Here is a 285,020-nt window from a genome sequence, read left to right on the forward strand (position 1 = left end):
CCACTTCACACTTTGCGTATTACAGCCCAATCCTATATTCGCCTTGGACGGGAGACCAGAAGTTGGGGACGGACTTTGTGAAAGGCACTGTGAGAGGATGCACTGTGGAAAGCATCATGGGAGGGTGTGTAAAGCACAGGAGTCAGTTAGGAGATGGATAGCAGCTTGAGACCAAAGGAGAACTGTGGCTGCTCTGAAGCTTTGAAGGGACAGAGCACAGCCACTGGATGTTGGCTGTACTCGGATGGAAACATCTGGTGAGCTGAGAGTCCTGTGTCTCACAAAACAATACTTGTAGAAACCCCACTGGAAGCAACATTGTGGTTTAAGACTAGCCTGCCTATACAAATTGCCATGAGCGTGTGTCAAAACAAAAAAGGCAGTATATAAATAAATGATAATAAATTGTTAAATAAATACATTTCATCTTCAAAAAATAAAAAAAGTTTTCCTTCAATAATTTTGGACAATTATATCAAAGTTTTACAAACTAAAGACAGAAGGAGCAGAGGTGAAAATACAACTTCAAATATTACTTTCAAAAGCCAAAAATAAGAATATTGTAAGTTTGGAGATTTGACATTTTCCATAAAGAGTTAAATGGAAAAAGAAACTCATCTCCTTGAGGATCTGGCCCATTTCTGCAAGCGATCTCCAAGCACCAGCCACATTCAGTCCCCTGCTACTTCCTTCCAGCTTGGTTCTTTCTGAAGTATATACCGCCCCTCCCCTCCAACAGAAGATGCTTTGTAGCAGGATACTTCTACAAGAGGGCTGTTGAAAACCGAGGCTTGTTTCGGTGCTTCGTTCAGAAATGGCGAGTCAGAGTAAGAAATGGAAAATTTCCAGAAATGGAAATGTTTTAGGGGGGAGGAGACAGACAGGTGGCTGGAAATTCGGAGAAAAACTGAAATACATGCAGTATTTATTTTCTTATCAGACCAACTTGCTTTACTACTGTACAAACATAAAATTCAATATGTATAACATACTGAGGTTAGCACATAAAATTTTACTGTTTGGAATATTTATGAAATTTAAAAGTACAGCTCAGTCCTAAGCATTTTCCCACCAAAGCATTTCACCTGTGCAGAAACGGGCTGCCCTGCCTGCTACAGCAAGGGGGCAGATGAGGAGGCATGGGAGAGGTGAGGGAACATATATTACCTCCTCATAAACCTCCTGATCACCAATTATTATTATTATTATTAACTATAATAGTATGACTATTATATTATGACTATTATGAAAATAACAGTTATAAAAATGAATATTTTCAGCTTCTGCCAATTATAAAAATAAGGGAAAAAACAGAAAAAAGAAAAAAGAAGCCTTCATCATTGTTCATCATCATCATCATTGGCATCCTTCAGTCTCAGGAGAATATGGTATCGCGCTCTTAAAGGTGGTTCTGGAACAGCATCTAGTGTGGCTGAAGAGGCCAATTCGGGAGTGTCAATCCCTTCCACACTGGGAGTAAATGTAGTCTGTCCCTGGTGTGTCTCCCTGGCTATGGGCCTTCCTTCTTTGCCTCTTTGCCTCAGTCTGTTGGGCAAGTGCCTCTTCAAACTGGGGGAGGCCATGCTGCACAGCCTGCCTCCAAGCAGGCCGCTCAGAGGCCAGGGTTTCCCATCTGTTGAGGTCTTGCTCCAATTTTGTTTGGGATTTTCTTCGCTGTCCTGCTGAAGCATGCCTTTGGAACTGCAACAGAAGGCATCTATCTCCAGACCAGATCAGATGGAAAGCTCTTCAACCTCTCCAGACTGAGAGCAAAGTCCAAAGTCCAGCTGAAATCTCTGCATGATTTCCTCTTTGCTGACGATGCAGCTGTCACGCCCACTCTGACAAAGATCTTCAGCAGCTCATGGATCATTTTAGCAAGGAAGAAAACACAGGTCATGGTTCAGGATGTGGACTCACCTCCCTGCATTACAATCTCTGCGCATGAACTGGAGGTTGTCCATGACTTTGTGTACCTTGGCTCAACCATCTCCGACACTCTTTCTCTCAATACCGAGTTAAACAAACGCATCGGTAAAGCAGCTACTACGTTTTCCAGACTCACAAAGAGAGTCTGGTCCAACAAGAGGCTGTCGGAACATACCAAGATCCAGGTCTACAGAGCTTGCGTCCTGAGTACATTTCTGTACTGCAGCGAGTCATGGACTCTTCGCTCACAACAGGAGAGGAAACTGAACGCTATCCACATGTGCTGCCTCTGACGCATCCTTGGTATAACCTGGCAGGACAAAGTTCCAAACAACACAGTCCTGGAACAAGCTGGAATCCCTAGCATGTATGCAGTGCTGAAACAGAGAAGCCTGCGCTGGCTCAGTCATGTCGTGAGAATGGGCGATGGCCGGATCCCAAAGTATCTCCTCTATGGAGAACTTGTGCAGGGAAAGTGCCCTACAGGTAGACCACAGCTGCATTACAAGGACATCTGTAAGAGGGATCTGAAGGCCTTAGGAATGGACCTCATCATTGTTATAAAAGCAACATTTGGGTTTGTTTTTTTTTCTAAACTATCTGAATTTAAAAGCAGCCTGCTCTCCATACTGGGTAATGTCAGCATTCTCCAGAAATTGAAGAAACTATGGACCTTGCAACACCCATTTCCCAGACCAGGGATGGTGCGACCCAGAATGCCACTTCCTTCTGTTGCAGAAGCGACTTCTAAAAGACAACATTTGGCAGGAAAATTGTATGGGAGAAAGTTAACACCATCTGGCCTTAACTGTAGTTTGCCCCTTAGTGAGAACTGAGCTTCAGGTTAAGCGTTGTGACAACCATGTCCAACTTGGCCATAACTCTGCAAAAACTGAAAATGAGGTCTGGATCACAACCCGTGGAGTCCCCTGTATGTTGCAGAGAATTTAGGTTCCATGACAGACAGATCGAGTGGAAAAGGTCCCCTGGACGCAGAGCACTCAAACTCCACTGGTTTAAAGAACTGTCCCTCTTTTCTGAACTAAAGCATATTATTTATTTATTTATCACATTTTTATACCACCCTTCTTCCATAGAGGTCAGAGTAGTGTACACGGCTGCTCCCCTCCTTTTTTCCTCACAAAAACCCTGTGAGGTAGGTGAGGCTGAGAGAAAGCGACTGGCCCAAGGTCACCCAGGAAGCTTCATGGTTATGGGGGGGCTTGAACCTGGATCTTCCAGGTCTGAGTCCACCTCCCAAACCACTACACCACCCTGGCTCATATTTCACATGTCTCATATTTCAGACACCACATGCATGTTGGCAACCTTCAGTCTTGAAAGATTATGGTATCGCGCTCTGGATGGTGGTTCTGGAACAGCGTCTAGTGTGGCTGAAAAGGCCAATTCGGAAGTGACAATCCTTCCACACCGGGAGCAAGTGCAGTCTGTCCCTGGTCTGTCTCCCTGGCTATGGGCCTTCCTTCTTTGCCTCTTTGTTGGCCAAGTGTCTCTTCAAACTGGGAAAGGCCATGCTGCACAGCTTGCCTCCAAGCGGGCCGCTCAGAGGCCAGGGTTTCCCACCTGTTGAGGTCCACTCCTAAGGCCTTCAGATCCCTCTTGCAGATGTCCTTGTATCACAGCTGTGGTCTACCTGTAGGGTGCTTTCCTTGCATGAGTTCTCCATAGAGGAGATCCTTTGGGATCCGGCCATCATCCATTGTCACGACATGACCGAGCCAATGCAGGCGTCTCTGTTTCAGCAGTGCATACATGCTAGGGATTCCAGCACGTTCCAGGACTGTGTTGTTTGGAACTTTGTCCTGCCAGGTGATGCCGAGAATGCGTCGGAGGCAGCGCATGTGGAAAGCGTTCAGTTTTCTCTCCTGTTGTGAGCGAAGAGCGCATGACTCGCTTCAGTACAGAAGTGTACTCAGGATGCAAACTCTGTAGACCTGGATCTTGGTATGACACCACAGTTAAAACCATAATTTAAGAAGCCAAGCCTTTTTAAAAATCTCAGTGAAAGCAGGCTTTAATGCCAGGCCACACAATCCTTGCACAAACACTTACCTGAATCTTGAATTTCCGTGATTCTTTTCTTTTTTTTATCCAAATTTATGCCAAGATACTGCAAAAACTCTTCATAATTCAGCGTATTTGTCCTGCAAATACAGTACCGATTCCATAGCCTGAGAAATAAAACAAAAATTCTAAATCTCAACAAAGGATACTGAAGTATATGATACACTTACAAGAAACCTATCTAAACAATTACAATAATTATTAAGAGAACTGACAGCCCAGTCCTAACCAACCAACCAACACCCTGGCCAATGTAGCTGCACAAAAACAGCACATGTTGCATCCTGCAACATGGGCAGTTTCAGAGACCTTCTCATTTGTGAACATTTGTTCCCTTACATCAGAGCAAGCCTCCCCTGCCCCAATGGATCTCCTTGGATCTGTGCCAGCCATTTTGCTGGCACAGCAAAATACTTGGAGCAGATCTTGGCACACACTGTTGCAGCCAGGTTCCACCCCTCCCTCCTGCCTCCTGCCCACCCCTCCCCACTGCGATGTTCTCCCGTTCTTCCCCCTCTTTGCCCCCTTCCGTCCACCACTCCCTCACCACTCTGGCTAACCTGGACTCCTGCTGGGAGAATAAAATGGCAGTGAGCCCCCAACATTGCCACAGTTTGTGGTTGTGGTTCTGGAATGGCAGCTGGCAGTGTGCTGCTCATGCCACCTTACAGCCAATTACAACCAGCAGAACCAGTGTGCTGCTATCTTAAAGCCCAGTTAGGATTAGGCAGTGAGTAACTTCAAGGAAAAAAAAATTGTGCACTCACTCAGTTGTCCCTCAGAGATTTCATGTTGTCCTCCATTATACAAATCAAACCACCATATACCCATCATATCTCATTGACCATGTTCCAGTTCACCAGCTGGGCAGTTGGTGAACTGGGCTGTCTCATTTACATATTATACACAACAGGTGACCAGTGCGGGGGGCGGCGGGGGGGAGGTTAGCATCACCCTGCTGCACTTCTATTTCAAATATCCCCCATCCAGTGCTGCTTTGCAGCAAGAAAACAGTCCATTAGATTTTTCTTACACACTTTTGCTTGTAACGTGTGTTTATTAAAACAGTCCTACTCCATCATTTGCTGTAAAATGGCCTCCAGACTGTTTATAACAATAATGCGTAGCTAAATGCACAAAGGCTGAATAAAAATTCAAGAACATAGTGTGATGATAGCACAAGCGGCTAAGTGTTTACTCAGACATAACTTCCCCACCGTCTTCATTGTGGCTTTCTCCCAGGAAAGCGATTTAGGATTGCAGCCTGAGCTTCTCAAGTTAACCTGCAACTCACTGCAAACTAGTGCCGGAGCAAGAGGGGGTGCAAAGCACTAAGTTTTGCAGGCACCTGAACGCACCGTGCAAGTGGCTCCTCCCCCTCCCCTTTGGAGCTTACAGATTTATTACATTCCAGTCAGAAATGCTAAGCGTGAGATTCATTGTCAGGTAAACATTTTGTTGCTTTTCATGGCTCTGCTTCCAGAAAACATGGCTTTTGTTCTATAATTGCATGTACCAAATTATATAAAGGCTTTTTAAAAAAAAAAATTGAGGTCTAATTCTGGAAAATGCAATAAGTAAGTAAGCAAATAAAATAAATAAATAGGGTAAAAATACTAAAAACTGAAAGCCCAGCTTGTGAAGACGGACTAAAAATTGCTTTTGAGGTTGCTAGTGATGAGAGAGATAAAATATTTAGAGCAGAACAAAAACAAACCAATTGCCCACCCTAATTTCCCTGATTTTTCCTACAGGGTTTTATCCACCACAGTGTTTCTGCAACTGCAGCTCCACGGGTCTGCAGGAGAATACAGCCCCCTTACATAGGTCCACTTACTGAAAGAATTACTGATCTACAAATCCCAAGTTGCGTCCTGCACACAAAGAGGGAGGTTGCTGCTTCCGACTAAAAATATATCCTCGTGGAACGTGAGCCTAAGCCTGGCTTTCAAAGTGCAGCAGAACCAAGTGGGAAAACTGTGTTAGAATGGACTTTACCGCCTCCAAGTACAGGAGTAAGATACCAATTTTGAATGCTCCTAAATTGTTTAAAAAAACTCACTGCAGACAAAAAACTAGTACATCAAACAAGGGCCTCCAAATCCCAGCCCATGGGCCGGATCTGGCATTCAGGAAAAGCCATCCAGGTGCGGTACTTTGGTGTGATGCGATGGTGGCACTAATTCCAAAGAATTTCAGGGGAGCCACCACAAAGCATTTAAGGAAACCACAGAATGTCTCAGCAACTTTTCAAGAAGGCTGGTACATATCAGCCGGAAATGCTGATACCCAGAGGGATAAGTAAGGTCAAAAAAAGGCAAAATAAAGGGAGGAAACAGGGATTTTTCCTATACTTCTCCAGCTCTCTATCCCAGTTCAACCACACTGTTCCACACAGGCTACTTTACTCTTCCAAGCATTCCATTTGAATTCATAGTTCCTGAAATCCTCACTGACCAGCCAGGTTTTATGGTGTGCTGTGGACGCTTTTTGTCTCCTTACTGAATTAGTCCAACGTCAGATAAACAGAGAGGATGGGCCTGGTTTTAGGAACCAAAGAAACTCCAATGGGGTCAGATCTAACTAACCTTGGTCAATAGTTGGGGACAAATGGACCCCACAATGCTGAAAACAAATTCATTAAGGTCTTCTACAGCTCTGTGCTTTCAGTCTTACTCGACTATGATGTGGCTTGAATACAAATGCATTGGGGTGGGGGGTTCCGTAAAAGCTTTACAACCGAGGGTATTCCCCAGGCTGTTGGCGGCCCTCACTCTCAAAGTCTGCATGACCCCAAAAACACTGTTTAATTGTTAGTTACTCTTTACTTCTGAAGATGCTTAGATGCTCCATTTCTTGTGAGAAAAAACTACAGTGGGTGAAAGTACAATATTTTGGTTAGACACATTTCTCACTTTATTCAATATCACTACAAACAGTTTTATGGTTCAATAATACCCCTCAGATTTACAAAAACCTTTTAGAAGCCTGAATGTTTTTAAACAGTTTTTTTTTTCCCAGTGAGTACCTTTCTTGAGACCCAACCTGGGTTTTTTCATTGTAATTATTTATTTATAAAATTTCTAATTTATTTTTAATGAGATTATCAAAGTGGTTCGTACCCATTAGGAATGGATCGATGAATGAATGAATGATGGTGATGATGATGATAAAGGAATGGCTAATTATGGCAAGCAAATTAAGACAGAGGTATTTGCAGAGTTCACTTTGAGAAATGCTTACTAATTATGCTCTCTCAAGTCAATTTGCAGGGTGCTTGCAAATATTTGCACACAGCCTGTAATCTCAGACCTCCGCAGCTAGCCAGAGTTAAGGCCCAATCCTATTCAGACTCTGCACTGATGTCACATGGATGTCGGCACAACATCTCCTAAGCCAGGACACCAAAGGCAGGGGAGGTGGAGCCCGTCACAGCCTTCTGGCGCAGACACTCCCTCAATAACAACAGCGTCCACAACATCGCTCAGATGCCATTGTTGGCCATTATCGTGGTCAAGTGGGACATGTTCAGCAGCTGCCCTGGCAACCAAGCAATGCCGCATACACAAACACCCCAGGCCCACACACCAAACCGTAAAACTGCCCATAAAGCCTACTTTGAGGAGACCCACTGGGGATCAAGGAGACATGAGAAGACATGCCCAGTGCAGAGTAAGATGGAGACCCCAATTCTAGGCCACCACTTGGGCCCGGCCTCTGAACGTCCTGCTTGGAGGCAGACTGTGCAGCATGGCCTTTCCCAGTTTGAAGAGACACTTGGCCAACAGACTGAGGCAAAGAGGCAAAGAAGGAAGGCCCACAGCCAGGGAGACACACCAGGGACAGACTGCACTTGCTCCCGGTGTGGAAGGGATGGTCACTCCCGAATCAGCCTTTTCAGCCACACTAGACGCTGTGCCAGAACCGCTTTTCAGAGCGCGATACCAGAGTCTTTCAAGGCTGAAGGTTGCCTACAGACTTGGGCCCACCTGACACCTGCCAATCCAGGATCCTGTGGAGAAGCACCAAGTTGGGCTCCTCCCTCTCCCTGAGGACCTGGGAAGATAGCACTGTCACGCCCAGGCTGGGGCTCAAGATACCCCAGGCGGTCCTCTGGAGCAGGCCCAACAGCCAATTGTGGCAAGTCTTCCCTATTAACCAATGGAAGCCCTTTGCACCTGATGGCCTCACCAGTGGCCTCAAACAAGGCTGACCACTGCCTGCCATAGCCAGAACTATGATGACAGCCAAGAGCCACATCCGGACCTTTATCCCAGGCCCCAGGCAGCAAGACCAGCTTGGCCCGGGTTCTGCTGAGTGCATGGATGGCCCAGGTCTCAACCTCCTCAGCAGCAGGGGCAAGGAGAGGAGGGGTAACAGGAGCAAGGGCGGTGGCGGCAGCTGGAATGGGGCAGGCCCTTCTGGGACAATGGCTGCCAACAGTTGCCACTGCTGCAGCATGAGAACCAGACACTCAGAGGGCAGCAAGACAGCACGCCCCTTAGGGCTGCCAGACACGCAACAGACCCGACAGGCTGTTGCTGCATTACCCAGCAATGCCCTTCTTAAGGGTCTTGAAGGTCTCGGCCCTGGCTCAGCAGTGACCACCGTAGCCAGAGCAAGGGAACGGTCATGGAGGTCGAGCTGCAGCACCAGGCCGCCACCACCCTTGTGGCAGAAGGACTGAACCAGGGCATGGAGCCACAGGAGCCTGGGTACAGTGTGAGGGGTACAGTGGCGCTAAGACAAGGGGCTGGGTGCCGTAGGCTGCAATCACCCCCTGGGGCACAGTGGTGGAGGGTGTGGGCCCAGGGGGGTAGCTTGTTTTTTACTTACTTATCATACTCACAGTCCGTCATCTTGAAGCAGTTGATCTCCAGAATCCGTCTCAGTTCGTGCCGCTGTATCTGCCCATTTTGATTGTAGTCAAACAGCCTGCACGTCTTTATGAAGTGCTTCAGTTTTTTGGAAATCTATTCCGCACGTGCAGAGGATCCATGTCAAAATAAGAACAAATTGTGATACACTTTAGAGGAGGTTCAGGTGTTGGACACGAGTACCAACTTCAGTCTCATTTATTTTTCACATTTTTATAATGCCCTTCCCCCAAGGAGCTCAGGATGGTGTACACGGTTCCCCCTCTCCTTTTGGTCCTCACAACAACCCTGTGAGGTAGGGGAGGCTGAGAAAAAGTGACTGGCCCAGGAAGCTTCATGGCTGAGGGAGAATTTGAACCTGGATCTTAGACCTGGATTCAAATTCCCGCTCAGCCATGTCCAAGTTCAACTCCCAAACCATGACACCCTCCTGGCTCTTTTTTCACTCTTTCACAAACTAATTTTTTTAAAAGCCTTCCGGAGTTACTGCTCAAGAAAAGACCACTTGCTTTGACTGGATGTTGTGAAGATACATTTTTCCCTTGAAATGCTATGTGGCAGTCAAATTTTCTTTCAAGACATAGAAATTAAGCTTTCAAATACTATTTCCTATACTATAAATGGAACTTTTGTTCAGCTATTGAAACCTGGAGATTTCTTGAAAATGAAACATCAGAGATGGGGAAAAGAGGAGGGGCAGCCTTTTAAAAGAGTGTCAGAGTAGACTACACATTTGTAAACTATTAGGATTCTGCATAGGGGAGAGTGAATAGCTTCTCTCTGAACCAGGGAAAGGGGTGTGTTGCAGCTGTAACAACAGGGTTGTAAACATGAGAGCTGTGACATTTGCGTTCCTTATTTCTTCATGTATTTATAGAAAACTGGGGTCTGAAGTGCTAACAAATTGACAGGAAGCACCTATTGAAAGGATACACTTTCAGTTTTACACACTGTTTCCATTCCAATCCCTCTCCATTTTTACTGAGACATTCAACGCATGTACGTACTGAGCTAATACATTTGGGGCTGCCTCCCCAGTTCTTTGGAAGACAGGTTAGGCACTCTAAAGTCACGTCATGTCTAAAAGATGCATGAAGATGACGTGTCAGAAGGGTAAAGTGTGTCTCCACTTCAGAAAGAAAAACACATCTGGGTGATGGGCAACCCCCACATGTCCTTGGGGCAGCCTTGAGGGAAAGACAGGGGGAAGCAGTCATGGATGTACATGCATACGCATATGTCAGTGTTTCTCAAGCAGACTGGGGTCACGGTGCCCAATGCAGCCTCTTCTTCCCAGCTCAGGCAGGTGCCACCATCTTGGATCTCACAAAATCTCATGAGATCCAAGCTGGTGGCACCCAACTCACATGAGATTTTATGAAATCCAGTATGGTCACACCCTGGAGAACAGGTAGGAGGGGCCCCTTGGGACATCTCGTGGCACCCCTGTGAGTGTGCCACAATGCCCTAAGGCAGTGGTTCTCACACATTCAGCACACATTTAGGACCCACCGGGACAGAATGAGAATCTGTTGGGACCCACCGGAAGTGATGTCATGACCAGAAGCGACATCATCAAGCAGGAAAATTTTTAACTATCTTAGGGCCCAATCCTATGGTCCGCACCATGTCTCTGTGGCGTGGACCACAGTCGCAAACGTGCCATAAGGCTGGTGCTGGGCCACCACCCGGCAGGCGCCCACGTTCCACAGCTGCGCGGTGCCTGCCACCACCGGGCTGCGGAACAGCAAACGGGGCGGGGATGGGGGCGTTCTGAGGAAGGGGGAGGCCAGCATGATGCGGGGAGGGGGCAGGGAGGCCGGCGTGATGCGGGGAGGGGGGCGTGCCAGAAGCGTGCCTGGGGGCAGACGGGAGGAGGACCTGAGGAGCTCTGCTCCACAGGATCCTTGGTGTTCGTGGAGGCTGCGTGCCTTACACGAGCGCGTTTACTTTAGCGGCACCCAAAGGGCACCACTAAAGAGAGTAGCCCTATTGCAGGGCTGCCTCCCTTACCCGGGGGAATGGGACGAACATCCCCTACTCCCGAGGTGCCTCCCGTGGTAGCGCGGGAGGTGCTGTATGCAGCAGCAGCCCTTGTGGTACCACCGAGCAGGGGCGCCCCAGGCAGCTCAGGATTGGGCTGCCCCTTAGAACTGGGCTGTTAGGCTGCAATCCTACCCAGGAGTAAGTTTCCTTTACTATCATTGTTAAAAGAAAATACATAGTAGTTTGTTCAAAGTACAGGTCTGTAACATTTCCCCAAATGCAGCCACATATCATGGTAGCATCAAGTCTAATATATTAAAAATAAAACATTTAAATGAATGGGGACCCACCTGAAATTCTCATGACCCACCTAGTGGGTCCCGACCCACAGTTTGAGAAGCACTGCCCTAAGGTGTTGCAATGCACACTTTGGGACCCCCTGAAATACAAGCCTCCATGCTTCAGACCACAGGTGATTCAAGGACCTATATGCCTCTAGCTAGCTCACTGGTTCCATATGCATTGGAGTGCCATTATAATAAACATGAACAATTAAATGGACCTCTATTCAGTGCACCCAAGGCGCATTCCCTGACGATGCAGAGGTACTCCAGGGCACAAACAGAGGGCTGCCCCATCCTTTTCTATGAGTTGAAGACTGCAGTGGTGTTGTTTGCTGTATTGTGAGAGGATTGCTGGACATGGCCAAAACCAGAGGCTCCTTTACCATGTGCACCGACTCTAGCAAGTGAACTCTGTCATGCGGCGCCCCCAGTCCACTGCAAAGTGGAAGGGCCTCACTGCACGCGGAATGCCTTCATTTTATTGGAAAAACCTGATACTTCTGCAACAGCAACCACAGCTGCTGACAAATCAGACGTTAAAACTTCTAAACACAAACAACAAGCACAATTTTAAACTTTCGAATTAAAAAAATACATAATAAACCATCACCAATAATCCAGAAAACAGCAAACCACAGAAGAGAACAAAAAAGAGAAACAAAAATCCCGCATGCCAAAAACATTCTGGAGAGACAGATATTTCCTTATGCGCCAGAGGGGAGGCAGGCAGGAGAGCCTGCCAGGGCAGGGCAATCCACCAAGTTGGCACCACAACAGAGAAGTCTCTGTTCTGTATGGATACCCACTGCACTTCTACTGATGGTGGAGTCTGCAGTAGGTAGCATCTACATCAGGGGTGCTCAATAGGTGGATAGCGATCTGCCGGTAGATCGCGAGGCAAAATGAGTAGATCGCGGAGCCCTGTCTCTCCAAACTGTTAATATGTCAGTTTCGCCTAGTGACTAGACTAAACTGACATATTTAGCTGACACTAAACTGACACTGAAACTGGCACTTTAGCTGCTCTTCAGGCATGCAGCAACAAAACTGACGAAACTGACTAGACTCTAGTCAGTTTCATCAGTTTCGTTGTGTTGCATGCCAGAAGAGCAGGAGTTAAAGTGGGTGGCGGCGGGAGGGGGAGCTGGGCTGCACTGGACTGAGGTGCTTCCTGGGGCTCCGTAGTGGAAGGGGGGAGGGGCGGGAGTTCGAGATGGAGTCGCTCTGATGGCGGTTGCCGCGGGAGGCCCCGAGTGACCCTCCCCTTCCCTTCCAGTCAGGTCCGGCCCAACCCAGCCCAGCCATGCCCGGCCCAGCCCCCCCTGTAGGAGCCCAGAGGTAAGTGCTGCGGCTGCTGCCACTCTCGGTCGGGGCTGACAGGTAAGACAACCCCCCTGCAGGAGGGATCTCCCCCGCCTGCCGCCTGCACGCGCAGCCCCTCTCCATGGAAACGGGGAAGCCCCCCGCCCCTTCCGAGGAGGACCTGCAATGCCTCCCTCTCCCTGCTGCGCAGCCACAAAGAGTTTGGGGGGGCGGGGAGTGGGGAGCTCCTCCCCCCCGTAGTGCAGCAAGGCTGGGCATGTGCCTTCCCCCTTGGTAGATCTCCGGGCCTTGCTGGGTTTCAAAGTAGCTCTCGAGCCAAAAAAGTGTGAGCACCCCTGATCTACATCTTCCAAGTCAATGTGAAGGTTGGAAAAATTCCCCCTTTCCCATTCATCAGCCCTCCCAGGGTTCAATCCTAAACTGGGTGTTGCAAATGTGCCGCAGAGCACATTTACAGCTCTGGGCGGCGGTGAGGGCCTCAGGGGCACTGGGAGGCATTCCAGGGAAGGGGGGTGCAGGCTGGGGGGAGGAACCATGGGAGGAGAGGGGGTGGGAACCAAGCTCCGCCAGATCCTGATCGCTGTGACGGGCCTGACACAGAGCGCCTCAACTCTGCGCCACCAAAATAGCCGGCACACACTTGAGAAACCCCATTGCTGGGCTTGAGGCTTTCCTGGGGGAAGGGAACGAAAGGCCCTTTCCCTGAGGAGACCTCTGGTGGCCTCAGTGGTGCCGCTGGATGCAGTAGTAGCTGTTTTGGCACTGCAGCTTCCAGCAGAGCCACCAACTTTGGGCTGTAAATGAGCAATTCACTCAGCCTCCAGCAGTAACTGAGGACAGCAAGCTGTGGACAATGAGGGTGAAGGGGTCATTGCTCCGAAGGGCGAGACAGTGACCCCTCCCCCCTGTTTTCTTCAGTGTGGGGTGGCCATACATACTTTTTCCGTCTTCCTTGCTCCTCTCCCCCAACTCCCAGGACTGGTTTTCCTGATGTTCTGAAGACCCATCAACCAGCCTCTTGTCAGCAACACAACACACCTCATCCATTGCAGTAGGTCACAATACTCCTGGCGATACAGCGGGGGCCTCTTCCAGGTCGCACCAGACCAGTGACCCACTCTACAGGTCTCAGAATGGTCTGCAGAAGCCTTCAAAAGCCACTACTGGTTTTCAGAGGCAAAGCAAAAGTTGTCTCCAGAAACCAGAAGTGGCTTTTGGAGGTTTGGGTGGGCCATTATGAAGGGCAGGGGCCGCTTGCATGGTGCATTCAAGCCTCTACAAAACTTAGTACTTTGACCCTCCCTCTAATTATGCTACTGCTTGCAACCCATGCAAAAGGTTTTGGACTTTTTTTTTTAATTAAAATAAGGGGGAAAGAGAAAAAATCGTGTTCTTGAGTAATAAACACATCTATGCCTTGTTATCTCTTATGTTCTACTTCTGGGCTGTTTTGCACAAAATCTTTAATTAAGGTTTTTAGTTGAAACTGTTCCCATCAAAGGCTGTACGATTTGGGGGGGGGGGTGTTGTTTTTTACACCCACCCAACAACAAACCCAAACCACGGAGGGGCACAGCTGTGCATATACGAAGTGCTATTCAGCACCAAATGAACTGGAACCCAATAAGCACTGCAACTGTTATGAGCTGAGTTTTGGCTCTGAACCCACAGCAAGCACAGCCTAACTTGTCACTTTATATGGATTCCATCTGTTTACACTCTGCAGAGGACTGGCTTCCTACAGCGAATGTTTCCTATTTACCAGCTGGTAAAGACGGGCCAAACCAGATAGGAAAGAATTAGATTATTTTCAAATCCTCATAAACATAGAATGGAAAAAAAAAATTAACAGAGGAAACTGAGCAGTGGCAAAAAAAAAAAAGGAGCGATGATGGTGTGCTAGCCAACTGGATTTGTGCATGAACATACATACCTTTCCTTATTTCCTCCAAGCCTGCTTCACATCAGCAAGGTAAGGCAAAAAGGCCTGAAGGTGATCGAAAGGTATTTGCTCCTTTAACATACTGATGTTTCTTGCCTTTGTGAAGATCCTGTGGGCATCGTACTGTTTGATGCTGATCATTTTAAAGGGATAATAGTGAACCTAGATCTGACTTAAATCAAGGTTGTAAAACCTGTAACCTAACAATCTGGGAAGGGGCTACTGAACCTGGCTGGTGGGCAACAATGAACACAAGACACTTCCAGGTTTTACCTGCTTAGGACTGCCACCCAAGGACCTGCTCACTTGCTCGTTCTCTCACTGTGCGTACAAGACTGAAGCCAAACAGGGTCTCAAGCTTGGAGGCAGCCTATTATTCCTGAAGAATCAGTTTATCAGTGGCTATATAAATACTTCCATAATCATAAACTCCAGAAGGAACCTGTGACCAGAATGAACCTCTATATCAGGGGTGCCCAAACCCCAGCCCTCGCGGCCCTCGAGGACACTCAATGTGGCCCTCAGGGAGCTCCTAGTCTCCAATGAGCCTCTGGCCCTCCAGAGATTTGTTGGAGCCCGCACTGGCCCGATGCAACTGCTCTCAGCGTGAGGGCGACTGTTTGACCTCTCGCGTGAGCTGTGGGATGACGGCTCCCTCCACTGCTTGCTGTTTCACTTCTGTGATGCAGTAGCAGCAGCAAAGGAAAGGCTGGTCTGGCTTTGTGCAAGACCTTTTATAGGCCTTGAGCTATTGCAAGACCTTCATTCATTCATACAAGTTCATCTTTAATATATTCATTTATGTAAACTTATGTAAATTTATTCAAATTTGAAATGTAAATTAATTATTCCCCCCCGGCCCCCGACATAGTGTCAGAGAGATGATGTGGCCCTCCTGCCAAAAACTTTGGACACCCCTGCTCTATATAGAAACAGGTGTACAGATCCAATTACCAGACACCAGGGATGTACAGCAAGGAAGGCTGTTACTTCCATTCCCTGCTTGCAAGTTTCTAGAATCGTCTTCATGGCCATTGCAGGACTCACCAGACCCCCTTGGACTGATCACAAAAGGCATTTCTTCAAGGCCCAACACTTGAATTCTGCATCTCTCTTTGGGTTTTATAAGCAGGATTCCCACCATGTTCTCACATATATGTAACAATAAGGGCATGGGACAGTTTCAAGGGAAGCCTCGAGAGTTTTAACAATACTAGGGAATTTCCAGGGGAGCTTCATTCATCCCTTGCGACTACAGTGGGCCTTCCTTATCCACAGGCTCAGTACCTGGGAATTTGAATATCCACGGATGCAAGCCTGTGGCAGGAGGGCCTCAGAGGACCTCCTCGACGCAATGGGAACGGACTTCTAGTTGTGTCTGGGAAGTGTTCTGAGGTGTGGGGAGGCTGCACATTATCTCCCTGTGCCTCAGAAAGCCTCCTGGCACAACTGGAAGGCACTTACGGTTTGTTGGTGTGAACTGGGAGTGCCTTCCAGTCGTGTGTGTGGAAGGCCACCTAAAGAGGAGACTAGAAGGAGGTCTAAAGAGGAGACTAGAAGGAGACTAGGAGACTAGAAGGAGACTAGAAGGAGGGCAGGAGGTCTGGTCTAGAGGGTTGAGCCTCCATTTGCCTGAAGATATCCAAAGGTCGCCAGTTCGAGGCCACCGGCACCGTGCGACCTTGAAGCAGCTGACAAGCTGAAGCCGAGCTATTCCATCTGCTCTGAGCGTGGGAGGATGGAGGCCAGGATGGAGGCCAGATCAAGAAAGAAACATCTGAATGTTGTGGTTTCTTTAAAGATAGAAACCTTCTTTCAAATTGTAAAAATCCCTACGGGGATTTAATTTGCCTGCCCATGTAAACCACCTTGAATAAAGTCTAAGGAGAAATCTGAAGACCAAGAAAGGCGGTATAGAAATACCTGTATTATTATTATTATTATTATTATTATTATTATTATTATTATTATTATTATTATTAGGCCATGCATGAGCTCCAGAGCATTGTGGAAACTGACCTGGGAATGCAGTTTCCAGGTAAATTATTGCAGCACTGCGCTGAGTCCGCCATGAATTGAGAAATTCAGCATCCGTGGGGGTTCTGGAACGGATCGCCTGCCAACACTGAGGCCCCACTGTATTATTTTTTAGTTATACTGTGCCATCAACATGCCTGGCACTTCACAGCACAACGTATACAGTACCAAGGCAACAATAGGTTCTTGCCCTGAAGAGCTTTTAAAATAGAATCCTAATAGATGCGGAACTCTTAACGGCAATCTGAAGATCTGAATGTGGTTTTAAAGCATTCATATATTCAGACCACTTCTTTAGCTAAGAAATCCTGCAGAAAAATGAGGCATACAAATCACTACCCAGTTTTGCCCCCAATCTGACACAGTGACTTTTACAGACATACATTTATGTGATGGTTGGTAGGCACCTATACACTGACAAGGCATTCAAAAACAACAAAACAGAATATGTAACCAGTGCAGCATTTTGCAAACAAAAACTCACAGCGGCATTATGCAAACTCTATTTCTTTCATTCGGAACTATTGCTTCTTTTGCTAAAGTTTAATTACCAACAATTAAAAAGATTCTGTACCAAATTATATACATAAACTTTATTCAAACCGCCCTTGATCAAATAAACAAACACAGCCCTTATATGTCGGATTTCTAGAAGCCTAATTGGGACCGTTGGGGATATTTTCAATTCATAAATTTTGCAATAGAAAGATAGCTTGGCTGTTTCATTTGCAAGGGGAAAATGGAAATATTACTTTTCTGCATATATATATAGCCAAAATGAAGAAAAGCAGCAGCAAGAACTATATATAAGTGATGATTGATGACACTGCAGTGAAGAAAGATCTTCTTGGAGACAATCTGTCCTGACAGCTCTGTGATATGTTAATGTTTCACTCTGTCTGGGATGATGGATTCAGACACCCTTCATGAGAGAAACAGGCTGGCACCGGGATCCTATATAGACACATGTGGGTGTGATGATGGCACACACACAGCAGTGTATGTGCCAGTGTATCTACAGCTTGACAACTGTATCTACAGCTTGACAACTTGGGGCCCTTCCATTCTGCAATGGAAGCTGCTGCAGTGGAAATTCCTCTGCAAGAAGCCTGCTTGAAATATTAGGCTTGGAGGGTGGCATTTTGTGATTCGCTTTGGATGACTGAAAGGCACGCAAGCTATTTCATTATGAGAGCAATTACCAGTGTTATGGATAGAGAACTTAGAAGTGCAGAAAGTGGTGTGATGTTTTTATTTTGCTATCATTGTTTTCTCCCACCTCTAGCTATGGGTCTATAAACGTGGCAGCCAGCAGTTACCAGCATGAGCAAAGAATGGGGTAAAAAGTGAGTCTCTCTCACTCTGTTCTGGGTTTTTGTGATAAAAAAGCAAGCCTCTTTCTTCCAGAGTTTTCCCTAAACCCCGCAAAAAGAGCCAGTGGAGTGGGTACAAAGCACTAAGTTTTTCAGGGAGCCTCACCACAGAGTGCAAGTGGTCCCTTCCCCTCCCCTTTGGAGCCATTCTGGGTGGGGGCTGCAAAACAGAGGTACACTTCTGACTCCAAAGGGTAGGGGGAGCAGCCGCTTGCATGCTGCGGTGAGGCTCTTTGCAAAACTTAGTGCTTTGCACCCCCTCTAGCTACACCATTGGAAACAGAAAAGCTGCATTCATCCCATATTCTGCAACAAGCACCGGAAAAGATCAGAAGCCAGAAGAGACTTTCTATGACTACATAGCCAGGATAAAGTTAGGGAGACTGACCTCTTTCTACCCCCAAAATTCTCTGCCAGAGACTTTAGGAAGAGGTTAGTGGTGACCATAAATCAGGACTGGCTACCAAGTCCTCTACAAAAGCTTTTTATTAAATATCTGGCATGAGGAGAGTTACTGAGTCTCTCCTCATCCCACTAAGTCCAAAAGAGAAAGCCCAAAAGAACAGACTGCTGTGAGAAGCAGCTAGTCCATATTAAGTAAAAAAAAACTAGATATGATCAGAATTTTTTATCAGATTAGCAGAGGATATCCTTTTAGACAATAACAGTAAAACCAGATATTCTACTTCAGCAACATGTACACTAAATATTTATGCAACATGTTGTTGATGATGATGTCATCATCATCATCATCATCATCATCAACACAAATTAGGTCTGTAATCATTGCATGCGCTTGCTGTACAGTACCTTCTCCCTTAAAAGGCATTCCAGCTGACTTAACGTCCTTGTCTGGGCATCTCCAACACCATTCCACCTAAAAATAGGTGGAACATAAACAGATAAAATAATCACAAACAATACTGAAGACCAGTAATGCCAATCCTAGCACAGAAATGAGCAAGAGAAGCAAGCTCTTTGATTGAAGACAGAGGAGATGGCAGCAACATCAGGAAGCAGGAGAGCCATGTCAAGTCAAACATCAATCAGGCCAAGCACTGGAGGAGGACCCCATGGCCTCCTTAGAGTCCCCAGGACTGATCCCCAAAGATCTGCACCCATAGGCAACTGCCACACAAGTTGCGACAGGGCCTTAAATCTCATTACAGAAATCTGGAACTGCAAGGTGACTCTGGACTTGCAACAAATAGCCACTTTGGGGATACAGTTCTGATCTGTATCAGGGGCAGGCCATGGAGGTTTGACAACAAAGAAAGAAATCCTGGTTTTAGTCAGCCTCTTAAGGTGAGGTGTGGTCTGAAGACAGAGCCATCCCTTCGCCTGAAAAAGCTCAACAGGATCAGCTCTGGTTTTGCCTTGGATGGGCGACCAGAAGCTGGCGGCTCAGAGACATAGAAATGTGGAGGACTGTGGAAGAGTCAGCTGGCAAGAAATGGATCACATCCTGAGCACCAGGCTGAGGCATGTTTTGCAGCTGCCTGTGGAAGCCTGGAAAGCGCAAGAGCTATGTGGCCAGGACAACCATCGCGCCATGAAGGGAAACATTGGGAGACATGAAGGAGCCTGAGAGGTCCTTCATTATCAGGGTGGACTGACATGTTACAATGACAGCTGATGAAAATAGCAGCCCCAAGATTAGTTTTCACCTTCCCTAGGTAGCTCTCTTTACTCCGTGTCCTGACACTACTTCAGTGTGCATTGTAACACCTACCCCTGCTCCACAATGACTGTTACTGGTAGAGAGGAAATGAACAGTACTAGGGCAGTGGTTCTCAAACTTTTTAGCAAAAGACCCACTTTTTAGAATGATAATCTGTCAGGACCCACCAACTAACATTTATTAAAAATAAAATAGACATTGAAATGAATGGGGACCTGCCTGAAATTGGCTCACAACCCACCTAGTGGCTCTCAACCCACAGTTTGAGAAATGCTGTAGGGTATTCGCATCCTAGATGATTGTGTCCCAGTCTAATGTGTCCCAGTCATTGACATCCCTGGACATTTGCATCCAGTTTTTTGTGTGTCCCAGTTACTTGCTTCCCAGTCACTTATCTTTTTTAATTTAATTAAAAACCTTTTTTAAATATATAAATTACATGCAATATAAATAAACCTCAACCCTTATATCTATCTAATAATTGGAAAACAGGATTCATGTGCACACACAAACAAACATATAAACACACAAACACACATAAATATATGTGTATATTTATATATATATAAATGTGTGTGTGTGTATATATATATATATACACACACACATATATATATAGGGGCTCAACATGAGGGTGCTATTTTCAGTGGCAAGAATATGTTCTCGGTAACTGATTCAGTGGCAGATGTTCTCGGTAAGTGTAGTTCCATTTTAAATTCACTATTACTGACTTTGTGTCAAAACTTCTTTCTTTATTCCACATTAAACGCTTATATGTATAGGATGAAATCAGAAAAAAATGTAGCCATTGTTAATATAGTATATCATAGCCAGAGAGTAAATGAATTCTATTTGATAACCCACTTCACAGCAGACCCCCTGGAAATGTCCAACTGCAATTTAAGATTCTCTGATCACATTGGAAGAAGTTCTTACTTTGTGCTGAGACTTTCAAACGGCTTTGCAAACCTCGAAAAGAACTCGGGGTAGGGAACAGTCACGGTGTTCGTGCCTGGGATCTGTTTCAAGGAAATGGGACATGGAGGTGCATGTTACAGTGTTTCAGGATTCCGCCACTCACCCTTTGCCATTGAAGAAATATTCAATTAAATGGTGAACATCTCCAATGCTCTGTTTTCTTTGCAGGTTTTTACATTTCTGAACACATTTATTTTTCAGATGTGCATCCCATTGTTCTCCAAGGAACCCAGGACAGTGTGTCAGGATCCTTGCCTGGCTTTTATCCTCACAGCAACCCTCAGATGTTGCTTCAGAAGATGCAATCATGGGCTGTGCTCCCAATCCGTCAGCAAGGCCAGTGGGGTCCTCCAGTCAAGGACCTGTTAGGGAGCAGAGCCCTCCTGACCTAAGGGGAGTGGTCCAAGGAGAAGCTACAAGGAGGGCTAGATGATTCAGGGGCAGAACAGGAAGGGGTGGCCACCTCAGGTCGCATCACAGCTTCAAAAGGAGAGGAGACCAGGAGGAAGGCTACTTGAGGGCAGGGAGATCAATAGCTCCTTATGGCCAAGAACTAGCAAGGCCTGGGGAAGTAGGCTCAAGGCTCGTGTGGGGAGTCCACTCCCTCCCCACAGCGCTCTCTGAGGCCTGATAGGAACACTTTGACCGTGACACCATCCAACTGTTTTGGAGAAAGGTCTGGTTCCCCTGGAAGCACAGCTCTCTCGCCTGCCAGCAGGAGAAGCTTTTATATATCATACAAAGTACAATTACAACCCAGTGCTAACCTGTGCTGGCACAGTGGGGCCGCATGGCTTCCATTATATCCAGTGCAGATATGGAGAAAGCTGGAGATCTACTTGGGGTAAGGGGATATTACTCTTCTCACCCTGGGTAAAGGCCCAGTCTGTCCAATGGCGTTACTTCAATCTACACCAGCTAAACCACTGTGGCAAATCCAGGTAGCTCCATGTAAGGTTGCCATCCCTGAGAAGGGGGTTAGGATATGGCGAGGCCACATCAATTCCACCCCCTTCCAGGGCCGTTTCCACCCACCCCCATTCTGTCCTCCGCCTGCCCCGTTACACTCCTTCCCTGCCTCCATTCTGCCCTCCTGCTGTCCTCCGCCGATCCCCATACCACAGCAGAGTTCTCACTTCCACCAGCAGCCTTTCCTTTGGATACAGCAGGGGAGGCCCAGCACAAGCCTTTCCGCCAATGCTGCTTGCACTAGAGTAGTCACAAACATGCTTTATGGCACATTTGCGACACTCTTGGCTGGCACAGCGGCTGCTGTGCTGGCAGAAGAGGACCTTAGAGTTGCGCTCTTTATCTACTAACATGTCTTTAATGGGATGTCACCCGGGGTTTTAACTGGCCTGTAACAGAGAGAAGGTTTCTACACACCCCTACCTTGGCCAGCACTGCATCAAACTGTTCTTGTGTCAGAGGGAAGAGGAAGGTTTCGATCACTCTTCTGAACTCGCCCTTGGTGACCTTCAGGGTCTGGTCGATGTCAATGATCTGAAACGCTTTCTTCAGCTCATCTTCCTTGGCTGCCGTCTTCTGAAGCAAAATCTGCTCAATATCCACTGAGGATAGCGTGGGATCAGGGACAGATGCAACTGGAAATTGGATCAGGGTTAAAACACCTTGTGGAGGCTTAGACAGAACCCGTTTATTTTGAGATCCAAGTGCAAACAATCTCAGCTTTGACAATATCACCCCAGTTTGAATATTTGTGCAGGAAACACTCTTCAGGATTCCAAGGAGGCATGGGGAAGCTGGCATGGGTCTAACCAGAGGTTTTTGGGCAGCTGATTCCTGGCAACAGAAACAGCAGATATGGGAGACACCTGCCTGTATAGCGCCCCCTCCATGCATCCATTACTCTACCTTTGTTTTATGTAGAAGTGCATTCAGCACAAGTGTTTCTTGTTTAACAACCTTCCTTAACGGAAGAGTGGAACATGCAGGCAACTAGCCTGCATGCTGCAGAGAGACTAACATGAAGCAGGAACTCCTGCTCTGAAATATCTGAAGTTTAACTAATTTAGCTCTTACGTTAAGCAAGTTTGGTGATCCCTGATATATAACATGGATATTGTTGCCCAGTTACAGTTTATGGACCAATTATGGGATGTAAATGATTAGGACACAAAACAAATCAGATGCAAACGTACAGGGATGCCAATGACCAGGACAAAATTGTCTGGCATGCAAACAGCTTCGTGTCCAACTTCCACAGTGGACTCAGACTGGGCCAAAACACGCACTTGTACACGAACAAAATTCGCATAAAGAGACTCAGAGCCATTTTGAACATGGTGTAAAGTGGAGGCAGGCACAGGAAGTGTAGTTGATTTGTGCTTCCTGCTCCCTGCACTTTGCTAACACCGAGGAAATCAATCTTCTGCATCTTTCCCAGTGTGGAAGCTGTTGTCCCATCTTCCTGCTGTGGGATGAAGTACAAAATTCTTCTAGAAGCAGGGCTGCTGAGAACAGGCATCAGGTCTGGGGCAGGATGCCTGATTGGCCCCCTCTTCACCTACACACTCATCCCCACCACCCTCTGACATTCTTACTTTGAGTAGTGCTACTGTGTCTCTTTTCTTCTACCTCAGCAAAGTGCTTTTCCTGCTTTTAATGATGCAGGGGCATCCAAGAACTGATTTTCACTATCTCCCTTCATTACCATGTGATGATTTTGAAACAAAGCCCAGGTGAAAGAAATTTCCTTTTCTCTTTTTTCCTTTTCTGTGCTCCAGACTTATATTAGTACTCCAGACTGTTAATTCCACCTTCAGGCAGTGCCAAAATACAGGTAGACTTGATCTAAGGCCATGTGTTCTAACTAGACACACCCTAAACCAGAAGGAGGGATGGAGTTGACTACTGGGGGGCCTGGGAATTCTGTGAACCCAGACGGGTGTGACCCACTGCTGGGGCTAAGTAGTTCTGGTCTAAAGGTGCAAGTTTCACTTTCCCATGTTTGAACTGAAATAATATGTGTCCATGCTCATGGACCTGGGCTGCATTTCCACTACAGATCCAATTCTCTTCCAATGCACTTCTGTTTCCCCAGTGCATTCTGGGGGCACTGTAATTTGTCGAGGAACCTGAGAGCTATTAGATTAGAGCTACCCTTGACAACTCCAGGCTCCAGAATGCATTGGGGGAGCAGAAGTGCACTGAAAGTGGATTTCAGCTGTAGTGGAAACGCAACCCTGGATAAACTGAGATTGCGGTACACAAATTTATTTTATAATAAATTTGTTTTGTACTGTATAGCTTGTTTTGTCATGGCCCAGACCCTATGGAAGCCCACGCATGGGGGATTTTGCCCCCCTCTCTCCAGGCCTGTCTAGAAGAGGCCAAAAAGTGCTGGGAACAAGGAACACAAGTCAATTGCCCTCTCTGTGTCCCTAGCTGGTCATATCTGGAATGGCCCTCAGAAACCTGCCTTATGACCTGAATTGCCCAGTTGGGCTGCCTCTGAAGCCTGTAACTGGAACATTTAAACAAATTCTTACTCGAACTTGACTTGACAGAGCTTTGCACACTGTTGCTGCTACTGCTGCTGCTGCTGCTGCGTGCTGACTGTTTGCTTGATGGCGTGGACTGGAGTCTGGGATTAAACACGATTCCATGGGACTGGGGGTACAGGCTACTGTAATCTGACGCACTAACCACTCTGGACATGATTCCTGCAGAGGCAAAAGGAATAACACCATCTGTGAGGGCAGGGAAGAAAGTCAAAGCAGAACAACTGGTCTCACTGCACAAGCTACTCCAGCAATTGCTTGAAGCCAAAATGTTTTTTAGAGAGGACTGTATGAAATCTGTGTGGCTTGCGCCAGGATCCCATGCAATATAAAACAATGTATTAGAGAACAACTCTTGAACTGGAGAACAGAGAGCCCAATCCAATGTCGCAAACGTGCAGGCAGAGGAAAGAAGAACAGACTCCCTTTTTCTCCCGGTCACATCTTCCCTCTCCAAATGGCTTTTTCACTTGTTTGAATAAAGATACTACATGGTTCAGGATGTGGACTCACCTCCCTGCATTACAATCTCTGAGCATGAACTGGAGGTTGTCCATGACTTTGTGTACCTTGGCTCAACGATCTCCGACACTCATTCTCTCGATACCGAGCTAAACAAGCGCATCGGTAAAGCAGCTACCACGTTTTCCAGACTCACAAAGAGAGTCTGGTCCAACAAGAAGCTGACGGAACATACCAAGATCCAGGTCTACAGAGCTTGCGTCCTGAGTACACTTCTGTACTGCAGCGAGTCATGGACTCTTCGCTCACAACAGGAGAGGAAACTGAGCGCTTTCCACATGCGCTGCCTCCGACGCATCCTCGGCATCACCTGGCAGGACAAAGTTCCAAACAACACAGTCCTGGAACGTGCTGGAATTCCTAGCATGTATTCACTGCTGAAACAGAGACGCCTGCGTTGGCTTGGTCATGTCGTGAGAATGGATGATGGTCGGATCCCAAAGGATCTCCTCTATGGAGAACTCGTGCAAGGAAAGCGCCCTACAGGTAGACCACAGCTGCGATACAAGGACATCTGCAAGAGGGATCTGAAGGCCTTAGGGATGGACCTCAACAAGTGGGAAACCCTGGCCTCTGAGCGGCCCGCTTGGAGGCAGGCTGTGCAGCATGGCCTTTCCCAGTTTGAAGAGACACTTTGCCAACAGTCTGAGGCTAAGAGGCAAAGAAGGAAGGCCCATAGCCAGGGAGACAGACCAGGGACAGACTGCACTTGCTCCCGGTGTGGAAGGGATTGTCACTCCCGGATTGGCCTTTTCAGCCACACTAGACGCTGTGCCAGAACCACCTTTCAGAGCGCAATACCATAGTCTTTCGAGACTGAAGGTTGCCAATACAATAGGGAAACTAGACAAATTCCACCATTTTCCCCTCATAGATAAAAAAGAATGGGGAGAGCGACTTTGATCTGAAGGACGAAAAAGGCAAAGGTCAAGTAGTGTTTCTGCTGTACTAACAAAACACACCTAGAGCCAGTATGGTGTTGCAGAGAAAATTAATGCCGGTCTTGGGCTGGGCAGACTTTGCTTCAAATCCAACCTCACCCATAAAACTCACTGGATGTCTCTGAGCCAGTCGCAGCCAACATTCCCTCTGAGGGGGTCCGTGCCACTGTGGAGCAGCCCAGTGGTGTTTCCAGGTGCGCAGCAGTGATGATGTCATGCATATGATGTCATACATCACCACAGGGCCTCTGGGAACTCTGAGCTGCACAGAGCTTGGCTCCTCGGAGCTTCGAGCTGCACGGCTGCACAGCTTCCAGGGATCACAATCTCTCAACTCAGCCTACCTTGCGGGGCTGTTGTAAGGATAAAAGCGGGAAGAGCTGCTAGGAGTTGCTCTGAAATCCTTGTAGGATTCAGATTGGACTGCGGCTGCAGGCTGAAGCTGGCCTGCTTAAGGGGAGCTTTTCCAGCGAGACCCCACCTGTTGCTCAGGACCAGGTACCAAACTCCTCTCCACGCCCCAGCTTCTGCTGTTGCACTGGCCAGGGGGAGAGGCTGCCCAGCAGGCCCAGCTGCAAAGGATGCTCTTCCCTTCATGCCTGCAACAGGGAACCTCCTTGTGGTCCCGTTACCTGGTCAGTCTGCGCTGCTCTCCCCGTCTGGCTGCACTGGCCAGAGCGGACCCAGGAAGGAGCCGCCCGCTCCGCGATTGGTCCCCGCCTCCCAACCTGCAGGACCTGTTTCCAGGACGCGGTTGCCCCCGCAACGGGCCGCGGATTCCGATTGGCCGGGAGGGCTGCGGCTGCCTAGCAACTGTGCAGGAGGCGACAATCGGGTCCCACAATGGAGGCGCCTCGCGCTGCCTGCATCGGAGGGTCTGCAGCAGCCCCTGGTTGCTCTTGGGCGAGCCTGCCACAGAATCGCCCACGCGCTTTCTCCTCCTCTGGTCTCAGCCAAGCATCTCCCTCCCTGTTTCATAGGGGGACGACGACACACTTTTGATTGGCACTGGAGGGAAGAAAGCTTTTAAAAACTCACTCGTTCCTTGCATTCGCTCTCTCCGGATCGGGGCCCCTGCGCTGCAAGGGAAAGGCCCAAGAACATCCCTTGGGAGGCTCAGATTGACCTGCAACCCCCAGCACGGATTCTTGGAAGTGCCTCTAAAAGAAAGTGGGTCTGTTTCTCGGGGAACCCCGCAGTGCACACAATGGGAAGGCATCCCCCCATAATATTTTGCCTGGTCTCCAAAGTAAGGATGCATTGCTGTTGAATCCCAAAGGGCCTGCAGAGAAAACCAAATACAGCAGTGCCACTGTCGTCATCGTCGTCATCATCATCATCAGTATTTATATACAGCATTTCAACAAAAAAAAGCAAAACAAAAATCAAATATTTTTCAGTAGTTTATGGTTTTTCTTCCCCAGCTGACCAGTAGACCAAGGATGGGGCTTTGAGCCAGCTTCTTGGACCATAAAGCTTCTGAGTTCCAGAAAAAGGGAAGTCAAGAACCTTGGTGCTAAGTCCCCTCCACTGCCCAGGATTCAATCTCATAGGTAAAGCAGGGTCAACACCCACAAGTTATACCCAGTGGTGTCGCTAGGAGAGCCCAGGCTGTACATGCACAAGGGAGTGACACCATTACTGGTTAAAATTTTTTAAAATCTTGGTCCATCATGGGAGCAACATGCAGGGAGTGATGCTAACTCTAGTGACTGGGTTTATAACCAGTCCTGTCCTATAGCCACTGACCTGTCACCTCCTTTTCAATGCTGTCCACCCCTTTCCTGAGACATATACTGCCAAAAGTTATGGCATGTGTCTGAGGAGATCCAGGACACAATCCTAACGAGGTCTACTCAGAAGTAAGTCCTATTTTGTTCAGTGGGGCTTACTCTCAGGAAAGTGTGGTTAGGATTGCAGCCCCATAGGCTGCCCCAGGTTTTACTGGAAAGTAAGCATACATATTTTATACTTAACTCTCATTTGGACTCAGGTTGCCCCTCAGTTGCCCCTGCACCATTGGATGCAGCAAGCTTGTTTTTGGCAAGCGATGGCAGGAGGCAGGACTGGGGCCTGGGTTGTTTTCTGTTCAGAACCCACAGAACCCACCCAACATCATGTAATGGTGACTGTGGAATCAGGGCCAAGATATATTATCAGCAGAGTTGGGTGGAAAGGCCGATCCTAGACCCTACAAGGTCTGATTGTAGGTCCAGGGTGTATGCTGCATGTTTGAATGCTCTTCCATAGAGGAAAAACAAGTATCAGAGCCATGGATATAGGAGGACGCCTGCATATAAACTGGATCTCCACCTGGGTGTGCTTCAAGAACTTTTAAATCAGCCAAACTACCAAACTATTACTGCTACAGGTGAATCCACTGACCTGCCTTCTTAATTGTACAGGCCTGTATTTTGTTTTAAATACAGTATACATAACCATTTCCTCTCCAGCAATGTACTTTACTTGAGGAACTCACTGCCACAAGATATGCTGATATCATAACTAGGAGCCACAGTAGCTAAATGAGACTTCCATATACGGTAGAACCTCTTTAAGTTGGCCACCCAAGGGACTGTAGGAAATTGGTCAACATAGGGAGGTGGTCAACATACAGAAAAAATGGGCATTTAAATATTATCATGTTTAGCTTCCAGGACAACAAATGCAAGGCCAAGTTATTATTTAGATTGGATTTTTAAAAAGTTTTATTGCAAATATCAATGAGAATTGATCCTCTTGTGATGCTTACTATTTATATCATCAAGAGACAGAGAATAACCAGCACACAATCAGTGTTTTAAAAAAAACCCTGAACATTCATAAGCTTAAAAAAAATTGTAAGTTAAAAAAAAATACATGGTTTCATAGCAGACAGGCAGACCAATGCTATCTCTTACCAGCCCATAGCATGTAGCATGTTACACAGCCCCAACAGCTAAAAAACTCCCACTTTTTTACTTAGGCTGCCTGGCCTCCACTGGGTCTCCTCAGATTCACTAAATGCCAGAAGGTGTTTGATACGGTCCCTCACTAAAAGCTGTTGAGAAAACTCCACAGTCAGGGAATTAGAGGACAGGTCCTCTCATGGATTGGGAACTGGTTGAGGACCAGGAAACAGAGTGAGTGTCAGTGGGCAATTGACAAAAAAAAGTGGAGATAGGTGGAAAGCGGAGTGCCTCAAGGATCTGTCCTGAGACTGATGCTTTTCAACATCTTCGTAAATGACCTGGAAACAGGGATAAGCAGGGAGGTGGACAAGTTTGTGGGTAACACTAAACTTTTCTGAGTGATGAAGACCAGAAGGGATTGTGAAGTGCTCCAGAAGGATCTCTCCAAACCGGGAGAATAGGCAGCAAAATAGCAGTTGTATTTCAATATAAGTATAAAGTAAGGCACTGGTGATGGGAACCAAAGTGAAAGGACAGTGGCTTTACTATGCACAAGCAACCTCATGTCCCTCACAACCTGGTACATGTCCAGGTACAATCGGCAGCCGGCGCAGTTCTGTCGGCTATGTGCAGTGTGCCCACCTATAAAAACCCTTTCGCACACGCACTAGCAGGCATAGGGGAGGGATTGTCGCGTGGCTTCTTGCTTTTCCAAGATGGGACAAACCAGACAAAACACAGGCCCACAGTATCGCGTCCAGTGGGCAACTTACGGAGGGTAAATTAATACGCTGTGCAATGGTCGAAGTGGTCAAGATACAACTTACAAAGGTGGTCAATATAGAGAGGTTGGTCATAATGTGTATACAGTGTCTGTCCATACTGTGAAAATTAGGTCAACTTAAGGAGGTGGTCAATATAGAGAGGTGGTCAACTTTGGAGGTTCTACTGCAATATATGAGAGCTGGGTGCAGCATAGCGCAAAGGGTGTGAGTTGTAGGGTGCCTATGTGTCTGTAGAAAAGTGGAAAATATTTTAAAGGGATAACAAAATCTGATTTATCTTCTATACCAGGGGTTTCCAAACTTTTTGGCCAGAGGACCACATCAAATATCTGGCATAGTGTGGAGGGCCGGGAAAAAATTTAAATATAAAATTTAAATAAATAAATTAGAGATGGAACTTGGATACGTGAATAAATGAATGAATGGGCTCATTCATTTAACCTCTCTGGCCCTCAGAACATCCTCCAGACACAATCAGAGCACAGTTCTGGTCATGTTCAGCTGAGTGGGCCAGAGGGTTTCAGGAGACAAGAGGTTGGCCGCGGGCCGGAAAGAGGCTGGCTGTGGGCCACATCTGGCCCCCAGGCCGGGGTTTGGAGACCCCTGCTCTATACATTCACTCTGCATAACTCACTTAAATTACTGCAGTGTTGGAGTTTATTGGTGCACATTTATTTTTTGCTTATGCTATACTCCCACCTGCTGGTGAATTTTGAACATTTCTCCTTCAAAACTAATCCAAACCTTATGCCCATGTTGAACCATTAATGCTGAATTCATAGATGCCTCCAGGTGCAGGACTATCCTGGAAGTTAGAACAATAACACTTGAGCATTGTCCAAGGACAACTTCTTTGTTTTCAGCAGTATCCATCTGCACCTGTGGGCATCCCATAACAAGTCCATGTTGGCATCCTTCAGTCTCGGAAGACTATGGTATTGCACTCTGCTTAGTTGTTCTGGAACAGCATCCTCTCCAGTGTGTGAAGCCTAGGTAAAGTAGAATGGAGGATAGACTGTTTCCCATGCAGCAAATCCCCCCTCTCCACGGTGCTGAAATGGTCCAATAGAAAGGCAGAGGCTGGTTCCAGCGGCGGTTGGTTCCAGCGGCTTCGCAAGAGTTGCCAGAATGTGACTGTGTTCAGCCATGAACTGCCTCAGGGACTCCGGCTCCGGATTTGACCTCAGGGTTGACTCCTGAAGCCTTTTCCGTAACTGGATGTAGCCACAGGGCAGTGGAGGTTTGAGGTCAGAGTTTCCTTCTCTTAGATGAGCTGCCTTCCCAGGCTAACGAGTCCCACCTACCCAGTGGCTGTTTAGTCGCCTCTTACGACAAGTACAGCCAAACCCATAACAAGTACAATGTTACAATCATAGAATTGGAAGGGGCCTAATAGGTCATCTAGCCCAAGCCCCTGCCTGTAACAGGAAACCCTCCTAGAGCATCTCCAACAGGTGCTTGTCGAGTCTCCACTTGAAGATCTCCAGTGAGGGGGAGTCCACCATCTCCCTCAGCAATCTGTTCCACATGCTTTCCCTTCCCCTTTACCTACCACAGTTATTTATGCTGTGTCAGGTATGCGCAAAAAGCGTGCTTCAATTTCAGAATTACCATCTTCAATGAAGGTATGGTGAAAGTCCAGGAATTTTTCTGTCTTTGGACCTTTCTATTCCCCTCCCCCCCCCCCACAGACACTGGACCTTTGGTGATGCTTCAATCACCTCAACCAAGCTGTGGAGACATTCTGCAGCAAATGCCTCTTTGAATTTAGTGCCATCACAGAAGAGCCGCACTTCAGGACAACTAAATGCAGATTTGCTTTCTTCACCATTGGGCTGTTCTCCAGAACAACAGATCCTTGCTAGCCCTGCCACTGAGATTGGCATGCGCTTTTCACATGCTTCTCCAAGGTGGCTTCTTTTCTGACTGGCCTTCCTAACCTTGGATGCTGGCAGCAAAATATGACCAATCCTCCATTCAGCCCAGACTGCTCAGACTTTGTGTAAAGTAGCTCTTGCTTCCCCTTATGGAACCCAACCTGACCACCCTTTATATAGCACCAAAAATTAAACATGGTGCTAATAGGACACCTAATGGTCACTGAAAATGCAATAACGAAGTTGTGGAAACATAGTTCAGAGCACAGTCCTAGCCCTCTGTGGGTAGAACCAGGTTGCATGGCCTGTGCTGTATCCAACACAGGGCTGGAGCAGGCTGGAGGTTGCCTCAACGTATTATTCCCTGTCATGTGAAAGGGATTCTGAAACCTCCTTTTGTCACTCAGTAATGTTACCATGGCCACTTTCTAGAACTCTGGATTTGTCAGGTTTGCGCTTGGTCTCCATCAAACAATACTGACACAGCAGAATTTCTTTAATAAATATTTACTATAAACTTTAGAACAGTGAGGCAAGTATTAACACTTTCTTTATAGGACATTTCCTCCTCAGTGGGACCTTCCAGATGGTCTTCAGGGAATGCTTCTCATGGACCTCAGCCCTTCCCAACCATTTGCTCAGTAACTTTTCCTCAGAGCCACTGTCTCCCTCCCCACATTCTTCTAACTACCCTTTCCCAACCTTCCAACTGCCCCTCCACCACACAAAGTTCTCCTTTCCCAGAATGTCTCCCTGTTCCTCTCATCCTTTCCTTGCTTCCTGGATGTGTGACATCAGTGCTGTTCCCCACTGTCCCTGGCATCATAGGGGACAATGTAGAATGAATCCGATTCCTCCACTCCAAAATATACCCTCTAGACACGTGCTATATACATATAGTCTATATATGTACTTTATGTATTCATATACTACATACATACTATAAATGGCCCCAAAACCTGCATATAAAGGAGACCACTATATCATGAGTAGTGCGTAGTGGGAAACACTTCTGGGAAACACTAGCAAAGAACTGGCACCTAGAACAGCAACCACTTTAAAATCAGTCATAGAAAGGCTTGCACAATGTTTATTCCAGACTTCAGTCTCCTGTGGTGTCATTTTACCAAGTCTGCAGAGCCTTTGCAAATATGGGAATTGACTTCTGACTTCCTGCACTGACTTGGCGTGACATCACAACCTGAGGATGGGACCCCAGCTGTTTCTCCAGCTTTTAATTCCTCCCCCCTCCACTTTCATTTGCCTCAGGACCTGAAATAAAGAAGCAGACAACCACCATACATGGAACAGGTCTTCATTAAATAAGCAAGCAAGCACAGAAGTAGAATGCATTGTGTTTAAATATTCTTAACAGTACTAAAATATATAAAAATAAAGTTTACCGAAAGCAGTTTTCACTCACAAATATAGAAGAAGTGCTGTCAAAGCCACAAAATTTGACACCATTTTCCAAAAGCTGCACTGACAGACAGCTTCCTCCCTCCACCAATGAAAATGTTAATTGTTGCTCATTCTTCCTTACAAATTAATTTTTACAAGGCACAGGACCCAATCCTATCCAACTTTCCAGCGCCAATGCAACCCCAAGGCAAGGGAACATACATTCCTGAACCTTAAGGAGGCCTCCATGCCTGCCCCACCACCACAGGATGCAACACACGCCCTGTTGGCATGACTGCATCAGCACTGGAAAGTTGGATCAGATTGGGTCCACAATCATGTAGGACTGCTGGCCTGCAGTCTGAGAAATCGCATGCTCTCTATAAACACCAAAGCTGTGAAAGAGGTTGCAATTTGTCTGCCCTGCCTCTGGCACCATCATATGTTAGTTGCCAGGTCTGTAATCCAGAGACTTGTGTTTTGCCTTTACAGTGCCAGTGGAAGTGGGAAATGACATGGCTGTGGTTTCTACCACCAGTTGACTCTATTCCTCACCCACCAGGTGCAATGAACAGAAATCCAGATTTCTGACACAGCACTAGAAAGAGGAGGCATGGCCAGTGCATGGACCCCTTCTGCAGCTGCACATTCAGCAATGATGACATCATTTAATCGCCAGATGTCTGGGTTTCCGAGCTCTGTACTGCACAGAGCTAGCCTTGGAGATAAGCAGCCACTTGACGGTGCATTTCAGAGGGAACTGCAGGCATGGGGTGAGAAAACCCTTTCTGCCTCCCCCTTCTTGTGCTCCGAAAAATCTGGATTTCTGCTTATTGGTTGGAGTAACCACTATACTTGGCTTCTCACTTCATTTGTGATTTTGAAGATCTGCGATTTTGGATCCCTGGGTTGTAATCTCACAAGCCAAGTCCCCTACCCCACTCACTAGAACAAGTAGGATTCTTGCACTTCCTCCTAGTAAGTGGGAGAGGAGGGTGGGCAATGGGTCTGAAGGAGGAACAACGCAAGAGAAACTCCTACATCCTCATTCTTATCCACCAGGTTGTTAAAAAGTCAGGATGGTTCTCTGAGTTGTGGCAACTCTACAATAAAAATGGAAAGGCAAAAATAAACCTTGATTCCCATATTAACAGGCAAAGTGCTGCAGGTTATACACATAATTGTATTTTTGGATAGGTATATAAAAAGACCATGCCTTCAATGGCATAGCTAGAGGGGGTGCAAAGCGCTAAGTTTTGCAGGCTCCTGAACATGCCATGCAAGCAGCCCCTCCTCTTCCCCTTCAGAACCATTGTGGGCAGTGGGAGCAAAATGGAGGCAGATTGCCTGGCTCCAAACAGGAGGGGCTGCTTGCAAGCTGCAAGGAGGCTCCCCGCAAAACTGTGCTTTGCACCCCCTCTAGCTATGCCACTGCATGCCATGGTTATCATTCCGATTAACTGTCGCTACAAGCTGATTTTGAATTATATTTTGCATGCTATCGGTTAGTTTATTCTCTCATTTGAGGGAGTATCCATTAAATTGCATTGAAACTTGATCTACAATACAGGTATCATATCCTGGCTATACATGTACATACTCTTACCAGCATGGGTAACATTATTTGGAGGAAATGGACCCACCCTTAAAAATTTTTTACTCCTCCTCCAAGTCACTGCTGACAGAACTCGGTTAGAAGCACTGATAGGAGCTGTAGCTAGAATTGTACCCAAGGGTACCAACTTTTCAGCTGACCTCCACAGCTATGTCTTTAACAGCAACTTGATCTGCAGATACTGGCAGGTAATGTTTATTTCCAACTTGTTAAAAAAAAATCACCTGCTGATTTCTGCTCAGCAAGCTGCCTTTAAAGGCACCCGAAGCCATTTTTTCTGGCCAGGTTGCAAACCTAGTTGAAGCTGATGAAGAAACTGGGGGGCGGGGGTTCCACATACCCATATTGAGTGGGATGGAGTCCTAATCCTTTTTCAGTTCCAGTTTTGGTTCAGCTGTGGCGAAAGCTGTTCTGACTTCATTCTGGTTCAGGTCAATCACGGTTCCTCAGGGCCCAATCTTATGGGGGCCTTATGGTTACAGATCTCGTGATCTTCCCTCATACGGCCTGTAAAGGTGGTGCAGAAGTCATGCCTCTGGCGCGCAAAAGAACTTGCTTGCGAATAAACATGCAAAGGTCTGTGCTGCATAGCTGCAACCCAATGCCTGCCTACCTACCTGAAAGTAATTCCTGGTGAATAAAATGGAGCTGTACTCCCAAGTAAACATGTATAAGCTCAGGCTCTAAGTGGGGACATGATCGAGTTTTTTTTAATGATGTGAAAAGTTCATTTTTCTCCCCTCTTGAATAACTTTAGAATTTGAGGTCATCCAGTCTGAAATTGACTGGCCACAAGTTAAAAGAGGAATACACTGCAAAATTAACTTGTTGGAGTTCACGGACTTACAATGCAATGACACCTGGGGAAGATGGCTTTAGAAAGGATTATTAGACAAGCTGTGGGGCACAGGAAGACCTATTAGCCAGGACTGTAAAATACAAGCTCCAGAAATATCAGGTGTTGGGCACCAACAACAGACCTGGACATTCTGTTTATATGCTTTCCAGACACAACTGCACTTGTAAAAAGGCCGCTAGACTAGATGGGACTTTGGCCCAATCCAGCAAGGCTCTTGGGTTTTTCGACTGCCAGTGCGTTCTGCCTTTCGCATTAAATCTTGATACACAGAACAGTACAGTGTTATAACCAGCAAGTAATAAGTGACTGCAGAAAGCACTTCTAGCTAGGATTTCAGAATCATAGGCATGCATTTGTTGTGTGTTTTTATAAATAAAAATCAAACGCGAGGTCGCACTTTCCCATCTTTTGCTTGTAAACCAAATCAAATTTCTCATTCATGGAGACAGTGAAGATGTCTTTCCAGAGCCCAACTCGTCCTGAAACAGGCAAGAAAGAACAAAAGTTAATCTGATGATCACTGACATGATGCGGCAAAAACCTGCAAACTAAGAGGCAAGAGAAACCTCCACAAACTGCTAATCTAACTCTCAGCCACTGTCCTTCTTGACCATATAAGAAATTATTGAAATGAGTCATGTTACAACATGTAAGATGTGTGTATGCACGGCAGAGAGCTCTAGAGGTCTGCAACCTGAGCAGAAAGCCAGGATGGTGTCCTGGTTTAGGAGCTGGCCCTAGACCTGGAAGATCCAGGTTCAAATCCCCATTCAGCCATGAAGCTTCCTGGACCAGTCACTCTCTCTCAGGCTCACCTACCTCACAGGGATGTTGTGAGGACAAAACAAGGGGTGAAACCACACACACCTTCCTGAGCTCCTTGGAGGAAGGAAGGGCAGTCTAGAATGTGATAAACAAATAAAGCCGTGCAGCTCCTGCTCCTTGTCACTGGAAGCTGAACTTTTTCCCTGTTAGAGGTCCTGGTAGCTTTTGCCCTAAGTACAGGGTTACCCCAAATGCAGGGCTTGACTACATGGAAGAAAGGGGTGTACTCAGAGCTACTGATGAGGGATGCCTGTGACTTGAGGGAGGCTTCAATCTTGTCCATCTCTGTGTCTCAGCAGGCAAACCATCGACTCTATTGGCTCTATGGAGCTCAATAGGAGCCACCAAGATCTGAGCCAACCTCCCCCCTCCCAGGGCTTGCAGGCCAACAAGGGTCTTCTTAGCTCTGTGTTAGCTAAATATCTGGTGCAGTACACCCATAGGGGTTGCCGGGGCCCAACACGGGGCAAGGGAACCCCAGTTCCCTTACCCTGAGACCACCTCTGGCCGCTTCCCTGACTCTGCAGGATACAGTGGTGGCCATTTCGGTGCTACTGTACTGGGGGCAGCGGCCTCATTAGGATTGGGGTGTAAGTGGCAGAGGGAAGGCAAACAGAGTTGAGCCCTGCATTGTCTGTAGACTCAAACCATACCCGCGATTGTTCAGAAATGTAATTTTAAAAGGGTTGTATCTAGAGCATCAGGTTCCGACCCGCAGTCTGGGAAATGTTGCCCTACATCTCAGAACCTGAGCCACTGGAAACCTAGCCACTATAACTATGAATCCTTGAATTGCACTACATCACACACACCCAAGTGGAGAAGAGCTGGATGACCTGCAGGTCTGGTTATGGCAAAAGTCAGGCCTGCAACCCTACCTGCCTCACTGATGCTAGCTCAAAGCAAAACCACCAAAAGGCCAGTGGTGGAAGGAGGATCCAAATTCTCTTTGTTTGGGGTTGAGTAGCCAAATGTGGCCTGCCTGGCACTGTGCTTTTTGCATACATCTGTTTCTGAATCATGTATATGTACAGTTGGTCCAAAAGGCACCCACCTGGGCTCAAGGTTTGATTCATGAAACTGTGTGATTTGAGATGGAACATGAAGCAATGGATGTAAGGAACATAAGTTAGCCAATGACTTGTTTTCACAGCAACTGAGGGTTCTCTTCTGGATAAAGATCAATCAACTAAAAGGAAAAAAAATTAAACCAACATAAAGCAAAATAGTAACATAAATGTAACTGAAGACAAATTAAACTATAAACGAATGCCATGCATTATACTGGCTACAGAATTTTGGAATCACAGAATTGTTTTTTTTAAAAGCAGGAGGAAAAGATAACTTGAAATTAAAATTGTAATTGGAAAAAACAACCAGTGCCAGAGAGAAAAACAAAACCAAAATAGAAGGAATATATGGATAGAAAGCAGGCAGTGAACGAGTGGTGACGTCTGGACCAAATGGGTTCATTGTGATGGCGGACAGTACAGAGTTTATACACAGGTCCAAGCACGAGGGGGCAAATGGATCAGATTGGCAAACAGAATAAAGAAAGAATGGAAAGGATGGAACTAATCAGAAAATAATATATTTTGTACTGTTCTCTCAGGTACCTGAAGCTGGAGAGAAACTGCCACATGCTAAAGGTGGCACAGAGGCACTGTTGTGCATCCTTCACACGCTCTACCAGAAGTGACAACATGTTGAGAGTGTGGATTTTGTCAGGAAAAGCAAATGAGACATAAAATTATGCACAGGGTGGATAGAATGGATAGAGGGATGTTCTTTTCTCTCTCACGCTACAAACAGAACCATCCACTAAAATTGAGTGGTGGGAGTGTTAGAACAGGCAAAAGAAAATATTTCATTACCCAGCATGTGACTAATTTGTGGAACTCCTTGCCACCAGGTCCAGAAGGGGGTGACATGGCAGAAGACTCTGCCGCTGTATCCTATGCTCCCTCCTGAGTCAAGAGACCTGACATGGGTCTCTTCAGTTCTGCGCCTGCTCAAAGGTGACCCATTGGGGCCACTGTAGGTCAACATTTGTTCCCTTACCCTGAGGAAACGTGTGACACCCATAGGATACAGTGGTAGCCATTTCAGCACTGCTGTAGCCCTTGGTACTAGAGAAGAATAGAACTGGAATGCCCAACACCCTCTCAAGATATGGTACCTGGGCCTTAGAAAGTCTTCTGAAGGCATTTCTAGTTTTCACCAAAAACCAGAAGTGCTTTTCAGAGGCCTCTAAGATGTCTTAGATATATGGGGGGGGGGTGTTAAAAGTTTTTGTGCCCTCAGATATCAGGTGCCTTAGCTATACCACTGTCTGGAAGTGCCATTTTTGTGGATTAGGCAAAAGATTCAAGAGGTTTACTGTTCCCCCTCCCTTCTGCTTTTACAAATGCTGGAGAGGCCTTTTCCATGACCTCCCCAGACACATACCCCTGCCAACAGGAAGTGCTTCCGCGTTGCAGCACTGGTCGATGAGCTGGTGACAATGCTCCACCATGGATTCCAACTGTGCTTTGTCATAAGAGACACCCAAGAACCTTGCTAGTTGCTCCACCATCGTTGCAAGGTCCTATGAGACAAGAATATGTATGTGTATATAAAGGCCAGGAAGAAAGAAGGGCATTTTTAAAAGAGCCAGCAACCACAGCAGTGTTGCGGTTTTTTACAGGTTTAAAATGATTGGCAACCTTCAGTCTCGAAAGACTATGGTATAAGCCTACAGCACCCGGTATTCCCAAGTGGTCTCCCATCCAAGTACTAACCAGGCCTGACCCTGCTTAGCTTCCGAGATCAGATGAGATCGGGCATGTGCAGGGTAACAGTTGCTGTCACAGGTTTAAAAGTAGTGGTAGAAAGCTGTCCCTGCTTGCGAAAGGGCCATTTCCAAGTTAGCAGAAGGGCATCATGCAAGAACGCTGACCCCAAATTTAGAGAAGTTGTCTCACTGATGCAAGTTCCTGGGCCTTTAGAGGTTATATGCTACAGCACACATCTTCCTACCATATTTATTGCACTGTAACATCAATTCACTCCACTGACACATGCAAGCATTCACAGAACAGCACTAAGGGCCCAACCCTACCCAACTTTTCAGTGCCAATGCAGCCATGCCAACAGAGTGTGAGCTGCATCCTGTGGGGTGGGGGGGGGCAGTCATAGAAGCGTCCTCAAAGTACAGGAACATTTATTCCTCAGGCTGCTTTGCAGCTGTATTGGCACCGGAGAGTTGGTTATAATTGGGCCCTAAATTTCTCCTTCTGCACCTGGTTCTTTTGATCCGAGTTATTTCATTTTATTTATTGCATTTTTGTTTCTCTAACCTTGAGGAGGCCACCATGACTACCCCTACTACTTCAGATGCAGTGCACACCCTGTTCGCATGGCTGCATCAGTGATAGAAAGTTGGACAGGACTGTGCCCTAAGTGACTTTAGCAGTGGAAAGCCATCAGATAAGTTTAAAAGACTACAGACAAAAAAGCAGCTACATATGGTTATGAGTAAGATCCAAAAAAGACACCTTTATTTGGTGTCTAAACCTTTATGACGTTGTTGGCATCCTTCAGTCTCGGAAGACTATGGTGTCACGCTCTGAATGGTGGTTCTGGAACAGAGTGTCCTCTCCAGTGCGCGAAGCCTGGGTAAAGTAGGTATGGAGGATAGGCTGTTACCCATGCAGCAAATCCCCCCTCTCCACGTCGCTGAAATGGTCCAATGGAAAGGCAGAAGCCAATATGGTTGGTTTTGACATTTTCTGGGAAGAGAGTTCCATTTATGCTCTGAGCAGATCTGTGTTATTTATTTTGTTCATCAAGATTATTATTTCATAATTTCAATCACACACTACTCCAGAAGCTCTAATCACTTACAAAAGTAATAAAATTGCAAGTCACAAAACACCAGACAATAATTGGTCAAATCAAAACAAGGAGGCCCCATGAGAGCATCTCCTGATCATTTCTGCTTCAGATTAAAAGAGAAAGATCCCAAAGGCAAAAGGGGAAAACATGCTCCTGTTTTTACCTTGTGCATATCTTCGTACTTGAGAAAAAGTACATTGGAGTCCATGTGATGTTGCCAAAATTCCTGCACATGCTCAAACCACGAACCATACCCCACTGTGTGGACACAGGAAATACAATGGCAAAAATGATCATTGTTGTTCAGAGTTTCTCTTGACCGATTAATAAGTGCATTTGATTTTTTTGCCTTTTCCTCACCAAGTGTGGTGGATTTATTCCTATATTAACAAAAACTATCACTGTGGAAAATGTGCATAATCTCCTAAAAAGAAGTAAAGCCAGTATAATTTGTTTTTCAGTCAGGAAAATTTAAAGACACACACACACAGACACACACACACTTTTCCCCAACTTCTGTACCCAGGCAGGGCAAAAATCTTGCATACAAAATAAGTGGCACAAGTCCAAAACGTGTGCAAATTATGCATTTGTTGGTTTTCACAATTTACAATTTGTTGGTTTTATTTTGAAATACAGTACTGACTTCCAATGTAAAAGCTGTTGGGCTTTCTGTCCCAAATCTCAGCTACACATGGCATTTTGGGTGCAAAGTAGTCACTCATGAAGAAAAACTCCCCTTTATAAGTCATCTTGTTATTAGCCCAAGCTTTCTGGTCCCATACCCTGACTTATAAAGAGAACACCCTGCATCTTACCTTCCCCCTCCCTTTCTTCGGGGACCAAATCTCTCTGTTTGAACTTCCAAACACACAGGCCTCCACATTCGTGTCTTAAATGTGTGGTGAAGGAGAGGGCATATCTGCCCCTCCACCAAATGAAGGCAGACACCAGTGCCTTTAAAAGCATGGCTATCCAGGTAATTTTATACTGGTTTGCTAAGAATGAATGCAAAAACAGAAGTGTTAAAATGTCACAGCAAAGTAGAAAAGCTTAGAGTTCCTTACACTTATCGTTTATAAATCTCCGACAGAACTCCTGAAACGTTCCTCTGTAGCTCATGGTTCGCAGCGAACGGTGAAACTGGTAATAAGACACTACCAAGTCTTTGGGATTACGAGCCATATAGATGACCTAAAAACAAGAAAAGGGTACATCCTAACCAGTTAATTCTTTTCTTCCCCGTTTCCCCAGAAAAACAGACATCAAATATTGCAAAATTAATTTCTTACCTTGGAATCACCATTGTGTAGATCTGAAGGCAAAAAACGATACGGTAAGTGGCTTTTGATGAGTCGAGGCGATGTAAGCTCCTGAGGGGAAAAAAACAGGGGAAGAAAAAATAATACAGCCCTTTCTCAAAGAGTTTACAATGCCTCACAGAGAGCGCATGATCTCAGTAATCAATACTGTTTCCTTGTCAGCTTGGGAAGGGAGACTTCTTTCTGGAGTGCTGGATCCTATCCCCTCTCTGGCACCACTGCCATTACACACTACTCCCCCACAAAACACACACTACCATTCTTGAAGTCAGTACAACAACCTCTTTCTGGGCCTGTGTGCCTTCCTTTCCACATATTGCCTGGAAACCTAGTTTAGGAGAAGAAAATGAAAGCACACGCCTATGCATGTCTACTCAGAAGTAAGTCCCACTATTTTCAGTGGAATTTACTCTCAGGTAAATGTGTATAGGATTGCAGCCTGAAGGCCCAGTTCTATCCAACTATCCAGTGCCAAAACAGCAGCAATGCAGACCCAAAGTAAGGGAACAAAGGATACAAGTCTCTTGTTGTCTTGTGTGCTCCACAAGGCATTTGGTGGGCCACTGTGAGATACAGGAAGCTGGACTGGATGGGCCTATGGCCTGATCCAGCAGGGCTGTTCTTATGTTCTGTTCCCCAGACATAGGCTACCAAGAGTAGTGGTGTACGTCCAAGGAGACCCACAAGCAACTCTAGCTTCCAGTACTGACCTTCCATTTGCCTCAGATCACTCACTGCTGGATGCAGCGTGCACCTTTTTGATGCGGCTACATCAGCAGGGAGGGGGATTGAAGAGGATAGGTTTGGGCCCAGAACCAAGGAGCTTGAAAAGAGGGTGTCTGATGAATTTCTATGAACAGATGAACAGGATCTCCCGTAACACAGTACCATAGAAGCTAGAAATAAAAGGTTGCGCTACTCACACTTCCTCTGTTTGGCATTTCTTAGCAACTTGCAAAGTCATTTCGCATTTTAGATCAAGGAAAAGTACAGCCTTGTGGTTCAGTGTGTCTGGAAGCAATAGTGAGGGCCCAATCCAATCCAACTTTCCAGTGCTGATGCAGCTGCAATGTAGCCCCAAGGTAAGGGAACATTTGTTCCCTTACCTTGAGGAGGGCTCCGTGACTGCCCTCCCACTGCTGCTGGATGCTGGACTGCTGGATGCCACACATGCCCCACTGGCACAGTTGCATCAGCACTGGAATGTTGGATAGGTTTGGGCCCTGAGATAACTGCATACTAACTAAACCAATATATCATCCAAAATGCTTTTTAGTAAACAGTGAGTTACAAGCTAACCAGCAGTTGAGTATTTCAATATGCTGCAACAGACCCATTCGCAAAACAGAATGAAAAGGAATTTTGAAAATCAGTGCTGAATAAGCCAATTAAAATAAAAATGATTTCATCAAAGGGTCGACATATTTTTAGGGGATGAGGATGTACCTTGATAATATCCAGGCCAGGCTGAGGATATTCTAGGACTGGAAGTTGTTCGTCTATGTTCATTAATCCAATTTCATCCGGATCTGCTCCTTGACTCACAAGATACACCACTTCCTGCAATAAACTGGTGCCTGCAAATTAAACAACATGAGAGGACAATGATCCCGCCTTCCAAGGAGGAGGATGAAGTTCTACACTATCAGACACAGCTCCAGCATCAGCAGAGGCCCAAGGTGAAAAAGGTTCCACAGCCAACCTCTGAAGTTCACCAACCAGGCACCCACAGAGGTGGTATGAGTTGGCTGACCAAGAAAATGGTTCTGACACCAGTAGCGTAGCCAGAGGGGGGCAGCACAGTAAGTAATGCAGGCACCACAAAGCATCGTGTAAGCAGCCCCTCTCAGTTATCGTTGGAGCCATTCTGGGCAGTGATGACAATGCACAGGGCTGTAGAACACGTTCCAGACACGACTGGAAACATCCAGCCAGTCCTTTAAGGGCTTTCCACAGACCCCAGTATCTGCAGAAACTGGTATCTGCAGAGAGTCCTGAACAGATCCTGAGGTCCCACTGTATTCTGCTGTTGAGAACCAAACAAGCAGTCTTGCCTCACTTTAGTCTAATTTCTTTCTTTAAAAAAAACAACAAAAAAAGCCTGAAGGGAACCTTCTCAGACCGAAGGAATGAATAATCCCATTCACTGCCACCAGCTAAAATCTACAGTGCCATTCAAGCAGTTCATGAAGCATTTCGTTGTGACAGCAGCCAAAACCACACACTTGACTAACAGAAGGAGAACAGCAGAACAGCAGCCGTTTGCATCAACCACTCAGGCATTTGCTTGAAGCCAGCATCTGCTGGATGCTGACATCTTTCCACAGACCAATGTCTAGCAAGTGCTGTGTGTAGCACAGCTGGAGCAGGATGCTGGCTTTGGCACTCATCTTGAATAGCTTGGATGTGTCAAGCCACCAGTTCTGCAAGACACAAAGCCACACATCAATCTATGGGCCGTCACCCAGGAGGGAAAAGCATCCATCCACCTTTGGCAGGCGGAACTCCAAAGGCAACCCTAAGCGTCTGCAGAAACATAATGGCCACAAGCCAGAGTCCAATTCTATTCCCCCGCCAGCCCACAGGATGTGGTGATAGCACCAGGCCCAGATGCCTTTAAAAGGGGATCGAACAGATGGATGGAGGAAAAGTCCATCACAGATGACAAGCTATGGTGGGAAAATGCAACCATCTGGTTTTAGAAATAGGCTGTCTCGGAACGCCAGGTGCAAGGGAGTGGCACCATCAGCTCCGATCATCGACTGCCATTTCAGAACATGACCCTTGTCTCTCTAGAACAGCGCTCTCACTTCTGGTTCACTGAGGCCCCAATTCTACCTCTACCACCACCACCACCACCAGTGCCGATGCAGTCACACCAAAAAGGCAAGTTCTGCATCCTATCATGCGGGTGAGATCATACAGCCTGCAGGGGGCAAGTGAAACTATTTTGCCCTTGCCTCCTGGTAGGCTGTCCAATGGGTTTCCTCAGACATACACCACCTCTTTTGGTGGGCATATGTCCAAGGAGAGAAAAGTGGTGGGTTAAAGCAGAAGAAATAAGATCTGACGTGTGCCGCTGCAACTAGATCTACCCCACCCGCCTCCTCCCTGCTCTGGTTCCTCCTCCTTCCCCACCCAATTACACCCCCAGTCTTCCGACTCCCAGTCACAGGACTGGGCTGCCAGATAAGCAACTAGCTCTCTCCAGAACTCAACCAGATCCCGACACTTGTAAAGTTGTAATAAACGACAGTGTCCAACGGCATCGTTAAACAATGACATTCCGGTGTACAAATGTGTCACAATGCAAAATGAAGCAACAACTGCTCAGGTTGTTTGATGAGAAGCATGCTTAGATGGTCTAAAAACTCTGAACCAGTGTTTCTCAACATTTGTCCTCCACTGTACGACTTCGCATTGTTCACCTATTGGAAGTACCAATGGAGGTAACTGGTGATGACATCATCACCAGTTACTTCTGGGTTGGGAGGCCAGACACGACACAACGAACACCAGTAAGAGGCTCAAGGTGGACAGGAGGGCTTTTTCAAGCATGGAAAAGTATGTTTTGGAGTATGTTTGCCTGCCAAGCCAAGCATCCTATTGCCATTCGCTGTGTCGCGTTGCTGGAATCACTGCCAGGCAGCAAGTTCCAGGGGTCCTGTGCGTACCACCAGACACCACCTCAAGTACCACTGGTTGTACCCGTACCACTGGTTGAGAAACACTACTCTAAATCAATTCTAATTAGGCCGAAAAGGAAAAGGCCTGAAGTAAGAGCTAATCAGATTCTGATGCCTCAGAGTTCCAAAGTGCAGTTTTTCCTAGAGAACACCTAGATAAAGATTTCCTTATCACCCTTTGGACTCTGAACTCCCCCAGCCCCAAAACACTCTGCATCTAACAGGAGGCACACCCCACTGTAAGGATTTTCCACTGTTTGATGTTAAGTAAGCCAACCTGTGAGCCTTGCTGGCTTTAGGGATGGCTACCAGTGTTTAAGATAAATAAGTATGGTGGTGATCGTGGCCCTAAGAATTATGGGCTAAAAATTAGAAGCACACTACTAGAACAAAAACCACTGCAGCAGATACAGACCTGGGACTGAATATATAACACGAAAACTTTTAAAAGGTTTGGGGGGGGGGAGCAGCGAGGGCTTTTAGTTCTTCCTGCATGTCATAAATATTTTAGAAGTACAGCTTAAGAAAGCAATAAAAATGTAGCCAGCCCATTTTACTCTGGTCTTGGTGTGCTTCTGTGCAGACCACTACAGTCAATTAAACATTTGCAGAAGCCTTAACAGGAAAAATTATGACCAGATGCTGAACTGAGCGCATGCAATAAATATATAAAATACAGTTGTGAAGTTTTGGGTCCTCTCCCCAGGTTGTTAACATTGCAGTTCTTCACTGTTGTGGGGCAAAGACCTCCATGTCCCTCTGATCATCACAAGGGCCACTATCTTGACTTACTTGCAAGATACATATCAAACTGTATGCCTGGAAGCTCAGGTGCACCCTGGAAAATGAAGAGGAGACCAGGCCTGAGGAAGGGGGGCAAAATCCCTGAGGAACGGGCCTCCAGGGTGCCTGGGTCATGACAAATCACACTATACAGTACAAAACACATTTATTACAAAATAAATGTGGGTGCCTCAATCTCAGTCTATCCAGGGATGCATTTTCACTATAGTTTTAATTCACTTTCAATGCACTTCTATTCCCTTCTAGATTCCACTTCTGTTCTGGAATCTATGGTTTACGGGTAGTTCCAACAGCTCTCAGATTCCTTAACAAACTAGAGTGCCTGCAGAATGCATTGGGGGAAGAGAAGTGCACTGAAAGTGGATAAAAGCTGTATTGGAAACGCAGCCAGGTCTTCTCCATGAGCACCAAAGTGTATTAGTACAGTTTAAACATGGGAAGTGAAACTTCCTTCTTCAGACCAGAACTAATAGACCCCAGCAATGGGTCACTGAGTTCAGTTCACAGAATTCCCAGGCCCCCCATAGTCAGCTCCTTCTAGTTTAGGCTGTGTTTAGAACACATAGCCTTGGATCTAGTCTACATGTGTTTTGGCATTGCTTGAAGGTGAAATTAGCAGTATGGAGTACAAATAAGTCTGGAGTACAGAGGATAAAAGAAAAAAGAGGGGAAAATATCAAAAAAGGCCACACAAGTTTATTTCACCTGGGCTTTGTTTCAAACTCATCATATAGTAATAAGGAAGATGGTGAAAGCCAGTCCTTGGATGCCCCTGCATTATTGGAAGAGGACTTTGCTGAGGTAGAAGAAAAGAAATGCAGCAGTACTACTCAAATTAAGGAAATTATCCCATTCTGATAAATGTTTTCATTTAGTTTTAGGGTCCAATCCTATCTAAGTGCTGATGCCACTGTGCCAACAGGGGATGTGCTGCATCTAGTGAGGGGAGGGGCAGTCATGGAGTCCTCAAGGTAAGGGTATATTTATTCCCTTATCTTGGGGCTGCATTATAGCTGCATCGGTGCTGAAAAATTGGATAGGATTGAGCCCTCAATCTTGCTCACGCTAGGTTAAAAGTGTTAATTTAAAACTTGTTTTAAAATGTAGTAACAATTGGTTTGTAGGAAAACTTAGGAGGAAGGTACAATCAGGCATCTTGCCCCAGCTCCAATGCCAGCTCTTAGCAGCCCAGGAGGATACTCTCCACTGACCTCTCTGGGTAGGAGGACCAGACTTTGAGCCTGGAAATGGCAATTCAGATCTTTCAGTTGAGGAGACTTTGCACTCCAGACACTCAAGTTCTTTACAGACCCTATAAATTCTCACTGGGGAAGGGATAGCGGGAATCCAAGACCATTCAACACTGCCATCATCACAGAGATGAGAAGAGTCAGAGGGACACAAACATTAATCTATATCTCACTTTTCAAGCCAGAACCCCCAACTAACCATTATGGAAGAAAGAGTAGCTGCTGCTAATCTGCATTTTGCCCCAATCATCACCCTGGTAACATCCAGAAAAAGACACACAACAATGTGATCAGCATGTCTGGCTCTAATTCACTGGCAACAGCTTGCCAGGACCTGAAAGGGATTAGGCCACACCCCCTTTCTCTGACCAGATATTTTGGCTCTCAGACCAGCCATGCAAATCCAGTTAGGTCATTGAAAATATGGTGCTTTCTCATATCTTGATGGGGAAGGAATGGGAACATAGATATATCACCAACTAAGATGTCCAGACCAGCAATAACCTGTCAACACAGGGCTTCCCAAACTGGGAGTCATGACCTGATCCTTCCACCCACCCTTGCTCTGGTTTGGCTCCAAATTGGAGTCATTCTGGAAGCCAAATTACTTACCAAGAGGATGAAGAGACTCCTGGGTCACGCCAGGCCAGCAATGCACTCCACTGGCATCTGCAGGCCTCAGAATGGCCCATAGAAGACTTGGAAAGCCACTTCCAGTTTGCTTCTGAAAACTGGAAGTGGCTTTCCAAGGCATCTGTGGGCCATTCTGAGGCCCGCAGATGCCAGTAGAGTGGGTCTCTAGGCCGGCACAACCCAGAAGAAGTATCCCCATTGACATCATTAAGCAGGAAGTGATATCATTAAGCAGATGATAGCCAGAAATCAGCACTGTTTTCTCACTTTGGAACTCATTAGCTGCAAATGATAGAAGAGAAAATATGCAAATCTTGACCATATTTTCAAGATATGAGAGAGCCCAATTATAAAGGGGGCCAGAGAAATTGCTTCTGGGGACCACATCCAGCCCACGGGCCCTATGTCTGATACCTCTGGCCTAGATAATCATGACATCATAGGGAGGTTAGCCCATTGCACACTAGCAAGTAATTTTTAAATGTGTTTTTGTGCCATTTCTTGAAGGTCAGCCCATCATGTCTGGATTTTACAAGAAAAATACTTGTAAACAAGAAAAATACTGGGTGATCTTTGCTAGCAACAGTATTAAGGGTTACCAATACTGGGGAAAGGGGGAAAACAGTCAATAGTACTGCCTTCTAAAATGCACATATGGAAAAATCCATATTTAGAGCTATTCCTCCCAAGCAGATGCACTACAGACAGTGGAAGAAGAACAAAAAGCATCACCAAGATCCACACAGTCCAATATTCTGTTTGCAAAAGCAGCTGACAGACGCCTCCTGGGGCTCACAGACAGGGTGATGGCCTACCCTCTTATATTCATCCCCAGCATGTGGTGTTCTGTCGTCTCATTTCACTGTCATGCCAAATAGCCACTGATAGACTTATCCTTCACAAATCTGTCTAATCCTTTTTTAATAACATTTAACACAGGTCGCAGCTTGTGGTAGTGAATTCTGTATGTTATTCGTACATGGAACTTCTGTCCCCACTTATTCTATGTCAGAACAACCTTTCACCTCTTTCATGATCAGTCGGCACATTCTAGAAAACGGGCAAAAACCTCTTCACCCTTTCCTCGGCCCTGATTCCAATTAAATTAAGACAGGTCTCTGCATTTCTGAGGTGATTTTTATATTTATTTTTTACAATTTTATCCCATTCTTCCTCCACGGAGCTCAGGGTGGTGTACAGGGTTCCTCCCCTCCTTTTGTCCTCACAACAACCCTGTGAGGTAGGGGAGGCTGAGAGAGAGTGACTGGCCCAAGGTCACCCAGGAGGCTCCATGGCTGAGTGGGGATATGAACCCGGATCTTCCAATTCCTAAACCACCACACCATCTATTCATTTCTTCTGAATTTCTTTTACAGTTTAGGAAACTTTTTAACTTGATCCCATTCATGCTTCTGAAGCACCTGAAAGATTAATGGGAAGTAATCCCATCTGAGAGTTTCATAGGATTCCTGTCAGATTTCACCAAGACAATTTTGCTTTCAAAGTTTGCAATCTATGCACACTTACTAAAACTGGAAGCTAAACTGATGCTATCATCAGGGAGCAGGAGATTAGGGGATCACCAAAAATCAGGTACCATGCAGTGGGCGGGGCAACGCCCCAGGTGATGGGCGTGGTTATGTACCATCGCCCCGTCCCAACTGGTTTTTTGGCTGTACCTTTTGTTAGAACACAGATATTTCAATGTGGTTTGTTTCATTGCATTGTGAACGCGACCTTCGAGTAAACATGACCGTGAGGCAGCTGGGAGGGCGGGACCAACTTCCTCCTTGGGTGTTTTTGGGGGCTGCACTCATTGGATCAGGACCATTCTGACGTTCTTGGAGTCCTCTCAGCCTGCCCTTTCCAACAGGCTAAGGCAAGTCCACCTACTTGCAAGTAAACGTGACCACGTGGTTTCGTTTCCGGTTCCACAGATTGCAGCTGGGAGGAAGGCAGGGACTTCCTCCGGCGTTTTTGGGGGGCTGCATTCAATGGATCAGGACCATTCTGGTGTCGTTGGATTCCTCCCAGCCTGCCCTTTCCGGACAAAGGCAAGTCCGCCTACTTGCGAGTAAACGCGTGATACGGCTCACTTTCACTTTCCATAGGGATTCATTCATTTTTTCCTTCTGGTTTTTTGGCCATAACTTTTGAACAAAAGGAGTTATTTCAATTCCGTTTTTTGCATTGCACTCCACTGGCCATTCCGCATCCAATGGTGTCTGGTATGACATGGTAGCTCCCAACCTCATGATGTTAGTGCATCCTCCCCCCAGGGCACGTCACCCCCCCAGGAGCGCCACCTGGTGTGGTCCGCACCCACCTAGCGATGCCAGTGGTACCAAGTGCTTCATGGTCTCTTGTCTTTAGGCCATCATGTGTGAATGCCATTTGGATTTTCTGCCTCTGCCAGTGACCCCAAAGGATTGGAGCCATCCCTGCCCTGTCAATGTCCCTGATGTGCATCAGCAGGACTTGCTTCTGAGTAAATATGCTTAAGATCCTGCTACAAAAAACCAGGAGACTCAGGCTGCAATCCTATTCACACTTTGCTGAGAGTATCACTAAACACAATGAAACATACTTTTGAGTATGTTTTTATGTTCTTATGAGTAGACAAGCATAAGATTGCGCTGTAAGGCTGCAATCCTGCACCCGCTTACCTGAGAGAAAGTCTCAGTTAACTCAGTGGGACTCAGTGGTGTAGTGAGAGGGGGTGCAAAGCACTAAGCTTTGTAGGGAGCCTCACTGCGCCATGCAAGCGGTCCCACCCCTTTGGAGCCATTCTGGGTGGTGGGCACAAAACAGAGGCGTAGGCCTTCTGGGAGTGTTCCAGGGAGGCCTTTTGGGCATTTACGTCCGTTTTGCTCCCACTACCCAGAATGGCCCCAAAGGGGAGGGTCTGTTTGCACAGCGCAGTGAGGCTCCCTGCAAAACTTAGTGATTTGCACCCCCTCTAGCTATGCCACAGATGGGCCTTATTTCTGGACAGACATGCATAGGATTGTGCTGTCAGCATCCATTGTGACCTTTCCATTTCCATCCCATTCCCTCCCTTAAAAGGCAGCCGGACCAATTTGGAGAGGCCAACATGAATCTCAGGTACGACTTGGGAACATCAGTGCTTTGGTGCGCTTGTGCGCCAGGCTGCAGATATCTGCTCTGTTTTAAATATGGTCAAGATGAGAGGTGGAGAGGCTGCAAATTGGCAGCAACCTAGTGAGAGGGGGTGCAGAGCGCTAAGCCTTGCAGGCGCCTGAGTGTGCCATGCAAGCGGCCCCTCCTGTTCGGAGCCATTCTGGCTGGCGGGAGCAAAAGGGAGGCACGGAGGGGCTGCTTGCAAGGCGCACTCAGGCGCCTGCACAACTTAGTGCTTTGCTGAAGGGGGGGCCGCTTGCACGGGGCACACAGGCGCCTGCACAACTGAGTGCTTTGCTCCCCCTCTAGTTACGCCACTGCCAATGATTAGTGCGCATCTCTCTGAGGTTGCTGGGCTACAAGCAGGACTCAGCAGAATGCACCAGCCTTCGCTTGGGCTGTGGCCCCCTGATGGTGTCTGTGGAGGGGAGCATTGAAACCAGCGCAATGAAGGGAAGGGGGTCCTTGGAAGATGTTGGAGGGGCTGGGCTGGCCCCTGGGGAAGGGAGATGGCGCCCCCCTCCAGCGCAAGCGCAAGCGCCAGCCACGGGTGGGGATGATCCCCCTCGGCCCAGATGCGGTACCTGACTTGGGGTAGGTGACGATCCAGACGTCGTTGGCCCGCACGGGGAAGTTGGCGATCTCCTGCATCTTCCCGCGGCAGAAGGGCGGCAGGCGCACCCCGTGGTACTCGAAGTACTTGCTCTCGAACTCCCCCGGGGTGCTGGGGGTCTCGCACTCGCTCTCCGCCATCCTCCAAGCGCGCCTGGCCAGCAGGGGACCCCCTGTGCCGCGACCCCCGCCCAAGGATGCTGCGCCCACCGGAGCCGCGGCTGCCTCCCTCCTCCCCGCCGCCTGCCAGCCAGCCAGCCAATGCGCTCCGCAGGCGCTGACGTAATGCGGGACCCAGCGGGAAGCGGGGCCGGGCGGGGAAGGCAAGGGAAGGATGCTGCAGTCATTAACCCTTCGCGCGCCGGCCTGGACCAGCCTCCTCCAGCCAGGGCCCCCCTCTGCCTCCAGGGGAGAATCAGCCACCACCCTGGGTGGATCTGGGGAGGATTTCTGGTGGGGAAGCAGGCCAGGCACGCAGGACCAGCACTTCATTCCCTGGCGCAGTGGTTCTCAAACTGTGAATCGGAACCCACTAGGTGGGTCACGAGCCAATTTCAGGTGGGTCCCCATTCATTTCAATTCATTTCCAGGTCTCTTGTGATCTGGTGTGCTCCCTGGGGCATTTGATGGGCCACTGTGAGATACAGGAAGCTGGACTAGATGGGCCTACGGCCTGATCCAGCAGGGCTGTTCTTATGTTAATATTTTATTTTTAATATATTTTAAATATATTTTAATATATTAGACTTGATGCTACCATGAGATGCAACTGCATTTGGGGAAATGTTACTGACCTGTACTTTGAACAAGTTACTATGTATTTTATTTTAACAATGATAGTCAATGGGTGAAAAGAGCATGATTTTTGGTAGGATTGCAGCCTAGGACTGTTAAAAATTTACCTGCTTGATGATGTCACTTCCGGTCATGACATCATTTCTGGTGGGTCCTGACATTCTCATTCTAAAAAGTGGGTCCTGGTGCTAAATGTGTCTTCAATCTGTTCAGGCCACAACCCCACTGAATGAATGAGACTGGGGGCTCACCACCAATCCTAACACCCCCCCCAATCCCCACCCCATTTCCCCCTACCCTATCACACTGGTACTGCCTTATCAGAACTGAGTTCTTGGTATAATCCTGAACTGCAGCTTCTCTTGCCCCGCAGATCCTAAGACCGGCCCTGCTCAGGCTGCTACCTCACAGGGTTGTTGTAAAGATCTGATGCAGAGGGAAATGGGGTGGGGGTCCTGGAAGAGGTGGTGGGCCCCCAGTCTCATACCTTGTTTGTTTGTTTGTTTGTTTGTTTGTTTGTTTGTTTATAAATCCAAGCCCTTTCTTGCACAGGCTTGGAAAGGTTGCCCCAACCCCCCAAATGAGGCTACATAACCCCCATTGCGGTCACAAAACACTGGCCTAGGGAACACTAGCAGTGGTGTCCCGGCAGAGAAGCATCTTGTGTCTTGTTTCTGGCTGAAGGGGCATAGCAGCAAGACTTGAACCCCGACAAGTGACTGCTTTCATTTAGAGAAGAACTGCGCTTGCCTTCTTTCTCTCTTCCATCCATTCAGCTTCTCTCTTCCTTCTCCCTTTATTCCAAGACCCTGTAGGGATAAACTTATGAGAAACGAACTGGCAAGGGACCACAACTGCAAGGCAGCAAAATCCTGATGCTGGTTTTTTGAAAGCCCTTTAAATTCCCCCTTCCCTGTATCTTTGGATTCCAGTATCTGCAGGGGGTTTCAGAATAAGCCCAAGATTGGACCTGTATTTATTTTTTGAACTTATTTATTTTCCTTGCCTCTCTGCTCTGCCCTCTGTCCCACTCACTGGATCCTCAGATTCTCTCTCTCAAATTAAAGTTCTAACTCTGAGTTAAAACTTAAGTTTAAATTAGGTTTAAGTGAGATTAAAGTTAGACAAATAAGATATTGCACTACATGCTGAACACTCTTCAGTTTAAATGTATTATTATTATTATTATTATTTTATTTTATTTTATTAATTTATACCCCGCCTTTTTGCCCAACTGGCACACAAGGCAGCTCACAACACTTTAAAAATACAACATTGAAAACAATCATTAAAAACAATTTACAATAATTAAAAAATCTAAAAACAAACAAACCCTGTGGATTTTCATATAAAAAGCAAGAACGCCAGCCATGTATTATACTTACATCCTATCCTAATATCTAATCCTATCCCCCACCAGCCCAAAGCATGCAGTACCACTGCTATTCTGCTAAATACTGAACAAATTGTATTTTAATAAAACAACCCAAGAAACAACCAGTTCCACTTTTGAACTTCTTGTACATATGCTTCTGTCTACCCCAGCAAGGGTCACATCAGCGTGAAAAGGCTTTTTCACCCTGGTTGGGTAAACATGAGCAGTATAAGGTACTAACATGTTATTTGCTGAGCTTTTGCGCGACTGTGTACTGAGAACATTAGCCCTTTTTTTTCAGCGGTTATCATGTAGACCCTAAGAAAATGTTATTTTTCCACCAGTTCCCAGGAATCCAGAAATGAACCATAATTATTTAGCATGACACACAGCTATGCAAGCCTTTATTTCTGCAAGAACTTTCTTGAATTTTTTAGATTTCCTTAGATGAACCCTGATCACAATAGGGGTTTTGTAGACACTAAATAAAGCAGGAAATTATCTGAACCCCTCATCTTGCCAGTATTGACACAGCTCTGTGAGGAGTTCCATTGACTTTACTGCTTGAATGGGTTTATTGACTGTTTCTGAGGCAGGTGGAGGCATGTCTGTGTGCACAAAGCCCATGAACAGAATGAGCACAGCTAAGAAATTCACAGAATGAAACAGCAGAAAACAGAAACTGAAGGCATATAGGGGGTGCCACAAGAAGCAAATATCTAGAAACTGGCCAGGATTCACCCCATCTCACCCCATCTCCCCAGAGAGCCAGTTGCTGCCATGCTGTTTGCCTTGAACATTGTCTGGAACCCTGGAAATCAGAAGAGTGCGCAACAGAGATTGTGTATGTGGGAGAGAGGGCAAATATATGTTTTGATTTTTTTTTTACTGCAGTTATTTGTACAGACAGCCTTTCAGGCTGCTCAAAGATGTCCATATGCAATTAAAAACAGAAAATAATCAGGCCTTCTGAGCGTTGCAGCTCCTGGCGCTGAAAGTCGCAGCAGGCTCGGTTTAAAGGCCTCATCCTAACTAAACCCCATGCTGTGATGCAGCAGCAGTGACATGCCTTCTCTGTATCCTGCGGGGCAGTTTTTCTGCTGGAGGTTTCTCTCCTCAGGGTAAAGGGACATTTGTCCCCTTGTCCCAGGTAAGCTCCAGCAGTCACTATGAGTCAACCTGGACCTGCAGCAGCGATATTGCTGGTGCAAGTCTGCGTTGATCCATGAAGGCGGATCAAGCCCAGGAAGGAGTTAGGATTAGGTTAGGGCAGGCCCCACGGCTGCCAAGCCCAACCCCTCCCGAAGCCAATCTGCCCATCCCCTGCTCCATTGCCTCCCTGATTCACCCATTCCCCACCCCATCATCTCCCTGTTCCGCCCTCCCCCAAACCTTGTTCTGCCCTCACCCACTCCTTCCTGCCTCCCACGTCATTTTACCTGCCTTGGCGGTCCTCTCGGATCTGCGGTCATGCATGGGAAGGCTCTGGCCAGTACTGCTGGAGTGTGCTTTACGGCTGCTTTGCAGCAGCTGGCATCAGTAGAACATGCGTTCCACCTTTGGGGCGACCCAATAGGATTGGACTGTAAATAGGCCCCATGCAAATCTTTGTATTTTTTAATTGTTTTATGTTGTTATTTTTATTGCTTTTAAAAGCAATACATTACATACACTACACTACATTGGCAACCTTCAGTCTTGGAAGACTATGGTATTGCGCTCTGGATGGTGGTTCTGGCACAGCGTCTAGTGTGGCTGAAAAGGCCCATTCGGGAGTGACAATCCCTTCCACACCAGGAGCAAGTGCAGTCTGTCCCTGGTCTGTCTCCCTGGCTATGGGCCTTCCTTCTTTGCCTCTTAGCCTCAGACTAAGTGTCTCTTCAAACTGGGAAAGGCCATGCTGCACAACCTGCCTCCAAGCGGGCCACTCAGAGGCCAGGGTTTCCCACTTGTTGAGGTCCACTCCTAAGGCCTTCAGATCCCTCTTGCAGATGTCCTTGTATCGCAGCTGTGGTCTACCTGTAGGGCGCTTTCCTTGCACGAGTTCTCCATAGAGGAGATCCTTTGGGATCCGTCCATTATCTATTCTCACGACATGACCAAGCCAACGCAGGCGTCTCTGTTTCAGCAGTGCATACATGCTAGGGATTCCAGCACGTTCCAGGACTGTGTTGTTTGGAACTTTGTCCTGCCAGGTGATGCCGAGGATGCGTCGGAGGCAGCGCATGTGGAAAGCGTTCAGTTTCCTCTCCTGTTGTGAGCGGAGAGTCCATGACTCACTGCAGTACAGAAGTGTACTCAGAAGTGTACTCATTTAAAAGCAATAAACAACAATAATAGTAATAAACCAGAATGAACTAATGTAAACTACCTTGGGCTTCTTGAATGCAAAAGAATATACATTTTTTAAGTAAATGAAATGCTCCTGAATCTCTCAGAGACTTTCAGTACCACTGGTTGTAGTATGTTTCTGAAGTGCCTAAGCCTGCGGTTAGGGCCATTGTACTTCTGAGGTCCCATTTCATCCTGAATTGCATTTTCTGGAAGATTGTGCTAGAAGACTATTGGTCTGCTCATAAGAACATAAGAACAGCCCCACTGGATCAGGCCATAGGCCCATCTAGTCCAGCTTCCTGTATCTCACAGCGGCCCACCAAATGCCCCAGGGAGCACACCAGATAACAAGAGACCTCATCCTGGTGCTCCACAGTCTGGTCTGCAACAAGAGTCCATTTTGTCTTTCATGATCTTGAACATCTATATGAAACCAATGAATGAAATTGTCAGGAGTTTTAGAGGGCAGTGCCTTCAATATGCTGATGTCACCCATGTCTGTTTTCCTTTTTTTCATCCTGTGCAGGTGAAGGTGTAGAACTAAACTGATGTCTGAGGTTGGGATGACAATCAAAAAACAGAATACCCATAAAATGAAAGTGCTGTCGGTAAGTGGCTCATATGTCAGTGAAATCAATGGAACTGTTTTCCCAAGAAAAATGTGTTTTGTAATAGGTAAGAGCCATACAGCTTAGTGAGAAATTGAGTCAACTGTAATTCAAACCTCAAAAGGGTCCTGAAACATGGTGGTGGTTCTGTTTAGCATGTGCTCTTCCTGGAGAATCAGATTCATAGCCTGAGAGTGATAGTCGAGCCAACCATATCTTTAAAGTCCCAAGTGGCACAAAGCTTTTTTCACCAGCTACTGCTGATGAGCTGCTGACAGTCTTTCCTGGACAAGGTCAGGACAGCTTGGCCACAGTGAATCATGCTCTGACAGCATCCTGTTTGGATTACTGCAATGCTCAGTTCAGTGGTCCATTCCTAACTAACCACTAACGTAATTGCTTCAATTAAACGGAAGCTGCAAGTTGCTTGTGTAAAGAAATCGGGGCCAAGGGCAGAAGAAGTCATTCCAGACTGCAACCTGTTGCTGAAATCAGTGGGGCTGGTTTCCCAAGAAAAATGTGTTTTGTAATTGGTAAGAGCCATACAGCTTAGTGAGAAATTGGATCTCCTGTAATTTAAACCTCAACTCACTGTGATGAAAGACCTTAATGGACACCCCCTCCAACCCCTTTATTTCCCCACTTGAACTTATGATAGTATAAATCCTTTTTCATGTGCCAGAGAGCTGAGCTCCATTTCCTCCCCTTCCAGTGCTTTTCTGTCTATACTGTCTCAAGCTTGTTTTTCTCATCCATCTCTTTGTTTATGCAAATCCTTTGCATAGCTGGTTCGATATGCTGTCACCTAAGTTATTATTAAAGGACTTGGGTGGTTGTTAATTATTGCACACCTCTGTAATTTGTGCCACGTCGCTCCTGTGTAGGCGAGGTCAAAGGTTTTGTAGTCTTCAACTGAGCCAGAGAGTTTTCACGTAGTTGTCACTATGGGTGCGTGCTGCCACATTGCCAAGGCTGAGGAACTTTGTGAGCAAAGAGTGGTTCTCTGTGTCCAGAACACAGCAGTGTATCATGTGACATGGAAAGAGAAAGATGATCACATTTAGGCCTGAGGGCAATGGGAGAAGTAATAAAACTCTGGAGAGCAACCGACTGTGGGCCCAATCCTAGCCAACTTTCCAGTGCCAATGGGGTGTGTGCTGCATTCTGTGGTGAGAAGGGGAGCAGTCACAGAGGGCTCCTCAAGATAAGGGAATATTTGTTCTCTTACCTCAGGGCTGCATTGGCGCTAGAAGGTTGGATAGGATTGGGCCCTGTATCTGGCAAACCCCAAGGTATTTATTCATCTGTCAAAAGTACATTACACAGTAACCTTGAAATGATTTGTAGGTAGAAATGACCACACCCCGTATTGATGTTTGATAATTTGTATGTATGCATGAGGAATTTGAGGGAAAAACAGAATCCAAAATACAAAACGTGGAGTCTTTCAGTCCAATCCTATCCACGCTTTCCTGGGAGTAAGCCCCATGGACTCAAATGGGACTTTTACTTCTGAGTAGACATGCATCTGATTGGGCTGAAAGTCATTCCACCAGGCCACTATTTGGGGGCACTTATAAACGTTGGGCCAGGAGGTTCTCGGAAGCCAGGCCATCCGCAGACGAGAACACTTTTTCTGGTGACAAATTCTGCCACCAAAAGTTAATAAGCACACGCACAAGCAGAGGCAGTGGGGGTTTTGCCAAGATGCAGGCTTTCCTGCCAGTTTTGCAACTGGGTCCATCTTCTGGGTATCAGAGGCTTCTATAACCGGCCTAAAGCGGACCCCCTGGTGTGGCTGGAGGGGAGTGTTCCTTGGCAATGACTGGGTGGATCAAGCACAGCGATCTGGGTGCCTTTGGCCTTGGGGCAGTTGGGTGGGCAGAGCCTCCCCGCTGGAGTCCTGTGAAGATGCCTGGGGAGGCTCTGCCTCACCCGCGCCCCGCGCGCGTCCCTGGTCCCAGCCCCGCCAGCAGCGGAGGGGAGCCCCACCCCGGGAGGGCAGGCAGCCGGAGTCTCCCGGGCCGACCCTGCGCGCTGGCGGCGCGCCATGCCCAGCGGCGGCCAGGGCAGCTGGGGACGCGCCGGGCTGGCTGGCTCCTCCCCGGGCGGGCGGGCGGGCGGCTCTCCTGCTGCCGCCTCGGCGGCCGGGAGGGCATCGCGGCGCAGAGCCGGAGCGCGCGGCGGCGCAGGATGCTGGCGGCGGGCGGCTGGAGCGTGTCGTTCGCGGGCTGCGGCTTCCTGGGCGTCTACCACATCGGCGCCGCCACCTGCCTGCGCGAGCGCGCCCCGCACCTCCTCCGCGACGCGCGCCACGTCTACGGAGCCTCCGCCGGCGCCCTCGCCGGCGCCGTCCTCCTCGGGGGAGGCTCTCTGGGTGCGTAGCGGGGCCCTTCTCGGGCGGGGGGGCGCTGGCGCCCAGAGGATGCCCTGCGGGGGGGGGGTGCCGCTCCTGGCTGCAGCCTCCCCAGAGAGGGGCTCCCCCAAGACGCTTCTCTGGCTCACTGGTGTGGCTCGTCCGTGCAAAGCCGGGCCAGCGGCTCGGAGGGAGTCCCAAGGCAGCATCCCTGGGCTGGCACCGCAGGCGCGCTGGGCAGAGCATCCCCTGCTGAAGTCCTGCTTCAGGGCCCAGGACTCACTCTCGGCTGCTTCACAGAACACCAGAACCAGCGGACAGCCACTGAAATTGATTGTTGGGAGGGTTAGGACAGACAAGAGAAAATATTTCTTTACTCGGCGTGTGGTCGGTCTGTGGAACTCCTTGCCACAGGATGTGGTGCTGGCGTCTAGCCTGGACGCCTTTAAAAGGGGATTGGACAAGTTTCTGGAGGAAAAAGCCTTTACAGCAGGGGTGCTCAATAGGTGGATCGCGATCTACCGCTAGATCGCGAGGCAAAATGAGTAGATCGCGGAGCCCTGTCTCTCCAAACTGTTAACATGTCAGTTTCGTCCCCAGTATGTGGGGTGGGGAGAGAGGAGAGGCCTCCCGTGTGCTTCCTGAAGCATCTGGTGGGCCACTGTGGGGCACAGGAAGCTGGACTTGGTGGGCCTCCTCTGACCTGGTCCTGCAGGGGCTCCATACATCAAAGGGGGTGTCTGTCAGACACTTCCTTCCCCCCTGGTAGATCTCCGGGCCTTGCTGGGTTTCAAAGTAGCTCTCCAGCCAAAAAAGTGTGAGCACCCCTGCTTTACAGGGTACAAGCCATGATGTGTATGCGCAACCTCCTATGAAATAGGCTATGTCAGATGCCAGGGAGCGTACCAGGATGCAGGTCTCTTGTTATCTGGTGTGCTCCCTGGGGCATTTGGTGGGCCGCTGTGAGACACAGGAAGCTGGACTAGATGGGCCTATGGCCTGATCCAGTGGGGCTGTTCTTATGTGTGAGACCCTTCTGCCTGAAAGGCAAAGACAGGTTGCCACAAAAACGCGGAACCAATTCAGAATGGCCATGAACCCATTTCTGCACAGCCCCCAGGCACACGCCTTGGATCCCTGCTAAATGGCTTAAAACAAAATGCAAATCTAAAAATTAATCAAAGTCTGAAATGCCCACAAAGGGGAGGAGAAAGGAGTAAAGCTCCTTTGGGGACTTCTGGCCATTGCAGCTTCCTTCTGTGGTTGGCAGCAAGCAGTGCTCAAGGATTGCTGTGCCAGTGAAAGCTTGAAGAGCCTCGTCTCCCTCCCTCTCCTCTGATTTTCCACATTTTGAAAAATTGGAGGGTTGATCTGTGTCCTTTCGCTTCTTGGCTTCCGCTCTAGGCCTCTTTGCTTCTGTTCCTTGTGTTTCCCACTGCCCAGTGTGTATTTATAGCTTGAGGCAGCAGTAGGGTCAGTAAATAGGACTGAGCAGACAGATGCCCTTTAGATGCTCTTCCCTGCCCCTGGGATGTAGTATCAGATCTCCGTAAGAGAACTTCAGAGACCTGAGGCCTGACTCATTTATTCACACATTTGTCAAAGTCTGAAATGAATTTGTGAATTCACACATTCATTTGTTCCAAGGCCTTTGAATTCTGCCCTTGGGATCTCCATGTCACTGATTATTGTGGGACTTGCCCCTTTGTCTTTTTTCAAGACCTTGTTGACTTCTCAGGCCTGTGCATAGGAAATACTCTTGGAACTGGCAGCCTAATCCAGTGGGTGTGTTATGCTGGTGAAACATGCATTCTGCTGGCATAATGGCTATTATGCTTTGCAGCTGTTGCACCACTGGCACAAATGCCCTGGCCACTAAGTCTGTGCAAGGACTCAAGGTCAAATGAAGCTCAGGTGTCCATCAGAGTCTCCATTGGCCTTGATTGATTACAGCTGTGGAGCCAGCCCTGCCCTTCCCAGAGCTGTCAAACAGCTGTCAAAACATGGAATCACTGTCAACACCACATCACCCACCTGATGATCTTCTGATCTTCCATTACAGTTTGACAGTGGCACCCGTCAAATCCTAACCCCGTTCCTGGCCTGATCCACCCACATGGCTTAGTGTGAACTGTTCTCCAACTGTCGAGTTGGAAGAGGCCCGACATGGTGGCTGCTGGGGAACAAATGTCCCCTTACCCTGAGGAGGCCTCAACATGCCAAATGTCTCTGGGATACAGATATGGCTGCATTGCCGCACAGGGGATTCATTTGAATTGGGCTGCCCAGAACTCTTGTAGTTCTTTTGGGAGTTTGTCACATACAGAGAAACACCCCCCCCCTCTCTCTCTAACTACAAATCCAAGAATGACAGGTACATGTGTATGTGCTCTCTCACTCTGCTCTTCACTGTTCAAAAATTGGCTTGCTGTTCTGTAAAATTGGAGATTACACCTGGTATGGAAAACAAAACCTGACCTGCTCTGAGAGGTGGGGTGGAAGGCTGTAAAGTCAGCGGTGCTTCTGTGGTAAGAGGAAGGGGTTGCACTAAAGAAATTCATGGCTTTGGGGGATGATAAGTTGGCTGTCCTGGCTAGGAAATGATACTTGGTGTATGTTTTTTTGTGGTGGAGAATGTAGAGCTGTAATAAAATAGGCAACTGGGGAGGGGAATCTAGGGATGACATACTCCCTATAAACAGAGAGTCATTTGCAATAACATAGGTCTGCAAAATTGAGGGTCAGAAAACCTTTTTTCAAAATTTAGGGTGGCTTTACATGAATTGGGGGGGGGGGGTTGATTCCAAAAATGGCATCAGTTTTTCCCTATCATATCTAGTTTCGGAGATTTGGCATAGCCTCATTTGCGACTGGATCAAGCAGCTTCCTCCTGAGGAAGCCAAGGCATAGGATATTATTGTATACTAGTAGTCATTGATAGATTCCTGCAGCTTTTTAGGGGGAAAGCTCAAAGGCATTTCATAGGGAGCATATTTTTAAATGACTATAGTACCTGGGCTGGACTAGATGATGCAGACAACTGGGAGTATAAACAGGCCCCCAATGTTTACCTTGCTAAATGTAATAGTAGTGGATTCATAACCCTCTCCCTATGGTTCTTTCCAATCAAAATTGCTCACCCCCTTCTCATAGATAGAGGTGTTTGAAAACAGTGTAGCCTGAAAAGAAGCATGAAAATTAAAGTTTTTAGGACCACAATTATTCCCACTTTATAGCTGTGAGACCAAGGCTCTAAAGCAGTGTTTCTCAAACTGTGGGTTGGGACCCACTAGGTGGGTAGAGAGCCAATTTCAGGTGGGTCCCCATTCATTTCAATATTTTATTTTTAAAATATTAGACTTGATGCTACCATGGTAGGTGACTGCATTTGGGGAAACGTTACAGACCTGTACTTTTAACAAGCTACTATGTATATTCTTTTAACAATGATAGTCAATGGGGTTTACTCCTGGAAAAGTGTGGGTAGTATTGCAGCCTAGGATTGTTAAAAAATTTTCTCCTTGATGATGTCACTTCCGGTGGGTCCTGACAGATTCTCATTCTAAAAAGTGGGTCCCAGTGCTAAATGTGTGAGAAGCACTGCTCTAAAGAAACAAGATCAACAGAAAATAGACAGTTTTGCCCCCCACTGTCTTTGTAAAATAATGAAAATTAGGTGGTGGCAACAATGGAGAAATAAAGATATATGGACCCAAGCAGATGAGAGACCACCTTCCATGCAAGTTTTAAATTCTTTGCTGCGTTGGTTTGGCCATATACTGCGTATGAACAGTTCCCTAGTCAAGCAAGCTTATGATGCCAAAAGTACTGAAAAAGGCCAAGAGGAAGACCTAAGAAAAGATGGCTGAATAACTTCCATAAGGACTTGAAATACGCAAAATGTGGTTTGCCAACTGCCACATGACTTTGTCAATTTTGCACGGAATGGCTTAATATAATCAAGGATGCCTCTGTTGTTTCAACAGGAAATATTGACATTGTTTTATAACATGGCCATTGACAAGATGCAGAGAGAGAGAGAGAGAGAGAGAGAGAGAGAAAGAGGTTAGCTTATTGTGTTAGGTAAGACTGTAATCCCATCTTACCAGAAACAAACACCTGTGCATAGGTGATAGGGCAACTGGGAAAGACTATTTTGCTTTTTTAACAAAAGTTTGTGATAAATGGTTAAGAAGAACTCTTCCCCCCCCCTTACTGATGTGATAAGATTTGCAGCTTCAGAAGGCGCATTCTAGGGTGCAATCCTAACCAACTTTCCAGCACTGACCTAGCTGTGCCTTTGTGGTGTGCACTGCATCCTGCATGGGGAGGCAGTCAAGGAGGCCTCCCTAAGTTAAGGGCATGCTTGTTACCTTATCTTGGGTCTGCATTGTGACTAGGTCAGTGCTGGAAAGTTGGTTAAGATTGCGCTCTTAGTTGCACAGACTTGGAAGAGCAGCATGTCTCTCAATCTAGTTTGGCTTTTTACGAGTTTTGTTAAGGTGAAGCTATGAGCTTTTGTGTCTTTCCTCCCAAAAGATGTTTTTCTGTCATTCTAAACAGTGTGAGCATGAGCAAGAACTATGTATGGCTTTGATTGATCTGGCATTCAGTTTCATCACTAGAATGTTGAGTCAGGGTTTTCCTGGCTGTGTTAGTATGTCAAATTCCTTCTAGAAAGATAACTCGGACTTCCTCTCTTGGGAGCCTGTCAGAGGACAAAAATGATGACAGGGATGAAAAGCAGCCCTAATAAACGGGTAACTGTTTGCAGCCCTGTGATTGGGCAAGGAAAATAGGCTGAGTCTCAGCTGACATGTGGTCTGATTAGTTGTTATCTCCCCCTGTGGAGAAGGTTACTACAGGACATTACCCGATTCTAGTTCTTGGGCAGCTCTTGGAATGAGTGCAGGAGAGAGAGAGATCGACATGTTGTTCCTTCTTTTAGATGTCAATAATTCCAACAGGTTAATCTGGTACTACTACTACTAATTAAACAAAAGGCAGTCTTAAGGAAATAGCTTGGGCAGGCACGCACTCAGTTCAGAACAGTCACACAAGTCATACAGGTTGTGTATTCCTTATGCAAAGTGCTTGGGACCAGAAGTGTTTTGGATTTTGGATGTATTTATTTATTGGATTTTGGAATGTTTGCATAAACACAATGAGATATCTTGGTTTGGGATCCAAGCCTAAATGCACCTCTTGGCCCCATGTGGGGCATTGTCCTACATATGTCCCAGAACCAGGGGACATCCACTAAAACGGAGTGTTGGGAGTATTAGGATAAAGTTAGGATAAACTGACTATCAGAATAGACAAAAGAAGATATTTATTTACCCAGTGGTTAAATGATCTATGGAACTCCTTGCCACAGGATGTGGTGATGACACCTGGTCTAGATACCTTTAAAGGGGATTGGACAGATTGATGGAGGAAAAGTCCATCACAAGTTACAAGCCATGATGAGTAGATGCAGCCTCCTGGTTTTAGACGTAGGCTGCCTCAAAATGCCAGGTGCAAGGGAGTAGCAACTGCATACAGATACCTTGTGGTCTTGTGTGCTCCCAGAGGCATCTGGTGGGCCACTGTTGGATACAGGAAGCTGGACTAGATGGGCCTTTTGTCCTGATCCAGCAGGGCTCTTCTTATGTTCTTACACCCAGTGATCTTTCAACTAGAGCAGGGGTGTCCAAACATTTTGGCAGGAGGGCCACATCATCTCTCTGACACTGTGTCAGGGGCCGGGGGAAAAAAGAATTAATTTACATTTCAAATTTGAATAAATTTACATAAGTTTACATAAATGAATATATTAAAGATGAACTTATACGAATGAATGAATAAAGGTCTTGCAATAGCTCAAGGCCTATAAAATGCCTTACACAAAGCAAGTCTGGCCTTTCCTTTGCTGCCTCTGCTGCATCACAGACATGAAACAGCAAGCAGTGGAGGGTGCCCTTGTCCCACAGCTCACGTGAGAGGGCAGGCAGTCACCCTCACACTGAGAGCAGTTGCATTGGGCCAGCACGGGCTCCAGCGGGCCAGAGACTCATTGAAGACTGGGAGCTCCCCGTGGGCCGGATTGGGAGTCCCCGAGGGCCACAAGTGGCCCCCGGGCCGGAGCTTGGGCACTCCTGAACTAGAGATACGTGGGAAGGCCTTATACAGGCAAAAAAGCAACCTGCCAATTGGCATGTGTGCCAGGTCACTTGGTCAGTCCACCTCTAGCAGCTTTCATCAGCCAGGCTGGCTGATAGACTAGAGTGAGCATGGATGGCATCACAATCCAATGATCCTGTCCACATCCTCCGGCATAGCAAATGGAAAAGAATCAATAACCGAACAGGTGGATTCCAACTTGTGGTGGACAGAAGCAATTTTAGCTGTAAAGTGCTTTACAAACTGGTCCCAGTGGGCAGCTGAGGGATGTTCTCCTTCACCTTCCAGGCCCCGCCCTCTGGAACAGCTGTGAGAATGCAAATTCTTTGAAGGATTTAGAGCTTGATCCTATGCATGTCTTCTCAGAAGTAAGCCCCATTATAGTTAATGGATCTTACTCCCGGGTAAGTATGGCTAGGATTGCAGCCTTAATTAACTTGGGAAGTTTGCCAATAGAAAATACATATGAGAAATGTGGGTTTTTTTTTTCTCATCCTAAAAAAACCCCCAGTGAACTCTTCATAATGTCACCATAGGATTCAGAACTTTGTTCCCTGATAATTGGCCAAAGATTTTTTGAATTCATTTTTAATTTTTTTTATTATACATAAATTTAGTCATTAAAATTGAATAACTTAACACAATTTGTAGGCATTCTTATTTGTCTGCTAGAAAAAGGAGGATGTCCATGACTTTGTGTACCTTGGCTCAACGATCTGTGACACTCTTTCTCTCGATACCAAACTAAACATACGCATCGGTAAAGCAGCTACCACGTTTTCCAGACTCACAAAGAGAGTCTGGTCCAACAAGAAGCTGACAGAACATACCAAGATCCAGGTCTACAGAGCTTGTGTCCTGAGTACACTTCTGTACTGCACCGAGTCATGGACTCTTCGCTCACAACAGGAGAGGAAACTGAACGCTTTCCACATGCGCTGCCTCAGAGGCATTCTCGGCATCACCTGGCAGGACAAAGTTCCAAACAACACAGTCCTGGAACGTGCTGGAATCCCTAGCATGTATGCACTGCTGAAACAGAGACGCCTGCGTTGGCTCGGTCATGTCGAGAGAATGGATGATGGCTGGATCCCTAAGGATCTCCTCTATGGAGAACTCGTGCAAGGAAAGCGCCCTACAGGTAGACCACAGCTGCGATACAAGGACATCTGCAAGAGGGATCTGAAGGCCTTAGGAGTGGACCTCAACAGCTGGGAAACCCTGGCCTCTGAGCGGCCCGCTTGGAGGCAGGCTGTGCAGCATGGCCTTTCCCAGTTTGAAGAGACACTTTGCCAACAGTCTGAGGCTAAGAGGCAAAGAAGGAAGGCCCATAGCCAGGGAGACAGACCAGGGACAGACTGCACTTGCTCCTGGTGTGGAAGGGATTGTCACTCCCGAATTGGCCTTTTCAGCCACACTAGACGATGTTCCAGAACCACCTTTCAGAGCGCGATACCATAGTCTCTTGAGACTGAAGGTTGCCAACAACTAGAAAAAATAAAATTCCACAGTACTAGGGCAGTACTTTTATTGGGACAGGTCACAAGACAAGATTTCACGTTCTCCAAGACTTATCAGGCTAGGTCAGTGGCATCACTAGAGGGTGCAGGGGGGTGCAGGCTGCACCGGGTGATGCACACGGGGGGGGTGACGCGCACAGGGGGAGACATGCTAAAACTGCGGTGGTTAGGAGTAATACAGTCATGTTATATACCGTTGGATGCAGAATTTTGAGCAGAATGCAGTGCAAAAAACCTGAGGGAAATATCTCCTTTCTATCAAAAGTTATGGCCAAAAAACAGAAGAACAAAAAATGCATGGATCCCTATGGAAAGTGAAAGTGAGCCATATTGCACGTTAACTTGCTAGTAGGTGAACTTGCCTTAGTTTGTCGCAAAGGGCAGGCTGAGAGGAATCCAACGACACCAGAATGGTCCTGATCCAATGAATGCAGCCCCCAAAAACACCTGAGAAGGAAGTCCATCCCTCCAAGCAGATGAATGTATTGAGCCCTATGGAAAGCGAAGCTAAGCCTCACTGTCGCATGTACTTGTGAGGAAGCAAACATGCCTTGGCTGGTGTGAAAGAGCAGTTGAAGGAGAGTGCAAGGCTACCAGAATGGTCCTGATCCTATGCGCGTGCAGCTAAACAAGTGCCCCAGAAGGCAGCCCCCCCCCCACTAAAAAGGATCAAAACAGAGGCTTCAGCTGATAAATTGAACTTTTTTGAGACTTGCAAAGCCAGGTGGATCCTGACAGTGATCTGGTTTAAGCAGAAGTTCTTCAATTGAACTGGACACTGGGTAGGGCTGAAAACCTTACTGGTTTTGGAGGGGGGAGGTGTTATTGCAGGCAGGCTACAGAGGAAGTTCACTTGGTGGAGCAGGGCTGGCTTCTGCTTATTTATTTGTTTTACTTTATTTATATTTATTTATTTTAATTTGTCTGATGTCACTTCCACCATGACATTCCTTCTGGTGGGTCTTGGACAGATTGCCATTCTAAAAAGTGGGTCCCAGTGCTAAAAGTTTGAGAACTGCTGCAATAAGTTGTTAGTAAGTTGACATCCTGGGTTGTGTGTGATACCACTAGTGACCAAAATCACTAAAATTACAATTTGGAAGAATAATACCATCATGTTATATATCAATCAATGCGTAATTTCATGTAGAATGTGTTCTATCTTTGTTCTGTATCTAAAGGTACTGCCAAAAAACCAGTGGTGATGGTACATCACCACACCCACCACCTGGGGTGTTGCCCCGCCCACTGCATGGGGGGGGTGACGCACTGGCATCCCGCACCGGGTGACGCGAACCCTAGTGACACCACTGGGCTAGGTGTTAAGCAGTTTAAGATTTGTGCTTATCCTGTTATTGTCATTGTAAAAACTGCTCAAGAAAGAAGTGCAAATGAGGTGTTAATAAGGAATTAAAGCCTTGAACATCAATGCCAACATCAGAAATGTACACATTTCGCTGGAACTGGTTGGGAACAGAGAATTTGTGTGCATGGCTGTTTTGGGGGCAGAACTGCAGTGATACCAAGCAGCTCACCCATATTTGGGGGCATGAGAGTGAGTTCTAGGAATGCTTACATGATTGTGTAACTTCAGAATTAATAATTTAAAAGAGTTTATAGAGGTTTTTTTTAGACTTCCATGCTTTACATTCTGTCCCTCAGTAATTCATAGATTCTGACTCTTGTTAGTGGATCTTCAGAAATTATCGGTATGCTCATTGAACGAGCAGTGCTAGTGGAGGTTAAACCTGAAGTCATACTATGGAGCTCTCTTGTATTTTAAAAATACTTAGTATTTGTGCTACATTTTATCTTTCTTTCAGTGGAAGCATGTGCAGCTGTTATGGCTGTGGCCAAAGAAGCAAGGAAGAGAAATCTTGGTCCTCTTCACCCTTCCTTTAATGTGATGAAGATAATGAGGGATGGACTCTACAAAAACCTTCCAGAAAACACTCATCAGTTGATGGCAGGGAAACTTTGTATTTCACTTACGAGAGTGTCTGATGGCAAAAATGTGTTGGTATCCAACTTTAATTCCAAGGAAGAAGTTGTGCAGGTATGTTCTCAGCTGTTTCTACAAATGTTTTTATAAAGCTGTGCTGTGTTACCAATGTTTAGACTGTTTAGAATAAAGTTTGACTACTTTGCTTCAGACTGTACCCAGTGGCAGAATGTTCATTTCAAATTTGTCTTTAAAAACCTGTGTCCAATGGGTCCTTCCTATCCGTGGGCTCAGCCTCTGCGAATTTCAGTATCCAGAGATGCTGATGCGTGGCTGGAGGGCCTCAGGAGACCTCCTATACATGACCTGAAGGCGTTGTGGTTGCCTTGTGGTTTGCGCTGGAGACTTCTGGATGTGTAGTAGTAGTAACTTTATTGTCATTGTTCTACAGCACAACAGAATTTATGCACTTTAGAGATACAAGCATAAATATATACTACAATTCCAACAATCACACTCTACACACTCACCCACACATTCTATACAACATGCATCATAATATAAAAACAGTATAACAGACCATAACACCCAGGAGCATGGTAACAACTATATGGCCTTATTCAACGTAATTATGGCTGTGGGATAAAAACTGTTCAGGAGTCGTGTGGTGCTGCTCTAATAGTTCTGTATCGTCTACCCGAAAGCAACTGTTCAAAGAACTTATGAGCCGGATGGAAGGGGTCTCTCAGAATACTATGTGACTTCTGCAGAGGACTTCTCAGGCCCTCCAGCCACAGGTTTAATTATCCATGGAATTTGGTAACCGCAGGCGGTCCTGGAATGGATATCCCACAGATACCAAGGGCTCATTAAGGTCCTTTATTTTTGCTTTAGCAAATATCTAGTGGTTTATTGTTGCCAGTTGTCCTGATGTGAGAATCTGTTTTGTACAGCATCTTTTTTTTGAAGTTTTGTGCTTTTACGGTAAGGGAATCCCATTAGCCACTGAAAATAAGTTCAGAAGTAGGTTGTGTGCTGCATACCCTCACGTCATATGTTATGATCAAATGAAGATGCCCTGCTTCAGGATAATTACCTGGAGATCTGCCAGGGTGAGATCTGCTCAAGGCTTTCTCCATGGTGGTGCTACATGTGAGAGACAGCTGCCTGAAGATGTTGCCCTGTTTTCCAGAAACATTTTGTTGTGCTCAAGAGGTAGTGAGAATATAATGGGGGCTCTGTTTAAAAACAAAAAAAAGACTACTGTTGGACCCCAGTATACTTAGATACGGCATCCGTGGCTTTGACTCATTGCAGATGCCAGTGGATACAGGAGTTGAAAAAACAAAAAAGTGTAAAAATCAAGGTTCCCATCTTTCTGTGGCCAAACTGCACTGTTTCCAAGCCTGATGAGGATTTCTTAGCACTAAAAGACCCACTTCTGGGGTGTGCGGAGGTTTCTTCCTTCTCCCAGGCTTTCTCCAGAATTCATTGTAATGTTTTTGTTTTCAAAAGCATTTACACTTGGACCCCAGTATCTGGATACCGGGGTCTGACTGTACAGTAAAAGCCATGTTATTTGGCTCTTTTAAATTCACTTAGCTGGCAGCTCTGTGGCAAGCAGAGATACCAGTTAAATGAATGGATTACTAGTGCAAATGCAATGCACCAAACAGCCTCTTCCAATTCCTGTTCAGATTGCTGTACCCAGAAGCCTTGTGCTATCACTTTTGTGCACGCAAGCTTTCATTAGCAAGTGGAAAAATAATTTCAGATATAACACACAGTTTCTTGCTCTTAATGTCTTGTTTTCATTGATATTCTTGTGTGACAACTTATGTAGTATTTATATTGTGAATGGAATCTACTTTGAGCTGCCATTTCAAAGGAAAAGAAAACATACAGTACGTGGAAGTAATGTATTGCCTCATCCAAGCAAGAGGGCTGCTTTGTGTGTCCTTTGATTGCAAGTGATTGATTGACAAGCCAAGAGACAATTGCGTAGTGAGCAGACTGGCTGCATTGAGGTGCCCAACCCTTTCCAATAAGGCAGGGGTGCCCAAACCCCAGCCCTGGGGCCACATGTGGCCCTCAAGGCCTCTCAATGCAGCCCTCAAGGAGCCCCCAGTCTCCAGTGAGCCTCTGGCCCTCCAGAGATTTGTTGTAGCCAACACTGGCCCAACACAACTGCTCTCAGCATAAAGGCAACTGTTTGACCTCTTTGCGTGAGCTGTGGGATGAGGGCTTCCTCCACTGCTTACTGTTTCATGTCTGTGATGCAGTAGTGGCAGCAAAGGAAAGGCCAGCTTTGCTTTGTGCAAGGCCTGTTATAGGCTTTGAGCTATTTCAAGACCTTCATTTATTCATATAAGTTCATCTTTAATATATTCATTTATGTAAACTTATATAAATTTATTCAAATTTTAAATGTAAATTAATTCTTTCTTTCCCCCGCCCCTGACGCAGCGTCAGAGAGATGATGTGGCCCTCCTGCAAAAACCTTGGACACCCCTGCAATAAAGGAACCACTATTATTTTTAAGTAGCCCAAGATCGGATTTGTACCTGGGTCACCTTGCCTGGGACACCTCACATTTATGGGGAGGGGTGGGGAGAGAGGATATAAATCTTTTAAATAAATAATGTAAAACAGGAAATGAGTCAGACAGTCAGGAAGTCAAAATTTTCATCAGAGAATATGAACTTGGACATCTGCTAAATTTTCCTTCAGTGTGATTGTGTCAATGACTGATGTATAACTTGGGGCATCCTCATAAGGAGATGGGAATGAGTCTTTCTGTTTTGAGACACCAGGCTGTTGGCAACCTTCAGTCCCGAAAGACTATGGTATTGCGCTCTGAATGGTGGTTCTGGAACAGCGTCTAGTGTGGCTGAAAAGGCCAATTCAGGAGTGACAGTCCCTTCCACACCAGGAGCAAGTGCAGTCTGTCCCTGGTCTGTCTCCCTGGCTATGGGCCTTCCTTCTTTGCCTCTTAGCCTCAGACTGTTGGCCAAGTGTCTCTTCAAACTGGGAAAGGCCATGCTGCACAGCCTGCCTCCAAGCGGGCTGCTCAGAGGCCAGGGTTTCCTTTCAGACACCAAGCAGGGTGGAAATTGCTTGAGACCTTGACACGGCTTTCTTTTGGACATTGGTCAGAAGGTCTCTTTATGATTGCTGGAGCGGTCAGAGCTGTGCTGCCAAGGTTTCCTTGCAGCTTATCAGGGGTTTCTCAATAAGCAGATCTGTCTTAGGAAACTGCTTCTCAGAACGATTGCCTGCCTACTTATTATCAGTCTTGCTGTATGCAGCCCAAGGAAGGGTCAGTGTGTTCTAGGGTGCAATCTCAGTTCACGGTGGAGTAATGGTGAGGTTAGAATCACTACCCTCACCAGTGTCCTGCATGAATGCCTTATGAATCCTAGAAAATGCCCCAGAAATTTCTGCAATGTGCAGGTGTTCCTTGACAGACAAGTTGATTCTGAAGCTGGCATGGCAAAACTGAAAGGTTCCCTGAAAACTTGCTATGAAGGATGAGAGTTGCAACTAACCCAACTTTTTTTTCTGCAGGCTTTGCTTTGTAGCTCATTTGTGCCAATATATTGTGGCCTCATCCCACCTTCATTTAGAGGAGTGGTGAGTATGTGTATTTAATTATACTTCCATAAAATCAGTCAAAGTGGCTTGCAAAATACAGTGGACCTGCAATATCTAAAGGTCCAGCACCTGTAGATTTGACTTCTTGCGGATGCCGGCAGATACTAGGGTCCATGTTTAAATACGCCTGAAACAAAACACACACTCAAGAATCAGGGCTGCTACCATTTTGTGCCAAAATCACTCAGTTTCCAAACCTCTGTCGTTATTTTTAGGGCTTAAAGACCCACTTCTGGGTGGCTCTGAGTATTCCTCCCAGCCATCGCGATTATTATTAATAATAATAATAATAATAATAATAATAATAAACAGGTATTTATATACCGCCTTTCTTGGTCTTTATTCAAGACTTATTCAAGGTGGTTTACATAGGCAGGCTTTATTAAATCCCTTATTAAATAGGGATTTTTACAATTTCAAAGAAGGTTCTTTCTTTCAAGAACGACTACATGCAAGGTGTTTCATTCCGATCTGACTTCACATTCTGGCCTCCATCCTCCCACGCTCAGAGCAGATGGAATAGCTCGGCTTCAGCTTGTCAGCTGCTCCAAGGTCGCACGGTGCCGGTGGCCTCAAACTGGCGACCTTGTGGATGTTATCTTCAGGCAGACGGAGGCTCTACCCTCTAGACCAGACCTCCTGCCCGTGATTATCCATGGTTCTCAAATTCCCGTTGCGAGTATGACTCGCCTGTCTTTGCAAACGGTTTTTTCATATTTCTTCAAAACTGGAAACAAGAAGCAAACAGTACGAACCTCGACTGATACTGCTAGAGGACGCTTCAGGAGGAGAGTCTGCTAACAGGAAGTCCTCTGCTGCCCACTTCTAGGGTTTGCTGCTATCTGTGGTTTCAGGTATCCGCAGTAGCAGCAGGAACCTACTCCTTGCAGATACCAAGGGACACCTGTATATTCCGTACATATGTTGCATTTCTACAGGCTATGCAGAGAGAATTTGTAGTTTAAACACACAGTTGTAAAACGGTATGGACCTGATCTCTGTCAGTTGAGAACTGACCTGCATAGTACAAGGCGAAGCAGTTTTAAAGATGACATGCTAATTGTTATCCTCTTAATTGTTTAAGGCCCTTTCTTAAGCAGCAAATTGATGGCCATATTTAGAAACTGAGGCATCCTATTAAAGCTTGCCCACATCTCTGTTGAAATGAAATGTGTGTGTTTTAACAGACTTCTTTGCTAGTGTTGTTGTCTTTCTATTTTTGTTATAAGGAAGACAAAATGATCCAGGGCGTGCACACTTTGGAGGATCTTAATTTTTGTTTCTGAAAGCTTACTATGCTCTTTTAAACCTCAAAATCAGAACCACAAAGAACAGCAGCCTATAACTTGGTGAAACAGAAGCTTTGAAAATCTCCACTTATCCAGATTTCTAAAGCAGTCCATTCATCTTTTTTTACTTTTCAAAACCTGAAAACTTGTAGGAGGTTGGACTGAATATTTTATATAAAAAAAATTTCTGAATATGCTAGATTTCTTTGATGCTATAGAGCACATCAACCAAGTGTTTCTGCAGCAAACGAGGCTCTCTCTTTTCTCTTTTCCTCCTCTCTTCAAAGCGCTATGTGGATGGTGGACTAAGCAACAATTTACCTCAGCATGACTCGAAAAACACCATTACCATTTCACCGTTCTCAGGGGAGTGTGACATTTGTCCCAAAGCCAACTCTGCAAACTTCCATGAAATGAATTTTACCAACACCAGCATTCAGTTTAGCTTGGGGAACATGTACCGTTTAACTCAAGCACTTTTTCCTCCAGAACCAAAGGTATTGTATGTCCATCCTTACTTGATCCTTGCTGTTCTCTCTCTCTCTCTCTCTCTCTCTCTCTGTGTGTGTGTGTGTGTGTGTACATGCCGAAACACACACCCTAATAGTTTGTATAAACTGCTGTTTAGAAAGCTTGGAGAAGATCTTGTACTAAGCACCTGTAGTAAACTCACTGGGAGTAACACATGCTAGCAGGAAGAAATATAAAGTGTAGGTGGCTAAAAAATTATGCAGACATTGGAGCACTGGTACAATATGCTCTTCTGGTCAACAAATCTCATTTGGACATGGGATCCAGTGTGGAATATCAAAATATGGCCTAGTCAGCGAGCATAGTTACAATAGAACTGTGGTGAGGAGGACTCGGGAGACTTGGAATAGTGGTCTTTGGTGCTGGGATGAATGTGTTAAAAGTTGTAAACTATCATTAATATCCAGAAACTTTCAGTATTTCATTGTTTTTCTTTTTTTTTTTTTGCAAGATACATTTTTCTGCTTCTTTCTCTTTTACATTCCCCAGTTATAAGGGCTTTAAATGTTCTCTTTTTTTATTTATCTAGGACTCTGACAATATGCAATACCAGGTAGTTTAATGGTTCAGCTGTATCAACAGTTATCCTCTGGGAGGACCAAGTTTTGGACTAATCCTGAGGAAACAACCTCTTTGGGGAGAATTGCATAGAAACTGAGTAAATGTCATGTTTTGAGGAACGGTCGAGAGGGGGGCCAGCATGCATTCATTGTTGTCATTTTTCCTTTCTCATATTCCGCACTTAAGAATTGCTAACTATTTAGGGAGACAAAAGAGAAACCGCTTAATAATAGAGCTTGAGCACAATTATAAAAAATATTGGTAGAAGATTATTCTATCAATAGGTTCATATTCAGTGTTTTGTGAAAACTGAAAGATGTATTCATCTAGGGTAGTTGTTGTAAATGTGTGTAAATAAGTTTAAAACTGTGTCAGTTATAATAACCCTTGAATCAGATAATAGAATTTTCTCTCCCAGTTACTCAGTTTAAGTGGCATTATACACCTTTGGCATTTGTTCTCTGAACAGCTCTTTTATAGTTTGAAACTTCCTTCCATTTACTACATTTTGGTAACCTTTTCAGGTGCTGGGAGAGTTCTGTGAACAAGGATACTTGGATGCGTTCAGATTCTTGAGAGAAAATGGTAGGTCACTACTGAAAATTGAAATATGTCACGTGACTGACAGATGGCGTGTTAATCACATATTAAACAGGTCTGTGCATTTGCCACTGTCACTCATGTCTTGGTAATATCCAGATTTACATTACTGTAATGTAAATTGCTCTTTCAAAAGGTGGTTGGAAACTTCTGCAGATTTCTAAATGCAACTGCTATAGTGTTGACCTGGGAGCCAACATGTGGAACAGGTCACTCAAAATCTTGTAGCACCTGCATTTGTTTTTAAATGGTATTCTTGTATACGGGGGGGGGGGGTGCCCCCGTATCTGCGAATGCATTTATTTGTGGGTGTGGGAGGGGCCCCCACACCCGCCCTTTGAGAGCAAGGAGAGCTCCACTCCCCTCACCACTGGAGGGTATTGTGAGTCCTGGAGAAGCTGAATGTGTCCACCTGCTACCTCTGTCGGCCTCAGAATGACGGGTTTAGAGCCAAAAAAAGTGACTTCCGGTTTCTCGTCAAACTGGAAGTTACGTTTTTAATGCCTTATAAGGCATAGGGAGGCCCAGGGAAGCCTTCCAGGAAGACCTCTATGGCTTCCCCAGGCCTTCCTATGCCTTATAAGGCACAAAAAAACATCATTCTGTGTAGCAGCGCAGTGCTGCTATGGGAAACAACCAAGGCTTCTGGGGCCTTGTTGTTTGGTGGGAGCGCAGAGGCACTGAGAAAGTTTAGACTATAAACAGGAACAGCGAGGCGCAGAGCAGTGAATGAGAGCCGGGAGACAGGTCTCCGAAGGTTGATGCAGAGAGGCTTGAAGCTGGAGCAGATCTGAGAGTGAGTTGCATAAACACTACACTTCTGGTTTTATCATAAGCGCAGAAGGTGTGCAGCCTCTGTGGTTCTCAGAATACCCTCCAGAGTTGAGGAGAACCCAGCTCCCCTCACTTCTGGAGGGGACGGGTGCGGTGCCCTGTGGATCCAATCCAGGGTTGAGTGAAATTGTGGATATGGGATCTGCAGGTATGGGGGGCTCTCCTGTATTTAGAAACATTCTGTTGACTCTGAGAGGACTGGCCCTCACATACTTAACTAGAGGGAAGTTTATGATCACAGACAGCTTTGCTGTTTGATACTGAGACCCAGTGCTTTTTTGCTTAGGCTGGAATTCAGGCATCCCAACTCTGGCAGATATTCCCAGCTGAATTCCTGCCACAGAAGAGGCCATGGGCACGTCCATGCTGGCGGTTTTTTAGGATTAGCTTCTCTTAAAAAGTGCTCCAGAAGTACATTTGTGGTGCCAGTCATAGGGTGATGTTTCCCCATGGTTTTCTCTAATTTTGTGTTGGCCAGCTTCAAGTGAGATATAAAATTCCGAGGCTAGGACTTAATGTTTAGATTAGAGGTCTTGACCTAAGGATTTTGGAACTTGACACAACTCTGATCTCTTCTTTCTGCTAAGCTTTGTACCCACGGTGCTTGTTGTCCCATATTTTGGAATAAAAATTTCCATCATATCAGAAGGTATTTCTCCCCTCTCCCCCTCAGGTATTCTGCATGATTCCATTTCTACTGACATGTTCTTAACGAAGGAGGATAACAGAGCATATGCACAGGCCCCAGATCACAGTGACAAGGAAACAGTCGTAGCAAATGGAGACAAGGAAGAGGTGCAAAAGGAAGACCTGCTTATCAACCAGCTGAAGTTAACTACTTGGCCACTGGACGAAACTATTTTTGAGAATCTACCTCCTAGACTTCGAGAAGGTAAAGATCTAAAGGATCTTCTCAATTTTAAAGTACCTAATGACCCAGTCCTACCCTGGGTTGGCATGCGGGATGCAGGCACACTGGCCGCTGCATCCTATGTGCCAATCAAGGATGAGGTCAGTCAAAAAGGGAAGAATGGAAGACACTCTGTGTTGGGTGCAGAAGTGTCCCCGATGGGACTTTTCAGAGCTGTGGCATATTTTGCTGGCATAGCTTTGCAGAGCCTGCTGGGGAACGATCAGGGCTAGGCAGCAGCTTGACACGCAGCAGCCGCTGCCACCAGGTTTTCAATCTGTGTGCTATGAATGGGCCTCAGGTGTGCTGTGGGGCCATAGGAGACCACAGCAGCATGGGGGAAAGCAGCAGCTTGGAGCCTTGCATGGTAGCGCACCTCACACTGCAGCGCCTTTAGAAGAAGCAGCCAGAAGCACCTGCTTCTCTCCACTCCCCCTTTCCCTCAAAGGGCGCCAGAGGCAGAAAAGCCATGCAACCTTTCAAGCCAACTGAGGAGGAGAAACAAAACACAACCCAATTCCCTCAGTGGAGTGGCTATGGGGAAGGAGGGGCCTGATCCTGTTGCTCCAGGGGGCTGCTTCTTCCCCTGCACTGCTGCTGCCTGTCTCCTCTGGCCCTTTGGCCCACCTGAGGCCCATGTGAGGCTTAGGCTGGGCTTAGTGTTGTGTTTGGCACGTTCCTGCCTGCACTGTGGTTCTTGTAGCAGCCTCCTTGAGACCTGAGAGCCAGCACAGCGCCTGCGAGTGAATCACATCCCTCGGGACATCACTGGGCTGATCAGACACGCATAGATTTGTCATCACAAAATGGAAGTTAGGCGATGACAATGAATCATTAAACGTCATTGAATGATTCATTGTCCACGGCTTAGGACTTGAATGACTGCCTTCTCCCATACGTACCCTGCTGTAAACTTCGTTGTACTCCTGATGCCTTGCTTCAAGTTCTCCATTCACTGCAGCAAAATTGGATGGATGAGGAGCAAGGCCTTTTTGGTGGCAGCACCTAACTTGTTTTGATATTAAATGTTTGCGGTAAGCCATTCTGGTGGACCCTACAGGGGTGGACGAGCAGGACAGAATGTTTTTAGAACAACAAGGCTATCCTCGTGTCTTAGCCCTTAATATCGGAGTTCTAGAATTCGGTGATATTGAATGAGTTTTGACCAGGAAAAGGACTTTTATGGGCTCTCTAATTTCATGACTCGAGACATGCAGCATAGAAGAAGCTGTTACTGTGGTGTTCGTTCGGCATTAATGGTTGTATATATAATAGCATTGCAGGAGGCTTGCAAAGAGAAATGTGGACTGTATGCTCAGCTTTCTAAATACCTGCCCATGCGACTAATGTCGTACTTGATGCTGCCGTACACGCTGCCTGTCGAATCCGCATATTGTGCGGCCTTAAGGTGAGTCTTATGAGTGTGGAAGACCCAACTCGGTGTATTCGTTTTCCTTACAACAATGTTTTAAAATGTTTATTCACTTCTATATCGCTTTTCTTTTGAGAATTCAAATCCAGCAAGGCAGGTTGGTACAACGGGCCATCCTTATCTGCAGAGGTTTGGTACCGGTACTAACCCCACCCCCACTTCCTGGATATGGAATTCTGCAGATGCTGGGGACCATTCTTGAAGCTCACGCAACTACTTACCTGGAGCATTCAGAAGCCTCTCATGATTTCTGAGGCCCACAGAGCCATTCTGAGGCCCACAGAGGCCAACAGAGTGGGTTGCTGGTCCAGCGAAACCCAGAAGAGGCCTCTGGACACTCCAGTTTAAGTAATTGTGGGGAGCCTCAGGAGGGATCCATCTTTATCCCCAAGTGGTTAAATCTGCAGATAAGGGGGGCTCCACTTATATTATCTTTGACCTTCTCAAAGGGTGGCCTTCTCTTCCTTCAATGAGACATTGTCCTTGGTGGGTTTCTGTGTTCAGTGAAGCTTCTTTGCACATTGCAAGAAAAGGGACTCTTCTCTTCCCATCTTCTGCTCCTTCTTCCTGGCTTCTCCTTGTGGTTTCCCTTCCCTGTTCCTTCCCCTTCTTTCCTCTTCCTGCTTTGCTTGCTTCATTCCTTCTTGGTCTGCTCCCTCCCATCCCTCCAGCTGTTTCCTTCTCCACCTGCTTGACCTCACTTCGAACCCCCTTTTTTGCCTTTCATTGTTCCCACTGTGATGCTCTCTTCTCCTTTTTTCTCTGTCTCTTGCCTCCTTGGCATCCTTTCCTCTCCCCTTCTCAGCAGCCTCTTTTGAGGGCTTGCACCCACTCCCAGCAGCTCACATCACTTGCTCTTGATAGCTCTTGATAGGTAGGTGATGAGCTGCTGGCCAGCTGCTTTGTGGAGCTGTGAGGTGAGGATGCATTCGCCAAGTGTCCCCACAGAGGCTTGTGGCAAGCTCAGATCATAGCATCTGGTCCTGTGCCACAGGGAGATGCAGCACGTTGCGCACTGGTTGAAAAGCACTGAATTAAGCTGATGTCAATCAGTAGCTTTTGTAAAACGACATGTCTAAATGGCGTCTTCTCAGACCCAAGATCCTCCTGCAAGATTTGTTTCTTTCATTACTGCAGATTAGTAGACTGGTTTCCCGACATCCCCGACGATGTGCGATGGATGCAGAAACAGTTCTATCAGATTATGGGTGCCGTGTGTTCCAAGGCAAGAAAAAGGCTGCTTAGTTTTCCCAGGTACATCTTTTTGCATCTGATAGATATAACATTCCTGATAGTTGAATCAAGATGTGGCGAGGAGGATTGTGCTGTGGATCTCTGTGCTTCTTTCTCTTTCTTCTTGTCCAAACCTTTGTGCAAATTTCCCCTTCCTTTTTGGACTTACCCGCGTTATGTCTACACTAATTAAATACAGGTGTGTCTTCCTACGAATTCACTAATCTGGTTATCCCCCTCCCTGTGCCTGTTACCTCCATTTATGTTGTTTATAGTCTCAGGAAGGAACTGTGTACTTGCTTTAGGCAGATTGCTTATAGCAAGACAGGCAGGCAGGGAGCCTGCAGCTAGAGGGGACGACTCTGCAAATGTTAACAGGAAGTAGGAAGCACATTTATTGAGTTGTCCCCTCTAGTTGCAGGCTGCCTGCTTGCATGTCTTGCTATAAGCTTTCTGCTTTAAAGCAAGTACATAATTCCTTTGCATGATTATAAACGACATAAACGAAGGCAATGGGCGTGGGGGGGCCACTGGGGTGCAGAGATAGGGTTTCCCCATCTGCAGTTTCTCATGTCCGTGATGGGGCCAAGAACGCATCCCCCACAGATACGAGGAGACGCCTGTACCAACTATTGCAAGCTTTAAACCAGCCAGGTGATAGCAGCAGGTCTACACCAGGACTTTATCTGGTGGTAAAGGGCAAAACAGGTTTAATTTCTAGCAGTTAGTGATAGCCCTTCCACCCCTTCTCTCTCCCAACAGGTCGATCTGATCAACAGGTTGATTTGAGGGATTGAATAGTACTCAGTGCCACCACTAAGCTGGGGGGAAAGTCAGACAGAGAATGGCTGCCTTGAAAGACTCTCTCCCTGATCTGCAAAAGGGTTCTCAAAATTTGGGGGAGGGGGTTCCCTCTTGTGCAAAACTCCTTTTTTCTCATTTATTTTTAAATTAGCCATACCTGGATTGCTGTGTCGGCCTCTACTGTTCCCACCAGGTCCTTTCAGTCCTCTGGTTGCCTGACTAAGCAGGAGGAGATAGTGGCATTTTCAAGTCTTTTGCTCAGCCCCCTTTGGTTTTGAGCTTTGTACACGCCCTGCCCTTGTTTTTTTGCATTCCCACATGTGTCCACTTTCACCTCTCATTATTAGGAATGTTTATATACTGCTTTTCAACAAGAAGTAGTTCACAAAGCAATCTACTGTGTTGGCAACCTTCAGTCTCGAAAGACTCTGGTATCGCGCTCTGAAAGGTGGTTCTGGAACAGCGTCTAGTGTGGCTGAAAAGGCCAATTCAGGAGTGACAATCCCTTCCACGCTGGGAGCAAGTGCAGTCTGTCCCTGGTCTGTCTCCCTGCTATGGGCCTTCCTTCTTTGCCTCTTAGCCTCAGACTCTCTTCAAACTGGGAAAGGCCATGCTGCACAGCCTGCCTCCAAGCGGGGCGCTCAGAGGACAGGGTTTCCCACTTGTTGAGGTCCACTCCTAAGGCCTTCAGATCCCTCTTGCAGATGTCCTTGTATCTACTGTAATAAACTTAAAAAACCAACAACCCTATATTGGAAATGCTAATACTGTCTTTTCATAGATTCTGTTGCAATGACTATATGACTAAAATTAAAAGTTGCTGAAGATTGCTAACATTTTTTTCTTTACAGTGCGGAAAATGCATCACTTAGAAAATGCCAGACTGCACCAGTGAACACCAATCTTCGCTCTCCCTGCTGCCTTCCAGCCAGGTCTTGTTCTTCCACACACCTTGAAGAATGGCTTTGGGATCTCCCCTACTGCAATGACTTAGTGAAGGAGGAACCTGAAGGTGGCATAAATGACCATTTGGATCCCATATCTCCTTATTTAGTAAACTGTGAGGAATCTGAGGTGGACGTGGATTTTGACAACTTCTCTGAGAAAAGTTTCCAGACTGCCTCCGAAGACTAGCTTGAGAAGCGCTGCGTTGAACTGTGAAACTGAAATCACGAAGGCCATCAGTTCAGCTAGCAGCCTGTCAACCTGTCTTTGGAAAGCATTTGTTTACAACAGATGACAAATTGCCTTTGGGGAATCTTTTATAGAATATAGGATTGTGCCAATGGTGCTGTCTAGGTTCAAATTAAGGGTTAAAAGGGCCCCTGTGCAATAGACCAGTGTTGCCCTCAAAAAGATTTTAATTGGGGGAAAATAATCAAAATCTTTTATTGATAGCTGGTTTTTTTTAAATATTGGAACAAGTATTCGTAGCAAAACGGTAGTTATAAAAATAGACGTATTTAACTTTTTAAAGTATTTAACTTTTGAAATACAGTCAGCTTTTCCTATTTGTCCATACAAATGGTGTTAGCACTTGAGTGAAATCAAACAATTTGTACCTAACTAAGCATATCAAAATTTTTGGAAGACCTCTAATTAGTGGCGTAGCTGGAGGGGGTGCAAAGCACTAAGTTTTGCAGGTGCCTGAACATGCCATGCCAGCAGTCCTTCCCCTTCCCCTTCGGAGCCATTTTGCGCGGTAGGAACAAAACGGAGGTATGCCTCTGTTTGCTCCCACCACCCAGAATGGCTCCGAATGGGAGGGGCCGCTGGCACAACGTGTTCAGGCACCTGGAAAACTTAGTGCTTTGCACTCCCTCTAGCTGTGCCACTGCCTCTGATGCTTTTGCAGGCCTTGTAGCTACATGTATTATACAGATGGAAAGCATTACCGTCTCATAGCGTCATCCTAACCTGTGGCTCTGCTGGTGCAGTGGCCGCTAAACCAGCTTAGAGTGTCGCAAATGTGCCATAAAGCATGTTTGCAACTACTAAAGAGGAAGCAGCACAGGCGGGAAGGTCTGTGCCAGCCTGTTGGTACTGCTTCCAAATCTTCAGCTGCTGGTGGAGGTGAGTACCCCCCAAGGAGGGCAGATGGGGAGGGGACATAATGGTGTAGCAGAATGGGGGGGTGGGAAAGGCCCAGGAGGGAAGAGGTTGGCGGAGCGGAGGAGTCCTCTGCCTTATCCTAACCCTCTTCCTAGGCCTGCTAGCTTCACATGGAACTGCTCAGATTTGTGCCAGCAACTTAATTCCAGCAAGTAGCCTATTGGGCTGACTAGAGTATTATATGGTGTAAGGGGGAAAATATCCCCTTAACCCAAGGAGACCTCCAGCCTGCACTGGATATGGTGTAGGCCACTCGGCCCAGCTGTGCAGCACCGGATAGGATTGGACTGTCAGTTAAACCCTTGTTGTGAGGCTTCCTCCTTTTTTCCCTGGAATATTATATGTAACTTTTTGGCTGCTTTTTAAAGAAAAATGCATTTTTTAAGTCATGGAATTTTTTGTGAGGAGAAATGTTGCACATCTAATTCAAATTTGCTGTTGGCCATTCTTAACGGCTACATTCAGCCTCCATAAACAAAAGTGTACTAAAAAAATATTTTACAAGAAGTTAGTGGCAGGCCTTTGACTCTTTGAGTAGCTAGTATACTCTTTGACTATAGCTAGTATACATTGGATCAGGAACTCAACAGCAAATGCCACCAAGACAAGTATAATGTAAGTCTCTATGTTGAGTTAAAACAGTAGTTCAAAGCGAATGTGCATTAATGTTTCTGGAACCTAGAGCAGTGGTTCCCAAACTTTTTAGCACCAGGACCCACTTTTTAAAATGGCACTCTGTCGGGACCCACTACCTTTAAGAGACTTTTAAAAAAATTTTACTTTACCAGCTACTCAAGCTTCTGTTTTTATCCTTTTAAAACCATTTTTACTATGGTTGGGGGGAGTCTGCCTTCTGGAGCTTTTGCTGAGCTCCACATTCATCGGATCAGGACCGTTGTGGTGGCCTTGTGTTCCCCTTCACCTGGCCTTCGATAAGAGCTGAGGCACAGTCGCCTACTAGTGAGTAAATGCAGATATGTGGCTCAGTTTCACTTTCCTTAGGGCTCAAGACATTTTCCTTGTCAGTTTGGGGGTGGGGAATTCCTTCTCAGGCGTTGTTGGCGCCTTCGTTTATCTGATTGGGACTATTCTGGCATTGTGTTCCTTTCAACCTGTCCTTCGAAGTGGACCAAGGCACACTTGCCTACTCATGAGCAATTGCACACATGCTGCTTCCTTTCCGTTTCCATAGGGCTCAAGACAGTTTCCTTGTCAGTTTCATGACCCACCAAAAATCAGGTCCCCTTCCCAGTGGTTTGGGAACCACTGACCTAAAGCATTCCCAATTGCTGTGTTTGTTCCATAACTCTATGAATTGAGCAGCACTGGGAACACTGAGGGAAAAAATAGGAAAGAGAAACCCTGTGCAATCCCCCCCCCCCAAAGTAATCCTGATGGTCATTCTGTCCTTCACCTTGCTAAATTCAAACCATTTTCAGCCGAGTCTTTCCTGCCAAAAATGTGCCAATATACTTTCCATTGTATTACACAGACAATGAAAGGTCTTAACCTCTGACATCAGGAGCTGACAAGAATGATAAATCAGGAAAAAGCTGTTTTTCAAATGACTTGAATTTTGCAGCATAATGGGGGGGGGGGTGAAATGAATATTCTCCCCCAGATACAGCGATCCCTCACTTCAAATTGTTGAGAGCTTCTTGGAAATGGCAACTTTAAGCTAATCGACTTATATCAAAACCAATTTTGCCATAGGCTATATGTAAACAAGAGTTCAGTTGGTACAGCAAATTTCTGGTCACAAAAACATCACCAAACTTCTAAATAAAGACCCCAAACACTTTTGGAATATTACACACTAAAATAAATGTGAGCTTTCTGGGCAGGAGGAAACCCAAGCAGACATAGGGAGAATGTACAACTCCACACAGACAGTGGCCCCCGCCAGGAATTGATTTTATTGAATTTCGGCTGCAGTCCTAACCTCACTTTCCTGGGAGTAAGGCCCACTGAAAACAATAGGACGTATTCTGAGTAGACCTGGTTAGGACTGTGCCCTTAATCAAATTCATTATAATGAAATGACTTAAAACAAAACAACTTTAAGTGATGACTTGCTGTACTAAATACCATATTAGGCACTCCTTTGCTTCACAATTGTCAATTAAATATACTCCTTTTGTGGCACAAGATTTAAATCTTTCTGAAATCGTTATAGATCAACCCAGTCCTGCTGGCAGCTAAAACATTCCTTCCCTTCAGCTCAGCATTTAATCTGATGTGATTAAATCTGATGAACTTTAATCTGATGTGATTAAAGAGCAACATTATGCTCTTATTATGAATCTCTTAAGGGTCAGTCAAGTGAAGTTTAATTGGTGTTTTGTTAGGAATGAGGTAGTTTATAGGTTGGCAAACTTCAGAATCTTTAAAGACGTGTACAGGAGACTCCAGACAGACATCCTGCTCCATACATTATCAGCAACAGATAGTTTTAATTTTAACCAAGCATTTCAGAAGCATTATAATTAAAAACTAACAAAATGCTGCATTTCAGGGGAAAAAATTAAACTGCTTTAATAAAATGTTAAAAGTCAAATGCAGCAACATTAATGGCTTGTGTCCTTGTTGGTGCTATTTCCTCCAAGATACAATCACTGACTTGTTATTTTGTATGGTGTATCTGGTCATACTTATCCTTTTAACCTTGATTGTATTTCCAAAATGAAACTGTTAAAATTGTGCTACAACTACTACAGTTTTAGAGGAAGCAAAATAAAGACAATGAATGTTTTCAGTGTTTGATGTTTATCATAGTAAACGGAAACTTGAGAAGAATAAACTGCTGAAAGTGCTCTAAAAATGTGCTGGTGCTGCAAAAATTGGAGTGTGTGCTACAGCTTGTGTGTGAATAGCCCCCTTGGGTGTTTTTTTTTTTTTTAGGCCTTTAAAAAGATTTCGATTCCTGTGAAGTCTTCCATACATATCCCCTGAAATTCATGTGACAACAGATGAAATTTTATCTTCATTTTTCTTGTTGATGATTTAATTCAAAAACTAAAACTTAAAACAGCAAGTACACAAACGGTGTTATGGCCCAATCCTATCCAATTTTCCAGTGCTGGTGCAGTTGTGCCAGTGGGGTTTGCGCTGCATCCTGTGGTAGAGGCGTAGTCATTGGGGCCTTCTTAAGGTATGGGAACATGAGTTCTCTTACCATGGGGCTGCATTGTGGCTACACCGGAGCTAGAAAGTTGGATAGGATTGGGCCCTGGGGCAGGTGGTGGGTGGATAGGGCCCAGAGGACAAGATTGGTGTGTGCCATGTCCTCCCCCTTCCTGGGCCTGATCTGCTGACATGCGTCAACACAAATTTGCACCAGCAATATTTCTGGCACAGGTCTGAGTTGAGCTATAGAGATGACTGGGGCTTTCCCAGGGCAAGCGGACAATATACCCTTCCTCCAAGGAGACCTCCCACCTGTTAAATTCCCCCATGGGATGCAGTGTAGCCTGCACTGGTGGTGCTACATTGGCAGGCACTGCTGCAGGGGAACTTAGGTAAGACTGGGCTTTAATTCCTTAGAAATGCTTTTCAAATTCGAGATCTGGGGGGTGGCAACATTTTTATGACTGATGTCTGTCTCTTTCTGGGAGTGAACCTGCCACTTGTGTTCTACAGGGAAAGTACTTCCTATAACCCAGTGGTTCTCACACATTTAGCACTGGGACCCAGTTTTTAGAATGAGAATCTGTCAGGACCCACCGGAAGTGACGTCATGACCGGAAGTGACGTCATCAAGCAGGACCGTTTTAAACAATCCTAGGCTGCAATCCAACCCACACTTACCCAGGAGTAAGTCCCATTGACTATCATTGTTCAAAGCATCTTCATAGTAGCCTGTTAAATGTACAGATCTGTGACATTTCCTCAAATGCAGCCACATACCAGGGGAGCATCAAGTCTAATATATCAAAAATAAAATATTAAAATGAATGGGGACCCACCTGAAATTGGCTCGTGACCCACCCCGACCCACAGTTTGAGAAACGCTACTATAACGAACTCTGAGTTGTTCACTGAGCTGAGCTGTCATCTATACTGGTTGGAAAAATGTGCCTACCTGGGATGAAGTGAGGCTGGGCTGGGGACGTGGGGGGGCCATGCATGTGCAGTGGTGGGAAGGGAGGTGATAGACTCCCCACCAGAGTCCTTTGACAAGCACTCACAGCTCTCATGCTGCACTTGCACACCTCACATGATGGGTTCATCTATGGTCTGTGGAGCTCCCCGCCACTGGACAGCATAGCTGGTCTCTGGCACTCCTTGCCAGGGGTGCCTGGGGGCATTTGGTGGGCCGCTGTGAGATACAGGAAGCTGGACTAGATGGGCCTATGGCCTGATCCAGTGGGGCTGTTCTTATGCCATGCCGCGCTCATCTCTGGTCGAGGACCCGATAAGATGGCTGACCAGGTGCAGGCTTCTCTAAAGAGCTCATCTCTGGTCTGTGGAACTCCCTGCCACTGGATGTCATAGCTGGTCTGTGGCACTCCCCACCACAGGATGCCACATTGGGATCCTAACACAAAGCCCACGCAACTCCAGAGGGCATTTCTGCATCCTACATTGCGTATTGTAGCCACTTACCAGTGTGCAAGTGCAGAGACCTGCTGCTTTGCCCCTCCCCAGCTGTGCCACTGCTCTGCCATGACTGCCATTGACTCTTATGGGACTTCCTTCTGAGTAGACAGGCCTTGGCTGGGCCACTGAGGCTGTCCCCCCCCCCAGCCACACTTTCCTGGGAGTAAGCCCCATTGACTTACTCATTGCCCATTGCCCACCCCCCCCCCGCCAAGAATGGCTCCAAAGGGAGGGACCACTCGCTCACCACACTGAGGCTCCCCACCAGACTGGCTGCTCTGCCCCCCTCCAGCTATGCCACCGGGACTACTGGAACTGCGTATGGACTGATGTGTGAATGGACTTTGGAGGCTGCTGGAGCAGAGACGGTATCTCTGCAACAACAGTATCTGGAAATTGGAGAGGGAGCAGTGATGAGCCTCGTCAGCCTGGGAAGGCAGCTCATCTAAGAGGAGGAAAACTCTGATCCCAAACTTCCATTGCCTTGTGGCTACATCCAGTTGTGGAAAAGGCTTCAGGAGACAACCTCGAGGCAAAATCAGGAGCCGGAGTCCCTGAGGCAGTTCATGGCTGAACACAGTCACGCTCTGGCAACTCCTGCGACACCGCTGGAACCAGCCGTATTGGCCTCTGCCTTTCCATTGGATCATTCCAGCGATGTGGAGAGGGGGGATTTGCTGCATGGGTAACAGCCTATCCTCCATACCTTCTTTACCCAGGCTTCGCGCACTGGAGAGGACACTCCAACTTCGCCATCTCCCGAATTGGCCTTTTCAGCCACACTAGATGCTGTTCCAGAACCACCTTTCAGAGCGCGATACCAGAGTCTTCCGAGACTGAAGGTTGCCAACAACAGCCAACAACAGGAGCAGAGACTGCTGGAGACACTGAGACTGGAGTTTGGCTGCCACGCCCAAGACCTGTGCTGCTGTAGTGGCTGGAGGAGCTGCTGGCAGGAGAGGGGAGGAAGGAGGATTCTGCAGGTGGAACAGGTGAGCGGCCCTGGAGGTGGGTCCAGCAGTGCTGCAGGACAGAACTGGGGCATTTGGGAGAAGGAGGGGAGCCCATTAGCACAGAGTGGGCGTCATTCTCTAGGCCGGTGTTTCTCACACATTTAGCACCGGGACCCACTTTTTAGAATGAGCATCTGTCAGGACCCACCGGCAGTGATGTCATGGCCAGAAGTGACATCATTAAGCAGGAACAGGTTGCAATCCTACCCAGGAGTAGACCCATTGACTGTCATTATCATAAAAATTATCATTGTCAAATCACATATCATGGTAGCAGCAAGTCTAATATATTAAAAATTAAATATTGAAATGATGGGGACCCACCTAGTGGGTCCCGACCCACAGTCTGAGAAACTGCCTAGGCAGAGCATGGCACCTGGCAGAACGGACGCCAGATGCCTCCCCCACTTCTGCGCCACCGTCCAATCACACACCCCGCCCACCTCTGTCGCTGGTTGGCCCGCGGCTCCGCCAATGAGAGGCGGAGGCTCCTCGGTGCCGCTCCAGCCGTCCCCGTCTCGCTGGTCCCCAGCCAGGCCGCTTCTCCGGGCGCCATTTTTCCTCCGACGTGACGCCCCGCCCACTGCCCCGTCTGGATTGGCTGGTTCCGAGGTCGCGCCCCGGGGCCGGAAGTGCCTGCGCTGTCAAGGCCGGCGTCTGAGGGGGCCATGGGGATCGTGCACGCGCGGGTGAGGGGCGGTAGCCCCGGCCATGACCTTGGGCGGGCGGAGGGCCTTTTGCTCGGGCGTGGGAGGGAGTCAACAGCAGTCCCGAGCATGTGCAGAGTGCTCCGCCAGCCTGCAGTGCAGGGGTTGTCTGGGGGGAGTCCGGTGGCGTAGCTGGAGGGGGGCGGTGCAGCCAGTCTGGTGGGGGCAAGCGGTCTCTCCCTTCGGAGCCCTTCCCAGCTGGGGGGGCCGCTTGGCCCCACCAGACTGGCTGCACTACCCCCCTCCAGCTACGCCACCAATCCTGTCTTCACTTTCCTGGGAGTGAGCCCCATTGACTCTCATGGAACTTACTTCTGAGTAGACAGGCTGTGCTCTGAGGCTGCCTTCCTAGCCACACTTCCCTGGGAGCAAGCCCCATTGATTATAATGGGACTTACTTCTAAGTAGACATAGGCTTTGTGTATATTCGGATGACCCTCTTGCCAAGGGGACAGAGCTCTGAGTGGCAGCCCATCACTTTAAGCAGCATTACATTTTTTAGCATGCTTGGTTTCTAATTAGCATTTTTTAATAAATGGTATTTAGAAAATGAGGGACTCTTAGAAGTCACCAGGTGTTTTACTGATAGAAGAGCAGTCATTTACGTATTGGACTACACATAGGATTTTATGAGTAAGCAACTAGTATTGGTACTTGTTGAGACTGTTGAGGGTCTGGTTTGCCTTTCTTTGGTAGAGAAGATTCCAGCAGAAGCTACACCTGGTCTTTCTCCTTCACACATTTGACTTTACATAAGACACATAAATTTTCAAAATCTATTTAAAATCTAGTTAAAATGGGAAAAATGAATGCAAATACTTGAGGATCACACTAAAAGATTCTTAAAATACATAATTACATAAATTAATTTGATGATATAATTAGTGAAATGTGTGTTTTATTCAGAGTTTGGAGCCTCTTCCTATGAGTGGACCTGATTTTGGTGCTATAGGAGATGAAGCTGAACTAGTTGAAGTTGAACCAGAAGCCAAACAGGAAATTCTGGAAAATAAAGATGCAAGTATCCGCATAATCTATATTTCTCTGAATACCCAATGTATGTGAAATGCCTTTCCAAATCTGTGTTTGAACTGTGAAACCATGCACGTATCTTTTATATGAGAAGTCATTTTGTTTCAATCAATCAGTTTATCAGATATGCTGGAGCAGGTTCAGAGGAGGGCAGCAAAGATGGTGAGGAGCTCTCTGAAAGGCCTCTCTGAAAGGCCTGGAGAAGAGGGGATGAAAGGGAGATATGAAGAGCTGTCATGCAGAAGTTCTTGCTTTTTGTGTCTCATGAGGGCAGGACTAGAACGAATGGTCTGAAATGACATAGATTTAGGCTAGATATGAGGAAGAATTTCCTAACTATAATTGCTGCCTGGCACTGGAAGTCTACTGCTGTAGTGTCTGCCCCTCACTGAAGGTTTGAGGCAGACCCTAGATGGTCACCACTAAGGGATGCTATTGTAGTAACATGCACTGAGCAGGGGGTTGGACTAAATCAGGGGTGTCAAACTCATATGGGTGTCAAACTCATAGCATTCATGATGCCTGCTGAGGGCCGGAAGTGATGTCATTAGGCAAGAAGTGATGTCATTAAACAGGTCATAAACAAAAATAAAGTTTTTCTCACTTTGGAACTCATTAGCTGCAAATGACAAAAGAGAAAATATACAAAAATATTCATTAGGCAAGAAGTGATGTCATTAAACAGGTCATAAACAAAAACAAAGTTTTTCTCACTTTGGAACTCATTAGCTGCAAATGACAAAAGAGAAAATATACGACTCTTGATCATATTTCAAGATATGGGAGAGCCCAATTTTCATATGGGCTGCCCTTTCAACAGTAACACTTTAGCACTACTCAGCAGCTGAAAGCCTGAGGGCTGTATAAAAAGCTTCCACGGGCTGCATCCGGCCCCCAGGCCTTATGTTTGACACCCCTGGACTAAATGATCTCCAAAGTATCTTCCAGGTCTAACAGTTCCATGATAATTTGTGATATTAGAATGAATGAGTATTAAAAATTCTACTTAGTAAATGTGAACAGTAACTTCTGGGGAGATTATAGGGTGTGTTAAACTGATGTGTGTGTTTTTTATTAATTGAAATAAGTGTGTGCATTTGCACAGCAGAGCTGTTAACTGAATTTCAAATTACATGCGCTGTAAAGGAGAATTGAAGCAAAAGTAGCTAATGCAGCATATCAGCATCTTGGGTACAACTATTGATTTAGATGAGGGGTTTTCCAGCTCTTACTCTGGTTGAGGTTTGCAGGCATCACAAGCTAGCTACTTTGAAGCCAGTGCACAGAAAGTGAAATTTTGTGATTAAATGTGTTAACTATTATTAAATCCAAAAAAATTTATCTTTAGGTTGTGGTTCAACATGTGCACTTTGATGGACTTGGGAGGACTAAAGATGACATTATTATGTATGAAATTGGCGAAGTGTTCAAGGCAAAAAATCTTATTGATGTAAGTAGTGAAATAAATTGGACATGCTTTCTAGAACGTTCAGTAGTTTAAAAGTATTCAAGAGCTACCCAAACAGTTTTGCAGAGCATATTACACAGCATCACAGATACTTTATACGCTGATATGCAGGTGCATATGTTTCTAATTGTAGTATTAGACTGCTTACAGATATGAACCATGTGAATTCTAGATATTTCTAACATAACCACACTGAACATACTAATGTGTATGGTGGGTGCTCAGTTGTTTCAAGTTTAAAGATGGAGAACGTGAGAGTATTTAAGAATTTAAGAGAATTTAGAGATGTCTAGGGTCTGATCAAACTATATGGCAGTGTTAAAATTTTTGGAAAATTCAGCATAGAATGTGCAATCTGATGATACAAGGTAGTCCAAAGTTCTAAACTTTTAAAATCTCCTCTGGCATAGGTCCTTTTTTAAAGACCTCACAAAATATAATTTTTTTTTCATTTGATACTGAAGTTTTAATTGATACTAACAGTTCAAATTCTGCTTTGACAGGTGAATTTGGGATCATTGTGCCAGTATAATAAGATACAAATATATACTCTTTCTATGTTTTGAAGGTCATGAGAAAGTCACATGAAGCTCGTGAAAAGCTCCTTCGTCTAGGAATTTTTAGACAGGTGGACGTTCTGATTGATACATGTCAAGGTAATAATCAATAATTATTATTTTGTGTGTACGTTTTGTTCCTATTTGCTGTTTTGTAGGTTTCTTCTTTTGAGTGTGTCTTGTTTGTGTCTGTGATTTGATTAATTGTTCAACACCAGAGTTCAGCCAGAATGTCCTGTGTGCTAGACAGAAAGCAAAAAGTCACTGTTTCATAACATAGGTTTTAAATAGCAAAGTACCCATCAGTAACAGAATTATTTACTTTATTTCGTGTAATGTCTTTCACTGACTGTGGGGGGGGGCAGACACAAAAGGTGCAGATGAGAATGCTGCTAACTCCAGTGTCAAGCTGGGTCCGCATCAACTTTGTACTCTACCTAAATTTATGTTATTTAAGAAACATTTAAAGCCATTAAAAGTTTAAACAGATTTTTTTTTGTTCAACGAATACTGCTTTCTTTGCTAATATGTGTATCTATTTAGGTGATGATGCACTTCCAAATGGTTTAGATGTAACTTTTGAAGTAACAGAACTGAGAAGATTAACTGGAAGTTATAACACAATGGTTGGCAACAATGAAGGAAGCATGGTATGAGCCTCTTAATTGGTTGCTGCAAGTTCTGTTTATCAGTTCGCCATATAAGTTATTTTTAATTAATGTTGTCAAGTAACTTACTTGCAATGAAATTCCATTAACATCAATGTGGTGTTCCTTCAGTTTTCTGATTATTCTACACTTGCCTTTAGAAACTGATCTTCTGGAAGTTTAAAAGTGGATTGTCAGTCATAAATGGACCTCTGAAAGATTGAAATTTTTGGGCAGCACCCCATCCATAAACACAGCTCTTTTCCATGAACAAAAAATGCTATTTTTAGAGCAGTACAGGCATTCCCCCCCCCCCATATCCACAAGGGATACATTCCGTTCCCACTGCATATACAAAACCTCAGGTGAAAAGGAACGCTATACTAAACTATGGCACTAGGCACTCCTGTCTCTTGCAGTATGCTAAAAGAGGGACACAAGCAGTCAACTGGAACACTGAAAGAGGGAGACACCCAGAATGCTCGTAGGAAACTTCTTGCTTTCTGATAGCATTCTCTTGCAGCCCAATCCTGAGCTGTCCAGAGCTCCTGGACCCGGCTGCTCCACGGAGGGCTCCCGCCGGATCCTGTGTAGCACGGGAGGCTCCTCAGGAGGAGGGGACGTTTGTCCCCTTCCCCCGAGTAAGGGAAGCAGCCCTGCAGTGGGGCTACTAACTTTAGCGGTGACCTTTTGGTCACCGCTGAAGTAAAGGGGCTCGTGTAGGGCGAGCAGCCCTGCCTGAGCACCTTGGATCCTGCAGCGCTTGGCTCCGCTGATCCACCTCCCCCTGACTCGCCTCCCCCACGCCCCCGGCCACGCCTCCACCCTCCCCGGAACACCTCTCCCACGCCCCTACCTCCCGTTCCGTAGCCCAGCGGTCTGGGAGACCGCCAAGCCATGGAACCCGGGCATCCGCCGCGCGCCAGCCCAGCTCTGGCCGGCACTGGGCTAGCTCCAGCAGGAGCCTGGCTGTAAGCCCCGCAAACGTGCCTTATGGCACATTTGCGACTGAGGTCCGCAGCGCAGAGCCGCACCATGGACCTCAGGATCGGGCTCTTAGTCTCCTATCCCAGCATTCCAGATGTCTGCTTCCTGCGTTTCTTTTCTAGTATGCTGCAAAGGAAGAGACAGGAGTGCTTTATACCACAGTGAAGGAAGACAGTGGTCATCAGGGGAGGGGTTGTTCGGAGAACCACAGGTAACTGAACCTGCAGTTATGCAGGGGGCGGCCTGTACATTAGATTCCAACTCATTGTGTACACATGTGCCAGAAACACCTGTATATTCCCATACCTGTATCAGCTGGTATTATCTCTGTTGAACCGCAGATATATTTTGCTAGAGGGAAGCTTTTTCTTTCCAATAAGGACATGGAATAAAGTACAGATAATATTAAAAATAAACTTTTTGTATCAAATTTTATATTCCCTATAATCCAATCAAAATAAGCACCCAAAAAAAAATGCTGAAACTTCAATGGAACCGTTGAGTTGGACTTTTTTTAAATTGAAAGTTGTGCTTCATAAAGATTATGAAGCATTATATTTATTTGAACAGTTGTTCTGGCAAAGGTTGCGCATCACTTTGTACTTATTCTGGCATCCTGCAGGTACTTGGACTCAAGCTCCCAAATATCTTTGGCCGTGCTGAGAAAGTGACATTTCAATTCTCTTATGGCACAAAAGAAACTTCATATGGTCTGTCTTTTTTCAAACCACAGCCTGGACACTTTGAAAGAAAGTAAGATATCCTCAGTCTATACTAACAGTGCAATCCTAAGCATGTGTACTTAGAAGTCCCATTGAGTTTAAATGGGATTTACTCCAAATATCTGAATTGCAGCTTAAGCCTGGAATGCCTTGCAAATTTACTGAGGATTAAGGACCCAATCCTAACCAATTTTCCAGTGCTGACAGCTGCACCTTTGGGGCGTGTGCTAAATTCTGTGGTGGAGAGGCCGTCACAGAGGTCTCCTCAAGGTATGGGAACATTGTTCCCTCTTCTTGGAACTGCATTGCAGTTGCAGCAGTGCTGGAAAGTTGGATAGGATTGGGCCCTAAGTCCATTTGAATGCAATATGTCTTCTAGTTACGTGTACAGTTTAGCTACGTATCTTTTTTTCAGACAAAACGAAGTCTTTTCAGGATCAAATTTAACACATTATGAGCAAAAGATTGGAAGTGAGAAAATTAATTAAAATTATTTAATTTTTGGAATATTTACTCACTGACAAATTGGTCTTTTTAAAGATCTTTTTATTGATTCTCTGAACATTAAAATTTTTTTAATATAAGCAAAATAATTATTCCTGGTACATATTCACATCGTTTTAAAGCAATTTAGATACTTACTGGGAAACCCTTACAAGCCTCCAATTCTGTAATCTTATATCTTACTGTTTGTTTCTAGTTATTCTCTCAATCTGTACAAAGTAACAGGACAATTTCCTTGGAGTTCGCTTCGTGAAACTGACAGAGGAATATCCACAGAAGTCAGTGTAGGTAAAACTGGGCCTTATCTGCTTATCTGCTGTGTTAGTTGCAGACAGGTTCCCACAGATCTTGTCACCAATGATGGTGAGAGCCGTTATTTAAAATATTTGTATCCTGCCTTTTCCCTCCCATTGGGAAAAGCCCGAGGTGGTTTGCCGTGTTTTGTGTTTTTTTTACAATAGTAGTCCTGTCCAGTGTTCCATGTAAGGGACAGTACAAACCTGAACTGGTTTGTGTACCAGTGCACAAACCCCTTATTTTGCTGTGCATTGTCATGACTGCATCACAACGCCATCTCCAGACTCGTGGGTTGCTTAGTTCTGTACTGCACGAAGCTTGACGGGGAACAATGGTTGTGTCCCCAAGGGGCGCACAGTCTTAAAGGGAAAAAATGCTTTGTGAGATTGAAAGAAGGTAAATGAAACACAAAAATGGCATTAGAAGCATAATTCTCTTCCTCTGCCTCATAGGGGCCATTGGTGTTTCTGTAGCCACTATGAGAGGGAAAGGGCACAGCCCATACTTAAGAAGGGAGGAGCAACTGGAGATAACTACCCTGCATGCTGCTGCATTTGTTTGCGCATGTTGGGATAGAATAGTGCAATTAAAAATGAGGCAGGTGGAGCCACTGACCTGTACTTGATGTGATACTTCTGCTGCTGTGTGTCAGGATCCATGAGTCCTGGGTATGCACCTCATCAGTCCAGCGTCTTATCCCCAAGGGAGCTTGGTTGAGCTAACCAATGCCTGCTGTTGAGAGCTGGGCCAGCTGACCATCTCACTCCCAGGCCAGGAACTTTGTTGCAGGGAAGGAGCAGCCCAGCTTAGAAACCAGCACTCCCTGCAGGAGCCAGCCAGCCTCTGACTTCTTGGAACAAAGCCAACTACTCTTTTCTACACCCCATGGGGGAAGTCACTGCACTGCTGATTTGGGCTTAAACATCAAAACACACCTTAGCAGCAGCTGTGATTAAAAGGTAGTCCAGATTGGCTGTTCTAGATTGGCTGTCATGGCAGTCAGAGTGCTTCCACCTACCTCCTCCCTTCCTCCACCCCTTTTAGATAAATGGAAAATGATGAAAATGTGTAAAAAATCTTTTTCATTCGCAGTTAAACATGCTTTTGAATTTTTGACAGTTTCCTATGTGGAAGACCAATCACACCCTGAAATGGGAAGGCGTTTGGAGGGAACTTGGCTGTCTGGCTAGAACGGCATCATTTTCTGTTCGGGAAGAAAGTGGGCACTCCCTCAAGTCTTCTGTATCTGTAAGGGCCTGTCATTTTGAATAAGCATTTGGAAGTAATAGAAATACTGCTGGAAGATGCCAAACAAGATAAAATGCTAAGTGCAAAAATAAATGTCCGTTCTGAAGCTGTTGTTCATTCTGGATACCTCTCTGCAAACAATAGAAAAAATGTTGTCTTCAGACACAAGCGTAATTGCGCTTTTAAACATCTAGGTTTTCTCATTAGCATTGGTCTTAATTATATAACACGGGGATGTCAAATCCGTTTCATACAGCAGGCTGAACAGCATTCGTTCCAAGGTCAAAACCAGCCCCTTGAATTGGGCCCAGAAAGGAATGGGCAGCCTGTGCAGCCACCGGAGCAGCCGTCCAACAGAGTCAAACCTCTGCCCTCCAGCAAGCACACCGGCCACTACATCCTGCACTAATTGCAGTTTCTGAATTTGCAGTTGTCTTCAAAGGCAGCCCCCCATAGAGTGGGTTATAATAGTCTAATCTTGATGTCACTGTGGCATGGATCACCGGCCACGTCTGCATGATCCAAGTACAGTCACTGCTGATGCACCAGCCAAAACTGGGCAAAGCCTATCCCAGCCACAGCTATGAATCCAGGTTGAACCCCCAGGCACCTTCAGGAGGAGTGCAACCCCTCAGATGTTGGCCAGAAAGAAGCACTTCGTTCTTATGTAGGAACACATTAGCTGCAAATGGCAAATGAAAGGGAAAATGTGCAAATCTTGATCATATTTTCAAGATATGCCTGATGATAAAACTGAGATCTGAAATCCAAATACTCCTTCCGTATGTAGTAGTTGCATCCTCTTTAAAGGAAATCCTTGGTCGGGAAGAGCCCACAGAAATTTCCTAAACAAAACATTAAAAATATATATGGTATATGTAAAAGGATTGCAAGTAGCACATATATGATATGGGGAATAATATTCGTTTTTAATGTATTTACTTTGCCCCAAAGGGACAAAATTTAAGGAGCCTGTCTGTAGCTTTTAAAATAATGTCACAGCTGCTTGTTCCTAGCTCATAAACTTTCGTGTCATTCTTTTTAATAGCATGCCATGGTGATTGATTCTCGAAACTCTTCAATCTTGCCCAAACGAGGTGCTTTGCTGAAAATAAATCAGGTACTGTGCAGTAAAATAGCTGGATAGGGAGGGGAAGGAGTGTTTCTGTGTTCACTAGAGATACACAAAATATGGAAATATCTGCTGAAATTCCAGGGAAGAAGAGTGGATATGTCATTTCTCTTTCTTCCTGATCTGCTGTTTAAATAATTTCCAAATACAATTATCGGTTTCATTTTATATTGGCATCAAAGCATGAATTGTGAGGAAGGTTTGTAAAGCACATGAATGTTTTATAAAACCGGATGTTAATTCAAAGTTAAAAAAAGGTTCTTGCTTGGTTTTTAGGAACTGGCTGGCTATACAGGTGGTGATGTGAGCTTTCTGAAGGAGGATTTTGAACTTCAGTTGAATCGGCAGCTCCTGTGGGATTCAGTGAGTACTTCTACACTTTGAATACTGCTAATAGGTGCGGAGTGAATCGCTGCCATATCCCTTGCATAACTCTCAGCAATTCTTGGGATTCCAGCATAGCTGGAGGGGCGCAGCATGTTAAGTATTATTATTATTATTATTATTAACAGTATTTATATACCGCTTTTCAACTAAAAGTTCACAAAGCGGTTTACAGAGAAAAATAACTAAATGGCTCCCTGTCCCAAAAGGGCTCACAATCAAAAAGATGCAAAAGAATACCAGCAGACAGCCACTAGAACAGACAGTGCTGGGGTGAGGTGGGCCAGTTACTCTCCCCCTGCTAAAAAAAAGGAGCACCCACTTGAAAAAGTGCCTCTTACCCAATTAGCAGGAGTTATGCAGGTGTCCCAACACACTGGGCCTCTCCCACTTGCCCTTGGAGCCCTTGGGGCACTGATGGCAACATGCAGGTGCTCAGTGAGTGCCTGCTTATTGCTGTTGCTGCCCCAGTGGCTCCAAGGGCAAGTGGGAGAGGCCGATTGCATGGTGCGTTGGGGCACCTACGTTACTTACCGCTCCCCCCGGCTATGCTACTGATTCCAACCATGCACTAATCTAGAGGAAGTCATGTATACTTTCTGTTCTAATGGTATTTAAAACTGGAATTCAGGAACTGCCAGCTTTTTCTCATTCCATTCTCTTACTAAAAGGATTTGGGATAGGAAAGTGTTTGAGGAACTGGAGCCAACCTATGTGGTCATCCTACCATTTAGATAATCTCATTATTTCATTATTATCATAATAGATACATTGACACTGGAAGCTCTATAAAGAAACAGGGACAGAAGTGCAAAGAAAACAGTTATTCAAGAAATAATGTGCTGTATTTTGTATGGATTTGGAGTAGTACTTCATTTTTTCTACATTTTTTGCTGTAGAAATGGAAAACGTGTGTTTTTATTTACAGGTTTTGTCAGGTTCTCTCTGGGGTGGAATGTTGGTTCCTATTGGAGACAAACCATCCAGTATTGCTGACAGGCAAGTGATTTAATTTGTTTTGTTTTGGGCTTTGCACATGGTTCTCCTTCATTTTGGGCAGTGTATTATGGAAGTTTAATTGATGCATCTCTTGTATCAAGAAAAGAATTTTAGTTGTGCTATTAATATTGTGTGGTTTATCACTCCAGATAGAGCTATGTTGGAGTCTGCTGCGTTGGCCAAACTAAACGAATCTCAGAAGAGAGTTTAACGAACTGTAATGTCCTTAGCAGAACTTGAATCTATGCCAGTCACAAACAAAAAGATAGGGTGAATCCATTTTTAACAGCAAAAGGAGTGCAGAATGCTTTCCTCCTTCCTGCAGTCTTCCCCCCCCCCGCCCCCCTCAGGTGTTTTCTTACTCAACTAAGCCCAAAGTGTGTTCAGTTGAGAGGAATGTGCTCAGGGAGAGGGGCAGCAGGAAAGTAAGGGCAAACGGGGAGGGTTGTATGTTCCTCACCATACAACTACTTTTCTGTTAAAATTTGACTTTCCCTCCTAAGCCCCACTTTCTGTCTTTAGACGAATGGATCTGTCACCATCACATCTAGTTTGAATCTTCAATTGCAATCAGTCAACAAGCTGTGAAATAATAATTACAGATGTGGGTGAAATGCAGCTCTTTCTGGTGCTCTTTCTGTTCTCCCTTTAAAATACGCAAGCATGGTAATTGGAAAGTTTAATGATGGGAGAGAAAACACTATAAATTAAAATAATGGGTGAAAGTTATCACATGAATACTATTTTTTTTTTTAAGTAGTCTCAAGATTTACTTTACTGTAGAGTTTATCATCAGGACAGAAACCAATATGGAAACTGCACTTCCTGAACTGTGTGTTCAGTTCAGCCTCCTTGCTTCCTCTTGTCACCCTAACAATGGTATCCTTGTAACAGGTGCCTCACTCCCTCAATAATGTATGGAAAATTTTGCCATGGAGATTCTGACCCAGTGCAGGCTAATAATCCCAGCCCCACAAACCTGGAATGTGTGTCCACTTCCCTTCTCCCATTGTGTGCTCAACTGGCTTGAAAACTAACAGGTTTGTTAAACCCCAGTTTGGGCAACATGGAAAACTGGAGTTTAACAATGGAATTTTGGCTTACGTTACCTTTACAAGACAGTTTACTAAAAAAAATCATCTGGTTGGCTTCCTGCAACAAACTTACTTGCTTGGTTACACCTCCTTGGTTTCAAACTTGGCTGGAATGCTTTGCCATATGTAGTCATGACTCCTTTTCGCTTCTAGGTTTTACCTTGGTGGACCAACAAGTGTGCGTGGATTCAGTATGTACAGCATTGGACCTCAAAGTGAAGGTGTGAGACTATTTTGGTCAGATTACGTAACTGCAGTAGTATTACTGTGGCCAAGAACAGCTGATGCTGTTGGAGTTAAGCGGAACTGATTAGGAGCCATATGCAAGCTGCTGTGAAATTCCTGAAATGAAATGGAAGTTTAGGTCATGCTCCAAAGAGCTACTAAACTGCCCCAGTAGGATTTCTAAATACTAACTTGTGCAGCAAGTCCCTGTGCATCTTGCAGCGGTCTTCAGCTTGCCCAGGAACATGCCTTCAAGAGCCCAGCAGGTGAGAGGAGTTGGTGAGCAAACTACCACAGTCCCTCCTCTTCATTTCTGATGGCAGCCAGGCAGCATTGCCACAACCCATCTGAGGCTGGGTCATCTTTTCTTAAGGATCTGATAGAGGTTGGGGGTAGGGGAACATGTGGGATAATTTGGACTCATTGGATTAGGGAACAGAATACTGAGTAAGGGTAGGAAGAAGGGGGATGAGGGGATTGAAAACTAATAGTACAGTATATAAATGCTGTATTATACAGTTGGCCTTTGGCATGCTTGAGAGATTGGTTCCAGGACCCTTACAAGATACCAAAATCCTGAGTCCTGAGGTGGAGGGCAGGATCTTGGTGCATCTGCAGCCCACTCCATCAGCCTCCCTGCCTCTCAGAAGGTCTCCAGAACACAACTGGAAGTGACTTCTGGTTCACGTCTGCGACTTCCAGCCATGTCCTGGAGGCCTTCTGAGGTGTAGGGAGGCATCCATGATGGTTCAAGTCCACAGATAAGGAAGACCCATTGTGCTTTAAAAATCCAGTAAACTTAAATAATTGAAAAGTTATCTCTGGCCCTCCCTGCAATAATTATCTCATCTGGCCCTCATTATCATTAGCCCATCTGGCCCTCCCTGCAATAATTATTGTCTGGTGGTAAAAGTTCTATTAAGCACGAATATGTGACCTATTCTGGAACCACAGCATAAGAATTTAAGTTAGTGCGCCGGGAGTGGGAAACCCTCTCTGTGTCTTACTTAGAAATCCAAGAAGCATTTTGCATCAGACCAGGGGAATTTTTTAAATCCTGATTTACTGTTCTAGGTGATTACCTGGGAGGCGAAGCTTTCTGGGCTGGAGGCCTGCATTTGTACACACCACTCCCCTTTCGGCCAGGTCGTGGAGGATTTGGAGATCTCTTTCGAACGCACTTCTTTCTCAATGCTGGCAATTTGTGCAACCTGAATTATGGTATGAAGCAAATATGTAAAAGGTCCCAAAGTATTTTGTTAAGACAATCAGATTGATCCCAAACAGGCTGGTTACTGCCATGTGCATTGTGTACATATTGGAATTGAAGTTTGTATTTGGAGAATGTTTTTAAAAACTTCATGTTCCTAAATGTGGAAGAAAGTTGTGGGCTTATGACTATGGAAAGGTGTATTGATTCTCATCTTCTTCCTTTCCCTTCTCAGGTGAAGGCCCCAAGGCTCATCTTCGTAAACTCGCAGAGTGCATCAGATGGTCTTATGGTGCTGGAATAGTTCTCAGGCTCGGAAACATCGCTCGGTTAGAACTCAACTACTGTATTCCTATGGGTGTACAGAGTGGGGACAGGTATGTATCTGAAGTCTGTACTATCTTTCCATCTAAAACCTGTTGACAAACCTAACAGCTAACACTTCGGAATGATAGTTTGCACTCAAGGCAGTTTACAGTTTTAAAATGCAGTAACACCTACTGTACAAGTGATAACTCCCTACTTCCAAAATCTCCTGAAAGGGAGAGTGAAAATGAGTTGATCCCTTTTCCCCAGTAGTTTAAGATCCAGAGAGCTGCAAAGTTATTGGGGGGGATGGGGACCAGCAAACTCTTTTAGCCATGTCATGTAAAAAAAGTTTGGTCTCCAAACCAAACATCCATAGAAAAGACCCTTCTCTTATGCCATTTGCTGCACAAGTAGAGTGGAGCTGGGCTTTATACCAGTTGTGGAGGGCCAAACAAGCCTCCATGGTCAGGAGGTTCCACATTTAACATGTGTTATGTTAACCCAGCCGTAACTTTCACACAGTCTTCAGGGATATTCCCAAGTAAAGCACATTGCAGCGCGTGGAGACAGGGAATATTAAACGTCCTTATTCTCTAAGAAATATGTAACCCAGAAGCAAAACACCACAGCAAATTAATATGCTGAAAGGTACTCAGGAAGCAACATTTAAATTGTTTTCTCAAATTAAGCCCACATTTTAAAAAGCTTCATATATTACATATTGCACTGATTTTTTTCCCCCAGGATATGTGATGGCGTTCAGTTTGGAGCTGGAATAAGATTTCTGTGATTTCAGACTCTGTCCTGAGAGAAGCACTTGAATTCAAGTGTGGCAGAGTGTTGGCCCCAAAGTCTTGCTGAAAAAGAATTGCATATGAGTGATCAACGCATAAAGAAAATTGCAGAAAAGGCCAAATGTGTTGCATTTTTATTGTGTCAAAGGAAGGGGAATCCGTTGTACAATTTTTAAGCATTTCAGTTAGGACTTTGAAAAAGACCCGTGATTCAACTTTGGAATTTCTTTTGCTGTGTACAAGCGAAGGGGTTCTTCGTGAAAATGCATTTGCACTCTGTACAGGTTTTAAGAAGTGAGTGAATTCCACTAGGATTCAAAAGACCTGCTGCTGCTCTTCCTAAGTAAAGAGAAGCCATGGCACTGTGCTCTTTGAATTCTTCAGGCAGCAAGCTTACTCCCTTTGAGTAAGCATACTTGAGAGGAGCACACTGCCATACTACTCAGATTACTCGAATGCATTGTTCTTTGAGATTAGCCTTAGTATGCCATTTGAAGAAGAGTAAGAGAGAAGGGGGGAACCACTCAACTTCGGAAGTCCCTTTTCAACACTATAACTGCATCTGGTTCTTTAGATGCAAACCTCTCCCTACTTAAACCGTATTACACTGATTTTTCTCAGCTAGTGATACTTGTTTAGTGATAAACAGTGATATTTATTTCCACTTCTCCATCGTTGCTCTAACATCCTCTAAAAATGTGCTTTGGCACATGGTAAGTAATTTCATGGTAATGACTGAAAGAAAATCACCATTATGAAGACTGACCTAAGCAAATAACTTCTGTGTTCTCAGTCTCTGCTGCTGTGTGCTACTCCCATCATACCATGCAGTAAGAACTGGAAACTCAATCTTTTAAAACTGTGGAGGTCAAGGCTCTCAGCACATGGTTGTCAACATAGTTCAGTGGCAGAGTACACAGAGAAAGCTCCTGGTCCAGTTTCATCATTTCCAGTTGAAAGGGCTGGGAAGGACTCTGCCTGAAATTCTCAAGTTGACATACCTAGCACTGAGCTGGTCAACCAGCAGTCTGACATGGGAGAAGGAAGCTCCAGGTGTTCATAAGATCCCTTGAAAGCAGGGCCTATAAAAACTGCAGATGCAAGTCTGTGACCCGAAGTAGTGGTCACGAATAGTATCTCTGATCAGAATTATCTACAAGGTTATAGCCAGGTCCCATGTAACCCCACCCTTCACAGAATGTGAGTTTGGGTCACAGTCAAGTAACTGGGCCCACATTCCTGACAGGTGGCCATCTGAATAATGCAGAATAGAGGGGAATTATTACTCCTTGTGATATGGATTCTGTGTCTCCGTTTAACAGAGCCCAGCATTATACTAGGTGGGGGGGGGGCACTGCATCACAGTGTTGGTTCACGTTCACCTTGTGGTCCACTATGACACCTAGATCCTTTTCATACATGCTGCTGCTCAGGCAGGTCCCCCCCCCCATCCTGTTCTTTTGCTTCTGATATTTTTTTTTAATCCTAAATGCAGGGCTTTACATTTGCCTCTGCTGAACTTAATTGTCTTCTATGGCTCAAATAATCAAGCCTGTCAGTGCTATTTTGAATCCTGCTTCTGTTTCCCAGGGTGTTGACTATCCCTCCCCCCTACTTTGTGTCATTTGCAACTTTGATAAGCATTTTCTCTACTCCCTCACCTTTGGGTCATTCATAAAAAATAGGAGAGGGCCTTAGGTGTTGGAAACACCTAATCAAAGGTGTTCTCCCCCTTTCCCTGTGCACTTTGTTAAAAAAAAAAAAAGCAGCTTTTTAACCCTTTCTTCCTTTCCAGGGGCAAAAGTGTCTCCTGCCTGCAGTGCTGGAGAGCAGGGGGTCCATGCTGGAATCCCCCCTCTCCAGGGTGAGCAGGTGCCATAACCGCAAGAGAGGAGCAGGCACCCCAAAGTGCAGGACGCAACCAAATCAAGGCTAAAAGTGGGGGTGTGGATTTCGGGTGGCCGATTTACGCACCGGCTGGCTTGTCTTGCTAACCGGCAAGAGGCCCTTTTCCAAGTGGGGCTCCTCCAGGATTGGGGGGGGGGGAGCGAGTGTCTCTCCTGCATCTTCTCCGAGCCCTTTGGGGAGCTGGAGCGCGAGTGATGCGCCGGTCTTCGGGAGCCTTCCTGGGGGGAGAAGCGGCAGGTCCGGGAGGCTGACGGCGAGGGGCTTCCTTGCCGGGAGGACCGGCCCTGGGCAGGGGGCACCGCATCCCCGCGCCCTTCCAGCGCTGGCGGCCCCTCGGCCTTCCAGCCATGGCAGGGCGCTGTGCGGGCGGGCGGCCGGAGCGGGGCGGCAGCCTCCCCTCCCCTCCCCTCCCCTGGGCGGGCTGCGAGGGGTGGGCGCTGCCGCGGACGGCGCGCCTCTCCCTGCCCAGGGCGCAGGGCGCGCGCAGGCTCCGGCGCGGCGGCCGCGATGTCCTCCACGGGCTCCGGCTCCGGCGCCGGGTCGTCCCCGCTGCGGCCGCACCGGCCCAGGAAGGACGAGACGTTCCTGGGCAAGCTCGGGGGCACCCTGGCGCGCAAGAAGAAGGCCCGCGAGGGTGAGCGGGGCAGGCGGGCGGGCGGGGCGTCTGAACGCGCAACACCCGTGTCTGCGCTCCCCGCACGGCGCAGGGAGCGGGCAGGGCTCGCCCGCAGAGGCTCCCGCCGGCCTGCCGCGCCTTTGTCTCCCTGGGCGGCAGGCGGGGGTCCCACCAGGGCTCGGGGCCAGGCTGCAGAGTGAACTCTCACGGGGGCTGCCCACTGAGGATGGTCTGCCACTCTCGGCACCCACCCACAGTCCCGCTGGGGGCAGCCTGGTGGGCTGTGGGTAGAAACAGGTCATGGGCGGAGGAAGCGGTTTGATTCCCCCGATTTTCTGGGTTTTCAAAGTCAGAAGTGCAGAAAGTGCCACGTGGTGGGTGGTGTTTTCGTTCAAAGTTGACATCATCCTGATAAATGATAGTGGCTTTGGAAGTGCCCCAGGTAGGTGATACGGGTGGTGCAGTGGAGGGACCTGCGGTGGGTGGGGAGGCAGGTGAGGCAGAGCCTCCCCACTGGAGTCCTTCAGAAAGCAGCACTGCCTAGCGCCCCCAACCCACATGCTTTTGCAGAGGAGGCATGGTGGGGGTGCTTGCCTGCCTCCCACAGCAGCATCGCTTTTCAGAGGACTCTGGTGGGGAGGCACTGCCTCACCTGCCTCCCCACCCACTGCCCATCCCTGCTATAGTGTCTGCAGATGCAGCCACAATAGTCATGACCCAGGCATCCCCAGCCCTTAAACAGTAAATAAAAATTTAAAAAGTGGTTTTATTTTGGGGCAGATTTTGACATTTTTTGGGTTATGTCGTCACCTCCCAAACATCACACCTCCAGTGATAGGAGATCGAGCAGCTCTTGTAAACCACATTGATGGGCCGCATTGATGGGCCGCATTGATGTGACTTTGCAGAGTCACATAATGGATTCCCTCCACAAAGAAAGGTCTCTGCCCTCAGGAAATGACCATCCAAACTTAGACAGTGGGAGAGAAAACAAAGGAAGGGAGGGGAGAGGCAAGCAAGAGTGACCTGCAGGGATGACCCACGCCTGGCATCATCCCAGGGCCTCCTACAGCTTCATAACAAGTGGAAATGGGGGGGGGGGGGAGTCTTTCCTGTTGCTGAGTCTCCACAGAAAAGCCAGGAGTGGACCTCTAAAGGGTGTTCCATTTTCCTTCCAAGTCTTCTGTGCCTTTTACAGTTGCTTTGCTGGCCAAGACTGGGAGATGGCTGCTTTTTCCATGACCAAATCGCTGTCTCCGGAAAAGCTTCATCTGTTGATTTTCCTGTTATGTCACTGGTAAAGGTGCAAAAGCCCCCTCCAGAAAAGGAATCTGACAACTCAATGCCTACAAGATCACTTGTGATCTGCAAAGGGGGGATGGGACAGTTTGACTTTATGGTTAAAGAGAAGGAGAGGAAACTCTGAGAAAACTTGTAAATATCCTTTTAAATAATCCTTCCAAACATCCTTTTAAATAATCCTTGCGAGAGGCTGGCAAGATGCCCTCTTACATACTGCTTAGAAACTCATGCATTGCCAAATGAAACTACTGTTCAGGTGCATAGGTCCCCTGTGTGATGTGTGTACATAGGCCCCTTTTATGCTGATGCTGAATGTGTAGTCCTTGGGGTGTAGAAGCTGGCTGTTCGCTCACAGTATCAGCAGTCTCATTGCATTTGTGATTTGGAGTAGATACCTACAATTGCAAGGGTTGTATCTGCAGACTAACTGATGTGGAAAGAGGTTCTTGGAAGGTACAAGATTTGAAAAGCACCCTTTTTCTTGTGTGATTTTTTTTTCACGCCACCCAGCCCTCTTGAATTTGCAGGTTCACTCTCAGTGACGTGGGGAACACTGTTCAGTCCACATATGAACCCAGGGCATGCAGCTGCTCGCAGGGACTACTTCAAGGAGCTGCAAAGCACACAACCACAGGATGCAGTGCACATCCTGTTAGCACGGCTGCACCAGCACTGGAAAGTGGGATAGGATTGGGCCCTGATTTACATGTGCTTATTAATGATCTCTGCACTCATAGGCCAAACTGGAGGAGCCGTGCTCTTCTTCCTCAATATTTGTCTGAAATACTAGTTGCATATTGTTTTCTTCTACCTTTGTAAGTAAAAGGACAGATGACTTGTTCTCCTTATGTGAAGGCTGAAAATCTCAGAAAGGAATTTGGAATATTTTTGTAAGCTCCCAGAGTGCCCCCCCATGACTATGCACCTGACACTGACTGTGCCATTTTCTTATCAAACGTTGATTTTGTTGCTATGCAGATTGTTCAGATTTTGAGAGGACATTTCAAAGTGTTTTCTGTAAGTCCCCTCAGCCTCAGCCTTTGGGGATGACGTTTTTCCTCTTGGCTTCTTCCTCCAGACAAGTTTATGAGGATGAAGCTGTTGATGACACTCCCCGCAAAAACGCTGCAACTCACTGGCAAGAAATCCAACTGCCGCTTTCTTTAGTTGAGTCTGTTTTCACCTCTAGGTTGATCAGCAGTGTTCTGGCCTGTTGACTTTGATGCGGACAGCACGGAGCCAAAGAAAATGGGCAACTTTTGGTGACTTTGTATTAAAATGCAGGGCAGCATTGCAGATGTCAGGGCTGCAATTGAAATGGGAAGGTGGCCCCTGTGGATTGCGACACTTCACTGGGTTACCTTCAGCATATTTACTCAGAGGGAAATTCTGCTGAGTCCACGGGGATTAGTTATTTTGTCAGTGTGTTTAGGACTACAGGCCGGTCTGGCATTTGTGCGCTCAGACATGGTCCCACAGAATTCAGGAGGTCTTTCTCCACTGTAAGTGAGTTTAGAATCACAATCTTAATTGCCCCAAATTAGGATAGTTATTAAACCATTTCTCCCCAACATTGCATATACCCAACAGGGATCAAATGTGTACACCTGCGGGCTGGACAGAAATGGGTTAACTTTGAGAGGGGGAGGGTAAGCATTTGGCTTCTGCATGTGGATCAAAGGAAACTTCTCCCATCCCCCAACCTGGGGCTTCCTACCCTGTTGCATTTTCTTTCATTATTAACTGTTTCAAATAGAAAGGTTAGCTGACATGCTAGACTTTACTTCCCAGACCTTTAAAATTACGTGCGCATAATTTTAATTTAAAATTAAATTAATTTAATTTTTAAGGGTTTAATTTAAGCTAGGATTTGCCAGTAGTGATGGGAAGAGCTCAAGACACCCCAGTCTGAGTTGTAATTAATCTGGAAAAACTGGCTGGCCAATATTTAATCCCCCTCCCCCCCCAACTAATTGAAACTTTACTTCTGTGCACCTTCAAAGGGGTTTACAAAGCATCCCCCAACTTCTCATAACCCAACACACCCTTTTTCCGGGAATTAGAATGACTCTTGCATTGTCTCCAGATACAAAAGGGGACAGAGTGCCTATATACCTTTGACCATTGTAGAAGAAGGAATTTTGGCAGGTGCAGCTCAACATGGAAGATTTCAAAAGCTGCACCTCTTCTATACAATGGTTAAAGGTATAGGCACTCTGTCCCCCTTTGTGTCTGGTAACCATACTCTTGCCCCCTCAAAGGCAGGGGTGTTAAACATAAGGCCCGCAGGCCAAATACAGCCCACAGAAGCTCTTTATCCTGCCCCTGTGATAGTTGGTCCTCCCAGCACCTCCATCAACTGCTCTCAGCTGCTGAGCTGCAAAGTGATGACATGATAGCATTCTTCACATACCTGAAGGGCTGTCATATGGAAGAAGGAACAAATGTGTTCTCAACTGCCTGTGAGAGTAGATCTAGACCCAGCGAGTACAAACAGCAAGAGAGGAGATTCCAGTTGGACATCAGGGAGAAATTTTTGATGGTCAGGGCGGTTTGGCAATGGAACACATTGCTGAGGGAGGGGGTGGATTTTTCCTCACTGGAGGTCTTGCAACAGTGGCTTGATCAGCACCTGCTAGAGATGCTCCAGGTAGAAGAATTTCCTGCTGCATGAAGGGGGCTGGACTAGATGACCTTGTGGGCACCTTCCAACTCTGATTTTATGAAAGACCCAAGGCAGGCAGCTCACATATTAAATTTGTTCTCAGGGGTCATTGGAGTTCTTTGCTTGGAGAGCAGGGCCACGTCTCATTTGATTATCTTTATCAAAAGGCCTTTGAAGCCAGCATGTGCAGCCAGCTCTGTTGCACCCCTGCGCCCCTCGCACTTGCTGCCGCACACGTTGGCTGCCAAGTGTGCATTCTGCTGAGCCTGGCTGTTACTTGCCAAGTCCTACTGTGAGTGCAGCTTTTGGGCAATGGAAATCTTTTCATCTGAATTAATCTCTCTTCTTTAATTAACTGGAAACGAAATAGGTTGCCTTAGCTAGCTGCATTATGGTTCTCTGTTTTCATTGGAAAGGAAGAGGTTTCAGTAAAGAGTTGAATTTGTGCTTGGGCTCACAGAGCCGGAGTGGGGAGGGCAGAAAGAAAAGGCAAGGGTAGCGAGGGCTACCTGTGAGCAAACACAGGTACATGGTTTTAGAGTTGGTTGCAATTAGCGATAAGGTGTAAAGGGTGAAACTTAAAATGCTTCAGGGGAAAGTTGATTTTGAGGAGGGATTTGGAGTAAGAATGATATGTGAAGTATGGAAAGAAAAGTGTTTCAGAACATGTACAGAGTGATTTTCTTTCCTTCACCTACACAGGAGGAGAGGGCACAGTTCAGTGGTTTAGCACATCCTTTGCAGGTGGAAGATCTCGGTATCATTCCCCAGCATCTCTACTTAAAAGGATCCCAGAGCAAAACCTTAGCTTCCTCCTTCCCTGATATCTGCAGTTCTACAACCCCTATACAGATTTACTCCTTCAGTGACAACTGTGCCATAAAGAAGTGATGTACGGCGGGAAACCAGGTTGTTCAAGTTTTTCTGGCCCATGGGTGATGGTTACTTTGCAATCCAGCACACAAATATCTGAAACTTCCTTTTACTGAGTCAGACCATTGATGGATCCTTCTAGATAGGTATTGTGAACACTGATTAGCAGCAGCTCTGCAGAATTGCAGACTGGTCTTTGGCAGCACTACTTGGAGATGCCAGGAATTGAACCCAGGATGTTTCATGCGCAGAGTATGTACTCTGCGGCTGAGGTGCAGGAGTGCCTTTCTAAGACCTCCAGAAGGCCTTCTGAGGTCTGGGGAAGCCGTGCGCTGTTGCTGGGTTCTGGAGGTTCTGTTGCATGGGTCCTGGAGGGCTGGGCTCCCCGCCAGTTCCCATAAGAGAAGTGACACCCCTCTGCATGACTGGAGGCCTGGAACCCAGGGCCGTGTATACCCCCCAGCCCCCCTTAGCTATGCTAGTGTAAGGGAATGCTCCACAGAATAATATACACCAATCACCAGAATTTCCGAGTCTCTTAATTTCCATCCAGCAAAGAGAGATTTGCCAGATTGCTGCAAAGGAAATTTTTATCTCAACTATTACCTCAAGGTTTTGTAATCTACATTTGCTTATGCAGTTTCCAGCTGAAATATCCTGCTAAGATGTTTTGTGAAATACCAGAAAAGCAGCAACATCCTTCAGGAATGTGGCCTGTACGGTGGCATAGCTAGGGGGGCTGCGGAGCACTATGTTTTGCAGGGAACCTCACTGTGGGGGCGTGCAAGCGGCCCCTTCCCCCTCCCAGCCATTCCAGGTGGGGGTGGAGACAAGGAGGCGGATGCCCACCTGGAATGGCTCCAAAGGGAGGGGAAGGGCCACTTGCATGCTGCGGTGGGGCTGCCTGCAAAACTTAATGCTTTGCACCCCCTCTAGCTACACTACCGATGTGTTCATCTCCACCAGTAGGGGGAGCCTTGACTTATTCTTTTCCTGATTTAAAAGTTTCCATGTTGCATTCTCTTGCTTGGACTTTCCATTCATCTCTTCTCCTGGGTTGCTCTTGTCTGGCATCTCCCAGCCTGAGCGACTGGGACCAGTTGCTCCTCTTGGTTTTCTGCACATAATAATAATAATAATAATAATAATAATAATAATAATAATAATAATAATAATAATAATAATAATAACAGGTATTTATATACCGCCTTTCTTGGTCTTTATTCAAGACTTTATTCAAGACAGTTTACAAAGGCAGGCTTTATTTAAATCCCTTATTAAATAGGGATTTTTACAATTTGAAAGAAGGTTCTTTCTTTCAAGAACCACTACATTCAGGTGCTTCATTCCAATCTGGCTTCACATTCTGGCCTCCATCCTCCCACGCTCAGAGCAGATGGAATAGCTCGGCTTCAGCTTGTCAGCTGCTTCAAGGTCGCACGGTGCCGGTGGCCTCGAACTGGCGACCTTGTGGATGTTATCTTCAGGCAAATGGAGGCTCTACCCTCTGGACCAGACCTCCTGCCCCTTATTCCTTTCCTGATTTAAAAGTTTCCATGTTGCATTCTCTTGCTTGGACTTTCCATTCATCTCTTCTCCTGGGTTGCTCTTGTCTGGCATCTCCCAGCCTGAGCGACTGGGACCAGTTGCTCCTCTTGGTCTTCTGCACATCTGTCGATAAAGCGCTTTGCGTGACTCGGCACCACCGTGAATGGGTTGTTGTTCTTTTTTCACAGGTCTGCTAGCAGTTTAGTGTTTGGGATTTATCAGCAAACTAGGAGGTAACAAAACTGAGCTGGGAGTGCAATGAGCACAAGGCTCGTTTCCATGCGGCTTGGTGCCCTGACCTGTGACTTTGCACTCTGTCCATGTTGACAAGCTGGGCTCGACCCCTGATCCTTCTTTACCAGCCCAATTATTTGGCTTCTATGCTGCCTTTGAGAGCTTGTTGAGAAGGAGGCATATAAACAGCATTCAGAAATAAGAGGTGTGTGAAGAACTTTGTGGCTTAGTAGCATCTTATCATCTGTTGCCCACTCTTCCTGCAGAGTCATTTGTGTGTTTGTGTTCTTGGAGTCCTTCTGTATGAAAGATCTTGCAAGTAATTGATTGTGGTTGAACTTTTCCAGACCCAAGCAGTGGTGGAAACAACTTTTGCATTTTCTCTCTGTCCTTGGTGACCGTCTTTTTTTAACAGTGAGTTTTGGGATCTTGTCTCACCTGTTCCCATCCCCCTTTTCTTTACTTGGGAAGACATTTACAGCCCATGACTATACTGTGCCCGCCCGTAGCATGCAGTGGTGCAGGTGCAGCCTCCATTGCTTGCTAGAGGCTGGCCAGGGACCATGCAGCAATGAAGAGGTAAGTAAAAAAATTTTTTTTACTTACCTAGTCCACTACACCATGGCCCCCAATGAGCTTACTCAGATCTATGCCAGCTCTTTGGCTGGTGTAAATCTGAATGGTCCATGGGTTGTAGCAGCCAGCTGAGGGCACTGAATATCAGCAGAGCTGTTGCTGTCAATATCCGCTCTCAGTATGCCCCTGGCTGGTCCAGATCCCCTCTGTGATCCTCCTCTGGAATGCTCCCTCTGTTGACTTACCTGCTCTCGCTGGGGCTGGGTGCTCTGTTGGTGCACGCCTAGGACTGCCAGCCACTTGTGCTGATGGCTCTGGCACACACACCATTGCTGCAGCTGCTGCGGGACTGGGCCGTGCACAAATGGAACACAAGTCATTGCAAGGCTCGGGTAGGATGAGGCTATCGGAAACTGTCAGTGATCTAGAATGCTGTTGTGTTGTATGTAGCTTAAGACTCTGGGTTGAGAAAACTGTGATTATGGGAGTTTGAATGGGAGCTGTTCAGTTAATTTCCAATTGTCGACTTGCTGACTTGATTCAGGTTGGTTGCTCTGAGTGTATCGTGAGAATTGTAGCCGCCACCAACTTGGGTGCTTCAAAATTAATTTGTCCAACTGCTACCCCCGTCTTAGCTTGATGCAAACAGATGGCTGGGGTTATTTAGCTCTTGTTTTAAAACAGAAAACACCTGCTTGGCTGCCCTGGACTCAAGATGCTGCCAGATTCACAATCAGTTAAACAAAACTGCATGAATGGTTTGGGTGGGTGGTGACATTTCCATGCATTTGGCTATAAAAGTGTTCCCTCTTGTATTTCTGCTCCTAGTAGGAAGCTAAAGATGAGCAGACAGGGGGAAAAACTCCTTTTGTAGAGTGTTGCCCTGTAATGGCTTCACTCATGCAAGCAAGTCTACACTTGTGCCATTGGACATTATGAATAGCAATGATACAGAGTGCATCACTGCACCAAACATTTCACTTACCAAAAAGACAGATTTTTGCCCCAAAGGGTTTGTGTAATTCTGCAATTCTGTATATGTTTACTTAAGAGCCTGGTTAGTACTTGGATGGGAGACCACCAGGGAATACCGGGTGCTGTAGGCTTATACTATAGTCTTTCGAGACTGAAGGTTGCCAACCAACCATAAGCCCCACTGACTACTTGGGGATCCTGGGTACACATACACAGGATTGTGCTGTCAGTGTGGCCAGAGGGGAAGACTAAAGGAGAAACAAGCACAATTGATTGTATGGAGGTTTGTAGCAGTTGGGGGATAGGGATTAAGGGAGTAAAGCTGAAAGGGCGGGAAGCTTCAGGAAAAGGAGGTGGGAAGGTATTTGTGAGAAGGGGCACTGCAGAGCTGTTTGGAGAAGGAGTCCCCTTCCCTTTATGCCAGGGATCTCCAGTGGTGAAGGAGATGATGGCTTGTCCTCTGTCGATGACCGCTAGAAAGAGGCCTGGAGTCCAGAAACTGCAGCATAATGTTGCACCGTTTGCATGTGGTAGCGCCTAGTCTCTCTTGGATGGACGTGGTGGTTCTTTCCATTCTCCAAAGTCGGAAGTTGAGCCAGGGCTGGTCCCTTTATTTTGGTTCTCTTTGATTTTGACAAAGGAGTTCAATCCTGGGACTCAGAATTTGATCTCCAGCTGCCTTCTGGGCCCTTTTAAAATCCCAGTTGGTTGTAACAGTAGCATAGCTACGGGGTGGGTGGTGGAGTAAGTATTGCAGAATGGCTCCAATGGCAAGTGGAAGGGGCCACTTACACAGCGCATTGTGGCACCTGCGACACTTATTGCACCACCTCCCCTGTAGCTATGCTACTGTAGCTATGCTACTGGGTTGTACAAAATGCATTGATCAGCTGTGAATCAGAACTGCTCTCTGTCCTGTGTTGTGGCTGGATTAGACAGAAGCTCACATCTCTGCTGCCCATAATTAGCCATACTATTTGATATCACAACAGCTGCTGTTTTCCAGCACTGTGGTGTTCGGAGCCTGGATCGGAAATAACTGCTGCTAAATTTAAATAGTGGTTATTATCTGGCTAATTTTTGAATGCCCAGGCTGCTGATTGCCATTCAAGATAAGGTCATCTGTGACAATGTTTTAGGCAGCAGCTGTGTGGCACCTTGAAGGGCCACTGCCTTAAATTCAGGGCACTTACATCTCCCCCAAAAATAAAAATGGCAATTGCTTGCTTGAGATAATTTTGTGTTCTTTAGATTTTTGTTTGGTCTTTTGTCTAATTTTAAAGATTCCCTTTCCTGTTAAAGTTCCTGTGTTACTGTGTGGAAGCTGTACTAAACAGGGGGCTGGTTCTATGGTTCTGTGACTGCCAGGAGTAAGATTCAGTGTTCTTATAGCAAGTGACATGCTATAAAAGGAAATCTTGTGAACTTTGTTTACCCAGCCCGAGGGGTGGAAGTCGGCACGAGCTACAGTAGATTTTTCATTTGCTGCCCATGTACTGAAGAGGATCACGAGAGTTCATTCCATTCTAGGAAGCTGCGTTTGGTACTTAGTACTGTCACAGTCACAGGATGATGCAGGTGGCCAGCTGACTTACAAGGGGATGCACCAAGTCTTGTGGGACAGGAACAGAGAGCCCTCAGAATATGGCCATGTACTGTGTTTTCATGTATGTGTCTCTGTCCTATAGCTTACCTCGACTGTGCTTTCTTTACTTCCCCCGTCTAAGGGAATGCCTTTCCCTCCTGAGGAAGAAAACTAATCGGAGTGTGGGCTGCAAAAACCACAGAGATGCTCTGACATCCATGTATGTGTGTGTGTGTGTGGGGGGGGTGTTGCTCCATTCAGACCACCCGTCTGAATTCACCATAAAGATGAATATTCTGTGAGCATCAGCTTAAAGACGATGTCAAGAAGGACCAGGGTTTGGACGCGAGGGCATTGCAATGGCCTCTATGCAGGTTCAGACAAAGTGGCAATGACTTGGCTCCGGGACAGCACCAAGAGACTCTCCTTGAGTTTCACTGCCATGCAGTGTGCATGGGACATTCCACCCCTTGTCCCTGTGTTGCTGCCCGACCATCTACTCCCATGTCACTGCGACCAAATTAAACCCAGCTGGCAGGTCAGGTCCCGTCCATCTGCCTCCCCTCTCTTTTAATTTTACGGGCTGCCAACGTTAACCCGTAGCACTACGCAACAGGCTGCCTTGTGTTGCAGGGCCCTCAAATGGCTGGCCTGCTTTGTAAGAAGCGCAAGAAAGCAGGAGGTAGGGAAGCTTTTGTTGCACATAAGTGGCTGGTGTTTTAAAAACTAGTTTCTTTAGAGATATGTGCAAGGAAAAAATCATCTTGCCGTGAGCTTTAGTTTCTGCTCCAGAGGAAAAAGTAGCATAACCAGCTTTCAGGGTCCACTTTACTGGGTCTTTTGGCGCGCCGCTTGTCTATTCAGCACATAGTTCAGAAATGGAGCAGAGCTCCACAGTCTTTGGAAGGGGGATTGTTAAAGACAGGGCATAGTTTGTTTTCCTCTGCAGCTCTTTGTCGGCTGGCAGCCTGGGAGTGCAGCTGTGCATGATTTATTTTAGTTCCTCCTGAATGCGTGTTCTTGGTCAGTCTCTGAGCACATGGTTAGGAAATCCGGAACATTGTCTGTTGTAGACATTGACTGCAAGAACATGTGTGCAGTTGAGATCATCTCTATCAACGTTCTCTTTACATTAAATTTGAATCTGACGGAGATGTTGGAGCAAAAGGTTGTGTTAAAATGAGTTGTAATATTGTGTGGTGCTGTGCTGATATGACAGCCAGCGTGCTTCGTTCACAGCTACTGTTTGTCGGTGTAGCAATGGGGTGCTGGGTAAGCAGCAATGATCAGAAATGTTTTCACTACCAGCTGGTGGCCTCTCAGCTCCAACTGATCCTGGATTAAACTGGTTATTTGGATACTTTCTAGTTTAGATTTCAGTGTGAATTCGGACCACTGAATGCAGGTAGATTACCCCGATCCGGACATCCAAAATCTAGAGATTTTTGTTCCAAGATTTTCTTTTAACTTTCTGTATTGTGAACACTAGAAGGTTTTGTGCTCGTTCCCCATGTATGGTGCAGGTACAGGCTATAAGTTCTGTTCTCTGCTGTTTGATGTGTACCTGTACAAACGTGGTTGAAAATTGTCCAAGAGGCCAACAGACACCTTTATGGGTCACAGGGGAAAGAACAAGAGGAAGCATTGCTCATTATATTTAAGCAATTATTCAAAAATCCAGACAAATCCAAAATCCAGACACCTTCCTGTCCCAAGTGGTCTGGATAAGATACTCAACTTGTATTGTATTGATCACTTACATTTGGTCACTTGGTGGGGGATGTTTGCTAAGGAATAGATGGGAGAGTCTAACACTGTTGATTCTTCTGCAGGCAGGGTTAGGTTGGGTTATGCTGCCTGACATGAGTTATAGAGGCATTTGAGGTACAGCATCAAATAATAACAGAAAAGTATCACTTGTATCCAACGAGCTATTGGGGAACATTAAGGAATAGATAATTCTGATCGGCTACATTAATCTGTAACGTCAACTGTCCAATGTGTGGTCCCTAATTGACTGGAAACACTTGAGGAGGAATGAAAAGAGGATGGTAATAAAGGGGCACTGAAATAGCTCCACTGAGGGAGGGAGGAGCTACAAACAGTGAGTATTCACTAAAAAATCAGAGTAAGATTTTGTAGGGAAGGCTCTCTGAAATTTCCAAGAGAAACTTGGGGAACGTTCAATTTAGCTAAAAGTGACAAATTGTGCACTTACCAGAAGCTTATCTTTGTTTCAGTGACTGACCTACAAGAAGAGGGTAAAAATGCCATCAATGCACCCATGTCCCCCACCACCACTGACCTGCACCCGGAAGATACCTTATTAGGTATGTATGAATGGTAGTTATGGACGAGTAGGTATAAGTGAACATTTGTTACAGTGAGGTGAGAACTTGGGGGTCCAAGTCAACACACAGATCTGAAAGAGGGCCAGTTGAGCCCTTCCTGCTGTCCACTTTCCAGGGTCAGCAGCAGAATAAGAGGATGATATGGGATGTTTCACCCTTTCCCTGTGGGGCTGTTTTCTATCTCAGCTGCGGGGTCCTATATCAGGGATGCCCAAACCCTGGCCCTGGGACCACTTGCGGCCCTCAAGGCCTCTCAATGCAGCCCTCAGGGAGCCCCCAGTCTCCAATGAGCCTCTGGCCCTCCAGAGACTTGCTGGAGCCCTCACTGGCCCGATTCAACTGCTTTCAGCATGAGGGCAACTGTTTGACCTCTACGTGAGCTGTAGGATGAGGGCTCCCTCCACTGCTTGCTGTTTCACATCTGTGATGCAGCAGAGGCAGCAAAGGAAAGGCCAGCCTTGCTTTGTGCAAGGCCTTTTATATGCCTTGAGCTATCGCAAGTCCTTCATTCATTCATATAAGTTCATCTTTAATATATTCATTTATGTAAACTTATGTAAATTTATTCATATTTTAAATGTAAATTAATTCTTTTTTTCCCCAGCCCCCCAACACAGTGTCAGAGAGATGATGTGGCTCTCCTGCCAAAAACTTTGGACACCCCTGTCCTATATCTTTTCTCCAATGAGTGGAAAAATAGTTGGAGGGAGAACTTTGGGGCAAATAAATACTGACTAGTAAAAGGTTAAACAGTCCCTTCTGCCCCACCTCACTCCACACGTAACACGGAAAAAACTTGTTGGTAAAAACAATGTTAACTGTCTGTGACGTGTACTTGGACCAATTATGATGTATTGCTGTAAAAAGAAATGAAATGGATGATTGCAGATGGTTTTTCCTTTTAACCGTAAGCAGTAGCTTTTGTTTGTTAAGGCACATTTTAATACTTCCTCTAGTGTGTTGAAAGGTCACCTATCATTGGCCTTTTGTAAAACGTCAATATCTGGGACCTGCAGACCTCCAGATGGGAGATCATTCTGTATCCTTGGAGCAATTAAAATTAAGGTCCTGCTTCTAGTTGTTGCGTTTTAGAGCAGTGGCGGCCTTTGATCTCTGCCCCTGTAAAATACAGTGGGCCCTTGGAATCCATGGGAGATCCATACCAGGACCTACCTTGCAGATACTGAATTCTGTGGATAATTACAGTAAATCACCGGTTGGGCCTCAGAACACCTCCTGGACATGACTGGAAAGGCCTCCAACTGCCTGCAGATCAGGAGGGCACGCTGTAAAAGATGCTCGTGGGAAGGTGATGAAACAAGGAACTGATCACCCAGCCACCTACCACCTCAGAGAGAGACCCTTATCTTCTTTGTGCAACCTTAGTGCTGCATTCCATGTGATCAGAGGCTCGGGCACAAAAGGGTGTGATGCCTTGGAGGAAATTAGCACTCCGTAATCCTTCATCGACTGGCTTCTTAGTCATGCCCTGTTCCTTATGATGGCTTGAAATTGTTTCTAACTTTAGACAATGACCAGGTTTGGCCACTTATGAATCAGACTGCAGCTGATGCAAAAAACAGTTTCTCAGGCACTGTGTTGGGGGGTAAGTCGTGATGGCTGCAGCTAAGAATTCTTATTATCTTCCGACAGAGGAGAATGAAGAACGCACCATGATCGATCCCATCTCAAAGGAGGATGCCAAATTTAAAGAGCTCATCAAGGTAGGGAAGAGACAACCTTGTCTTCTTTTGATGCTCTGAGAATACATCTCTCTTTCTCTGTCTCAGTTATTGGCGAAATTGGCCCACGCAGCAGATCAAAGTGGTAGGGACCAGAAAGGTTATAGAACAGATTGTACCACTTCAGCCTGAAGATGTGGGAATCACAGTTTTGAACACCACCATTTTAAAATGTTTGCAAGTAGAAAACTAGAAAGGGGAGGGCTGGGCTAGAAATGCAGTTCCTGATGTTCTCTTGTGTTCACAGCTGGCTCCACCATAAAGCCACCTGATGCGGCTTATGTTGGTGGTGGATGGTGAGGAGAGCGAGTGGGCATTGAATCTGAGATGCCCTTACCACCAAGTCTGACATCACCTCCCTCTAGCTTGTCGTGGATGCAAGCCACGTTGATCCACTTCCCACTCAGTCGAGCAAGAAGTGCATCATCTGCTTCCTTATCCTGCTTTCATCTTGCTTGCATGGCCCTTTTAAATATAAACAGAAGCCCCACACTTCTGATGATCTGCTTGTCAATTTGGGGTGTATCACTTTGTACTTGGCAGGCAGGTTTAGCCTTTGCACAACATCCCATAATTAGGCAATAAAAAGTCAACTTCTAGGATTCCTCTCATAGATGGTGACATTTGGTGCTTCAAAAATGCAAGCAGCTATTTTGGTGAATTTTGAAGAATCCAAATTGCATCCAGTTCTGGTTGCCACATCTCAAAAAGGACGTAGTGGAACTGGAAAGGTGCAGAAGAGAGCAACCAAAATGATTATTGGGCTATAGCAGTTCCCTTATGAGGAAAGTGTACAACGTTTGAGGCTCTTCAGTATAGAAAAGAGGCAGCTGAGGGGAGGCATGACTGAGACATACAAAACTATGCCTGGGATGGATAGAATGGATAGAGGGATATTCTCTTCCCTCTCACATAACACCAGAACTAGGGTACATCCACTCAAATTGAGTGTCAGGAGACTTGAAACAGACAAAAGAAGATATTTCTTTAACCAACTTGTAATTAATCTGTGGAACTCCTTGTCACAGGATGTGATGATGGCATCTGGCCTAGATGGCTTTAAAAGGAGATTGGACAGATTGATGGAAGTTAAGTCCATCACAGATTACAAGCAATGATGTTTAAATGCAACCTCCTGTTTCTAGGATTAGGCTACCTCTGAATGCCAATGCAAGGAAGGGCCCCAGGATGCAGGTCTCTTGTTGTTTTGTGTGCTTCCTGAGGCATCTGGTGGGCCACTGTGAGATACAGGAAGCTGGGCTAGATGTTGTTTTTGGCCTGATCCAGCAGGGCTCTTCTGATGTTCGTATCACAGGAGGTCCATTGCCTTCCTAAAGGCAAATTCAGTCATTTTTATCTCCTTTGTCCAGGTTTTAATTGACTGGATAAATGATGTCCTGGTGGAAGAAAGAATAATTGTCAAGCAGCTTGAAGAGGATGTCTATGACGGGCAGGTGCTACAGAAGCTGCTGGGTGAGTGGCTGCTATAGACTTGAATGTGGTTATTAAGAGAGTTTGTGCCTGCAGTGGGGAGCCCAGATTCAAATTCCCACTCAGCGCTCTGTGTGCAACCTCACAGGAATGTCCGTGGGCCAAAATAGGATGATTCTGTGTATTTGTCCTTGAAGAAAAGGCAGGATTCAGATGCATCAGGTAACCAAATGAACAGCTGCTTACAGCAGTATTGAGCCAGTGAAGACAATGAGACTCACAGCACAATCCTGTTGGGCTCTGCTGCTGCCGGAACTGGTGTTTCAGCAGCAATAGCTGCTTTTGTGTTGTTGCAAATGGTGTTCTTGCAGTGTGTGAAACCACGTGCTTCTGGAATGCTGCTGGAGAGGCCAGAGCAGAAACAGGAGCAGCCACCAATGGCAGTGAGTTGGCAGGGAGCGTGGAATGGAGTGACATGGGTCTAAGGCGGGAGAAGTGGTACCCTGTGCAAGTGGGTTGTGCTGGATGCTATCCCCTCTGGGAGCAGCTGACATGCTCTCTTTGCCTCCATGGACTTGTGCCAGCTGAAGAGCAGGCTCAGATCTGAGGAGCCCCACTGGTGATTGGGAGGCCTATGAAGGGGTAAGGGAAAATATTCTCCCTCTAAACTCTCAAGCCTCCCAATCTCCCCCCCCCCATTCCATACAGTGCACCCCTTTTTGGCTCGGTTGCATGCTGTAAGAACATAAGAACAGCCCCACTGGATCAGGCCATAGGCCCATCTAGTCCAGCTTCCTGTATCTCACAGCGGCCCACCAAATGCCCCAGGGAGCACACCAGATTACAAGAGACCTGCATCCTGGTGCCCTCCCAACTATGTGCCCTCCCTAACTGTGGCATGGTTTAGGATTTGGCTCCAAATTGACAAAGGGGGAAATTGGCATCAAAGAGTCTTTGCTTTCAACCTGTTTTGCCCTTTCTCACAAAAAAATCTTGCTTTGACTTGTCTTTCTGTCCACCCTAGAGAAACTGGCTGGCTGTAAACTGAATGTGGCGGAAGTGACTCAGTCCGAAATTGGTCAGAAACAGAAACTGCAGACCGTTCTGGAAGCCGTGCACGACTTGCTCCGACCCCACGGCTGGGCGATCAAGTGGAATGTTGACTGTAAGGATTCGCCTGGAGTGGGTTTGCGAGGAAGGGCTGCAGCTAGTGGTGGAGAACATGCTCTGTGTGCAGGCCGGGGGGTCCCATGTTCAGCTCCAGGCATCTCCCCACAAAAGGATCTCAAGTAGCAGGACTGGGGAAGAACTTTGGCAGTCAGATTAGAAAGTCCTGGGCTGGATGGTGGGACAGCATAAAGATAGCATCATACATCCAAAAATTAAAATGCTTCTCCTTCTACCCCTTGCATTTACGATGCTAACAGCAAATATCCTAACAGGAAGGTTCTTGTGACCCAAAATCTTCACATGGAGATGGGAGATCCCACATCACCAGTTCAAATCTCTGTACGAAATATTAACTCTCACCGAACTTCTGATTGTGTGCATTTTTCCTCTCCAGCAATCCATGGCAAGAACCTGGTGGCCATTCTGCATCTGCTTGTGGCCTTGGCCATGCATTTCCGGGCTCCAATCCGACTTCCTGAACACGTCTCTGTGCAAGTGGTGGTTGTCAAAGTAAGCACATGTCAGAAACGCTTATTTGGTTGTTCTGTTTGTGTATACAGGTGGGGCCTCCATTTCCACATAATTTGCATCTGTGGATCTGGCTCAACACAGGTCCCCCCAGACCTGTGTTGAGCCAGTCGTCGCCCTACGCGAGCCCTCCGGAGGTGACTGGAGCTGTGTTTTCCGAAGCCCACAGAGGAAGTGCGCATCTGCCCACTGCCTCAGTGGGCTTCAGAATGGCGGTTTCTGGCTCCAAAACACTGCTTCAGTTTCCCAAGGGAAATCAGAAGTGACTTCTAAGCCGTATAAGGCGTTCTGAAGCCCAGGGATAAAGGGCTATAAAGGGTGTGTGCTCCATGCATGTGTACCCTCCCCCCAACCTCTGTCAAGGTGGCAATGAGTTTAAATCAAAAGGAAGGATTTTCCTCCTTCATAGTCTGAATTAATCCTTTGCTTTGCTTAAGAGTTGCTCATGCAACATGGGAGCCAGTTGTGGAGAAGTGGCACTTCTGCTGCAGAGAATATTTGAGCTGGGCCCTGGAGTGGTAGCCAGCTGCAAATGCCATAATTCTAAAGATGAATCTCTTCCTTCCACTTAGTAGAAATCTAACCTTTAAAAATCAAGAGTTCTGGACCAGGCATTTCTCTCTGCCATCCCAGCCAGTTTGATTTCCATTCTCCTGTCTAGCTTGCCTTATTCTCTTACAGAAGCGGGAAGGACTCCTCCAGACAGCTCACGTCGCAGAGGACCTCACCACCACAACAGAGTAAGCACAGCTCTTCGTGTCCTCCTTTTGCTGTTGTGTACACCAACTTGGATTCTCAGCAATAATTTCAGTTTAATGTGTATGGAACTGACGTTTTATTTGGCATGAATTGTTCATTGTCTTTATCAGCTTAGGGCAGTGGTTCCCAAACTTACCTGGTTCATGACACACCCACAGCCTTTACTTTCCACCTTCGTTGAATACCACCATCTTGAATCTTGAGAAATCTCACTAGATCCAGGAAGGTAGCACCCAAATCTTATGAGATTTCACAGGATCGGCAGCGGCCACGTTTCATGAGATTGGGGCTCCAGCATTTAGGATCTCATTAAATCCAAGATGGTAGTGCCTGAATCTCATGAAATTTGGGTGCCATCACCTTGGATCTTGCAAGATTTCAAGAGATCTATGATGGTGGTGCCCAGGGGAACAGATTAGAGGGGCCCTAAGGCATTGTGACACATACTTTGGGAACCCCTGGCTTAGGGAATATATATCTTGCATGCATAATAACTGTTGTTTGTTTCTTCTTAAATCCCTTCACTGCCTTTCTAGCCACACCCTGATCCCACACAAGCTCTGGGTCTTGACTTTAACAGACCCCCATGGCCCCTTTTCTCCCGTCCTCTCATCTGTTACATCCTCCTACACTCCTGACTGGGACCTTCCTTCTTCCAGCTTCACCACTTTCAGCTGTGTCCAAACATCCTCTGCTCCTGCAGACAACTCCACCCTTTCTCTGTGGCTTGGAACAGCTCCCTGGAACACCTACTGGGTGCTTCACTTTCATCATATCCCTTCTCAAAATCATTCTCAACTAAAGTGATCAGTGGGGTGAAATGCACATTGTTTTGTGCTATATAAATAACTGTGTAGGGCCAGCAGACAAAAGAACCCATCCCCTAGTTCACTGGTTCCTAACCCATGGTTTGTGGACTACAGATAGCCTGTGAGACCCTGAAAAGTCACCTTTGATCACTTCTAGTGTCTCACCAAGCGAGCGCTCCCCCACAGACCACTAGACAGGGCAGAGAATGGACCTCCCACAGCTGCAACATCCACTATAAATAATAAATCTAATAAATCTTCTCTAATTATTACAAATTAAACTGCATTTTTTGTTTGTGGGGGAGTAATTCTCCTTCCATTGTATAGTAACATTGACTTCAGGTCAACCTGTGCCTTCCCCCCCCCAAAAAAAATTTTACCTGTTAAATTGTGGACTCTTAGAAACCCATTATTCATGAACTGACAAAGCATTTTCTAAAACCTCTATTTGCAGGATGATGATGGGAAGATTTGGTGAGTAAAATATTTCGGTGTGAAAAATAAAACAGTTCTGAGCTATCTAACAGCAAGATGCAAAGCAACTCCGTAGTTTATTCAAGTAACCCTCTGTTAATTTTCATGTGACACTTTATTTAAGACACTATCCTCTTGGATTGCCTGTTTTTATTATGCTTTTCAGTTAAAAAAAAAAATCATTCGGTGGATTACATCGCAATAGAAATGTGGAAAAAATGGTTTCCTGTCCCTAAAGGCTCTCAGTCTATTAAAAAATAACACAAAAAGACACCAAAAAATGGCCACTGGAAAGGACACTGTATAGATGTGCCCCGGTATCTGCAGATCAGCTTATCTGTGGTTCCCTGCCCCCCTCGCCCATTACCTTCCTTTATCTTGTTTACAGTCAGAAAAGGCAATCAGGTATCTTGCTTTTACAGGATATCTTGCTTTCTGCTATAAGCAGAAAGTTTATGGACAGACAAGCATGCAGGCAGCCTATACGCTAGAAGGGACAACGCAGTGAACTTTACCTATGGACCCTTCTCTCCTTTTTTGTCTTCCTGTGCCTCAGATGTCCTTCCTCCCTGTTCTCTTTGGTCCCAGTGCAATTTTACCAGCACTCTGTCCTAGAAGGTGGTTATTTGCATGGTACCCAGGGGTGGCTTCTGAGAAGCAGAGATATGTCCTCTAAGGCCGTGCTGAGCTGGAAAATTCCACCTGTCCCTTGTTCAATTTGGAGCATTGCTTGAGACAATCACCTGGTGTTCACCCAGGGTTAAGCCAGTTCATTGTAAGGTCTCCTTAGATGAGCATTGAATAAAAATAACCACCCTGCATCGTTTGCTTCCATTAATTTTCACTAAAGACTTACCCTGAACAGACCTTTTTTCCTTTTCTCTCCAAACCAGAGCGAGATGCTTTTGATACACTCTTTGATCACGCACCAGATAAACTCAGTGTAGTGAAAAAGGTAAAGCAATTGTTTTTCTTGAGCGCCTGGAAGGATTCTTAATTCTCTTCAAAGAGCCAAGAGCCTCCTTTTCCCTAGTTTGGTCCTCCAGTTCACAATAATAATAATAATAACTCAATATTTATGTACCACCTTTCTTGGTCATCGGATTACTCCTCTGTGGTTTACATAGGAGGCATTTCTGAATCCCTCAAGGGGATTTTTACAATCATAGAGGTTCTCTCTTTCAAGAACCAACAACATTTCAGAATGGATATTCCTGGTTTGGTCTCACTTCTGGCTTCCAGTTCTCCCAGGCAGGCTCCATCTCTCACATGGAGGGCAGCCAAGACGCATCTTGCTTACACCAAGAGCAGGTGGAATCACTCCGTTCGGCTTGTCACCATTCTCAGCCGTTCAGGGAGCTGCCGGTGTCCTCGAACTGGCGACCTTCTGATGTTATCTTCGGGCTAACAGAGGCTCTACCCTCTAGACCAGACCTCCTGCCCACAACCTTCCCACAACCAGGAATATTTGTTTCCAGGCTGTCTGTCACATTCCTCAAAATGAGTTTGCTGGGATAACAACGTAGTAGGATAAAAGAACTGGAGTATAGTAGGCTATACTATACTGTACTATAATTGTATAGAGGGCTATAATGCACAGTGATTATAACTATGGTGATAATTTTGATTTCAGTTCCGCAAGAAAATATTTTGCAGTCCATTCTTTTCTGAACACGTGGTGTTCACTTGTAACGCCTCCAAAAATGGACCAAAGTGTTGCTCTTGTGGCCTTCCCCATGTCTCTGTCAGGACCGTATCTCTACAGGTTTGTAGAGATGATAATTTTCAGATGGAACTTGCACAGAGCTGTATTTGCCCCCATGTGATTGCCCCGAATGTCTGTTTTGGCCCTAAGTCTGTCGTCACGGGTTAAATCAAAGTTGGGTGATTTGGTCCCCAAGTTCCAATGAATTCCAAACAGAGTAAATGCGTTAAAAGTATCTTGCTCTTGAAATCTTGTTCTGTAGTGTGGACAGGTTCCACTATTTCTTAGAATTAAAAAGAAAATGGAGAAGTGGCTGTTACCTATTTCTTTCTTTGACCATTATGTTGTTTTCCTTTCAGTCCCTGATCACATTTGTAAACAAGCACCTAAATAAACTAAATTTGGAAGTGACAGAATTAGAAACTCAGGTAAGAGACTTTCCGCACCAGTGCTGAGTACTGGATATCGTATGTGTCAGGCATACGAGACTGTGAATTTAATTAAAAGACCGGATTTTTTATTTTTTTTTTGGGGGGGGGGGGAATAGACCATTACCCCATTGGCCATTTTTTCTGATCAAAGTCATCCTCCAAAGCTGGTTGTCCCACCCAAATATCTGAAGTGCAATATGACAGCAGATTAAACTTAAGTTACTGCCCTAAGTGTACATTCCAACCCTACCTGTGTATGCCAAGGATTGAAGCTGGCAGTGGGACCTGATCTTTATTAAACTCCCTTAAGATGTTGTGTCTTTCTGGGTGGGACTAATAAAGCTATTTAATAATAGTGTAATGACTTCTTGAGGTTCTCTTTCTGCTTCCCAGACCAAACCATGTCCAGTTTCATAAACCTTGTCCCTGCCCCCTTTTTTTCCAGACCTAAAAGCCCCCAATCATTTTAGTAGCACTTCTTTGCACCTCTGTAGAGGGTTCTTTGTACCTTTACTCACGATATTCCTTTGGAGATGGGGCAAATAGAAGTGCCCTTCTGTCTGCAAAACCCACATGCCTGCATCACTTCTGTCAGTGATCTGTACACATGTCTGGCTTCTCTCTAGCATTAAATGGAAAGCGATAAGAGCCAGGAATGTCTTTCAGTGTTCCTGTTACAACTTTGCAACTCATCGGCTGAGGGTAGATAATGACTACAGCTGAAGATCATGCAAGCATTGGATTGAAGCCTTGATATATGCTTCAGAATACCTTTTCCTGGGACTGCAATCCAATGCCTGCATACCTGGGAGTAAGCCTCATTGAAGAAAGTGAGACTTGCTTCTGAGTTATTATGTGTAAAATTGTGGTAGATGTTTCATTTTGTTCCATGGGTTATTTATTCTTTCAATGACTTGTTTTACAAGTACCAATTGACCCCTATTCTGCTCTCCCTGGGAGTGCCACTGATACTTCTCTTCAGTTTGCAGACGGTGTGTACCTGGTGTTACTCATGGGCCTGCTGGAAGACTATTTTGTTCCCCTCCACAATTTCTATTTAACTCCTGAAAGTTTTGATCAGAAGGTGGGTAGAAATCCCATTGAGCCAACGTTGCTGCAAAATTCCTCTCCTTTCTACTGTTTCCTATTTTTTTTCCCACCAAGTGGTCTCAGTGACTGCAGATACACTGTACTGTTGCAAAAATATACTGTGAAGCTTACAGCCTAATCCTAACGAAATCCCTAATAAAATCCCGTCACGGCGATGCAGCGTGGGCCACACTGCACCCACAGGGATTTTTGGCTGCTGGAGGTCTCCTTGGAGTAAGGCTTCCAGTCATGTCTGGGAGGCCTTCTGAAGAGACTGGGAAGCTGGCGCAACCTCTGGAAGCCTGGCTGATTTCATTATCGGCAGATTTCTGTATTTGGGAGGGGGTCATGGAACCCACTATAATAATAAATTCCATCCACTAATGTAAAGGAAAAGAGTAGAATTGTCTGGTTTTGGAATTGTCTGTATTGATGAAAAACAAGTGGGCCTTTTATATTAATCATGTAAACAGACCATTCCCATCTGTGAAAACAGCAACCTGTGGTAACAGCTGAACCAATGTTAAAAGTGTTAGCAAGCAATTCTTGAAAGATGATACATTCACTGTGTAGATGAAGAATCCTATGAAGACGGCATCCAGGTACTGCAAACTTAAGCTAGGTTTAACCCATTTCTGCCCAGCCCACAGGTGATCCCTGTTGGGTATATGCAACATTGAAATGGCTTAATGAGAGGAAACATGGAGACAGTTTTTCTTTACGATAGTTTAACTAGAGGGCTTTTCAAACTGACTTGTTTGTCTTGCAGGTTCACAATGTTTCCTTTGCTTTTGAACTGATGCAAGATGGAGGGCTGAAGAAACCAAAAGCTCGGCCAGAAGGTAGTGTGCCAATATCATATCCCCTTTCCAGCCCCAGTCCACCTTCCTTGGTCCACGTGGACTTGCCCCAGCCATCGCTGGTTCAGATTTGAATAAACCCATTGGGGCAGTGAAGGATTACCCCCAGGCAAGAAAATGTTCTGTTATCCAGTAAAGGTTATCCACAACTGCCCCTCCTCTGCAGGACGCAACATGTGCTCGGGTGATGCGCCTATATCAGTATGGTGTTTAGATAGAATTGGACTGTCTGAGATGTTCTTAAGCCAATATATAATTTGAGATATTCTGTTCAGAGATAGGAGAAAATTCATTTTCCATTCCCAGACAAGTTATTTTAATTAGCATTAACTATGGGTAAACCTTATTTTACCTTTAAAAAAACGTGCACATTGAAAACTGTTTTTCCTACTCTGAAAGAACCATAGATAAAACAATCTAAACACTTCCCTCTTTTCTTTTTTCCCCTCCCACAGATGTGGTCAATTTGGATCTGAAATCTACCCTGAGGGTTTTATACAATCTGTTCACAAAATATAAGAATGTTGAGTGATTTGGAAAACTCCTGAGATGCAAAATGTTTACAATGTCCTTTGGCGCTGAGATTCTGAGAAGGATGGGTGGAGTAGGGTCGTCTCTTTTTTCCTCTTGTGCCATTTGCTGTTTTATCTTAACATCACTCTCCTCTGTCCACTGTGTGCCTTTAAAAATGTAGTTTTCCTTGAAGTATCCACATTGTCCTTGTTTTGTTCTATAAGTATGCTATTTCCTATATGCTGCACTCAGCAGAAATGCTTTGTTCATTATTAAAAACAAAATGCATGCATGCATATATGTGCGAGAGAAAAAGAAACCAGCCACCTGAGGGTTTCAGTTAACACATCTGATGAGGTATTCTGTCCAAAAGTGAATGAGAGATTCTACAAAATTGTGTTAGTCTTTAAATTTTAGCAACTTGGTTACCTGTCTTGAATTTGTTCATTAGTATAGATTAACATTTCCCAAACTGGGTCACAACTGATGTTCAATGCTTCACCCACAAACTCTTTCTGGGAACACCTGGAGGTTGCTTCCAGGTTGAGCCAGGTCTGCAACCCACTGACCTCTGAACGCCTCCTGGAAGTGACCAGAAACTACTTTTGGTTTGCTTCCATGACTTCCAGTTGCTGCTGGGAGGACTTCTGAGGCCTGCAGAGGCCAATGGAGTAGGTTGTGGGCCCAATGCAACCCAGAAGCACCTTCCAGAGTCTCCCAGAAAGACCTTGCTGGGAAAGCAGTTAGCATTGGGTTACAACTCAGCATGGAGGATGAGGTGGGTCATAGCACTCAGAAGTTTGAAAACTATGGTATAGATTACAATCACAATACAGTGGGGCCTCAGTATCCATGCACCTCCTGCGGATACCAGTTTCTGTGGATACTGGGGTCCACGGGAAGCCCTCAAAGGCTTCCTCGATGCAACCGGAAGTACCTTGTTGAGTGTTTACTACAAGCATGCTGCCTGGGTGCTACAATCTGATAATTATGATTCTGTAAATTGTAATTGTAATATGCAAACAAGCCCTGTGCTTGCCCATCTATAGTGAGAAATGGCAACTGCTACAAAGTACGGTGGGCACTACTACTAACCAGTGGCATAGCTAGAGGGAGTACAAAGCAATGGCACTACTAGAGGGGGTGCAAAGCACTAAGTTTTGCAGGGAGCCTCACCATAGCGTGCAAGCAGCCCCTTCCCTTCTGAGTCATGGGGGGGGGGGGAGATGGAGGCCTATGTTTCACTCCCCCTACCTGGAATGGCTCCGAAGGGGCCCTTTACACACCACAGTGAGGCCCTCTGCAAAACTTAGTGCTTGGCACACCTTCTAGTTATGCCATTGCTACTAACTGATACTAGGGTATTTTGTGTCCTGGACATTTGCACCTAGTGTTGTTTTTTTAACACATTGGTCATTTGCAACGTAATATAACTGGGCAACAAACCCCATGCGATATACCCAAGCTTCCTTATTTTAAAAAATAAAGTACATCAAATATATACATATCAGGACACAAATATCCAAGATGCAAAAAAACAAAAACCAGACACAAGTATTCAACATTGGGACGTAACTGTCCAAGATGCAATGGTCCTGTCACCCTCCTAACCACCACTAGCCAATTTTGCTGCTAAACTTAACATCCGAAGGCATTGTGGGATTTCATGATAGGGACCACTAGCCTTCCTTCCCATCTGCTTCAGAACCAAGAGGAGCTGAGACTTAGTGGGGGAGGGAGATTTACCACTTACTGCGTTTTTTATCTGCATCTATTGCATGTGACATGCATGTTTGTTTAAATGGTGCCTGCGCAGGAGAGCATGACCCAGGCTCGTAATGCAATTTGAGAATTGGACCGATGGTAAGAGACGTCAGATCCTGCAGGCTATGAAAATGGCCACCCTTTTAATTGGACATCCCCCTCCCCCAACAGAGGGAGAAGCACTGGCTGACTTTCTTTCAGGAAAATTCCATGAGCCGCTGGAAAAGCAGTGAACTGCTTTTCATTTTGTATTCCCCTTACCTATAATTTGTATCATTTCCTCCTAATAAAGTTTTGTTTTTGCACTTTCAGCCTCAACGTCCAGTTGCTTCCATACCAAAATCACTGAGCTGTGTCACAGGTCACTGCACATGAAATAGATTTCCCTGTGTATAGAAATCTCACCATGAAAAGCACATCTGGAACACAGTCCTGATACCAAAACAGCTTTCCACAACCCCCGGGGGCCCACCAACTTAGGTCACTCAGAACTAGCGCTGACCCTGACCACAAATGCAACAGAATTAAATGTTGGCTCCCCTCCCTGAGGAACAGAGTTTATGGAGCCTGGGACAGATATGATGTTGGAGAGGAGGCCCTCCCAGAACCGGTGCATTGGTATTTAAAGACACCAATGCATGGGTTCCAGTAGGGCCTCCTCTCCAACATCATACCTGTCCCAGGCTCCACGTACAAGAATTCTTGCATTCAACTCTTCCAGGCAAGCCTTCCCTGCCCATTCCCTCATCAAGGATGGCTAGGCGGAGAGACTTTACCTCAGGGACTGGTTACAAAAGCAAAATGGCATGAACAGTTTGCACATGAAGCACTTCTTAAACTCATGTTACTTCTTAAAGTTGGAGAAGCAATGACGGGCACTTTTTTTGTTCATGTGCATGCAAGGGGAACTGGGGAAATATTTTCACTGTCTGAGAATTTGGGCTACTTGGAGCTCAGTCCTATACTTATCGGATGTTGTAAGTTCTTCTCTTCCACTGGCACTGACTGCTGTAAATCAGTTGGCAGTTCCAAAAGGTGCTCTGACAGTACGCTACTCAGCACACTACCTACAAAACTGGTAGGAAGGCCTGTCCTGAGTAGGTGAACAGCTCTGGCTGGCCAGGGGGATTTCTGCAGACCCTCTGACAGAGGGATAGTTCTGATACGCAGTTCTGATGCAGGAACAGCATTCAGAGGCCCAACTGTGCCACTTTGTAAGTCATCTATTTCTTAGACAGAAAATATGTCCATGCAAGGCACGTGTAGACTGATATGTGCAAAACACTTGTGCAAGTTCTGCCTGAAGGGCCTTGTTAGTTGAGAGTATACAAGACGGCCTGGTGACTCCTTTTGAGAGCAGTAATAAAGTGCAAGTCTTGGGCTGAAGAAGCATGCTAAGAAAGACATTTACACAGCTCTTGTTTTATCATTCCTTCTCAGACTAGTACAACATCATACAAAGACAGAAGACTTGGGTCAACACACACTCCCCCCACCCAAAAAAAATTCAGCACCACAAGTTATTTCACAGCATTAAGGCCCGATAGTGATGCACAATTTGCATTTTCTGTTCTCTCTACTCCCCATCCTATTCTCAAGCGGTTCAAGATTCAGTTCAGTCCTACCCCCTGCTCTTGTTAATCTGGAGCAGGTAGGGTATGAGTGCCACTTCTGGTCTTCAGCTGCGATTGAGCTATATCAGCCAGAGCGCTCTGAATCTTCTCCAGAAGCATGTCTCCTCGATAGACCACCTCCTCCAGCCGTGCAGCTGCCTCATGGTTCTCTTCCTCCAGTCGATACAGACTAGCCGCCTTACATTGAAGCAAAAAGAAGAAAAGTTGGTTCAGGACAATAAGTGGAGAGACTTAGAGAAAAAGGTCATGGCTGCCCCCCTCTTTTTAACCTGTATTTTAAACACAATGTCTGTTATGATGCTTGTAAATGGGAAAGGAACTTTCTTTCCTCCACAGAGAAAATCGTTTCCATTTCATTCCTACCTGTAACGTAGCTGTTGATTCTTCACTGGGCAGAGAATCTATCAAAACATCAATATCCTTAGCGGTTCTTGCAATCAATGCGGCAAACAGCTGAGCATATTCTATAAAAGCAATACAACACAAATCTAATTTGCATCACATTTATTAAGTTTTTTTTAAAAAGTTAAATTAAGTATACAGGTCATGTCTCATTATCCAGCTGGGTTCTGTTTTGGAACCCACACTGGATTAAAAAAAAAAATCAGTGAATACCAAATCAGTGAAAAATAGCTTTTAAGACCCACCTCCAGGTTTCTTGCTGCACTGTTGGCCCAGATTGCATTGGTATAGATACTATACTGCATTCAGCCACTAGATGGGGTGAATAATGGAATCTAATGGAATGAAATTATGGCTGAATGTGGTATGGCATCTATACTGACACATTCTGGAGTGACAATGGAGGAGCAAGAAACCCACAAGTTGATCTTTAAAGCTATCTAACACTGAGAAGCTTGCAACCAATGCAGTTTAACAGCATGAAGGTAGGAAATAGGAATTTGGTGCTTTTTTCCCTTGTTGCAAGGCATATAATGGACAACCCCAGAATCAGTGGTGAGTCAAATCAGTGGATAGATAACAAGGCACGACCTGTATTATGAACTTGATGATGACTAAACAACAGTCTAAAAGAAAACTCTCTGTACATGTGATATTTAATAAGGCAGGTATTTTCAAAAGATGGAGAAAATGGACCAACTACCGTAAGTAATATTCCACGTGCAAATAAGGTAAAGTGTATGGAAAATCCAACATTGCTATTTTAGCCTAGGAACGCAAGCACAGACAGAGCCATCTTGAGCTAAATCAGATCATCGCCCATCTCACTTGTTATTGTCTACACTGACTGGCAGAGCTCTCCCCCCCCCCAAGTTTCAGATGGGGTCTTTCCTTGCCCTATCTGGAGATATTAGAGAAGTAACAATCAAATTCTATGCTTGGGCTGCACCAGGAGAACACACATTCCATGCTTTGTAGAAAAGCACTCTGTGATAGCGTCACTAGCAAGCATGCTGGCAGAAAGGCCGGTGCCTTCCTGCATGCACCTGTGGTCATCTGGAGGCCTGCCGGACCAGGTATGACCAGTGCATGGGTGAGAGGAGGGGGTGGGCAAATTGGGCCTGGGAGGGGGACTGGATCAGCTATGCCAATGTATGCCATACCCTAACCCTCCTCAGGCCTGATCTGCCTGCACAGATCAACTCAGACTTGCGCCAGTTGTATCACAAAATCTGAGCTGACACATTGCAGCTGCTTAGGCTTACATTGGGACAAGGAGACAAATGTCCCCTTACCCCAAGGAAACCTCCAGCACCCAAAATTATCCTGCGGGATGTAGCTTAGCCAGTGCTGGTGTCACTGCATCACCACACAGGACTTTAGTTTGACTTTCAGCGGCATACCTGGAACCTTCTGCATGCTAAGCAAGTGATCTACCACTAAGCTATGGCCCCTACAAGTTCCAAACCCTTAAATATGTTGAATAGCCCATTAACAAACAAAAAATAAAGAATTACTTTTAGACGATTCATGCCCTTAGTCACTAGCAATTGTGTTTGTGATCTTTCCCAACTGTAATACTAACCAAGAAATTCATTGAACAAAGTGAGTACGCTATGTTTATGCAATGTCAAACGAAGGCTTAATGTTGTGGGCACGAGCTCTGCACTCACGAGGACTATGATTCTCCACGCAAGAGTCACTATCCCAAATCCAGACCAGACATTACAATTGACAGACTTAATTGATATGATTAGGAAAGACACCTCTCAACTTTTGAACTCTATTTGCATTTTAAAGTTTGGTCACCAGGAACCTTGTACATTTCTTTCCTAAGAGCACACTGCAGTCACTCATGATCATTTATCTATCATAGTTGTCAGAGTCAACTGTTTCCTGCAAGCTCACAAAATTTTAATATGCAACCTGAAAGCTGATGCCCGATTTTGTGATATTATGGGACACAGATATCCAGGTTCCCACCCCATATAGGACATTTACTTCACACACCTGTGTCTCGAGTCTGTGGTACTTATTCCACCATTAATACACCCCATCATGGCAACAGCATAACTAGATAGAACAATGAGGTTCACTTGCCTTCTGTAGGGTTAGCTGGTTGATCTTTGTTTATTGCTGTTTGTATGTTGCTGAAGGATGCAGGTGGGGCACACTGTTGTAATACTCCAATAGCATTACAAAACTGATCTGCAAGCTATAGACAAACACAAAGGAATCAGTTTACAAACCTATAGCATGACTACATTAGATGCCCCACTTTTCAAGGACATGGCAAAGGATTCTATGCATCCAGCTGTTCATACATATACTCTTGCTAAGAAAATAACCGTATAAAATTCAAATGAAAAGGAGCTTCAGATAAGGACAGCATGCAGCGCATTCAATATTTTGTTGTATGTTATGGTTAATATAACTACACAACAGGCGTCATTGCCCTCATATGGAATCAATGCTGAACACAGCAGCCCATCCAGCAAAAATTTCCAATATCAAGTATTTACATCAAAAGTCCCACTCAAAATATGGAAGACAACAGAAATGAGCTAGAGCAGGAATGTCAAACTTCCATACAGAGGGCTGGTTAGCATTCATGGTGCTCGCTGAGGGCCCAAAGTGACATCATTAAGCAGAAAGTGACATCATTAAGCACGTGATGGTCACAAAATAAGCACTTTTTGTTACAAAGAAACTCATTAGATGCAAATGAGAAAAGAGAAAATTTGTAAATCTTGTTCATATTTTCAACATAGGAGAGAGCCCAATTATCATGCTGGGGGAGCCCAATTGTAATGGGGGCTGGATAAATTGCTTCAGGGGGCTGCATTCAGCCTACAAGCCTTATGTTTGGCATCCCTGAGTCAGAGAGTAGAAATGGGAAAACACCACCAGGGAAAAACAGCTTCCCTCCCTTTCACTTGCTCTAACTTTGGCCAGTCACCACCTCTCAGCCTTGGTTGTTCTGAGGACAAAAGGGGGAGGGGAAAGGAACCACACGCACATCCCTGACCTCCTTGGAAAGAAGGGCAGTGTAAAAATGTGAAAATAAATGAAGCAGAATTGACCAGGACGACAGAAGAGCGAGACTGGGGTGGATGCACAACCTGCTTATTTTACTTTTTCACATTTTTCTACTGTCCTTCATCAAGGAGCTCAGGGTGGTGGGCAGGGTCCTTGTATCCTCACAACAGCCCAGCAAGGCAGGCGAGGCTGAGAGACTCTGACAGTGAGTCAGAGCCTCAAAGAAGAGAAAACACTAAAAATTTACTCTGTACATTTAGACCACATTTTTATAGCCCCTCCTTTCTCCAAGGAGCTTAGGTGGTGAATGTAGTTCCTCCCCTCCTTGTGCCCCCACAACAGCCCTGCGAGGTAGGCAAGAGGGCGACTAGCCCTAGTCCCTCCCCTCCTTGCGCCCTCACAACAGCCCTACGAGGTAGGCAAGGGCAAGAGGGCGACTAGCCCTAGTCCCTCCCCTCCTTGCGCCCTCATAACAGCCCTACGAGGTAGCCATGGGCGACTGGCCCTAGTCCCGCCCCTCCTTGTCCTCACAACAACCCTGCGAGGTAGTGGAGGCAGAGATTGGTGACGTCACTCTCGGGCACCGCCTCTGAAGCCCAGGCCGGCGCGGGGAGGGGGGACCGGGGAGCCCCCCCGCCAGCCACGCACCGAGTTCACCGCGTCCTGCAGCTGCGTCAGGCGGTCCGCCATCGCTGGCTCTTCCCCGGCACAGGACAACGCGGAAGAGGAAGCCGGCCAATGGGAGCGCTCGATGTTGGCGGGTGGCGGAGCGAGGCTTGGTCGCCAGGCAACGTTCCCTCTGCTGCTGCGGCGAGCGGGGGCGCGCCCGGAGCGCCGCCCTGCCGGCGCGGAGGAGGCACTGCAGCGCTCCCTGTCAGCGGGAGAGTGGGCGGGGCTGGCAGGAGGGGGCCTCCAGGAGGGGCTGCGGGGCTGGAGCCTCCTGCCAGAGCAGGACAGTCCTGGGCAGGGCCCTGCACAGCTGCCCCACAGGAGTCATGCGCAGCCTGTGCGCCCGGCAGGGCACTGCTGCCACTTCCTCACAGGGGCAGAACCCAAGAGCCCACTGGCTACGCTCCCTGTCCGCAGCAGAAGGGACCGGCACCTCCACGGCACCCGTTGGCAGCCCCTGGGCCGGGGCACACTGGTGGTGCCACGAGTGGGCCACAGGTGTGCCACGGGACTTTGGGGGAGGCCAACGGGGATGGAGCCCCCACTGGCAGCCGGTGTGCCGGGCCTTTGTCCGAACCCTGGTGCGGGCCTTGGCCACTCGGGGCCTGGTCAACGGCCGTGAGACGAGAGGCTCAGAGTCAAGCTCCGGGGACGGTTCTGCACACCTGTTGCAGTGTGCCTGCCTGCTGGAATCCTTGCAAAGGACAAGGGCCCTGCTGGACCAGACCGCTGACGACCCCACCGCTGGTGCAGCTCCTTCAGGCACTCTCGGTCTTGGACCCTGCAAAAAAACCTTGACCTGATTGTGTTTGCTGTCTCTTGGTTAGCAGATAAGGATCCCTTCTCCCCACCCTCAGTGGGCCTCAGGATGGGACTCTGCAGGGATGGGGCCTGTCCTGCTACCAGGCCTTGCAGTGTGTCATCTTCAGTTTCTGACTCCTTTGGCTCCAGAGGTGGTGGTGGTGGGGAGCTCCTTGCTGGTCACAAGCCTCTGATTTCCGCTGCCACAAAGTGTAAGGCAAACAGCTGTGGGACAAGAATAGGGACAAGAATATCCCTGGGGGCTGGGGATAAGAATAGGCCCTCAGTTTGGCTGTACTTGTCGTAAGAGGCGACTGAACAGCCACCGGGTAGATGGGACTTGTCAGCCTGGGAAGGCAGCTCATCTGAGAGGAGGAAAACTCTGATCCCAAACCTCCACTGCCTTGTGGCTACATCCAGTTACGGAAAAGGCTTCAGGAGTCAACTTCGAGGCAAAATCCGGAGCCGAGTCCCTGAGGCAGTTCATGGCTGAACACAGTCACGTTCTGGCAACTCCTGCGACGCCGCTGGAACCAACCGTATTGGCCTCTGCCTTTCCATTGGACCATTTCAGTGACGTGGAGAGGGGGGATTTGCTGCATGGGTAACAGCCTATCCTCCATACCTACTTTACCCAGGCTTCGCGCACTGGAGAGGACACTCTGTTCCAGAACCACCATTCAGAGCGTGACACCATAGTCTTCCGAGACTGAAGGATGCCAACTACTACTACTGTGGGACAAAAGGGAGGGCAGCAGAATGACAGCTCTGCCAAGGCTACAGCAATAATGCAAAAGGCCCAAGTTTGTGTGTGTGTGTGTGAGAGAGAGAGAGTAAATGGGGCATATCTGAATGATTACTGTGGCACTGCCATGGTTCGGCAGTTGGACTTCAACCTGGAAGATCCAGGTTCAAATCCCCACTCAGCCACAAAGCTTCCTGGATGACCTTGGTCCAGTCACTCTCTCTCAGCCTTGCCTACTTCACAGGGTTGTTATGAGGATAGAAGAAGGGGAGGAACCATGTTCACCACCCTGAGCCCCTTAGGGGAACTGGAAAATAAATGTGGAAAATAAATAATATGAATACATTCCAGGAAATCCCCATGGGGGTGTTGTCCCAGCAATGGCCATTCATTGGAAGTCCACCTGCTCCTACCTCATACTTGGTTCACCCCAGTGGCACTTTTCTGGCTGCTGGCATTGGGTGTGTGGTGTGGTGTGGTGATTGGCTCCTTGCACTTTCGGCCACGATCAGGCTAATGTCTACCCAATGTTGGGGGCAACATCAGGCCACTATCCCACCATTAGTGGGACTATGTCAAAGTCACCATTTGCACTGATGGAATTCCTGGGAGGGCTGAACTAGTGCATGCTCTGGTTTCTTCGCCCCCCTTAGGGCTTCAGGCTCAGGATAACCAGCAACACTGGCACAACTTCAGCATAGGATTGCATGGTTACTCACACTGCTCCAGGTTTTGGGTCCTTGCACCCCACTCTTACCGCACAATCCTATGCACATTTACCTGGGAGTAAGCTCCATGGGACATAGTGGGACTAACTTTTGAGTAAACCTGCATAGGCCTGCACAGTTAGCAAAGCCCATGAAGCATCAAGTGTGTGTAACATCAGACCTGGACAAATACACCTGTGGAATTCAGGTTATAACTTGTGGGACTTATAAAGGGGGGCAGTCCACCTGAATGTTCTGCTCCTGGAAAAAAGATGGGCTTCCCAGTCCATTGACCTGGCCCAAAGCCATGTTCTGTTTACCAGTCAGTTGGAGAAGAAGGAAGAAGTAAACAACAAGAAGGAAAAGGCAATGGCTTCTACAGCTGAACAAATCAGCATCACAGAAGCCTCTTAAGTAACAGGAAGCTCTAAAATGGGTTAAAAAACATTGGCCAAAATGGGGAGGGGGTAATCAGGTGAATTTTCACCAGATGCTCTGAAAGTGGTAACCCTAATTAAGTGGTAACTCTAATTGCAGCCTCCCCCCTCATGTGATCCTTGCCTACCCCATATCCCACCACAAGTCTTAGTTACTGTTGCATGTCTAAGTTGCGGGCACTGCAGTCAGAACCTTGTTTACTCACAAGTAAATCCCTTGTGTGTTTCCTGAGGCATGTGATGGGCAACTGAGATACAGGAAATTGGACTAGCTGGGCCTTTGGCCTAATCCAGCAAGGATGGTCTTCTTAGGTTCTTATGTTCATTGAGTTCATGTGTGATGGCATTAGGGCACAATCCTATACCAATTTACTCAAAAGTAAGCCATATTTTGCTTCACTGAGCTTGCCCCCAGGCAGGGGTTTTAGGATTGCAGCCTAACAGCCCAAACCTATGCATGACTGTACAGTCAATGGGGCTTTACTTCCCAATAAATATGGGCAGGATTGCAGCCTAAGGGCCCAATCCTATCCAATTTTCCAATGCTGGTGCAACTGTGCCAATGGGGTATGTGCTGCATTTTGTGGTGGGGTAGCAGTCACAGAGGCCTCCTTAAGGTATGTTCCCTTATTTTGGGGCTGCACTGTGGCTGCACTGTGGTGCTGGAAAGTGTGTGCGTAGGATTGGGCCCTAAGGCTACAATCCTATGCACACACTTTCCAGGGAGCAAGCCCAACCGGCCACAGTGAGATTCACTTCTGAGTAGACATGCCTAGGATTGTTGTGCTGTTAATTATATATGATTTTATTTTGCCAGCTAAGGGCACAATCCTAGGCATGTGTGCTCAGAAGTAAGTCCCTTTGTGTTCAATGGAGCTATACACACTTACCTTGGACTAGGACCCATTGACTCTAATAGGACTTCCTTTTGAGTAGACAAGCATAGGCTTGGGCTCTAAGGCTGTGGTCCTATGCACCCTTTCCTGGGAGTAAGCCCCGTTGACTCTAATGGGACTTGCTTCTGAGTAGACCTGCCTGGGCTCGGGCTCCAAACGAGGTCCCTCACTGCAGCCCCGCGCTCAGAGGGCTCTGCCCCGCATCCCTTCCAGCCCCGGCGCTGGCTCGGCACCCCCAGCGCGCCCGGGAGGGGCCGGGCTGCGCAGCGTCATGTCCGGGGCGCAGAAAGGGCGGCGCTGGAGCCAGCCGGGGCTGAGCCTGGGCGGCCAGGCGCTCTTCCTCCTGCCGCCCGGGCTGCGCCGCGCCGCGCCGCCTCCTCCTCCTCCTCCCGGGCGCGCCATGGGGCTCCGCGGGGCGCTGCTGTTGCCGCTGCTGCTGGCCTTGGGGGGCCTCCGCGGGGGCGGGGCGCAGGAGGGGGGCGCCCAGGCAGGTGAGCCGCGACCCCCGCCTGGGGGCTTTGCCGGGTCCAGGCGCGGGACGAGCCCTGGCTGTGCCCGGGAGCCGCTGCCCTGGCTGGGGCTGCACCGGAGCCTTCCCACAACTGCTCTGTGCCTCCATTCATGTGTCACGCACTCTTCCTCCAAGGAGTAAAGTGTCTCTTTACGCAGCACTAGTCTGTGGAACTCCTTGCCACCAGAAGTAGTGACAGCATCTGACCTGGGTGCCTTTAAAAGGGAGTTGGACACGTTTCTGGGGGGAAAGTCCAGCACCTTGGATACGCGCAACCTCCTGACTTTCAAAGTGGGCTATCTCAGAATGCCAGATACAGGGGAGGGCACCTGAACTCGGGTTGTGTGTCTTGCCATCTTGTGTGCTCTTCTGGGCATTTGGTGGGCCGCTGTGAGATACAGGAAGCTGGATTAGATGGTCCTATGGCCTGATCCGGCGGGGCTCTTCTTATCTTCAAGGAGCTCAGGGTGGGAGACATGGTTCCTCCCTTTCTTTTGTCAACAACCCTGCAAGGTAGGAAAGGCTGAGAGAGAGAGAGAGAGAGAGAGAGAGAGATTGACTGGCCCAAGAAGCTTCATGGATGCTTCCTTGCTGAGCCGGCATTTGAACCTGGATCTTCCAGACCTTAGTCCAACTCCCGAACCCCTACAATATATCTGAAGCAAGAGGGTGTAATTTTTTGTGGTGGTGGTGGCGGCGGCGATGATGTTTTGTGTGGTAGTTGGTAGAAAAGCTGCTTTTCTTGCAAAGGCTTTTTTCTCCTCCTCTTCTGCAAAGCAGTTAACTGTGAGCAAGTTCCATGGGGGGAAGGGGGGGTCTTGGTATCACTTTAGCCTTTCTACAACTGGACATGGCAGGATGTTACAGGTTGGATATCCCTAATCAAGACTGCTAGGGACGGGAAGATGTCTGGATTTTGGATCTGTCTGGATTTCAGAACAATTGCTTAAATATAATGTGAAATGCTTCCTCTTGCTCTTTTCACTGTTACCTGTATGGGTACCTGCTGGCCTCCTGGACATTTTTCAACCAAGTCTGTACAGGTACACACCACAGAGCAGAGACTAGAACTTACAGCCTGTACCTGCACTGTGCGTGGGAATGGGGGCAAGCCTTTCCAGGGTTCAACTACGGTAAACAAGTCTTGGGCAAAAATGTCTGAATTTTGGAATAGTCTGGATTTTTGATGTCCAGATAGTGGGTAACCTACCTGTATTTATTTTATTAACTTATATTCCACATTTTTTAAATACTACCCTTCCTCTAGGGAACTCAGGGTGGTATACATGATTCCCTCCCTCCTTTTTGTCCTCACAACAACCTTGTAAGGTAGATGAGACTGAGAGAGAGAGTGACTGACCCAAGGTCTCCTGGGAGGCTTCATGGCTGAACAGGCATTTGAACCTGGCTTTTCCAAGTCTAAGTCCGACTCAGAAAGAACTACAGCATATTCCTACTCCATCTGAAGCAAGGGGGTACTATTATTTTCTTTGTAATTGTGTGGTTAGTTTGTGTTGAGAGCTGTGTCACTCATTGGCAAACCTTGATTTTTGTCTCCCAAGTACATACAGCCAGTTCTGCCTCTTCTGACTAGAGCAGCTATGTGATGTGATGTGTTTTCTAAATGCCTGTTTTTGTTATGCTCCTGTTTGTAGTACACCTTTAAAGATGTGTTCCTAAGAAGGTTCCAAGAAAACTGATGGGGAAACTTAACCATGGGTCCTGTGAGTTAGGACAGCGCAAGATCCTGACCCAGGAGGGACGGTTGTCATGTATTTATGTGCATGTAAACCTTGGTGTGCCACTATTTGCTGGAAAGTATACTACATGAAGGCATATAGGTGCGAGTTGTAGCTGCTTTCCAAATCAGGTGTGATGTAAAGCAGCTATGGGACCTTCAGGCCCTAGAGGGACTTGTCATGTGCCTTCCTAGTTTAGGTCATGTGCTCTTGCACCAGAGGAGTATTCTCATTTTTTTCCAGCTGATGAACAAGTTACTGAGACGCTTTTAGGCTCTCTGATGTAGATAACTCAGAACCCATGGCAGCGTCTGCCTCCTGAGGCTGTAATTAAATGTACAGGTTTTGCAGATCCAACTGACTTGTTCAAGAAAGTTCTTGTTGCAATAGTATGTAGCATTAAAAGGTCTTATTTAACCCCTTATTAAAAGTGATCAGCATATGATGATGATGAACAGTATTTATATATTGCTTTTCAACAAATAAAGTTCCCAAAGCAGTTTACAGAGAAAATCAAATCATGAATAGACTCCCTGTCCCGAAAGGGCTCACTATCTAAAAAGATGCAGAAGAAACATCAGCAAACAGCCACTAGAAAAGGCACTGTGCTGGGGTGAAGAGAGGCAGCTGCCCTCCTCCTGCTAAATATAAGAGGAGCACTTCTTGAAAAACTGACTTTTGCTCAGGAGATAACTGGGTTTTTGTTGTTGGTTTGTTAAGGATGCTGCTACTCTATCTCAGAAGGAGATAGATCACTGCAGTAAACATGTAGGGCTTTAGCCTGCTTTCCCCCTTATTTTGGAGGACTGATTGGAGCACAACTTTGTATTTATCATTAGTTATGTCCTAAGTCAAAGAAAAGATATGCCTGCCGGAAGAGTTAATGGCGGTAGACTGCTGTTCTTGCTTGCTATAGGTTAGATACAAGGAGATGTGATGGCTGGCACAGGGCACAGCATCTGCATGTACCAACCAGCCTCTGCTTCTGGCCTGCTGCATCCTGGAACTGGAATGGTAGATTGGCACCCCCTACCCAAAACCAGGCAGAAGGAGCCTGACTTGGGGATTCTCTCTCTTGGAAGAATGGAGAGTCCCAAAATATCTGGGAGGTCCCCTTAAAAGGCACACATTAATTTTTTGCATGTTTATATCACCCTTCCTCCAAGGAGCTCAGGGTAGTGTACATGGTTGCTCTCCTCCTTTTGTCCTCACAACAACCCTGTGAAGTAGAGACAGTCACAGAGACAGGGTTACCCAGGAAGCTTTGTGGCTGAGCAGGAATTCAAACCTGGATCTTCCAGGCTTATGTCAAACTCCGTCCCCTGCTGCCCCAGTCTGACAATTGGAGGTTGTACTGTCTCTGAACGTGGATTATAAAATCAAGGATACATAGTAGGAAGATGACCCTTTCTTTTCAGGTAGCAAATGATGGCACAAAGAAATGGAATGTGGTGCATTGATTGGCAGCGTTAGAGCAGGTTGTCATCCCATTTGCATGATCGGAACGCTAGTAGCCAAACCTTGTTTGGAGGATGTAAAATAGATACAGTGGGCCTTTGATATCCGTGGTCTTGGTATCCATGGATTCCAGCAACTGTGGATGCCGCCACACACCTCCGTGGGCCTCAGAACAGTTCCTGGACAAGACCGAAAGTGACTTCTGGTTTGCATTCATGACTTCTGGTTGTATCCAGGAACTGTTCTGAGGCCCATGGTGTGGGCTACAGGCCAGCACGACCTCTGGAGGACCTGGTTGAACCTTCAGATAAGTGATTGTGGTGCCAGGCTCAAGAATCCGTGGATTTCAGTATCCGTGGGCCTGGAACCAACGCTCCCCACCCCCCACCAAGGGAGGACTATACGAGTTATCTTGCGGAAAAGCAAGGAATGGGAATGTAGAAGAGCAACTGAAAAATATAATTGAGATAGGTATATACATCCTTTCAGAACTTTAAGTTTCTGAAAATCCTTATAAAGCAGAGAACAGGAGGCTCAAGAAAATAGTCTTGTTAGCCACGCTAGCGTTTAATTACACTGGGTAGATAATCGATTCAGATCAAATTCTGTAGTATTTCTTGTTGCTGTATTAGCAGTGAGTATCTTGTTTGTACTGGACTGAATGCCACAGTCTAAAATCAGTCATGCATTCCTCTCTTAACGCATTGACAGAAATTGAATTTAGTGGAACTCCTTATGTGTTTGAATTGCATTGACTCCTCTGAGGTTTAAGCATGTCGGACCATTATCTGATTGCATTTAGTGTGTAACAGTACCTGATGTACACATTCATTTCATCCATAAAGGTCCCTGAATGCTTTTTCTTTCCCATACCTGCACGTCCACCGGTTCTCTGGTGGTGATATAACAGAAGAAAATAATCCATTATTATAACTGTTAGAGGGCTATAGGCCAGGCTTCCTTCATGTGAACGTGAGTTGACTTTGCTTATTGTTGCCGGTCTGTATTGTGGTAGGTCTTTTGGACTGGCTGATGTTTACCTGCATTTTTTCTCTTGTATGTTTTTGTTTTTCACATTTGTATTTTGTGATTTTTTCCCCCTTTGCAAAGGCCTTTGGCCCCAAGCAAAAAAGGATGGATTGTGGCTGGTGCTCTCGATCTCCTTATCACTGCCTCTCCAAATACTGGTGCGTGTGTCGTGGTCCCAGTTTATAGAGCAGTCTGCAAAGTGCTTATGGTTTCCTCATTGTAGCTGTAAGGTGTTCCCACTGACTCTGTTTCACGGCATTGTTGATGAGAATGTTTCAAGCAGGTATTTAAACTGGTTGTTGTGAGATTGTAAAAGCTGATCTGGGTTTGCTGTGGTAGAACAAATGTCCTTTCTGCAGCATCCACCGGTGCCCTGATGACTGCAAAGCAATAGAAATGCAGTCTTTACTTGCTTGTTGTTGATACTTGCCACTGAGCATCATTGTAGCCAAAACTGAATTATTGTCAGATACTGCTTAGGTTGCTTTATATCAGTAACTTGGGCTACTTTATATTAGTGTTTCTCAACCAGTGGTACGGGTACCACCAGTGGTACTTGAGGTGGTCTGGTGGTACTCACGGGACTCCTGTTGCCCGGCAGTGAGACAGGAACACAACACAACAAACAGCAGTAGGAGGCTTGGCGGGCAGAGATCCATAGCATGCTTTTCTGCCCTCAAAAAGCCTTCCAGTCCACCCTGAACCTCCTACTGGTGTTATGTCATGTCTGGTCACCCAACCCAGAAGTAACTGGTGATGACATCATTGCCAGTTACTTCTGGTGATACTTCCAATAGGTGGACCGTATGAAGTGGTACGGCAGAGGACAAGCCTGGAGAAACACTGCTTTAAATGAACTTCTTTAGCTGGATTTTGGCTGACCACTTTTACAACGTTCTTTTTAGTCTTTTATTATGTCTTGGAGGCCCATGGCCAAAACAAATTGAACTTATAGTGTTGTGTTGTAATGTATTGTATAGTATTTCTGGCAGGATCAGTGATGTAGCTCAGATTCCTGGTGCAGCAGTGTCATTTCTGGGTACTCCCAAAAGAGGTGACGGTGGTGGCTTCCCAATCCGGCCACCTTGCCTCCTTTAGAGGCTCAACGAGAGCATGTTGCTGCCACATCTTGGTGTTTTCCGACCGGGAAGCTACCAAAACGCTGAAGAGGTGCTGGTGACCATCTTGGTTGGGCCTCATGCCACACTCCAGTGTGGTATCTGGGATTGCTGCGCCAAGGCTTTGGATCTTCACACAAATCAACTGAGCTGGTGTTGTGGCCTTGGAATGTTCATTAGCTCAGTGGTCCAAAACACTTGCGGTCCAATGTCTGAGTGACAACAGAATGTTGTTGTTTGACTGTGATTCAAATGTCAATCAGATTGGCAAGTTAGAAGGTGTTTTTGGACGTAGACTCTGTGTCCCTCCAGAGGAAAGGAAAATTGAGGAAGAGTGGGAAATCGGCAATAGAATGAGAAATGAACCTGAAAGATGGGTGGGAACGACCTGAGGAGACCAGGATTTGAGGCAAAAGGGGGCACTGAAGCGCATTGTAGATGGTCAGAAAGAGCTGCATGCTACAGGAGAGGTTGGAAGAATGCTGGTGGGACTCTTCCAAAGGGGAAGAGTGGGGCAGTGGGGGCCTGATTGTCTTCCAGCCTGAAAGCAGGAACCAGAGGGAACAGAGCATACTTGGGCTTGTATTTTCCCTCCCCCTCCCTTCCAATAATCTGAGGTAACAGTTGTTTCTCATGATGACATCTGAATGGGGCAAACTAAACTGCATAACTTGAGACCTTGGTTTGCATTCCAGCTAATGACTGAAACTGCAGTTTGAACCGTGTTTCTGTCTGTGGTTAGGAGACGCCTGACGCCTTAGACTCCCATTGCAAACTGGGCATGGGAGCAAATGATGCTCTGGCTTATGCATGTGACTGAAAACATAATTTGTTTTCTAAAACGAGGGTCATGAGTTGCATGCTGTAAGATCTGCTTTGTAGTGGCAGCCTTCCACTGGGGAGCAGCAGCTCTGGGGCTGTTCTTATGTTCTTATGAGTTCCTGCCTAATCTGGATTTTCTTTTTTTGCCCCAGGTGGGTCCTAGTTGCCAGGTAACAGGCTTCTGGGGATAGATTATGTTGCAGGCTGGTGCCAAGGAGATTGGTCCCCCTGAGGCTGGAGCCAGGGTGAAGGTGCCACCTCTTTATTTTCATGATCGCTCTTTCTTGAATTTTGTTTTGAGGCCTGAAATGTGCACTAGAAGTACTTTAACTACTATCTGTAAATTATACTCACCTATAGTACTTGAAATTTTTGCCAAGTAATCAAGCTCCAATTCTCACTTTGCCTGATCTCCAGGTCACTCAGAGGGCTGAGCCTTTCAACTCTGAACAGTTTTGTTTCTCAAGCGGCAGGCAGGCAGGCGCCAAGTTTCTCAAGCAGCAGGCAGGTACCAGGCAGGTAGGCAGGGCAGAGATCCTTTCTACGGCAACTGGGAAATTCCAGCCAAAGTTAACCTTTTATGCTTCTTCCTTTTGCTGCAGCCTGGTTCTGGTTCTGCTTGGCAAACGCTTGCAAAGCAGGTCTGTTTTTTGAAACACCAGGATGGGACCCTCCTTCCCAGGCTACAATTCAGTGCACCCTTACTTGAGAATAACACCCATGGAAAGCAGTGGGTCTACTTGTGAGTAAAAAGGGCTGCAGATATATGCAGCTGCATCTCTGAGCTGTGAATTGAATTGGACACTCCCAGTTATGCTGTATGTAGAGCTTCTGGCTTAACACGCCAGACACCTTAAAGGTGGATTTGATTCATGGTTCAAACTTTTTCACTGGCATATCCCTTGGCAGCCCATTTCCATAAATAGTACCCTTCCTGTTAGCAAAATGTTTATAATTAATAATACAAGCCCTCATCTCCCCATAAGAAAACCCAGACTTCATGTATTTATTACAGTGTTTTCTCTTTTCATCTGTTTGAAGAACAGAAGACTCTGCCTTTGCACTGTTTTGCACCAGAAGTGTACTGAGAAATTCTGGCTGATTGATCATTTTCCATATTATGTTTCAGCTTTTTTACTGTGCTGGTTTTCAATCACTGGTGCATACAAGAATTGATGACCAAAAACTAGCTATTGGTGGTGCTTTCACAGCCAACTAGCCCTTCCTGCCTTGCTGGTCCTTGCAAGGCATTCCTGTCTTGCAAGGCATTCTGGAGCACGACCTGCCTTTTTTTGCCATTATTCCATTCTTTTTCAAGTACCCCTACAGTTCCTGTTGAGTGTCCCTGGGAGTACATGAATACCAGGTTGGGTTCCCATAATAAATGTCAAATCCGTCTTCCTTTTACCAATATTCTCTCTTCTAGTTTTCCTATCAATAAAGGAGTGAGGCAAGGTTGCATCCTTGCCCCTCTTCTTTTTAATTTATTCATTGCCGATCTTCCTGCCAGCTTAACCACCACCTCTCATTCCTTTCCTGTAATAAATAAAAAGCCAATTCCGATTCTTCTTTACGCCGATGATACAGTACTTCTCTCACTCACAAAATCCGGTCTTCGTGAGCTCATTTCCAAATTTCAAGTTTATTGTCATTCAAATGATCTTGTAATTAATGCCAACAAAACAAAAATTATGGTTTTTTCCCGCTCCTGGGCTCCTTCTAAATGGTCAATCAATTCCCAATCTTACACTCAAGTTAAATCTTTTAAATATCTAGGTTTACATTTTCACTATAATTTATCATGGACTCAACATAAAAAGTCAGTTATTTCTTCAACAACTACCCACCTTTTGGCTATAACAAATTTTTATTTTAATGCAGGAAACCAATACATCCCAGCAGCGATTCAAATTTTTAAAGCAAAAATTATTTCTCATTTATTATACGGTATCCCAATATGGATACAGGCAGTTTCTAAGGATTTGGATCATATTGCTTCTTCCTTTTTTAGAAAGATATTAGGTATTCCTAATCTTATACGGTTGCCCACTATTCTTTTAGAACTTGGTTTACACCTTCCCTCCACTTATGCCTGGCTTTTTACCTTTAAGTTTTGGTTAAGGATTCATTTATCTCCTTCCCCTGACTCTTTAATTACAGAATTAATGAGTGACACGTATATCTTTATTTGGTTTAAAATAGTGGAAATTAAACTCCACTCCATTAACCTATCAGTAGAATTACTTGCTGATCTAAATTTATCTCAAGCTTATAAAATTATCAAAGACCACCTTTTCCTAGCTGAATTCAATACTTTAAAAAATTCTCTTAATTTGACCTGTTCCCCCCTTTCCCTAGGTCTTTTTCCTCAACTTGTTGTTGCCACTTCAAACTATTTTTTTCACCTCACTAATCCTAGACTGAAGAGAGCCTTCATGCTCGCTAGACTCAACATATTTCCCTCAGCTGTTCATTATGGTCGTTTCATGCGAGTTCCTCGCGAGAAACGATTATGTTTATTCTGTGGGGAGACCCCGGATACTCTTTTACATATTTTGCTTTTTTGTCCCTCTCATGACTCCCATCGTAGGATTTATTTAGAATCCTGGATTTCTAATTTCCCCCCTCAGGTATCACCCCTTCCCCAGTTGTTGGAAGACTCTATTGCTCCCTTGACGTATTCAGTGGCTAGTTTCCTGGCCTATATATTACAAAAAACGCCGGACTTTAGTTCTATAAAATCTTCTTTAAAATTTTTGTAGTCACCTTTCGCTATCTTATACCTGTTTTACTGAAAGGATAAGGTTGTCCCTTCTGGCTCCTTTTCTTTCTAGACCCTATTTCTTTTTTCTCTATTTAGTTTTCCTGAACTAGTCTAGTGGATAACGGTTGTATTGTTCCACTTTGTTGTCAGTTGTCTGCTGTAATATTTATAATGCCAATAAAGGTTAACTAACTAACTAACTACCAGGTTGGGAACCACTGTTTTACTGGTATGTTATTTACAGCGCACTTACTCTGATAGTGTTTACAAAAAGGTGGTGAAGACCAGAATTTAAAAAAGAATAAAAATGTATCTTATGATCTTTTATTATGTTTTTAATAAATTAGAAACTACAGTTCTTAGGTAACAATTAGTGGTAGGTTATTTTTCAGGATCTGGCCTGGGGTAAAATCAGACAAAACTATAGTCAGACACCCCCCTAAGTTTAACTCCCAACTTATCCGAGGGTCATAGAAAATTCCATGATTGTTGGCTCAAAACCTGCCCTCGACTTATCTGTGGGGTCGACTTGTAGGCAGTAGTCTTTTTCCTTCTCATTTTGCTATTGTGATTCTTTCTCATTTTGCTATGTGATTCTCATGCACGTATCCACTGGAGCAAGGAGGGGTGTTACCAGGAGGGTGATGCAGTCCAGTCCTTTTAGCAGAAGTTGTCCACTTATCTGTTGGCAACCTTCAGGCTCGAAAGACTCTGGTATCGTGCTCTGGATGGTGGTTCTGGAACAGCGTCTAGTGTGGCTGAAAAGGCCAATCCGGGAGTGACAATCCCTTCCACACCGGGAGCAAGTGCAGTCTGTCCCTGGTCTGTCTCCCTGGCTATGGGCCTTCCTTCTTTGCCTCTTTGCCTCAGTCTGTTGGGCAAGTGTCTCTTCAAACTGGGAAAGGCCATGCTGCACAGCCTGCCTCCAAGTGGGCCACTCAGAGGCCAGGGTTTCCCACTTGTTGAGGTCCACTCCTAAGGCCTTCAGATCCCTCTTGCAGATGTCCTTGTATCGCAGCTGTGGTCTACCTGTAGGGCGCTTTCCTTGCACGAGTTCTCCATAGAGGAGATCCTTTGGGATCCGCCCATCATCCATTCTTGCGACATGACCCAACGCAGGCGTCTCTGTTTCAGCAGTGCATACTTGCTAGGGATTCCAGCTCGTTCCAGGACTGTGTTGTTTGGAACTTTGTCCTGCCAGGTGATGCCGAGAATGCCTCTGAGGCAGCGCATGTGGAATGCATTCAGTTTCCTCTCCTGTTGTGAGCGAAGAGTCCACTTAGTTGTCCACTTAGAATGTCTGTATTGGCATCATGTGAGCGCCTTTCGGAACTGAGGCTCTCATCTTCTGCATGAATGAGGAAACTGACCATTCATGCTTCTCTGCCTCGAGGCAGCTTTTATTCAGATACCAAGGCTTGGAGAACATTGTGTCACGCTGCTAAATCAAACTGAGGCATCCTTTGGTGAGAATCGTTGACAATAAATGCTTTCTCAGTAGTGGCACCAATGTTATGGAACTCCCTTCCCCTTGACTTGAGAATGGCTCCCTCCCTCGAGACCTTTCGGCGAGGCCTGAAGACCTTGTTTACACAAGCCTTCTGACTCTATGGTCTTTTTAACATCTTTTATACATTTTTTAGTTTTTTACAGGCGTGATTCCTCCTTGAACTGCTGTTTTATGCTCTTTTTATTCTGACTTTTATCTGATTACTGTTTTTATGGTTTCTCTTAATGTGTTTTTAATATTTTTTATCTGTTAAATTATGTTTTAATCTGTTTTCTTTAATATGTTGTGAGCCACCCTGGGTCCCTTTGGGGAGAAGGGCGGGATAAAAATAAAGTTTATTATTATTATATTATTATTTTATGCATGTGGATACTGAGTTTACTAAAACACATGTAATTGGGGCCTCTTAAAACTGTTCACAAACTCTGTATAAAGGCAATGTGTATCCACTGGAAATTCATATCAAGAAGTAGAGTAAGTCTCACGCATCTTCTTTTACTCCTTGTTTTGTTGAAAAGTGACATTAACAGAGATTAAGGGTGCAATCCTAACCAATTTTGCAGCACTGGCATAGTTGTGCCAGTGGGGCATGTGCTGCATCCTGCAGTTGGGGGGCAGTCATGGAGGCCGCCTTGAGGTAAGGCAATGCTTGTTCGCTTATCTTGGAGCTGCATTGCCCTTACGTCAGTGCTAGAAAGTTGGTTAGGCTTGTGCCCTTTGAATATTTGAAACACAGCATAAGCCACCTAAAGCAGACTGCACCATGGTATATTTCCTGATTTTACAACCATAATCTTCACTCCATAGATTCTCACTAATTAATACAATTGAGATGAATAAAGCCTTTCTAGTGTCCCAGAAGGAGAGCCTGCAAGAAGCTGTGTTGGTTTTTGGAGAACGTTTGCTTTATGGGTTGGCTGGTACTGCCATACAACTGAGAACGTTGGACTCTTTGTCCCTACATAAGAGATCAAAGGCTCCTGACTTAGAATTGGGCTGCCAACAATGCAAACTGTTGTTTGCTACTCAGTTGTATAATTTGAATGCAAGAGTTTTCAATTAAGAGACCTTGAACAAACTAATGATGGAGGTTTGTATGCTTGGCTCATTTCATGTGTTTGCAAGCCCAGATCAAATGTGCAGAAACTCATGCGGAGATGAAACATTTCCAACAGAATAACTGCATGTTTGGATGCAAAACCCACATGGTCTTCTTTTTCCATGTGCATTTCCCCACAGAACATCAAAATACCTTTTCACTTTTTATTCTACATATTTGGAATCTTACATGTGGGTTTTGAAAGCTGGGTCACAAAACTTGTGTGGTTTTGATATCCATAAGTTCCAAGTCCTCAGAGGAGGTGAGAGGGCATCTCCTTCATCATAGCTCAGTATTTTCCAGACTGTGGGTCATGACCCACCAGAAGGCCAAGCGTTTGTCTCGTCATGTAGTATAATCTTCACCAACTTTCTTTCTTGGTTGTTGTACCAAAGTTTACTTTTTATCCCTGAAGGAAGATGATCCTCTGTGTTTCTTCACCCACTCAAGACGACCAGTAGGTAATATTTTCTTCCTCTTTGAATTCAGGTCATCTCTTGGAGCTTTCTTTGGGAAAATTTGAGACTGTGCTGCTGAACAAAACGGCTCCAGCTCTGGCAGTGTTGAGGAATATTGGCAGCAATGTGACTGTCGTCATCTTTCAGATCCATACCCACTACAAGAATGTCATCGTTTCCTTTGATAAGGTATTTGAAAATGTTGCTCCTTCTGCTTGATGTTAATTTAGTGACAGCAAAGTTCTAGTATAGCACTTCCCAAACTTACCAGTGCCACAACCCACCTTGTCCTCAATGGTGGATTGCAATGCTACTGACCGGAATGACTTTCTTGGAACCTCCAGAGGCCGCTTCTGGGTTGCCAGGTGCCATGGGTCTTTGGGTCATGCCCGGAAGCAACTTCTGGTCAAACCAGAAGTTTTTTTCCAGATTCTTCTGAAGCTTGTGGAGGCCCATAGAGTGGGTCGCATGCCTGGCGCAACCCAGAAGCGGCCTCCAAAGGTCCATGGAAAATCATTCTGGCCAGCAGCATCACTAGGCCAGCTTCTAGAATGGCTCCTATTCTAATCCAAACTAGCACAAGGCTGGGCAAGAGGGCCTGGCTCGCGACTCACTGGTAGGTTGCAACCCACACTTTGGGAAACGCTGTTCTAACTGTAGAGAAACTGTCTGCTTTAAATAATAATAATAATAATAATAATAAACTTTATTTCTATCCCACCCTTCTCCCTAAAGGGACCCAGGGTGGCTTACAACATATTAAAAACAGATTAAAACATAATTTAACAACAGATAAAAACATATTAAAAACACATTAACAGAAACCATAAAAACAGTAGTCAGATAAGTCAGAATAAAAAGAGCATAAAACATCAGTTCTTAGAGGAATCAGGCCTGTAAAAAACAACTAAAAGATGTATAAAAGATGTTAAAAAGGCCATGAAGTCAGAAGGCTTGTTTAAACAGCAGAGTCTTCAGGCCTCGCCGAAAAGTCTCAAGAGACGGAGCCATTCTCAAGTCAAGGCGAAGGGAGTTCCATAACGTTGGTGCCACTACTGAGAAGGCCCTGTTGGTTCTTAAAAGTTGGTTCTTTAAAGTTGGTTCTTGTAATGCAGAATCTATTAGTACAAGCATTTTTTGTCCCTGGTGTGAAGGGTGTGAGCCTTGGGTTCATGAGCATCTTTTCCCTGCTCTTTTCTGTGGTTAGAAAATTACTGTTGCTTGCTTCTAGAACTTGTTTCTGAATAAATTGTCTGCCCCTGAACTAGAAAAACTGGTATGATCTGAGGCACATGTGAATCCCATTATGACACTGAATCATGTGCTGTGTCTACATGGGGAGAAGAGAGAGAGGGTGGATAGGCACCTACTTTGTTCATTTGGTAGATTAAAATGTTTCTGAATAGGATGGGGGAAGAGAGGAAACAGAACTTGCACTGTGGAGATGTGGTGAACTCTCCTGATCAATTTTGTATGTTGCGGTTTCTGTTTTTTAATTGCATCTGTGTTTTAATTGCTCTTAATATTTTTATTTAAATGGTTTTTGTATTTTATTGCAGTTTCTCATTATGTTGAGAACCACTCTGAGCACAGGAAAAGCAGTATAGAAATCATAAGTAAATTAAAATCAGTTATGTTCTGTTCCTTCCGCAAATTGAGGAGTTGGCTTGCAGGGCTGTAGTCTGTCTTGGTTTGCTTCCCTGACAGAGTACTTTCCTCTCCAGAGTTCTGCTGGCATCTTTCAGCCTCGGAAGACTCTGGTGTCGCGCTCTGAATGGTGGTTCTGGAACAGTGTCTAGTGTGGCTGAAAAGGCCAATTCGGGAATGACAATCCCTTCCAGAGTTCTAGAGCAAGTATAGATGAAGTAATACAGTACCTTGGGTGCCTCACACACCAGGGACGTGCAGTGGTTGGGGAGGCAGGTGAGGCAGAACTTCCCCACCAGAGTCCTTTGAAAAACGCCGCCACCATGTGAGGCACCCACAACCCACACATGGTGGTGGGTGGCGCTTTTTGAAGGACTCCACCCACCTCAGGTTCATGTAACACACAAGGTTTTTTTAAACTCTGTCTAGGGTTGGGGCAGTTTACAGGAATGAAAAAGGTTGAAGGAATCTAGTGTGCCCGTTCAGGTTCCGGGAGAAGGTGTCTCAGTCCTGCTCAGGTTCTTGCCAATTATGCTAAAGGAGCTTTTACTAGTGCCAGGATTCATGGTAACTTTTTCTGCCCTTTCTAGCAAGAATATTGTTACAGTGAACAGTACTGGGAGGGTGTAACAGGGTTGGGGAGTGGGAGGCGATGGGGGTAGGGAGTAGGCGGAACCAACGGTGGGTCCCTGGTCTCGCACTTTATTCATTTATTGGGGTTGTGGCACAAAAAAGATTGGAAACAAACTGCCTTCGGGGATAATCGCCATGATCAAACATCCCAATTGTTCTTGGAGATCACAGCTCTTAAACTCATGAGCCTTGGTTGTGTTGCAATCAGACTTCCAAGCTTGGTTCCAAAATTCTCCTGAAGCTGCTTTTGCAGGAATCTCATATACCTATAAGTCTAGGTTCTTTATCCATTTGCCCTGACCATTAAAGTGATGTCAGACATTCACACTAGAGACATGCCATGTGCTAATAAACCTGGGTTCCTTAGGTTGCAATTTTGTGCCTTTTTTTCCTGGCAGTAAGCCTCACTGAATACTCTGGGACTGATTTCTGAGGAGGTGCTCATAGGAACACACTGTTGAATATTCAGAGGCTCATGTTGATCTCTTCTGCTCCCCAGAAACCTTTTGCAAACAGCTCTGGAACAGGAGCAGACACAGGGCTGGTTTCGGTCCTTCGGTCTCAGCAGACTGTGTGTACCTGGTATTTGCAAGCTGAGGATGCCGATCGGGTTTTGAGCACCGCGGTTTCTTTCCCTTATACAGAAAAAGGTAAGAGGTGTTCATTTTTCCTCTTTCCTTGCAGTCACAACAGGAATGCAATTATTCTGTATAATAACTTACCTGTGGAGTACAAGTCTCCATCTTCACTAGTTAAAGCAGTGGTTGCAAAACTTAATTGGGTCATCATGCCCCCACAGCCTCTTCTTCCTGGCTCAGCCGAGTGCCACCATCTTGTATCTCATAAGATCCAAGATGGTGGCAGCCAAATCTGGCAAGATGTTGCAAGGTCAAAGATGACATCACCTGGGAAAACAGATGTTGTGATGCACACTTTGGGAACCACTGGTGTAATGGTTTTGCTGGGAAACCAAGCTACAATGTGATATGACAAGTCAGCCCTTTGCTGCTTGACCACTTCCTTTCTCCCTTATTTCTGTGTGAAGGGTATTTGCTTATCCATCCATCCCTACTACCCTGAGCTGCCCCCAAAATCTCCTATGGGCTTAGAGGACTTAATGCTCTGTGAACCATTAAGCCAAGAAGAAGTTTTTGGAATCATTTGTCATTTTCCTTTCTCTGTGGTTGTTGGACTCCAGTGGTAGCCAAAGTTGGTGCTATTTCAGCCTGGTGCAGACATGATGCTGGCTCCCTGCCAACCACTGGCTTTGCAAATTAGGAGTCAGCCTTATGAAGATTCTTTCCCTCTCTGGAGTAATTTCCCCCTTTTGTATTGACTGTGCATTTTTTTTAAAATTTGCATTGTAGCAATTGGAAACCCTTTAAATTCCCCTTTTAAATATGACGTGCAACCCCACTTTTGAATCACAGTTTTCATCTTTGGCTCACAAAAATGGAGTTGTGTTGATCTACAACAACAACAACAGTATTTATATACCGCTTTTCAACAAAAAGTTCACAAAGCGGTTTACAGAGAAAATCAAATATCAAATATCTACAGCACACATTCATGAAGCAGACTCTCCATTTGAAATCTGTGATTTGTAGGGAGTTATCCAGGAAATGCACAATGCCGAAATAGCATTCCTGCCTCTGGAACCCATTAACAAAAGCACAGAGTGATGTCTTTTCACACATAGCTGTAAGCCAGTCATGCCTCTTACTCAAACTGTCTGCCGTTCTCTGTATAGACCCGATCCCTGGAGGGTGCAATCTGGAATTTAACTTGGACATCGATCCCAATATTTATCTGGACTATAACTTGGTCACGACGCACATTAAATTTGCCCCGGCAAATCTGGGGTATGCAAGGTATGTGTATGTGAAAGCCAGAATAGATTACATATTTGTGGTCTTCTGAGATTGGCTGGGTAGGTCTCTGCTCTGTCAGAATCATAAGATATGCTTGCTTTTTAAACCTGAAAGCAGAGAAGGATGGGGAACTGAGGAGGTTCTCTGAGTAGTGTATTTACTTCTGTCCAGTGGTAGGCAATAGGTGTTATGCCTCTGAACCCTGATTCCTATTGAAGTGGGTCACAGACTTTTGCTGCAGCTGGGAGGAGGGGGAAGTGACATACAAGCTCTTAGCCTTATACTTAGGAAAGAAGCTTCAAATTTTAAGCCTTGTGTGCCTGTGTACTTGTGCAGATGCTCACAACCCTAAATTAGAATTGGGTAATAGTTAGATAATCTTTCTTTGGTCATAAACATGTTTGCGTTCTTTTTTTAATATGGTAGCAGCATCAGCCTTGCTGCAGTTGAGTGGTTGGGGACCTCTGTAGTGAAGGATCTGTAGCAAAGGGTCTGACTATGTAAATGTTTGGTCTTAATTTCCCGTCATGTAATGTGACTTTTTAAAAATCTGTGAGCAAAAATAACATGTACTGGGCGTTTCTGTGGTGTGTTGACTATAGCTGGTTGTAAAGACTCTGCTTTAATGTAGACCAATGATTTTTCAGCCATTGTGCCTCAGCACATTGGTGTGCTGCAGGAGTTTGGGAGAGGGTCATTATTAGCAGGGCCACTGGGGGATGTGAACCCCCCACCAGCAGCATGGTGTGCTTGTCAGTTATCCAAAAACTAACTTGGTGCCTTGACAATTTTAATGCTTGGTCAGTGTGCCATGGAGATGAGAGAGGTTGGAAATCGCTGGTGATGTTGGGTTAACTCTTCAACTATGCTGTCTCTACAACCTTCCAGAGATACAAAAGCACCATCGTGTGATTCTGGAACTAGCCAGGAATCCAGGTGGCGACTGTCCTATGATGTCTACCAGTACTTCCTACCTGAGAATGACCTAAGTGAAGCAGTGCTTGTGAGCCACATGAGGAAAATGTCGGAGGTGCAGAGTATCAGAGCTCATGGTATTAAAGTAAGCTGTACAGTTTGATCTCCTTTTTCTGTTGACTGTTTCCCAAAGAGTGGGTCATGGGCCCACCATAGCTGGAAGCCTTTCTGGGTCGCTTTGGTCACAACCTCCATCATTGACTGCATCATGTCCCAGAATGCCTTGTGGAAGTCACCTGCAGTGATGCAGGTTGCAGGCCAGCGTGACCCAGAAGTGACTTCCAGACCTACTGTGGGCGCTGAAGTTGGTTGTGAAGGTAAGAAGTTTGGGAACTGCTGAGATCGTCCAAGACAGTGTTTCTCAAACTGTGAGTCGGGACCCACTAGGTGGGGTTGTGAGCCAATTTCAGGTGGGTCCCCATTCATTTCAATATTTTATTTTTAATATCTTAGACTTGATGCTCCCCTGGTATGTGACAGCATTTGGGGAAATGTTACAGACCTGTACTTTTAACAAGCTACTATGCATATGCTTTTAACAATGACAGTAAGTGGGACTTACTCCTGGGTAAGTGTGGGTAGGGTTGCAGCCTAGGATTGTTAAAAATGTTCCTGCTTGATGATGTCACTTCCGGTCGTGACATCACCTCCGGCAGATCCTGACAGATTCTCATTCTTAAAAGTGGGTCCCGGTGCTAAATGTGTGAGAACCACTGGTCTAAGAGCACTGTCTGTCTGTCTGTCTGTCTGTCTGTCAGGTTGGTCTCCAGTGAAAATACCCTTGAAACTCTTTGTGGTCTGTGCTTGTGGTGATTGTCCATCCCCCCCGTCCCCCCATCAGTTGGTGTTTATGAAGCACCAAATAGGCAGGGGATGGTGACTTGGTCCCTTCCCTGTACTTGCTAAGATCACTGCATGTGGCCTCCCCACTGTACCCTTCTGTTGGCAATTGGTATGAGCCAGGGGTGCCAATTGCCAACAGCCTTATCTGGGTGTGAGTCTGAGTTCAGGAGCTCTTCTAAACTGAGGGCCTGCCCCATCAGAGGAGTTCATCCCCACCCAGGGCAGGCTGACAATCAAAAGCCTGGGTTGCAGATCACCTAACTGATAGCACTGATGTGGTGTTTGCATTTACTTCCAACTTTGTTTGCCCTCATTCAGCACAGTCCCAATAGAGGTTCATAACATCTTCAACCTCCCCAAACGGAATGCAGATATAGAGCTGGGTGTCAAGGACAAACAGATGATGCCCGACTTTAAGCCCTCTGGGAACCGGACCCAACAAGTTTCACGTGCATGTTAAACAGCATGAGGACAAAAATGCACCCCGGGGGGTGGCCATGGCATCGAGCAAGGAATCCCTTGGTACCTTCTGGAGATTTCCCTCCAGGAAGGACTGAAGCCACTGCAACATAAAACTAATGCTAAGAAACTTTAAATACTGTTTTAAAAAGCCAGAACCTCCGAGGGCAAGAGTAAAAAAAAAATGTCATTAAGCCCCTTTAAGTTTCTGTCCCAAATGCTGGCCAAGACCCAGATTGCAACTGACCTTCTTGACCGAATTCATTCAGGAATCCCTGCAGCTTGGTGGCCACTATTTTAAGCGCCTTGCAGCTATTTTTTGCTGAGTAATTTGGTGCATTGAGAGCCAGTCAAATGGTGGTCTCCAGTCTGGAAGAGGTAAGGATTTCTTATTTAACTGAATGGCCCGTCTCTGCTCTGACCTCCCACTCTCTCTTCTCTTGCAGATAATGACCTTAACAAGTCAAGACAAGACTGACCTATACTTTTCCTCACTTCCTGGGCAAGGAGTGATCTACAACATCATAGTGAGGGATCCACTCTGGAACACGTCGGCTGCATATGTACCTGTTCATACATACACTTGCAGCCTCTCTGGTGTGGAGGGCAACTGCCAGACTTCTAGTAAGTCACCTAAACATGTATTCTTCTTGTACATAAAGGGAACATGATGGTCAAGAGCTAGTCCTCAGTTTTTGTAGATCACAGGGAGGAGAAGGTGAGCTTTGAGCCCACCTCTCAGCTTGGGTTGGAAATCAAAGTCTGGCTCTGATAATACAGAACTGGCCTGAAACTTGGGTTGGAAATCAAAGTCTGGCTCTGACAATACAGAACTGGCATGTTGGCCACTTCTATGTTGTGCTGCTCCGGTGAGGCTACAGAAACAGGGCCAAACATGGGGTTGCTCAGCGCCATAATTCAAGCTTGTAAATAGCCACTTGCCCACTAGCTGCTTACAAAAGTCAATTTTACACGACCTGAATAGAAAATCGGAGAAGTCTGCTTCATTTGCCTGTATCCATATCTAGTACAGTGAGCTCTTGGTATCTGCGAGGTATTGGTTCCAGGTCCCTCTTCTGCAAATACCAAAATCATGGATGGAGCCCAAGGTGGGGGGCAGGGTTGTAGTGCCACAATTACTCACCTGGCGGTTGTGCTGGCCCACAGCCCTCTGCATTGGAAGTGACTTCTGGTCTGGGTCCACAATTTCAGTTCATGTCCAGAAGCTGTTCTGAAGCATGGGGAAGCATACACAGTTGCCGGAATCCATGGATTCCAAGACTGTGGATGCCAAAGGCCCACTGTGTATGATGCAGTGTGGCTCAGATGCCACTGCCAGCTAATTTGCAGCATTCCTGTTGGAGGTCAGTAGTGTCACTCCCACGTTTACATATTGGGAGAAGAGACTAAGAGGAAAGAAGCAGCGCCAGCTAGTAGCAACTAATGGAAACTGGTGCTTCAGTGAAGAATGGAGAATCACTACTGTGTGGCTTTTGAAAATGCTTATATTATAATGGGGAAATTATTCAGGTGGTAGCTATCCTCTCTCCAGAATTTCATGGTACCTGGTTGCTTACGGAGAAAGGTAATGGCTGCATTGATGGATACCTGCAGGCAGTCGCTTGAAGCAATTGCCTTGGCTCATGAAATTGTAGCTTGCGATAGAATTTCATCCAGTTATTGACTTGGTTATAATGAAGTGGACTTGGGTGATCTCCTGCCCATGCTGTCTTTTTGCAAATGATTAAAAATATTCAGTCTTTTTGTAACTTTGTTTTTTTAAAAATAGTTTGGGCACTATGGAAAGCTTGACTTGGTTTGAACGAGTACTGCTGGAGTTGACTCCAAATAGCCTGACTGTGTCTAGACTGAAAAAAATCTGATATCAAAGTTTCTTGGCGTTTTTGGAAGCCGAAGTTGCCCCTTTATAATTGCTTAACAGAGAGACATGAAATGTGCAGGTTCATTCTCCTCTTGTCCTCATTCTCTAGGAAAACTGTCCACCAAGATATTTTTCACCATCCTTGTGGTCCTCGGCCTCTTTGTTTGCTTCCTTGGACACAGATTCTGGAAAACAGGTGCTGGCTGACTTGAGATGTACAACCAAGTCTGGGTTTCCTACCCAGTGGCATTTGCAGATTTCTGATCCTTTGCAGCAGAGCTCATTAGTCCCACTGCCCTGAACAGTGTTGCCCTATACTGTATCCTGAAAGCTAACATAGTGATGTGTTTTATGTGACTGGGGGTCTGTATGTATTTTTAATGGGCCCATAATGTGGCATGAGATTTCCTTTCCCCCCATGCACTCTCAATCCAGATAGCATCTCTTCTTCTGCCTCAGTCTAGAAAAAAAGGCACCTGACGGTGGACATGATTGGGATTATGCAAGAAATGGATAGAGGGATATTCTTTCCCCTCTTGCACAGCACCAGAACCAGGGGACATCCTCTAAAATTAAGTGTCGGGAGAGTTAGAACAGACAAAAGAAAATATTTCTTTACCCAGCATGACATTAAACAGTGGAACACCTTGCCACAAGATGTGGTGATGGCCGACATGCTTTTAAAAGGGGATTGGACAGATTTCTGAAGGACAAGTTCATCACAGGTTACAAGCCATGATGGGAATGTGCAACCTCCTGGTTTTAGAAATAGGCTAACTCAGAATACCAGATGCAAAGGAGTGGCAAGAAGATGCAGGTATCTTGTTGTCGTCACTGCTCCCAAGACATCTGGTAGGTCACTGAGAAACAGGAAGCTGGCCTAACTGAGCCTTTGGCCTGATCCAGCAGGGCTTTTCTTGTGGGAAAACATAAGTGGCAGCTGTTTGATTGGGGAGGAAAAACTCTGTTGGTAGCAATGAAGAAAGGGGGAATCTGGATGAGGAGCAAAGAGTTAAAACTCCGCTGTGGTCCCAAACAAAAAATGCAAGTAGCAGCTTGCGTTTTAAAACACAAATACCCTCTCTCAATCCTTCCTGTTCTTCTAGGCAGACGTTGAACTCATGGAAGCCTTTATTTTTTGTGGCGCCCTTGTGTATCCCAGCACACAGCCTGAGAATTACTGCTTTTTGAAACACCTCTGAAATAGTCCATACCTGCAGGAATACGTATATTGTTGTTTTGTAACAGTTCTTGCAGAAATGTGTCTTCTGAAAAGAGGCAAGAGTAGTGTTCACTGGCTCAGTAAAGAACGTGACTGTATACTTTTTTTGGGGGGGGGGGGAATTCTGCATTCCAATCATGTCGCTGTGGAATAAACAGGAGAGGCGGTCCTGAGATTCCAAGGAGGGTATCTGTCCCACTTGTGAATACATGAAGACTGACTTTGGTTTTCAAAGTGGGCTTGACAAACAGATTTTTCTTTGTCCACAATTGTTTCATAAAATACTGACTTTAATTACTGCTTCTAAATTTTCTTAGATCTGTTCTTCATGGGGTTCATCTTCACGGCTTGCTTTTGCTTCATAGCCATTTCTAAGACTGAGCTCAGTTATGATGGTAAGTGGAGATGACGTGTATGGGATGGATCTGGGCCTGGGAATGTTCATTTAAACCTGTATGTAGCGAGCCCTTGGCATCTGCAGGGGATCCATTCCAGGACTCTCCCCATGCAGACTAAAATTGTGGGTGATGGGATCTGTGGGGAGAAGTGCTGTGTGGCATTGCAGTTCCTTACCTAGCTAGGTGGGGGGTTGCGCCAGGCTCTCTGAAAGTCACCCGTGGCCTCCTCGGAAGCCTCCCAGTCACAACTGAAAGGCGCTTTCAGTTGCATCTAGGAGGGCCACTAGGGCTCTCCAGCAGTGGGCTTGGTGTCCGCAGATGCCAAACCCACAGACAAGGAGAGCCCATAAGGAGGGCAGGGGGAGGAACCATTAATAAAAACTGGGCAACTTTGTGCTTTGTTCCTCTGATGTGATTTTTGCAACTAATTACTGAGCATTGAATAAGGCAGACCTCCCTGATGGTACCAAAAGACCAAAGCAGGCTACCGGCACAAGCTGTTTGTGCAAACTGTGTATTTTGGCCAGAATAAGGATGCAGTAAAATCAATAAGATATGGTGTGGCTTTTTTTTTTTAAATCTTTGCACAGCTGCTACTAGTATTTGTACTAAAAGAAAGCAGTGTCTGCACTACATCTTCTCTAGGATTTGAGCAAGTCCATGGGTCACAGACTGGGTGTGCGCGCGTGCATGCTGTAGTTCCACGCCAGTCCTGAGGAGGCACATCACGTGATTGGGGAATAGAATCCCAATTCCGTGATCAAGATTGTGTGCCTTATTGGGTGGGGGGAGAAGAGATACTCTGAAGCTGGTAGGCAGTGCCTGCTGAAGGTAATGCCTGAATGATGACTTGAATAAGATTTCCAGAGCTAGATGGTGGGGTCATCATCAAGTCAGAGCTTTGCAAAACGCCTTTCTCATGACTAGAAATGTTTTTGTGAAATAAGAAAACAATGCAAACGTTCAGTCTGGAGTAATTTTAAACAGATATTCAGACTTGAGCATCTTCAGTAGAGAATGGGGAGTTGGAGAGGGTTGGGCTCTAAATGTAGCTTTTCATTCTTAATCCTTAAGAATGAATTAACGTGTGTGTGTGTGTGTGTGAGAGAGAGAGAGAGAGAGAGAGAGAGAGAGAGAGAGAGTCCTTTTAAATTAATACTTTGGATCTTTTCAAGGCTCGGGCCTACAAAGAGTGATGTGACTAATGCTGTACACAGTGGGTTTCTGTCTCTCTTGCCCTGGCCTGCGCATTTCAACATTAGCCCTTCACGTTGCATTACAAACCAGTTTGAAGACATAGGGGACTTTGTATTTGAAGTGTCAGTGCTGAGGGTGCGCAGCAGGAGCATTGAGGCTAAGTAGCAAGTGACCCTATGGAAAATGTAAGGAACTGCTCTGAGCTATTCAGAACAAAGCTGCATGTAAGAGGCTCTCTGGTCTCTGGCCTTCCTATAGCTCTTTCCAAAGAACTCTTTTTGGGAAGCTGCAAGCCCCATTATTGGCTGAGCAAGGGCACCTTCTCTTTTTGCCTGTACTAATGTTTGTAATTTTTTTATCTCTCTTGGAGTCATGCAATCCTATGCATGCCTGCTTGGAAGTAACTTCCACTGAGTTTACGGCACTTGCATGGGAGCAAGGGTGCATAGGATTACAGGCTAAATGTCTTGCTGTCCTGGTCAGTTTGGCTACCTGGGTTCCCTATGATTGGATCCCACACTACCTTGGTTAATCTACTGCTACTTTGGTTTGATTAAGTCACCTGAGCAATACAGGTAGGCCCACTCTTACAAAACAGTTGGATCTGCTCAAAGTCTGGTTCAAGTGACCAAACAAACCATAGTTAGTTGGACTGTGAATAAGCCCGCACAAGTCCTCTCCCCTTTATGTGCTTGGCTAAATACAGAGTGGTTCTAGTTAAAATCACAGTTTCCCTTGACATGCACATTACAAACTGGTGGTTTTAAGTAAACTCAAAAACCAGGTATCAAATGGCATCGTAGGAACTGCAGTTTAATGAATCAGGAAGTTTGATAACTTGCACACAAGGGGAGGGTAGAAGACACAAGTTTGGTCTCGTTGTTGAATCATGAATGAACCAAACTTTGACTGGTTGGATTGTCTTGAGCAGGTTGCAACAAGAATATTGGCATAAAACTTAAGAACAAAAGTGAGAATACTGAAGTGTGATCTTAAGTAGTAAATGTGACCTTTTTCTTTCTCCCCCTTTTTTTCTAGTAAATCTTGGTCTGACAGCTGCGGCTGGAGTTGTAGGAGGTCTCCTCTTGGTAGCTTACTGGTGGCGATTTGGCTTTGTGCCCCTCTGTATGCTGATCGTAGGACTAGACCTTGGGTTCCTTGTGGCCTGTATAACTTTTTTCACACCCTTAGGTATGTTGGCATAGTAACGGTGCTCTTGGTCTTTCTGAGAAATGTAAATACTTTTGTGTAGTGAAGTTTGATGCTGGAACCGCTGTTTCCCATCTGCTGATTTCTAATGGTTAGATTTCACAGTTCAAGAGAGGTGTGCTGCTGTGTCTTGCTGAGAGCAGAAATACTGTACGGTACTGTTAATGACCTGCATGTCTGCATATAAGCAGAAGTATCTGATAAAAATAAACTGCATTGACACTTTCTGCACCAAAACAACTTGTATTACTTTTAAAGTTGTGTCATGAATATTGATATACTTGATTTGCATATTTTTTTGACATTGGCTTGTATTGTAGAAAACGTCACTTGATAGATTTAGGGCACCATCCTATGCAAGTCTACTCAGAAGTAAGTCCTGTTTTGTTCAATGGGGCTTCCTCTCAGGAAAGTGTGGTTAGGACTGAAGCCTTAGATATACTTTAGCAAATGTCATACCTGGTTTCTGCTTGAGAACACAGCCAACAGTCCGCAAAGCAGTTTGCTGCACTTGAGTAGTCTCTTTAAATTCATTTGGACTCCTCTGGAGCAAATGAGCCCATTTGAGGTGGGCTGTGGTATAGGTGCATTAAATGAGCTTATAGTTAAACTTCCCTGTCTGGGGATGGTTTAATCACAGTGACTCAACTTACCTTTGACTCATGTTATAAATCTGGTACCTTTGCAGGAGACTATAAGGTCTTTCAAGATGATGCTGTGTTCTGGGTGACCTTCTGCTGCGTTGCCTTGATCGTCCCAATAGTGTGTGTTGGCTGCCCCAGGCTTGTAAGTGTCCTTGGCTAATGTGTGTTCAGTTAACTGTTGTACAGTTTTGGAGTAGTGGTGGACAAAATGTTGGCAATTGTAATAATTTTTAGTAGACTTTTGTGTGCAGTATCTCCTTACCCTACCCTGCCTGCCCTTGGCACCCAGTGTGTTTGGAGGAGGCCTAGCTCCAGGTAGATGCTAGAACTCCTAGGGCTGAACCATAATTGTGGTGCCACCTTTGAAAAGATAACCACCTCTGTCTAGAGCAGCCATTTTCAACCACTGTGCCGTAGTACACTGGTGTGCCGCGAGTGGTCCACAGGTGTGCCACAGGAATTTTGGGGGGAAGGTCATTTATTAATAAGGTCAATGGGAGATGTGAGCCCCCCACTGGCAGCATGGTGTACCTTGTCAATTCAAAAACTTGGTGGTGTGCCTTGACCATTTTAGTGCCTTGTCAGTGTGCTGTGAGATGAAAAAGGTTGAAAATCACTGGTCTAGAGAGACCTCCTGTTTTTAGTTTATGGAGATGATGTGCGTATCTTATAAAAACTTTAAATCAGGCTTTTGGAAAGGGAGAGTTCTCGTCTCATGTTGTTTTCTCTCCTCACCCCTTAACCTAGCTATGTTTATCATTTGATTTGATACTGATCTAACTAGACATATTCCTTGTTTTCATCTTGGTAGAAGGGTGAATGTTGTCGTGAATTTTTTTGTTAAACTGCATTAAACAGTTAAACTTAGTTTAAGACTTAAACTGACTTCAGTCTGGCTGTGCTGGTCTATTCAGGTGTTTTATCCACATCTGGCAAAATTTTAGTTCTGCATGCAGACTCCATGTGAGTTGCAGTGTCCCCTCGCAAGCACTGCTTGAATGCTTTTCCATCAAACAAGCACTGCCTCAGACTGAGTTCAGAGTGCTTAACAGTCTCTGCTTGTACAGTGCCTGCTACAGGCTGATCAGCCCATATCTGGAATTCCAAAATCCAGGGTTTCCTGAATCCAAAAGTTTTTAGCACAGACACAGTGGTTTTAAAAAACTTTTTTTTACTGTTTTGTGGGCTGGTGGGAGCTGGCCAGTGCAGTGCATGTTGGGGCATGCAGACATGCTTGTTTTTATTTACTATTTTGCGCACCAGCCAGCATAGCGCAAGGTGCATGGGGAATTGGGAATCTGACTGTGCTGCAGCCCCGGGCCTCAGGCTGCACGGAAGGTGCCACAGAGCAGAGGGTGCAGCTTGAGGGACCTTGCAGGGGGTGATGGGCAGGGGCAAGCTGGGGGCCTCACCCACTGTGCCAACAGTAGGTTCATTCATTGCATATAGTATTCTGAAATCCAGTCCCAAGTATTCCGGATACGGCATCCCCAACCCGTATATCCAATTATCTCTAATTTCAAAGGGATTCATGATCTTTCTTTTCTCTTCAGTTGAACATCTTGACATGTGGCATAATAGGATCTTACACTATAGTCTTGGCTACAGCTTGTTATATGAATACGAGTCTCTCATACATTGGCACAGACCTTCTTCGGAGGATTCTGAATGAGAATTTCAGAAAAGCTTACGTCAGCGTGCCCTTCCAGTCCAATGGTGAGTGTGTCATTCTTGTCTCGTCTTGGGACAAGTGATAGCGGAGACAGCTGTTTGCCCGAATTGAAGATTTCTCTAGAGGTTCCGGATCTGTTAGGACAAGTGGTATCCTTTACTCTAAAGAGCTTGCAAGCTCATCTTGTACAAATAGAAGTAGAGGAAAGAAAATGGTGTGCTCTGTCAGTACAGTGGGCCCTCCATATCTGTGGGGGTTTGATTCCAGACTCCCCCCCCTCCCCACAGAGAAGAAATTCCACTGATTCTGATTCCACTCCTAAAGCTTGCACAGTTATTTTCCTGGAGCCACCAGAGGCCTCACCAGGATTGTACCGGGCCAGCAGAAGCCTCCAAAAGCTACTTCTGGTGAAAAGAAGCAGCCTTTGGAAACCAGGAGCAGCTTTTGGAGGCTTCTGCGGGTTGTTCTGAGGCTCATGGAGGCCAAGAGAGTGGATCGCCAGCCCAGCATAACCCAAAAGAGGCCTCCGGAGGCTCCAGGTAAGTAACTGCAAGGATCTTCTGCAGGCACCCCTGTGGGCTCTCTGAATCCATGGATAGGGGAGCTGCAGATGTGGAGTGTTCACTGTACAGGTGAATGCAGATCTTGGCTTAGAGCAGCTTTTGGATGTTCCAAAGAAGGCTGAATGATTTGGCGGCTGCTGGCTCTGCTACTGCAACATGTGCAGGGAGAGATGCACCTGTCTTGCTCTTGCTGAAGATGCATGCTCTGCTCACTAGGGAAAGGCACATTTTGCCCCTCCAGACAAGTCCCAAAAGCACGTAGAGAAGGCAGCTCAATGTGAGCACCCTCTTGCCATTTCCTTGGAACATCTTAAGTGGCTCTTGGTTTTTGTGTTTCATTTGTGGGCTTTGGAAAGGACTAGGATTTCAGAGAGGAAACCGGTTGTTTTGGGAGTTGTAGATGTGAGAAATTGCAAAGGAAAAGGTGAGTAATGTGCGCAAATGAAAAGCCTTGGACTAACTTTCAAAAAATGATGGGGACAAAGAAAGCTTAGTTGAAACTACCTAATGAAATTCTTTTTCATTTTGTAGACTTCATCCTTCTGGCAGTCTGGGCAATGCTAGCAATTGGAGGAATAACAGTCCAGCTGCGCCGAGAGAGATGTGAACCACCGTTCCCGCCTCAACCCTACAGGATATGGAAACGAGAGAGAGAGCGCAGGATCACCAATATCCTAGATCCCAGTCACCATGTCCCTCCCCTGCGAGAGAGAATCCAGAGCAAGTTATCTCAGATGAAGGACTACTTTAGGAAAGAGCAGCCAGCTGGGGAAAGAACACCTCTACTACTATAACCCGACATGCCACTGGATAAGGACTGCAGAAATTTGAGTGGAGATCTTCAGGAATCACGAGGCATTCCCATTGCACCAAGGACTTCCTCTGTTCTTTGGTCCTGTTCAGCAAAAGCTAGAGCAGGCTGGACAAATACGAATACTCTTTTACTAGGGGGGAAGACTTATACACAGCTTTCTCTGCTGTGGCACACAAGTATTTGTCTTGTTGTTATACCTCTGTGAAGGTGTTGGGTAGACAGCAAGCATGGAAGGGGGCTGAGTGGTGAGGAAAGGAACTTCAGAATCCTGAGAGATGTCAAATAGTTACGGTCCTGCATAGATTAATCTTCTCTTTCAAATACTATACAGAACACCAGCCTTTTTTAGCTTGGGTCTAAGTTCAGCCTTGAATGTGGGATGGGGGAAGGTAACTGAAGAAGAGACTACTTATGGTAGGACCACCTCTTACTGGTCTTGACACTGACAGAGCTTTTGGTACAAAACTTGCATTCTCCATGCTACCAGTAACAGCTTTTAAAGTTGTTGAGCTGTTTTCTGAATTTTTAACTGCACTGGATTTAACTTGTATTTCACTTCCTGCCTGCGAATGAAAGTTAATTAGTTTTGATTCTAAAACCGAGGAGGGAGGGTATTATCAAACCTTGGGCATAATTCTCTAGCAGGCTATTAATCTGATCCTAGCAAGTGGTAACAGCTAAGGCTACAGAGGAGAATTTCTCTTGTGCACTCAATTTTTGTTTTGAGAGGAGTAACTGGGATACATTGTGAATAGCGGTGGTGATTGCTCTTGTGACTAGCTTATTTTTACAGCAGCCTATTAAGCTGCTGAAAATCCATTTTCATAGTAGGTTGGCCACATACTACTCTTGGCCACAATACTAATTGTCACTGAAATGTTCTTTTCAAAAAACAGATGTGCAGGCTTTTAGGATAGTTTTCAAGAAAAAACATAAGAGCTAGGACAAGCCAACTTTTGTGCATAGTGGGGAGATGGGGGCACAGACTTTAAGCTATGGCTGGGGGGGGAACAGGTCAAAGCCACACCACTGCCAGACCCCAAGTACAGGCAAGTATTTCCCTAAGCACCTGTATGCCACTGGGCTCAGAGTAGAAAAGCGGGTGATGCAAGGAGAAAATAGAGGCACATCAACCATTGCTGAACCTGCTAGTTCTGGCATCTTCTGCCTTCATGTCTGCATCTCATCTGCTTTGAGTTTGGAGACTTGTATGCAGGCTTGGAGGGACATGCTGTACAGGTGAAAGCATGCTGTGATTGGCTGCTGCCTGCTGTTCTCCTTGCCCATTATAAATCCCCTATATGAGAATAGTGCTAAATAAAAATTGGACAGTATTACACTGCCTCTACTACTTTTTACAAATGCTTTCTGCTGCAGTTGACAGTCGGAGGCCACGTGTGTAGCTTTTGTGGTCAAAGAAGTAACACAAACAGGATAGGTAGTTTAAAACTAGAGCAGAAAGAAGGTGCGGAACTGTTGGTTAAATCATGCCCCGGCCTTAAGCTGCATTCCTGGAGGCTGTTTGACCTTGAGAGGGGAAGCACATCAGTATGTCCCCAGCTTCAGTAGGGTGTTGAGATATGTGGATCAGGATTAATGTGCTTTCAAATGGATAAATAGAAAAGAACTTCAGCAGTGAATGTCTCCTTTAGCACATGGGAAAGCAGTCACTACTGAAAGCATAGGAGCTTATTCATGTAGGAACTAGTCCTGTGTACATAACATTGGTGCAGAAAAGCAGTGATTGGAACATAAGAAGACTTGCTTTCGTCTTCCCTTTCTATTCAAATGTGGCTCCTCAATTTGTGGTGTGATGCCTTTTTTAGCTGTGGGCTATTGTGTATTGTATGGCAGAAGTTGGAGTCTTGTTTGTGGAAATGGCATCCCCTTCAAATGGGAGAGCTGCTGTTACTATACCTTAAGAGAATCTCTTGCAGTTCACATTGAAACTTGCTCAATTTAAACACATCTAGCCTAAATTGTACTGCATAGTTAAATTCTTAGTGAAAGCCCAGATCCATGCACTTTGCCTTGAAATCTTGCTGAAGCAGGAGATGGAAGCATGTTCTCTGGTTCTATTCACTCCTTCTGCCAACACAGCAGGAAGGGTGCAGTGCAGAAAATGCTACAGCAGCTTCATCTCATGTTTATCAGGGAATTTAGAGAGGCTCTATGAGCAATTCCTGGTACCCTACACAGGCTCAAATATTCTCTGAAGCTTTTGAAGAACTGCATGCCATTCTCATGTTGGACTGAGAGTTAAATTATTTTTAAAATACAAGAAAGCTGACTTAGAAGGTAATGGATATGATAAAAAAGATGGATAAAGTCCATAGTTCTATGTAGCTAGTTGGAGACCAGTCTCCTTTTAATGGTGAAACAGATGAAATGCTGTTTCCCCTCTTGCCAACAGCAGCTCCATGTTGTTGGTCACCTTTGGGTATGAGATTAACTGCCATACTTAATGGCCAAAGCAGCAACTACTTTGGTACAAAATGACTAGCCATTACTGCGCTCTAGTTTTTACAACTGCTGTGATTTACAATGCAGAAACATAACAATTTTCTATCTTGTTTTATAATAAAGGTGTACTTGAAATGAAATCAGAGAATTTGTTTAGCCTGTTTTCTTGTCCCTTTCTCTGAAGCAGATAAAACGCTTTGGCTTTTTGGCAAAAAACTTTTGGCAGAGAAAACACATCTCAAAAAGGACATATTGGAAATGGAAAAGGTGCAAAAGAGAGCGACTAAGGTGGTTACTGGACTGGGGCACCTTCCTTATGAGGAAAGGCTATGGCGTTTGGGCCTCTTCAGCCTAGAAAAGAGATGCCTGGGGGGACATGATTGAGACATACAAAATTATGCAGGGGATGGACAGAGTGGATAGAGAGATGCTCTTTATACTCTCACATAACACCAGAACCAGGGGACATCCACTAAAGTTGAGTGTTGGGAGGGTTAGGACAGACAAAAGAAAATATTTCTTTACTCAGTATGGTTGGGCTGTGGAACTCCTTGCCACAGGAGTCTGGCCTGCACGCCTTTAAAAGGGGATTGGACAAGTTTCTGGAGGAAAAATCCATTATGGGTTACAAGACATGATGTGTATGTGCAACCTCCTGATTTTAGAAATGGGCTATATCAGAATGCCAGTGCAAGGGAGGGCACCAGGATGCAGGTCTCTTGTTATCTGGTGTGCTCCCTGGGGCATTTGGTGGGCTGCTGTGAGATGCAGGAAGCTGGACTAGATGGGCCTATGGCCTGATCCAGTTGGGCTGTTCTTATGTACTTTGGCTGAATGAGGTGCAATTGCCACAGCAGTTGCCCTATAGCCATGGTCCTGTTCTCCCCTGTACATTAAAATTATAGTGCACTAGCAGTTGCAATGCTCATTCTGTCCTGCTCTGGTTTAGAGGCTGCTTTGCAATTTTCGTAACTATACTAAACCCTTGTTGTACACACCATGAAATGCAGGCAGGTTGTTACCAGACATGCTCAATGAAGCTGCCAGCTGAATTCAGGTCGGGGGGGGGGGGGGGAATATCTCACCACAAGACTAATGCATGAAGAGACTTGTCAATATAAGCTCAGCACTAAGCTGCTCAATCATACCAGTGAAAAGTTGAGGCTTCAGTATCTTTAAAGAGTTTTTATACTTCAGTCTTCACTTGTATTCAAATAGTCATCTATTTGCATCTCATTTGAATTAGCTACTCTGCTATGAAGGGCAAAGTTTGTCAATACTCTTAATTTTCCACACATATTTTAATGAATTGGATCTAATTGTCTTAATATGAAAGAGGACCACATCAACAAGCAAGTAGGTAAAACCAACTTGATTAGTTTTATTTAGGATTTACCTGTTTCTAATCTCTGTATTGAAGATATTGCCTCCATCGCCCACACTTTTCTTTCCAGCAATTTCCATTTGTACATTTTCTGTAAGTTAAACCTGTAGAAAGTAAATACTGCAACCAGAAATTCTAAAGCCTGAATGTCCATTTCTAAGTTTACTGACTATCAGGAAGACACACTAGAACACGCACTCACATAGCAGCTATTCTGCTGTATTTGACAGACTGAAGCTTGTTACTGGAAAAACTTGCCCAAACCACATTAGTGATAAAAATAAGTTTTACTGTACAGGATGCATTCCCATCTTAACTTCATTTCAAGCATCTCTATTACAAGAATGACATGGAAAACTCATGCTACATAAAAGGAACACTTTAAAAGTTTTGTTTCTTTGGGCAGGGAACAAGGACAACATTCAACCAAGAGATCTAAAGCTGACAGTCACAGAAACTTATCAATCAAGCATTTCCCCCCACAAAGAATTACTGGCAAGCTAACTACATCTATTGCAATCTTGGAGATTTCCACATTTACAAAACAATACTTCTGGGTAAGCCATTGCATTTAGACCAGGATGTATCAAAAGTAAGGAGAATAGTTACTACCTTATATTCCAAGTATAGAGAAAATAAGTTTTAGTAGTTTATTTACAAAAATATTTTGTAGTTTACAAAAGTGAGAAGCTGCCAGCAATTCCATGCTTGTCTGCAAGGAAAAAAGTGTTATACAAAACTTTTGACTAAATTCTTTGATCTACAGTTGGTCAGATTATTGGCTAAGCACAAATCAAAACTGAACATTTCTTTCATTGGAGTACATGCTGAATCTGGTAATAAGCAATAAATGGATGTTATCTTTTGACATTCTCTTTAGTGCTTAATGCAATTCTCTGATTTAAAGCAGATTAAGGATCTAACATTTTTTCTCTAAAGAGTTAAACTAATGGGAACTAGCCCCATGTTTTGGATAGCTTTATAAGCCAATGTTTACCATCTGAAAATTCAGCATTATTCAGAAGTACTAATGGAAGCATTTAGCACTGATTGACCAGTATCTGTGTACATCTTTTGGTGAAGGCGTTAGTTAAATGTGTATTTTCCATTTGTATGTGTATTTGGCATTATAAAGAACCTTAGATATTATAAGAACCTAAGGATACTTGCCACTCCCTTACAAGGGAAGCCAAGATAAGCTTCTGTTTTTCCTACATGTTTCTAAATTAGATTTCTAGATTGTACAACAAGTTATCCCATACTTACTGTTTTACTAATAAAGGGATATTTCCATTTTTCTAATAACTAAGGCTTAGCCAGAGTTGTTTCATGTTTTTTGAATAAAACTTCTTGTATCCCCAAACTCCTACAAAAAAAAAGTTCAGGCTTTGATTCAAAGTGCCCCATGCATGAAGAGGGAAACAAGGGGTTGGGATTCCCCCCCCCCCCACTTAGCACACCATTCCAAAGGGTCCTTAGAAGTGACTTAGGGAACGTAGCATGAAAGTACCGGTTCACATCGAAAACCCTACAGTTTGCATCCAAGTCTTTGTTTTATTTGTGGAGAACCAAATGAGATTTTTTGTATTATGGAAACAGTTGAATAAATCATCTGCCCTATTTGTCTTAAGCTAAGCATTTCACACATGAAATTGCATCTCTACTTGTAAACAAGTCATTGGATAAATCTGGGGTTCTAAATCAATTTCAGCCAACCTTGCAATTTTGAACAAATTTTGTTTCAAAGTGTAACAGACCTGTTAGTTCACAGGGGCTGAAACAGCTTCTGCTGATGTGTAGCTACCACCAGTACCTTTTTTTGAAAGGCCATTAACACAAAGTTCACTACATGTGCTAAAGCCTATCAATATCAATTACTTAGAGACTGATCTTAGACTTCTTTCTGTTTAAGTAAGGAATCAATAAGTGTCCACAGATGTTGCTGTTAATAGTCACTGCTGTTTTTTGTACAGGCAAGGCAACCCCAGCTTCTTCTTGCCTTTGATTCTGCACATTTGATTTTTTTCTGCCTTTGACTTTGCTACATACATTGGCTGTAAGTATCACCAACTGGCTGGCAGTTTTAGTCCCACACGCTTTCCCACTTAGGGGTTTGCAATGTTTTATATGTCATGTGCATAAACAGATTGTGCTTTTTAAAAAAACAACCATAGGAACATTTATCATTGTATTTGGCACTTTTTAAAAGCATGAACTGTACAGAGTGTAAAAATGGGGAGAGGGGAAAAGGACAGAAGGTGCTAGTCAATCCATGCTGTGCAACTCTGTGGAAAGAACTGAGTATGTGTCAATGCTGCGAATGCACCCTTGTTACAGCATCATCTGTTTATGTACATCCATACACACATTATGACCAACAGCTCGAACATCTGACTGTCGTGTCAGTTTTTCTGAATAGCTTCATATAAAATTTTCATTGATCTCAACTAGTTTCCTATGGAAATCATGTCTGACAATTAGCTAACACTGGACACAGATTTTAAATAAGTCATTTTTAATGTACTGTACATGTATAAAAAGTACCAAACTCATCCAACTGAGGATGAATTTACTTGTCAAGCAGCCATTTTCTAGAAGGACCTTAACAAGTGAACCCTGATACTTTAAGCTTTTAGCTGTGAAGTGGTCCTACAAAATCTCCAAGGGATCTTCAGCTTTTCCTCAGGCTCAAGTCGCTATTTGTTACTAATGCCGACAGAGACGTGCTTTCCGATGCGTCATCTTTCTTGAGATTCAGGAATGATTCTCTGGTGATCTGCAGGATTTCTCTCAACCCTTTGTTTTCTTGCTGTAACCAAAACACTGTTTTTAAAGTAGCATTCTTGCACACACAGAGGCAATGGATGCGCATATAAAGCTTAAACAGGGAACAGGAGTTGACAGTTCACCAAATACGCTGATTACAGTTTATAAGCCAAGCTCCCAGCACCCCCCAGGACAGGGCTCCTTCCTTACCAGACAGAGCTGCTTCTGCAGTGCCCTCCGTCATCTTTCCTTCCTCACAAGGTCAGGAATGGAGACTATTTCCTAAGCAGGGCCCTCATGAAGAAGGAAGGAGAACAGAGTGGCGGCATCACAGGGACAGCCCTGTCTGATGGGGGAGGTCTGAAAGGCAGGCAGGCAGGCAGTTTGTTAACTGGCACACTTGGTTAACTGACATCTCCACCCACTGCTTCAGGTTGGTTAATGAAGCTTTTACTGTAGTTAACAGTCTTTTATATACTGTCCAATAGTTAGGTTTAGCAGCATAAGACATTGCTAGTGTCACTGGAATTAAAATTAGCCCATAGGAATAAAGTTCTAAACCAGTGGTCCCCAAACATTTTAGAGGCCTTAGGCTGCTGCCTGATTTATAAATGCCAAGGGGTGTAGCTATAATGGTGATTGGGCAGCAGTGCCTCCCCAAGTAGCAGCTTGTTTAACCCTTGATGCACAGAGCTCAATCTGCCCTGCCAGTTTCATGACCCAACCAAAATTGCATCCAGGACCTCTGTGCTAAACTATAGTGCTATACTCTTAACAGTTCAATGTGTGTCTCTACTTCGAAGAAAGCTCCACTGAGTTCAACAGGACTTCCTCCCAAGTAAGAATGTATAGCAAACAGCAATCTTTGAAATATGTGCAAGTTGTCTAATAATAATTGTTGCTTTTCACAGGAAGTATTAAAGTGCATTTTTAATGACATTTCTGGATATGAAAACTATTTGCCTTCTGCTAGATGACCAATGTATTTCAAACAGAAAAAGAAATCCAACACCCCTTTGACATTAATAATGGATTCCGAGTTCATTTTCAGTGTCTAGCTTCAAAAGTGTTAGATCTATTCATTTCAGTGCTTTAAAATTCTTCTCTCAAATATAAAATATTAAACAGATTATTTTTTTAAACAGTCAGGTTCTTTCATTTTCATAAGGATTTAGGAATTTAATACTTACTTCAAGTTGAAAAATGCGTTCCTGTTCTTTGCAACCCTGCTGCTCATCTATTTCTATGGCCTTTCGCATTACTGCTGCCATTTCTGTGATTTGGTCCACATGTACTTGTAGGTCCTACAACAAAGAAGAAAATAAAATAGCTAGTAACATTTCAATTCAAACTGTCAACTGACAGTTAATTGTATTTTATTAGATCAACCACAGCTTACAATCCAGAATTAGTTTAAGAATAAAATATATCCCACATGCATTTCCAAAACTATTAACCGATGTCATAGAACAGTCAAGGTTTTACAAGAGACTGTCTTCTAGTAGAATAATGCACTTTGCCCATTTCAAGATTAAATATTAACCATTGTCAAAAACATAAAATCTTTGCAGACAATGACATAAAGTTAATTTAACAACTCTTGCTTCATTTTCAGGATGCCCTCACTGAGCAGTCTTTCAGCAACTTCACATCATCCACCTTTTCAGGGTGATGGGGGCCCAATACTATGCACAACATTCACACCAGTGTTAATAATTTGACTGAGAAAGGAGAACAAGTCGTCTTCTCAGTACGTGACAACCTAGAGTTGTGTTCCATTCTTGGCAGCTAATCCACTTATCTAGCAATAAACATAGAAAGGAATGCCAATGAAATTATTCAACATGCTTTTGGAAACTGCAGAAACATATCTGTTAAATTAGCACCTGTAAAAAACTATTCAGGCTAACAGCAGCCTATTGGGATAGCAGCACTCAGAGAAAACTACCCAGTTCTTTGGGCATAGAGGCCGAAGGTACATTTTTAATGCAGTGCTGTGCCTGTGGCATGCTTGTAAAAACAGTCATGTTTAACATACCCAGCAGGGGAAAAGCATTCTATATATCCAAATATAGTATAAGCACAACTTTATTACCAAGACAACAGCATTTGTTTTTAAAACACCATATTTGTTTGCAAACATTAAACCCATTGCCATGGCTCGGGCTCTCCCTGGGGCAAGGGGACAAATGGCCCCTTACCTTGAGGAGACCTCCAGACTGCTAAATTTCCCTGTATCAATGGTCCTCAAACTTTTTTTCATACCACGACCCCACTAAATATATACATACCGTACAAAACTGTTGACCGACTGTCAATCTATCCCACTCCTGGGACCCTATGGGATCCTCCTGCCCCCATCACTGCCCACTACCCACCCCCATAATGCTCTCCCAGCACTGTTCACTGTAACCAAATATTGTTAGAGAGAACAGAAAGTTACCACAAAGCAGAATTTTACAGCATTAAAAGTTTACTGAATTTTTAAGACGTTATTACCTTAGAGTGCTGCTCCTTTAACTTCATTATTATACCTGGATCATCCTTTTTGCTAGCCATGAGCAGTCGAAACATCTGCTCTCTATATTTGCTCATTATTAGCTCCAAAGCAGACTGATGTTCTTCAAGAGAAGTGCGTAACTCTGGAAAAAAAAAAGCACATGCATACATGACATACTAAATGCTATCTAAATATGAGGCATTCCAGCTTGACAGCGTTAAGTTACTGGAAGATTTTGGTTACATAAAATTAACCCAAATTTCTGACAGTGTGAAACAAATAGTGCCTAGCACACAATAAAAGCAAGCACAAAGGTACACTACTAGCAAAAGTAACCCTTTGTTCCTGATAGTCACTTTAATCTCCTCATAAAACTACATTAAATTTACCTTTTAAAAAGTATGCATCTCTATAGCAATTCCCAACTCAGGTGACTGAATGCCTATCAGTTTGTATAGAGAACAGGGCCACCCACAGACAAGGCAATGGTTCCTACACATTTGGGGGACTTGCTAGCTACACAGAAGATCTGTTTCTAACTTAAAGGAAAAGGAGGCAAAATGCAAGGCAACCTGGTGCAGCCTCCAGGAATATTGGGTTGGCAGCTGAAAGAAAAAAAAACTGAAGAAAATGAGGCAGGTGGAGATGGGCATTAGAGTTGGAAGATGCAATACTTTGTTGAAGGTTCCTCTTGTTATCTACTGCATAAAGTATTGTATCAACATAGACAGCCAGTGCCCAATCATTAATCCTATCACCCCCATTTTCTAAACCTATTACGGCCCAATCCTATCCAGTTTTCCAGCCCAGTGCAGCTGCAATGCAGCCCCTAGGCAAAGGAACAAATGCTCCCTTACCTTGTGGAGGCCTTCATAACTACCCTCCCACCACAGGATGCAGCACAAACCCAGTAGGCATGGCTACATCAGGGCTGGAAAGTTGGATAGGATTTGGTCCTTAGATGGAAGCAAGATCTATCCATACAGGTGTTTGAAAACTGTGTTATTCAGAAGTAAGAGCCCATTGCATTCAGTAAGACATAAGCTGTAATCCTAACTTACTCACTGGAAACAAACATCTCTATCTATTGACTTAATGGAGCTTATTTCTAATTGTTTGTGTTGGTGCAAGGAAAAAAAAAGCCCTTTTATTTTTAAAGTTTTAGATTAACTTGTAGTAAGCAATTTTTGAAAAGAAATATAGCTTAAATTTTTTTTCTTCTCTGCTTCTATAAATAACCCAAATGTCAGCATTACAAACAGGAGTCCATAAAAGACAAACACTGAAAACCTTTTACCCACCTTCTCTATATAATGTCTCATTTTAAGCTACTCCTCCCTTTCTCTCTCTCAATTCCTGTTGGCTGCTACGTTTAGTAGCCATCTACTCTGCACTAGTCTCTACCTATTCAATCTTCTGCCAACTCCTGGGACAAGTTCTTCAGACCCATCTATCTAAACAAGTTCCCCTTCTATAGGCCATTTCTGCTCAACGTTGCATATCGTGTTGGCATCCTTCAGTCTCGGAAGACGATGGTGTCACGCTCTGAATGGTGGTTCTGGAACAGTGTCCTCTCCAGTGCGCGAAGCCTGGGTAAAGTAGGTATGGAGGATAGGCTGTTACCCATGCAGCAAATCTCCCCTCTCCATGTCACTGAAATGGTCCAATGGAAAGGCAGAAGCCAATACAGTTGGTTCCAGCGGCGTCGCAGGAGTTGCCAGAACGTGACTGTGTTCAGCCATGAACTGCCTCAGGGACTCCTGCTCCGGATTTTGCCTCCAGGTTGACTCCTGAAGCCTTTTCCATAACTGGATGTAGCCACAAGGCAGTGGAGATTTGGGATCAGAGTTTTCCTTCTCTCAGATGAGCTGCCTTCCCAGGCTAACAAGTCCCATCTACCCGGTGGCTGTTTAGTCACCTCTTACGACAAGTACAGCCAAACTGAGGGCCTATTCTTATCCCCAGCCCCCAGGGGAATTTTTTTTGGGCAGAAACGTTGCATATACGTATCAGGGATCAAATCTGTACACCTGTGGGCTGGGCAGAAATGGGTTAACCACAGTAGCACCCATGCACTACATTCAGAGACTTGGCAACTTAACAATGTATCTGCATGGTGGTGGTAGTGATGTAATCAGTATTGTTCGTATTTGAAATTACTGGCTACCCAAAAGAAAATTTTTTTTAAACTTAATGGAAAATTCTTGGGATTTAAACCAGTAATTTTATAAATTATGCAAATAATGCAGAACAAAACTCTATCCAGACAGAATATTTACCTTTATTTTCTTGCTGCAGTTCCCTGATCTGCCTGTTTTCCTGCTGGATGCCCAATACTAATGAAGAGCGAGGCCTATGTCTTGCTACTTCATTAAGTTCTTGTATTTCTTCCTGGTACTGCAATATAAAGTGACAAAAAGGGGAATTAGTCTGGGATTAATTGGAAGGTTGAACAATACAAGTAACTTCATAAGCCCAAGGAAGTTAAATTATCAACTGGTTTGCCAACTAAAGCCGAACAGCCCAACACCATGATTTGCTGTGGTGGTGATGATGATGATAATGCAGGTATTTATATACCGCCTTTCTTGGTTGTCAGATTTCTCCTCAGACTTTATTCAAGACGGTTTACATAGTATAGGTATTGGCAACCTTCAGTCTCGAAAGACTATGGTATCGCGCTCTGAAAGGTGGTTCTGGCACAGCGTCTAGTGTGGCTAAAAAGGCCAATCCGGGAGTGACAATCCCTTCCACACCGGGAGCAAGTGCAGTCTGTCCCTGGTCTGTCTCCCTGGCTATGGGCCTTCCTTCTTTGCCTCTTAGCCTCAGACTGTTGGCAAAGTGTCTCTTCAAACTGGGAAAGGCCATGCTGCACAGCCTGCCTCCAAGCGGGCCGCTCAGAGGCCAGGGTTTCCCACTTGTTGAGGTCCATCCCTAAGGCCTTCAGATCCCTCTTGCAGATGTCCTTGTATCGCAGCTGTGGTCTACCTGTAGGGCGCTTTCCTTGCACGAGTTCTCCATAGAGGAGATCCTTTGGGATCCGGCCATCATCCATTCTCACGACATGACCAAGCCAACGCAGGCGTCTCTGTTTCAGCAGTGAATACATGCTAGGGATTCCAGCACGTTCCAGGACTGTGTTGTTTGGAACTTTGTCCTGCCAGGTGATGCCGAGGATGCGTCGGAGGCAGCGCATGTGGAAAGCGCTCAGTTTCCTCTCCTGTTGTGAGCGAAGAGTCCATGACTCGCTGCAGTACAGAAGTGTACTCAGGACGCAAGCTCTGTAGACCTGGATCTTGGTATGTTCCGTCAGCTTCTTGTTGGACCAGACTCTCTTTGTGAGTCTGGAAAACGTGGTAGCTGCTTTACCGATGCGCTTGTTTAGCTCAGTATCGAGAGAATGAGTGTCGGAGATCGTTGAGCCAAGGTACACAAAGTCATGGACAACCTCCAGTTCATGCTCAGAGATTGTAATGCAGGGAGGTGAGTCCACATCCTGAACCATGACCTGTGTTTTCTTCAGGCTGATTGTCAGTCCAAAATCTTGGCAGGCCTTGCTAAAACGATCCATGAGCTGCTGGAGATCTTTGGCAGAGTGGGTAGTGACAGCTGCATCGTCGGCAAAGAGGAAGTCACGCAGACATTTCAGCTGGACTTTGGATTTTGCTCTCAGTCTGGAGAGGTTGAAGAGCTTTCCGTCTGATCTGGTCCGGAGATAGATGCCTTCTGTTGCAGTTCCAAAGGCCTGCTTCAGCAGGACAGCGAAGAAAATCCCAAACAAGGTTGGTGCAAGAACACAGCCCTGCTTCACTCCGCTTCGGATGTCAAAAGGGTCTGATGTGGAGCCATCGAAGACAACAGTGCCCTTCATGTCCTTGTGGAAAGATCTGATGATGCTGAGGAGCCTGGGTGGACATCCAATCTTGGGGAGAATCTTGAAGAGGCCGTCTCTGCTGACCAGGTCGAAAGCCTTTGTGCTGGAAGAGCTTGACAGTGAACCAACCCTAGAAGAACTTCACGTGGCCCTGGACTCCCTTGCCTTTGGCAAGGCACCTGGAAAAGACAGCATCCCTGCTGAAGTCCTAAAATGCTGCAAAGAGATCATCGTCACTGAGCTGCATGAAATCCTCTGTCTCTGCTGGAGAGAAGGTGAAGTACCTCAAGACATGAGGGATGCAAACATCATCACGCTGTACAAGAACAAAGGTGACAGGGGTGACTGCAACAACTACCGCGGCATCTCTCTCCTTAGTGTTGTAGGAAAGCTGTTTGCCCGAGTTGTACTAAAGAGGCTCCAGGTACTTGCAGAGAGCGTCTATCCAGAATCGCAGTGTGGATTCCGAGCCAACAGGTCCACCACTGATATGGTATTCTCCCTTAGACAACTGCAGGAGAAATGCAGGGAACAACGACAGCCACTCTTTATAGCCTTCATAGATCTCACAAAGGCTTTCGACCTGGTCAGCAGAGACGGCCTTTACATAGGCAGGCTATTTAAATCCCCGTAGGGATTTTTATAATTGAAAGAAGGTTCTATTTTTCAAGAACCACAACATTTCAGATGTTTCTTTCTGATCTGGTTTCACATTCTGGCCTCCATCCTCCCACGCTCAGAGCAGATGGAATTGCTCGGCTTCAGCTTGTCAGATGCTCCAAGGTCGCACGGTGCCGTTGGCCTCGAACTGGCGACCTGCAGATGTTATTTTCAGGCAAACGGAGGCTCTACCCTCTAGACCAGACCTCCTGCCTTTGACATCTTTGATAGGCAAAGATTGAATATAATTAGGTACCAAGACTACTGTACCAGTGCAGTATCGTGGTGCTGCAAGAGTGCAGTAGGACAGAGGACTGAACCACAGCAACACTTCAAGTCACCGTGCCTGCACTGCTTCTGCAGCTGCAGTATGCAAATGTGGATGTGGGTAAAGAGGGGCATGGTGCCAGGGTGGGACAATGACAACAATAAACCAATTTACATGTAGCTACTCATCTGGTCATCTGTGGTACAAATCACCTCCAAGTGACTAACAGCCCAATCCTGAGCTCCCCCGGGCGCCCAGGCTCAGCAACACCGAGAATGGCTGCCGCCAGATCCTGCGCGCCCCAGGCTACCATAGGAGGTGCCTCGGGAGAAGAGGACTTTTGTCCCCTTCCCCTGGGCAAGGTAAGCAGTCCCGAAATGGGTGTTACTCACTTACTCAGGCAAAGGCACTCATGTAGGGAGCCGAGCCCTCCACTAGCGCCTTGGATCCTGCGGTGCGGAGCTCTGCAGACCTGCCTCCCTCCCTCCCCCTGGCACGCCTCCAGCCCACCCCCCTCCCTGTGTCACGCCTCCCCCCGCCGGCCTCCCCTCTCCCCAGAACGCCTCCTCCCCACCCACGCTTACCGTGCCATGGCTCGGCGGTCCAGGAGACTGCCGGGCCACGGAGGCTGGGCGACGCCCCACGCTAGCCCAGCACCAGCTAGTGCTGGGCTAGCATGGGCAGGAGCCCGGCAGAGAGGCTTGCAAATGTGCCTTACGGCATGTTTGCGACAGTGCTCGGTGGCACGAAGCCGTGCTGCCGAGCACAGGATTGGGCTCTAAGTAGGGAATTTCATATGAAGTGGAAGAGACTCTCCTTTTTGTCTGAAAATGCTGAGTGTTCCACCAATATACCAGCGGAAATATAAACGAGTAAGCAGGCTAGTACCTTCTGTGGATTTGCATACAAGGTTGCTTTAAGCACAATTCTATTCATGTCATAAGGATTACCCATTCTCCTTTCACTATTGCAACACTAGTATACCAAGTCCATGAGCAGTAACTCAAAAATATGCATCAAGTGCACATCAGCAAGCAGACATACCACTATCAATGGTATGCCACCTACCAGACATGAAAGACACCAATTCAACAGAACAAACACCCCTTCCTGCTTTTTAAGAAAGAAAAGAACTGGTGAAAGAACAGTGAAAAGAAAGAATACCTTTCTGTAGGACAAAACAAATGCCAAATTGTTATGGGCCACGCGGTGCAAACTATGAACAGCATATTGACTAGTATGAATAAATGCTGTTGCTGCAGCAGCCTTTTCCAGTTGCTCACAGAATTTGGATCTTAGTTGTACTCCTTGCATATAAATTCAAACGCAACAATCCTGAATACATTTACTGTAAAGTCATAGTGAACTAACAGTACACACCTTCAGGACACATGCACTATAAGTATACAATATATTCATTTTAAAAAAGTTAATAAAAGGCTGAAGTGACCTTTCCACAATGTTCACACAGATAGCATCTTCTAGCGCAGAGGCCCTAGCAAACGCACACATGATTGCATGGTGCAGTATACCCCTTAGACCTATGTAAATCATTTTAAGTGGTCCTTTATAAAGCCAAGCTCCTCTTTTACAATTGGCCCTCCTTATCCACAGATTCAGCACCCACAGCTTTGACTCAATGCAGGTGCTAACACAACTCAGGTCTGGAAGGCCTGATGGGCCTCCTGGATGTGACGAGAAGTGCCTTCCAGTTGGTTGGATGGCGTTCTGTGGCCCAGGGAGGCATTTTTGGTCGTGTCTGTGAAGACCTTGAGGCCCTCCTTACAGATTCCACTAACCATGGATTTCAGTATCTGTGGGGAGGGGCTCCAGGAACGTATTCCTCACAGATACAGAGCCAACTGCATGTAGCAGAAGAAAGAGCAACAGTTCCTATTCAACCCAGCACAGCAACTTTTCTAATGGCCATATACTAGTTTTTTGCCTGCATCTTTTAAAAGTTTGAGACTTTTCAAGATACTGAACTGTTTCTCTACTAAATTTACCTCTGTCAACATTTCTGTTGAGAAGCAGTATACAGATTTTCTTGATATTAAGTTAGCATTGTCAGTTCCTAAATAAAAACAAGGAAAATGATACTACAAACCTGCTTCATCGCTTCCACTCGTTTGTTAAGAGCTGTCGTTTGTTCAATCAGAGCTTCTGCTGCATTATCATGTTCTCTCAGTCGCTCAACTAGTGCTTTTGCGTCAGCTAGGGCTTTTTCAATTGTGCAACTCATTTCTGCATCAAAGAAAAATTAGGTACTGCTTTCATACTGCTATTACTAAGTGTGCATTCTTAGACCAAAACATTCAAATACATTTCATCTTCCTCCTTAACTAAAGAAAGCACTTTAAAAATGCCTGGACTCAATATAAGAATTCCTTCATTCATTCATTCATTCATTCATTCATTCCTTGTACAGTCCAGCTTCCTTGCTGCTGGAAAACATGTAGGGCTTGGGGATGGGGAGTGGAGTTCTTCATCAGATGAGCAGCCAGTAGTGACAATGGAACTGGCACTATACACCAGTAGTGACAATGGAACTGGCTGCCTTTACTCTTCATAGAGCATATTGAGCAAGCAGGTTATAAAGCCAGAATAAAGACATATTATCTCCCACTTAAAAAAAAAGTTACAAATTATTGCTGGAAATGTTCATCCTTCCTATAAACATGTGTAACTTGATCTTTGGGCAGAATGAAAACATTGATTTCTGCCCACTGAAAGTAGTACAAAGTGATCTGTATGCTGAAATTATTGCCGGAACTTCTGGATCTCTTTTTGCAAAGAGGTCTATGTGCAAATACTTTGTAAAATGCTCCAACCCCATCTGAATACTCACAAAAAACAAAGCATGTGGAACTGCTCCTTAAAGAATGTGATTTCATGCACTAGGTCTGCCAAAATTACCAGCACAAAAATATTTACAGAAACCTTTGCATGTATTTTACAAAAGGCTTTTGGTATAATAGGTTGCAGTCAGTCCATTCCCTGCCACATATCATCACTGCAAAACATCTTAGAAAATGAATGACTGAGCAATCCATTCCTATTTAAAAAGTGTTGCAAGACACTAAAGCTTCTCAGTTACTCTGCAGTCTATTGTACACTTTCTCTGACACATCAGTTAGTAACCTGCTCATCACAAACAGGGCACTACACAACACGAATTCTTCCATCTAACAAGGTTTTAAAATTAAAACGCAGGAAATGTTTTCCTCTTTTTTCCAAAAAAAATACCGAATGTAAAATATAGCAACGCTCATACTGGGAACAAACTCAAATAGGGCTTCCATCCTATCTTCAAAGGTTCACAAGCAATGCACTTAAGGACAAAATTCATGCAGAGCAACAACACATTCTGAGCACAACTCAAGTTTCCAATGTCATTAGGTGACTAGCCAACAAAAATAAAACATAAATATAAAGGCAGCACTAAATAATGCCATACCAACCAAGGACCAGAGCTACGATAGTATAGTGGTTCTGGTGTGGACTTAGATCTGGAAAATCCAGGTTTAAATCCCCAGTCAGCCATGAAGCTTGTAGTCACTATCTCTCAGCCTCAACTCCTCACAGAATTGTTGTGAGGATAAAAGGAGAGAAGGAGAGCTCCTTAGAAGAAGGATGGTATAAAAATGTGAAAAATAAATAAACCAAACATCACAAACTGGAATTCTAATTTAACACACATGCATACGCCCAAGGTAATGTAGGACATGTTGAGTCATAAAGACATGTACAGAAGGGCAGAATGTGAGGAAGGTAGGTAGTTCTTCAAGTTGTGAGAGGTGTTCATAATTTCCTGTCATTAAGTACTTCCTGCCAATGGCAAGGGAACAGCAGAATTCTAGACATCTCAGGGCTTCTGTCTGGTTGCTTGCTCAGGGACAGCAACGAATACGTATGAACCAAGAACCGCCAAGGAACACTTCACAGTTACTGTTTTTAGATGTGCACGTATGACAACTGCCACATACGCTTCATCTAAAAACTTAAGATGCTGAATGTGTCAAAATGGGTTTGCGAAAATAAATGCGCGCGCACATATTGGTTGATGGGGAGCAGGGTCAATTCTGGCTCTCTGATGAGTAGTGACTTAGTAACAATCTCAGGTTTGCCTCCTTATTCTGTACAAAACCGTACCAATATCAAGCATGTGTTTGCAACATCAGTCCTTCTTCCCTGGCAGGCCTTATCGAGTAGGAACCAGGGATTCCCACTGCCTTGCAAAATTTACTAGAGGGAAGGCTGGTGTCACAAGACCTGGCAGGGGTAGCCCACTCCTTGTCAATAAGTCTGGGAGTGGGAACCCTTGGAGCGCTTAGGGACAACAGAGGCAGCCCCCCATCAAGACGGATCTGGCTGAGCCTCGGGGGATGAAGCTGTGGAGGGCTGGAGTTCCAGAATATCAACAATCCTTTGGAAAAGCTTAGGGAAAAGCTCAAAAGAAACAAGGATGGCGTCCTGCTGGTCAGAGGGTGATTCGTCCTTGACAGAGATGCCCCGTCCTCAGCAGAATCATCTACCAGAAACTAACCTCCTGTGATGTATTTCCCAGGACAATACTACAAACGATTCTGCACAGCTTCTCTATAATGTTTGGTAATGCTGTGGGCAGATGTCCACTTCGCTGCTTTGCAGACATCCATAAGTGAAGAGACCCCTCTGGAAGCGGCTGAATCCCCTCTTCTAGGCCAGTGTTTCTCAAACAGTGTGTCAGGACCCACTAGGTGGGTCGCGGGCCAATTTCAGGTGGGTCCCCATTCATTTCAATATTTTATCTTTAATATATTAGACTTGATACTACCATGGAATGTGGCTGCATTTTAAGAAATGTTACAGACCTGTATCTTTAAAAAACTGTTGGGTATATTCTTTTTAACAACAATAGTCAATGGGACTTAAATCTGGAAAGTAAACGGGACTTACTCGGGTAACTGTGGGTAGGATTGCAGCCCAGGATTGCTAAAAATGTTCCTGCTCGATGACGTCACTTTCAGTCATGACATCACTTCTGGTGGATCCCAAGAGATTCTCATTCTGAAGTGGATACCGGTGCTAATTGTGTAAGAACCACTGTCTAGGCAGCGGTGAAGGGCACAGGTGCTCTACTGCTCCTCCACTGCATCTGCTCACCCTGGCATCAAGGCCTTTGGGTGCCTTCACCACACCTTGTGGCAGGGCGTTCGACAGACACCCCCCCACAGGCGGGCGTTCCCTCCATAGAAAGGCACCCAGACCATCAGGCGCCACCACTTCCTGTGGCAGGGAGTTCCGCAGAATCCTCCCACGGCGGCTGGGCCAAGGAGTGCCTTCCCTTGGTCAGGTCTAAAGCTGTCGCCGGTGGCACAGCTGGAGGGGAGTGAAGCACCCAGTATGGTGAGAGGCAAGCAGCTCCTCCCTTTGGAGCCATTCCCAGTGGGGTGAGCAAAACAGAGCCATAAGACTTTCTCCCTCCCCCCTCCCCTGTACGGCTCCATTTTGCTCCCCCCGCTGGGAATGGTTCCGAAGGGAGGGGCCGCTTGCCCACCCTGTGCCAGACCGGGCGTTCTGTTCCCCTCCAGCTACACCACCGCCCGTCCTGACGCCCCACTGGAGGCTGCTCCGCCCCCTCCAGCTACGCCACCACCTGAAGCCCACTGGAGGCTGCTCAGCCCCCCTCCAGCTACCCCACCGCCTGACGCCCACTGGAGGCGGGCGCATCCCCTGTGCCAGTGCTGCCTGCCCCCCTTCGCAGCCGTTTAACTGCCACTCCTGACTGACAGCTGAGCGCGCTCCCGAGGAGTGGGGGGAGAGGGAGCGGAGCCCGTCCTTGCGCACGCCCCGCCCCTGCCCGCCTCGCCAACCAATCACAGCGCGGCCACCCTTCCCCCCCCCGCGCGCTCCCCTCACCCACCGATGGTCTCCGCTCATTCCTCGCCGCCCGCGCATGCGCACAGCCGGGGATGTGGCCAGGCCCCCGCGGTCCCGCGTCGCCTCCCGCCTGCTGCGTCGCCGCCTCACACGATGGCCACGGCCCCGGAGAGAAGCGGAAGAGGCGCCGGCCAGCCGAGCACACCCATGAGGGGGCCGTCGTGAGGTAGGTGAGCAGCCAGACCCGGCGCCAGCCCGTCGCCGCCCTACAGTTCACGTACAGCCAGCTCTCGCGAGAGCCGCGCGCGTTCCTGCCTCAAGCATCGCGAGACTGAGAGGGAAGCCGTCACGAAGTATCGCGAGACTTCCTCTCCCCGAAAGAGAAGGAACGGAAAGCACCGCCTCCTCCGCGTCTCCCAGCTAATCAGGTTCCTCGCCCAAGTATCGCGAGAGCGTCATTTCAGAGACGGTCTCGCGATATTTGTGAGGGGAGGCGAGTTTTGACGGGGGGGTGGTTTGACGGGGAGGGCCGTGCCTGGAGTCAGGACCTGACCCTGAGAGGAGAGACGGGCCAAGTAAGACCTTTTCCTGCGTCCTCGTAGTCTGCGGGGGTTGGGGGGCTCTTCTCCCCCCTGCAGTGGGGTTGGGGACTTCACCCTTCCCCCAGAGCCACTGGGACTGACTGGCAGGAGAATCTGGACTGGCACAAGAAAGCATTTCTTGCCCCAGAGTGTGGTTAACCTGTGGAACTCCTTGCCACAGGATGTGGGGGTGACACCAGGGATGTGCGGTGGGTGGGGAGGCAGGTGAGGCAGAGCCTCCCCACCCACCGCCCAGGGAGGCTCTGCCTCCCCACTCACTGCACATCCCTGCAGGTGCCCAGAAACAGGGAGAACAATCCAGGTGCAGGGCCTCTCTTTCTGCCTTCCTGCAATCCCAGAATTGTTCCATAGGACACCCACACACACTCACACACTAGTCCTGAACTAGTGGAATCAGAAAATGGAATCAGAAAATGGTTTCACGATGGAATCAGAAAATGGGTGCAAGAGGCCCCTGCAAAATGCAGAAGTTGGTTCCCTTGAGCCCCAAGGAAAACATGTGATGCTGGAGGAGTCCTTAGACCGCTGCAGAGACTGATAGAATAATGTTTTCTGGCATTGGCTCCATGTTGACCCAGGAGACTGACTTTCGACTACTGCGCTTATAAGATCTGTGAAAGGAAGCACCGTGTAATCCTCAGCTGCATGTTGTTAATAATTTGAAACATGTAGACTAAGGCCCCAATCCTATCCAATTTTCCAGCACTGGTGCAGCCACAATGCAGCCCCAAGGTAAGGGAACAAATGTTCCCATACCTTAAGGAGGCCTCTGTGACTGCCTCCCCACCACAGGTTGCAGTGCATGCCTGCACTGGCACTGAAAAACTGGATAGGATTGGGCCTTTACTCAAGAAATCATTTGTAATAGAGAAAAGCAATTTGCTTTCTGCCCCGGAAAGCAAATTGGAAAGCCAAGATCCTAGAAACTAATTCTTATGTTTCCAGTTGGTATCTTTTAAGAATTTTGGGATAATAGATTCATGAGCTACAGACACCAGCAAACGTATGTGGTTGCTAATGACTTTTTGTACAGGTGAGGAAGGATAGTATCTATTTATAATGGTAATATTTGTTGCTCAAAAATCTACTATCTGAGAAGATGCTATCAGAACTTGAAAACAAGGAGGTATATCTAGGGTTCCTGGGTCTTGCTGTACAGTCTTAAACATTTTTACTAATTGGTAAGCTTTGCTGCATTCAAGTAAGTTTACTCCTTGAATGCAGCATAGGTAAGTGCGCATAGGATTGCAATCCTGGTCTTTGGTATTTCATGTGCATGTCTTTATCTATTGCAATGAAAATGCTCTGCCTAAAGCAGTGGTTCTCAAGCAGTGGGTTGTGATCCAGTTTGTGGTGTTTTGTGGAACTGACAGGACAAATTAGGCTATGTGCACCAAGGGTTAAACAAGCTGCTACTGGGGGGTGGGGTGGGATTAGTGCTTCCCAATCACCATTATATCCACACCCCTTGGCATTTATAAATCAGGCAGCAACCTAGGGCCTCTAAACCAGGGGTGCTCACACTTTTTTGGCTCAAGAGCTACTTTGAAACCCAGCAAGGCCCGGTGATCTACCAGAGTTTTTGTTACAATGTTTGCGCCATCATAACATATAACATTTATGTGTACAATGTATGTTGGTGTACCTTGAGCCCCACTAAGTATAACAGGACTTACTCCTGAGTAGACATGCCTAGGATTAGGCTGTGAGGCTGCAATCCTAGCCACACTTACCTTGGAGTAAGCCCCATTGAGTACAATGGGCCTTACTCCTGGCGTTTCCTCCCAAAGGCACCTGAAGGGGGGGGTCGGCACTCCGCGATCTACTCATTTTGCCTCGCGATCTACCGGTAGACCGCGATCCACCTATTGAGCACCCCTGCTCTAAACAGTTTGAGAACTGCTGGCCTAAAGCATTTTTATTTGTAGCTTTATAATATGATATCTTATGCAAAGGAGCTTAAATATCTAACACAAGCCTTATGAATTACAGCATTGTTGTCTTGTTCAATTAGTAACAATTGCAACATGCAGTGTTTTCCTGATTCTGTGACTTCTTTGTTGTAGAAAGAAAATGAAACTTTTTTCAGAATCGCACAAAACTGTCTTTGTTGTGGATCACTGCCCTTATATGGCAGAGTCCTGCAGACAACATGTTGAATTTGATATGCTAATAAAGAATCGGACCCAAGGAATCATACCTCTTGCACCTGTTTCAAGATCACTATGGACCTGCTCAGTGGAATCTTCCATGGAATACTGTAGAATAATGTATGATATATTTCCTTTTAAAAAACTAGTAAGTGATTGCTAATTCTTTTTTTGAGGGGGGGTAGTTAGGGGGTCTGTAACTTCTGTACCAAAATGTTCTAAACTTTGAAGCTCTAATCTTTTGGATAATTTGTAGAGTTGTATGATTTTGTTGTAAGTTTTTGGTTTGCCAGAGTCTGTAAGACACACTCCTGATTTCAAGTGGAAATCAGAGCTAGAACTCATCAGGGTGATGTAGGTAAGATGGCATATGAACATGGAAGGGCATGAATGTAAGTCCCATTTTGAAGCTGAAGCATTGGTAGATGTGCATAATTGAACACAATAATTAGGATCTTCATTCAGGTACTTGCATAGTAGACCTTGCCAACCCTTCTTTATGATATTCTGTGAAATTACTATGTTGTAGCTATAAACTTGCTTAAAAGTAATATTTTCAGGATTAGCTACTACATTTCCCATTGGGCATTGCAATCTTCTGTGTGCTTATGGGCACCCCAATCCTAAACTGCCTGATGCCCAGAGGAATAGCAGCGCCAAAATGGCTACTGCTGCATCCTATGAATGCCGTGGCAGCTTCCAGAGTCACCTCAGGGGTGACTCTGGCAACTTTTCCCTCTCTCCTGGGTCCCCTTCTCCCAAGTATTCTACAGTTTTTCCCTTCTGATATGTGCCAGTATAACAGGATCGCAGTTCTTTGGAAGGAACCTGAATATTAAACTCATGTTCAATAAATGTTGAATTATCCTGCCCTCATGAAAAAATTGTTATGAGCAATTTTGGATGATAAGGTATCAAGATGCAAAACAACAACAAACCCCTAAACAAAAAATGTTCTTAAACTGTTTTTTAAACTTTTAGGTGAACTTCATTGTTAGCGATTCTGGAGCTCACGTCTTAAACTCTTGGAACCAAGAAGATCAAAATTTGCAGGAGGTACCACTATGTAATTGAGAACTTGGGAAGATGACTCATTCATTATGGGGGGGGGGGGATATGCTTTCTTAATATTGAGAGAAATGACATAATGACAGACTTGTCATTATGACCCTGTTTTTTCATCTTGTATCTGATAAAGTGAGTTCTAGTCCATGAAAGCTGAAATAAATGTGTTAGTTCCTGAAGTGATAACAGGAACTAACATATTCATTCATTTGATTGTGCTTATTTAGTTCATGGTGTCCTATTTGAAACGAAACCCCCCCCCCCCAATGGAGATGTAATATAGCGTGAAAAAACTGGAAACAGAAATTTTGAGTTTACCATAGTCATTTTGCTTAGAATGTGTAGCCTGATCACCCATTTTGTATTATTGTTGTCTATTATTGTCACAGTCAGTCACAGAAGCTCTTTTGGGTGTCATTCCTTGTAATGTGAGCTCAATACCTTGCATTCAGTAGATGGAGGATTTTTTCGTCATTTTCAAATAGTGGAGCCAAATGGTCATGATGTAAGTTGTGTAGCACAATTCCATGTTAATGCACCACCTGATCATTTGCACCACCTGATCGTTGTTGTTGTGATACACAAGCAGTACCTCACTTATTGCCTAAGGATCAGACTGGCCGTTGCCTGTGTTAAGATGACAGTATTGCGCAGATCATTAACTTCTCCACATGGTAGGAGAAATATTAGAGGGAACATTGCTTGGCAAAAGTGGTGCTGCTGAAAGGGTGGCCCGTGTGATAATTGGGTTCTCCCATATCTTAAAAATATGATCAAGATTTGCATATTTTATCTCCTGTCATTTGCAGCTAATGTGTTCCTAGGTGAGAACAAAGTGCTTATTTCTGGTCACTACCTGCTTAACGACATCCCTTCCTTTCTTAATGTCAATGCTTCAGGCCTGCAGTAGGCGCCATGAATGCTATCTTTGACCCATTGTATGAAACAAGTTTAACACCCCTGTTGTAGATACTATCTAGTAATATGATAGTGAACTTCTGAAATTCCCTTTTTCTTGCTATTATTTTTGAGTATGTGGGTTAATTAAATATATTTTAAAACAAAAAAGATTTCTTTGGTTGTAAGAGCTACAGCTATAACAATTTAACAACAAAGCATCTTTTTTCTTAATCAGTTAATGGCGTCTCTAGCTGCTGTGGGTCCTCCCAATCCTCGTGCAGATCCTGAATGCTGCAGTATCCTTCATGGCCTTGTTGCAGCAGTAGAAGCACTCTGTAAAATTACCGAATACCAACATGAGGCCCGAACCATGTTAATGGAGAATGCTGACCATGTTGGAAATAGAGGACGGATAATCTGCATTACTAATGCAAAGAGGTATATTGTGATGTCTGCAGTATTAGTTTTCTCTTTTTCTATCTAGGCAAAAAACTCTGGGTTTTGATTTACTCATCAGACTTCATGGGCGTGAATAGACTGGTGGACTACTTCTGTATTTGTATTGGACTATTGGCCTATTGGTGGGCTAGAAGGTTAATGTTTTTTTCAAAGCATGGTCCATAGCCATTTGTTTAATTTCACCAATGAAGATGTGTGTGTGGGCGGGGTGGGGGGTATAAAGCATAGCAGGCAACAGGTCCACAGTATCCACCAAAAGAGCAGAATGTGCACATGCTGCCTGCTTCTCTTGCAGCTGTTCTCACAAGGCGGGAAAATGTACTTTCACTCCAGACCATTCTGCAGACATAATCCGTAGATGTGAGAAGGACTGCAGTCCCCAAGTTCTTAATCCTCTTCCTGAACAGGAAGTACATTGAGGACGTGCTGCTCCTGTCCCTCTGAAGTCCTCCTTGGATCAGTTGGGGGTGTGTTCCAAATTGCTTGTTGTTCTGAAAAGAAGATTGGAAGCATTTTGCTTTCTTCCCTGAATAGATCCTCTCATCTCCTTGTGGGGTGAGCTACAGAGAAGGAAGCAACATGTCTCCTGTTCAGACACTGTCTTCTGTCCTTGCAACAGAATATTAGGAATATTGTGCCTCCTGTATTTTCTCTGGCTCTGGAGTTCTGGATATTCTAGAACACAAATCAGAAGACAGGGTTCAACAGCAAAGCACTGCTGTGAACTGTAGATTTCATATCTATGAATTAGACTTAGGGCCCAATCCTATCCAACTTTCCACTGCCAATGCAGCCTTGTCAGTGGGGCCTGCATGGCATCCTCTGGTGGCAGGGCAGTCACAGAGGGCTTCTCAAGGTAAGAGAATTTATTCCCTTACTTTGGGGCTACATTGTGGCTGCATCAGCACTGGAAAGTTGGATAGGATTGAGCCCTTAGCTACCTTGGGATTTTTGCAAAAGGGATAAATAAATGTGCATGGTTAGGCTCAGCTTTGGAAATTGAACTTCAGGATTTGTGTGAGTGGCTCCAACTCTCTTGATTCTTTGGCTGAGTCCCTTTCAACTTAGTCTTTACATGGGAACAGTCAAGAGAGACTACACGTATGAACGGAGGAAAAAATGGCTCTTCACTTGTACCCTCTCCAAATTGATAAACCATTGGGAAACAGCATCAGCATTTTAAAAAATCATCTTGATCATAAATTGTTATTGATATTTTGTCCCGTATTTGTTCTCAGCATATATGTTTAAGACAAGTTTTGTTTATCTTTCCAGTGATAGCCATGTACGAATGCTTGAGGAGTTTGTCCAGGAAACGATACATGAGCATAATAAGCTAGCAGCTAATTCAGACCAGTAAGTGCGCAGGCCAGTGGCACTATAGCTCAGTATTTTCGTTTCAGTACATTGTTTTAATGACCTCCGTATTTGGGTTATTCAGATAGACTAGTTTGGGACCCCTTGGATAGTAGAATGGAAGAGGATGGCTTAGATACTCTCATTTTCATCTTGGTGAAATTTGTCAAGAAGTGTTGTGAGGAATGTAATTAATGTAATGTAAGTTCCATCCATTCCCCAAGTTTTGAGGGAGTGAGAGAAGGGAATGCTGCTGCCTCATATTTCCCAGTATGGGAAGAATGTGTATGAAAACAAGTGTGGAGTATGCCGGGCAATAAGAGATACTTGAGGTACACTCAGCAGCTGCATATAACAATAGTTATTGTTTATTGGGGCAAGTTAAATGTCCAAAAATGCCTTCTAATATTTGGGAATGATCCTTTTCCATTAGAAGATTGTGTCATGTTTGGGATGGGTCTCTTATAGGTTCTTAAAGTCTTAAGACAACTTCCCTTAGCAGTGCCTCTGCTGCTTCTGAAATAGCCCCTTCCTAGCACCTTAGTCTGCCTTGACTGTGAGAATAATTTGAAAACCACAGCTTGTGCTTCTGTCTGACTTTAAGCTTCAGAAATCAGTTGAAATTTTCCTGGTAAGGAGGGGTTATACAATTGATGCGGCATTATTGCCTGTGTAAGAGGACATTTTGGTCTCTTTAGTCTTATGCAGATCCAGAAATGCGAGTTGGTCTTAATTCACACATACCCTGTTGGTGAGGAAAGCCTTGTATCGGATCGTCTTAAAAAAGAGGTATGGCTATACATGAGAACCACCCTGCTGACCAGGCCAAAGGCCCATCAAGTCTGGCTTCCCGTATCTCATAGTATCCCACCAGATGCCTCAGGGAGCACTTAAGACAAGAGACCTGCATCCTGGTGCGACTCCCTTGAATCTGAACATCCCTTAGCAGTGCCTCTGCTGCTTCTGAAGTAGCTCCTTCCTAGCCCCTTGGTCTGCCTTGACTGTGAGAATAATTTGAAAACCACAGCATGTGCTTGTCTAGCTTTAAGCTTCAGAAATGTTGAAAGTTTCCTGGTAAGGAGGGGTTATACAATTGAGCCTTCTTGGGACAGGGAGTCGTTAATTTTTGTGTGTGTGTGTGTGTGAACTGCTTTGTGAACTTTTTTGTTGAGAGGCAGTATATAAATACTGTTGTTGTTGTTGATGATGATGATGATAAAGAAATATTTTCTTTTGTCTCTTCTAACTCCCGACTCTCAATTTTAGTGGAAGTCCCCTGGCCCTGGTGTTGTGTGAGGGTGAAAAGAACATCCTTCTTTGCAACCCATGCATAGTTTTATATGTCTCAATCATGTTCCCCTTCAGGCACCATCTAGACTGTATGTGCATGGAATATTATACATTTAGTAAATCAGTCACTAACTAGATGTAAAATTTTCAAGATTTAATCTAATTGTTTTGGTTTTTTATATGCTATCCTACCCCAGTCTTCTACTAGGTATGTATGTGACTGCCCTTGTTTTTGTTTTTGTTTGTTAAGCTCTCTTCTGTCTTAACTGGAGAAGTGCACAGTGTTCGGGCTGGACGGCATCTGGCTACCAGACTGAATGTTTTAGTGCAGCAGCATTTTGATCTGGCTTCTACCACAATAACAAACATTCCTATGAAGGTAAGATTGTGTCAATAACTTTGTACTGAAGTAGTTGCACCATTTCTTTTAAATTTGTTTACTATTTTAAATATTTATTTTAATGGAATTTTACATTGTTTTTTTCCTCTCCATATCATATTTTTTTCTGTTTTTTATTAGCCCACATTCAATGTCTGTGACCAGGTTAGTAAATTTTATGAAGGAGAAAAAAAGGATCACAGAACAAACAGCCATATTGGCTTCTTAGCAATTTATTAAATGAAACTATTATTGTTTTCTTTATTTTATGTAAATATAGCATAGTTTACTTCAAATTACTTTGTCTGTGATTCTTTTGTTTTTATACATGTGTTAGAAATTTCTGCCCCTTTGTGCATAGTGAGCCTTTCATTCCTCTGTGTCATTTCCATGCCCTCCCCCCACAAAGGTGTTTGTAACAAGTCGAAACCAGTGAGAGCAAAAAGTAAAATTTATTTTTCCAAGTGATTTTAACAAGATGTACAGAAAGGGGAAAACAATTTTGTTGAGAGAGATTAAAATGAGGCCTTTAACTTGCAGAAGCTCGATATCCTCCCTGCTAATACTTATTCTTTTATTACTGATCATCTTTGTCACTACAATGGCCATGAGAGAAAGCAGACATTCTAATTAGCCATAAGCTTCAATTATATATTTTGTTGGGTACTGATGTGAAAGAAAAGCATTTTCATTATCTCTGTAAAAAAAAGAGAGTGAGACTGCACAAAAGAAAATTTTTATAACACTTAATAGCCTGTGCTACAAAGGAATTGTACTGCCTGGATTGTGAAGGATCAAGCAGCAGTTAAATTACTTTGTGACTGAGGTGCTTTGGCCATTTTAATGCAACTTTATGGACTATTGCATACAATTTCTTAGGGCTTGCAAATACCTTGTTTGCAACTTCCTGACCTGTGTGCTGCTGGTACGCTCTTTCTTCTTGCCTTTTGTCCTTTCTAGCAATAGCATCTATGTTGGGTTCCCTGTGTATTACTCATTCAAAGCAAAGTCCTTTTTTTGCTAATCCACCATACATGGTGTTTGCTAGTCTGCCTCAGCTATTTAAAGATGCTGTTTCCTTTTGCTTCTATCCCCTTATGCATGCAGTTTGGCCCACAATAGCTGCTAGTCTTCAGCTGTGGAAGTCAGATAAGATTGTGTGTGGTTGCTTTTGTTAACTTGAAGTGAAAGAAGAAAATCTCATAAAATGAAAAAAATGACTGCCCTGGCTGATGGTGGTGTCAGATCATAATTACTGTTTGCGGCTTAGGAAATGAAAGAGCTTTCCTTTTGGATATATAAGACCCTTAAAAAATTTTATCTATAGAAACAAGAAAGAGCAAGACTAGAATGAATTCACATCTTGACATGGCCTTTATTTTTTTGCCCAGATTGTCATTCACCATACTAATTTTTAATGTCATTTCATAGTCCACAGACCTAGGAGTTAGCCCCATTGAACATATCAGGGCTAACTTTTGAGTAAATATGCATAGATGTGTGCTGCACAAATTGTGCATTTCAGCTTCTGCATCTTTAAGTAGGTCAATGAACAAGCCAGTTTCCTTTACGTTCAAACCTATTAATGTTGTCTGATCAATTTTTTTTTGTTTTGGCATTTTTTTTTATCCATTGGAAATGCAAAATGTAGAATTATCCAAGTATCAATTTTTTAAAAATTCTCTAAACTTTAAAAAAAAAGTCTAGTTTATTGCTTTTTTTTCAAAAGGAAGAACAGCATGCCAATACATCTGCCAATTATGATGTGGAGCTGCTCCATCACAAGGAAGCACATGTAGACTTTTTGAAGAGCGGTGAGTTGGGCAGAGATGATAGGAGTTTTTGCATTTGAGGAGTACAGGTGTGTCCCTGTATCTGCAGGCCCCCACAGATATGTGAATCCATGGATCTGTGTTGTCTTCTCGTCTCTGGAGGATGGGGGAGGGGGCCCTCCCACATCTGTGGATATGCCCCCCCTCCCCCCGTAATAGGAAGATGGCTCATTGTAGTTTTATAACTGTGGGTTTTTAAGTTTTTATTTTGCAATTTTTGAAAAAAAAATATTATGTACGTTCGAAATCTGTTGGTAACTGGTGCTTAGGATCCAAAGAACTTCTTGTGTGAGCAAAGAGTGATGGTCTCTGATTTATCCTCTTTAACTGCCACCCTCTGAACACCTTCTACATTTTTGGTCTGCTGGGCCTCAGTTTTGACTCTTGGGGAAGCCAGTGTATATTTAAAACAATGTTAAAGGAGAATACTTTACATCTATCAAACAGCATCAGTTTTATCCAGATTCCTGGTGCCTGTTCTAGCAGGGCATTAATTTTGTTATGTTATATATAATTTATTTTAATTAACGTAACATTAATTTTGTTTGTTTTTGTTAACACATAAAAACACGAAGCATCTCTTTTGATGTTTTAAGATATTTTGCAGAAATTAAAATACATTATTTTTCCAGTTAGAAATAATACTGTGGCTGCATTTGCTGACACTGGATCACATACCTAGTACATTTTTAAAGGGTTTAAATTAATAAAAATGAGAACTTGGAATAAAAACACAAAACACCTTTCTACCTTTTTCATTTTTTAAAATCACAAGATCTGCAAATTACCATTTTCAAACACCCCTAGTTATGTTCTTCCATCATAGTGGTTCAGTGAACTAAACAATACCAAATAGATTAAGCATGTCTAAAAAGTGGTCAAGGTAATGTTAAGCACTTTAAAGTTCATTCATTTCAATGGAATAAAATGAAGCTTGTGTTCAACTTTCATGTTGAAATCAGTGTACTTATAATAATCATTATTGTAACAGTCAAAAATGTATCTAGTGTTATTATTAAACCATTGGTGGGCACAAAAGTTAGAATGTGGTCAACCAGTAGATTCCCTGCCAGCAGTTGCTGCTTGCTAGGATTCTTGGAAAGATGAGATGGATCTTGGTTTGATCCTGCAAGGCACTAAGCACGAATGCATGCTCAGGAACACTGAGCCTGTATTAGTTTTGCCTTAACTGATCATGAGTTAGCACTGTTCCTTTGTAAATTTAAAATACAGTGATGCCTCGCGAGATGAATGCCTGGCGCAACGAAAAACTCGCAAGATGAAAGCGTTTTGCGATTTTTTTGGTGACTCGCAAGACGAATTTTTCTATGGCCGTGCTTCGTAAGACGAATTTTTTTGCATTTTTTTTTGTTTTGGTTTGTTTTAAATCGCACAACCGTTAATACCCAGGATGCATTGAAGTTTTGTGCTTGAAATTTTTGAAATCCTCTGTACAGTATGTATGCCTTTAAAGAGCACTTAATAAACACTTTGTTAACCAGATTTGACTTTGTTCTGACTTTTTTGCCCATAGGAACGCATTAATTAAATTTCAATGCATTCCTATGGGAAACCGCGCTTCGCAAGACGAAATTTTCGCAAGACGAAATGACTCGCGGAACGAATTAATTCCGTCTTGCGAGGCATCACTGTACGTTGTTGAATCATGGGGAACCTAGTAAAAAATAGTGCAAAGATGGTTAGTTACTCCTGCATTAAATTGGGGGCGGGGGAGATTTGTTGTATAGCAAAGATAGCTGTCAAAAACTATGTGATACAGTAGCATAGCTAGAGGAGGTGGAAAGCACTAAGTTTTGCAGGGAGACTCGCTGCAGTGTGCAAGTGGCCTTCCCCCTCCCCTTTGGAGCCATTCTGGGCAGGGAAGCAAAATGGGGAGGCATTCACCTCCGTTTTGCTCACCACACCTGGATTGGCTCTGAAGGGGGGGAGAGCCGCTTGCACACTGCATAGAGGCTCTCTGCAAAATTTTAGAGGTAAACCAATCATCTTGGACAGCCTTTAGGAGAGTACCGGTTCTTTCCTGTGAAACACTTGCTGTGGTTCATATTGTACAACTTAAAAAAACCACCATCAGGTATTACTATTCCTATCTTAATAAGCTCAAGTCTTAAATACCTGTTTTCAAATCCTGTCAATAAAGAAGTAGGAAGAACAGTAATTTCTTTCACAGTATGTGAGTGACATATTTTAGGCAGGCATCTTAATGATATGATGAAGAATGTCACTCATATATTATCAGAAAAGAAAGGGGATTAAGGAAAGGATGAGTGCTAACAAATCAGTGCAGGACAGAAATTATGCATTCAGCTGAACTGTTTCATTTTTGCAACAGGGCAAGACGGTCCTTTTTATAGATTCCTTTGTTAATTCAGGGATAAAAAACAGCCATGGAAGAAGGGAGAAGACACAGGGGGTTGCATTAAGTATACTGTTGTGTACGTTCATAATTACAGGTATAATAGATATAGAACATGTAAAGGTGAGAGGACAAAGCATCTTAAATGTTGCTGGAAAGGAATAGTCAACACATTTGAGATTGAGCACAAAGAACTCAAATAGGGAAAGAGCATGAAGAAGGCAGGGCATGTCTTGAAAATAAAAAGTTGGAATTTGTTGGGTATAAAAGGAAAATAACGTCTTAAAATTATTCTTGACCTTGAAATAACTGTTGTGGAGTTTTTGTTCTTTAAAAATATATTAATTGTTCACAGATATTTATCTCTAACTTGTTACAGGCGATAATCACATTGGTGGCAGCAGCAAAGAGGGAACATTTAAAGAAACAGTAACTTTGAAATGGTGCACTCCCAGAACAAACAGTGTTGGTAGGTGCTTCTCTCCCCCCCCAGTCCCCAGCAAAGCTGTCCATACCTTTGCATAATGCTAACTGTTTCTCTCTTTGTCCTGTGAATCACTTCAAAGTCCCTTAGAAGACTATCATAAGCATGTTGTGGTTAAACTGGGTTGAATGGAAAATATGCTCATTGAAATGAAGGCACAGAGAATGGAAAGGGAATTTTGAGCATTGTCAGATCAACATGTATAATCTCTAAGTGATGTAATGAAAATGCACAAATAGACAGTATAACCATTTGGAGGCTATATATGTTTGGATAAATGGATAAATGGAATAGATAAATTCTCTGTATCCGTTCTGTGTGTGTGTGCATGCATGTGTTCATTCACATTTTTCACTCAGCTTGCTTTACTCCCATAATGCATGTTGCTTGTTGATTTTACAGTGTTCTGAAATCTTTATTTCATTTTGGGTGGTTATTTTATGTGTGTCTTAGTTATGAAATCGGTATGTCTACCTGTCCAATAACCAAACTCTATCTCCTTTTTCTTCAGAACTGCATTACTGTACTGGAGCATACCGAATATCACCAGTAGATGTAAATAGCCGACCTTCCTCTTGCCTTACTAATTTTCTTCTTAATGGTAAGATGTTTCCTAGTTCAAAGGTCAAATGAACTATATTTTGTTGTTTGGGACCCTGGGGCTTGAATCAAGTTGTTTGGGACCCTTCAGGCCTCCCCTGAGCCTCCCAATGCCTTATAAGGCATTAAAAATGTCCCTTCCAGTTTCCCTCTGGAAACTGAAAGTAGCATTTTAAAATATCTTTTCAGCCGTTCTGAGACCTGCAGCAGCCATGGGTGGTCGCACGCAGTCTCTGTGGGCCTCAGAAGACCCTCCAGAGCCTAGTTTCCCTTGCCTCCAGAGGGTGGGGGGGTGTCCCCAGTTATCTGCACATTCATTTAACTGCAGGAGGTTCCAGAACAGGACCCCTGTAGTTTTGGGGGCACACCTATATATATTTAATGTTACAGTATGAAATACGTGTAAACTTTACAGCGTAAAGTAAGACTGTGTTGGCCTACCATGCAGGGATAGGGGAGAATCCAGTCACACAGCCTTTGCACCTGATGTTTCAACACACTTTTGGGTAACTCTTGGCGTGACTGAGACAGACATGGCACCCTCGCATAGGCAATCACACAAAAGAGTATGTCACTGTCACCAGAAAGGAAAAACAAAACCAAAAGGGATAGCAGCCCATGCCCTTCTTTCGGTCAAGGGTGAGTCCTGTTACCAGTTCACTGAGCACAGAAGCCAGTCACTAAAGAAGTGTCCAGGGACCCAACATCAGTCAATGCGAGCCCCTCTGCATATGTAGATGCAAGGCCATGTAGCACTAGCCATGAGTGATCTTTTACAGAGCAACCCCCATCCAGCATTAGTGAGAGGAATTTTTCATTGGCAGATAATCTCTCCCCTGTCCCCTCAAGCAAAGAGGTAATCAAATTTGTTAAACCCTGTGTATTAATGTAAGCATAACAACATGTCCTTATATGCACATTGTGCCCAGTTTTAAAGTGCTAGTGGAACCCTCTTGCAATTGACACCTGGTTGCATTTTTAATTGCAAATTACAAATGGGAACTTGCATGGGAGCTCTTGACCAAATTGCAGCTGTTGGGGGGGGGAACCTTCTTATCTTGAGCTTCATTATGTAGAAATGGAAAAAGAATATTTAGTCCCTGCCTTTTGTAGAGCTGTGGAATATTCTACTGGTGTTGAGCTGTAGAACCTCTGAGTTTGAGTTGAGTTCTGCATTTCATTAATTATCACTATGTAGCATTTTAAAAATAGATTTAAGCCATATCTGCCCAACATTGCATGTACGCAACAGGAACCAAATGTGTGCATCTGTGGGCTGGGCAAAAATGGATTAACTGTGAACAGGAAGTCTTCACCCTTTGTTAAAGCTGTACAGAGTTTACAGTGGAACTGACCTGACTCATCCACATGGTTCAAGTCCTCCATTAGGACTACTCTGTCTACTAAGGCCAGAGGGCCTGGTTACACTTTTAGATGGCTGATCCCGTAAAGATGCTTGGAAATACCATCCTGTCTCGTACCTATACGCTTTCAAACAATGGTCTAGGAAGGACTCTTTCGGTAACCCTCTGTGTTCTGGTCATGCCTGAACATTGGCCAAGCACACCTATCTGACCATATCTTAGGGGATATCCAGGGGATAGGCTTGTTTTCCCACCCCCAGAACTAACCAAAGAGAGAGGGGCTGAAAACCAAGCCCAAGTGCATCTTAAAAAAGGAAAAGGTGGTGTGAAGATGGCACCCTTACTTTGGGGAGCTGAGCCCAAGGTGACCCACACTCTGATTGGTGATGGAGCAGGTTCTAATTGTCATGTGTAAGTGGACTCTTGGGTCAGGGAATGTTTATGCAGAAATGACATTTGATTTCTTTTTGTCTTACTGCTTATCATGTACCTTTTCCCCCTTATTTTGCACTTTCCTAATTCTTCTCTTTAATATACCCCCCCCCCATTTAAAAGAATGCTGCCTGTCTGGTTAAAACCATAGCTAAGAGCTATTTGCCCATCTGCTCCCTGTTCAGCTTTTTGAACCAACACTGAGTCGTCTGTGCACATGAGTATATATGAGTGGACAGCAACCAACCAGTCCAGTTGGCACCACTTTCTCTCCTCCAGGAACATGCTTCAGTGCAGATGGATACCTAGGTAAAGGGCTAACCCCCAACTGGAGTGAAAGGCTTGGAGTGGCATCATCAGTTCTGCCTCTGGTGGCAGCAGTTCTACCCCCCAGAGGTCATTGCAGCAACAATCTGGTTGAGTTGCTGAGGTGTGTCTTGGTCTTCCCTTGTGGGACCTGAGAGTAAATGAGAATAAAAATGTGCTTGTTTCTTTACCACACCAGTGAAATAGTTCTTTTTAATTCCTAAATAGGCCGTTCTGTGTTGTTGGAACAACCACGGAAATCTGGCTCTAAAGTAATTAGTCATATGCTTAGTAGCCATGGAGGAGAGATTTTTCTTCATGTATTAAGCAGTTCCCGATCCATTCTGGAAGATCCTCCTTCAATCAGTGAAGGTTGTGGTGGTAGAGTCACAGATTACAGGATTACGGTAGGATTATTTAAAAAATATATTTATTGTATGATGATTGTTGCCTACAGGCAGAGCCTGTGTGCTAATGTTGTAGGGGGGAGTTTTCTGTAAAGGGACAACTAAAGAGGATGCTTCTAGATGGTGTTGGAGATGTTGACTGTGGAAAGGAAGGAAATCAATGAGGTTCTATAGACAGGATAATTTGAATGGAAAGGAAAGTCTGAGAACAAGGTGTGGTAGTGCAGTGTATTACTGAATATAATTTATGTCCTAGAAATACTTGCCTGTAGTTGTGGTAGTGCAACTGAGAGCTTACACGTATAACGAATATTTATATATTTTCCAACAAAAACATTCACAAAAGTGATTTACATAGCAAAAGAAATGAAAAAAAATTGTTTCCTGCCCCTAATGGCCTCACAATGTAAACGGATGCGGGGGGGGGGGAGACACCAGCAAGTGAACTTACACTGTGCTGAGATGAATTGGGATAATTGCTCTCCTCTTGCTCAGTACAAGAGAACTATCACTTAAAAGGTGCCTCTTGGTCCATTTTGCAAGGGCGGAGAATGCTTGTTTGCCTAGAGAAATTCAAGTTTAAACTAAGGTGCAGAGGAAAATTTAAATGCTAACAAGCAAGGTAAACCAAAACAGATAAATGAGAGACCTCAGTGGCTAACAGCATAGAGCTTGTTTGGAAGACAGCCTTTGTAGTTAGATTAATCAGAGTTAGGGCAACCATCTGGTTATTGTGGGACTTGAAGCAAATGGTTAATTGTTTGCATAAAGTGATCTAGGCCTATTGAATCTCAAATTGAGTCAAACTTGATGCTGCAGTTCAAGATCTACAAAAGATATGTCTTGAAGTTCGAACAGCTGTTATGAAGAATCATTCTTTGCAATAGTTCCTTTGAAAAAGCAACCTTTTTAGTTTCCCTAAAAGTGGGTTCAGAACCTAATATGGGAATGAATTCTTCTGGTTTGTAACAGTTATGATGACCAGATTGAAAATATGGTGTTGAAGAAATATGATGGTCATAAAGGATACTTCATTTGAGCCTTGTTATGCAATGTTCCTTAGAAAATTTCTCATTTTATTTTATTCGGTTATTAGGATTTTGGTGAATTTATGAGAGAAAACAGACTAACTCCTTTTCTAGAACCCAGATATAAGAGCAATGAAAGCCTTGAAATTCCGTTGGAACGGGCGAAAGATCAGTTAGAGAAGCACACTCGCTACTGGCCCATGATCATTTCACAAACTACCATATTCAACATGCAAGCGGTATGTGGCAATGGATTGTTCTTAGACCCCAATCTTAATCGTGTTGTACTTGAAAATAGACACATCTTCCCTGATTTTAGTGGGAGATGATTCAGTTAAGTGTGTCTAGGATGGTACTTAACGTTTGTTTAATATTAGTCTGGTTTTTTTTGGAGTGTTTGTGTCTTGAATGTAAATAAAACCAACAAATGGTTCTTTATCACAAATAAGTGTACTGATCACGAAATCAAGTTGAATTATGTTCACCATCTTTGGACTCTTTTGTTCTTCATAGTCCCTTCTCAGTCACAGATAATGGAGTTTGGCGCATGTGTGGAGCCAGTCTTAGAAACTTCCAGAGCTTTGTCGAGCATTCTGCCCCAGGGACGTGGGAGAAACTCTGTGGACACTGTGTGCCTCATGGGTGTGAAGAAGGCACCCACCTGTTGAACTACCAGTTCCAGTTTGGAGTTTGAGAGCAGGGACAAAACTCTCAACAAAGTTCTGGAAGGTTTTGAGGTCAGCACTGTGCGTACACAGTACCCCAGTTTGTGTGTCTGCACAGAAGACCACTCTAAGAACTATAGTTACAGATAAGTGACTATAATGTGGCATTTTTTGAAAAAAAAATTAACAATTTGATAGTTATGAATTATTGGTCACTAGCATAGTTAACAATTCAGTCCTACGCGCATGGGAGTAAGTGGGGCTTACTTCTGAGTAAACATAGCATTCCTGTGTATAATAGATCAATGCAAATGGATAAAATGCACCCGAGACTTTCAATCACCAAATTAATGAAGGCTATCCATACTTGCAGCATGGCCTTTCCCAGTTTGAAGAGACACTTGGCCAACAGACTGAGGCAAAGAGGCAAAGAAGGAAGGCCCACAGCCAGGGAGACAGACCAGGGACAGACTGCATTTGCTCCCAGTGTGGAAGGGATTGTCACTCCCGAATTGGCCTTTTCAGCCACACTAGACGCTGTTCCAGAACCACCATTCAGAGTGCAATACCATAGTCTTTCGAGACTGAAGGCTGCCAACACATTAGGAACATAGGAAGCTGCCTTTTATTGAGTCAGATCATTGGTCTGTTCAAGCTTAGTACTGTTGGCAGAGACTGACTGTAGCTCCAAGGTTTCAGGCTTAAATGTTTTTGCACCCTTCCTGGAGATACTGGGATTGAATTGGGGCCATCTTAATGCAGAGCAGATGTTCTTTCATTGAGCTGTGCCCCATATTTTTTTTTTATCTTGCAGGTAGTGCCATTAGCCAGCGTTATCGTGAAGGAAGCTTTGACAGATGAAGATGTCCTGAATTGTCAGAAAACAATTTACAACTTAGTAGACATGGAAAGGAAAAACGATCCTCTGCCCATATCCACAGTTGGGACAAGAGGAAAGGGTCCTAAAAGGTCAAAACTATTTTTCTGAAAATTTAGCAAATTCTATTTCTGAAACATAGAGTGTGACCCTTTCCTCATTTTGTGCTTCTTTTGCTTGCAAACCACCTGAATATGCACCTCCCTCCTGAGAGGACAAACATTTTCCTAACTCCCCTACATTGCAGCTGGCTGTACCCTGAAACTGACCTAGAAATTACCCTGTTGCTTTCTCCTTTTTAACTAGAGCCTTGGGTCCCATATCACATGTCGCATTCCCTCCTCGAATGTACATTGGAGTCTTATCACTAGCTGGTATCACCAATAGTACAGTATCCTTGGTCAAAGCTATCATGGGTTTAGCTCACACCTAATCATTGGCCCAGTCTACTACCTGACTGGGAGCAGGAAATTTTAAACCAGCTCTTCTGAGAGAATAGCAGGGCTAGTTTCTCCAAATGGGAGAAAATACAGCTAAGCTGCAGTGTTAAATGCAAGTTGTGAGTTGCGAAACGACCGCCAAGCCATGATTGTAACTGCGATGCTGTCCCACATATGACAGGGTTAATTCTTAAAAAGATCTTTCTCTCTGATACCAGGAGGATGCTAACTGTAAGTGGATTTCTTTCAGTCAGGGACAGTTTTGGTTACAATCTGTGTTAACCTTATTTTGAATTTTACCTCTTTATTTCAAGTATACAATTTGTTCTGTTTATTTGGAGTTTGAAGTGATGGCAGCATGCCAATTTGATCAACCACTGAGGTCACTGAGCTTCCCTACAGGAGGCAGACTTTGGAAAACATTTTTCCACCACAGTGTGGATCTCCAGGTTAGGAGAGGAGCATGGGAATTGGAAGGCACTAGGTTAGGGAGCACACATGAGGGTCCTTGTGTGTACTCAGAACCCAAGCAGACAGAGCACAGCCTCTTTATGGGGACAGAACAACTTTACAATCATGTACATCAAGTATGCTATATTAATGGTATTTGTCTTTATATATTTTCCATCACTTGTCCTGCACTCTTCTCTCTAAAAGACAATTAATGTGGTAAATGAAATTTAAAACACCAGTAATACTATCCAAATATAAAACAATGAAATAAATGAAACAAGATACTTCAGTCTAAAGGGCCAAGGATATCATGGCTGATGATACTTAATACTGCTGAGAGATTATGGAAAATCACGGAGAGTTATACTTGTTCTTATCTAACTGTTGACTTGGGACATCTGTCAGGACAACTCAGGCCTTCTCTGTCCTAGGTCTTTGACAGAAGCCAGATTGAAAAAAGTTCCAGGTGTACTTATTCATGAAGACCTGGAACTGAGCCACCATGACTCACTCAAACCCTTTGCCTAGATATTGCAAATTTGATAAAGACCTTTAGAAGCTAGACTAGTAATCAGCGACAGCATAATGAATTGGTTTCTCTACAGAGCTCTAGGTATCCAGAATAGTCTGTTAAAATGGATGCAGAAGTCTTAACTAGAAGTGAAGCAAAACATATATGAAACCATTTTTTAAATCTTGCTAACTACGGAAACTGCAAATGAATGAACTCGTTTTTGTTCTTTGTATAGAGATGAGCAGTATAGGATTATGTGGAATGAACTAGAGACCCTTGTCAGAGCACATATTACCAACTCAGATAAGCATCAGCGAGTCCTGGAGTGTCTGCTGGCTTGTAGGAGCAAACCTCCTGAAGAAGAAGAGCGCAAGAAACGAGGAAGGAAGAGGGAAGAGAAAGAAGACAAGTCAGAGAAAGCAGGAAAAGACTATGAACCAGAAAAATCCTGGCAAGAATCAGAAAGGTACATTTTCCATATTGATATAATTTTATTCCAATGCATTAATATAATGGCATGAATGCAGTATGGAGCAGCTGCAGATATCTGAGGTGGTTCATTCTGTCTCAGGTGCAGAATTCCACCTTTTCACTCACCATCAGTGCTGTGGCAAGTGTTTTATTGTCATCTGGTGAGGAGCCTCCACTTCTTTCTCTCCAGCTTAAAGTTGTGGAGGGGCAGGATAAACTCTACAGTTGTACCAACCTTCAGAGAGGGCACCTTGCAACTAAAGAGAAGAGCCCCCCACTTCTCCCGTTACAAACTGGAGAGGAAGGCTGGTTTAGTGCACAGGGTGCCAGTGGCTTGGTGAAGCGATGAAATAAATAGGCAAATACGTCTTGGGTGGGAAGCTGTAAAACCATCCAAGTTTCACCTTCACAGATGTGGGTTTTGTCTGACAATGTATGTCATTGACTACAAGCCCTGCTTTAGCACGTATTAAAATTTGACCAGGCAATTAATCTTACTGCTTTCTGTGCAGGACAGTAACTGTGACGGTAAGACAACCTTTACCCTCTGCTCTTTCTGTCTTTCTCTCCACTCCTTTCCTTTTCCCCTTCTCCTTTCACGTTCTGCTCTGCTTTATCCATCTCATTCATGCCTTCTCTGCATCCACCCATTCTTCTGCATCTCCTACATTCCCCCTTTTCCATCCCTTCTCAGCTTTATTCTTTTTTTCTTCAGTGGTCATTCTTTTATTCATTCTGCCCATTTAAGGGCCTCCAAGTTTCCCTTTTACTCACAACGTTTTCTTTTCTCAGTCGCACCGTCTCTTCTCGTTTTATACCATGTGCGTTATTTTGCTCCTCTTCTTTACCTGAGATTTCTTTGATTCCAATTTGGTGCAACATCCTTCTATTCCTCCTGTTTTTAATCCCTTCCCCCCTTTTTCCTCAATTCATTTGTCTTTATTCTGGTATTCTTCCACTGCCTTGCTCTCTATTCTTACTACTTTCCGTCTCTTGCCAATTCTCTGCCTCTTTTGCTGTTTTATTCTTCCTTCTCCTCCACCCCCACATCAACCTTTACCTTGTCTGTTCCTTGATCTTGCCTCCTAGTCCTTCACCATTCTTTGCATCTCTCCATTTTTTAACCCTTCTTTGAACTCTCTTGCTTTTCCACTTGCCATCCCCACTAACCCCTGTTAAACATACCTTCTTTTTATGCAGACAGGAGATATCTTCCCCCATCCTATAATTGGCAAATCTGCAGTTAGAACAGCTCTCTGGGTTGTGCAGCCGAAGGACTGTATAGTTCAGGGCAATCCAACTTTTGGCAGCCAGGAGGGGGGCTGCATGACTCTTGCATGACCCCCAGCTGTGCTGACATGGAAGTTATTGGTGGTGATGTGATGACCTCACAGCTAATTACTTCTGTATTTTGAGCCTGCCAAAGTCATTCTGCAGACTCAGAACACAAGCAGTGGAAGTGGGTGAGGTGGGGCTTTTCAGTGTCCCTGCCACAGAAGCAGCTGGAATGGCACTGCAGGGAAACCAAAAAGGTTCTGAAGCAGGAAGAGACAGTGGGAGGGCTGCAGGCAGGCTTTTGGGGCTGCCAAAATAGGGCCTTGCGGGCCACATATTGGACAACCATGATCTAGTCCAACATTCTGCCTCTCACAGTGGCCAGCCAGTCAAGATCAAGGGAACGATCTTCCTCTGCTGTCCCTCCTGGGTAGCCTGATGTTCAGTAGCATATGGTCTCCAAATAAGGAGACCCTGTATTACTGCAGTGACTAGTAGCCATTGATAGACCTTCCTTGCCTCCATGGTTTTGCCTTATTCCCCTTTAAAGCCATCTGAGGCAACCAGAATAAAAAGAGGATCCAGATGTCTCCTCCCTCTATTAAAAAGTGAAATTTTGTGTTGATGCCTAATGATTCCTTTATGACACGTTCCTCAAGTTTTGGGGGATGTAGCTATACTGTTTCTTTTGGTAATATTGCTGTATAACAGCCTACAAAGCAGAACTGTTGAGGTCAGGATTATAACAGCTGTCCTTTTTCTTTATCTCTGAAGGCTAAAAGGCTTATTGGATCGTGAAAAAGAGGAACTGGCAGAAGCAGAAGTAATAAAAGATTCACCCGATTCCCCTGAGCCACCCAACAAAAAGCCCCTCATTACAGTGGATGAAATGCCCCACATTGAAAAAACCAAAGGTATACTCAAAATAATTGCCATAATTTTAAATACCATTAAACTAAGCGTCAGTACAATATGTGACCCTACATTATGCATTTGAAAATGAAACCCTTTGATCTTGGAGGTGCAAAATCTATGATAAAGTTTCAAGGTTAGACTTCTGCAGAGTCCACAAATCAACATGCTTGTTTGAGGTGGGGGGATCAGGATTTTCTTGTCTAGTTACAGTCAAGTACACAGTTGCAGAGACATAAATCACTTTTTTTACAACCAGATGTAAGCTTACGTAACTCTAGATTTGCTGGATTGTAGCCAACATGGTAAAATAGACTGAATGAAAGAATCCTACATCTGAAGACATGGAACGCAAAATAAGCTTACAGGATGTGGTAGATTGCCATGGAAAGAAATGACTCAAAAGGTCTTAAATGTCATTGTATATAATTACTGCAGCGTATTAAATAGGTAGAAGGGAAATTAAGTCTCTATGTAGAATTAGCAGACTGCTTTTTATGAGTCTCCACATAAGAGAATATTGAAGAGGGTGGAGTCTACAAAGATTGGTTCGTGTTCTATAGAGTTGGCGATCATATAAAACGAACAGTAGGTCATGCAAAGAAACATGCGCTAAATGACTCTCTTTTAACTTATACAGTTAAATTTGAATTTGAATTGCAAAACTGTCTTCAGAATGAGGCTCAGCATCTAGCAGCAAGGAGGATTTTTTTCTGTCCATATAAACAATATATCAAATAGTGTAAATAATAGCATTGATGTTACTTGGAAGGGAATATTGTCTAGTTCGTATGTAACACTCTCTGTGGCGAGCCAAGAGCTTCTGCATTTCCTTCTTTCACATATATAAGAGTGAAAACTGTCACTTTCTCTTTACAAAAACTACAGTTCTGTGTTACATACGAGCTTGGAGAACTGCAGTTTGTTCCAACTCTAGTTGGAAAAATAATCAAGATATCAAACCACAGCTTGATGGTGGTTTATTTTAACACAGGGCTACTTGAACCCTGGCTGGGGGGCTGGATCCAGGGTTTGGGCGGAACTGTCCACCCAGAGAGCAGATAGTTTTGCTCTGCCTCCATGCAGCTCCTCCTCTTGGTAGACCTGGGCACCAGGTCACTCTGGGCAGTCGCATCTGCCGAATGTCTTGCCACACAGCCTTCTGGGATGCTGGGCAATGGACATGACTTCCCAGAGTATCCTGGTGCCCAGGTTTACCAAGAAGAGGAGCTGCTCTGCGGCGGAACAAAAAGCTGCAGTCCGAACAAGGACCACGTTATCATAGGACTTTGGTTGCGACTTTGGGTGCTGCTGTTTTAACAAGTAAGAAATAAATAACCCTAACTTTGTACATAATGAAGAACTGCAGTTGGGTCTAGTAAAAGTGAAAAGGAGAGAGAAAGGAATGACAGAGGATCAGAAGGGCTGTCCCCTCTTTCCTGTTTCCTCTCACTCATCTACAAAGCTGCCATTGAGTCCACCCAGTGGACAGAGCCTCTTCATGGCAGAGGCTTCCCAAGGTCACAGGCAGATTTTCTAAGCTACATTGACTCTTTTTAACTCGGGATGCCAGAGTTGGACCCTGGAACCTTCTTCTTTAAAGCCACATTCCCTACCAATTGTTCAATTCTGTAATTTGTCCGTCTCAGAAAAGTAAAAGAAAAAAGTAGAGTGCACAAGAAAAAAAATAACTTTCTCCTGTACATGTCTTTCACATATGTACATCTTTTAGTTGTTTTTTTACAGGCCTGATTCCTCTATGAACTGCTGTTTTATGCTCTTTTTTATTCTGACTTTTATCTGACTACTTGTTTTTATGGTTTCTGTTAATGTGTTTTTAATATGTTTTTATCTGTTTGTTAAATTATGTTTTAATCTGTTTTTAATATGTTGTAAGCAGCCCTGGGTTTAGGGAGAAGGGAGGGATAGAAATAAAGTTTATTATTATTATTATTATTATTATTATTATTACATACGTTATAACACACACTGCAAAGTGCACAGGGATGCTGGTATGCCAGGAAAAGACCTGCCCCTTACACACTCTTGTGTTTTTCACCTGTTCTGGCCGTTTCCCAACTTGGAAAAATAAAACGGAAGGGTTGGGTACAGGTTTACCCAAGAGGCTTCTCTTCTCTGTGCACCTGCCTCTGAGTTTGCCTCTGTCCTGCCATCTGTCATGGAGAAAGAGAGTAATAGTAATGGTTGGTTTTACCAGCATTCCATGGGTGGGGTTTGACCTCCCCTCCTCAGCTTGCTCACTTTCTGATAGAACTGCCAGAACCATCTTTGTTTCTTCAGAAGATAAGACTAGAACATTTTATACTTTGAATTATTTATTGTTTAAAATTTGTTCATTTTCAAGAGTCAGAAGTGTGTATGTCCAGCTCTGCAATTGTGACTATATTGTAATTCTATTGGAAAATTAATTGGTATATAGTCCGTGAATTGGGTAGTCTAGGAATGCTGTGTGGAAAGTCTGGAGACTCTGTGCCTCAGATCCCCAAAAACTGATAGTTATTGTGGAACATTTTCTAATTTGTGTAAATGATGAGGTGTTATTTTCCCTGGTTCTACTGCAGAGATAAGAGTCAGATAAAAATACGAACAGAGGGAAGATGTTTTCTTCTAACGTCAATCAGGAATCATGCCATAGTTTGAGTCTTCTAAGCCAGATTTTGAAAAGGCAAACTATTTGATGCAATTCAATTATGTTTTCAACATTTCATTTCTAGGGCCAATATCGCTGCTGTCCTTATGGAGCAACAGAATTAATACTGCAAATTCTAGGAAACACCAAGAATTTACTGGTCGTTTGAATTCCGTCAACAACAAAGCTGAACTGTATCAACATCTTAAAGAGGAGAACGGGTTTGTATTTTGACATAGCGCATGGATTGGTGTGATTTTTCTGAACATTGTATTCATATCAAAAATATGGTGGTGGTGGATACCAGATATTTGTGGGGGGGGGGGGTAGGTGTTCAGTTAGTACTGTTCCTCAGCAGTCACCTTCTTTAGACTTGGGGGTGGAAGAAGACGCAAGCAGGAGAGGTGAGGAAAGAGATGAAAATGCAGGAGAGAGAGAACACCAGAGAAAGCTAGGTGATAGCTGACAAGAAGGAGGCAGAGACGGAGACAGGAAAGGAGGACCTTGTGGAGGCAAGGAGAAAGATTCAGAGGGGGGAAGATGAGAGTCTGAAAGGCAACTCCACGGAAGGAGAAGCCAGTCCTGCAAGGGAACCCCCTGGGAAGGCAGGACCAAGTGCAAGTCCCCATGTGGGAGGCAGGAGGAGGGAAGCCAGTGGGAGACCCTCTAGCTGCCGGCCCCCAGAAGGGTCAAGGCAGGTCACTGCCAGAGCCATGATCAGGGCATCTACCCACTAACTGTCACACAGGGCAACTCTGCCCTTCTGCAGCGTGAGCCTGCAGGACCTGCACTGCCCTTTCCCCAGTGGTTGCAGCAAACATCCACATAGGCAGTCGCCTTAAGAATCATCCAGGAGCTAGAGACAACCATGGGGGAAGAAACCTGTCAGGGTCAACAGACTGCCCTGTGTTCTGTTGAGAGAGTTGGTCCCTACCATTCATTTATAATTTGCATGCCAATAAAGACATCACCCCCAAGTTCCAGCTCACTTACTTCTCCCTGAACTAGAGGAAAGTCCCAACATAGCCCCTTTGATGCCAAGCTGCCCCTTCCAGGGTGAGGAGGGGGACCTCTATTGTTATAAGTGGGTTATACATTTGTTAGCTGGCTTTGACAGAGGATCAACTTCAAGTTCATCAGCTATAGGGAAGCTCACTTCTAGACAGTTCACACAACCAAGTAAACCGTGATTTTGTTGTATATGCAATCTGTAGTTTACTGAGCCCACGCTCTCCCCCTTACACTGCCTCATTTCATGTGCCTGAGGTATCCCAGTATGTTTAAAATTCAGTTCTGAGGCTCTTCTAAGCCTGCACATTTCTTCCACTCATTGCCTACTCGCTTCTGTGCAGAGCTGGGATGCTTTGATCCTAGTCCTGGTTTGAAAAAATGTAGCTGAATTGCAGCTCCCAGCTTTGGGTAAGTGGTGGAACCAGGATTGAAATGTCACTGCTCTGCATGAGGAGATACGGAGAGGAGGGAGCATGTGGGTTAGGCAGCAGTTCAGACTGTGTTCACAATGGAAGAAACTACAGGCATGTCCCCATATCACGAGGGTTCCATTCTGGAACTCCCTGTGGATATGGGGGACACCTCCATGGGGTCTTCTGAGCCTGGGCATCTGCTGGGCTCAGAATTGCTGTCAGAGGTGAAAAAGTCACTTCCGGTTTTTCCAGAAAAACCGGAAGTGACATTTTTATGCCTTTAAAAGGCATTATGAGGGCCAGGAAAGCCCTGGAGGGGCATTCCAAGTCATTTTGAGCCTGGCAAAGGCTGTGGGCAGATGCGTGCAGCCTCTGCTGCGCTCAGAAGTCCCTCAAATCCACAGTTAATTGAAACCTCCAAAATGGGAACTGTGGATATGGGGTCGTTGTCGTCCCCCCCGCATAGTTGGTTGTTATCTGAACCAACATGGAGTGCAGTGGTTCCCAAACTTTGAACTGCCTTGACTCACCTCCATTCTCTATGCTGGCTCATGAAACGATGTTCCCTATAGCACCACAAAGCATTACTAGGAGCTTCTAGAGGCCACTTCTGGGTTGTGCAAGGCCCATAACCCACTCCATTGGCCCTGTGGGCCCCTGAATGCCTTGTGGGAAGAGACAGTTGCGGAAGCAAACCAGAAGTTGCAGCTGCAAATGGATTTGTTTTCTCCTCGGCATTCTGGAGTCCGCAGAGGCCAATGGAGTGGTTCATGATATCACCCAGAAGTGGCCTCTGGAAGCTCCCAGTCATCCTTTGTGGTGCTATGGGGAGCATCGGGTTGCAACCCACAGTATGGGAAACACTGCTGTGGTGTATTCATTGCTGTATCCTGTGCTGTGGGTTAATGAAAGAAACATGATACATTCCAGTCCTTCATAAAAGTCAGTGGGTCTGAAGCAACCTAGAAAAACCGCACATTCATGAATTTAAGCTGTAGTGAATATGGAATAATTTGTGCTGCAAATGAATCACAGCTACAAAGGCTCAGTGAGACTGATGTGCTTTGATCACACACCAAAGCGTTCTCCAAACACATGAGACAGTGAAGCCTAAATCGTTATCCAACTTATTCATCACTTCTCTTCAGTTGTAAGTCTGTCAACTTCTTTGATTATTATCTCTTTGGAGACCTCTTCAAGCTGTTATTTTTAGGATATTTAAACACTGCAAAGCCTGGTTTGATAAATTTCCAGCTTCTGTGTTAATAATCTTCCTTGAATCACAAGTATGTTCTAGTCTATAAATGCTGTTATTAATAATAATAATAATAATAATAATAATAATAATAATAATAATAGTCTACGCTAATGTTTACCATAATTTTTTTGTTTGTTTCAGAATGGAAACAACTGAAAATGGAAAGGCTAGCCGTCAGTGAACACTGAATCTGAAAACTGTATTTGGTCATAAATTGTGTATGCTTGATTTGATACCTGTTTTCTAAGATTGTACAGTTCAGTTGCTTTGATTTGGTTTTTACTTTTTGAATTTTAGCCCTTTTCTATGAAAATATAAGCTGAATTTTACTTTACGTGTGTAAATCATTTGCCTCCAATCACTTTTTCTTCTAGGATGGAATAAAGCAAAACTTTTTCATTTCTAACTAGTAGAGGTCTTTTTGCAAAAAATCATATTGCTGCCTATTGAGAAACGCTATGTTCTATGGCAGTGTTTCTCAAACTGTGGGTCAGGACCCACTAGTGGGTCGCAAGCCGATTTCAGGTGGTCCCCCATTCATTTCAATATTTTATTTTTAATATCTCAGACTTGTTGCTCCCATGGTATGTGAATGCATTTGGGGAAATGGTACAGGTCTGTACTTTGACCAGGCTACTATGTATATGCTTTTCACAATGACAGTAAATGGGACTTACTCCTGGGTAAGTGCAACCTAGGATTGCTAAAAATTTCCCTGCTTGTTAATTTCACTGCCAGTGATGACATCACTTCCGGTGGGTCCTGACAGATTCTCATTCTAAAAATTGGGTCCTGGAGCTAAATGTGTGAGAACCACTGTTTTATGGCCTTTTTCAGTTGTACTGTTACATGTTGGATATATTAAAAACCTTTTTAGAAGATGATAAATATTGGGGGAAAGGGAATACATAAATATCCAATGTGGAGAATTTGAGTTTTCTGAGTTCAAATCTCAGGTGAATGATAGACTTAAGGGGTAGCCCTGAGCAAGTAACTAGTTCTTACCCTAAATTCCCCTTCTTTCTTGTGACTTGCCTCACAAAACTGTTTTGAAGGAGGGGCAGAGTAAATGTTTGAAAGCACTTTCTCTATTTAAAGTATGATGCCAGTGCTGTAGTGTTTGTACCAGTTCTGCACAATAAAAAAAAAAATGGGTAGGTTATCTGAATAATCAAGTTTTGGTGTGTGCATCTTTTCAAGGTGTACACATGCAGACTCTGTTTGAATCTCCAAATAATCTCTTGTGTGAACTGCATTATACACTGAAATGGCTGCAGGCTGCCTCTGTGTACAGGCCAGTTCATATTAAAATTTCTCCATGTAATCTCTTTCTGGATGAGTACTGGAGAGAGAGAGAAAAAAAAATGGTTTGGGTGCTCTGTGAACTGATACTATGAAGTTGGAAGGCTAACACACAAGCTTTGCAACAGGTCTCAGTAAAGTAAATGCTATTTTGCCTGCTCTATATCACAGCTGATTTCTGAGGGAGTCTTTCCTTTGATTCTATAGGACAGAACAGCAGGTGTAGAAGGAAAATAGCCTATGCTAGTGTACTATTAGTACAGCTAGTGTACTGTACTATTGTACCATAGCAACAAAGCAGATATCATTTTGTGACTTGTGGAAATATGCAGATTTCCTCTTCCTCTTTATTGGCTGGTATTGAGGGGTGTAAGGGGAGGGAAATTTTAATGTACCTGTTTTAAAATGAATGTGGGAAAGGGAAACGTCACATTAAGTACATCAAACTTTTTAAGTTGCTTTTTATCCCTGAATTAATAAAACCAACCCCCTGTTGTTTCAACCACATTTCTGCTAATTCTTCAGAACACTTTATCCAGCTAAAAATCCCCCCTTTGTACTCTTCTGGATTTTGAGGTCAGAGGCTAATCCTTCCTAAATTTGGCAGCACACATTTCTTTTTTTGGCCAGCAGCCACTGCAAATTGCCAAATTAGGGATTTCATTTCATTCTTTTCTTTAAGTTCTGTATAGTTTGAAACAAGCTTCTTCGATTGTGTCGGAAATCATTTCTAGCCCCAGTGTTTTTTTGGTGCCAGGAGATTTGATATTGAAGGCATCTAAAATCTGCCTGCATATAATACTTTGTCACATTTTTAATCTGCTCTCTCTGTGTGTAGAAATTATATCATGGAATGAGGTCGTGTAGTGCTAATCATAGTACCATAGAGGGAGCCACATTTGCATAGTTTGTCCCATGGGATTTCGTCCCTCCTAGATAGTTTCTATTTTCTTGCGTTAATGAATCGTCGTGAGATGGATGACACTCGTGGAGCATGGCCTGACACTCCAGGAACAAATTGGTTGTTGTGGGGGGGGGGTGCTAATTTTGGTGCGTAAAGGTTGAGTGTTGCCTCAATAATTAGGTATAAAACCTTCAGGAATATACTAAACAATATTCATTAATATATTCATATTACAGTGGTCATTTGGTGTCTGCCTGGGATTCATTCCAAGATCTACTGCACCCCCACCCCCAGACACCAAATTCTACAGATAATGACATTCACATGGTGCCTGCACCAAGAAACCAAAAGTGCCCTCCACTTGCTTCCAGGAGGCCCTCTGAGGCTCATTGAAGCCTCCCTGCTTCTCAGAAGGCCTTGTGGACATGACTGGAAGGCAGTTCTGGTTTTCCCACCAAGCCCACAAAGCCACTTTCTGTTGCAGGTCCTCTGAGGCTCTCCAGCCGCAGATAAGGAGAGCCCACGATAAATAGTTAATAAAGTGTTTTATCATCCCAGGTGATATGGGAGAGAAAATAAGTACAAATGTAGTGCATTGCATCATTGCTTGGGATTCTTACCTGGAGTGCAGCCAGGGGTCTTCTAGGCTTTGTGAATGCTGCAGATGTGCGTGTTTATGGTAAACACATTGGCTTGTGTAGGAAGATTTTGTCTGGCACTTAGTTAACAATGATACATGCCATAGTGAAATAATTAGCAAAATAATTACACTTTATTGACAGTTTAAAAGAAATCAACTTGTTTTTTTTAATTTCCTGGTAAGGATGAAGAATTGTACCTCTTTCCTGAAATCTGTTCTCAGTATAGTCTGGCTTTGGGATAAGACATTCTATGGCCATGATCACGACAACTCTGACCAGATTCTTCCATTCCATAAGATGGCGGAAGTCTATATTTTGGTGGTGGAGGTAGCCTTGAGACAGTAAGGGTTCTCTTTGGTCTGCATCGGTGCGGCTGGGAAGGTGGGGGCATATGTAACCATGGCTGAGCTGCCTGGGGGGCCTCTTGATCAAGGATAGGTGGCTTCCGAGATTTCAGCACATTCATTTCGAAGTCAACACAGCTAAAGGGTCTTGCATGAAAAGATGCAGATTGCAATCCAGAGACTTTCTTGTGGTATTTACAGTAGTGGAAGGTAATGATCAGAATCACCATAACTGTAGTACTTACACTGATTAGCAAGGCAAATAAGATGTTTCTTATCCAGGACCGGCTGTCCTTAAATGTACTTAAGGTCCTGTTTGGAGGTAAGGATTCATTTAATGGCTTTTCAATATCCAAGCAGATCCCACCATATGCGATATCCTCAATTTGGTCAATTTTATATTCTGGTAACATGGCCTCGGCAAAATCTGGATTAACTTTTCCACCAGGTAGTACTAGTTTGATCTGTACTCTCTGAATTTCATCCGTTGCACACCAGTTATTAGTCCTCGTGCAAATGGATTTGTTGTACCATGTGATCACTGTGGACCCAGGTCTGAGGTCAAGTAGTGTCATGTTCCCAGGACTGCCAGCATTCAAGTAAATGGAAAGCTTCTCAAAAAATAAGCTGATTCTTTCTCTGTTTCTCAAAAATGAGTGGTAGCTATTTTTGGTTCTTATGGTATAAACGTGACACGGGGTTATGGTTGGCCTGAGCAGCTCAATGGTGAGGGTATCTGAAGCCCTCAGCCCTCCTGAATCAGTGGCAAAGAGTAAATATTCCTGAGGTGAATACTGAAAATCATGATCAAGTGGGTAGCCATATAAGGTTTGATAGTGTGAATTAAACTGCAGCCAGCTTTCCAGACCTGTTGCAGAGTAATCCGCTGGGTTCATTCCAAGGGTCAGCTGTGTGGTGTTTCCGTCCTCCTGGTCATAAAATGTGTCTGGAGGTATTGAAAAGGAGAACTTGTGTCCAATTGTCGCTGTTAGCCACTTAATGGCATTAACAATTCTTGGAGATGTGTTTGTCTGACCTAAATAAACAAAATGGGGGGGGGTCCCGAAAACCAGGCTTTCAATACTCTGACACAGAGTGACAAAACGACATTGTAAAATGTATAACGATACCAATTTACTGTGCAGAATTTATTGGAAAGAGGCCCTGGGGGGGCTCTTGTTTATTTACCCCTTGCAAAGTACTCAGAGAGAAAAAAATGATGACATCCAAAAATGGAGATTTGCATGCAGGTAGCTGACCCCCTCCCCCAAATGCAGCAGGTTCTAGTTCTGCCTCTTTCTAGTTTAGTCTCGCTCTTTCTGTTGTTCTTAAATGGTCATGGAAGAATTTTCATTTTCACATGCTGTATGAACTATAAAAGGGGTGCCCAATATGTCGATCGCGAGCTACCAGTCGATCTCCAGGCGAAATGAGTCGATCGCAGGCTTCTCTCCCGTCCACGCATCCCTAGGAGTGAGCCCCTGGCAGGCTTGTGAGCCCAGGGAGCGAGCCCAGGGAGTGAGCCCAGGGAGCCTAGGGAGTGAGCCTAGGGAGGAGCACCTGGCAGGCTCCTCCCTGGGAGAGGAACCGCTGGCAGGCTTCTCTCCCGTCCACGCATCCCTGGGAGTGAGCCCTATTGACTCTACTGGGGCTGACTTACCTTTTCCCTGTTTTTGCACTGGTATGTATGGAGATCTGCCCCCCCCAACTTCCATCAGTTGGTTCTGTGTGCAAGGGGTTTTGCACTGGTCTTGCTGTGATGTCTATACAGAGATCTTCCCTCCCCCACACCTTTCCCCTGCTTTTGCACTGGTATGTATGGAGATCTGCCCCCCCAACTTCCATCAGTTGGTTCTGTGTGCAAGGGGTTTTGCACTGGTCTTGCTGTGATGTCTATACAGAGATCTTCCCTCCCCCACACCTTTCCCCTGCTTTTGCACTGGTATGTATGGAGATCTGCCCCCCCCCCAACTTCCATCAGTTGGTTCTGTGTGCAAGGGGTTTTGCACTGATCTTGCTGTGATGTCTATACAGAGATCTTTCCTCCCCGATACCTTTCCCCTGCTTTTGCACTGGTATGTATGGAGATCAGCCCCCCCAACTTCCATCAGTTGGTTCTGTGTGCAAGGGGTTTTGCACTGATCTTGCTGTGATGTCTATACAGAGATCTTCCCTCCCCCACACCTTTCCCCTGCTTTTGCACTGGTCTGTATGGAGATCTGCCCCCCCCAACTTCCATCTGTTGGTTCTGTATGCAAGGGGTTTTGCACTGATCTTGCTGTGATGTCTATACAGAGATCTTCCCTCCCCCACACCTTTCCCCTGCTTTTGCACTGGTATGTATGGAGATCTGCCCCCCCAACTTCCATCAGTTGGTTCTGTGTGCAAGGGGTTTTGCACTGGTCTTGCTGTGATGTCTATATAGAGATCTTCCCTCCCCCACACCTTTCCCCTGTTTTTGCACTGGTCTGTATAGAGATCTGCTCCCCCCCCCCACTTGTATTGGAATCGAGGAAGATCTGGTGAGGAGCTAGATGTGGTGTCAGCAGTGGCCCCTTTAAGGGTAAGGCCTGGGCATCCAGCAGAGTGTGCTGCACAGCTGCAGCCACTTGAAGGCAATAGGGCCCTCAGGGATATAAGAGCACCTGAGAAAGGAAGGGCTCCACTTATTTATGTGAGTCAGCCTTTTCCTACATGAAGATCATTAAGTCCAAGTACCGTTCCACCATGACTGATGAACATTTGGAAGTGTACTTGAGGCTGGCTGTCAGCAGCTACTGTCCAACTATGCATCCTTGGCTGATTCACTTCAGTGCAAGTCATCAAAGTAAACTCAAGTAATTACAAAAAATGTTTATAGTTAATTATGTTGTGTTGTGCAATATTGGCTCATGCGGTTATGCAAAGTACACCAACATACATTGTACACATAAATGTTATATGTTATGATGGCACTAACATTGTAAAAAAACTCTGGTAGATCTCCGGGCCTTGCTGGGTTTCAAAGTAGCTCTCCAGCCAAAAAAGTGTGAGCACCCCTGAACTATAATCTTATTAGATCAGTGAACTTTTATCTGTTTATAAACTGTTCCAATTATATTGTTTTTATTTTACACTGTATATTTAATATTACATTTTTTAAAAATTGAGATTTAAGCCATTTCTGCCCAATGTTGCATATATGCAACAGGGACCAAATGTGTACATCTGTGAATCGGGCAAAAATGGGTTTTAATTGTGGAGCACCTGTGTTTAGCAGGGCAAGGCAGGATATAAATCATTAATATAATAATGGTATCTCAGGAGAAAATAACATTTTGTCAACTTCCACAAATAACTTACTGATTGCTCTAGAACACTATTGAATTCACTGACAGAAGAGGCCGTATTCATGGTATGTTACAAATTGATAAGGATGAAATGAAATCTCCATTGCTTTCATTGGATCAAATGTAACACGCCCATAATTAGTTTGCAGCTTACCTTGTGCTCCGTGGTACAAAGAAGTGGCATAGAATCCAGGCCGTGAGGGTGTTTCTTTGTTGTAGAGAATTGTTGACTCTTTCATCTGTTCCGAGGTCAACTCCCTTGTGATTTGGAAGTTTACTTTTGTTCCAAATGAGCTTGCCAAACTTAAATCACTCATGTCCAAGTGTAAAGGACCAGGATGTACTGAAGAGGTTCTAACACTGCTGTAATCAGAGCCAAATTCACTTGTAGACAAGGAAGACTTGAGGCTGCCAGCAAATTCTATAGGCCAGGAGAACACCGGAGCATCATAAGATGACCACTCCGATGTCCAGCTTGTTCCACCGAACAAGGCATTTTCACTGAGGAAACTAGTTCTTAAAACAGAAGCACTGGTGGATGTAACACAAATGAAACGTGATTGTTCATTCCACAAGGCAGTGTTGATGTGGGTTACAGTAACAGCTGAGATCTCATGTTTTGTAACTAAATATCCATATTTTTCTGGAACAGCCCTAAAAGACTCTGTTGAATTTTCATAGATTTGGGATACCTCTGGGGTAGACTGTCTCCTGTCAGGGAATAATTCTTCCACTGGTAATATATTGTTAAGACCAATGGTCAAGTCTGTTGACAGTGATAATGGCAGAGAAAGAAACTTTGCTGGTGCACTACTGGTTCTGGATAATAATCCAAATTCAAAGGAATGGGCAGATAGGGGTGTGTTGAACTCTTGAGTGCCATCCATACCCAAGGCTGGAATATGGTCACTGTCGTATAACAGTACAGGTGGACTTGTGTCAGGAGCCAATCCAGGCAAGTGGGCAGATGCCATTGCAGTTGTTGATGTAATACCCATAAAGCTAAAGTCCGTGTTCGAACTGGCTATGTCAGTCGGGATTGTGGCAAATGGTGAATAATATTCTTCAGTAAAAAGAGGATTGTCAGTCCATGGAACTGACACATATGTCTCTGGGGCAAGTTTGTAGTTGTTGGATATGTCTTGATTCTGATAGCTGCTGTTGAATAAGGGCAAAGACATGACAACACTAGACAATGAAAACTCAGGCGATGCTTTTTGGTTCATCAGTGTTGACATTGGTAGTACAGTAGCCTTTGCTGTAGAAATTATGTCTTGAAAGATTAATCCAGATGCTGTTAGTTCTGTGTATGGGCCACTATAATCTAGACTTATTTTTTCTCCAAAGTGTGCTAGAGGTGTTCTTTTAAAAGGACTTACTTCTGATAAAGCGTAACTTTCCATTGTGAGGTGACTAGGCCTTGAGAACTGGGTTTTGCTGGTTGGCACAGAAAAACCAAAATGATATAGTACAAAATGATGCTTTGACTCAGGTTTCTTAGGCGAAGAATATACCATTTGCTGTGGCACTTGAGACTGTAATTGATGAGACACTGTTGGTGTTTTGGAAGTAACTTTATCCTCCAATTCTGTTGGCTTCATTAGAGAAGGTAAAAGTTCAGGAAAAACAGAAGAAAGATCCTGAAGACTTGAAGATGGTGTTTTAGTCTGAACACTCAGTTGGGTCTGCATGTCCAGCGCCTCTAAATCCCCTTTGCTTGTTACTGAATGTAAAAAGTCATCTGAGAAGGTAAAAATTAGAGAAGGTAAAAGTTCGGGAAACACAGTAGAAAGATCCTGAAGAACCAAAGATGTTGGTGTTTTAGTCTGAACATTCAATAGGGTCTGCATGTTCAAGGCCTCAACATTCCCTTCACTTGTTACAGAGTGTAAGTCATCTGTGTAAATGGGGATAGCTGTCTTGGTGACTTCAAACAAAATTGATGAATGTGGTCTTACAACAGACTTGGGGTGCAACTGAGTGGTTGACGATACCGTGGAACCCTCTATTTTGGTTGGTCTCGGTGTAAGCCTTGGGGTGGCCATTAACTGTCTCCTAAGTCGTTTACCTGAATACTTTTTCTCATGGCCTTCTTGTTTCAGTATTCTCCAGCCAGCAATTTCATATCCCAGCAGCTGGGAGAGATGCTTGGACTCCATTGTGTGTCGGAGAACTTGCACTAGTTCATAGAACATAGCAAACACTCCAAACCCTACAGGCCAGTAGAGGCCTACAAAATGGCTTTTCATAGTGTTGACATATCTAATATCTTCAGCTAGCATGGTTAGATTCCACACGTTTCTGTTAAACGAGTCTTTAAAAGGAGCAAGTGTCAACAAGGAAGGATCCAAGTGGAGGTACTCTGCCATGGTGCAGACAAGATAGAGACGCTCTTGGATTTCTAGAGAACTAGTTGTGTGATGGATTATCAGCTCAGCAAAGGTGACCGAAACGTTCCTTGCACACAGTCCACCGGAACAGATTCTGAAAGCCCCAAAACATAGACCATTAAAAGACTTTGGTATTTTTAAAACAGCTTATTTACAGCCATCTGACCCATGTTTACTCAGAAGTAAGTCCCACTGGTTCCAACTGCTTACAATTAATTGTGCAACACAGAAATTGTTTGTGTTGAAGTTTTAATGTGTTTTATACAATCCAGAAAGAATGTTGATTCCAATGGTAATCTTAGTTGTTTTGTATCACCAAAACTTTTTAACTTATCTTAAATTTTGTGTTCTTATCTATCCTATTGCCTAATGCATTGTAATATGTGGTTGTTCCATCCAACTACATGGTGTAAATTGTGGCTAAACTACTGATATCATGTCATAGCAATAGTGGCATTTTTTAAATCCTCGCACCAAAATAAACTTCAAAATATTCATATAAACACAAAATTGTTCAAATTTTGTTATGCAATGTTATTCCAAACATAAAGATAGGGTTCAAGGCTCACAAAATATATCTGTTTCTGTCTTGGGCACAGCTATTACTTGAATGAATGCCCTTTCATTTTTGATCAAGAATTCTTTGAAAAATACCTTTTTCTTGGCAGATTTTGGCTCTAGAAAGTAAGGATTTTTTTTCCTTCTAAATAAGACTTCTTGGCAAATCGTGTTGGGCAATTGTATTAGTTAATGATGAATTTAGACAAATGCATTTGTTTTGTGAAGTCAATGCAACTTACATTTTGTGCACACTATTTTTATCTTGTCCCATTTTCTTTCTGTGGACTAACGTATAGTCTTGAACACGAAGTGCAAAATTTACAGCAGTAGTTGGTGTATGAAGGCCGCATGTCTCTCCGTAGGCAACTACAGTTAGACGATATTCTCCTCTGTCCTCTGGCATTGGCAGCCCTTGAAGGGTACTTGTGCTGGGGTTGTATTCCAACCATTTTGGCAAAGCTGAACCGCTGGCCCTAGTAACCTGTTTAATGAAACAGACAGAAAACATATATTTTGGCATGTGTCACTTGGAAATAAAAAGTGCTATTTGTTCCAAAAATAACATGTGAGATAATTCTGTATTATACTCTTGGAATCTGCCTTCTTTTTTTAACGTTCAAGACTAGGAAGTAAGAGTACATTGCATAATTAGTTGGTGGAAATATCTGATACATGAAGGGGGATCCACTAAAATTAAGTGACAGGAGAGTTAGAACAGACAAAAGAAAACATTTCTTTTCCCAGCGTCCAATTAATCTGTGGAGCTCCTTGCCACAGGATGTGGTGATTCTAGCTGGCTAAGATGTCTTTAAAAGGGAATCGGAAAGATTTCTAGAGGAAAAGTCCATCACAGATTACAAGCCATGCTGGGTACATGCCAACCTCCTGGTTCTGGAAGTAAGTTACTTCAGAATGCCATATGCAAAGGAGTGGCAGCAGGATGCAAGTATCTTGTTGTCCTGTGTGCCCCTAAAACATCTGGGGGGCCACTGTGAGATGCAGGAAGCTGAACTAGATACAGGAAACTAGCTTGATCCAGTAGGGCTGTTGTATTCTTAAGGGAGAATAATAAGTATGATTCTTAACAGCGATGAAAATGGCAGTTTAGATAACAATGTTTCTGAGGGGATTATTTGAAATCTGCAGTACATGTTTAAGGCAGCAATCCTGAATGCACTTACTATCCTGTATGTACTTAGGCCCCACTGATCGTAACAGGACTTCTGAATAATTGGACAGTATGCTAATATTTACAATATATGGGGAGAAAAAGAAATATCTTAATTATTTCAGTGAAAATTAAACTTCACTTTTACTACTATTATTGTTTACCACATATACAGCAGTTTTAATATCCAAAAGGTTTTCCTATCATTTATCAATCAACAACCTTTAATGGCATCACAGGTTTTACTATTTATTTATATAAAACTGATTTTTTTGCCTCTGAACATGTGTAAAATACATGATGTGGCCTTTGTACTGAAAAATTTGGAGATCCTTGACCTACATAATCCAAGAGTACTATAACTGGATCCAGGATAGATGGTTTCTTGAGAAATTTACTCCCCCTTTTTTTGAATTGATGACAGATTAATATTATATTTTAGAGATCAATAAATATAATGGTTTCTGATTATTTAACTCTATGAGCTTTCAATTAAACATTTTAAATTAGTCTGCTGAGTTATATTTGAATCGTACCTACCTATATCTTATTATATACTATACAGGAATTTCTATGTGGCAATGTGATATGCTCGTGTTAAATATATACAAGGTGGGCAATGCCTTTCATGGTGGTGGTCTGTGTGCTTTCCCACAGTATCTTGCAACTAGAGAGAAACAAAGCAAGAATTGTGGGTTTTCATAAGCACACTGTGGGCATCCATTACCTTGTAGTGAGTTACTTTCCCCTGAAAAGCGAATGGCGATATGGGATAAAAGAATACTTTCCCCACAAGTGCTCTTGCGTCTTGAACTCCTTGAAGGATCTGTATTTCTTCGCATGGATTACGTGATGCCTTGGTGACCATAGTAAGCTGGACTGTGGCGAGAGATACCAATGTGAAGAGGAAAGACAGTGCTGTCAAAATCGGCCTCTCCAGCGGCAATGTGGCACTAAAGGCAGGGTGGTTGTCACAGGCATCACTGTGCCCGCCTGGCGCGCCCATTCTCAGATTGTCTCTCGGTCCAGCACTGGACTGCGGCCATGTCATCCCAGGTCAGAACTGCAGGAAAATAAAATGTATTTAAAGTCAACTGGGCAGGAACACTTCAAAAGCAATGAACATGATAATATGGAGCAACCAAGTTCTTAACTGTAGACAAACACAATGTGCAGAGTTACAGCCAACTTAAGAATAAGCCACACACTCACTGCTCAATCCGGATAAGGTTTCCTGACTTGAAAATCATCCTATGAGGTACTTGTTTCCTTTAGAAATTATGACAGTGTTTCCCCGGTTTCTCTCTCTCCTCATGATAAAGAAGGTTGCTAGGCTTTCTAGACTCTAGAGGATGAAATGCTACACTGGGGCTCCTTGAGGGGGGTCTTCAACTCATCGCTTAATGCAAGTCATGCCAAGTCAACTGAGCGTTGCTGTTAGCTGTTGGGGATTTTGTACACAATTTGTAGATACAAGCCTAGAAGCAGGAGCTCAGCTGAGCAACCAAAACTCCACACCTAATCCGAGCGCATGGGTTGTGAGTGCTTGCACACCTACAGGGCAGCAGCGGCACTTTTTGCAGGACTACCTCACCTGCCACTCCACCCACTGCAAACCCCTGCCACAGTGTGCTTGTAACCCTTGGTATGCTACAAGTAATTTTTGTAGAATTTCACCATTCCCTCACTTTTGCAGATTTCTGGTCAGGTGTGTTAAGTGTGATGAAACTATTCACCAGCATTCTGAATAATAAGAACAGAAGAATTTTAAGAAGAGCCCCACTGGATCCGGCTAAAGGCCCATGTAGTTCAGCTTCCTATATCTCACAATGGCCCAACAGATTCCCCCAAGGGCAGACAAGACAAGAGACATGAACCCTGGTGCCACTTTTTCAGATTTTTTTTTTAAACAAAAATTAGAAGTGCAAAAAGTGGTGTTATGTATTTTTTATTTTATCACCTGAAAAACCACACCTCTAGCCATAGTTCACTACTACGTCCATATACTTGGAACAGGAGGTGTGATTGACGATTGAGTCATCACCTTGCCTGAAAAAGCTAAGCAGCATTAATTTGGGTTTCACGGTGGATGGAAGATGGGCAGCTGCTTCCTAGAGATGAAGAAATGTGGACTGGCAAGAAATAGATCACTTCACAAGAACCAGGAGGAGGTGTGCTTGGCAGCTGTCTGTGGAACTTTGGAAAGTGCAAGGACTGTGCAGCCAGGATGAGGATTGCACATCTAAAGGAATCTTCTAGAAAGGGAAACATCTAGCGCAGCGATTTTCAACCTTTTTCATCTCATGGCACACTGACAAGGCAGTAAAATTTTCAAGGCACACCATCAGGTTCTTGACAATTGACAAGGCACACCATGTTGCCTGTGGGGGGGGGGTTCACATCCCCCATTGACCCTACTAATAATTGACCTTCTCCCAAATTCCTGTGGCACACATGTGGACCACTCGTGGCACACCAGTGTGCCATGGCACAGTGGTTGAAAATAGCTGATCTAGAGGAATTGTCTATGGGTTTCTCTCATAGAATAACACTTTGGGAAAAAAATGGAGTTTATGGTTAGCCTACCTATGTGAACCTCCTTCAGTCCAGGAAACTCAAGTCTACAAAAATGCAGTAATATAAATTCGGTAGTGAAATATGACCAATGTATACACTGAGGAACACAGCCTTGTGGAGAGTGTCTTTCTCAAAGCCATCTAATGAATTAATTGTGGGATTCCAGCCCAGATAAACTGGATCTAAATCCAAAATTTTTTACATCAGAGTAGTAGTTAGGACAGTGACTGTCATCAGCTTCCTGGTTTTTGCTAGTTAAGCAACAAATAGGGTGTTAAGCTTTGGAGATACTGTTCGCCCTGTTCTTTTGCCTTTTCAGAGTGTTCTAGGAAAGGGCCTTTGTGTTCATGTTGCCTGGTAACACTCACATACATCTGCACACTGCTTCTCTCATTACAAGAACACCAAAGCCAATGTATCCCTTGGAGGAAACAGATGCATGTTTTGTGATGAGATGGCAATGAACTCTTGCATATGGATAACAGTGTGATCTATGATCGAGTCGTTCTTGCTGAGGAGGATTGGATTGCTCCTAAAACCCCATGCAGGGCTGAAGTACAAGGAGTAGGAGCAAATGATGGCAACATCGCAACCATCTCCAACAGTGGACAGCAGGGGGCTGTCATTGGAGGGAGTGGTGGGCTTGGCAAGGGAGGAGTGGATTGAAATCCAGGTTCAGAATTGCTCCTGACAACAGTGTGATGTTGCACTTGCAAAAAAGGGGGCATCAGTTAAAACACTTCAGCTGATGTTGTGAGCCCTGACTGACACAACAGCCATTCACAGCACCCCACCAGAAATCACAGATGTATATCAAGACCAGGGCCAGTCCATCCAGGAAAGCTGACTGAAGACCGAATCCTTTCCAACTGTTCAGAACCGATGCAGTCCCAAGGTAAGGGAACAAACATTCTCTTATCCTGAAGAAGCTCTGTGACGGCCTCCCCACTACAGGATATATTTTATTGAATTATTTATTCAAGGCATTTATATCCCACCTTTCCAGAAGCCCAAGGTAGCTTATAGACCCAAATGGGTACATAAAATACAGTATAAAATTCAAAAAATGTAACACATGCCCCACTTGCATGACTGCATCAGCACTGGAATGTTGGGTAGGACTGGATCCTCCTCAGGCCCCCCCGGGCTATTAATTGGGTTGAGCTCACAGTACTGAAGGCTGTCTTGAGCCACACCTCTTCCTAGAACATGCCCAGTCGAGCATATATGGGAACCCTCAGGGCACGAGGTTATCATCCAAAAGTGTTTTTGCTTCACTCCCAACAGGATGGAGATGCTTATTTGTAGTTGCTTCTACTGTTGATGCGCACTCTTGCTTCCCAAAAGTAGGCATGAGAGTCAAGTATGGGACAGGAGTGGCCAAACTGCGGCTTGCAAGCCACATGTGCTTCTTTGACATAGAATGTGCAGCTCTCGGAAATATGTTGGCAGAGCTCTTTTTTTGCATCACAATTAATATAAAAGGTAAATAAGACATTTTCAAGTTTTATGATTGTTTACCAGGTGTAAACCGAGACTCCACTGATAAGTTTAATGTTCATGGTGGGTCAATATATTTAAGAGTTGAAATGGTTCTTCAGCCATTTATGCCCATCGTTGCAACAGGGACCAAATGTGTACACTTGTGGGCTGCACAAAAATGGGCTAAATATTACAGCTCTCGAACATCTGAAGTTTATCGTATGTCGCTCTTACATTAAGCAAGTTGGGTCACCCTGGCGAAGGAGATCTAATGCCTTATGACCAGATACACAGTTAGCTGGATCCATGGATACTGGGGGACGCCTGTAATTTGGAGGCTCCCCTCTGTTTCAAGGTAAGATTGCCATGCAATCTGAGGGTTCAGCTGTTCTTTAAGGAGCAAAAGACCACAGCCCCCCTAGGCCCTGTGCAACTTCTTGCTTGGTTCTTTGGATCCTGGGCAGTGCCTTTGCTTTTCCCTGTGCAAGGTGCCAATACAGTACAGCACTTCACAGTCGTGCACCTCCCAGAATCAGTTGTGGCTCCAACATGTGCTTGTTTATTATCAGGCAGTGCTTCGCCATTTATCAGCAAAAACTTCTGTTCTAGGTGGCTTTTGCTTGGTGAGTGTGTGACTGTTGGCTGACAGATTTGGAAGGAACCCAGCTTCCTCTGTTTGTCTTGCAGTCACGGACTGGGCCCTGGCGATTATGCCGCGGACTTGCCCAACACTTCCAGCTCAATTCAGAGGACAGGAAATGATTTTGCTGAAGGTTTTCTGTGACAATTAATAGAATTCCTGTTGATTTATTTTTAATGTGCACAGAAGGGTGTTCCCTGTGACTATAAAAAAGTGTTGCAGGATTAATAGTGAGAAGTAATCTGAGAAGTCAAGGAGCTTTTTCAACTTTAGCAAAGGTCTTCTGTTTATATGTTTGTGCAAAGAATGAACACCCACACACACAGCCATAAAGCCTCCATCTCGTTATTCTAGTCAGGGACCATAGCAACTGTTGTTTTTGTTCCTAGACAATCATGCCTTGAAGACCAGTTCCCATTGACTTCATGTGTCTTCTTGCTATATAGGGTTGTTATTTATTTCTGCACGGCGATTTTATCTCTTGCAACAAGCCAAGAGTGAATACAAAACTGCCCCAAGAAAGGAGTTTTTTTGCATCGGGAATGGCAGATTGCCCTTCCACTGAATTCTAGACAGGTGTGGGGAAGTTTTTACTTGCAGTAACTCATCCCCATTGATTCACAGTGCAGCTGCTGTACCCCCGGGGCAAGCTAAGGTCAGTCTGGAGAGGATCTCTTGATTCAAGAGCTCTGGTCAATAGGGCTTTATTACAGCATATCCACTAAACAATAGATTCCAAAGATGCTTGTGATGCTAGCCTGTTGTCTTGGGATACTTCCTGACCTGTTGGTTGTCTTGAATTAGCATGCCTAATACATACAAAGTCACATGTGTGGGATCATTTGACAGTCTCCAAGTTGAGGGCTGCCACTGCTTCTCTGATAACAAGAGACCTGCATCCTAGTGCCCTCCCTTGCATCTGACATAGCCCATTTCTAAAGTCAGGAGGTTGCACATACACATCATGGCTTGTAACCCGTACTGGATTTTTCCTCCAGAAACTTGTCCAATCCCCTTTTAAAGGCATCCAGGCCAGATGCCGTCACCACATCCTGTGGCAAGGAGTTCCACAGACCAACCACACGCTGAGTAAAGAAATATTTTCTTTTGTCTGTCCTAACTCTCCCAACACTCAATTTTAGTGGATGTCCCCTGGTTCTGGTGTTTTGCATGGTTGCATGGCTGAAGATACTTGCTTAATGAGCACTGATGAACAGCTGACATTCCTAGAATGCAGGTCACATCTCTCTACTTGGTGGGGGTTTCAGTTTGTGTTTATGTGAGGGCAAAGAGGGGGGAGAAAAGGAAGGATGTCATTTCACCTGCATTCAGAGAAAGGTCATGTTCCGCAACTGTTTTTGCTTTTCTGGAACTAATGGTGCCTTAATGACTAGTGATGTCTTTTTCTCACCCCTGCTCATCTTGTGTATTGGAAGAGAAATTGATTTCACAGAAGCCCCACATGGGTCCCAATCCAGAGAAAATTAGTTTTCATTAAGCCCCAGTGAAGCTGCTGAGTTCCAAGTGTGACTGATTCTCTTGGGATTGGGGCCCTTGTCTCTCCTGTCCTCTCTCCACACCAGGAAACATGATACATAAAACATGAAAAGGAATCCACTGTTAAAATGAAAGACTATCCCCGAGGTTCCTATCTCTCAAGTGAGGAAGAGGAAACAAATGAGGGATTGTGAGAACCACTGGGCAATTTGCATGCTCAGTTAGGTCTGCATTTAAAACAGAGTTACTGTTTAACTTCCAATGTTCTTCTGAATTAAAACCACATTATTGTTCCATTATTCGCATTGAACAATTGTGAGTTAAGGAATTATTCTTAACCCTTGACAACACCCTCTGCGTACAGATCCAAAGTGAAAACACTGATTATGCCTGTATCAGGTGTGTTTGAACCGAGGCTTTCGTTCCATTTTTTTGCACATGTCAAAGAGCTAAGTCACCTGCCACTACAAATGGCCTTCAATGTTGAGTTCCCATAATAAGTAGAATATATAGCTTGGCCCCAAGATGTCATATCAAATGATTACAGTGTTTCTGGAACTGCAGAAAACTGAGATGCAAATCACCAGGGCATTGTATCTCTTTGTTTAATCAGTCATTTGTCTGTCATTTGGGTACAGGCAGTGCTTATGTTGCTCATATTAAAATAACTCAACCATAGCTTTACACTGGGAACAGGAGGGCAAAATGTGAAGTCACTTTCTTGGGCACCTAGGATCGCATATTGTGTTCAGACAATGCTGTATAAAGTCCTCCATCCCCATTGGATATTTATGTTTCTGTGCAGCCAGACACCTTCTACAAGATGTGTAATGGGAAGCATGCACGCTCCCCTAGCACCCTCCATTTCGTTGCCTTTCTCGTTAATGTTTAACATTTTGAGACAAATGCGTGGGTTACTTGTCTACTGTATTGAATGCTGCTTTTAATTTTGTGGAAAGAGCAGTTTTGTATGTTGTAGATCTGATCTACTTTGGAACACCAGCCTGAGGACTAAGGGGAGAAATTAGAGAACCAGGGAACAGAAAGTGAGCGGCACGTTCTCCGGTTGCATTCAGGTGACTGAAAAATACTGTGGAATTAAGCCAAGGTGAACCATGCACATTCTAAGAAAAACATAGAGAGTGGAGTAACTATATTTTTCAAATTTGGAATTGGAGGCAATCTTATTGCAAATCACCATTCTAGCCTACTCCGCCCAAGAAGCGGATGGAGAGGTATCAAGTAAGAGCCAAGAATTTCACCAATAACTCTGTGCTCCTGCCTAGTGTCATAAAGCTGGATGCATTCTCTCATGGCTTGATGCCTTGCTTTGTGGGAAGTAGTGTTGTTGGCATCCTTCAGTCTTGGAAGACTCTGGTATCGCGCTCTGAATAGTGGTTCTGGAACAGAGTGTCCTCTCCAGTGCACGAACCCTGGGTAAAGTAGATATAGAGGATAGACTGTTTCCCATGCAGCAAATCCCCCCTCTCCACGTCACTGGAATGGTCCAATGGAAAGGCAGAAGCCAATACGGTTGGGAAGTAGTATATAAATAGGAATTGAACAGCAATGGGAATCCACTATTATGTAGTAGATAGATGTACTGTGGGAAGTTTCATGCTCAAATTATTCTTCAGTCATGCTTACTGGGTGACCTTGGGAGAGTCAGATACACTGGACCCTCACTTTACAATGGAAATCCATTCTGGACTGTGAAAATATTGTAATGTGAACCCAATAATGTGTTTTTCTTTTTGGTAATTAGTTCCAAGACCTTGGAAGTTGAAGTTCCTGCTGCAGAACTAAGCTATTTCTGTCTCTAAAAGTGATTAAAAATGTGCCTACTGCATTCTGTAGGGGCTACATCAGTTTACACAATTATAAAACATAATTTGTACAGCTGTATCCTTCTCTCCATACACACAACCATGATGTTAAAAATGCTGCTACTGGCTGAGATGCTACCAAACACTTGCATTTACATCTATCATCCACAAGGTCCTGATGACAGCAATCTTGAACCTGTTGCAAAATGAGTAACTTATTGTACAGTGAACCTTGTTTTACTACATAAAGTTCATTTTAAAAAAATTTGATTGTAAGGTGAACCCACAATAAAATGAGGGTCAATTGTAAGGAGTGGGATGCTAAGTGTTCTGTCCTGAGGTTCTTGGAGGAATGGTGGGACAAAAAAAGTTCATAAACACATACCTAGTATGGTGGTTGAAATTTTTGTTTCAATAAATCTTCTAATGACCAGCACAATTCATTTTGATCTTTTGATCAGAGTCTGCTTAGGAACTTAGGAAGCTGGCTTGGACTGATATGGGTCCCATCTAGCTCAGTGTCGCCTGCAGTTGAACTTGTTGGACACCAGCCAGGACTCAGGTGGTATAACCCCCTGAACCTCCTCTGACCAGCCATTGTGGATTCCATCTCTACCTGCTAATAGGGAAGGTGGGAGACACTGAGGTCATCTGCAATTAGGCCTTGAGCAACCTGGATTGTCCGGTGGAAGGGCACCTGCTTTTCATGCAGAAGGTTCATGATTTAATCTCCAGAGGAAAAATTGCAGTCTGAAACCAAGGAGAGCCACTGCCAATCTGTGCTGACAACTCTGAGCCTGATGGACCAGTGACTGAACTCTGTATAAGACAACTTGCTACATTCCTAACTTAGCACCAACGCTGTTGACTGCATGGACTGTCAGCAGGTCTCCAAGGTTTTAGAGAGGGCATTTCCCAGATCTTCCTGCAGCTCCCAAGGCTGGCCATGCCTTTTACATGCAAAACATGTAGTCTACCACTGAGCGACAGTCTTTCCCAAGTTTCCTGCTTTTGGGAATGTCCTCCAGTTTAAGGGATTTCATTGGAGCTGGTAAGCCCTTGGTAAGTAATAGACGATGTGAAAAAAACTGGAACAGTTAACAATGGCCAATTATTAAAGAAGTATTGGAGTTTAGTAATCATTCAGGTAATCTTGTTGGCATCCTTCAAGCTCGGAAGACTATGGTATTGTGCTCTGAATGGTGGTTCTGGAACAGAGTGTCCTCTCCAGTGCGCGAAGCCTGGGTAAAGTAGATATGGAGGATAGACTGTATCCCATGCAGCAAATCCCCCCTCTCCACGTCGCTGAAATGGTCCAATGGAAAGGCAGAGGCCAATATGGTTGGTCCCAGCGGCGTCGTAGGAGTTGCCAGAACGTGACTGTGTTCAGCCATGAACTGCCTCAGGGACTCGGCTCTGGATTTTGCCTCGAGGTTGACTCCTGAAGCCTCTTCCATAACTGGATGTAGCCACAAGGCAGTGGAGGTTTGGGTTCAGAGTTTTCCTTCTCTCAGATGAGCTGCTTTCCCAGGCTAATGAGTCCCATCTACCCGGTTGCTGTTTAGTTGCCTCTTACGACAAGTACAGCCAAACTGAGGGCCTGTTCTTATCCCCAGCCCCCAGGGGGTTCAGGTAATAAGTAACAATAAACAAGTAATAGTGCTCAGTTGGGTAAACTGGCATTTTTTCAAGTGGTTCTCCTAAATTTAGCAACATACTACAAATGAATTATTTTGATGTAATCCTTGCAACAGCCCTGTAAGGTATTTATTATCACCAATTTCCCCTCATTATTGCAGCTGAGACTGAGAGGTGTGCCTTAGTTAGGCCACTTAGAAACCAATTGTATCCACCACCTGCAGCCATGCTGATGGAACTCCCACTGCATCCAACTAGCTTGGGCAAGGTAAGTAAAAAATTTTCTTACCTCCAAACCAGTATCCCTTTTGACTCTAATTCATGTTTTTTGACTCTAAAATGACCATGGGGTACACTTATATAGGCACATATGTCAACCAGCAAAACAAATCCTTCTACAGAAGGGTGTCAGAATTGCACAACTCTGAGCAGCTTTGTCATGGGTGAAAAGTTTCTTGGAATGAACACTTTCCAGCAGGAATTGCTATCTGTGTAAAGACATCCGTTTGCTTAGGGAGGAAGATGGTGTAGTGGTTTGGGGGTTGGACTCAGATCTGGAAGATGCAGGTTCAAATTCCTGCTCAGCCATGAAGTTCCCAAGGAGTGGCTTTGGGCCAGTCACTCTCTCTCTCTCTCAGCCTCACCTACCTCACAAGGTTGTTGTGAGGGCAAAAGGAGGGGAGGTATCACCCTGAGCTCCTTGGAGGAAAAGCAGTATAAAAATGTGAAAAAAATAGTTTCGTAGTTTGAGCACCATTGCTGATGAAACCCTCTCTCTGGTGGACACCCACTGAACCTCTGAAAGTCCCAACACTGTTGGGAGCCACACTTTGATAATAACAGACTCTGTTGGTGTACTTTTTGACCTTAGCCAGTAGGGGGAGCTTGTTGCTTAGTTAAAGTTTTGTGGATTGCTCTCCCCAACTTTTACTAGACCTCTCCTCTGACTTCTTTTCTGTTCTTGTTTCCAGTGGTGTTGCCAGTGTGTTGTACACCCAGAGCAGGTGTCACCTTGGCTGCATAACACCCTCCCCCCACTCACAATGGTGCTGCTGTCAGTGGCCAGCCCAGGGTCAGTGGTGCAGCACAGCACCCATAAGTAGTTTGGCAGTGATGTGAGGTTGCTGTCATGCATCACGCCACCGCCAATTGCTTCTGGAGTGCTTTTATGTGCACCAATCAGAAGCAAGGGCGGGCAGGGGGACAAATCTGCTGCCCAACATAGCACAGAACTCCACTCGGTGGAGACTTGGGCAACATTCCTGTCATACCCTACCTCTTTGGAGAGTGGTACCCAGGGTGGTCTACACCAGCCTCCTCCCCTAGCGACACCGCAGGTTGTTTCTATTTGTCACAACTGCAGTTCTCTCTCTCTCTCTCTCTCTCTCTCTCTGAGTGTGCAGGTGTACTGTACTTAAGTAAAGTTCTTAGCAAAAGTCAGTGTTGGTGTGTGGGGGACGGCTTAATTCCTTCAGCTCTAGTAACAAACCACTGAAGAATGATTTCACAGGATGGTCTTTCAATTTGTTTGATGACTTAAATCTTTGGGATGTTCTTTGGAGGCCGGTTTCCTTTGGAGGAAAGAGCTGGGAGCCTGCAGGTTTCTGGGAGGAAGCACGGAAGGGAAAAAAAAGTCTGGAAGGCAATGCAAGAAATCTGTTTGTTTACAAAATTTGCAGGAACACAAACACCACACCTACGCAGAGAGCAACCTATTTCCCTTAATGCCAGCCTCTACATAGCTGAAGGATTAGAGGAGCACAGATTGAATAGCACGTATGTTTTTACAAAATGAGTTAACATCTACTACTGTGAGAAACAAGAAAATAATTCTTGGAAGTGTTATTGTACCTCCGTGATAACCATGTGGTGGGCATCTGGTGGGCTGCTGTGAGATACAGGAAGCTGGACTAGATGGGCTCTGGGCCTGATCCAGCAGGGCTCTTCTTATATGATATTCATCTGCACCTCGTCTGATTAAAAGGTTCCTAGGTTGCAACTTGAAAAAAGTGCATAACTTGTTTTTTGAGTTTATAATGAGTTCTCCTAAAGGTTTAGGCTGTAGAAAATCCCTTTGGTCTTTGATTGACCCAAGGGATTTGTTCTTCTTGAGGGAACTGAAATGCAAAACACAGAATAAATTACTTGTAAACAATACAAAACAGATGGGAAATGTGTGCCTGGGAAGACATCAGACAGTTCCATGAGGAAAAAAAAAATCAGATCAAATCAAAGATGCACATTATGTCATCCCGGTTCAGTCCTGGAATTCTACAGGACAACATGTGGTAAAACTTAAGGAGTTGAAAGAGAGAGACTATCTACGATCTGCGCTATATTTTAATCTGGAAGTTAGGATCACCCACCCATAGCCAGTACGTCTGAAAAAACTCACTGGAACTGCTCAGACTATGGGCCCAAGCCTATCCAATTTTCCAGTGCTGGTGCAGCTGTGCCAATGGGGCATGCACTGCATCCTGTGGTGGGGAGGCAGTCACAGAGGCCTCCTTAAGGTATGGGAGCATTTGTTCCCTTAACTTGGGGCTGCATTGTGGCTGCACCGCTGCTGGAAAGTTGAATTGGGCTCTGAGTCTTCTACTTTCCCAGTTTGGTGTGGTCACCATCGTGCTCGACTAGGACTGGTGAGATCTGGGTTGAAATCCCTGCTAAGTGACTGGTTGGGCTAGTCATTCTCTCTCAGCCTAGCCTACCTCACAGGTCTGTCGTGAGAACACAATGGGACAGAGCAGAGAAGCATGCATGCTGCCCTAAGGGCCAAATCCTATCCAACGTTCCAGCCCTGGTATAGCCATGCCAATGGGGTGTGCACTGCATCCTGTGGTGGGAAGGTAGTTATGGAGGCCTCCACGAGGTAAGGGAACATTTGCTCCTTTGCCTCAGGGATGCACTGCAGCTGCACAGGCCCTGGAAAATTGGATAGGATTGGTCCCTAAGCCCCTTGGAGCAAGGGTAGGATATAATGTAATCTAAACAGGGCTGGCCCATCCATGAGGCCCACTGAAGCAGTGGCCTCAGGCAGTAAATGGGGGGGGGGTCACTCATCTCTGTCTACCTTCTTGCTTCCACTACTCCTTCTTCTCTTTACACTCCCTGGATTAGGAACGGAGAGGAAAAGTGGTCTGGGGGAGAGTTCTGAACTTGAGCACTGGCAAGTGGGAGGTGCAGAGGCTCGCACGTGGTTGGGTAAGAGGGGGCAGTGTCCGGCATGTCACTTCAGGTGTCGGGAGATCTCTGGCTGACTTTAATACTACTAATAATATAATTTCTAGCCTTGCACCCCAGCTGTCTTTTGCCACGGCGGTGGGGCTTTTGGTGCATCGCTGTACGACAGGGTGGCCAGACCTGCTTCACGGGATCAACAGGCGAGTGTTTTGAGTGCTACATTTTTGGTGGGATGTCCCCCATTTTGGGGTGGCTTGTCCTCTTTTGCGGCGAGGACGTCTTGCTGGTGGTGAGGCTCCCTGCAAACGAGTGCTCTGCCCCCCCTCTAGCTATGCCATAGAAATAAGTTTCTGTGGGTCGGAAGCGTCCGGCCAAACTCCCCAGCAGGTGGGACAGTGTGCCTGGCAGCCCTTCCTCCTCCTGCCCCTGCCTGGCCTGCGCGAAGCAGACTTCCCTGCACTGCTCAGTCCCAGCCACCTTTGGGGGCACTGAGCCCCCCACCCACACTCTGCCTCTTCCTCTCTCTCTCGCCCCGCCCCCCCTCCGGGATTGGCTGGGGCCGCGGCCGGAGCCCCTCCCTCTCAGCCGGGCTTCAATGGGAACCAGCGCCTGGCCGGAGTTTCAGTTCTCGCAGGCAGAAGAGCCTGGCGGAGGCGGAGGCGGAGGGGATGGGGACGGGGCAGGGGCGCAGGGGCGCCTCGGTGGCAGAGGGGGACTGAGTTGCTGCGGCTGGGGGGAGTGTGGGTGCCGGTGCCGGGGCGGGGCGCGGGGCTGCCGGCTCTGGGACCCCCCTTGCAGCACCTCCCCGAGGACTTGGGTGGCCCCCGGCTGGCGCTGCCCGGAGGGGCCCGTCCCTCCGCCAGGGGGCCGCGGCCGCCCCGGATCGAGCCCTCCCGGCTGCTCGGAGCATGAGCGCGGCCGGCGCCCGCCAGGGAAGAGCGCCGGAGATGCCCCAAGATGTCTGACAAGATGTCCAGCTTCCTCTACATCGGGGACATCGTCTCCCTCTACGCCGAGGGCTCGGTGAACGGCTTCATCAGCACCCTGGGGTAAGGAGCTGGTGGGGACGGGGGCAGACCCGGGGCAGCGGGGCTGCTGGCTGCCTGCCTGCCTGCTTGGACGAGCCCCCCTCCCCCGCGCAGTGCTGACCCCCCCTTGCAAATTTGGGGGGGGGTGCAAAGCCCTGTCCCAGTGGCGTAGCAAGGGGGGGCAAGCGCCAAGTCTTGCGGGGAGCCTCCCTGCGCGTCCCTCGGAGCCGGAGCAGCCTGGAGCCGGCAGGACACAAAGTTGCCAGAGGCAGGAAGCGGGGAGGGAGGCGCAGCTCCGCAGGCAGCAGCAGCCCCGCCGAGTAGGAAGTCCGCCCCGGCACCCGGCATCTGCGGAGCCCCCTCGGAAGCCAAGGCCGCAGCCCTGTTCACGCTGGCCTGGGAGTAAGCCCCGTGGGCTGGCGTGGGGCTGGCTTCTGAGTAGACCTGCAGAGGATTGGGCTCTAGGGCGGGAAGAGAGTCGGGATGCCATCCTAGCAGTGGCGTAGCTAGAAGGGGTGCCAGGCTCGAAGTTTTGCAGGAAGCCTCCCCTTCCGAGCTACTTAGTGTTTCGCCTCCCCTCTAGCTATGCCACCGCACCCTAAGTACTCAGCCACCTAGAAGTCAGTCCTGTTGAACTTGGGGAAGCTTACTTCTCAGTAGACGGGTAGAAGAGGGCATTGGCAAACATGTGCTTGGCATTCTTCCTGAGATCCCTGGACTTGAAATGGGCTGGATCCTGCCCTTGGCAGGCCCTTATCCTGTGCCTCGTTCCCAGAAGTTGGTCCCACGGAGTCCAGAGGGCTGATTTCCGAGTCAAGATGCATGAGACAGGCTGCTAGTATTTTTCCCTCTGCTGTGGCTCCCTGATTGACCTCTGCGCTTGTGTGTGATGCCCTCCATATGCCAGGTGCTGGACTGGGCAGAGAACAGCTCTAAGAGACCCTTCTCAGAAGTGGTGCTGGCTGCAGTGATTCCATTTCCCATCCCTGGAATTGGAATCTGATACCTTCAGTGCCTTTGATTTGAGGGTCCCTTCTCAGTTTTTTATCCTGCCTTCACAGTATTCACAAGTGCATAGAATTAGCCCAGGAAATGTTCAGAGCTGCTGTCAATGTCACCAATGAGGGTGCTGGGCAGGATGGATGTTGGCCTCATTCATGCTCGTAAGAGGGAGAGAAAGTGCAAAGAGGCTTTTACTGGTCTTAGGTTTATTTTCTGACTGACCAACTCAGATTTTTTGGGGTGGAAAAGCCAATTCACACAAGCAGGTTTATCACTTGTTGACCAAATGATGACTTGCATAGGTGAGAACATTCAAACATCTGCAGCATGTTCCCATGGGGTGGTAGGTGGGCTGTTTTGTCTTAAAGTCTCTCCTTGCTCCTCTCGCTGCAAGCCTTAGAGCAGTGATTTTCAACCTTTTTCATTTCACGACACACTAAGAAGTCATTAAAATTGTCAAGATATACCATTATTTTATATTTTTTGCAATTGACTAGGCACACCACATGGTTGACTGGGGGATCATATCCCCCAGTGACCCTACTAATATGACCTACCCCCAAACTCCTGCAGCAACCTGCAGACCATTTGTGGCACAACTGTTGAGAATCACTGCCTTAGAATGCAATCCTATACTCAGGAGTGAGTTCCATTGGATCCCTTCGGGGAGGAAGGTGGGGTAAAAATACTGCACATAAATAACATGTTAAAGGGGGCCTAATCCCAGGAAAGAGTGTGTAGCATTGCTGCCTTACATTGCAATCCTGGGCATGTCAACTCAGAAGAAAGTTCTGTTAAGTCTTATGAGACTTACTCTTTTGTAAGTGTTGCATAGAATGGTGGCCTTAGGGCCCAATCCTATCCAACTTCCCACCCTGGTGTAGCCATGCCCATGGGGAATGCACTGCATCCTGTGGTGGGGGGAGCGATCACAGAGGTCTGCTCAAGGTATGGAAATGTTTGTTTCCATACCTTGGGGCTGCATTGCAGCTGCATGGGTGCTGGAAAGTTGGATAGGATCGGGCCCATAGTTTCCTAACAGAGGTTTGCTCAGAAGTAAGTCCCATTGTATTGAATGGGGCTTACTCTCAAGTAAATGTGCGGGTAGCATTGCAGCCTAAATGGAATTACCTGTCCACATGGATAGTAAAATTAATGCTAATTTAAAAAGATTGCTTGAGGAGGCACTTTCCAAGCGGTGGGCTCAACATGTCAGGTTGTCACCTGGCAAATGGTTCTGTGCACATGTGAAAATGACACGTTCCTCTGCCTGTCCTTCCCCACAATTGGCCTATCCTGTAATGACCATTACAATGACTTATGAACATGTGAGTGCCTTATCCAGGGGCAGGCCATGGGACCATCTAATCCAGTGTTGCCTACTTGGATTTGCAGAAGCTCTCTGAAGTTCTCAAGTGAAGAGGGGCCTTCCCCAGTCCTCCTACCTGAAAGTCTTTTTCTGCCAATAAAAGCCAACCGAGGATTGAACTTAAGATTTCTGCATGCAAAGCATGTACTCTTCAGTTTAATTACACAGGCCTGCGGAACCAAGAGTCAGAAAAGCCTTTTTTCCCCTTCAAAATTCATGGTGGTTTTCTGTGAATTTGGGGTGCTGATCCCAAACATGGTATTGGTTTTGCAGAATCGCATCTAGTTTCGGAGATGAGGCATAGCCTTGTTCATGAATGGTTCAGACAGCTTCCTTGTAGGGAAGCTGTGGCATAGGCCTCCTCACAAGGAAGCTGCTCAAACCCTTCACTAATTAGGTTATGCCGTATCTCCAAAACTAGACCTGATAGGGCAAAACGGATGCCATTTTTTGGATCAGCACACCAAATATACAGAGAAATCAGTGACATAGCTAGAGGGGGTGCAAAGCACTAAGTTTTGCAGGGAGCCTCACCGCAGTGTGCAAGCAGCCCCTCCCCTTCAAAGCCATTCCAGGCAGAGGGAGCAAAATGGAGGCATTCACCTGGCTCTGAAGGGGGTGGAGGAGCTGCTTGCATGCCGCAATGAGGCTGTCTGCAAAAGTTGGTGTTCTGCACCTGCTCTAGCTACACCACTGCCAGGAATAGTTCTAAGTTTTCAGACACTGAAATGTGTATGGGCCTGTGTTATGGCCCATCTCAATTACATAATCTAAGGATAATCTGAGCAATCCAAGTATAATCTAAGCATGTGAGGTGCTAAAACAGTGTGCCCTCTGTGCTGTTTCTATTGATTAAAGAACCACTCTGAACTTCTGGGTATATTTTATGCGCGCGTGCGCGTGTGTGTGAGAGAGAGAAATAGCTGTATACACAAAAATAGCTGTATTGGTTGCCAGGGAATACAGGCTTAATTGATTGAGAATCATGGCCCTCAAGCTTCGGGGTCTGTCCACACTGCTGCTTCCCACAGTGCAGTCTTGTCTTGTAACGGTTTGCGAATGTGATGTCATTTTTGTGTCTACACATTTGGTTCCGAGTGTCTGTTCAAGCAGAGAAGCCGTTTCCATGCAAATAATTATGTGATCTTTGGGGGTTAGTCGACACAGTGGGCAGGTCATGTGGCAAAACGATTCCTGGACTGTATCACTTTGGACTATAGGTGGAGAATTGCATCATTGAATGCTGTGTTTAAATTTTGACTTAGTTTTTACTTGTTAATTATATATGTGCAGTTTTACATGTGTTTGGCATTATTGCTGTGTATCTGGAAATGTTGAAAAGCTGCATCAAGCGAAGGGTCTGCACAGTGGTATGGACCCCTTAGGGCAGTGGCTACCAAATGTTTTCGACTGGCAGCTCCCTTGACCTACTGGGCCATTGGCCAGGGCTCCCCATTAGGGCTACAACCCTATACATTGAATAGGATGGTGGCTTTTCATGAGGATTCCACAGATCCCCTGGCTGGCTTCTGTGGCTCCCTGCAGTTTGGGATCCACTGCCTTAGGGGAATTGCTCCCCTACAACAGATATTTGGAGGCATACTGTTGAACATGTTGGTAGTGTATAGTCACTGTGACTAGTAACCATTAGTCCAGTGATTTTCAGCCTTTTTGTCTCATGGCACACTGATAAGGTACTAATTGTCAAGGCGCACCATCAGTTTTTTGATAATTGACAAGGCACACCGTGCTGTTGGTGGGGGACTCACATCCCCCAATGGTCCTACTAACATAAGAACAGCCCCACTGGATCAGGCCATAGGCCCATCTAGTCCAGCTTCCTGTATCTCACAGCGGCCCACCAAATGCCCCAGGGAGCACACCAGATAACAAGAGACCTGCAAGGCCTCCTGGGAATTGTAGTTTAAGAACAGCCCCACTGGATCAGGCCGTAGGCCCATCTAGTCCAGCTTCCTGGATCTCACAGCGGATCACCAAATGCCCCAGGGAGCACACCAGATAACAAGAGACCTCATCCTGGTGCCCTCCCTTGCATCTGGCCTTCTGACATAGCCCATTTCTAAAATCAGGAGGTTGCGCATAATAACCTTCCCCCAAACTCTCACGGCATACCTGCAGACTATTTGCGGCACACCAGTGTGCCACAGCACAGTTGTTGAAAACGGCTGAATTAGTCAGTGGTTCTGAAAAATTGCATGTGGGTAAGCCTAGAAGAAGCAAAGAAACAAAATGTGTAGATTGCCTTTGAAAAGCAAATAGTTACAGAACCGCTTGTTTTAGTGACTGTGACATGATTTAGTAAAAATATTGATTTTTAACCCTAGCGTGGGGTTAGGGCCCCTTAGGCACAGGGGCCAATTGGGTCCAATTGGCTTAAAGCCAGCGCTGGCATCTCTCATTTTGTATCTTGAAGCATGCTAAAGTCAGCAGGTACCTGTCTTTTGTTCAGAGATGTAATTTAACTTCTAGAGATCCAAGGGTGTTTCTTGGTGTATGCTAACAACATTTTAAAAATTTGGACTCTTTTTGTTGTTTGCCAGCAACATAAAATAAGGACCTCATCTGCATTGTTTATAGTCCTCTTGCCATAGGCATTCAGGCCTGTTTTCCCTCTGAAAGCAAATGGGAAGCTTTCTAACGGTTTCTGTGTTTAAGTGCAGAGTAAACACTTGCATCATAAGTCAGTCAGTGGAAGTGTCTCATGTACTGTCTTTAGTATCTTGAGAGCCCCAGTGAATTGCTCTGAGATAAAAGCAGCTCTTCCAATGTGGTTTCATTTTGAAACAAGTGGGAAATCTGAAACAAATTCTAATATCTGCAGTAAGTAAACAGAAAAGATGGCAGTCCTGTTTGCACTTAGGCTGCTTAGATTCCATTGGGCGAAGCAGTGCAACGCTGCAGGATTTTTATCGGGAAGTTCAGCACAGTCCTTGGAAGTAAATCTCATTTAGTTCCGCACTTTGCAGCCTTAGAAATCCTACTGATTTCCAAGAGCCAGTATAGTGTTATGCTCAGGAGTTAGATGTAGACCTGGAAGATCCAGTTTCAATTCCCCACTTAGCCGTGAAGCTTCCTGGGTGACCTTGGGTCCGTGGATTTCAGTATCCGTGGGTGCCGAGCCCATGGTTGGAAGACCTTAGAAGGCCTCCTAGATGCAGATTTCATTTTCCACGGAATTCTGTATCCACAGGGGTCTGGAATGGATCCTGCAGGCCCACTGCATTTACTTGGTTGAGAGCCAGGATGGTGTCATGGTTTGAGAGTTGGACATACTGGGAAGGTTGAGATTCAGATCCCCACTCTGCCATGAAACTTCCTGGGTGACTTTGGGCTGATCTCTCTCTCTCTCTCTCTCTCTCTCTCTCTCTCAGCCTCACCTACCTTTGTTTGGTGAGGATTGTTGTGAGGACAAACGGAGGGAAGGAACCACATCCACTACCCTGAGCTGCTTGTAGGAAGGTGCGGGGTGTGAAAAATAACTAAACAAAACTCTGCAGGATTTTTCTAGGCAGGGCAGGACTATGAACTTGTAATGGGTTTTTAGCAGCTTAATAGTCATGGCGAGAAGTATCTTAATAGAACAACAGTTCCTATGGTTTCCCAGGGGGAGGAAGTGTGCTAAAGTGTAATCGTATCCTTGAATTATGCTGGTCTGGCAAGGATGGGATGGCTGCCACATTTCTTTTCACTAGCATAGTTTATGATGCCTTAATAACATTGTTACGAGACTTAAAATTAGGCCAGTGAAAGTGCTATAACACAAGTATCGTTATGTCAGAATAGGGATGGAAGAGCATAGAGATGAGGATGTAGTGAGAGAGGATGGGCCAATATGGTCCATATCCTTTATTCTTCTAGTCTTTCTGTCTCTCCAACATAATAACTTGCAAATAGTACAAAATGAATATCCTAAGTAAAAACACTTCCATTGGCATCCCTGGAGTGGTCCAGTCTGCTTCCAGCCATGCTGAAGGTTAAGGCCACAGTCCTATACACACTTCCGTGGGAGTAAGAACCCAATCCTATCTAAATCCCTGTGCGGTGTTGCAGCAGCACCGCAATGGCAAAATCTAACCATCAGGGGTATCCACTAAAGAGCTTGGAGGAGTAACAAGGTGTGCTGGTGGGACTCCAGCAGTGGAGGACATACATGCGGGGAATCCAGTTCCTCAAAAAGTGGAGAACTTAAACTCAGGGAGCTGTATAACAGGGAGCCTTACGATATATATAACAGCCCCTGTATTACACTGTCCTGTGTCTATCAGATCATGAGCCTGCCAGAGCACAGGTGGGAATTTGGTGGTGGGAACTGTGATTGGAAACTGCACAAAGGGCACACTTTTCACAAACGACCAAGAAGGAAGGGCAGGTGGATTTCTGTGTGGTTAGACCCCTTACACTTGAATTCAGGTCTTGGCTTCAAAATGTTTTGAACATCAGCAGTTTTGAAGCATTAGTGTCACAGTGAAGCATGATTACTTCTGCTGGATAACCTGTGCCTGATGTGTTCTGCTGTATGTAAGTCTTCTGACAATTAGACCACGGGAAGCTGTGTTGGAGAAGGCCTGGTGTTTGGTATAATGGATAGTCTGTGGAATGTGTTCTGTGATGTCACCTTTGCATTCCTGACATAGCTCTGTGTGTGTGTGTGTGTGTGTGTGTGTGTGTGTGTGTGTGTGTGTGTGTGTGTGTGTGTTAGAATCTTCCATACCAGGTCGACATGGGGGCTTTGTTGGTGAGCATCACTGTAATTGGAGGGGGGGTTTGCGGTGTGGTTGTCAAGAGCGCTGTGGGAGTCCCTCTCCCAGTTACAGCAATATCCTGACTTTCATCCACTTGACTTTCATCACTTTGTTCTTTCAACCATTTTCAATTAGAACCATATTTCCAAGGAGCTCAGGGTGGTGAACATGGTTCTTCCCTCCTTTTGTCCTCAGAACATCGGTGAGGCTGAAACTGAGGGAGAATCACTAGCCTAAGGTCACACAGGAAACTTTGTGACTGAGCAGGGTTTTGAACCTGGATCTTCCAGACCTAACTCCTGAACCACCGCCATCCTGGTTCCTTCCCTTTTGTCCTCTCAGCAACCCTGTTAGGTGGGTGAGGCTGAGAGAGAGAGAGAGAGAGAGAGAGAGAGAGAGAGAGAGAGAGAGAGAGAGAGTGACTGGCCCAAAGTCACCCAGAAAGCTTTGTGGCTGAGCAGGAATGTGAACCTGAATCTTCCAGGTCTAATTGCCCAATCCTATCCAATTATCTAGTGCCAGTGCATCTGTGCCAACGGGGTGTGTGCTACATCCTCTGGTGTGGAAGCAGTCACCAAGTCCAAGTTGGCAACCTTCAGTCTTGAAAGACTATGGTAGAGTGCTCTGAAAGGTGGTTCTGGAACAGTGTCTAGTGTGGCTGAAAAGGCCAATCCGGGAGTGACAATCCCTTCCACACCGGGAGCAAGTGCAGTCTGTCCCTGGCCTGTCTCCCTGGCTATGGGCCTTCCTTCTTTGCCTCTTTGCTCAGACTGTTGGCCAAGTGCCTCTTCAAACTGGGAAAGGCCATGCTGCACAGCCTGCCTCCAAGCGGGCCGCTCAGAGGCCAGGGTTTCCCACTTGTTGAGGTCCACTCCTAAGGCCTTCAGATCCCTCTTGCAGATGTCCTTGTATTGCAGCTGTGGTCTACCTGTAGGGCGCTTTCCTTTGCACGAGTTCTCCATAGAGGAGATCCTTTGGGATCCGGCCATCATCCATTCTCATGACATGACCGAGCCAACGCAGGCGTCCCTGTTTCAGCAGTGCATACATGCTAGGGATTCCAGCACGTTCCAGGACTGTGTTGTTAGGAACTTTGTCCTGCCAGGTGATGTCGAGAATGCGTCGGAGGCAGCGCATGTGGAAAGCGTTCAGTTTCCTCTCCTGTTGTGAGCGAAGAGTCCATGACTCGCTGCAGTACAGAAGTGTACTCAGGACGCAAGCTCTGTAGACCTGGATCTTGGTATGTTCTGTCAGCTTCTTGTTGGACCAGACTCTCTTTGTGAGTCTGGAAAACGTGGTAGCTTCTTTACCGATGCGTTTGTTTAGCTCGGTATCGAGAGAAAGAGTGTCAGAGATCATTGAGCCAAGGTACACAAAGTCATGGACAACCTCCAGTTCATGTGCAGAGATTGTAATGCAGGGAGGTGAGTCCACATCCATTTGAAGCAGTCACAGAGGCCTCCTTAAGGTAAGGGAACAAATGTTCCCTTACCTCTGGGCTGCACCAGTGCTGGAAAGTTGGATAGGATTGGGCCCTAAGTCAGGATCTCAACCAGTTACACTGATGTAACCTGTAGCTGCAGCCACTTAACTGGCTCATTGAATCAGGGTGTCCAAGTGATAATTGTATATTGTGTGCTGCAACCTGTATTTTGTGACTCATGCATCAAGAAAGTGGCATAGAGAGCGGGCAGGGCGAACATTTCAACAGTGAACTGCCAGGTCTGTGTCAGGGTTTCATTTGGGGGCATTTTAAGGCAGACTATATTCAAAGCCTTTTTCTTTCCTGCCTTCTCACAATGACTTCCTATTTTCCTGTTTACTTTCCCCCTCGGGCATGGTTCAGCATTTTATTCCTCTATTAATACACTGTGGCTTTGAACATCCGTTGACTGGAACCTGAAATAGCAACAGTTTTGTTCAGAAGTGCCTCCTTCAAAGCTACTGCCAATTTGATTAGGTGATTCCCAGTACTATGAACAAGTTATAAAATAATATCGCTCCATCCTCTCTTTCTGCCCCATTTATAAGGCTATAAAGCCACTATCTTGTCATCTCCATTCAGTTTTTTTCCTAACCAGGTTTGTTGTCTCTTTCCGTATCTGAATTTTTCAGGTCAGAGAGTTGGGCACTGGTTTGCAACTTGTTTGCCAGAGGACCAGCTTCGACAAAGAAATCGGAAGGCTGGGTGGACCAATTCTTCATGTCTTCCTCCCCCAGCATCCTGCTGAAAGTCACAGATGCTATTGTGTTCCTTTGGCATTCTCTTTCCACCCTAGGGTTGCCAGGGATAGGGAGAAGGCATTACAGGTCTGACCTCCAAACCTGCAGATTTGGGACCAACTGAATTAACTCACTGCGGCTTCCAAATCTGCAGTGGAAAGTCGAAGCTGAGCTTCTGGATGCAATCAGAGGTGTTCTTTCGTGCATTCAGGAGCTTTTCTGAGGCCTCAAAACAGCTCTGGAAGTGAGCAGTTCTGATCGTACCCAGAGGCCATATTGGACTGCAACCTACGGATTTAATTTTCCATGGGTTTCAGTGTCTGCAGGGGTCCCCAGTGGATACCAAGGTCCAATTGTACTCAGAGGGCCAGATTTGGCTTAGAGACCACCAGTTACAGACCCCTGCATGCAGGTGATCACTGGGAAACATAGAGAGGAGTAGAGGCACTTGGAAAAAGAAAGGTGGGGTTGAGACTTAATGGGGCTTAAGAAATGAGGTTGAGACTTAATGGGGCTGCCTTAGGGAAAAAGCTTGTGCCACCAACCTCTTACTTGGCATGAAAAGGGTTTGCTTTGTTATATCATGTATTAGAGGAGCATATTGAAGCTGATGCTGTATGTCTGTATGCATCTTGGTTCTGCTCTGAAGCAGGTGGTGACCTTTAGAGTTGCCAGCTCTTTTACCTGCCCTGTGCCTCGGCCTCTAGTAGTCTCCTGTCATGCAGAAATTTGTGGTGTGAAGCTTTACCTGGCATGGAAATGAAGCAATGAAAAAAGCTTTACCTGCTTCATTTTTGCTTGATGTTAATCAAGGGTTTGACAGTCTTCAGTCAAAATGACTTTGGTTGCAGGATATAAGGACATTTTTACAGGGACAGTGACCTGTAGGTTATTCTCTGCTGGAGATGACTAGCCTGCAGCTAGAGGGGACAACTCAGCAAATGTTGTGAGGAAAATACACATCAGGAGGTTGATGTGTATGCGCAACCTCCTGATTTTAGAAATGGGCTATGTCAGAATGCCAGATGCAGGGGAGGGCACCAGGATGAGGTCTCTTGTTATCTGGTGTGCTCCCTGGGGCATTTGGTGGGCCGCTGTGAGATACAGGAAGTTGGACTAGATGGGCCTGTGGCCTGATCCAGTGGGGCTGTTCTTATGTTCTTATGTTAACAGGAAGTAGGAAGCATGTTCGCTGAGTTGGCCCCTCTAGCTGCAGGCTGCCTGCCTGCTTGTCTCTAGTTAAAGCAAGCATGCCATTCCTTTGCGCAACTGTAAACAACACAAATGAAGGTAATGGGTTTGGGGGAGGTTCAGGGATCCGTGGATACCAGGTGATACCCGTACAGTAGTTTTGGGCAGGTGCGCAGCAGAGAACTACATAGACTAAGGAGACCTATGTCCAAATCCCACCTCTGCCAACTCTCTCTTGGTCCAGTGGCAGTCACTCCACCTAACCTCTCTCACCGGGTGGCATGGAGATCAAATGAGGTCTACCATCTGGCGTGCCTTGGAGGGATAATGGGAAAGTCCATTAATATATAATAAAAATACTCAGAGAGGTCATGGCAAATGCAACATCATAGAATTGGAAGGGACCCACAAGGTCATCTAGTCCAACCACATGCTGTAATTGCGGTTGGCATCTTCCATACAATTTAGCAAAGCCCATTTTCTGCTATTCCGCAGCTCAAGTTGTTATGTTTAAAGTTATAGAAGGTGATGGTGTAGTCTATGAATGGATAGAATGGATGATGGGTGGATCCCAAAGGATCTTCTCTATGGAGAACTCGTGCAAGGAAAGCGCCCTACAGGTAGACCACAGCTGCGATACAAGGACATCTGCAAGAGGGATCTGAAGGCCTTAGGAGTGGACCTCATCAAGTGGGAAACCCTGGCCTCTGAGCGGCCCACTTGGAGGCAGGCTGTGCAGCATGGCCTTTCCCAGTTTGAAGAGACACTTGGCCAACAGACTGAGGCAAAGAGGCAAAGAAGGAAGGCCCATAGCCAGGGAGGCAGACCAGGGACAGACTGCACTTGCTCCCAGTGTGGAAGGGATTGTCACTCCCGAATCGGCCTTTTCAGCCACACTAGATGCTGTTCCAGAACCACCTTTCAGAGCGCAATACCATAGTCTTTTGAGACTGAAGGTTGCCAATGGTGTAGTCTAGCTGCCTGGCCTCTGTCCAGCTTGCATTTGACTTTCCCCAGCCCCATGGATTACATACTCATGTACAATGCAGGTGGATTAAAAGCTATATGTTTGTTTAAACCCAAGCAAGGCAGCAACCAGTGTTTGTGACTTGAGACAGCTTAATCTTTAGATCTACAGTAGACAAAACAGCAGTAGAGTTCCTTAGACTATGAACAGATATCCTGTCCTTCAGTTTGGGCACTTGTTAAGGTTTGGACACCTTAAAAAAGTATCCAGTATAAATAAATGTTATGTAAACAGCACTGTTAAATAAATTGAGATAAATGCTCTGGCATTGCTATAAGATCCTGAGAGCATTTGCTTCTCTGATCCTGGGTTGGACCCAGTGTTGATACAAAGTGGAGCATCTGTAATGTCACTTTGACTGGGTTGTCACATTTGCTTACCTTCCAGAGTGCATCTGGAAAGTTGTGTATCCCTGAATTTTCTTTGTCAATAGGAGAGTAAGGTCTTGACCCCTTGCAAGACGTTCAGCTTGGGTTAGGGTTGACGGGTCTCCTGGGGCTCAGACCCTGACTCAGCGGCGTGAAACTGAGAGCCAAGGGAAAGTGCTTGGTGGGTCATGGGGGAACAAAGTTGGGACCCAGGATGGCATTTGATGGGTCCAGGGACAGAGTCTGGCCCTAACTGATAGCTCAGGCAAGAATCTCATGAATGTGGAGGCAGACTCAGGAGCAAATGTTCTCATGACAGGTAGAAAAAATCCTGTTCCCTTGGTTCTACCCCTTATGAGTTATTTGGGGAGGGGGCTATCTTTGTAACACTCCCTTAAGCCAGTGGTTCCCAAATGTGCAATGCCCTGGGGCATCGCGAGGCACTTGCCCTATTGTGGGATGCCCGCTGCCTGGCAGGGAGACTGCACCACTTCAAACAGCGGTTGGAGGCTTGGCGTGGTGGGAAGAGCTCCAGCGTGCAGTTTTCGCACACTGGGAAAGCCCACCCACCTGCACTGGCCCCCTTACTGCTGTTTGAAGCGGGGTTTCGGGCCTCTGAGCCTAGGTGTGACCTAGATGTAGAGCCTAGGTGCAGATTTCTGGGAACCATTTGCAGTTGGGGGGGCACTGCTGGTCCCAACAGTTTGTGAACTGCTGCCTTAACCTATTGTTTTTAGAAAGCTACTGGGAGATCTCATGGGCTAGAATGGGGGCGTTCCAGAGGTGGGACGTGACTGACACGTGGATTTTGTTGAGAACTCCCTATCTTGCCTGCTACAGTTTAAGAGCTGCTCATTCCCTTGAGACTGCAGTCGTTCCCCTGGAGACTGATAAGAAGGCTTAAAACCTGAACATTATGTCAAGCCCTGAGACCTGGGCAATTTCAGCTCTTGCCGAATGACTTTGAAGCAGAGTGTGTGTATTCCTGCTGTTTATCTTAAGCTGCCAAAGGCTAATTGTTCCTTAAACAAAGCCAGAGGAGGCAATTCCATAAATGTCTTATTTATAGTGCTCTACTCAGTAATACTTCTTTCCCTGGATAAATCCCTCCTGCATTTGGCTTTTGACTTTGTGGTAGGAGTAGCAGCAGCCAGGGGCATAGCAAGAAGGGGTGCAAAGCGCTAAGTTTTGCAGGGAGCCCCACTGCAGCATGCAAGCAGCTCCTCTCCCTCCCCTTCGAAGACATTCTGGGTGGGGGGAGCAAAATGGAGGCGAAGGAAGGGAGGCAGATGCCTCCATTTTGCTCCCCTCGCCAGGAGTGGCTCCAAAGGGGAGGGGCTGCTTGTACTCTGTGTTGAGGCTCCCTGCAAAACACTCTCTAGCTTCACCACTGGCAGCAGCACTCTGATTGCATTGACCTTCATTTCAGGTTGGTCCCAGTGTGGCACAATGGCACACTGATGACATCACTACCAAGCTACTTCAGGGTGTCGCACTTTGTGCCTGCACACCAGGTGCCATCAACCTTGGGCTTATCGTTGTGAATGGGGGGGGGGTGTGTGTGTCCAGCAGGGTGTGACACCTGCCCCGGGTGTTCAACGCCCTGGCAATGCTGCAATCCTATACACACTTACCTGGGAGTAAGCCCCATTGTCTCTAATGGGGCTTACTTCTGAGTAGACATGCATTGGATTGGGGTCTGAGTGGTGATGGCTGAAAGGAGGGGTATTGTGAGAGAGGACAGGGTTGGCGATACCACTCTGTGCCCTTTGAAATTTGCTGTAGAATTTGGCACTGAAACAAGCTGGTCCTACAGAGCTGAGGAATGTGGAGGAGCAACGGCTGCACTTATCAATGCTTTAGTTTCCTCTGCGAAAGGTAAGGTGGTGTTTTGCTGGGTGCAGCATTTTCTCCCCATGGTTGATTTCCTCACGAAGCTTTGTTTCTAAAAATAAGTCAGATGGTTAATTTTTATCAGAGTGATATCTGATAAAGTTGTAGACAGAGGGTGGGGTCATGGAATCTGTCTGAGCAGATTGCACAACCAATCATGAAATCAGATCTCGCTTGCACATCTGGCAACTTGGCACCAGATGCTGGTGTGTGTGTGTAGACTGCATGTAGGGAGATGCACATACCTTCTTTCAAATGCCTGCTTGGTTTGGCAAAAGCTGTGGTTCGCTCCCTAAGGAAGTCAGTATAATTTCTATAGGCCACTAAACATTGGCGTGTAGTTGGCACCAAAATGTGCACAGAGTCAAATCTTGCTACCCGCAGGTTTGCTTCCTATGGGTTCCAGGGATGCTCAGTGGGTGGGGAGGCTGGTGAGGCAGAGCCTCCCTGCCAGTGTCCTTTGAAAAGCAGTGCCGCTGCCGCATGGGTTGAGAGTGCTTGAGTGCTTCACCTGCCTCCCCACCCACCGCACGTCCCTGGTGGATTCACTTATCCGCGGGGAGCAGAATTGACACTTGCCTCCCTCAGTCTGTGGTCTGTTCTCAGCTATCCGTGTTCTCTGTGCCATCTGTGGCCATCCTAAAGCTATCTGAGACATCCTTGAAGGTATTCGTGGGCGCCATTTTAAAGGTCTCTGCTATTTTGAAGGTCTTCACTGCATTCAGAATGCAGTGGAGACCCTCAGCATTGCTATTGGCTGGTGTTCTAGAGCTTTCCATGGACATTTTCAAGCTCTCTGCTACTTGCGGTCTCTGTTTTGAAGGTCTCCTTTTGTGCTTTGAGGGTCTCTGCTGCTGGGAGTTAAGCTACCCCTCCCCCCAACCCCATACGATCAGCGACTCCCTTTCTGTGAATTTGGCTGGGGTTTCCAGGAACCTAACCCCAGTGGATGACGAGAATTGACTGTATTTATTAGTGTGGATTTTCCCAGGTTCACCTTGAAACGCTCTGAAAGCTTGCAAAACTGACTTTCAGTGGAAGGTCACAACAATGCATTCCATAGACAATGACAGCCCTATAACTTAGTCTAAAGGCCCTTTTAACTTTAAAAGGGGGGGGGGTTACACCTAGAAATGTAAAACAGAATGACTTTGACATACATTTATTTTCAAATACGTGTTATTATACAAACACAGGCATGAGAAGTCTGGAATTGCCTGTAGCTCCCTATTAAGTACTTTATACTTAAGTACTTTGGTCCATGATTGGACCAAATTTTCACACGTGAATATTTTTGATGGGAAAGGGGAGATTTGGGAGGGCATTTTCCCTGAAAAGGACTTCACACAAATGTCTTGTATGATGACAACTTTTTTCCTTCTCTCTCGCTGCCGTGTTCACTTTCTTCTTCAATCAGAGAATACATCGTGAGCATGATGATGTCATGGTGTTAGGTAGCCACTTTGGTTATGTAAATAAGAAGAGCCCCCCTGGATGAGCCCCAAAGGCCCATCTAGTCTAGTTTCCTGTATCTCAAAGTGGCCCACCAGATGTCTCAGGGAGTACATAAGACAACAAGATCCCTGCTTCCTGTTGCCAGTTCCTTGTATCTGGTATTCAGAGACAGCCTATTTCTAGAACCAGGAGGTTGCATGTAACCGTCATGGCTTGTAACCTGCAATGGACTTTTCCTCCCTCAATCTGTCCAATCCTCTTTTAAGACATCTAGGCCTTCAGATACCAACACCACATCCTGTGGCAAGGAGTTCCACAGATTAATCACAGGCTGGGTAAAGAAGTATTTTCTTTTGTCCTAACTCTCCTGCCGCTCAATTTTCATGGATGTTCCCTGGTTCTGGTGTTGTGCGAGAGGGAAAAGAACATCCGCTCTCTCCATCTCCATCATGACCCCTCAATCATGTCCCCCCTCATGGGCCTTTTTTCTAGACGGACAAATTTGGCTGTTTAATTATTTTGCTGCGGACAAATTCACCACAGAGCAAGGGTGAAAGTTCCTGCATTGCATGGCCATTGCCTCTAATTGTGGTTGCAGTGCGCCATTCTTGCCAGACTTTCAGAGCCCTTTGGAACTGGTAGATCCCCCAATCCCCCAAGAGCTTCTGTTCCCCAAGCAGCTGCTGAGGAGGTTTCCTATGCTGTCATTTCAGGAAGAGGGAAATACGAGTGCCTCTTTAATTGGTGTCGGAGCGAAGCCCGGCCCCCTTGCAAGCACTTCTGCTTTGTCAAGTCTCCGCTGAGAAAAACCAGCGGAGGCACTTTTGGCAGTGGATGGAAGTGTTTGCAAAAAGCACGACCCATTTCCGCACATCAGTCGTGCATCCTGAGTGTCAGTCCTTGGCGGTTCGCTGGACAGCGTGTGAAATGATGACCAAGTTGCTGAAGAGCTACCAGCTAGCTGTGAACAGTGCATGCTTCCAAAGGCTTTTATCTAGTCTAATAAAAATGTACATTTCCTCTACTTTCCTTTATGCGCACTGGAAAATGTTTCCTAAGCATTTTGTGACGGGGCTGCCACAAACCTGTCCAGGCACCTTCTGTTTTCCCTTGTAAGTGGTTCCTGTCAAAGAATACGATTGCTGGAGGACGGGGGGAGGGGAATGAGAATCGTTGCAATGGTTTAATAAAACCATTTAATTCGTGCATGTGAAGGATGTTTTGGTGAATGCTTTAGTTTTGGAGTGGCTCTAAAAGGGAGGGGGAAGGGCTGCTTACATGCTGTGGTGAGGCTCCCTGCAAAACTTAGTGCTTTGCACCCCCTCTAGCTATGCCACTGACTTTGTGTGACTGTAATGAAGGTAAACAAAGGGCACAGGAGGGGGGAGGGAACCGTGGATATAGGGTTCCCCTTGTCTGTGGTTTCTAGTATCTGCGCATGGGGGCGAGGAACATATCTCCCACAGATACTGGTTCACCTGAACCTTCCTCCCCCAATCTATGCTTCCTTGCACCAGATGTTTTTGACGGGGAGGGGGGGGAAGGCATCTTTATAGCCAGGCAGTTTGCAGCTTTTAGCTCTTCCTTTGCCAGGGAAGGCTTATGAAGGCACTGTGGGGAGAGGGCGAGGAGGGGACTGCTGGAAAATGTCCTCAATGTTTCCAGTATGCCAGTTTTTAGGGGGAAAAAGCCAAACTCTCTCTCCCCTGCCTCAGAAGCTTTCTATGATAGAGTTATCCTTGACTCCTTCATTCATTCCCTTCCCCAGCGTGGTTGCCAAATCCTTCCAATTCTTAATCAGCAATACCAGAGTCCTCCTTTTTGCTCAGTCTGTTGCTAAAATATTTGTGGCATAACCTCCTTTCTGCTGGACTTCTCTCCTGCTGTATCTGCCATCTGTAGATGATTGTCATTGGTCTGAAAAATACATTTTTCTCTCCTGTGGTTGCAGGTGCAATTCTCCCCCCCCCCCCCGCCATCTTCAGTGCTGAAATGTCAATCTGAACAGCAAGTTTCAAGCTTCTATGGCAGTGGTTCCCAAACTTCCCAAAGCACTGAGACACACTTTTTAAAATGACACTCTATCAGGACCCACCGAGCTTTACAAGACTTTAAAAAGTGATCTAGAAAGAAATAATTTTTATTTATTTATTTACATTTTATTTATTTGCGGAAGCCTCAATGCATTTCTCATAATGAGGCATAGGACCCAGCCTTCTCCTGCCCCCACTACCTGTAATTGAAGGACTGGGTAGGGGGGGGGGAAACATACCAGAAAAAAAGAGACTCAAACATCGATCTCCCTATATTTACACAAGCTTGCCAACTGCCGGAGCTCAGTTCCTCGTAAACTGTAGGAGCTCAGCTGTTTGCAAGGCAATAAGCACTTCTCTTGCAAACTGCAGGAGCTCAGCTCTTTGCGGGGCGGTTAGCAGCGATCTGGTTTTTGAATAGCCTCAGGGCTTGAGACAGTTGGTTATCTGATTTTTCCGTCACCTGTGTTTTCATTGGAGGCTCTGCAGAAATTGGGTCCCGACCCACCAAGTGGGTCCCAGACTACAGTTTGAGAAATGCTGTGCTGTGGGATGCTGATGGTTGCTCCTGTTTTCTACCTTCAGAAAAAAAAAAAGCAGCTGTTTTTCCCATTGCTATATCTCAAAACCAGGAAAAGCTTCATCTGCTGAAATTTGTGTCTCAGTCTGCGAGGAGGAGGAGAGCACGGACAGGAGGAAAAAAAGTGGCCTGTTGCTCTCTGACTAGAAAGCAGCTGAGGATTACTTAGCAACCGAGTTCCTGGTTTTCATGGCAGCGCACGGTTGTTCCAAACAATGCCATTCTTTCTTTCTCTGGCAAACGCAAAAGGTTGTGTAACCAGAACTCAGAGCTGCGCTCCAGAAGGCCTTGCTTGGGGTGATGATTATGCAATGGAATTTGGAAAGGTGTTTGCAAATGTCAGCATGGATTTGGGGTGGGGCTGCACGGACGAGAAAGTTGGAGCGAGGCGTGTTTCTTGGTGCACACGAATGAGCGGGGATTGCAACCAGACTGGTTCGTCAGTGTTTCCATCCAGGCAGCACTGCATAGCCCTGGCGTGCATAGCCCAAGCAGGAGTGTCTAGTGCTGGGAGCAGAACAGTTGCAGGCCTGACGTAGGGATCTAATTATTGACAGCAGTTATAGAGCTATGTAAGTGATAACTGTAAGTTATGTAGAAGAGGCCATTTTGGCAGGGGTAGCTTGTCTTGCAGGGTGAGAAAAGCTGCACCTGTGGAAATTCTCTCTCTTCACCCACTACTGAAATCATAGGAGGCATTTGCTGCTTTGCATTTGGCCATCCCGGTCTAGAACATATTTCTTTAGCAGGACTGGCACCGAGGCTGGCTTTGAGCCCGTGCCTAAGGGCCCCTCGCACTACTAGGGTCAAAACTAAAATACAATTAATAGTGTTACTAAATCGCTTCACAGTCACTAAAACAAGTGGGTTTATATTGACTTTTCAAAGATAACCCACACATTTTGTGTGTTCAGTTGTAGGCTTACGTGTATGCACTTTTATATTACTATGCTCTTCAATCTATTTCGTCCATTAACTCAAATGCACTTTTTGAATAGTAATATTTATTTATGTGTAACCAGGGCTTTTTTTGTAATAGAACGCACCGGAACGGCATTCCCGCACCTTTTTTTCCCCTTTCACTGAGGGAGGGATTCGAACCTCTGACCTCATGCTCCACCTTTTTTTTTGGCACCCCCGGCTCTGACCTTGTGCTCCACCTTTTTTTAAACTGCGGGCTAGGGAGGGATTCGAACCTCTGACCTTGTGCTCCACAGCCCAGCACTATCTCCATTGGGATATAGGAAAGCCTATTGTCAAAGTGCTCAGAACTAATATATGAGGTCTTGAGCCCAGCTGGTGGCCATCAGCGCCTCAAGTATTAGTTCCAAACACTTTGAGTCTAAGGGCTCCTATGGCTCAATTGTTAAAGTGCTGGTCTGTGGAGGGGTTCAAATCCCTATGAGGAAGAATTTTTTTTTTTTTTTAGGAGGGGAGGTGCTCCATGGCTGCACAATATAAAGGTTGGTTGCCAGTTGCCAAAAGGGGGGCCAGTTGAGGCTGCAAAACTCCTCAAAGTTCAGTTTAAAAATAAATAAATAAATAAATAAAAGATTAACAAGTTGTGAGTTCCTGCACCTTTTTTTTATACAAAAAAGCACTGTGTATAACTAATATACAAAATCAGAATGCAATACATAAAACGATTGAAGACACAACTGAATGAAATCTACTGACAAATAAAAAAGACAAAGTGTTACCCTGTAAGTAACATGTAAGCATGGAGAATATCCTAATTCACAATGAATTCCCTACCATCTCATCTGAATGACAGAAAGTATCATATAGGCGTGCCTCCTTATCCATGGGAGTTCGTTCTGGCACCCGCAGTGGATAACTGAAATAGCAGATATAGGTGAATGCCCGTCCCCACAGTTGGAATGCTGCCCTCCCGGACTCTGAGCAGAGGGGACTCTGAGCTCTGTCCCTGGCCTCTGCCAAGCTGCGACTGAGCTCAGAGGCTAAAAAAAAAGAGACTTCTGGTTTCACTGAGAAACCGGAAGTGACATTTTTAATTCCTTACAAGGCATTAAGAGGCCTGGGGAAGCCCTTCAGATATACCTAGCAGGTAGATCTGGGCTTCAAGTCCCGGCGGGAGTCCGGATCTACCTGCCCAGCAAAACTTGGCCATGGAGGCTGGTAGATCTAGGCTCCAAGTCTGGGAAGGATCCCAGGTCTACTTGCCCAGCAAACCTTGGTCACGGAGGCCAAGTTTAACTCGGAGCCCAGGTCTACCCACCTGGTAGTTAAGGTAATACTCCTGCCCCCCCCCCCCCAAACACATCTACTGGATCTGCCCCTATGTCTGGGTGGCCTTCTGAGAAGGGAGGGAAGCCAGCGTAACCTCTGGAGGGCCTGCTGTGACCTTCAGGTAGGTCATTGCAGTGCCATTACTCAGGCCGCCCATGATTCAAGCATCCATGAGTTTCATCCTACATTGGGGGTCCTGTAGCCGATCCCCAGCAGACACTGACGATTCACTGTAGATCTGGCTTGTAGGGAAGCAAACAGATATATTCTCCTGTGCAGCTACTATGTCATGCTCACCATCTTTGTTAACTGCCTACATGTTTCTGGGCACAGTCCCAGGACTACAAAACCCTCCATGACTTGGGATCTGGATACTTAATTTACAATCACTCTCCACTTGAATCTGCCTGCTGCCTGGGATTATATCAGGAGGCCGTGTTATGGGCATCATCTTTAGGGAAGATACAGCTGGTGGCAACTTGCAGTAGGGCCCTCTCTACAGCGGCGTCCGGTTGATGGAACTCCCTGCCCCTTGAGATTGGAGCAGTTTTTTGTTTTATTATTTAATTGTTGTAAGCTGCCTTGGGCTTCCTGAAGGGGACAGAAAGGTGAGATACGAAATGTAAAAAGTAACTGAATAAAAATAAACTCCCATGACGGCTTCCTCTTTACTGCAGAAGTGTCAGAGAGATAGCAGGATCATTGCGTTATGAACTGGCAACCTCTGTACAACTTCATCATTACTTGGCTCTTTACTAAAGGTGTTCTTTTGGTCTGCTCTTCCTAGCCTAGCCAGCACCTTTCCCTACCAACCCCCGGTCTGTAACCAGAGAGAGAATGTACCGTAGGCCCTCGGTATCCACAGAGGATCCATTCCAGGACTTCCTGCAGATACTGAATTATTTATTTAATTTATATCCCGCCTTTCTAACCCACGAAGGACGCTCAAGGCGGCTCACAGATAAAACAGTGCTGAAATCATGTATTGGCAACCTTCAGTCTCGAAAGACTATGGTATCGCGCTCTGAAAGGTGGTTCTGGCACAGCGTCTAGTGTGGCTGAAAAGGCCAATCCGGGAGTGACAATCCCTTACACACCGGGAACAAGTGCAGTCTGTCCCTGGTCTGTCTCCCTGGCTATGGGCCTTCCTTCTTTGCCTCTTTGCCTCAGACTGTTGGCCAAGTGTCTCTTCAAACTGGGAAAGGCCATGCTGCACAGCCTGCCTCCAAGCGGGCCGCTCAGAGGCCGCTTTAAGCCCTTCTTCTTCAGTGCTGAAAACATTGATATAAATTAGATGTTTAAAAACAATACATGTAATTAGTCTGTGGAACTCATTGACACAGGATATGATGATGGGGATCTGACCTACATGCCTTTAAAATGGAACCGGACAGATTGGTGGAGGAAAAGTCCATCACAGGTTACAAGCCACGATGGGTACGTGCAACCACCTGGTTCCAGAAGGAGGCTACCTCAGAATGCCAGGTGCAAGGGAGTGGCCACAGGACGCAGGTCTCTTGTGGTCGTGTGATCTCCCTGGGGCATTTGGTGGGCCGCTGTGAGATACAGGAAGATGGACTAGATGGGCCCTGGGCCTGATCCAGCGGGGCTCTTCTTATATTCTTATGGATAGTTAAATCTGTGGGGACAGGGAGGCAGGATCGTGGTGCTGCAGGGACTCGCCTCTGGGCCATGCGTGGCCTCTTGGCCCCCTCAGAAGGAGGCGACTGGAAGGCCCTTCAGGTTCATGCCGGCAACTTCTGGTTGTGTCTGGGAGGTCCTCTGAGGCCCTCCAGCTGCACGCTCGGCACCCACGGATGCTGAACTCCAGATGCTGTGCCTGTGGATAAGGAGGGCCTACTGTATATGCTGTTCTAATCCCATTTTAGGGTGGGTTCGGAAATAAGAAGCTCCCGGAAGAGCTCCTTGGGACTCAGTGCAAACCCAAACAACCTCTGCCCCTTGCCAAGCACCTCTCCTTCCGCAGTTTCACCTCCTGTTGGTCTTAGGCTGTGAACTTGTGGCGTTGGCTGGTGTTCTGAGCAGTGAATGGGGGGGGGGGGAATGAGGATTTCTTCTGTACACAATGGAAGGAAATCTTGTAATAAACTAACCGAAATCCCCAGCTTTCCCAGCACATTTGCCTCCCAGTGCTTTTTCATCCTGTTTCTGCGTTCTGCAAGGCTTGTCCTGCGTACTAATTCCTTAGGAAACACTGAGAATGTTCGTGTTGAGGTTGGCCTGGTGACAGCGGCTCTGCTGCTCGGATTTCTAGGCCAGAAGGAGGAAGCAGCAGCAGACCCTGGGGTCAGCAGAAAGTCTGCCTGGACCTTTTGCTCCCAGGCATGTCGCATAGCTCAGTTTACAACATCTCTGGCTATTGCCTCTACTGTATGTGTCTGCTCTGTGGACGCTGGGCAGTGTGGCATTTGTTAGCTTGCAGGCTGCCAGGCTGGACGCACCCCAAGCCTGAGGTTCAGGAGGCAGGCTCTGGTGATGTCACATGATGCGGGCCACCGATTTGTGTACTATTGAATGACTGGAAAAAATACGGCACCCGGGGGGAGCCCCGCAGCACCCACTACGCTTTGTATGAAAGGCAGGTTGGCCCTTCAGAACATCAGTCTCCCAAAGCCAAAAACTTGGGCTGAAAATCTGGGACCCCGAGTTAGCACATACAGGCTTCCCCCATATTGGTGGATCCTGTATCTGTGGATTCATTTATCCACAGTTCTCCGCCCCACATGCGTCCATTACTTATCTGCAGGGGGGACCCTATACCTAGTACGCCTTTAAAAGGGAATTGGACAAGTTTCTGGAGGAAAAATCCATTACAGGTTACAAGCCATGATGTGTATGTGCAACCTCCTGATTTTAGAAATGGGCTATGTCAGAAGGCCAGATGCAGGGGAGGGCACCAGGATGAGGTATCTGGTGTGCTCCCTGGGGCATTTGGTGGGCCGCTGTGAGATACAGGAAGCTGGACTAGATGGGCCTTTGGCCTGATCCAGTGGGGCTGTTCTTATGTTCTTATGTAGTATTTTATAACATGCTGCGACAGAAGAGAGATGAGTGCTTGGCACCACAGTAAGTATAGGGTCCCCTTTATCTGTGGCTTTGGTATACATGGAGGGGGGCATGGAAACATATTCCCCACAGATACGGGGTAGTGATGCCTGCATTTGTGTCCAAGTGTGACATGAGCCCAAGGGCCACTTGAGATGGGGCACAAATGCTGCTTGAGCCACCATGCTGCCCATCAAATCTCCCTCAAATAAAGGGGGAAGAGAATAGGGAGGGGGAAGCTCCCATTCTTTTGGGGCAGTGGCAGCCCTTTCTCTTTCCAGGAGTGCCGGTGGAGGGTGGGGGACAGCCACAGCTGCCCATTCAGCTGCAACTTACTGAAGGAGATTTTCTTTCTGATGTTTTCCAAATCATCTGACTGCTACCCCAGAATGAAAGGGCTGCCTGGGTAGCGCCCAAGCTATAGGTTAGAACTGTTTATTTTCAGGAACTGTGGCCAAGGTGGCATTCTGCTTGCCGGGAAGTGGAAAAGCTGTGTCAATTGTTCAGGGTTCTGGTTTGTGGAGAACAGTTCACTGGTGACGAGCCCAGCTCAGTTATGTTTTGTCCAGTGCAGTTATAAATGCTCCAGATGAAAGGATTTCTGCCACTTCCTTTGGGAGACTGTTCCGTAAACCAAGAGATCTGACTGCGTGGAGGCTTTCCCAGTATTTACTAAACTTTCCGTTTCTTAACATCTAAAGAGCTTCTCAAAACAATGACTTCATTTTCACTATTCTCATTGTTCATCTTCTCTTCAGAAAATTGCAGACTGGTGTCAGTACCACTTTGCAGGGTGGATTCTGCTATAGTTATAGTCCTTTGTAAGTACAGTGAACTCTTCTTATCCACGGGCACAGCATCTGTGGATTCGAACATCTGTGGTTGGCGAGCCTGTGTTCATGCCGGTGACTTCTACTCATGTCCAAAATGAAGCTGTGCATGACCTCAGGAGGGCTGGGCGCAACCTTCCAATAAGGTATTGTGGTGCCACGCTGCCCCCCCCCACGCATATTACACAATCCACAGATTTCTGTATCTGCAGCTGTGTGTGTCCTAGAATGGATCCCCTGTGGATACCGAGGGCGCACTGTATCAATATTAGTATCAACATATTGCAGTGTCCATCCCAGACTTGATTCACATGATAATGTTTTTCATGTGCTGAAATAATATAAAACAGTAGTAGTCCAACTGCTTTATTTATTATTTATGGAGTGCATTTCAGATGGCCAACGCTCGCTCTATCTCAGTTATCCTTGCGACAGCCTTGAAAGGTAGATTGCAGGGTCAGCTGACATTCAAACCAGGAGACTCTTGGTCTGTGCATTCAGGCCTCTAATGATGAACCACTCAAGGCTTCAGAGTAGAAGGACTCCCCTCCTTGATCCTAGCAAATTTCCATCCCTAAGACATGGTTCCTCTGGATCTAGGCTGGCTATAAATGTTTGCAGGTCAGGGCTGGTTTCTTTCTAGGGTGACAACCAGATTGATTATGCATTCAGGCCTCTGCACTTCAGCTGTCTATCAACTTCGGTTGCCCGTGCACTTTGGACTGTCTGTCCTGTAGTCTGCCTGCCTGCTTACCTGCTCCTCCATGTTCTAAACTGGACTACTTGGCTTGGCTTTGTCTGCAGTTGACACCGTATCTGTGTAGACTTTCTGTGCTACTTTGATGGGGGACTCCCTCCTGTGCCCTCCGATGCCATGATCCATCCTGACTTCAGTCAGGGCTTCTGATTAGCAACGATCCTCTGGTCTACTGTCTCGGCATTTCTCAAACTGTGGGTTGAGTCATGACCCAATTTCTAGTGGGTCTCACAAAGCCTCCAATGAAAACACAGGTGATGGAAAGATCAGATAACTAATTGCTTCAAACCCTGAGGCTAGTCAAAAATCACATAGCTGCTAACTGCCTTACAAAGAGCTGAGCTCCTGCAGTTTGCAAGCTTGTGTGAAGATCAATAGGGAGATCAATGTTCGAGTGTCTTTTTTCTGGTGTTTTTTTTTTCCATCAATGACGGGTAGTGGGATTAGGTGGGCTGGTTCACAGAACTAGATCCCTCAAGCCTTGAAGCTATTCATTAGGGCTGCCTCATATAATAATAATAATAATAATAATAATAATAATAATAATAATAATAAATAATAACAACAAGGTATTTATATACCGCCTTTCTGGTCATCGGATTACTCCTCTGACTTTATTCAAGGCGGTTTACATAGGCAGGCGTTTCTAAATCCCTCAAGGGGATTTTTACAATCATGGAGGTTCTCTCTTTCAAGAACCAACAACATTTCAGATGGATCTTCCTGGTTTGCTCTCACTTCTGGCCTCCAGTTCTCCCACGCAGGCTGGCAAGCAGCTCCATCTCTCACATGGAAGGCAGCCAAGACACTTCTTGCTCACTCCAAGAGCAGGTGGAATCACTCAGCTGGGCTTGTCAGCTGCTTCAAGATCTCGCCATTCTCAGCCGTTCAGGGAGCTGCCGGTGTCCTTGAACTGGCGATCTTCTGATGTTATCTTTGGGCTAACGGAGGCTCTACCCTCTAGAGCAGACCTCCTGCCCTCCTGCTCTCATTATGAGAAATGGATTGAGTTTTTTGCCAATGAATAAATAAAATATTACTTATAAATAAATATATTACTTCTTTTCTAAATCACCTTTTTAGAAAAGTCTTGCAAAGCTAGATGGGTCCTGATAGAGTGTTAGTTTAAAAAGTAGATCCTGATGCTGAAATGTTTGACAAACATGGTGCGATCTCCTACTATGCTGCTATTCCTGATAATGAATGTAGATTATGAACTCAACTCACGTCCTGCTACTCACATCCCCTCCAATAAATTGAGACATATGTCCAAGTGAACTTGCATAGGATTGTATAGCATATTAAGCCCAAGGCTCTCAGTTTAGCAGGTTTGTGGATTAGATGATGTTGTGCTTCTCAAGGAAGGCGACACATGAAAAATAATCAGAGTACAGAAATCTCTTTGTTCGGCATGTAAAACAGGTTGCCGTCATGCATGACTACTGCTTAAATCGTATTGTACCTGTTGTGGGGTTGTTTCACAATATAGCATTGTCTGTTTATAGCTGAGCGAAAGAATAAAGCTATTACATTTTTTTAAGCTTGCCAAAATTTCTTCTGCAAGTGAATGGTGAAAATATTTGCTTTGCAATTTCTAGACAGAACCTCACATTAGTGATTGGAGCCGGAGAGAATACTTATTTCTTTGTAGTGTTAATTAATTAATATTAGTACAGGTATTTATATACCGCCTTTCTTGGTCTTTATTCAAGACTTTATTCAAGGCGGTTTACATAGGCAGGCTGATTAAATCCCCGTAGGGATTTTTACAATTGAAAGAAGGTTCTATCTTTCAAGAACCACTACAGTCCAGATGTTTCACTCTGATCTGGTTTCACATTCTGGCCTCCATCCTCCCACGCTCAGAGCAGATGGAATTGCTCGGCTTCAGCTTGTCAGCTGCTTCAAGGTCGCACGGTGCCGGTGGCCTCGAACTGGCGACCTTGTGGATGTTATCTTCAGGCAAATGGAGGCTCAACCCTCTAGACCAGACCTCCTGCCCCTATAGTGTTGGGTATATGTGTAATGTGTAATATGTGTAATGAAACTTGAATGGAGAGTTCTTTAAAGACTTGTTGACTTTAGGTCAGTGATATGAAAATAGTTAAAAAATATATATATATTAAAATATGATTTTTCTTCTAGGCTGGTGGATGACCGATGTGTGGTTCAGCCAGAGGCAGGTGACCTTTGTAACCCTCCTAAGAAATTCAGAGGTAAGCAGCTGGGAGTTTTATATGAGCAAATGCACGATCATATCTCAAACCTTAAAGCATGGTGGGCTGGATCCGTCGTTGTGAGCGGCGTTTGTTGTTCCACCACACTGTGCCTTATCTTGCCATCCAGTCTCTTCAGCAAGTCCTGCCGGGCAGCCTCTTCAGCTGTCCATTGCCCCAGCAGCCTCTGCGCCTGGGTTTCTGGGCAGATGGGGAGCCCAGAGTGACTTGTTGCAGAGACTGGATGGCAAGATAAGACATGACATAGAAATGTGTTGTTCACAGCACGGACGGGTTCTTTTGTTGCTCAGAGGTCCTGCAGTTTGGAGACTGCTGCCTTAAAGCAGTGGTTCCCTGGACGTACCTGGGCCACAGTGACCCCACAGCCTCTTCTTTCTGGCTCAGCTGGGCACTAGGATCTTGGATCTTGCAAAATCTCTCAACACCAGAGATGGCAGCACCCAAATCTAGTGCCTGAGTGAACAGGTAAGAGGGGCCCCTGGGAATATCCTCCAGCACCCCTATGAGTGTGCCAGGATGCTGTAAGGCATAGTGATGCACAGGGAGCTCCGGCCTTAAAGCCGGATCCAGGTTCTGTAGCTTCACACAATAATCACACAGGGCCAGCCTTAGGGCCAGCCTTAGGGCAAGACTGTGAGGAGAGGTTGTTCAGGATTATATCAAGCACTCAAAATGTTGATAAGGCAGTACCATTATTGGATTGGATCCAAGCCCTCTCTTGCACAGGCCTAGAAAGGTTGCTGTGACCCCCCCCCCCCAAATGAGGCTTCATGACTCCATTGGGGTCATGACCCACAGGCTGGAGAACCCACATTAAGGCTTGGTTTGAGCTGTTATTGTACCACATCTTGCTAGGGCCAAAGTCTAGGAGAAAGTCACGTTGACTGCTGTACTCGGGGTGCAGAGCTGCAAAACCAGCAGCTGAATACTCAGAGCTGTGGTTGTCAAGTAAAGCCCATCACTTCTTTGTTTGCCTGTTCCTTTTATTTCAATGGCAGCTGCTTACAGTTGTGTTTCTGTTTCATAACCCCACATGGCATGTTGTTGTGTTGTTCCATTCAACAAAGCTGAACTTGGTTCTTGCTGTGGGCTGCAGGGGAACTTGATCCATGCCAAATTCTGACTCACCTGCCTGTCAGGAACTCTTGGTTTTCAGCAGAGATTTGTTTGTGGAGTTCGAGGGAGGAGAGGAGGGAATCCATTTCTTTTGCTTTCCCTTCCAACCATTTAATCAATATTTGTTAGTGGCAGTGGGGAAGAAATGGGGACAAACTTTGCAGTATGTGTTAGATTTCTGAAAGAGAAATAACAGCTTATATTCCTCATGATGTTTGGGGGGGAACAAACTGAAATAAACCCATGAGAAACTGCTTTTTATATCCTATCTATTAAATGAATGCGTGGTGTCAATCATTATCAATGATTGACAATGATAAAGGAAAATACTATGGCTATTTGCTGGTGTCTCTCTTGTGTCTTTTTCTTTTTTCCAGATCAGTGATTTCCAACATTTTTCATCTCGTAGCGCACCAGCAAGGCACTAATATGGTCAAGGCACACCATTGGTTTTTTGACAATTGTCAAGGCACACTGTGCTGTCACATCCCCCAATGGCCCTACTAATAAATGACCCTTTCCCAAATTCCTATGGCACACCTGGTGACCATTCACGGCACACCAGTGTGCCACAGCACAGTAGTTGAAAATGTCTGTTCTAGATTGTGAGGCCTTTTGAGGCAGGGAATTTTCATTTTCCTTACTCCTTTGTTAGGTGAACTGCTGTGAAATTGCTGCAAACTTTGTCTTGAAAAGTGGTCTAGCAATACTCTTCATAATATTATCATTATTACAGTATTATTATTGTGATTACTGACAGTAACGCTTTAACGTCACAACTTGCTTTGTTTGGAAGGACAGAGCCATTCTTAAGAAAGAACTGGCCTTGCCAGTTAACTAATTGGACAATTAACAGCTGGCCAATTTTGATGCTATTAGGACTGCCATACAATTGGATGTGTATATTTTCCCCCCTTCTCTGCTTACATAAGAATATAAGAAGAGCCCTGCTGGGTCAGGCCAAAAGCCCACCTAGTCCAACTTCCTGCATCTCACTTTGGCCCACCAGATGCCCCAGGGAGCACATAGAACAGCAAGATACCTGCATCCTGTTGCCAATCATCCTTTGCATCTGGCATTCATAGACAGCCTAGCTCTAAAACCAGGAGGTTGCTTGTACCCATCACTGTGAGCTACAGGAAGCTGGACTAGATGGGCCTTTGGCTTGATCCAGCAGGGCTCTTCTCATATTACCCTCCCTTTCACCTTCCCTCTACCTTTTTAAAAGCCAGGGAGCAAAGTTGGGAGATGGAACTGCTGATAAGAGAAGATGAAGGGGAACAGAACAGTTAGCCATGTGCTCTGCACGGAGGGGGAAGAAGAGCACATGGAGGTTGTGTTCTGCGTGTCTCAGGATGATGGGGAGGTGGCCATGGGCTGGCTCAGATGCAGACAGGCCTTGGCCGCACAGAGCAGCATTTCCTTGGCCAGAAAGTCAGTGTGGACTGGAAAGAGTTCAGAAGGTAGAAGGCTGGAGAACAATTGACGTGAAGCGTAGCGCCGCGGACCTTGATGATGTGATGAATAGAAGATCCAGCTAATGGGGGTGCTGTGTGAACTGGGCAGACTTTCATACCCAGATACTGCAGAAAATAAGAAGAGACAAATCTTTTAGCACAGGTTCCTTAAAAACCATGTTGTTTTCTTGTCTTTAGACTGCCTTTTTAAAGTATGTCCTATGAACCGGTACTCGGCACAGAAACAATACTGGAAAGCGAAGCAAGCAAAACAAAGGAACCACACTGAGGCTGCGCTGCTGAAGAAGCTACAGGTAAGAGATTCCCAACCTGATAGTGTATTTGAGTAGGGCCTGGCTTGCGCAATCAAGACGCAACTGGCAGCCGTTACCAGTAGGCCAAGATGACTTGCTCCCAGCTAGTACATCCATTGCTAGGAAATTGCTGGTTCTAGGATGTTTGGGCCAATTCGACAAAAGGGGCCCTATGCTGGGGCAGCAAGCATATCGCCCACTGCTGCAGCCGACACTTCACTTGTCAGGAGGTCGGCATGGTGAGTGGAGCATCTCTGCTTGTTGGCCCTCTTGCCCAACCCGTGTCTGTGTGGCCCAAAACCGGCCTTCCAGAAGCATTTGGCTGTGACATCATCACGTCACCGCCACCTACTTCTGGGAAGTGCCGTGCTTTGCGGCAGGTGCCATCGGTCGTGAGTGTGCCTGCCACTCGTTTGGGCCAACAGGGGGAGCCGTGGTGAAGGTCCCCCCCCTCATGACAAACATGTTACAGAAGCCTCGCAGCTTCTAAGGCTCTGTGCTGGGGAATTGCAAGTTCTGATTGCTCAAACCACAGACTCCTGTTTCTGGGATAATATGATGTTCTCCCCTCACAACTTTCGAGAGGAAAGTTGGAAATGAAACATCAGGGGGGTGGAGAAAAAGCTTGAAAATGCCTCCCCAAACGGATTCACTCCAAATCACCTCCTTCTTTTACTCCCTGGAAGTGCCCATGGGGGCTTCGTTGCATGTGCTAGTATGTCATGCGTAGTTTCATCCTAAGCGTTTTGGAGGCTGAACCTTGACGGGACTCTCTTCGAGCTGACAAATGATGATTCTCTTGCAGCACGCAGCCGAGCTGGAACAAAAGCAAAATGAAAGTGAGAACCGGAAGTTACTGGGTGAAATTGTCAAGTACAGCAATGTCATACAGGTGAGCCTATGAGAGCTGAGTCTTTTGAAGGTTGTGTGTATTATGAGCCACTGTGAGTGTGTGTGTTTTGGTGTGGAGTAGCAGTATGTAAGTTAAAATGTCCTCTAAAATTGTAAGGAACACAAGTGTTCCATGATGGAACACTGTCTGGAAAGTGAAGTTGTATCTTTTATCATCATCATCGTTTTCCGGTTCTGTTCCAGGCCCAATTCAAGGTGCTAGTTTTGACTTTTAAAGCCCTTTACGGCTCAGGTCCGGGGTATTTGAGGGACCGCCTCCTTCCCTATAATCCGGCCCGTGCTCTTAGATCTTCTGGGGGGGGCCCTTTGACTGTGCTGCCACTAAGAGATGTGAGAGGGGTAATAAACTTGGGTAATAAAAGAGAGACACGGCCATTTCTGCAGACGTGTTTACAGCCGACCACAGGAGGCACCCCAAATGAAGGGTTTCCTGCTCCGCCATTAATTAAAGGCAGGCTTCCGCTGGAACAGAAACGATTATCCTCGTTTGAAAATAGACGAGACTGAGCTCAAACGTCCCTGGACATGCCACCGACAGCAACCAGCATGGGCCGGGACAGCAATCTGCAACCTTTTTCATCTCACGGCACAGTAACAATAACACGGCACAGTAACGGGGTATTTGAGGGACTGCCTCCTTCCCTACAATCCTGCCCGTGCTCTTAGATCATCTGGGGGGCCCTTTTGACTGTGCCGCCACTAAGAGATGTGAGAGGGGCGGCGGCCAGGAAGAGGGCCTTCTCGGTGGTGGCCCCCGAACTGTGGAATACCCTCCCCTTAGAACTGAGAACTGCTCCCTCGTTGCTAACTTTTCGGTGTGGACTGAAGACCTTTTTATTTCAAAAAGCTTTTAATTGTTGACAGGCTGGCTGGCGTTCTTGCTTTTTGATATGAAAATCCACGGGGCTTGTTTTGCTTTTAGCTTTTTAATCATTGTAAATTGTTTTTAACTGTTTTTCATGTTGTATTTTTAATTGTTTGTTAGCCGCCTTGTGTGCCCGTTGGGTAAAAAGGCGGGGTACAAATTAACAAAATAATAATAATAATAATTTTATATATTGCTTTTCAACAACAACAACAAAAAGTTCACAAAGCAATCAAACAGCTCCCTGTCCCCAAAGGGCTTGCAGTTCAAAAGATGCTGAAGAAACACCAGCAAACAGCCACTAGAAAAGACACTGTGCTGGGCTGAAGAGAAACAATTACTCTCCGAAATCCAGGACAGATTTTATTATATGTGAAATCAGTAAACATGCACTCTGATTATGTGACTTAGAGGCAAAGATGGATGAGATTGTTGGATTCTTTCTTACTGTGTGTGTACGAGTACATATGTGTTTGTTTCGTTATTGACAGTTACTCCACATAAAAAGCAACAAATACCTTACAGTCAACAAGAGGTTGCCAGCCCTGCTGGAGAAGAATGCGATGCGGGTCTCTCTGGATGCAGCTGGGAACGAGGGCTCCTGGTTTTACATCCAGCCCTTTTGGAAACTGAGGAGTGAAGGCGATAATGTAAGTGGACGAAAAATAAAACACTACTGTGAGAAAGAGAAAGGGAGAGGGCCAATTTTTGGTGGGTCATGAATAGCTGAAACATTAAAAAAATAAAATAAAAACTTGGCAAGCACCCTTGCCTGATTTGCAGAAGAAAATCATTAGCTGGAATGCTAACCTTGGTATGAGGTAATCTTCATACCCTCAATTTAAAATGTCACATTTTCTGATTTTCTCTAGTAATTGGCTGCCATAGATCACATGTGAACCCAGTTTCAGCAAATCTTGCTTTCCAGTTCAGACTTCCGGGTACCCTGGAATGACTGTACAGTTTGGGGAAACAATCCTTGAACTCCATTTCTTGAGAAAGTCTGGCAAATGTCTACACATACATCATACACGGAAGGTCTCTAGAGGCCTTGGGAGCACAAGACCCCAATTATTCTAACGAATAATTAATGACTTAATGTTTAAAAAATAACATTTCTTTCTAGATTGCTTTTTTTGTCTAGTGGGTCATGACAGATTGTTGTTCTTAAAAGTGGGTCCTGGTACTAAAAGGTTTGGGAAACATTGCTCTCTATATATGGTACAGGTGGAACCTGGTATCCGTGGGGAATCTGTTCTCAGACCCCCATGGTTGCAGAAATTCATGGATAATCAAATCTGCGATTTTCAGCCCTGTAAGCCCTCTGAAGGGGACCGCAGTTCTAGTAGCCCACAGACAGCTTTCTGAAGCCCTCAGAAGCACTCGTGTCTGCCCACTGTGGGCTTCAGAATGGTTGTTTCTGGCCAAAAAACACTATTTCTGGTTTCTCAGGAAACATGCTGCTTCCGTGGGCTTCAGAAAGCCCTCTGGAAGCAACTGGAGCACAGCTCTGGTCGCCTCAGGTGGACTCAGTTGGGGCCAAGACTGGCTCAATGTGGGCCATTGACTGGCTCAAACTGGCTCCGCGTATACGGAAGCCCCACCTGTATATGTAGATGGCAGCTGGTGATTCAGCCTGGGGTTGCTAGTTGCACAGGGTATCTTATTTCACTAACAATTTTTTAATGCTTCCATTTTTACAACAACAACAACAACAACAACAACAAACCTTTATTAGGCATATAGTTTTACAACTAATATCTCCAGACAGTCATGTATGAAGGTATATGTTAAAAGAGAGATAAAAATAAGGGTTAAAACACAACAGATTACTTACAGAGTTGCTCCAAGTTGCTTAGAACCAGCAGCTTAGCCCGCTTCAAGTTGCTCAAATATAAAAATTTAGCAACTGGAAGGGTCACTAATTCAGATTCACCCGCCAGCAGAAGTTGTAAAAAGGTGTTCTCAGAGAGACCTTTTTTGGTTCTTGACAATGAAGGGAGATAATGGTCTCTGAGCACTTGATTGAAAGCACAGTGCAGAACAATGTGTGGAAGAGAGTCTGCCTCTCTGAGGCCATAATTGCAAAATCGTTCTTCCTTCGGGGCATTTCTAAACCTACCAGGTAGGTCTTTAGAAGGCAACACGTTGCAACGGGCTAATGTAAAAGCCCTCCTTGCAAAGGGGCACTCTAAGAAGGTCAGGTACTTTGGTTGTTGACCAAAAGTATTGTTAAGATGCAAATTTAGGGGCGAACATTTTTTTGTGCTGCAGCCAAAATCTCTTGCCTTTCTATGTCGGTTAGTCTTGTTGTCAAGAGCCTAATAGAAACCTCGCTTCCATTTTTACTTTCAGTGCAGTCTGAGTTACTGATTCGGTTCTGCAGGTTTGTTATGTGTGAAGCATTATCTGGTCTCACATGTGTGTCACCTTTCTGTGGAGCATGGCATGCAAGGACATAGTCGCCTTAAGTCACAGGGAGGTGGTGTTCTTATGGTAGTTGTGGTTTTTAAAACAAACTCGCTGTGTATGGATATGTGTGTCATGCATATGGCGATTATGTGCTTAATCATTCATATTATTTGTGTGTGTGTGTGTGTGTGTGTGTGTGTGTGTGTGTGTGTGTGTGTGTGTGTGTGTGAAGACAGATGCTGAAAAAATAATGAACTCTGTCCTTTAGTTTTGGCTAAGCATTGGGTCAAATATTGTCAGAGTATTCACAACACTGATGACTCAATCCTATGCATGTCAGGGATGTGCAATGGGTGGGGGGGCAGGTGAGGCACAGCCTCCCCACCGGAGTCTTCAAAGAGTGCTCTGCACGTGGGTTGTAAGTGCTTGAGCACCTTGCACGGTGGCGGTGCTTTTTGAAGGACTTTAATGGGGGGGGGCTCGGCCTCACCTTCCTCCCCACCCACCACACATCTCTAATGCATGTATACTCTGAAGTAAGTCCTGTTGAGTTGAATGGGATATATACTTGTGTACAGATCTATCTATCTAAGTTGAGGGCAAGTTTTAAACCAAAAAATCACAGAATTTGCCATCATCCATGGTCAAGTCGAGGGTAAAACGTGAGGGGCGTGTGAAACTCTTTGAAAATGGCTGACCAGTCATTGTTCTGAGGCAGCTGCAGAACACCAGATAGGAATAAAAAATGGCAGCTGTTTTGTCTTCTTCTCCACACAGGACGAGAGGCAAAGGGGCTCATGAGAGTTGTAGGCTTTGTTAGGAGTTTTGGTTTGTGGCAACCTTCAGTCTCGAAAGACTATGGTATAAGCCTACAGCACCCGGTTTTCCCAGGCGGTCTCCCATCCAAGTACTAACCAGGCCTGGCCCTGCTTAGCTTCCAAGATCAGACGTACAGCACAGCACTTCCATAGTAGCAGTTCCTCACATCGCAGCACTTCCTCACAAAGATTACGATTCCCACAACCTCCTTTACGCTGTTTGGAAAAGAAGCTAAAATGGCTATCATTTTTTGTTTTTGTTTTTGTTGCTGCCTCAAAACAAGTAAAATGGCTCAGTTTCCCCCCCCCCCCACTCCTTGTGTCCTGCTTCTCAGCCTATTTCTCCCCTCCCCTCCCCCCACCTCATCAAACAAAAGTGTTTTTGGCCATACTGACCCAAGTGTGTGAACCCATTTTTTCAGGGTCAATGTTAAAGTTTAACTTTTTTCAGTGTATACACTATACACAGTACCCCCAGGTACGTACATCGGATTGCAACCTGAAATTAACAGCACCAACATCATAGAGAAAATTATACCAGTGTTCTCAAGGTTTGTCCTCCACCATACCACTTCACACAGTCCACCTATTCAAAGTACCACCAGAAGTAACTGGTGATGACATCATCACCAGTTACTTTTGAGTTGGGAGGCCAGTTGCAACAGAACAAACACCAGTAGGAGGCTCAGGGTGGATGGCTTTACTGAGCATGGAAAAGCATGCTTTGGAGCTCTACCTGCTGAGCTGAGCCTGCTACCACTATTGCGTCATGTTCCTGGTCTTCCTGCTGGGCAGTACCCATACCACTGGTTGAAAAACACTGAATTATACCAATGGCAAAAATCACAGCCTTCTAGAATTGCCATCAGGCACCTGCTCCCTGGCAGTGAGACCAAGAATTGTTGGCAACCTTCAGTCTCGAAAGACTATGGTATAAGCCTACGGCACCCGGCATTCCCAGGCAGTCTCCCATCCAAGTACTAACCAGGCCTGACCCTGCTTAGCTTCCGAGATCAGACAAGATCGGGCATGTGCAGAATGCAACACAACAAACAATGGTAGGAGACTTGGCTTGTCAGGCAGAGCTCTAAAGCATGCTTTTCCCACTCAGAAAAGCCCTCCCATCAATCCTGAGCCTTTTACTGCTTTTAGTCTTGTCATATCTGGGCTTCCCAACCCAGAAGTAACTGGCAATGATGTCATCACCAGTGGTACAATGATGGTTCCAGTGGTACTTTGAATAGGTTAGCAATGTGAAGTGGTTGAGTAGAGAACAAACATTGAGAAACACTGTTCTAGAAGACTCCAGTCCCTCTCAGAAACTTTACAGCAGTGTTCCTTAAATGGTGGGTTGGGACCTCCTAGGTAGGTCTTGAGCCAATTTCGGTTGAGTCCCCATTCATTTCAATGTGCATTTTTTTTAGTGTATTAGACTTAATGCTGCCATGGTATGTGACTGCATTTGGGGAAATGTACTTTTAAAATGCTGCTATGTATATGCTTTTAAAAATGATAGTCAGTGGGGCTTATACCCTGCTAAGTGTGGATAGGATTGCAGCCTTTGGGAAGTTTGGACTCAAGCTCCACTCTAGTCACGCCTCTGTCAGCTAACCTCAGAAAGTGAAGTGTAAGTGGAAATTTACATTTCAAGAAAATTTTTGACAATATTTGACCACAGTCAGGCTATTGACAGTCAACTGATCAGCACCCCAATGCTTGCTTTACTGAAGAATGAATTTTGCTGAATTTAGGTGAATGCCTTAAGCAAAGCAGGAACCAAATCTGTGCATGTATTTTGAAGAAAGCATGGGTTATGTCCTTTGTGCACCATTTTTTTTTAGTCACATTGTGGTTCTGGCTTGTGTATGGGGAACTGCTACACATTCTGGAATATGCACTGACTGGCTCCAAACATTACTTGCACTTGTAATTCTGTTGAATCTCACAAAATCTTGCTCTGCTATGTCTTAACATGTTTCCTTTTTTCTTCCTTTCGATGACTTCATGTAACACTAATGATCTCCATCTTTTCGATGAGAGTTAATGTTTCTGGAACTAGTTCTTCCTTGTTACCACCAGCAAACAGGTTTAGCTGCTAGTGGAAAAACACCCACAACTGTTTTCAATAGGTGTGACATGAGAGGTAGTTCAGCAGAAATTCTGAGTCAAATGTCACCAGATTTCATGGCTTTCTGTTCAGATTGTTAAGCTTAAGGAACTAAATACTTACCCATGCACAGGCCATCGAAGAAAGGAAAAAAAAAATCAGGAACTTCATCAGCATGTTGGCCTTCATGTTCCAGAGGTTTTTGAATTCCTGGGACCTATTTAGAATTGGAAGTGAAAATTTCCTGTTATCTGTTGTACTATGAACTGGGTCTCTTTTAAAAAATGGAAGAAAAACAACGGAAACCCAGATATTGCCACTGTGAAAGAATGCACAGCTTTTCTGTTTTATAACCCCCTATGACTGAATTGCCGTATTCTTCTGTTCTCCAGATTGTTGTAGGGGACAAAGTTGTGCTCATGCCAGTCAATGCAGGGCAGCCTCTTCACGCCAGCAACATAGAACTCTTGGACAACCCAGGGTGCAAAGAGGTGAGTTGGACAAGCACAGATGCATTGGTGTGTTGTCTTCTCATAGGGCTGCGCTTGGGGGTCAGTAGCATGCTGAGGGAATGCAAAGGTGGCTTCAGAAGAGTCAGGTAACAACTAAGGTGCAAGGCCACACTGTGAGATAGGTGTAGGTGAGATCAAGGAACTGGAGGTCAAAGTCCAAGCAGGCCACACGTGCAGAAGGAAACACTGGCTCACGGACGAAAGACCTGGCTTATATAGCTGAACTTGGCAGCATGATTTCCAAGCACACAAGAGCATAAGAAGAGCCCTGCTGGATCAGGCCAAAGGCCCACTTAGTCCAACTTCCTATATCTCTCAGTGGCCCACCAGATGCCTCATGGAGCACATAGGGCAACAAGAGACCTGCATCTTGTCGCCCTCCGCTCTGCATTCTGAGGTAGTCCACTTCTAAAACCAGGAGGCTGCACATACCCAATCATGGCTTGTAACCTGTGATGGACTTTTTCTCCATCAATCTGCTCAATCCCATTTGAAAGGCATCCAGGCGAGGTGCCATCTCCGCATCTTGTGTAAAGAAGTTTCAAAGGTTAATCACTGGGTAAATGTCTGTTCTAACCCATCAGTCAATTTTAGTGGATGTCCCCTGGTTCTGGTGTTGTGCAAGAGGGAAAAGAACATCCCTCTATCTATCCCATGGTATCTGTTTGCCAGTCCCTTACTAGTTGTTCTGTTGATATACTTGATCTTTAAAACAGGAAACTAGCCAATGGCATTCTGAGCATGGAAGTCAAATTTATGAAAGAGGGCTATCTTCAAAAATGATCCCTCTATGTTAAGTTTTCCCTTTCTCCTGCATTCAGGGCAGTGTAAACAGGTTAATATTGGGACTTGGAATAAGTTGCATTAAACTTTACAGAAGGGGAGAGGCAGAATCTGTCTCTGAGAAGCTGGTTTTGGTGGCCAGCCCTGTGCTTTTTGCAACCTCTAGTTTGACCTGGAAACAACAACTGATGGAAGTTTTTCTTGGCTAGCTGGTCAGGACAGGTGTGTCGGGGCTTCTGGGTCTTTCCGCTGCGGAAGTGGGACTGGAGGTGTCTGTGATGGGTTTGGAAAACTGCACTGGTACTCCTTGCTACTACCTGAAGCCACCACATGGTGGACCTTCATGGTGGAAGCCACAAGGAAGTTAGCGATTTCTGCTATCCAACTTACATCTGAGCTCTGGAAGTCTGGGGAAAGTTTATGAGTGATCACAGGGAGCAGATGTTGTGGTTGCCATTTCCTCACAACACTGCATTTTGTTGTAGGAAGACTGCAGTAGATATGTGGCAAGACGAAGGAGTGGTGTGCATGTATTTAAGGGGTGGCAACATCCCTCTGCTGTAACTCTGTGGACACCAGAGCAACGCTGCTGGGTCAGACCAAAGGCCTGTCCAGTCCAGCGTTCGGTTCCCAAGAGAGGTCTCCAGGATGCCTCCGGAGCGCACAAGCAGGGCATGGAGGTGACAGCCTTCTCCTGTTGTTTATTCCCAGCCCTCTTATTTAGAAGTAGACTGCTTCGAAGCCTGGAGGTTCCTTTTAGCTTCCTGGTAGACATATTTCTTCCTTCCCTTCATACCCACCTTTCTTTCCTCATAGAACTCTCACCTCCAGGCACTGCTTGGGCTGAGACCTGCCTAGCACAGGGCTTGACAAATCTGCTTTGGCTCTCAGAGAATTTTCCAACTTTCAGAGTTTGATGTTTTAACACCAGCAATCTTCAGGGGTTTTTTGGGGCTTGGGGTGGGGGTGGGGAGTACTTCAGTTGAGCTCTGGAATATTTAGTGAAACACATTCTTGTTCCCCATTGATAAGTGACTCTGCGGGAACAGACCGTGCAATTAACAAGGATTGACTGTAGTAATGGGTCTGTCCCTGAGCAGATGCACAGTTGTTTCCCTTATGCTGGCCAATCACATTTTCTTCCCACCAACTGGAGGAAAGTTAATGAGAAATTAAGGAAATGGTCAACTCTCAACTATCTTTCTAGTACCTTTCGCCACCGAGTGTGTAGCCATAGCAGACAGAGCCTGTTGGTGGTGGAGCGAGTGGCAGCTGCATTTGCAGTCTTGGCCCATTCACCAGCCAGAGCTGCCCATGCTGCCTGCTCTGTGTTCTGCCTTTCCTGGCTTGCTGCTTGTCTTCCCATTCGTGGAGTCTTTTCTACCAAAAAAAAACCCCAGGTTTTATTTCTTGGGAAAGAAAAGTGGCCTTTCCCTAGACCAGTGGTTCCCTAACTTACTTGGGTTGCAACACCCCTGCAGCTTCTTCTTCCCAGCTCTTCTGGATGTCACAAACTTGTATCTCATGAGATCTTGCAAGATCCAAGGTGGTGGTATCCAAATCTTATGAGATTTTGTTAGATCCAGTGTGGGAGAACAGGTAGGAGGGGGCACTGGGGACATCCCTTTGCACCCTTGGAAGTGTGCCATGACACCCTAAGGTGTTGTGATGCATACTTTTGGAACCCCTGCCCTATACGATGATAGTCATTGTGCCAATGTAGTGCCCTGCATTTGTCAAGCCCTGCCAATGTTGGCAACGTTACTTCATCATGCGCCTTGAGAATCTGCCCTGGGACCATCCACATCTCCTTCATTAGCTTGTCTAATCCTTAAAAAAAACAAATATTATTAAAGTGGTCTAGGCTAGAGGCAACCCTCACATCTTTTAATCCTATTGACTGTAGAAGTGACTCCTCGGCTAGACGTTTTTATTTTGTGTCTGAATCTGCCAGGTGTCATGTGCGTCCCAGAAATTTGGTTGGTGGTGAATATTGCTCAGATGGGTATAGCAACCAACAGCTGAAATAAGAAATGTTGGCAAGCAAGTCCCTTGGCAGATTGTGACCGTCCGAAAACATTGCTCTGTGATTATTCTGCAACATAAAATACTAATTGTGTCCATTTGACTCCAGGTAAATGCTGTCAATTGTGATACCAGCTGGAAAATAACCTTATTCATGAAATACAGTTGCTACAGGGAAGATGTGCTGAAAGGTGTAAGTACAAATGACAGAATATTTAACTTTTGGGGGGGAAAAGCTTCATTTCCAATTATTTGTAATTTTTTTTTTGCTTGAGAAAAATCATGAGTCATGTTGCTTTGGCATTGACTTTAGATGTAACAAAACCCCAGCTATCAATATCATGATCTCACTCTGTTCAGCCATCATGACGATTTCTTTGCAAAGAATGTATCCAAGTGGAGTCCAAAACTGAATTCACCACTCTCAAGAAGAGTGAGTCAGGAGACCTTGGCTTAAGATCCATCAGGAAAACATTTAGGCTTTCCTGACATTTATAGAGATCTGCTTCTGGCAGAGAAATATACTGGCTATAATAGGACTATAATAATAATAATAATAACTCGGTATTTATATACCAACTTTCTGGTCATCGGATTACTCCTCTGACTTTATTCAAGGCAATTTACATAGGCAGGCATTTCTAAATCCCTCAAGGGGATTTTTACAATCATAGAGGTTCTCTCTTTCAAGAACCAACAACATTTCAGAATGGATCTTCCTGGCTTGGTCTCACTTCTGGCCTCCAGTTCTCCCATGCAGGCTGGCAAGCAGCTCCATCTCTCACATGGAGGGCAGCCAAGACACTTCTTGCTCACACCAATAGCAGGTGGAATCGCTCAGCTGGGCTTGTCAGCTGCTTCAAGGTCTCGCCATTCTCAGCCGTTCAGGGAGCTGCCGGTGTCCTCGAACTGGTGTCCTTCTGATGTTATCTTTGGGCTAACGGAGGCTCTACCCTTTGATTTGTGTATCCAGGGAGATGTTGTCAGATTGTTCCATGCCGAACAGGAGAAGTTTCTGACCTGCGATGAGTATCAGAAGAAGCAGCACATCTTCCTTCGTACAACGCTGCGTCAGTCGGCCACTTCTGCGACGAGCTCTAAAGCCCTGTGGGAAATAGAGGTACTTGAGGGGGCTGATTCTGGTGTGGTTTTCTTCAGCGTGGATGAAGAGGCCTCACATTGTTTAGAGAGGAATGAGTGAGCTGCAAAACAGGACTTCTCTGGGTCTTCTATGAATTCATGAGGTGGCCCTGGGCAAGCGACTATTCGCTTCAGCTGCCCAACTACAATATGGTGATAGGAATACTTACAGTGCAAGGCTATGCAATTCTACACAGAAGTAAGCCCCATGGAGTTCAGTAGGTCTTACTCCCATGTAAGTGTTTAGAGCAGAGGTTCCCAAAGTGGGCCTTAGGGACATCACAGGATGTCTCTGGTGGCTCCTCCTACTCATTCGCCCAGGCACTGCCGTCTTGGATCTTACAAAATCTCATGAGATCCAAGATTGTGCCTCCCAAATCATAAGAACATAAGAACAGCCCCACTGGATCAGGCCATAGGCCCATCTAGTCCAGCTTCCTGTATCTCACAGCGGCCCACCAAATGCCTCAGGAAGCAGACAAGCCAACAGGATACCTGCATCCTGGTGCCCTCCCTTGCACCTGGGATTCTGAAGGCGCAATCCTAACCCCTTATGTCAGTGCTTTCCAGCACTGACATAAGAGCAATGCAGCTCTGAGGTAAGGGAACAAACATTCCCTTACTTTGAGGAGGCCTCCATGAGTGACACCCAACTGCAGGATGCAGCACATGTCCCATTGGCACCGCTATGGCAGTGGTGGAAATGCCCCAGGGAGCACACCAGAACAAGAGACCTCATCCTGGTGCCCTCCCTTGCATCTGACATAGCCCATTTCTAAAATCAGGAGGTTGCGCATACACATCATGGCTTGCAACCCGTAATGGATTTTTCCTCCAGAAACTTGTCCAATCCCCTTTTAAAGGCTTCCAGGCCAGACACCATCACCACATCCTGTGGCAAGGAGTTCCACAGACCAAACACACGCTGAGAAAAGAAATATTTTCTTTTGTCCTAACTCTCCCAACACTCAGTTTTAGTGGATGTCCCCTGGTTCTGGTGTTATGTGAGAGTGTAAAGAGCATCTCCCTATCCACTCTGTCCATCCCCTGCATAATTTTGTATGTCTCAATCATGTCCCCCCTCAGGCGTCTCTTTTCTAGGCTGAAGAGGCCCAAACGCCGTAGCCTTTCCTCATAAGGAAGGTGCTCCAGCCCAGTAATCATCTTAGTCGCTCTCTCCTGCACCTTTTCCATTTCCACTATGTCTTTTTTGAGATGCGGCGACCAGAACTGGACACAATACTCCAGGTGTGGCCTTACCATAGATTTGTACAATGGCATTATAATATTAGCCTTCATTTTCATCCTTCATCTTGGAATCCTTCATCTTGGAAAATCCTTCATCTTGCAATGCATGAAATCTCATTGGGCGCCACCACCTCAGATCTCACAACATCTTGTGAGATTTGGGTGCTGCCTTCTTAGATCTTGTGAGATTTTGTGAGATCCAAGGTGGCAGCACCTGGGTGAGCCGGGTAGAAGAGACTGTGGGGGTGCCATGAACCTGGCAAGCTTGGTTTGGAGGATTCCAGCCTTACTTGCCTTGCAAGGTTCTTGTAAGGACATAAGAGCCCTGCTGGATCAGGGCAAAGGCCCATCTAGTTCATCTTCCTGCATCTCATGTGGCCCACCAGATGCCTCAGGGAGCACACAAGACAAGACATCTGCATCCCTTGCACCTGGCATTCTGAGGTAGCATTCTGGCATCTGTTTACCCGCACACCTCTCAATGAAGACTGTAACAATGTTGAAATAATACAGGCAAAGCTCCTTGTACATTCAAATAGTGCTTTGCAAATGTACATTTAGCTCCTTAAGGGTTGTGTTCAGTGCTCCATGTATTAAGCTGCTTTCTCACTTCCGTGTGAGGATGGTGACTTGCGTCTAAACAAATAATGTGCACCTACATGTTATTCCCACAGGTGGTGCATCACGATCCATGCCGTGGGGGTGCTGGGCAATGGAACAGTCTATTCAGATTTAAACATCTAGCAACGGGAAACTACCTGGCAGCAGAGGTAAGGACAATCGTCGGTGTGATCACAGTTGAGAATGAATCTCAGCAGTGAATCGATGAGAACAGATCCCCTGCTTGGTGGAATTTTTAGATGGCTTGTGTGTTCATATCAAGGGCTGTCCATCTGTTCTGGGCCAAGGACTGCCTCACCGCTCTCAGGGAGTTTCTCTGGTCTGTTTTCCGCTGGTCTGATCCATGTGAGTGACTGCTCATGCAAACTGCATGATTTGGTGGCTGATAAGCGCATTTGGTCCTACTTCCGGGGCATCCATGCTTCCTTGAATTGCCCTTTGGTGTGATTGTGGAAAATATGCACCTGCCCTGCTTGTTCCCCTGGGAACGTTAAAATTCCCAGTGACTTTTTTTATTCACCTGACCGGATCCTGTGCATGGTGCAAATAATGTTTCTGAGTGCAGTGAGTGTGTCTTGCAGAACATATAGGAAGAGGCTACAGCATATGGTTCTGTGTGCCTTGCTGCTAATGTGAGAATTTCGTAACATTTTGGTAGAGCTTTTGTTCGCACATGTAGCTATCTAGTATTTAAAAGGTTGTTTTGCTGTTGGAGCCTTTGGTCTGAGCCAGCAGGGCTTTTGAACATTCTTACAGGACAGGATAGTATTGCAGAAATAGAGACTGACAACGCAAACACCAAGGCACAGCCTGAGACAAGAACCTTTCTTTTTCTCTTAAGGTTAGACCTTGAATTGTAGCAGAGCAGGAGAAAAGAGCAGAAAATATCAGATGGTACAGAACAGCTGGTGCACAAGGTTAAAACTGCAGGCTGAGGCTGAAAGGGGAAGTAATTGCAGCCGATAAAATCACTCGTGAAGTGTAGAAACGGAATTGAGAGCGTTCCTTTTGCCGGTTCACTGACTACTTAAACCAGAGAGGTTACCGGATGAAATAAGTACACAGCAGATTCTTTTCTTATATAATCGTATGAAGTTGCCTTGTCCTAAGTGAAAGCTTTTGGACCATCTATCCCAGGGTGTTAGGAAAAGATATTTCATTGCTCTGAGGGTGAGGTTACAGGATCTTAAATCCCAAAGCCTGGAAAAAGGGGCAGGACCGAGAAGACTGGGGGGAAAATGAAGTACAAAGTAGTGGTGAAGGGCAGGAAGGAAAAACTTCAAAAATACGTTGGATGCAGACACGTTTATTGGAGAACACGGTTGCCCAAAATATTTCAGTGTCTTGCTTTCTTCAAGGGCCAAATATTTCTTCCTGTTTCAGTCATTACGGTTATGAACTCTGAGCTTGACAAATATGGCATTTTTCCTTTGTAATACCTAATGGCAAGTATATCGTGTAGGCAAAGTATATTGTGTTGCTGCCACCTTCCTCTCCCCCCCGCAAAAGGCAGGT

The 285,020-nt window shown here is 45.4% G+C and overlaps 11 protein-coding genes and 1 pseudogene across 15 annotated transcripts in view; 6 read left to right on the forward strand and 6 right to left on the reverse strand.

The window, feature by feature from the left end:
- Positions 1-24,236, reverse strand: part of EFCAB6 (EF-hand calcium binding domain 6) — an 88,178-nt gene extending 63,942 nt beyond the window's left edge. Inside the window, exons 1-6 of the mRNA XM_066634239.1 lie at positions 24,068-24,236; positions 21,948-22,159; positions 20,514-20,596; positions 18,707-18,773; positions 8,851-8,987; positions 4,003-4,121 (exon numbers count right to left, since the gene is read on the reverse strand). Coding sequence (XP_066490336.1) covers positions 4,003-4,121; positions 8,851-8,987; positions 18,707-18,773; positions 20,514-20,596; positions 21,948-22,159; positions 24,068-24,236 — 787 coding nt within the window. The remainder of the gene's footprint in view (positions 1-4,002; positions 4,122-8,850; positions 8,988-18,706; positions 18,774-20,513; positions 20,597-21,947; positions 22,160-24,067) is intronic.
- Positions 24,237-35,336: 11,100 nt separating this feature from the next.
- SULT4A1 (sulfotransferase family 4A member 1) lies at positions 35,337-51,260 on the reverse strand. Its single transcript, XM_066634238.1, has 7 exons — positions 51,092-51,260; positions 42,440-42,570; positions 40,964-41,044; positions 40,739-40,865; positions 39,835-39,929; positions 38,244-38,382; positions 35,337-35,449 (listed from the first exon to the last, which is right to left on the reverse strand). The coding sequence occupies exons 1-7, from the start codon at positions 51,258-51,260 to the stop codon at positions 35,337-35,339; spliced, it is 855 nt and encodes a 284-aa protein (XP_066490335.1).
- Positions 38,527-38,643, reverse strand: LOC136658011 (5S ribosomal RNA; annotated as a pseudogene).
- Positions 51,261-58,409: 7,149 nt separating the features above from the next.
- LOC136656964 (1-acylglycerol-3-phosphate O-acyltransferase Pnpla3-like) lies at positions 58,410-84,992 on the forward strand. Its single transcript, XM_066633486.1, has 9 exons — positions 58,410-58,608; positions 68,093-68,325; positions 71,779-71,844; positions 73,442-73,651; positions 74,771-74,831; positions 76,354-76,572; positions 77,866-77,998; positions 79,160-79,276; positions 80,911-84,992. Exons 1-9 carry the CDS (start codon positions 58,425-58,427, stop codon positions 81,191-81,193), a joined length of 1,506 nt encoding a protein of 501 aa, XP_066489583.1. The 5' UTR covers positions 58,410-58,424; the 3' UTR covers positions 81,194-84,992.
- Positions 84,993-88,399: 3,407 nt separating this feature from the next.
- SAMM50 (SAMM50 sorting and assembly machinery component) lies at positions 88,400-102,221 on the forward strand. Its single transcript, XM_066633463.1, has 15 exons — positions 88,400-88,472; positions 89,397-89,507; positions 90,871-90,972; positions 91,559-91,646; positions 92,091-92,197; positions 93,804-93,934; positions 94,604-94,691; positions 95,824-95,952; positions 97,001-97,072; positions 97,361-97,447; positions 98,397-98,467; positions 99,715-99,782; positions 100,861-101,007; positions 101,232-101,373; positions 102,050-102,221. Exons 1-15 carry the CDS (start codon positions 88,452-88,454, stop codon positions 102,093-102,095), a joined length of 1,410 nt encoding a protein of 469 aa, XP_066489560.1. The 5' UTR covers positions 88,400-88,451; the 3' UTR covers positions 102,096-102,221.
- A 2,240-nt stretch (positions 102,222-104,461) lies between these two features.
- PARVB (parvin beta) lies at positions 104,462-130,318 on the forward strand. The gene is made up of 13 exons (XM_066633502.1): positions 104,462-104,641; positions 116,622-116,711; positions 118,386-118,456; positions 119,845-119,947; positions 120,930-121,070; positions 121,470-121,585; positions 122,285-122,343; positions 123,626-123,645; positions 124,539-124,600; positions 125,710-125,778; positions 126,764-126,865; positions 127,640-127,712; positions 128,186-130,318. Exons 1-13 carry the CDS (start codon positions 104,515-104,517, stop codon positions 128,260-128,262), a joined length of 1,110 nt encoding a protein of 369 aa, XP_066489599.1. The 5' UTR covers positions 104,462-104,514; the 3' UTR covers positions 128,263-130,318.
- Positions 130,319-131,409: 1,091 nt separating this feature from the next.
- On the reverse strand, positions 131,410-135,796 carry MED21 (mediator complex subunit 21). The gene is made up of 4 exons (XM_066634168.1): positions 135,731-135,796; positions 134,144-134,258; positions 132,005-132,105; positions 131,410-131,818 (listed from the first exon to the last, which is right to left on the reverse strand). The coding sequence occupies exons 1-4, from the start codon at positions 135,770-135,772 to the stop codon at positions 131,645-131,647; spliced, it is 432 nt and encodes a 143-aa protein (XP_066490265.1). The 5' UTR covers positions 135,773-135,796; the 3' UTR covers positions 131,410-131,644.
- A 3,812-nt stretch (positions 135,797-139,608) lies between these two features.
- On the forward strand, positions 139,609-170,459 carry TM7SF3 (transmembrane 7 superfamily member 3). The gene is made up of 12 exons (XM_066633613.1): positions 139,609-139,828; positions 151,877-152,034; positions 154,625-154,775; positions 155,876-155,996; positions 156,885-157,056; positions 158,720-158,897; positions 160,265-160,351; positions 161,695-161,772; positions 164,011-164,163; positions 164,870-164,967; positions 166,379-166,541; positions 167,592-170,459. The coding sequence occupies exons 1-12, from the start codon at positions 139,609-139,611 to the stop codon at positions 167,852-167,854; spliced, it is 1,842 nt and encodes a 613-aa protein (XP_066489710.1). The 3' UTR covers positions 167,855-170,459.
- Positions 170,460-171,989: 1,530 nt separating this feature from the next.
- FGFR1OP2 (FGFR1 oncogene partner 2) lies at positions 171,990-187,942 on the reverse strand. Its single transcript, XM_066633501.1, has 6 exons — positions 187,695-187,942; positions 183,897-184,033; positions 179,267-179,384; positions 176,987-177,129; positions 175,678-175,791; positions 171,990-174,530 (listed from the first exon to the last, which is right to left on the reverse strand). The coding sequence occupies exons 2-6, from the start codon at positions 184,029-184,031 to the stop codon at positions 174,393-174,395; spliced, it is 648 nt and encodes a 215-aa protein (XP_066489598.1). The 5' UTR covers positions 184,032-184,033; positions 187,695-187,942; the 3' UTR covers positions 171,990-174,392.
- INTS13 (integrator complex subunit 13) lies at positions 187,737-217,342 on the forward strand. 3 transcript variants are annotated; one of them, XM_066633498.1, is made up of 18 exons: positions 187,737-187,877; positions 190,320-190,551; positions 191,385-191,459; positions 192,604-192,806; positions 194,103-194,183; positions 194,882-194,972; positions 195,724-195,852; positions 195,994-196,017; positions 197,582-197,666; positions 200,441-200,530; positions 201,057-201,146; positions 203,476-203,654; positions 204,751-204,921; positions 206,162-206,316; positions 207,867-208,097; positions 210,152-210,291; positions 213,025-213,160; positions 215,763-217,342. In XM_066633498.1, the coding sequence occupies exons 1-18, from the start codon at positions 187,744-187,746 to the stop codon at positions 215,800-215,802; spliced, it is 2,286 nt and encodes a 761-aa protein (XP_066489595.1). In that variant the 5' UTR covers positions 187,737-187,743; the 3' UTR covers positions 215,803-217,342. The 3 variants fall into 3 exon arrangements, with proteins under 3 accessions (XP_066489595.1, XP_066489596.1, XP_066489597.1); XM_066633500.1 differs by lacking the exon at positions 187,737-187,877 and adding an exon at positions 188,166-188,226; XM_066633499.1 differs by lacking the exon at positions 195,994-196,017.
- Positions 217,343-218,633: 1,291 nt separating this feature from the next.
- LOC136657232 (dystroglycan 1-like) lies at positions 218,634-222,510 on the reverse strand. The gene is made up of 2 exons (XM_066633955.1): positions 222,296-222,510; positions 218,634-219,848 (listed from the first exon to the last, which is right to left on the reverse strand). Exons 1-2 carry the CDS (start codon positions 222,456-222,458, stop codon positions 218,686-218,688), a joined length of 1,326 nt encoding a protein of 441 aa, XP_066490052.1. The 5' UTR covers positions 222,459-222,510; the 3' UTR covers positions 218,634-218,685.
- A 17,387-nt stretch (positions 222,511-239,897) lies between these two features.
- Positions 239,898-285,020, forward strand: part of ITPR2 (inositol 1,4,5-trisphosphate receptor type 2) — a 215,222-nt gene continuing 170,099 nt past the window's right edge. For 2 of the 3 annotated variants that reach the window (XM_066633900.1, XM_066633901.1), the window contains exons 1-9: positions 239,898-240,152; positions 267,084-267,154; positions 269,947-270,062; positions 270,868-270,954; positions 272,331-272,489; positions 277,569-277,667; positions 280,606-280,689; positions 281,470-281,616; positions 283,559-283,654. In XM_066633900.1, the coding sequence (XP_066489997.1) occupies positions 240,061-240,152; positions 267,084-267,154; positions 269,947-270,062; positions 270,868-270,954; positions 272,331-272,489; positions 277,569-277,667; positions 280,606-280,689; positions 281,470-281,616; positions 283,559-283,654 (951 nt within the window). In that variant the 5' untranslated portion in view covers positions 239,898-240,060. Of the gene's footprint in view, positions 240,153-267,083; positions 267,155-269,946; positions 270,063-270,867; positions 270,955-272,330; positions 272,490-274,210; positions 274,226-277,568; positions 277,668-280,605; positions 280,690-281,469; positions 281,617-283,558; positions 283,655-285,020 lie in introns of those variants that run through there. The other variant, XM_066633902.1, reaches the window with a different exon arrangement.

The sequence above is a fragment of the Tiliqua scincoides genome, chromosome 7, assembly GCF_035046505.1.
Source record: "Tiliqua scincoides isolate rTilSci1 chromosome 7, rTilSci1.hap2, whole genome shotgun sequence".
NCBI classification, from domain to species: domain Eukaryota; kingdom Metazoa; phylum Chordata; class Lepidosauria; order Squamata; family Scincidae; genus Tiliqua; species Tiliqua scincoides.

Excerpts from the sequence above, each read along its gene's own strand:
- SULT4A1 (XM_066634238.1), bottom strand. The coding sequence starts at position 51,260 with ATGGCGGAGAGCGAGTGCGAGACCCCCAGCACCCCGGGGGAGTTCGAG. Across the intron at positions 40,866-40,963 it reads TACACAATGGTGATTCCAAG|GTCATCTATATGGCTCGTAA; the intron begins GTAAGAAATTAA and ends TCTTGTTTTTAG. Across the intron at positions 38,383-39,834 it reads AGTACGAAGATATGCACAAG|GACCTTGCAACGATGGTGGA; the intron begins GTAAAAACAGGA and ends CTTGTCTCATAG.
- TM7SF3 (XM_066633613.1), top strand. The coding sequence starts at position 139,609 with ATGTCCGGGGCGCAGAAAGGGCGGCGCTGGAGCCAGCCGGGGCTGAGC. Across the intron at positions 154,776-155,875 it reads TTTCCCTTATACAGAAAAAG|ACCCGATCCCTGGAGGGTGC; the intron begins GTAAGAGGTGTT and ends TTCTCTGTATAG. Across the intron at positions 158,898-160,264 it reads GGGCAACTGCCAGACTTCTA|GAAAACTGTCCACCAAGATA; the intron begins GTAAGTCACCTA and ends CTCATTCTCTAG.
- SAMM50 (XM_066633463.1), top strand. The coding sequence starts at position 88,452 with ATGGGGATCGTGCACGCGCGG. Across the intron at positions 88,473-89,396 it reads TGGGGATCGTGCACGCGCGG|AGTTTGGAGCCTCTTCCTAT; the intron begins GTGAGGGGCGGT and ends TGTTTTATTCAG. Across the intron at positions 97,073-97,360 it reads CTTTGCTGAAAATAAATCAG|GAACTGGCTGGCTATACAGG; the intron begins GTACTGTGCAGT and ends CTTGGTTTTTAG.
- PARVB (XM_066633502.1), top strand. The coding sequence starts at position 104,515 with ATGTCCTCCACGGGCTCCGGCTCCGGCGCCGGGTCGTCCCCGCTGCGG. Across the intron at positions 104,642-116,621 it reads CAAGAAGAAGGCCCGCGAGG|TGACTGACCTACAAGAAGAG; the intron begins GTGAGCGGGGCA and ends TCTTTGTTTCAG. Across the intron at positions 118,457-119,844 it reads AATTTAAAGAGCTCATCAAG|GTTTTAATTGACTGGATAAA; the intron begins GTAGGGAAGAGA and ends TCCTTTGTCCAG.
- FGFR1OP2 (XM_066633501.1), bottom strand. The coding sequence starts at position 184,031 with ATGAGTTGCACAATTGAAAAAGCCCTAGCTGACGCAAAAGCACTAGTT. Across the intron at positions 179,385-183,896 it reads GAGTGGAAGCGATGAAGCAG|TACCAGGAAGAAATACAAGA; the intron begins GTTTGTAGTATC and ends TTTATATTGCAG. Across the intron at positions 177,130-179,266 it reads ACTGCAGCAAGAAAATAAAG|AGTTACGCACTTCTCTTGAA; the intron begins GTAAATATTCTG and ends TTTTTTTTCCAG.
- LOC136656964 (XM_066633486.1), top strand. The coding sequence starts at position 58,425 with ATGCTGGCGGCGGGCGGCTGGAGCGTGTCGTTCGCGGGCTGCGGCTTC. Across the intron at positions 76,573-77,865 it reads ACCTCCTAGACTTCGAGAAG|CATTGCAGGAGGCTTGCAAA; the intron begins GTAAAGATCTAA and ends TATATATAATAG. Across the intron at positions 77,999-79,159 it reads GCATATTGTGCGGCCTTAAG|ATTAGTAGACTGGTTTCCCG; the intron begins GTGAGTCTTATG and ends TCATTACTGCAG.
- LOC136657232 (XM_066633955.1), bottom strand. The coding sequence starts at position 222,458 with ATGAGTGATTTAAGTTTGGCAAGCTCATTTGGAACAAAAGTAAACTTC. Across the intron at positions 219,849-222,295 it reads TTTGTACCACGGAGCACAAG|GTCAGACAAACACATCTCCA; the intron begins GTAAGCTGCAAA and ends TTGTTTATTTAG.
- INTS13 (XM_066633498.1), top strand. The coding sequence starts at position 187,744 with ATGTGGCCAGGCCCCCGCGGTCCCGCGTCGCCTCCCGCCTGCTGCGTC. Across the intron at positions 203,655-204,750 it reads TCACAGATTACAGGATTACG|GATTTTGGTGAATTTATGAG; the intron begins GTAGGATTATTT and ends TTCGGTTATTAG. Across the intron at positions 204,922-206,161 it reads CCATATTCAACATGCAAGCG|GTAGTGCCATTAGCCAGCGT; the intron begins GTATGTGGCAAT and ends TTTATCTTGCAG.
- MED21 (XM_066634168.1), bottom strand. The coding sequence starts at position 135,772 with ATGGCGGACCGCCTGACGCAGCTGCAGGACGCGGTGAACTCG. Across the intron at positions 134,259-135,730 it reads TGCAGGACGCGGTGAACTCG|CTTGCAGATCAGTTTTGTAA; the intron begins GTGCGTGGCTGG and ends GTTTGTCTATAG. Across the intron at positions 132,106-134,143 it reads ACCAGCTAACCCTACAGAAG|AATATGCTCAGCTGTTTGCC; the intron begins GCAAGTGAACCT and ends TTGCTTTTATAG.